Below are 208,068 nucleotides of genomic sequence, written 5' to 3' on the forward strand. Positions count from 1 at the left end.
CATATGACATTTTATCATTTTTTGGTAACAGATAGAGCTTTATTTTGGTGGTATTTAATCACCTCTGTTTTTTTTATTTTTTCTTAAACAAACCAAAAACCACTGAAAGTTTGAAAAAAAAAAATGTTTTTTCTTAGTTTTTGTTATAAAATTTTGTAAATAAGTGATTTTTCTCCTTCACTGATGTGTGCTAATGAGGCTGCAGTGATGGGCACTGATAGGCTGCACTGATGGACACTGATAGGTGGCACTGATGGGCCCTGATGAGGAGGCACTGGTAGGTGGCACTGATGGGCATTGACAAGCATCACTGATGGGCACTGAAAGGCAGCACTCATATATGACACTGATAGGCAGCACTGACTGGCACTGATAGGCAGCACTGACTGGCACTGATAGGCGGCACTGACTGGCACTGATAGGCGGCACTGTTAGTCGGCACTGATAGGCACTGATAGGCGGCACTGATGCACACTGATAGGCGGCACTGACTGGCACTGATAGGTGGCACTGATTGGCAGCACTGATAGATGACGCTGACTGGCATTGATAGGTGGCACTGACTGCCACTGATGGGTGACACTGAAAGGCAGCTCAGATGGGCACTGAAATGTGGCATTGATGTGGCACTGATGGGACTGGCAGGTGGCATGGATGAGCACTGACAGCTGACACTGATGGACACTGACAGGTGGCACTGCTGGGGCTACACAGATCATCAGGGCACACTGATCATCAGTGCTCTGATGATCTGTGTAGATGTCCCCTCCGAGGAATGCAGATTACCGACTCTCCTCTCGAGTTGTCAGCATGACAGCTCATGAGGAAGGAAATGCCGGTTATTGGACACAGCTGATCACATGACCGAGCCGACATCTTCGGCTCTTTCCATTGATCGGTGATCCGCTTTGTCCGTGGGACACAGCGCACTGCCAATCGCCACGCTGTGCGCTCCCGGAGCCACGCATGCGTCTTTAGAATGGGAGGACGTCATATGACGTCCTCCCAGAATGAGAGAACCGCCTTGCATCCGTCATTTTACTATATGGCGGGCGGAAGGCGGTTAATTAAAATTTTTTAACTTTTCAAAATATTTTTAACATATTTTCATCAGAGTAGTTCAGTGTCACCATAGTGATTTTATTTTACACTTTTATTCCTTATAACAGTAAAGTTCACTGTTATAAGCAATAGTTTTAGTTGTCATGAATGAGTTAACATTCATGACAGCTTAGTTACTGTTGACATGCTGTGACTGGCTACAGCTAATCACATGGTACAGGTAGCCAGGTACCATGTGATAGCTGTGAGCCAATCACAGCTTCACAACACTAAGCAAGCAGTCATGAACGTTAACCATTCACAACTGTTTTGTTTACAGTGTAATCATGTGATTGGTTTGACCAGTCATAGCGATCACATGATACCCAGGCTATCATGGTCCTGTGGACACAGCAGTCACGGGATTGCGCTGCTGGCCACCCCAGGGGGCGCACTAGTGTGCATGTCCTGGATAACCAGTACGTCACTCAATCTGGCTGTGCTGCCTGTCCATAGTAGAACTACTGTGGGTGGTTAAAGTAGAACTAAACCCATCAATTTAACATTTTAAAAAAACAGATACATTTCTGGCATGCAGAGAATGCTGTCACATTTACTTGTGCTGTCAACCAACTACTGTCAAACCATCAAACGGCTGGTGTCATAATTGATCACACGTGCAACACCATGGCGGTTCAAGATCAAACACAGGCTAAGATGGCAGCTTCCTTGGCTGAAGAGAATAGGAGGCTTTAGTTCCAATTTAGGGGGAATCATTTACAGGTTAATTCCAGTTTGTTTTTCTTACTATGCTTACAGGGTCATTTAAAATAATTTAAAAAAAATCATTTTTAATATTTTTAATGAGAGACTTTTAATAGAACAACACCTGGTGATCCTCTTAGGTTTTTGTTCAAGCGCTTCCTGTGAAAAGGTTCCAACGCACAACAGTCTCCCAATTGTTGACCTACACTGTCGTCCTGTCAAATGCTCTACCTTGAGAAATGACGCACAGCAGTTGCTGGATTGCTTGTAGACAGAAAAAGGCTGCAAATAGGATGAGATAGATCAGCAACATGGGGGGTGCAGTGGTGTGGGCTTTTAGAAGTTAAAAGAGGTGGTTAGGAGGCAATATAACCCAGAACAGAGTTAGGACAGGTGTGAAGAAAGAACAGATAGAAAAAACAACAGCAGAAGGTCAAAGAACAAGGCCAAACCCTCTCTGGCTTCTGATCAGCCTCCTAGAACCAGGTCTAATCAGTGTTTATGACTAACAACAGACTGCATATCCCGCTGCCATAAACTTGAAACATTCCGAGATACTAGTGGCAGCAGCTGGCAGAGGGAAGAGCACATAAGGAAGCATTCCACGTATACAGGGTCAATGCACTAAGCAAGGTTAGAAACAAAAATTAGTCACCGTACCTTGAAAAAGTATTCATAGCCCTTGAAATTTTCCACATTTTGTCATGTTACAACCAAAAACGTAAATGTATTTTATTGGGATTTTATGTGATAGACCAACACAAAGTGGCAAATAGTTGTGAAGTGGAAGGAAAATGATAAATGGTTTACCAAACTGTTTACAAATAAATATCTGAAAAGTGTGGCATGCATTTGTATTCAGCCTCCTTTACTCTGATACCCCTACCCCTAAAATCTAGTGGAGCCGATTGCCTTCAGAAGTCACCTGTGTGTAATTTAATCTCAGTATAAATACAACTGTTCTGTGAAGCCCTTAGAGGGTTGTTAGAGAACATTAGTGAACAAACAGCATCATGAAAGCCAAGGAACACACCAGACAGGTCAGGGATAAAGTTGTAGAGAAGTTTAAAGCAGGGTTAGGTTATAACAACAAATCCCAAGCTTTGAACATCTCATGGAGCACTGTTCAATCTATCATCCGAAAGTGGAAAGCGTATGGCCCAACTGCAAACCTACCAAGACATGGTCGTCCACCTAAACTGACAGGCCAGGCAAGGAGAGCCTTAATCAGAGAAGCAGCCAAGAGGCCCATGGAAACTCTGGAGCAGCTGCAGAGATCCACAGCTCAGGGGGGAGAATCTTTCCACAGGACAACTATTAGTCGTGCACTCCACAAATCTGGCCTTTATGGAAAAGTGAGAAGAAGAAAGCCATTGTTGAAATAAAGCCATAAGAAGTCTGCGAGAAGCCATGTGGGGGACACAGTAAACATGTGGAAGAAGGTGCTCTGGTCAGATGAGACCAAAATGGAACTTTTTGGCCTAAAAGCAAAATGCTATGTGTGGCGGAAAACTAACACTGCACATACACTGAACACACCATCCCCACCGTGAAACATGGTGGTGGCAGCATCATATTGTGGGGATGTTTATCTTCAGCAGGAACAGGGAAGCTGGTGAGAGTTGATGGGAAGATGGATGGAGCCAAATACAGAACAATCTTGGAAGAAAACCTGTTAGAATCTGCAATCTGGGGCGGAGGTTTACCTTCCAGCAGGACAACGACCCTAAACATACAGCCAGAGCTACAATGGAATGGTTTAGATCAAAGCATATGCATATGTTAGAATGGCCCAGTCAAGTCCAGACCTAAATCTAGTTGAGAATCTGTGGCAAGACTTGAAAATTGCTGTTCACAGATGCTCTTCATCCAATCTGACAGAGCTTGAGCTATTTTGCAAAGAAGAATGGGCAAAAATTTCACTCTCTAGATGTGCAAAGCTGGTAGAGACATCCCCAAAAAGACTTGCAGCTGTAATTGCATTGAAAGGTGGTTCTACAAAGTATTGACTCAGGGGGGCTGAATACAAATGTATGCCACACTCTTCAGATATTAACCTGTAAAAAAATGTGAAAATTTTGAAAAACATTTATCATTTTCCTTCCACTTCACAATTATGTGCCACTTTGTGTTGGTCTATCACATAAAATCCCAATAAAATACATTTACGTTTTTGGTTGTAACATGACAAAATGTGGAAAATTTCAAGGGGTATGAATTATTTTCCACTGTATTTACACCCTGACAACTTTTTAAATATTAAAAAAACTCACTTTCATGTTATTATTATAATACAGGATTTATATAGCGCCAACAGTTTGCGCAGCGCTTTACAATATAAGGGAGACAGTACAATTACAATACATTTCAGAACAGAAGGAATGTGAGGGCCTTGCACATGGAACTTCCAATCTTAAGGAAGGGGGAGGTGATAGCTGTGGGGGATGATCTGGTGGAGGTGATTCAAGAACAGTTCTTAGGTGGAGGTGGGGTAGGCTTCAATGAAGAAGTGAGTTTTCAGAGATCGCCTAAAGGCAGACAGGGTGGGGGCTGACCGGACATACTGTGGTAGGGAGTTCCAGAGGATGGAAGAGGCTCTGGAGAAGTCCTGGAGGCGAGTGTGGGAGGAGGTGCTGAGGGAGCTAGAGAGGAAGATATCATGGGAGGAGCAGAGTGGGAGATTTGGGCAGTATCTGTGGATGAAGTTGGCGATGTAGTTAGGGGCAGTGGTGTGGATGGCTTTATACGTTGGGTTAGTGGCAGCCAGTGAAGGGATTGGCAGAGAAGGACAGCAGTCGCTTATTGGTTGGTAAGGTGTATGAGTCTAGCAGCAGCATTCATAATAGACTGAAGGGGGGATAGCCTGTGTAACGGTAGACCAGTGAGGAGGGAGTTGCAGTAATCAAGGCGGGATATAACCAAGGCATGGATAAGTTGTTTTGTGGTGTCATTGGTCAGAAAGGGGCGGATTTTGGAAATGTTTCAGAGGTTGAGGAGACAAGATTTAGCCAGTGAGTGGATGTGGGGCCCAAAGGAGAGGTCAGAGTCTAGGATTACGCCTAGCACCCTGGCATGAGGGGAAAGACCAATGGTTGTGCTGTTGATCTTAATGGTAAAGTCATCAGTGGGGGATCGGGGAGGAGGAAATATTACAAGCTCAGTTTTTGAAAGATTGAGTTTAAGGTAGTGATGTGACATCCATGCTGATATGTCGCTTAGTAGATTTGTGATATGTGAGGAGATTGAGGGGGTGAGCTGGGGAGTGGAAAGATAGATCTTGGTGTCATCAGCATAGAGGTGGTATTGGAAGCCATGGGAGGTTATCAGTTGGCCCAGGGACAAGGTATAGAGAGAAAAGGAGGGACCCAAGGACAGAACCTTAGGGTACCTCAAAAGAAAGAGGAAGAGGAGCGGAAGAGGAGGAGTTGTATGTGACACTGAAAGTGCGCTGAGAAAGGTAAGAGGAGAACCAGGAGAGAGCAGAGTCACGGAGGCCGATGAAGTGGAGTTTATTGAGGAGGAGCGGGTGGTCGACTGTGCCAAAGGCAGCGGAAAGGTCAAGGAGTATGAGTATGGAGTAATGGCCGTTGGTTTTAGCTGTTAGTAGGTCATTAGTGAGTTTTAGTAGGGCAGTGTCTGTGGAATGTTGTGGGCGGAAGCCAGACTGTTGGGGATCAAGAAGGTTGTTGTCGGTGAGGTAGCAGTTCATACGGTTGTGAACAAGGTGCTCAAGAAGCTTGGAGGCAAACGGGAGCAGGGAGATGGGTCTTAAGTTACAGGTGGGGTCCAGCGAGGGTTTTTTGAGAATGGGGGTGACCAGTGCATGTTTGAGTGGGGAGGGAAAGGTGCCCATGGAGAGTGAGAGTTTGAAGATGTGGGTTAGAGAGTTTAGGATAGAGCAGGAAGGAGGCTGCAACAGTGGTGAGGGGACAGGATCCAGGGGACAGGTGGTGAAGTGGGCCTTGGAAAGGAGTTCGGTAACTTCCTTGGTGTTAACAGGGTCAAAGGAGGAGAGTGTTGAGTTTGTTGTTGGGCCTGGTATGTTGGTTAGAGGAGGAAGCTTGACACTGGAGATCTCATCACGAATTGTGTAGATCTTCTTCTTGAAGTGACTGGCAATCTCCTGTGCAGTAAGTAAGTTAGTGGGTGGGTGGGAACAGTGGGGGGTGGAGTAAGGAATTAAGGGTAGAGAAGAGTTGACGAGGATTGGATGAGAGGGTCTTGATGAGAGTGTTGTAGTAGGTTTGCTTAGCAACATGGAGGCTGGAGTTGTAATTGAGAAGACCGGATTTGTAGAGGGTAAAGTCTTTCAGGAATTTTGTTTTACGCCATGCTCGCTCAAGAGTGCGGCTGCGTCTCTTGAGACGTCTGGTGTCATCTGTTTGCCAGGGTTGTGACAGGCGAGGCCTGGTTCTGCGTTTGGAAAGAGGAGCAAGAGCGTCCAGGGAGGATGATAGATAGTTTTTGTAGGCAGATGTGGCCAGCTCTGGGAAGGACAGGGGTGCAATTTCATCATAGAGGTGCTTAGTAGCGGAGTGAAGAAGGTCAGGGCTGAGGTGATGGAGGTTTCTACAGGTAACGGTTTGCTGGTTGGAGGCATGGGAAGTAGGAGGCAGGGAGAGTGTGAAGCTGATAAAGTTGTGATCAGAGAGAGGGTGTTAGAGAGGTTACAGGGAGTGCATAGGTGGGTGAATACAAGGTCAAGGGTGTTGCCATTGGAGTGGGTGGTGGATTGTGACCATTGTGTTAGGTTAAAAGAGGAAGTTAGGTTGAGTAGTTGAGAGGTGGCAGAGATGTGAGCATTGACTGGGATGTTAAAGTCACCGGGGATGATGGCAGGCACCTCAGAAGAGAGAAAGTACGGTAGCCATGCTGAAAAGTCAAGAAAGCGTGAAACTGGGCCCGGGGACAGATAGATGACTACCCTTACTGAGTAATACAGGCACTGCTCTTAGGAGCTCCTGTTTGAGTAGCTACCTATGCTGTCTAACATAATTCTATACAGAATACATATTCTTTGCATTTCTAACCCTGTTTGTCCAGTTAGCTTTACTTTGCATTTATTAAACTGGTTGTGAAGACTGAAGTTTTTTTTGCCTTCATGCATTTTATGCATGAAGGTAAAAAAACTGTCTGTGTACTGCTCCCCCCCAAAAGCCTCCCCAATACTCACCTGAGCCCCCTGTCGATCCAGTGATGTGCATGGGAACCTTGGCTGTCCCAGGTCTCTCTCTCCTCATTGGCTGAGACAAAGCAGCAGAAGCCATTGGCTCCCACTACTGTCAATCACAGCAAGTAAGGAGAGAGCGAAGGCGGGACCGAGATGCAGCTCTATGTGTCTTATGGATGCATAGAGCAGGGCTCAGGAGAGAGCAGGCACCAGTGCCCTCATAGCAATGCTAATGGGGGCACTGGTCAAGATGGAGGAGCCAGGAGAGCCAGCGTGGGACCCAAGAAGAGGAGGATCAGGGCTACTCTGTACAAAACCACTACACAGAGCAGGTAAGTATAACATGTTTGTTATTTAAGTTAACTCCAGGTTACAGAACACTCCTTGCATATTGATTTAGCTGAATTCCATATCTTTCTGAAATTCTGAAATTTAAATATAAATGTGCTTTTTGCAGTGTTTTCTGGTATCTCAAAATAATAAAGTGTATCTAAGAGCACTTTTTTTTGGATAGTGTAGAAGGATTCAAACTCTTGTCAGTTTTTTTTTTCTTTTGCTGTCTTCACCTCACACAAAATGAAGTGACAGCATATCTCTTTAGCAGAATGTCGATTAACTCACTATGCTTACATTCAGACGCAGGCCCCTTTAACTTCTTTTCCCACAACTCCCTGGGTTCCTGGACAGCCCAGGGAAGATATTTTTCTCTGCTTCCATCTCACAGCAGCTTAGAGAGGCCACACTTGATGAGACAGGCTAGCTGGGCAGGTGATCTGCAGTCAGGGGAGCAGCCCTCCACTGTCAGAACTGGTGTGAGAGCAGCCAGACCGGAGTCTAATAGCATGCAGCTTCTCTGGCAGATAATGTGGGGAGCACCTGCTACCAGAGTACTGGTTGGTCCCTCTGTATACTCAGACATTGGATCCCACCAGCTTTACACCTGTGATACCAAAGCCACCCTCAACCAGGGGCCAGATGTGGTCATTTGCTTCACTTTATCCAGCCCTTGGGGCACAATTCCTCCAACTGACACCAATAATAAGGCACTATTCAACACACTGACACCATCAATGGGGCATTTTCCCCCCACTGGCACTAATAACGGGGCACCATTCCTCCTAATAAAACCAGCAACGGTGAACTACAGTATTCCTCCAGCTAAAACTATTGATTGGACATTCTTTACCGCCACCGACACTGGGGCATATTTTTCTGTGAATAGCCACAGCCTGTCCAAACCCCAAAGCCTGAAGGACAGTAAACTGGCCCTTTGTTTAGAAAGTTTGGAGACCCCTGTTATAGACTATGCTCTGCAGCCACTTCACCCTGATTGAACCATTGAGACATCACAGGGAAAAGTCCCTGCTTGTGCAGCGTTCATAATCTGTTTTGTATTATTGTGCCATTTGTATTACTCTGTGCCATTTTGGCCCAGTTTTGCATTATTTATTCCAGCTTTACACTTGTTTAGTAAACTGCAAGTTACCGTTATGAGAATGAAAACAAAAATTGCAATAGGGCTCTGTTGGATGTTAAAAAATATAGCAGCTAGCAGAATACAATACATAGCATAATAAACATCACAAAACAATAGTGCAACACTAAGGTAAATTAAAATGTATGCCCAATACAGGGATAGTGCAATGCAAATAAATCAAACTTACTGTATAAGTGTTACCAAAAATTTAAAAAATAAAACAGAATAAAAAAGAATAAAAGGTTTTCAAATAGGAAGCCAAAAACTATGAATTCAGTGGTTCTTCAATTATGGGGAAAATGACAGATGTGGATACAAAACACCACCAAACTTCTTAATAATAAACCACACAGCACCTCGGTGTACAACAGAGGGAAGCTTGTCAGAATCATATGACCCCCAATTAAGAGTCAACCATTGCTTGTGTATCAATCCAAGATATCCAGCTTTCCTCAAAACCTGTTAAAGATGTTAAACGATGGTACTGCTGCATTATATCAGATCGCTATGCATATATACTCAGTTGGATATAGTATCATGAAACTGTGAAGGCACTGCCAGGGGCGGACTGACAACTCATGGGGATCATGGGGCCCCTGTGTCCTTGCCCAAACTCAAAAAAGCCTATGAAAAAGGTACCAGGGGCATCTCATGGGGCCCCCTACTGACCCCGGGCCCTCGGGCGGTGCCCGAGTTTCCAAATGTTCAGTCCGCCCCTAGGCACTGCAACCCGCCACCCAACTGGGAGAGTCTGTGGCTGGGAGAGGGTGCACAATTCCAAGTTATCAGTGTGTGTCATGATGAGCCATGCCTCCAAGGTAGTGACGTCATGACTAGCTACTCCCAAAAGCTTGCCGCCAAGCCATGGGAGGCACTCCATGCAGCCTGACAGTGCCAGGTACACTCTTCAGCCACTTGCCTGCCAAAGTCTGCATTGTCCCCACAGCATCCTGGAGACCCTTCTATACCACTATTGTGCCTTCATCACCATCAATGCAGTGATTGCATCACCTTTATATTTACACCTTTTATAATACAGCCTATGTTTAGATGGTTGCGCCATCTTCTCTATCTATAAGTGTACTAGGCAATCTAGGACTTGTCTTAGAGCAGCAGCACTGTCTTCACTTAGCCTGTCCAGCACCCTGCAGGTAAAACATGGTGTCACACCCCCCCTCCCTCTGCACTGAGGGGGAACTGACACCATGTTTTAATGTTTTACCGCAACAGGTGACACCAACCCTAGTGATAATATAAAAGAGGATCCTCCTGCGCTTAAATGGAGCCCTGACCTTACAAGCTGCTAACACTAACCTTATACCCAATAAGTGAATAAACAAAATACCACACAGTGTAGCGCTATATAATATTAATAATAAATGAATGCAAAGAAACACAAAACAAATAAAGAGATAAGGATAAATGGGTGCACCACACTAAATCCCCCCTAAAATACACACTAGAGGGATCCAAATTAATGAAAAGTGTAACACTTGAATATCTAGTGCAAACCGTGCTAAGTGTCATACATCACTCAACAAAAATGAGAATAGCACAAAAAATACTCAAATATGTAAGCAAACAAATATATATCCATATAAACATGAATAAAAATATAAATAAAAGTCCCAAAACAATAACATATGATGGTGTTCCAACTTCACTCTCATGCAGGTGATATAGTGTAGGTGATCAATACGTGATAATCCTTTAGTGGCCAAAATGCCCCCTCACCTCCTTACATAGACCCCCAAAGGACTAGCTCGCTTAAGGGATCACACCGATCCTATTAGGACAGACTCCTCTCAGGCTCCGCTCAATGATGATATGCGCTCCTCACTCCAAGCCTCCACACAGCTGCCAGCAAACCTCTCCCAGGATCATAATAAAACAAAAAAACCTTCCATAGTGCAACCTGTTTTATTATTCAAATGTGCATATAACATGAAAAATGCCCACTTACATTTCTCTCCCTTCAAAATCCGCTATGCTACCTCATGCTAAAGGTGTACTGCATGGGTATCTACAAAAGGTGTTCCAATATGGCCGCCACGCCGGAAGTGACGTCACCGTGTTACCGGAAGTGCCTCCTTGTGTACCAACGCGTTGCGTCATGCTTAGCTTGTGACTTCTCTTTATTTGTTTTGTGTTTCTTTGCATTCATTTATTATTAATATTATATAGAGCTACACTGTGTGGTATTTTGTTTACCAACCCTAGTGATGCCACTGTTGGGCAAAGACCAATTATTCTGTTAAATCGTTCCAATATTAGTGGAAGTCCCTTCTTAGATAATTATAACCACAACTAGTGTCCCGGTTGGAACATTTCCTATCTATTACAGCAGCAATGACAATTGATAATGTTGAATTTCCTTTCCCAGTAACCAATACAGAAGGGAAATTGACCCAATGGGGACACAGACAACAAGTAAAAACTGAAAGAGATTCACAAGCTTCCAAATTTGATTGAAAACATACAAAACATTTGCTGCTATAGATACACTTTGACATATAGGTATAGTCTTTTTTATAAACTTGAATTTGCCTTTATTACCAGGCCATGTTTTAAACCCCATACACACTTCGAGTTTCTTTTTTGTTCAGCTTAGCAGGTGAAATGACAAAAATTAAACAACAAAAATCCATATCAACACAAGCGATGTTAGTGTGGTGATCTCCCCCACTCTGACCAGGACTCCCCCCTCCAGAATACAATGATCAGCGCTCACAGCCATTGGCTTCAAGCGCTGATTAGATGCTGGTTTTCCAGCGTGTCCCCATCAAAAGCTGGTCGTTAGACGAACTTATGTCGGACAGACTGCTGTACACACTAACCAAAAGTCAGCCGTTCCTGCTGAACAGACCGATTTTTGGACAGTGTGTGCCTAGCTTTAGTTTTTAGCACTTCATTTTAGTTTTTCACTGATAATCATTTGGTCATGCAACACTGTACTCAAACACATTTTATATAATTTTTTTAGATAGATACAGCATTCTTTCAGTAGTATTTAATAACGGCTAGTTTTTTTATTTTTTACTCTAAAAAGTAAAAAAACACCAACTGTTTATATTGTAAAAATATTGCTCAAGCTGTTGGCGCTATATAAATCCTGTATAATAGTAATAATAACTATTTAGAAAAGCCTGTTTCCCTTACATTCTATTATAAAAAGAATACCAGGACAGTATGAACACCACTGGAATTACCCCTTTTTAGAAAGTAGATACCCCCAAGGTGTTATCATTTTTGCCACAATTTTTGGAAATGAAGAAACATGTCAGTATTGAGGTGGTTAAAATGTGGAGGTTGGTAATAGTGCACTAGATCATCGTTTTTCAACCGGGGTGCCGCAGGAAAATGACGTAAAACTGCATTAACCTGTAATAGTCTGATCAGAGAGAAATTCTGTTAACTTCTGTGTACAGACAGGAGGGAGAGAGCATATACTGCACCTCCTTCTGGCTCTTTTCTTCTCCCTGCTGCTATCTGTACTCCTGTCAACAACCCAGAAAGCTGTGCGGGCCTGCCTACATCCTGCCAATAAATTACATCATTAGTTTCTAAGGACAAGTTGGGCAGCCCACACAGCTTCCTGGGTTGTTAAAAGGAGTACAGATAGCAGCAGGGAGGAGGAGAGAGCTCTGAGGAAGAAGGCATGACCTTCGAAACGCGTCAGTGGTACTGACTGGCTACCCCCATGATGGGATTCGCACTGGCCTCTTGCCTTTAAAGTCCCTTGGAGGACTTACATGCCTGTTTTTATTCGAGTTTGTGAGTACCATTCTTTTACTAAATAAATTTTGGTTACTGAGGTAATGCGCAAGGTTGGTGCGCTTCTTGTTGTTTTACTTCCCATATGCAAACAAACAGGCTCACTCCTCCATAAGGGAAGCGTATAAGAATGCTAAAACATTGTAAGATGCTCAGCAGTAGTACCTCTATGTATCTCACATGTAGCCACCTCAGGATTATCCAAGAAAAATGCAAGTGCCAAAGATTTAATATGAATAGTAGTGATCCAATGCTCACACGCCAATGAGCAGCTGTCCCTATTTGGCACCAAATGTGATAAGTAATTAAGTATATAAATTCTCCCCCCATCTTGCTGCACAACAGCATCATGGCCGTCATTCACGGTCCCCTGGCCCTGCCCACCCGTGCACCGATGTCACGCCACCTCGTGGTGACATCAAATGAATGCACGGCGTACTGGCGCAACCAGCCGGTCACAGCACAATGAAGACACCACAAACACGCCCAGCAAAAAATGGTATGCTGACCCCTGCTGGGGAGAACACATATTACAGGTACCCAAGGCTGAGGCTGGAAAACACAAGACCCCCCCAGGGAAGACACCCCAGGGAGGGGTCCCAGGCACACCCCCACCAGACTACCCCAAGACTGTCAGTGGGAGCATCCACCTTTCAATATATATATAAAAAAAATGTCATGATGATACAAGTGGTACATTTAGAGTATTATTGAGATACAAAAAGAAAAAAACCAAGGAAAAAACATAAACAGTATAAAAAATATAATACATACATGGAACAATACATGAAATAGATGAAAAATTACAAATCCCTTTCACACCTCCCCAGAGCAAAACCCAGGCAGAAATGGTTTGAAATGGTGACATTAAGACATGAGCCTCTAAAATGTTTAGAAGATAGTTGAGAAGGATAATAGGCTGAAAAACCAGACACATCAGAAACAATATGGTTATTAACAGACGTGGATGTCAAAGTGCGTACATTATTGAAGCTGCAGGATTGCTGCCATTTATATATTTTACCCTCCTGGAAAGCCCTTTTATCCTGCAGATATTTTTCTTCTTTTTTAGTGAGAATTTCTTTACTGAATTGTTCCAGATGGACTTTTAATTTGCCATCTAATTCATGATAGGATGGGTGTGTCTTGAGTGTAACTAATTGGGCCTGTAGCTCATCAATCTGTTTGTCTAAGGTGATCAACCGTGTCTTATATTCATCAATTAAGAGTGTCATCATATTCTCTGAACAATGTTTTAAATTATTCTCCCATGCTTGTTTCAAATCTGTTTTAACCACTTGCCTACTGGACACTTATACCCCCGTCTTGCTCAGGCCAATTTTCAGCTTTCAGCACTGTCGCACATTGAATGACAATTGCGCGGTCCTGCAACACTGTAACCATATAACATTTTTATAATTGTTTTCACACAAATAGAGATTTCTTTTGGTGATATTTAATCGCCACTGGGTGTTTTATTTTTTGCGTTATAAACAAAGAAAGAGCAAAAAAATAGAAAAAAACTGTTTTTCTTTGTTTCTATTATAAAAGTTTGCAAATAGGTAATTTTTCTCCTTCACTGATGTGCGTTGTTGAGGCAGCACTGATGGGCACTGATTAGGTGGCACAGAGAGGCAGCACTGATGGGCACTGATAGGTGGCATTGATAGGCGGCACTAATGAGCTGGCACTGATGATGCTGCACTGATAGGCGGCACTGATAGGTGGCACCGATGGGCAACACTGATGTGCACTGATGGGTGGCACTGACTGATGGCACTGCTGGGTACTGACTGGCAACATTGCTGGGCACTGATGGGCAGCACTGATGGGCAGCACTGATGTGCACTGATTGGTGGCAATGACTGATGGCACTGCTGGGCACTGACTGGCAGCACTGCTGGGCACTGCTGGGAAGCACTGATGGGCGGTATTGCTGCGCACATTTGGGTGGCACTGCAGGGCGCAGGTGGGTGGCACTGATGGGCACAGGTGGGTGGCACTGATGGGCACAGGTGGCCACCACTGATAGGCACAGGTGGGTGGCACAGGTGGGCAGCACTGCTGGGCACTGATCATCAATGCCCTGATGATCAGTGCTGATTTCTTCTCTGACAATTGCCGGTTATCGGCAGTATTTTCCTACGCTGTGGCAGCATGAGGAAAGTGCAGCCGTTAACCGGCAACTGTATTTACTTGGTGATCTGCTGTATCATCGGACACAGCTGATCACATGGTAAAAGACTGCTGTGATTGGCCTTTTACCACATCACATGATCAGCTGTGTCAGGGTGCACACCGCTGGGGGTGCACAGGGAGCGTGTTCTGGGAGGACGTCCATGGACGTCCTCCCAGAACTAGTCAACCGTACTGTAGCCATCTTTCGGCTATAGCGCGGCTGGGAAGAGGTTACTATCTTCAAAGGAGGGAAAAATTTGGACACATAGCCCAAAGGGGTTAATGCCAACCCTTAAGTAGTATTCAAAGGATTTTATGTGCCAAAATAATAAAGATTTATTTTCCAAAATGTTAGTGATGCTGGAGAATACAAATGTATTTCCGACTCAAGGGATTCCTTTTGTCCAAAGTACCAATGGAGTTTGAACACGAAATTATCCTATTCTTTTCCCTGATAATCAGCCATAGTGTGAGAACCAGCTATGGGGGACAGATACCAAAAATGTGTGGAATGAAACCGGTATTTGCTACTAAAATCAAAATACAAAAGTGACCCTGTGCTGCCTTTGGGTCGACATGTGGCATCTGTCCATGGAGGCATCTTTCCACAAATATGCTTTTTAGGGCTAGACCGTATGCACCCAAACCTGCGAGAAGGGGACTTTAACAAGACCCTTCTACAACAGGAATTAAAGTGGATTTACCATCTTAATGCCACCAATTCACCTGGCCTAAATGAGGCCCTTAATTTCAAACCATTTCTGCCTGGGTTTTCGCTCTGGGGGGTGTCAAAGTAATTTGTAATTTTTCATCTATTTCATCTATTGTGCCATGTATATATTATATTTTTTATACTGTTTATGTTTTTTCTTGTTGTTTTCCTTTTTGTATCTCAGTAATACTCTGTATGTACCACATGTATCATTATACCATTTGTTTTTCAATATAGAAGGGTGGATGCTCCTGCTGACAATCTTGGGGTATTCTGGTGGGGGGCACTGCCATCCACCACCCGGGGGGCCTTGTGTTTTCCGGCCTCAGCCTTGGGTACCTGTAATATGCTTTCTTCCCAGCAGGGGTAATTTTTTCCTGGGCTGCTGGTCATGTTTGCGGTGCCTTCATTGGACTGTGGTCGGCCACGTAGCTGCGTGACGTCGGTACGTGGTTGGGCGGGGCGACGGCACTGCCTGCTTGTGGGGCCGGGGGACCAGTGATTGGGGCCATGATGCTATTGTGCAGCAAGATGGGGGGAGAATTTATATACTTAATTACTTATCACATTTGGAGCCAAATAGGGAAAGCTGCTTATTGGCGTGTGAGCATTGGATCACTACTATTCATATTAAATCTTTGGCACTTGCATTTTTCTTGGATAATCCTGAGGTGGCTACATGTGAGATGCGCCCATGTATGTATCCTTTGTTACCTCTATTAGGGTTGGACCTATTTTTGTCATTTTATCACAAATACATATTTTTATTTAGCCCCATATGTCAATAATCTCTTAGCTTGAGCCACATATCATTTTTATGTGCCAAATTATAAATACTATACTCTATTATTTTTTTCATTTATTATTTTCATTATACTTGTTAGATTCCCTTATTGGCTGCTGCTATGTGGTCCTCGCTGGTATATGGCTTGCTTAGGTGTCTCTGCCTGCCCTCTTCCTGACGTGTCATTTGGAGAGCATCCTCAGTCAATTTTCCATGAATACCTGTTGCTTATTATCCTATGTGATGCAATCTGTAAGTGTTTGAGTAACAAGCTCTTTTTTACATACTTTTTAAAATGATATTATGTACTATATTGTTTACATTCATTTTAAATGATGTTATATTCTAGACCTGACATATTTAGTCCCTGAAGAAGGAAATAAGAGTTCCGAAGCGTTGGATTTGTCTGAACAACATCACTGTAATAGCTCTCTTGGGCCTTCAACCCATTTGCCAGTTGATGTACTACAGACTGTCCGGTTTTATGCACACTATGTATGTTCTGTATGAGATATATGACTCATTGTACCATAAGTTACTATATTGAATCTTTTGATTCATTTTATTGTGTTAATTTTTTGTAATAAACATTACTGTTTTATACTTTTTGGATACTCATTGTGGTTTTTGCCATACAAAGTCCCAGGGGAATATTTCTAGCTTTTCTTGGTCTATACATATTGGGATGTTGGCAAAAACAATTTAAATGGTGGGACATTTTACCATGTTGTTATTTTTGTTTTATGGGAAACAACATGAATACAGAGAGACAGGAAATCACATCCTAACTATCTACAGTAGTTCCACTAGGAGGAACGTTATATTATACCTTATTATACCTTGTATATTGCTGGCACGTCTGTATCAAAGGCATACTTTTGCAGGTAATACATAAAGTATGGTTCATTCTCTCTGCAACACCATTTAGTTCTGGATTGCATGGTTTAGTAGCCTGGAACATAATCTCATGTCCCCTCAGAATTGCTTGTGTTTTTCTACTTGTGTACTATATACCATTATCTGTGTATTTTAGGCATTTTGCCAAATATGTTGTTGACCTGGGCAAACTGTTGTCCAAATTAAAAACCCTATTCCTGGAAAAAAATCCGCTTTCAATAGACTGTAAAGGACATGTATACCATGTAATACTGTTGGCTTCATTTACTTTACCTCTTAGCAGCACCATAGTCATCTGTTCTTTCAGAAAAGTCAACCTTCAGTGGCTTTCCCTCAAGTGTTTCCTGTTCAGGGAACCAGACATTTGTGCCTACTATAGGTGAACTAGGAGGATCTTCTCGGGCTTTGGAGGTTGGAAGAAAACAAATATATCACAGTTAGATTCAGGGGACGTATAGTATAATAATAGGTTTTTGTTTTGTCAAAGTTATCCCTGATTGGGACTTTAAAAAGGATCTTTGGCAATTAAATGGCAGCATCTACAAATACTGTAGCTGCTGACTTTTGTTAAACATGCAATTACAAGTCCAGGGATCCAGCTCTGTCCTCACCAGTGCCGGTTCTACACCGAAGTTTGGGTCTCCAGTGTCAACATCTTTGATGTGGGAAGCCAGCTCTTACTTCCTGCAGGTTCACAGAGGGCTCCCCACTTACAATGCATGAGCCACGCTGCACTTTGTGAATGGATCTGCAGCCTCCTTGGACCTGTGACCTGTCCGAGGAGGTTGTGGGGAAGGAGTGTGAACTGGTGATGAACGTCTGCTCGAAAAAAACCCTCCAAGACTGCTAGAGGATAGGGGAGAAGTAGGAAAAGTAGAACTTCCTGTTTTAGGTGAAATTCCGCTTTAAGTAGTCCAATGTAAAGCGCTGCGTAAATTAACGGCGCTATATAAGTACCTGAAATAAATAAATAAATGAATAATTAAGTAGTCATACAGAATGACAGAAAGTGAATACAGTTCAAATGTTTTTCCTATTTGACAGTGTTAACCACTTCACTGAACTTTAGCTGATACAGTACATCTGTGATTTTTCCTCAAGCCAGTATATGGCTTCCTTTTTTGATAATATAGGTATTGCCTCTAAATGTCAGTACATTTCCTTGCTTATTGAGCTTCTTCACTGACAATAGGTTCTTTTAAAAGTAGAAACATATAATACTTCTTTGACAGGTATCATTCTAGCCTTTTGGATAGAAGGTTTCATAGATAGGCTTCTCCTATTGCCTCTAAGACCATATACTGTAATGTCCATTAGCTCTTGTAATTCTTTCTGTCTTACTTTGATCCAGCTGAATGAATACATTTTTATCATTGGTCATATGACTTGTAGCCCTGGTGAAAAATGATGAGGTACTGTCACTGGAGTAAAAGGCACAATTATTAGCTGAAGCATCTTTTTTTCTTCTTTAGTACTTTTGGCCTTTTGTTGTTTAAAAAATATGTAAACCAACATTTAATTTTCCTGATAGGTGCCTGCTGTACCATGTATTTGTATGAAAAAGTATACTGTCCTCTTTGTATTGCTTACTTTGTGTGAAATCTCTCGTGTTCCTGACAGTCCTTCTGCGTTCCTATTAAAAAACGGACCATGCTAGGCATGATAACAAAGCGTGGTCAGTTTTCTAGCTGTGTAGAACTCAGTCTGCTCCCTTCCAATGATCAGACTTCTGCTCAGACGCCCTGCTGCACAGCCATTTACCGGGAAGGTCAGTGTGTTGCTGTTTCTCCTCCCCCAGCTCCATTGCAGTGATCACTAAAAAAAGAGGGAACATCTGTGAATATAATTTTTTTTATATCTATATACAAATGTTTTGCCTTTCATTTCTACTTTAAACTGAATGAGTTGTTTTATAAGGTGAAGGTTTACAATCACTTTAACTTGTCTGTTTGCTCATTCATTCTAGTTTTCAAAATTCTGCAGTTTGCATTTAAATGACTTGTCTTTGGCATACAAAACATTTATGTGTTTAATATGTTTCATTTTTATTACTGCCACAGATTATGCCATAAAAGTTTGGGGATTGGGCAACTGTGTGGCGGTAATTTAAAAGGACCAAGCAAGACAACGTCTTCTAGAAATCTTCTGGTTTATTCAATGAATAGTAAACAGTACAGAAATGCAGCAATCATCCCAACGTAATAGCATAGACAGTAAGGCGCTGGTACAGTTCTGTAACAGGGAAGTTTGATTATACAAAACATACATACAGCAGTATGCAGCAGGATTGCTTCCTTAAAGCGGAGTTCCACCCAAAAGGGAAAGTTCTGCTTTAATGCTTTGTCCCCCGCTCTCCATTAAGGATTGGCACCTTTGGGGAGCGGGGGGAGTGGGTACCCGAATTTGACAGGTAACCACTCTCACTTCCGCTGTGAACGCCTAAGCGATCGGAAGCGGAAGTTGTCCTCCCCTCTCCCTCCCCGTAGTCTTGTGGGACACGTGACAGGTCCCAGAAGACTACGGGGCCATTCACAAAACGCAGTGCTTCTCGCGCATGCGCAATGGTCACCCGGCTGTGAAGCCACAAGCTGTCACAGCCGGATGCCCACATTGAAGATGCCAGTGCCTGGGAGAAGAGACGGCCAGTGAAACCAGCGGTGGTGAAGACACCACTGGTCCAAGAGACAGGTAAGTGGCTGTATTTTAAGTCAGCAGCTACAGTTTTTGTAACTGCGTACTTTTTTTTTTCCGCTGGAACTCCACTTTAAAGAGGTCCCCTTAAGGGGGCAGTAGGCCTCCTAGATAGGGTGCTGTGCTGGTGATGTAGGGCAAAAGAATGCACTAATCCAGATGTTAGCTGGAGTCCTTCCCCAAACTTTGGTCCGTCCTCATATGTCCCTCCTACTCAGGAACCTTTCCCTGCACTAAACCTAAACTAAATCTTTCCCCAGCCAGGGTGTACTTGTCCTTATCTGTGTATGCCCCACACTGCACAGTGCACCATCTCACCAACCATAATTCAGCAAAGGCTATATATAAGTTCCCTTAGTCCAAAATGGCTACCCATATTTTGGGAGAGCTCTGTGTCCAGCCACAGGGTCCTCCAAGAGCCCAATACAGAAGACAAAACAGTCTTCTGAAAGGTTCCCCTTGCACCAGAGGTAAGCAGTGATCATATGATCTCTGTTTTTAACTGGCAGCTAATCAGAAAGTAAGTGGGCAATCTGCAGATCGGTACAGAAACTCACCACATACACCCTCTAGCTGCAAGCACTGACCGAATTCTGGTTTTCCAGCAGGGCCATTCATCTGAGGCCAGTTGGTGGACCGGCTGCAGTTGAACAGACAGTGATACACACATACAAGTCAGCCAGTTCCTGCTGAACCAGAGGGCTTTCTAACTAGGTACAGTTTATTGCTAAGATTTGCTTGTTTGCTTCCTATACATTCTATCACATTTCTTTTGTACTGTTCATCCTTGTATCTGTTACAGGATTATCGGTGATGTAAGTGTGAGGTATGACAAAGATGCAGCTTGCAGTATCTGTCTTTAGAGGGGAGCAAAAAACACTTTGCTCAGTTGCATTCTGAGTTTAATGTGTTAAACAGAAATGGATCACATTATACAGATAATTACTTTCTTTATAGTGACAGCGCAGGCCACGTGGAAAAGCTCATCAATTTTTATTAGAGAATTACCATTACTAACATATAGGATACTAAAGAGAGAAAGTGAGAGAGTGTCAGAACAAACACAAAAATGAACAAAGATAGCATAGACAAAGTGTGACTATGGTAACCTGTATTTAAAGAGGAGACAGAAAACACATGTTGCTCACTTGCATTCCGAGTATAATGAGAGCTTGTTGGTTGTTTGTCTCCTGAAGTCACCCATTACTAACATATAGGATACTAAAGAGAGAAAGTGAGAGAGTGTCAGAACAAACACAAAAATGAACAAAGATAGCATAGACAAAGTGTGACTATGGTAACCTGTATTTAAAGAGGAGACAGAAAACACATGTTGCTCACTTGCATTCCGAGTATAATGAGAGCTTGTTGGTTGTTTGTCTCCTGAAGTCACCCTACAAATCATTAGAGCTCCCTCTAACTGCAGTCTAGTAATAGCATTACTGGGAGGTTTATTCATTGACTTGCTACATATACTGAAATGGAAAGTAACGTACCGTAAGTGTACGCGCCTTGATATAAATAAATATAAGCTGCTGTGCACAAAAAAAGGTAATCAATAACACCCTAGAGTAACAATGTAAAAAGAGTGCAAGGCTAAGGTAAGTAATAATATATAATTGGATATGGATAAATCAACATATAAATGCAAAAAGTTCTAATGATGGTATGATCCAGAATAAAGTGACTCTTGTGCTCTGATGAATCCAAGGTCCGGTGTCCGTGCAATAGTGGTGAAGATAATGCGCACTCCCCGGACGCGCTTAATAAAAGCGCCTTGTATAAAATATTCCAGGTGTCATCAGGAAATGGTTAGTCCTCCCTCTGATGTTAGATAGTGTGAAACTGGTGTGGGTGGTGCTCTTCCTTTATGGGGTTTCCCAATGGTCCTGGTGGGTAGTATCCCTCTGCATGGGCAGACCTCCACTGTACTGCAATGATCCTTCCAAGTAATTGGTCTGTGGGCTAAAATACTCCCTCAGGGAGTAACAGAGAGACTCCCATAGTGTAGTAAGTATTATAAAACTTTATTGTGATGCATCCAGTTTAAATGTACAGAGTGATTCCAGACAGAGATCAAGTGAAGACTAATGTCGGGTATAGTAAGATGGCCGCCGGAGCTCCATGTTGCTCAAGCACATCCTCAGAGGGGGGTCGCCAATCTGCATTCTTTTTACATTGCTACATATACTGTACATCCATAGTTTGATCATCATCTATGTCAAGGGGTATAGTACTTTGAGCTTTTTGATCTTTCTCTGTCCACTCTTCTCTAGGTGGGTTTGGCCCAGACTTCTGTGTACACTTTCATGTACCCTCTCCTTTACCAGTTTACTATGCTTCAGTTATGAATGAACACAGTGAATGATTGGTACTGATCTCCCTTTGTGCTCATTCAGGAAAGGAAGGGCTGGTAAATGTGACATATTTACCAGACACTTCCCCCACTCTTCATCCTGATGGATCCTATTGTGTACTTGCAGCTGCTGGTGGAAAGGAGAGAAGCTGGCAGACTGTGGGGGTAGGGACACACAGGGGGACCAGGGGAAAATGTGTGGTGCAGAGGGAGGGTGATGAGTGTGATGAGGGGGGGGGGGCAATTACTGGAGCCGATCCCCTGTATAACTCTCTCTGCAGCAGCTGAAAGCCGGGGAGAAGAAGCCAACTTTCATCTACTGTAGAGAGCCATGCTGGGGATCGGTTCCAGTAATTGTCCCTGCTGATCACCCTCCCTGCCCACATCCAATTCACCCAGCTACCTGTGCCCTCCTGCTGGCCTGGGCCCCGTACAGGAGGACAGGTGGTACCCCCTTATCCACGGACCTGCCAGCATCTTCTTTTAGCCACTTGACCTCTGGAAGGTTTTACCCCCTTCATGACCAGCCCATTTTTTGCAATTCAGCACTGTGATACTTTAACTGGCAACTGCTTGGTCATGCAACACTATACCCAAATTAAATTTATATAATTTTTTCACACAAATAGAGCTTTCTTTTGGTAGTATTTGATCACCAATAGATTATTTTTTTTTATTCTATAAATGAATAAAGATCGAAAAAAAACTGTATTTTCTACTTTCTGTTATAAATCATATCCAATAAAAATCAAATTTCTTCATAAATTTGGGCCAAAATGTATTCTGCTACATTTCTTTGGTAAAAAATAACCTAATCGGTGTATGAAAATCATAGTGTCTACAAACTATGGGATATACAGTATTTTCAAAAATTGATCAGTCCTGATGTACTGACAGCCTATCTCATTTCTTGAGGCCCTAAAAGCCCTAAAATCCCAGGACAGTACAAATATCCCCCAAATTACCCCTTTTTGTAACGTAGACAGTCCAAGGTATTTAGTAAGATGCATGGTGAATTATTTGAAGATGTAATTTTTTTGGGACAATTTTTTGTAAAATGAAGAAATTAATTAATTTGTTTTCACAATGTCACCAGTTTTTTTTTGTTAAATTTGTTACTTTTTTTTTTATTTTTCGACAATTTCTTTTCTTTTCCTACTATTTTATATTTTACATACTTTTATCAGAGTAGCTCAGTGTCACCAAAGTGACACTGTACGACTCTGGGGGGGCTGATCAGGGATTGTTTTTTTTATAACACTTCCATTGCTGCCACAGTTATGATTGCTGTAACAGCAATGTTTTGAACTGTCATGAATAGGTTATATTCATAACAGCTGAGATTACTATTTTGTGCTGTGATTGGCAGACAGCTAAGACATGGTACAGGATGCTGTGACTGGCCCAGATATTATGTGATAGCTGTGGGTCAATCACAGAATCACTATAGGAATCATAGCTGGTATGAATGAATGTAATTCATTCATAACAGGTTTGTTGACATTGTGAGCATGTGATCGCATAGTGAACACATGATCCCCTGGTAAATAAAAGTGGCTGGGTACCAAGCCGCGCTGCGCTTCTCTCAGCTGGATGATATACATGTACGTGATCCAGCGTGCCTGTGCTACCCACCCACAGGAAATGTACTCTGGGCGGGCAGAAACTGGTTACATTTCCAGGACTGGTAGTGATTGGCAAATGAAATTTATGAAGTAGTCATCCTATATGCTTTATGACATTTTTTTTTTCATAGACTGCTTTGCTATACCTCTAAGCTGCATTTGTATCTGCATCTGCATTAGTACTTTGGCTTCAGCTGGGCCCATAACTTGCAGGTAAGCTGCTCTTACCAATCAACATGGAAATGGAAACATGGCTAAGCCATTGTGTTAATGGAAAACAACAGGAACACAGAGACAAGACATTATACCATGACCATGTAGTCCTTCCGCAGAAGAACATTACATTATACAAGAACACTGCCCTCTAGTGGCAGAATTAATACTCATAGTGTGATACATGAGAATTGTTGTTGCACTTATTTATTATTTATTTCAGGTACTTATATAGCGCCGTCAATTTACGCAGCGCTTTACATATATATTGTACATTCACATCAGACCCTAACCCTCAAGTGGCATGCAATCTAAGGCCCCTAACTCACATTCATACATACACATACTAGGGCCAATTTAGACAGGAGCCAATTCACCTATCAGCATGTCTTTGGAGTGTGGGAGGAAACCGGAGTACCCGGAGGAAACCCATGCAGGCACAGGGAGACTCCAACTCCAGGCAGGTGGTGCCGTGGTTGGGATTTGAATCGACGACCCGAGTACTGCCAGGAGGGAGTGCTAACCATTTAGCCACTGTGCTGCCCACTTATATGTGTATATATGCAGCATGCTAACAAAGTAGTGACAGAGCTGCATCAATTTGTCCCTTTTTTTCTGCCTGGAATTCAATTTTAATTAGTGACTTTGCTTTAACCTCTCTGGCGGTATTCCTGAGTGTAGCTCGGGGTAAAGTTTCAGTACCAAAAGCGGTAACCCCGAGCTACACTCGGGCTTACCATGCGGCGTTGCACAGGGATTCCCTACAGCGCTTACCTTGTCCTTCGCTCCTGTGATGCATCCCCTGCAGCGTTCCCGGCCATCTCCTCCGGCCGATGCCGGCATCTGGCTTCCGTGTTCCGGTCCCTGTGACGTTGGGACGTACGGGCGCCGGAACTGGCGGCAAATTTGAAAATTTAAAAAAAATGACATTTTTTTAAAAACGATTATTTCATAGCAAAACATTCCTGTATCAAAGCATTTCACATACATTTTGTCCCTAGTGCTTTGTCCTGTGCCCTGCCTGCATTTTGACTGTTATTTCTGCCTGGAGACGTAGAAAAGTCCACGGCATCCAAAAAGCGTCCCTTTAGGTCAAAATCGGTTTTAGACCAGCTAGAGAACAGCGATAGTAAATCAGAACCACTTGCAGAATTGAGTGATAATGATTCATGGGGGAAATTCGTCATCAGACACTGAAAACGATTTTGCGACTTTGCTCAGTGATGTGCGAACTTGGCGCTATATTTCAAATGTCAGTGTTTTTGGTTTGATTATATTATTGAATTAAATGTATTATTATTATATTATTATTTTTTATCAGTATTTATTAAATTATAATTTATGATTTCGTGTTTCAAGTTTTATCATACCCGGGATGTTTAATAGACTCTTGTTCGGACAGATTTTAGTGAGTTATTCCTAAAAATTACAGCCTACAATAAAAAAAACTACATATTTCCATGCAAAAAAATGTACCGCTTTCAGCACCAAAAATCTGAAATAATCAGACCACCAGGGAGGTTAATTATAAAAGTTACAGTTTTTTTTAAGCACTACAGTGTTGCTGTATATTGTGTCAGTTTAGTAAGCAGCAGGGCCCTCGAACCCCTCATGTATCGCATTGTATTGTTATCGTACTGTCGCATGTTCTGTCCCCCTCTGTAATGTACAGCGCTGAGTGAACTGTTGTCGCTTTATAAATACTGTATAATAATAATATTAATGCAAGCATGTAAATTTACTGGGAACTCTAAAAATGAACTCGTCAAAAATAGAAAGATAAAAAGTAATAGCCCATTAAAAGACAAAATGACAAAACCAGCTTTTGCTGCAATTTTGAACATCAATCCCTTGCAGGATTTTTCTGCTACTAGATGTACTCAGTCTGGTGGCCAGTATTCAATCCACTTCCTTGGAGCCCAGGTCATCCTGGAATTGCTAACAGCCTGTGACCGTACTGTGAAAGGAGAAGCAGCACAATGAGTTCATCTCTTCGTCGCTCTGCTTCTCTTCCTATCAGAATGCTTTTTTGTCAGCACATGACTTGATTGGCTCCTTGTACTTTTCTGTTTTAAAGTGTTACTAAACCCAGGACCCTGCATTCACTATATCTGGTCTCCCACAGTACACAGAACATGGAAGTGCAATTATTTTCATAAGTATAAACTGCTAAATACCTTTTCTCATCAGCAGTTACAGCAGTCTTGTGACTTCTATCAGTGTTGAGCAGAACACTGGTTAAAGCGTGTAGGAGGAGTTTTCTTTCTGCTCTAGGAGGATGCAGAACCCTTGACCTCTGTCTGGACAGTCCTGATTGGCCCTGTGCCGATCACATGCACTCTCCCAAGAAAAAAAAAACCTCTCTAGCAATACACACTAAACTGAGCATGCGCAGAGTGTCTCCACGCGATATGTCTTATCAGGAGATCAGAGGGGGACACTGGAAGAAGGGGAGGATCAGATAAGTCAAGATCAAACAGCATTTTTACACACTGCAGAGGATTAATCCCTTAGGTTTCACAGTGAGTATAACAAGCATGCTTTACTGCATATACAGACTGATTTTACTGTTGTGGGTTTAGTAACAATTTAAGCTGGGTATACACAAATGAAAATTTGGCTGGTTCAGTGGTAACTGGTAGAATTTTGGTGCAGGTGTACTCCGGTCATTACCGGCTTCTGTCAAACAGTCCTGCTGAAAAACCAGCATTGGATCAGCCAATTGCACTGTGCATTCTGTGGGGATAAGGGGGAGTCCCCGCTGTCAGAATGCAATAGCTCAGCTGGGAAGATCCCTAAATCCACATCACTAAGATTAACCCACTGGTTGAACAAAAACAAAAACCTCTTTGTGTATACCCAGCTTTACACTCCAGCCTTACTATATAGGGAATGCAAGAGGCTAAAGCCTTGTACATAAAATCATTTTTTTTTCGTTCAGCCCACTAAGCAGCTCACAAGTTGTGCAGGCCATAGACGGGGAGAATACCGGCTGTTTTTTTTTTAGAAAAACGAAAAATCGGTCGTTCAATCAGCCGACGTTACCATCATTGGTAAAAAGACGTTGGCTGATTTTCGTCCCGTCTGCAGCCGGCAATTATATAGAATATGCAGAAGAAGAGAGAAATAGAATATGCAGAAGAAGAAGAAATAGAATATGAATAAAAAGAAGAAATAGAATATGAAGAAGAAGAAATAGAATATGCAGAAGAGGAAGAAATAGAATATGAATAAAAAGAAGAAATAGAATATGAAGAAGAAATAGAATATGCAGAAGAAGAAGAAATAGAATATGAATAATAATAAGAAAAAGTTGCAACATTGTATCTATTTGTATCAGGGGCGGACTAACCATTTGGAAACTCGGGCACTGCCCGAGGGCCCTGGGTCAGTAGGGGGCCTCATGAGATGCCCCTGGTACCTTTTTCATAGGCTTTTTTGAGTTTGGGCAAGGACACAGGGGCCCCATGGTCCCCTATTGCCCAGGGGCCCCATGAGTTGTCAGTCCGCCACTGATTTGTATCCATTTCGGATACAGATGTTTCTATTTGAATACAAATAGATACAATGTTGCTATACTTTTAAATGTCAAATATATTATCAGACTGAAATCTTTTTTTTTTCCTTCTTCTTCTGCTTCTTCTTCTTCTATTTCTTCTTTTTCTTCTTCATATTCTATTTCTCTTTTTCTTCTTCATATTTTATTTCTTCTATTTCTTCTTCTTCATATTCTATTTCTTCTATTTATTCTTCTTATTTATATTCTATTTCTTCTTTTTATTCATATTCTATTTCTTCTTCTCATTCATATTCTATTTTTTTCCTTTTCTTCCTTTCCCTCTTCTTTCATTTCACTGCTCATGCGCATTTTTTAAAATTGGAAAAAGATCGGCAGATTTGTCCATCATTGCCACGAAAATCGTCAGAATGACAAATTTGGCTGATTATTTTCCAGCAGGACCGATAATCCAAAAGGGCAAAAATCACTAAAAATCATTTACCGCACTAATGATCCGAAAATCGGCCGATTTCTTTTTTCTGCGGATTTTCAGCCGTTTTTCATTCCATCTATGGCCCGCATTGGTCTCTGTATGAACTATTCAATGTTAGTACAACAATCTCCCTGCTGTGCTATTGTGTTCTGACAAGGGGACTTCTTCCTGCCAGATCACATTGGTCAGCGCTCACAGCCATTGGCTGACAGCGCTGACCAGATGCCAATCAGGTACTGGTTTTCCAGCATCGTTATTTGACAGAAGTCAGTCATGGAATCAGCTTCAGTCAAACAAGGACCTGTACAAATGGGCTGAATGTCGGTTGGTTTCTATTGTACCAGCTGATTTCGGGTGATATTCTGCCTGTGTGTACAGGGCATAATACTGGATCAGATTCAGGTTGTATTTAAGAAACACATTTATTGATGTATTAATGATTACAGAGCTGCAATAATTTGTGTCTTTTATATCTCCCTAGAGTTTCCTTTAATTGATGATTTGTGGCAGTTTACATGCAGAAATGCTATGCTTAGCTGAAATGTACCTATGGATTAACCCCTTGGCTTATGTGAATGTCAAACTACAAGTAATCCTTCCACAAACATCATGCTGAATTGTAGCTCATGACAGTGACTTGTCTCCGCATTTATGCCAGAAATCTACTATTATCCAAGAGAGATCTGAGAGCTTGTTAGTATCAGAGCGCAAGGCTGTTTAAACGGCCAGGGCAAAGGTCTCTACATTTGCTTGATCCTAACAAGGTGTGTGCCGCAGCAGGTGCTGCTGGGAAAAAGCAATAAATGTGAATCCTCTCCTTCTTTACTACTACTCCTTTACTCTGGGGGAGGGGTGCTGGTTTAATTCTTCTAAAGAAGGAAACATATGACGCTTCATTCAGATTACTTATGAACTCAGGCAGAGTGACTTTTATCACTGGTTTTGACCTATGCCTGATTACTGAAAAACTCTAAAACACGTCACCGAACAGAATATCTCAATACTCAGCGTTAAGAGGAAATGTAGACTTGAACTGACCTTTATTTATTGCGCTGTGCTGCGTACTGCAGACACGCTTGGAATTAGCATATCAAACAATTACTAAATTCCACTTCATAAACATTTATGTATTGCTGCCATTATCAAATTTACAGCAAGGAGAGATAGGAATAAGAAGCATCAGAGATAAAACATGGATGTATCTGGGTTAAGGTGAAGGCCTGCTTTGCCCAAGCAGGGCAAGTCAGCCTACAAGCTGCAGATACTTACCTTCCCTTTGCTTCTGCACTGCCCTGTTTGGGCTTCATGTCATTCCAGATTTTTGGAGGAATGCCTCAGAACCCTGAACTCTTGGATGTGAATGCAAAATGTGAATTTGGCATTTGAATTTGAATAGTGAGCTGCTCCCAAGGTGTGAATAAAGCAAATGCTGAGCAGCTCCCAGGGTCATTGGTTCTGGCAAACCACCTCCTACCTCAATTGCTTCATTCTTGGTTAGGAAGGTCAAACATCCCGAACCTGCCCTACTTTTCTTGAGGAGGAGGGCCCAACTTAAGATCTTGCACATAGGCCTACTTCATTCAGAAAATGCTCCTAGTCATAGATCTATCTGGCTGCTCTCACAGGGCCATATTGACCATGAGGCTCTTGCTAAAGGTCTTGCTACTACTACTGCTACCTTCAGAATACAGGCCCTATTTTTTGTGCTACTTTGGGTTATCCTGCACCTCTAAACCTTCTCTTCTAGAGTTCATCAATAAAAAAATAGAAAGACTAAAGTGACTTGCATTAACTTATTTTTCACCCATTATACACCAAGAGCAAGGCTCTCAGGAAGTTTAGCCTATCGCACTACATGGAGGTCCCTTCCTTATCACCTAAAGAGGAGGAGTGCTATACCAGCAGATGGTAAATAGATGAATAGACGCATAGACAGGCTTAGATTTCTGTGTAGCAGGGGCGGACTGACAACTCATGGGGCCCCCGGGCAATAGGGGATCATGGGGCCCCTGTGTCCTTGCCCAAACTCAAAAAAGCCTATGAAAAGGGTACCAGGGGCATCTCATGGGGCTGACCCTGGGCCCTTGGGCAGTGCCTGAGTTTCCGAATGGTCAGTCCGCCCCTGCTGTGTAGCCAACACAGATCAGAATCTAGGGAAACAGGCTGCCAAGGGAAGCACATAGCTACCCACGCATTGTGTTTCTGTCAGTAATACAGTACTCTGTATAATACAAGTCTCTGAATTATAATAACTCAAGTTCCTTATTGTTGCTATCCCTGTGCAGTTTGGTGGAAAACTATACTACATAGCTACGGTCACTTACTCTGGGTCTGTGCACCTACATATTTCTAACTGAATAAGTTTGAAGTTTGGCCTACTGTTTTAGTTATGAACTATAAGTGTTATTGGGCAAATCATCTCTTTCAGCAATTGCGTGTCTTAAATTGATATAATCACTCAACATGTTAGTATAATATTAAGGATAGTCAGATAGGATACCTACCCACGTAGGGTAGGATAGGGAAGGAAGGGAGAAGATTACAAATAAAAAAAGCAAGTAAAGGGGACTTTAAAGGCACCAACTGCAGACAACAGAAACAGAAAAATTAGAAAATTTTAATATTACAAAAATGTTCAGTTAAAAAACCATGCATACAATTACAAAAGCTTGGTCCATAGCAAAATTCCTACAACCACCATGAAGCATATGAATACATAATAACTAGAGATGAGCGAATCGAAGTATCCGAAGTGGAATTCGAGTCGAATTTCGGAAAAATTTCGATTCGTGCCGAATCCGAAAAACAGCCTAATTCGGACGCGCGAATCGAAATTTTTCCGAAAATGGCGGCTGACATGTGCGGCGACGGAGCGGGGATGTCGGGGAAGGCGCGCAGACAAGGCGCGCTGCCCCATAATGCATTCCTCAACGACATGTGATCGCATCAGCCAATCAGCAGCCAGCCAGCCAGCACTGTGTAATGGTCGAGGTATATATAGCGGCCATTTTGGAAATCTTCATTTGCCTGCAGTCATTGAACAGAGGCAGACCGCTCTGTACTAGGGACAGGGACAGAGTTAGGGCCACAGAAACAATACTTGGGGACAGAGAGAAGTTACTTAGGGACAGAGAACCATTACTCAGGGACACAGACTTGTTAATGAGGGCCACAGAATCGTTCTTTAGGGACAAAGAAACGCTAGTTAGGGCCACAGAATTCATACTCAGGGACAGACAGAATTGTTACTCAGTGCCAGAGAATTGTTACTTAGGGCCACAGAAACGTTATTAGGGCCACAGAATTTTTACTCAGGGACAGACAGAATTGTTACTGAGTGCCAGAGAATTGTTACTCAGGGACAGACAGAATTGTTACTGAGTGCCAGAGAATTCTTACTCAGGGCCACAGAATTCATTCTCAGGGACAGACAGAATTGTTACTCAGGGACAGACAGAATTGTTACTGAGTGCCAGAGAATTGTTACTCAGGGACAGACAGAATTGTTACTGAGTGCCAGAGAATTGTTACTCAGGGACAGACAGAATTGTTACTGAGTGCCAGAGAATTGTTACTCTCACAGACACAAAATTGTTACTTGCACAGACACAGAATTGTTACTTGCACAGACACACAATTGTTACTCAGGGCCACAGAATTCATACTCAGGGACAGACAGAATTGTTACTGAGTGCCAGAGAATTCTTACTCAGGTCCACAGAATTCATACTCAGGGACAGACAGAATTGTTACTCAGGGACAGACAGAATTGTTACTGAGTGCCAGAGAATTGTTACTCAGGGACAGACAGAATTGTTACTGAGTGCCAGAGAATTGTTACTCTCACAGACACAAAATTGTTACTTGCACAGACACAGAATTGTTACTTGCACAGACACACAATTGTTACTCAGGGCCACAGAATTCATACTCAGGGACAGACAGAATTGTTACTGAGTGCCAGAGAATTGTTACTCAGGGACAGACAGAATTGTTACTGAGTGCCAGAGAATTGTTACTCTCACAGACACAAAATTGTTACTTGCACAGACACAGAATTGTTACTTGCACAGACACACAATTGTTACTGAGTGCCAGAGAATTGTTACTCAGGGACAGACAGAATTGTTACTGAGTGCCAGAGAATTGTTACTCAGGGACAGACAGAATTGTTACTGAGTGCCAGAGAATTGTTACTCAGGGACAGACAGAATTGTTACTGAGTGCCAGAGAATTGTTACTCTCACAGACACAAAATTGTTACTTGCACAGACACAGAATTGTTACTCGCACAGAGACAGAATTGTTACTCAGGGCCACAGAATTCATACTCAGGGACAGACAGAATTGTTACTGAGTGCCAGAGAATTGTTACTCAGGGACAGACAGAATTGTTACTGAGTGCCAGAGAATTGTTACTCTCACAGACACAAAATTGTTACTTGCACAGACACAGAATTGTTACTTGCACAGACACACAATTGTTACTGAGTGCCAGAGAATTGTTACTCAGGGACAGACAGAATTGTTACTGAGTGCCAGAGAATTGTTACTCAGGGACAGACAGAATTGTTACTGAGTGCCAGAGAATTGTTACTCTCACAGACACAAAATTGTTACTTGCACAGACACAGAATTGTTACTCGCACAGAGACAGAATTGTTACTCAGGGCCACAGAATTCATACTCAGGGACAGACAGAATTGTTACTGAGTGCCAGAGAATTGTTACTCAGGGAAGACAGAATTGTTACTGAGTGCCATAGAATTGTTACTCAGGGACAGACAGAATTGTTACTGAGTGCCAGAGAATTGTTACTCTCACAGACACAAAATTGTTACTTGCACAGACACAGAATTGTTACTCGCACAGAGACAGAATTGTTACTCAGGGCCACAGAATTCATACTCAGGGACAGACAGAATTGTTACTGAGTGCCAGAGAATTGTTACTCAGGGACAGACAGAATTGTTACTGAGTGCCAGAGAATTGTTACTCTCACAGACACAAAATTGTTACTTGCACAGACACAGAATTGTTACTTGCACAGACACACAATTGTTACTGAGTGCCAGAGAATTGTTACTCAGGGACAGACAGAATTGTTACTGAGTGCCAGAGAATTGTTACTCAGGGACAGACAGAATTGTTACTGAGTGCCAGAGAATTGTTACTCAGGGACAGACAGAATTGTTACTGAGTGCCAGAGAATTGTTACTCTCACAGACACAAAATTGTTACTTGCACAGACACAGAATTGTTACTCGCACAGAGACAGAATTGTTACTCAGGGCCACAGAATTCATACTCAGGGACAGACAGAATTGTTACTGAGTGCCAGAGAATTGTTACTCAGGGACAGACAGAATTGTTACTGAGTGCCAGAGAATTGTTACTCTCACAGACACAAAATTGTTACTTGCACAGACACAGAATTGTTACTTGCACAGACACACAATTGTTACTGAGTGCCAGAGAATTGTTACTCAGGGACAGACAGAATTGTTACTGAGTGCCAGAGAATTGTTACTCAGGGACAGACAGAATTGTTACTGAGTGCCAGAGAATTGTTACTCAGGGACAGACAGAATTGTTACTGAGTGCCAGAGAATTGTTACTCTCACAGACACAAAATTGTTACTTGCACAGACACAGAATTGTTACTCGCACAGAGACAGAATTGTTACTCAGGGCCACAGAATTCATACTCAGGGACAGACAGAATTGTTACTGAGTGCCAGAGAATTGTTACTCAGGGACAGACAGAATTGTTACTGAGTGCCAGAGAATTGTTACTCTCACAGACACAAAATTGTTACTTGCACAGACACAGAATTGTTACTTGCACAGACACACAATTGTTACTGAGTGCCAGAGAATTGTTACTCAGGGACAGACAGAATTGTTACTGAGTGCCAGAGAATTGTTACTCAGGGACAGACAGAATTGTTACTGAGTGCCAGAGAATTGTTACTCAGGGACAGACAGAATTGTTACTGAGTGCCAGAGAATTGTTACTCTCACAGACACAAAATTGTTACTTGCACAGACACAGAATTGTTACTCGCACAGAGACAGAATTGTTACTCAGGGCCACAGAATTCATACTCAGGGACAGACAGAATTGTTACTGAGTGCCAGAGAATTGTTACTCAGGGACAGACAGAATTGTTACTGAGTGCCAGAGAATTGTTACTCTCACAGACACAAAATTGTTACTTGCACAGACACAGAATTGTTACTTGCACAGACACACAATTGTTACTCAGGGCCACAGAATTCATACTCAGGGACAGACAGAATTGTTACTGAGTGCCAGAGAATTCTTACTCAGGGCCACAGAATTCATACTCAGGGACAGACAGAATTGTTACTCAGGGACAGACAGAATTGTTACTGAGTGCCAGAGAATTGTTACTCAGGGACAGACAGAATTGTTACTGAGTGCCAGAGAATTGTTACTCTCACAGACACAAAATTGTTACTTGCACAGACACAGAATTGTTACTTGCACAGACACACAATTGTTACTCAGGGCCACAGAATTCATACTCAGGGACAGACAGAATTGTTACTGAGTGCCAGAGAATTGTTACTCAGGGACACCTAATCGTTGAATTAAATAGTATGTCAGACAACATGCAGAGGAGTGGCAGAGGAGGCAATGTTTTAGGAGCGAGCAGACGTGGCAGCAGAGGAAGGGGTCGAGGCAGCAGTATTCGCAGCCAGAGGCCAGTGCTCCCGGTGTCATCCAGCGGTCGTGTCTCCACCGACAACCCTGCCGTCATTGATTGGTTGGCTCGGTCGTCTTCCTCTTCCCAGGTCACCTCTGACACCTACAGCCAACGGTCGGTGGGTACGTCAGACACAACCGTTAGTTGGCATGGCCCGGGACCAAGCCCACTGAAATCACGTGTCCTCTACCTGCCCCTGTCCTTTGCTGTTCCCTCACCAAGCGAAGTATCGCATGCTGTGGGCTCAGCCCCACTGTACAGTGAGGAAGAGCTAACAGAGGGCGGTCAGGAACGGGGGGAGACATCGGCCTTTTCAGCAGCCAAGCGAACAAGTACTGGCGAGGAGAGTGGCTCGGTAGCCGGTCTAGAGACAGGTCTGTCTCCTGACCCAGACGCAGCCGAGGGGGCTAGTAGTGAGGCGGAGACCCTACTTGATGATGAGGAGGTTGATCGCACTTGGCAGCCTCGTCGTCATCAGGCAATTTCTTCCGCATCATCAGGAGAAGAGGGTGGCAGCTTGGCAGCGAGCAAAACAGTCGGTGGGTTGCCCAGGAGACAGCAGCAGGGTCGCATCAGTGTCAGTGGAGCCAAACGTCCACGGAGTAGAGCACCAGCTCCACTGCAGCCTACCACCACGGCCAGTAGTGGTGCCGGTGCGCACGGAGGAAGTAGCAGTCAGCCAGTGAAGAGTAGCGGGGGCAAAGTTTCCTACTCGGTGGTGTGGCAATTTTTCCTCAAGCCGCCCGAGGAAGTAAACGTAGCCGTATGTCGACTATGTGGCCAGAAATGCAAGCGTGGCCAGGGGGCCCATGTTGGGACTACAGCGTTGCGTCAGCATATGCAGCGTCACCATTCGGTGGCCTGGGAAAACCGTGATAAACATACGGCGGTTCTGCCTGCCCCAGCCCCCGCTCCATCACCCGCTCCGTTACTTGCTCCGTCACCCGACGTCGTCAATCGCCCTCTATCAGCCAGTCAAGGCTCCAACACCTCTGCTGAGGGGAGTTGTCGCTCATTGGCATCTTCCGCTCGTTCAGATGCTCCTTCTCCTGCTACTCCTCTTCTCGGATTCCGTCAACAGTCTTTCTTGGAATCCGTATCCAAGAGACAACAGTTTGCGAGCACGCACCCGACGGTGCAAAAGCTGAACGTCCTCCTGTCCAAGTTGCTGGTGCTGCAGTCCCTCCCTTTCCAACTGGTGGACTCAGCACCTTTCCGAGAAATGATGGCTTGTGCCGCGCCGCGGTGGAGAGTGCCAAGCCGTCATTTCTTTGCCCAAAAGGCAGTGCCAGCCCTGCATTCACATGTAGAAGAGATGGTGGGCCAGTCTTTGAGCATGTCGGTCTCTGCCAAAGTGCACGGCAGCGCCGACGTGTGGAGCTGTAACTACGGTCAGGGACAGTACATGTCATTTACGGCCCACTGGGTGAACGTGGTGCCGGCACAGCCGCACCAGCAACTTGGACAGGTCACGACGCTTTTGCCTCCACGTTTGCACGTCCTTGGTCCAGCAAGCATGTCCGCCTCTACCACCTCTTTTTCCGCCGTGTCCTCAGCCGCCACCCCCGTGCCAAGTCCCATTACCCGACCGGCATATCACATGTGCAGGGCGCAACGGTGTCACGCTGTGCTGCACCTGGTATGCCTTGGCGAACGTAGTCACACAGGGGAGGAACTGCTGAGTGTAATGAACAGAGAAATCGACAGATGGCTGTCTCCGCGCAAACTAAAAATCGGAACCATGTTGACTGACAACGGAAAGAACATGGTGTCTGCTCTGCGTCAAGGAAGGTTGTGCCATGCGCCATGCATGGCTCACGTGTTCAATCTGGTTGTCAAGCGGTTCCTAAAATCCACCATCCCACTGCAAGACATCCTTAAAATGTCACGTAAACTGTGCATGCATTTCAGCCATTCCTACACCGCAAAGAACACCCTCATTGAGCTGCAGCGGCAGAACGGAATTCCACAGCATCGCCTGATCTGCGACGTTGCAACAAGGTGGAATTCAACCCTACACATGTTAGACCGCCTTTACGAGCAGCGAAAGGCCATCACCGATTTCCTGATGTTACAAGCGGATAAAGGTACTCCCCTGTGTAACTTAGATGTCAGCCATTGGCAGCTCATGCGTGACACCTGCCGCTTGCTCAGGCCCTTTGAGGAGGCCACGCTATTCGTGAGTCGGCAGGACTATGGGATGAACGACGTCATTCCTCTGTTGCACGTCCTGGAACAAATGCTGTTAACAATGGCTGGTCAGGGTGCGGTAGACGTGGCGCACAGATCTCAACGCCACATGACCCCTGTGGGGGCAGGACAGGAAGAAGAGGAGGAGGTAGAGGAGGACATTTGTGCTCAGGAATTATTGAGTGAAATGGGTGGTTTTTCCACTCAGCGGACAGGAGTGGAGGAGCAGGAGCATCTGGTAGAGGAGGAGGAGGAGGAGACAGAGGACCCAGACGCACCGTGGCAGTATGCTGTGGAGATGGAGGCAGGGAGTCCCTCGCATTCCTTGGCACAAATGGCCCATAGCATGCTCGGTTGCTTGCGTAGCGACAGCCGAATAATAACCATCAGACAGAGGGATGACTTTTGGCTGTCCACCTTGTTGGACCCTCGCTACCGGTCCAAAATGGTGGCCTTTTTCACACCTGCTGAGAGGGAGGCCAAAATTACGTACTATAAAAACCACCTATGTAGTCAGTTGGTCTCTGCCTTTGTGCGCCAACGTCCATCCTCAGACACTGTGGGCCCTGTGCGCTCGCGTTCCGCTGGCATGGCAGCAGGGGAGGGGTGGGGTGGTAGGAGCAGTGGCAGCTCCACCAGCAGCGGCTGCCTCAGTCTGCAGTCGATGATGAGTAGCTTTCTTCACCAGCGCAGTGAGGAAACTACTAACCAGCCGCAGCAGCAGCAGCAGCATCAGGTGGACCTGGAGCAGGAGCTCAAACAACAGGCTTGGGCCTACTTGGACAGCACCCTGCCAACCGAGGTAGACAATCCCCTTGACTACTGGGCAACGAAACTTGACCTTTGGCCCCAACTAGCTGAATTTGCCCTTGAAAGGCTGTCATGCCCGGCCAGTAGCGTGGCATCGGAGCGCGTGTTTAGTGCGGCAGGAGGTATTGTAACTCCGCGGAGGACACGACTGTCCACCCAAAGTGTGGAGAGACTCACGTTTGTGAAAATGAATCAGGCGTGGATTAGTCTGGATTTCAAACCACCAGTTCCTGACACAACTGACTAAATCCGCCATGAATCATGCCTCAAACATGTGCCACTTTCAGGTCTCCTCACACTGCTGGTGTGTTGAATTTTTTGACATAGGGTGCTGGCAGATTACGGGCCTCCTATAGCTGCTGCCAGGCCCCTAATCTGCCATAGGCCCCTATATACCGCCTCCTCCTGCTGCTGCCAGGTCCAGAGTCTCTCATGGGTCCCTGTACGGCCTCCCATTGCTGCTGTCTCCATCGCCACACTCTGCTGCCATGTGCCACTTTCAGGTCTCTTCACACTGCTGGTGTGTTAAATTTTTTGACATAGGGTGCAGGCAGATTACGGGCCTCACATAGCTGCTGCCAGGCCCCTAATCTGCCATGGGCCCCTATATACCGCCTCCTCCTGCTGCTGCCAGGTCCAGAGTCTCTCATGGGTCCCTGTACGGCCTCCCATTGCTGCTGTCTCCATCGCCACACTCTGCTGCCATGTGCCACTTTCAGGTCTCTTCACACTGCTGGTGTGTTAAATTTTTTGACATAGGGTGCTGCAAGATAACGGGCCTCACATAGCTGCTGCCAGGCCCCTAATCTGCCATGGGCCCCTATATACCGCCTCCTCATGCTGCTGCCAAGTCCAGAGTCTGTCATGGTCCCTGTACGGCCTCCCATTGCTGCTGTCTCCATCGCCACACTCTGCTGCCATGTGCCACTTTCAGGTCTCTTCACACTGCTGGTGTGTTAAATTTTTTGACATAGGGTGCAGGCAGATTACGGGCCTCACATAGCTGCTGCCAGGCCCCTAATCTGCCATGGGCCCCTATATACCGCCTCCTCCTGCTGCTGCCAGGTCCAGAGTCTCTCATGGGTCCCTGTACGGCCTCCCATTGCTGCTGTCTCCATCGCCACACTCTGCTGCCATGTGCCACTTTCAGGTCTCTTCACACTGCTGGTGTGTTAAATTTTTTGACATAGGGTGCTGCAAGATAACGGGCCTCACATAGCTGCTGCCAGGCCCCTAATCTGCCATGGGCCCCTATATACCGCCTCCTCATGCTGCTGCCAAGTCCAGAGTCTGTCATGGTCCCTGTACGGCCTCCCATTGCTGCTGTCTCCATCGCCACACTCTGCTGCCATGTGCCACTTTCAGGTCTCTTCACACTGCTGGTGTGTTAAATTTTTTGACATAGGGTGCAGGCAGATTACGGGCCTCACATAGCTGCTGCCAGGCCCCTAATCTGCCATGGGCCCCTATATACCGCCTCCTCCTGCTGCTGCCAGGTCCAGAGTCTCTCATGGGTCCCTGTACGGCCTCCCATTGCTGCTGTCTCCATCGCCACACTCTGCTGCCATGTGCCACTTTCAGGTCTCTTCACACTGCTGGTGTGTAAAATTTTTTGACATAGGGTGCTGCAAGATAACGGGCCTCACATAGCTGCTGCCAGGCCCCTAATCTGCCATGGGCCCCTATATACCGCCTCCTCATGCTGCTGCCAAGTCCAGAGTCTGTCATGGTCCCTGTACGGCCTCCCATTGCTGCTGTCTCCATCGCCACACTCTGCTGCCATGTGCCACTTTCAGGTCTCTTCACACTGCTGGTGTGTTAAATTTTTTGACATAGGGTGCAGGCAGATTACGGGCCTCACATAGCTGCTGCCAGGCCCCTAATCTGCCATGGGCCCCTATATACCGCCTCCTCCTGCTGCTGCCAGGTCCAGAGTCTCTCATGGGTCCCTGTACGGCCTCCCATTGCTGCTGTCTCCATCGCCACACTCTGCTGCCATGTGCCACTTTCAGGTCTCTTCACACTGCTGGTGTGTTAAATTTTTTGACATAGGGTGCTGCAAGATAACGGGCCTCACATAGCTGCTGCCAGGCCCCTAATCTGCCATGGGCCCCTATATACCGCCTCCTCATGCTGCTGCCAAGTCCAGAGTCTGTCATGGTCCCTGTACGGCCTCCCATTGCTGCTGTCTCCATCGCCACACTCTGCTGCCATGTGCCACTTTCAGGTCTCTTCACACTGCTGGTGTGTTAAATTTTTTGACATAGGGTGCAGGCAGATTACGGGCCTCACATAGCTGCTGCCAGGCCCCTAATCTGCCATGGGCCCCTATATACCGCCTCCTCATGCTGCTGCCAAGTCCAGAGTCTGTCATGGTCCCTGTACGGCCTCCCATTGCTGCTGTCTCCATCGCCACACTCTGCTGCCATGTGCCACTTTCAGGTCTCTTCACACTGCTGGTGTGTTAAATTTTTTGACATAGGGTGCAGGCAGATTACGGGCCTCACATAGCTGCTGCCAGGCCCCTAATCTGCCATGGGCCCCTATATACCGCCTCCTCCTGCTGCTGCCAGGTCCAGAGTCTCTCATGGGTCCCTGTACGGCCTCCCATTGCTGCTGTCTCCATCGCCACACTCTGCTGCCATGTGCCACTTTCAGGTCTCTTCACACTGCTGGTGTGTAAAATTTTTTGACATAGGGTGCTGCAAGATAACGGGCCTCACATAGCTGCTGCCAGGCCCCTAATCTGCCATGGGCCCCTATATACCGCCTCCTCATGCTGCTGCCAAGTCCAGAGTCTGTCATGGTCCCTGTACGGCCTCCCATTGCTGCTGTCTCCATCGCCACACTCTGCTGCCATGTGCCACTTTCAGGTCTCTTCACACTGCTGGTGTGTTAAATTTTTTGACATAGGGTGCTGGCAGATTACGGGCCTCCTATAGCTGCTGCCAGGCCCCTAATCTGCCATGGGCCCCTATATACCGCCTCCTCATGCTGCTGCCAAGTCCAGAGTCTGTCATGGTCCCTGTACGGCCTCCCATTGCTGCTGTCTCCATCGCCACACTCTGCTGCCATGTGCCACTTTCAGGTCTCTTCACACTGCTGGTGTGTTAAATTTTTTGACATAGGGTGCAGGCAGATTACGGGCCTCACATAGCTGCTGCCAGGCCCCTAATCTGCCATGGGCCCCTATATACCGCCTCCTCCTGCTGCTGCCAGGTCCAGAGTCTCTCATGGGTCCCTGTACGGCCTCCCATTGCTGCTGTCTCCATCGCCACACTCTGCTGCCATGTGCCACTTTCAGGTCTCTTCACACTGCTGGTGTGTTAAATTTTTTGACATAGGGTGCTGCAAGATAACGGGCCTCACATAGCTGCTGCCAGGCCCCTAATCTGCCATGGGCCCCTATATACCGCCTCCTCATGCTGCTGCCAAGTCCAGAGTCTGTCATGGTCCCTGTACGGCCTCCCATTGCTGCTGTCTCCATCGCCACACTCTGCTGCCATGTGCCACTTTCAGGTCTCTTCACACTGCTGGTGTGTTAAATTTTTTGACATAGGGTGCAGGCAGATTACGGGCCTCACATAGCTGCTGCCAGGCCCCTAATCTGCCATGGGCCCCTATATACCGCCTCCTCATGCTGCTGCCAAGTCCAGAGTCTGTCATGGTCCCTGTACGGCCTCCCATTGCTGCTGTCTCCATCGCCACACTCTGCTGCCATGTGCCACTTTCAGGTCTCTTCACACTGCTGGTGTGTTAAATTTTTTGACATAGGGTGCTGGCAGATTACGGGCCTCCTATAGCTGCTGCCAGGCCCCTAATCTGCCATGGGCCCCTATATACCGCCTCCTCATGCTGCTGCCAAGTCCAGAGTCTGTCATGGTCCCTGTACGGCCTCCCATTGCTGCTGTCTCCATCGCCACACTCTGCTGCCATGTGCCACTTTCAGGTCTCTTCACACTGCTGGTGTGTTAAATTTTTTGACATAGGGTGCAGGCAGATTACGGGCCTCACATAGCTGCTGCCAGGCCCCTAATCTGCCATGGGCCCCTATATACCGCCTCCTCCTGCTGCTGCCAGGTCCAGAGTCTCTCATGGGTCCCTGTACGGCCTCCCATTGCTGCTGTCTCCATCGCCACACTCTGCTGCCATGTGCCACTTTCAGGTCTCTTCACACTGCTGGTGTGTTAAATTTTTTGACATAGGGTGCTGCAAGATAACGGGCCTCACATAGCTGCTGCCAGGCCCCTAATCTGCCATGGGCCCCTATATACCGCCTCCTCATGCTGCTGCCAAGTCCAGAGTCTGTCATGGTCCCTGTACGGCCTCCCATTGCTGCTGTCTCCATCGCCACACTCTGCTGCCATGTGCCACTTTCAGGTCTCTTCACACTGCTGGTGTGTTAAATTTTTTGACATAGGGTGCAGGCAGATTACGGGCCTCACATAGCTGCTGCCAGGCCCCTAATCTGCCATGGGCCCCTATATACCGCCTCCTCCTGCTGCTGCCAGGTCCAGAGTCTCTCATGGGTCCCTGTACGGCCTCCCATTGCTGCTGTCTCCATCGCCACACTCTGCTGCCATGTGCCACTTTCAGGTCTCTTCACACTGCTGGTGTGTTAAATTTTTTGACATAGGGTGCTGCAAGATAACGGGCCTCACATAGCTGCTGCCAGGCCCCTAATCTGCCATGGGCCCCTATATACCGCCTCCTCATGCTGCTGCCAAGTCCAGAGTCTGTCATGGTCCCTGTACGGCCTCCCATTGCTGCTGTCTCCATCGCCACACTCTGCTGCCATGTGCCACTTTCAGGTCTCTTCACACTGCTGGTGTGTTAAATTTTTTGACATAGGGTGCAGGCAGATTACGGGCCTCACATAGCTGCTGCCAGGCCCCTAATCTGCCATGGGCCCCTATATACCGCCTCCTCCTGCTGCTGCCAGGTCCAGAGTCTCTCATGGGTCCCTGTACGGCCTCCCATTGCTGCTGTCTCCATCGCCACACTCTGCTGCCATGTGCCACTTTCAGGTCTCTTCACACTGCTGGTGTGTTAAATTTTTTGACATAGGGTGCAGGCAGATTACGGGCCTCACATAGCTGCTGCCAGGCCCCTAATCTGCCATGGGCCCCTATATACCGCCTCCTCCTGCTGCTGCCAGGTCCAGAGTCTCTCATGGGTCCCTGTACGGCCTCCCATTGCTGCTGTCTCCATCGCCACACTCTGCTGCCATGTGCCACTTTCAGGTCTCTTCACACTGCTGGTGTGTTAAATTTTTTGACATAGGGTGCTGCAAGATAACGGGCCTCACATAGCTGCTGCCAGGCCCCTAATCTGCCATGGGCCCCTATATACCGCCTCCTCATGCTGCTGCCAAGTCCAGAGTCTGTCATGGTCCCTGTACGGCCTCCCATTGCTGCTGTCTCCATCGCCACACTCTGCTGCCATGTGCCACTTTCAGGTCTCTTCACACTGCTGGTGTGTTAAATTTTTTGACATAGGGTGCAGGCAGATTACGGGCCTCACATAGCTGCTGCCAGGCCCCTAATCTGCCATGGGCCCCTATATAACGCCTCCTCATGCTGCTGCCAAGTTCAGAGTCTGTCATGGGTCCCTGTACGGCCTCCCATTGCTGCTGTCTCCATCGCCACACTCTGCCATGTGCCACTTTCAGGTCTCCTCACACTGCTGGTGTGTTGAATTTTTTGACATAGGGTGCTGGCAGATTACGGGCCTCCTATAGCTGCTGCCAGGCCCCTAATCTGCCATAAGCCCCTATATACCGCCTCCTCATGCTGCTGCCAAGTCCAGAGTCTGTCATGGGTCCCTGTACGGCCTCCCATTGCTGCTGTCTCCATCGCCACACTCTGCCATGTGCCACTTTCAGGTCTCCTCACACACTGCTGGTGTGTTGAATTTTTTGACATAGGGTGCTGGCAGATTACGGGCCTCCTATAGCTGCTGCCAGGCCCCTAATCTGCCGTAGGCCCCTATATACCGCCTCCTCATGCTGCTGCCAGGTCCAGAGTCTCTCATGGGTCCCTGTACGGCCTCCCATTGCTGCTGTCTCCATCGCCACACTCTGCCATGTGCCACTTTCAGGTCTCCTCACACTGCTGGTGTGTTCCATTTTTTGTCATAGGGTGCTGGCAGATTATGGGCCTCCCATAACTGCTGCCAGGCCCCTAATCTGCCATGGGCCCCTATACCGACTCCTCATGCTGTGACGTTGCAACAAGGTGGAATTCAACCCTACATATGTTAGACCGCCTTTACGAACAGCAAAAGGCCATCACAGATTTCCTGATGTTAAAAGCAGATAAAGGTACTCCCTGTGTAACTTAGATGTCAGCCATTGGCAGCTCATGCGTGACACCTGCGCTTGCTCAGGCCCTTTGAGGAGGCCACGCTATTCGTGAGTCGGCAGGACTATGGGATGAACGACGTCATTCCTCTGTTGCACGTCCTGGAACAAATGCTGTTAACAATGGCTGGTCAGGGTGCGGTAGACGTGGCGCACAGATCTCAACGCCACATGGCCCCTGTGGGGGCAGGACTGGAAGAAGAGGAGGAGGTAGAGGAGGACATTGGTGCTCAGGAATTATTGAGTGAAATGGGTGGTTTTTCCACTCAGCGGACAGGAGTGGAGGAGCAGGAGCATCTGGTAGAGGAGGAGGAAGAGGAGACAGAGGACCTAGACGCACCGTGGCAGTATGCTGTGGAGATGGAGGCAGGGAGTCCCTCGCATTCCTTGGCACAAATGGCCCATAGCATGCTCGGTTGCTTGCGTAGCGACAGCCGAATAATAACCATCAGACAGAGGGATGACTTTTGGCTGTCCACCTTGTTGGACCCTCGCTACCGTTCAAAAATGGTGGCCTTTTTCACACCTGCTGAGAGGGAGGCCAAAATAACGTACTATAAAAAACACCTATGTAGTCAGCTGGTCTCTGCCTGTCTGCGCCAACGTCCATCCTCAGACACTGTGGGCCCTGTGCGCTCGTGTTCCGCTGCCATGGCAGCAGGGGAGGGGTGGGGTGGTAGGAGCAGTGGCAGCTCCACCAGCAGCGGCTGCCTCAGTCTGCAGTCGATGATGAGTAGCTTTCTTCACCAGCGCAGTGAGGAAACTACTAACCAGCCGCAGCAGCAGCAGCAGCATCAGGTGGACCTGGAGCAGGACCTCAAACAACAGGCTTAGGCCTACTTGGACAGCACCCTGCCAACCGAGGTAGACAATCCCCTTGACTACTGGGCAACGAAACTTGACCTTTGGCCCCAACTAGCTGAATTTGCCCTTGAAAGGCTGTCATGCCCGGCCAGTAGCGTGGCATCGGAGCGCGTGTTTAGTGCGGCAGGAGGTATTGCAACTCCGCGGAGGACACGACTGTCCACCCAAAGTGTGGAGAGACTGACGTTTGTGAAAATGAATCAGGCGTGGATTAGTCTGGATTTCAAACCACCAGTTCCTGACACAACTGACTAAATCCGCCATGAATCATGCCCCAAACATGTGCCACTTTCAGGTCTCCTCACACTGCTGGTGTGTTCCATTTTTTGTCATAGGGTGCTGGCAGATTACGGGCCTCCCATAGCTGCTGCCAGGCCCCTAATCTGCCATGGGCCCCTATACCGCCTCCTCATGCTGCTGCCAAGTCCAGAGTCTCTCATGGGTCCCTGTACGGCCTCCCATTGCTGCTGCCTCCATCGCCACACTCTGCCATGTGCCACTTTCAGGTCTCCTCACACTGCTGGTGTGTTCCATTTTTTGTCATAGGGTGCTGGCAGATTACGGGCCTCCCATAGCTGCTGCCAGGCCCCTAATCTGCCATGGGCCCCTATACCGCCTCCTCATGCTGCTGCCAGGTCCAGAGTCTCTCATGGGTCCCTGTACGGCCTCCCATTGCTGCTGTCTCCATCGCCACACTCTGCCATGTGCCACTTTCAGGTCTCCTCACACTGCTGGTGGGTTCCATTTTTTGTCATAGGGTGCTGGCAGATTACGGGCCTCCCATAGCTGCTGCCAGGCCCGTAATCTGCCATGGGCCCCCGTACCGACTCCTCATGCTGCTGCCAGGCCCGTAATCTGTCATGGGCCCCTGTACCGCCTCCTCATGCTGCTGCCAGGTCCAGAGTGTGTCATGGGTCCCTGTACGGCCTCCCATTGCTGCTGTCTCTATCGCCACACTCTGCCATGTGCCACTTTCAGGTCTCCTCACACTGCTGGTGGTTTCCATTTTTGTCATAGGGTGCTGTATGGCCTCCCATTGCTGCTGCCTCCACCGCCACACTGTGGCTCCACACTCTGGTTTTGGCCCCGTGACTGCCCAAATGAGTGAAGTGTGCGGTGATTCTAAGATCGACGGCACTCATCTGCATGTCATACTGACTGACAGTATTATTTCTCTTCCCCAGCAGACTCCAAGGGCATTTAAATTAAAGGTACAGTGTTCTGCACTAATATTAAGTCTCTCTGAAGCCTAGAAACACCCTTTTTTAAGTTAAATTCACAGCGAATTTATTCGACTCGAATCGAATATTGTCCACGAATTCGCCGAATCAGTCGAATCGAATTTTTCATTTCTTCGCTCATCTCTAATAATAACATATGACAACCCCCGATGCATTTCAATTCTTAGTATGAATCTTCCTCAGGAGGAAATAGCATGGTGGTTAAATCTAAAATAAAAGGATATAGGTCAAAAACAGATCCACAAATAGCATACATGTACAGAAAATGTTACGTTAATAACTAATGATAACTTAATGAACTAACATTAAAATAGGCAATATTCGCCAGGGAATTAAAAATCCACACCATGTAGATATGGTTCAGACCGCTAGAGCAGAAAAGACACCGATGATTCTCACACTTGGTCACTGGACTTTCAAACCAAGGCTGAAAAATGAAAAAAAAAAAAAAATAGCATCAAAAACACATTTGTATAATATAGGAATCTAATGCACAAGAAAGGCAAGGTAAGATAGACAAAATACCTGTACGAAGGGCTTCCTAAGTGTGGGGAGAAATGCCACTTCATTTGAATATATAACTTGGTGAATCTGCTCAAAATTCAGCCTAGCCAAAATCAAAGCAATAGGCATATATTAAGAGATAATGGCTGAAGTATAGAGAAGATGGAATGAAAAACTCCCCACCTATAAAGATGCATAAAGAGCCCATAATTATACTATCCAATATATAAACGTACAAAACGTGTAATAAAAAATAAAAAAAAAGATTTGGTAGTGGAGAAAGCACCCCAAATAGCCAAACTTACCAAATTTAAGCACCAGAAATACAACAGAAATCACATGGTTAGCAGATCCCAAGGCCAATAGGGACTGAAACATCCAATGCCCAATATATTAACCCCATGAAAGGTAAGTAACCAATCATAGCAAAGCATAAAAAAAAAGAAAAAAGAGCCCAGTGATTTCAGTATAATGGTGTTCAAACGCCAAAGACTGCATGGAGTTTATTTACTAAAGCTGGAGAGTGCAAAATCAGACTCACTTCTGCATAGAAACCAATCAGCTTCCAGGTTTCATTGCCAAAGCTTCATTGAACAAGCTGAGGTTAGAATCTGATTGGTTTCTATGCAGAAGAGAGTCTGATTTTGGACTCTCCAGCTTTAGTAAATAAACCCCCATGTGTCCAGCCACCATGAGAGATGGAAGAAGTAAATCTTCCATTGCTGGCATCCCCCCGCCCACTTTCTGGCAGGCAGAGACATCACTTCTGATGCGGCGGTGCCACAGTAACGTCACTTCTGCCCATGCTGGAGCAGACACTGGCACAGGAAATCCTTCCGGTGTGGTTTCCAAGCAACCTACAGTCAGGGCACTGTGCTCTCAGACAGAGCCACAGCTAACCTGGAGATGAAACCGGGAAGGAAAATACGTGGCCCTGCAAACAACAAGCGGGACACCCGTGCCAGGTGCTCAAGATGTGAGAATCCTATAGTGCACAGTAATAGGTAAAATTGGTGATACATATAATATTAACAAAAATATACAAAACCAAAAAGAAAAGAAAAATAGAAAGAAAAACAGGGTTTGGGATATACATATACAAATTCAAAAAAGGGGGGCAATTAAACAAACAAAGAACAACAAAACAGTCAAGGGAGGAGGAAACTCAATTACATCAACGACTAATAGATCAGAAAAAAACATAAGAAAAAAACACATCAGGAAGGGCAAACAACACTGGTACTAACCTGTAATCACAAACATGCCATGTCCTGACCTTCCAAAAATGGTAGAAGGGAGAAGACAAGACTGTTGGCCTAGGGCAGCAATGGGCAAACTACGGCCTGCGGGCCGTATACGGCCCGGCGGACCTTTTAATCCGGCCCGCGGAGAACGTGAGGGGAGCTAGGCTCCTCTCACAGTCCGCCCTGAAGACCGGTGTAGCATGAAAATCTGTCTCCTATGAGGATCTGTCCTCCTCGACGTATCTGCGCATGTGCCGGAGATCGCCGATCGGCTGCTAATGCCTGAAACTGGCACATGCGCAGATACGTCGAGGGGGACAGATCCTCATAGGAGACAGATTTTCATGCTACACCGGAACGGCGCGGGAACACAGCGAGAGGAACGCGTGGAGCAAAGGTAAGTGAATTGACACGGGGGGGACTTGGGGACTTAATATGGGGGATGAATTCATATATGGGGGATGAATTACTATATGGGGGATGAATTATTATGGGGGATGAATTACTATATGGGGGATTAATTACTATGCGGGATGAATTACTATGGGGGATGAATTACTATGGGGGATGAATTACTATATGGGGGATGAATTACTATGGGGGATGAATTACTATGGGGGATGAATTACTATAGGGGATAAATTACTATATGGGGGATGAATTACTATATGGGGGATGAATTACTATGGGGGATGAATTACTATATGGGGGATGAATTACTATATGGGGGATGAATTACTATGGGGGATGAATTACTATATGGGGGATGAATTACTATGGGGGATGAATTACTATATGGGGGATGAATTACTATATGGGGGATGAATTACTATGGGGGATGAATTACTATGGGGGATGAATTACTATAGGGGGGATGAATTACTATATGGGGGATGAATTACTATGGGGGATGAATTACTATATGGGGGATGAATTACTATGGGGGTGAATTACTATATGGGGGATGAATTACTATGGGGGATGAATTACTATATGGGGGATGAATTACTATATGGGGGATGAATTACTATAGGGGGGATGAATTACTATGGGGGATGAATTACTATATGGGGGATGAATTACTATATGGGGGATGAATTACTATGGGGGATGAATTACTATATGGGGGATGAATTACTATGGGGGATGAATTACTATATGGGGGATGAATTACTATATGGTGGGTGAATTACTATATGAGGGATAAATTACTATGGGGGATGAATTACTATATGGGGGATGAATTACTATGGGGGATGAATTACTATATGGGGGATGAATTACTATATGGGGGATGAATTACTATGGGGGATGAATTACTATGGGGGATGAATTACTATATGGGGGATGAATTACTATGGGGGATGAATTACTATGGGGGACGAATTACTATAGGGGGGATGAATTACTATGGGGGATGAATTACTATATGGGGGATGAATTACTATGGGGGATGAATTACTATGGGGGATGAATTACTATATAGGGGATGAATTACTATATGAGGGATAAATTACTATGGGGGATGAATTACTATATGGGGGATGAATTACTATATGAGGGATAAATTACTATGGGAGATGAATTACTATGGGGGATGAATTACTATATGGGGGATGAATTACTATGGGGGATGAATTACTATATGGGGGATGAATTACTATGGGGGATGAATTACTATATGGGGGATGAATTACTATATGAGGGATGAATTACTATGGGGGATGAATTACTATATGGGGGATGAATTACTATATGGGGGATGAATTACTATATGGGGGATGAATTACTATGGGGGATGAATTACTATGGGGGATGAATTACTATATGGGGGATGAATTACTATGGGGGATGAATTACTATGGGGGATGAATTACTATGGGGGATGAATTACTATATGGGGGATGAATTACTATGGGGGATGAATTACTATATGGGGGATGAATTACTATATGGGGGATGAATTACTATGGGGGATGAATTACTATATGGGGGATGAATTACTATATGGGGGATTAATTACTATGCTTACTATGGGGGAATATTACTATACTTACTATGGATGACACATACACATCATTCATCTACTCTTGGTCCGGCCGCCGGGTCCAATATATGAACCCATTGCGGCCCTCAAGTCAAAATGTTTGCCCACCCCTGGCCTAGGGGAATGGGAGGTATAAATTCAACCTTGGGTGTAAGAGATATGTCAATATTTATATGTGTGCTCTTTGTCGTCTTGGTCTCTTTGGAGTGGCCCAGCCAGAGCCCAGACTTGGACCCGATTGAACAACTCTGGAGAGATCTGAAAATGGCTGTGCACCGACACTCCCCATCCAACCTGATGGAGCTTGAGAAGTACTGCAAAGAAGAATGGAGGAAATTGCCCAAAAATAGGTGTGCCAAGCTTGTATCATGATACTCAAAATGACTTGAGGCTGTAATTGGTGCTAAAGGTGCTTCAACAAAGTATTGCGCAAAGGCTGTGAATACTTATGTACATGTGGTTTTTTTGTTTTTTATTTTTAATAAATTGCAAAGATTTCAAAACAAACTTATTTCACGTTGTCATTATGGGGTATTGTTTGTAGAATGTTGAGGAAAAAAATGAATTTAATCCATTTTGGAATAAGGCTGTAACATAAAATGTGGCAAAAGTTAATCGCTGTGAATACTTTCTGGATGCACTGTATACGATACCTACAGGTACAATTTAATCTCACATATGGACATCTGGTTCCTCTTTTAAAATGGAGCCAGATGATAGTAAATTATGTGCCTCTGTGCGGTGCTCAGGTCTCACTGTCACTATATCCATCTGTTTTATTAAGTGATTAATTTCTGATAAAAGTGAAGTGGCTGATGCACATTCATTGTATTTAAGATTATTATGCAAATCATACAAGCAGACCAGGCTCTTTTACTAATATACCCATAACAAGTTTTCCTTCTAATTGTGTAAAAAGGTGACAGGTCCTCTTTACAGACTGCAACTGTGGGAATCTGTCCTTGTGCAATGAGGCTACAGGAAGGAGTTGTGGGGTGAGCACTGAGGGCATAAGGTATGAAAGCTGAAAGCAGGGGTGGACTGACAACTCATGGGGCCCCCCCGGGCAATAAGGGATCATGGGGCCCCTTTGTCCTTGCCCAAACTCAAAAAAGCCTATGAAAAAGGTACCAGGGGCATCTCATGGGGCCCCCTACTGACCCCGGGCCTTCGGGCAGTGTCTGAGTTTCCAAATGGTCAGTCCGCCCCTGGCTGAAAGGATACTGAAGTACAATAGATCACTCCAAGACATCCATTCTCAACTAGGGTTCTTCCAGGGGTAGATAGAGGTTTCTTGAGTTGTGGCTAACTGACCTCTCATCTGATGGCCCTGTATAGTTCCAGGTCCAACGCCATTTGACAGAACCAGCAACATGACTGCTCTGACCACCCATGTAAGTGGGGCATTCCTCCCACTTACCACCACCAATGTAAGGAGGCAGTTTTCCAAGGACCTCGATGAACTAATCTTTCCAGGGGTTCCCTGAGGCCTGAAAATAATTTCAAGGGTTCCGCTGGGGTAAAAAACTAGCAAAAGGCTGCTTCAAAGCCTACAAAACAGAGAAAGATCCCATTTTAGTAGGCTTTGGTGGTGAGTTACTTCTCAGCATCAAACTTGCCCTGATAGCTTGTACCTGACAGTTGTGTTAAAATAACTCCACTGTTTTGTAAGAACACATTGGAGGAGCTTTACTGAAACTGCTGCAAACAGAATCTGGTGCAGCTGTGCATAGTAACCAATCAGCCGCTAGGTTTTATCCCTGGTTTACACTGACTGTGGCTTTGAAGTTCAATGCTGCTGGTCAATGCGATTTCATGTGCGGCTTTCCTGACATCTGTGGGACAGATGTCCATACAAGTCGCACATTAAATCACCAAAAATAGTGCTGGAACCTTTTTTCAAAATCGGTGCTGTACTGCAAAGTTGGGAGTTGCACCAATTTGAATGGTTCCAAGGTACCATTCCAAGGTACAGATAGGATGCAACTTGTCATGCAAATCGCATGAGGCTTATTGTGAAAGCGTAACTGAACAACCTGAAGTTAGAAGGTGATTGGTTACAATGCACAGATGCATCAGATTTTGTGCACAGGTTTTAGTAAAGTTTGCTATAAATCTGAGTTACTAAAAGAGTTGAGAATTATTACACAATAAATTGTGAATATTTACTTTGATTATCCAAATATGTAAAAAGCTAATTCCTGTTTACCTATATATCATCTGAACACAATTGAGTATTTAAAGTGAACATGAATTTTCTTTTTATATGACTGGATAATTAAACTGAATATTCACGCAATTTATTTTTTGAAGAGTCTCAGCTACTTTAGTAAATTGGCTCAGTACTCAACATCATACAGACTGCAACATCTGTATGTTTCAAATTTCACCTAAGCAGGGGCGGACTGACAACTCATGGTGCCCCCGGGCAATAGGGGTTCATGGGGCCCCTGTGTCCTCGCCCATACCAAAAAAGTCTATGAAAAAAGCCAATGAAAGGTACCTGGGGTATCTCATGGGGCCCCCTACTGACCCCGGGCCCTCAGGCAGTGCCCAAGTGCTCGAACGGTCAGTCCGCCCCTGCACCAGAGGCCTCATTTACCTGGCCAGGGGGCTGAATGGTGGGGGGTATGTGCCATACTCCATGCCTATATGCCATTTCTATGCCTAGAAGTAATGGTGTTTGCATATAGCCATGGGCACTAGCCTCTAGAAATCAATGACAGGCTGACAGATCCTGTGGCTGTATGCGGGGACGGGAGGAGGGGTGGGCAGAAGGGTCAGCTGCCCTGGGCACAATGGTTTGCTGTAGGGATGGGGGCACCTTTGTTTTGCATGAGACAGAAGTAATGACAGTGGATGTGAGTGAGTGCAACATATGTATGTTTCAAATGACACCTAAGGTCTCATTTACTTGGCCAGGGGGCAGAATGGTGGGGGGTATGTGCCATACTCCATGCCTATATGTCATTTCTATGTCTGGAAGTAATGGTGTTTGCATACAGCCATGGGCACTAGCCTCTGGAAATCAATGACAGGCTGACAGATCCTGTGGCTGTATGCAGGGCCGGAACAAGGGGTGGGCGGAAGGGGCAGCTGCCCTGGGCACAATGGTTTGTTGTAGGGATGGGGGCACCTTTCTTCTTTTGCATGAGACAGAAGTAATGACAGTGGCAGTGAGTGAGTGCTGGTCGAAGGATCCTCTAAGCTTGCACATCATGAACCGGGTGTTTGTGTGGGGTGGGGGGAGTAGTTTGGCATCTTTACACTGGGCACTGGATGACCTTGTCCCGGCACTGACCATATGCATTTATCTGCACATACAAGCACTTGCATATATACAGGGACAGACAAGCAGTCCTGGATGCAGGCTATTTGCTTCTATGGCTGCTCATTTGTTTCTGTATGGATGTAAATGTTTTCAATGTGCATACAGCCACAGCGGTTGATTTACTAAAACTAGTGCAACTCTGTGCAAAATCTAGTGCAACTCTGCATAGGAACCAATCAGCTTCTAGCTTCAGAATTAAGCTTTGACAAAAAATCTGGTATGCACATCCAAACATTTACATCCATACAGAAACAAATGAGCAGCCCTGCAAGCAAGACTGCATCCAGGATTGCTTGTCTGTCCCTGTATGCATGCAAGTGCTTGTATGTGCCCATAAATGCATACAGCCACATAGTCTGTCAACCTGTCATTGCTTTGTACAGGCTATTGCCTATGGCTGTACACAAACACCTATGACTCCCAGGTGTAGATAACATGCTCCTTCGTATGCGGCCAATAAGGTCTAATAAAAATAATTTTATGGTACAAAAACATATTGTCCTAATAAATATTTGTTCTGGTCAACAAAAGGTTATTTTGTCTCATTACTGGATGTATAGCACACATAGCATGTGATCCAAAGACTTGCAATGCATAGTTTTGGCCAGCAGAGTGCAGACTTTAGTAAATCTCTTGGACAAGCTATTATTTTCACAGCAAAGGTGTTAGAAATTCTTGTTCTCCACTTCTTTAATTAGATTTTGATGCAAACATGTCAGGGATAGGAATAGCTGGAGATGGAAGAAGTTAATAATATTAGCATGATAGAAAAGATAAGAAAATAATCCATACAATTTGAAACAAATATAATTTAAGCCCAAAATACTAAGTAAATATAAAGTAATAATAGGAAGAGTTTTAAGGCAGTTAATAAAAGTGGGGTCAGGGTTCAGGAGCTACAGCATTTTCACACTGCATTTCTATCATATAACTGTGAAGTTTTACTTCAATGGTGGCGATCCTAGAATAGAGATGTTTTTACATTGGAAACTCAGCTGTTTTATATACACACCTAATATTCATGAGAACGCAGATTATTGTTTGATAAAACAGAGCAAAGGCAAACATGATGATTCACAATGAAGATACTGTAGCCCCTAGCAACTGCATCTTTTTTATTTTACTGTAGCCACCCATATGGAAGAAAATATATTTGAAATATGTTTGAAAAATATTCTTCCCAAATATATTGGCATATATTTGAAATGCTACAATTTTGGCCATATTCAATATATTTCAAAATATATTTCAATAAATAAATATATATATATATATATATATATATATATATATATATATACTGCATGTTGAAATGCATTTTTATTACAAACTATAAGAAAAATATTTCTAAAGATACATTTCAAATATACTGTATGTGTTTAAAAATACAAATCTACATTTTTGGAATGCATTTACAAATATATGTAAAAACATATGTTAAAATGACCTTTTTATATGTTAAAAAAATCTAAAGAATATATTTAAAAATATATATATTTTTAAAAATAAATATCTTTTAAACATATTCTTCAGAATTTTGTTAACACATAAAAATTTTTACATATATTTGTAAATGCATTCCAAAACTGTAGATCTGTATTTTTAAAGACACACAGTACAGTATATTTGAAATGTATTTTAAAAAATATTTTTCAGACATAAATAATAATAAATGTAATAAAAACGCATTTCAACATGCAATATATATATATATATATATATGTATATATATATATATTGAAATATATTTTGAAACATGTTGAATATGGCCAAATTGTAGCATTTCAAATATATGCCAATATATTTGGGAAGAATATTTTTAAAATATATTGCAAATATATTTTTCTTCCATGTGGGCAGATGAGTTGAGATGACTTTTAAATGGTAACACCGAGTGGGGGAAGGAGGTATGTTGTATTACAATTATACATAGTCACTGCACAGCTGTGGGCATTGGAAACTGCGGCAATTTTTATACTAAATTACTTCTGCTAAAAAGGGGCCATTTAGGGTTATGTTGAAGCCAAATAAAAAAAAATTGCCCATTAAAAGATTAAAGTACAAAAATGTTTGCTGCCATTATCAGCTTCAATTCAGAGATTTCCCTGCAGTACTTTTTCCTGCCGCTAGATGACCTCAGTCAGATAACCAGCACCATTGAATCCACTTTCTCTAATCCCAGGATATCCTGGAACCACAGCAGTCTGGAAAGTGAACGGAGAGGAAGCACAGTGCTCAGCTCATTTCTCTGTCACTGTGCTCTCTCCTCCTATCAGTATGCTTGTTTTGGTGTGCTGCTTCTTCCTCTAATACTCTAACCCTGCTGTACAGGAACCGAAAGAGGCTATTACCAGGTCAAATTTACACTGCTTGCAGTAAAAAAAACATATTGATATATTAGCAGGGCTTTTTTTCTCAGAGAATAGGTGCAGGAATTCCCCCCTTCTGAATCACTTCTTGTCTCTGCCCCCTACCCATCTCTGAGCACAGTCCCTTGGTTCATCCCCTACCCACCTCCCAGTACCCCTCCTCATAGAGAATACACGGTCAAGTATCATGTTGTGCTGCTAAGTAATTTGTATGGAATTTGTTAACTGCTTATGTGCCGCCCTATTGCAGAAATACTGCTACAGGGCGGCACGGGTGCGCAAAATCACGCATATATAGGTGATTTTGCAATTCCAGCCATTCGCGGCCTCGGCTGTCAATCACCAGGTGATTCCTCGCCGACACCCGGTGATTGCCAAGTATTACCAACAGGGGAGAGACCTGTATATAAACAATACAGATCTCTCACCTGTCAGATCCTGCACACTGCTTTGTATGGCTCTGCATAGCAGTGTGCTTACAGTGAAGAACACAAAGATCACATAGGGACACAGCACACAGTTAACCCTTTGATCGCCCCTCATGTTAACCCCTTCCTGTCCAGTGACATTAGTAGTGTCAGTGCTTTTTATTAGCACTGATCACTGTATTAGTGTCACTGGGGATGTCAGTGGCAGTTAGTCAGTTCCCACCCAGTGTCAGAATGCCGCTATAAGTCGCTGATTGCTGCCATTACATTGACATGTTTAATAGCAAATAGTTCTCCTTTTGTTTATAGCGCAAAAAAATTAAAAACCGCACAGGCGATCAAATACCACCGAAAGAAAGCTGTATTTGTGGGGAAAAAGGACATAAATTTAATTTGGGTGCAGAGTTGCATGACTGCGCAATTGTCAGTTAAAGTAACGCAGCGCGTATCGCAAAAGATAGCCTGGTCAGGAGGGGGGGGGGGGGGGTAAATCATCTGGAGGGTAAGTGGTTAATGACACCAAGAAAAGTAATAAAATAGATCACCCACAGCCAGCAGCAATAGACCCCCAGCAGCAATAGATCCCCCACCAACACTGTACCCCGGCAACAAAACACCATCCCAGCAACAATAGATTACCCCCAGCAATAATGGACCCCAGGAACAAAATACCACAGCAGGCCCCCAGCAGCAACAACAGATCCCCGCCCGCAACCCGCGTCAATAGACTCTCCAGCAGCCAGCAATAGACCCCTCCCTCAACAGTAGACCCCCAACGGCAACAATAGGCCCCCCACCGGTAACATGAGACCTCCCCAGCAAAAACAGACCACCATGCAAAAATAGATCACCTCCAGTGACAATAAATCCCCCAGCAGCCAGCATCAATAGACTTTCCAGCACACCCCAGCATCCATTGCCATTATATACATTCAATGCTGGAGGTGCCAGAGCTAAATTCCCCCATGTTCCTGCTGAAAAAATCCCTGTGTATTAGTGATTGCAGAGTAGCATCAGTAAGTGTCTGTTATATCTGCCTAGAGTTCAATTCTAACTTTTAGGATTTAGCGGAAGGTTAAGTATGAGTGATGGCTTAAGAGACGAAGGGTTAGGTGGTGTGCAGGGTCACTGTGTTTTTAGGCTTGTTTGTGACACTCTTGTAGAGAACTACCTAGTTCTGGATTCTCATGTAGTATGAATTATATCGGTCCACTTGCAAGTTTTAAAAAAATATACACAGACATAGTTGTAGAAGATTGTTTGGGTAAAAAATATAGACTTTTAATGAGCAACTCTAAAGTGAAATTGATCACCAGACTTCTTTGCTTTTTAGTAACAATTGCACTCATTTTACAATTATTCTGAGTTTTATACCAGCCAGTGAACTGTGAGTAGGACTGCAGCCTCTGGTCATAAGATTCTATGCCAGGGATCTCCAAACTTTCTACACAAGGGGCCAGTTTACTCCCCTCAGATTTTGGGGGGCTGGACTGTGGCCATTGGGAGAAGAAAAGTTCCCGATGTCAGCAGGAAAAAACAATGCTCTATCTAAGGTGTCAGTGGGAAGAATTGTACCCCATCGTTGGTGTCAGTGGGAGGAACTGTGCCCATCCTTGGTGTGAGTAGAAGGAGTTGTGCCCCATCACTAGTGTCAATGAGAGGAGTTGTGCCCTGTCATTGGTGCCAGTGAGAATTGTGCCCCATAATTGGTGTCATTGGGAGGAATTGTACCCCATCCTTGGTGTGCGTAGAAGGAGTTGTGCCCAATTACTAGTGTCAATGAGAGGAGTTGTGCCCTGTCATTGGTGCCAGTAAGAAGAATTGTGCCCCATCATTGGTGTCATTGGTAGGAATTGTGCCCCATCCTTGGTGTAAGCTGAAGGAGTTTTGCCTCATCACTAGTGTCAATGAGAGGAGTTGTACCCTGTCGTTGGTGCCAGTGGGAGGAATTGTGCCCCATCATTGGTGTCATTGGGAGGAATTGTGCTCAATCCTTGGTGTGAGTAGGAGTTGTGCCCCATCACTGCTGTCAATGAGAGGAGTTGTGCCCTGTTGATGGTGCCAGTGGGAAGAATTGTGCCCCATCATTGGTGTCATTGGGTCCAACTGTTGTTGTTATTGGGAGGAATTGTGCCCTGTCATTGGTGTCAGTGGGAGTTGTGCCCCATCATTGGTGTCATTGGGTTCAATTGTTGTTGTCATAGGGGAGGAATTGTGCCCCTTCACTGGTCTCAGTGAGGGGTGAATATGCCCCATTGTTGGTATCAGTGGATGACATAGTGCCCAAGGGCTGGATAAAAGCAAGAAAAGGGCTGCCCCGGGCTGCAGTTTGGAGACCACTGTTCTAAGCAATGTAACTGAGAAATACAGAGGTTAGAACTTAGCACTGAAGTTGTGTACCCATTGGGTAGATTTCTGGCCATTGCCTGTACGTGCACCATTAAGGAGATTTTCGCTTGCTTGGCAGCCGGTGACGTCACTGGTGCATGCACTCTGAAGGAATAGCATAGCCACACGGCTCAGTGCCACGGCCATGTCTCCTGCGTGCATGCGCAGGAGTGACGTCATCGTGGCTCAAGCCCGGGAACCCAGAAGGAAGACCGGCAGAAGATGGAAGCCTCTGCAGCAGTGACATCGCAGTACTGGAGGACTTGGTTTTTAGGTACGTTTTTCATAATGTGCTAGTATGCAATGCATACTAACACATTATGCCTTTACCTTTAACTTTTTTTCCACAAAGTTTACTACCACTTTAAGGAACCAATCAGATGTGCATCAGTGCTCAAGTGCTAACAGTGACAGAGAGATGAGCTCATTAGTTGCCTTACTTTGTCCAATCACAGGCCAGGGGAGGGACAAGCCCTGTGAGTGTTACTAAACTGCAGCAGATTGTGCTGTGTTGCAGAGCTGTGTAAATCTCAGCATTGGATGTATAGAAATACAAATCCTTTGGCTGTTAAAACGGTTCACTTTTAAGACAATCTCTGTATTTAGCTTATTAAACCTGGACTCCGGGAAAGCTAAAAGTCCTCCCTTGCCGTGGGTCTGAGCCTGCACTGCCAGGGGTAAATGCGTATTTATATCTAAGGGGACCAGGAAAAGGAATTTTACTTACCCGACCTTCCACTTCCCTGTGATGCTAGAGCCATCACTGCAGCCTGTTTTCTCCTGTACCCCAGTAGTCGAAGGTCCTTTACGGACCATAGCCCTGCATTGGATGTAAGGATGCACTTATGAAGTGGAGGGGAGCACCATCTACTGGGGAAGCAAAGGATCAGGTAACCACTTGCCCTCCAGAAGATCTGATTCCTGGTTTTTCCTGGTTATTTATATTTTTCCATGTTGGAATATTGTAATAAAAGGCTGCCTTGGTCAATAACTCCCATTTAAGGTGTAATTTCTTTACTACTGCAATACATTGAAAAATAGCAGTGTGGTTGAGGTTAATTTCTGCCCAGCCATTTATACACTGCAATGTACTAAACACCCTTGGGTGGCCAGTCCTTCCTTAATGGCTAATATTAAAGGTACAGTGTAGAGAACAGATTCAAGCACCTCTGTACTATGTGGCTGCTATGATGACCAATCACTGTATTCACAAATGAAAACACACATTTCTTCATTTCCAAAAAAATCATGGCAAAAATGAGGTCACCCCAATAAGTGGTGTTTTCATACTGTCCTGGCATATTTACTGAATATATTTTATAACAGAAAGTAAGGCTCAATTCACACTGGGCTGGCGTTTTTTCAAACATTTTTCAGGCGTCTTTGAGTGTTTTTTTGAGCAGATTTGCTAATATTATAGGCATTTTTTCAAGCGTTTTTGTTGTGGCCAATAGAAATAGAAATAGAAATAGCTGCTGTTTGAGCTGAAAACACCTGAAAAAACGCTTGAAGAAAATGCTCATTCCCACTGTTCATGTATTTTCCATTCAAGTCTATGGGGACAAAACGCCCAGATCTGCCTGAAAAGTAGCACAAGTACTTTTCTGAGCGTTTAGCTATAGGCAACTAAACGCTCATATGTGAACAAGGGCCATAGAAATGAATTGGATTTTGCTTGTTGAGCGTTTCTGAGCGTCAAGCTGAAAAATACCCTAATGTGAATGGAGCCTAAGGGAAAAGCCATTGGCTTTTTTCCCCTATGCATAGTAAAAAAAAGGCAGCAGTTACAACCAAAGGAAAGCTTGGTCTCTCTGAAACAAAAAATATGCATGATGATGAGTTAGGCCTCTTTCACATGAACGTTCTGATTGGGTCCACCCATTTTTCAGGTGGACACGATCGGAAACCTCCATTCTCCTCTATGGAGCGGCGGGTGCAAACGGATATGCGTCCGTTTACACCCATGAGCATCCAATTCGATCCAACCCACAAATAAGGGACAAATGGGGATCAAATTCCCCTTCCGTCCATTGGATCAGGTCGGGTGGAAATGGACAGGCGGTCCGTTTTCATCCGACTGCCCATTGAGGAAAGCGAGCTGCTCTGTGTCCGCTCTGCAGCAGCGGAGTGGACACAGACCTGTCATCCACTTGCTTAGCGAGGATGAGTGGAGAGATCCCTCACTGAGCAAGCGGATCCGTTAAACAAGTCCTGTCCATGTGAAAGGACCCTAATTGTCATTCAAACTATCACAGCACTGAAAGCTGAAAAATGGCTCGGTAATGATGGGATATTACAGACTGGTACATAAATTAGAGATAAATTAGGGAGTGATGGTCAGGCATTGGGTTAAGCTGGCCCCATATGAACTAGTCTCAGTGCAGATATATCTTATTGTTTTACGCAAAAATATATTTATTTATTTTTAAAGGAATACAGAACTGTTTTTTTTTTTTATTTAGTAAAAACCTGGAGTTCAGCCTTAATGTAGGCTTGTAACCATCCATTTTCCTATCACACATGTTCCTGGAAAAGGCCCGGATACAGGGTGCTACAGCAACCACCAGCTGGAGACTGGATCATAAATGCAACAGTATAGATATTTGCCAGCACACCTCAAATCTCCAAAAGTCCAAACGTTTTTTATTGAAGTATGATCAAACAAGAGAGTGCAAGGTTTCGGAGTCATGCAGGACCCCTTCATCAGGCCTGTGATGTGATCATACTTCAATAAAAGAACATTTGGACTCGACTTGGAGATCCGTGGTGTGCTGGCAAATATCTACATTTTTAATGTGGGCTTGCACCCAGGGGCGGACTGACCATTTGGAAACTCAGGCACTGCCTGAGGGCCCGGGGTCAGCAGGGGGCCCCATGAGATGCCCCTGGTACCTTTTTCATAGGCTTTATTGAGTTCGGGCAAGGACACGGGGCCCCATGATCCCCTATTGCCCGGGGGCCCCATGAGTTGTCAGTCCGCCCCTGCTTGCACCCTATTAAAGAGACCTTGTCACCAACTTAATAAGGGGTTGGTTAAAAGCAAAAAATGCTTGTGTCCAGCAGTAGTCTCCGGGCTTTGGGTGTCTACACAAGGGAGGCTTTATATGTAAATTTTATACAGTACATAAAATGCATATATACATATGCACAAGGCTTGACAAATTTGCTTTGCATTTAGAAGCCAGCTAAAAAAGTTAGAAGCTAATTTTTTTTTAGCGTAGTGTTGGTTGTCAGCACTTGGGACTTCACATGATGCGATTTGCCATGCGACAATCACAGCAAAACCGCACCACGTTTTAGGTGCCATTGGAAATAATGGCACCTGAACCTGCATTTTGTGATCACAGTGATTCTGCTTCAATTCCAAAATGCCAAGGTGTGAATGGAGCCACCCTGGTTCACACATATGCGATTCTGGATTCGTTTTAAAACAGATTCACATGATAGGCTAGATATTTTGTGTTCCTATTCAGGTGGTTCACACAGATGCCATCCTCATGCATTGTGTTTTGAGTGCCATTATGAAAAGGGTCCTGTGCGAGTTTGTAATGGTGCGTTCCAGACAAGTGACATATTGAAGTAAGTGCTCACATAGGATTGCTATTGACATTGAAGTCTAAGGGAGGCGTTTTTGCATTGAAGTCTATGGGAGGTGTTTCCCCACTGAAGTCTATAGGAGGTGTTTTTGCATTGAAGTCTATGGGAGGCGTTTTCTCATTGAAGTCAATGGAAGACGTTTTTGCATTGAAGTCTATGGAAGGCTTTTTCCCATTTGAAGTCAATGGGAGGAAATAAGAGAAATAGATGCTCCCAACACAGGGTGGTTATTGTGGGTGCATGACCAAAGTCCTATAGTGCCTCATCCTAACATTGACTAAATGGAGATATGACAAAAACCATGGACTTTATAGTCACTGCAACAACTTGTTAAAACATTCAACACTTTATTAACCACGTACAAGTATACAAATGCTTACAGAATATTAATGTCACATATAAAAGGATCAATGCTGATACAAATACTATCGGAGAACCCCAAACATCATACGTGTGCCATGTCTTGGCAATATTTAAGTGGGGTAGTCTTGATGTATTGATGATAATAGCTCAACATGCTTTGTGATTTTATCGCTTCTTCAGGAGATATGTGATTTCTAGATAAATGAAATAAAAGACAGTGATGAACACGAACATGTCTTACATAAGATTTGTACAACATAAACATAACCATACATTACGAAATTTAACAATAAGCACAAATAAGTACAAATAGTCTAAATACATACATTTCCACAGGGATAGCGGTGGGAAACGCCTGACAAAACCTGCCAGAGGCCAACCAATGAGGAAATCCCAGCAGGACAGAAGAAGCAGGCAGTGTGCCCTATAGTGGTGTTTGGTATACAAACATACATTAGTAAAAGGGCATAAAGCCTGGCTATCTGATAGAAATAACATATATAGGGGCAATATGGTGCTATATTAATCTATATATGCTAATTACAGAATTTTTTGGAGGACACTGGTGTCCCCTAAATTTTGTAGGTATGCATTACTACATTTCCATTGGTGACATAGTACTCACCTACCCACTGGGTAAAAATAATCAGGCCAATAAATATTCCCCTAGTGACATACACCATCACTCAGCCTGGGTTCACATATATGCGGTGCGGCATATCGCATGTGATTCGCACAGGAACCGCACCACATTCCTGTGCAAATCACATGCGATTTGTGTGCGGTGCGATTGGAGCCATACATTTTGTATGGCTCTAATTACACCAAAAACACGCAGGATCCTTTTTTTGGTCTGCACTATTATTATTATTATACAGGATTTATATAGCGCCAACAGTTTGCTAAGCGCTTTACAATATAAGGGGAGACAATACAGCAACAATACAGTTCAATACAAGAGGGTTAGGAGGGCCCTGCTCCTTGGAGCTTACAATCTAGGAGCTAGAATCAGATTGCATGGGTATTCACAACTATGCGATCTGATTCTGCACATCGCACCGCATTTTGCGAACCGCTTTCGGGATGTTGTAAACATACACACCCGCAGGGGTTCGCATGAACGGTTTGCGATTCTTTTTTTTTTTTATTATATTATATCTTTTATTAAATTATATTTTTCAAAATACAATACAAAACAGTCATATATTCTTATTACATCATACAGATACACATTATCCCCATTCTCTCCCAAAGAACAGGGTGCGATTCTGATGCGGTGCGGAATTCGCACTGAAGATGCTGCAAATTCCGCACCGCATCAGTGTGAACCAGAGCTCAATCTGGGAAAACCAGTGTCATGCATGATAGTCTGTAAAAGAAGGTAATAGGACAGATAACGACCAATAAACAACCCCCCAGTTTCTCATGGGAAATTACTGGCTCAATAGGTAAAAAGTGATTAGCAAAGAGCATAAGCTGCTCAAATAACCCCCCGATAATGGGCAGGCTACTATACTGTGCTCCTTCCAGAATGGGGCATGTATGGCATACCTGGGCTTTCCTGTATAGTAGACTGCGAGCAGCCAGCTTCTTTATAAAAGAATCAATAACCTCTTAGGTAAACACCGGTAGGTAACACAAATAAGTGTCCCATTGTACATTTGTCATGCCTACTGTACCTACTTACTGGTAAGGGTTGTGTGAACCCAGGCACCAGGATGCAATTTCTAGTCGCCATGGCGACCTGGCACCTGGGATTTGTCAATCCCTGTATATGCATATATAATCTTATGAAACTATTGCAACTCCCTTGTCATTAGCCTTTCTTTACACAGGCTATTCCCTCTTCAGTCTGTGATGATTGCGGATTCATCCACCACCACTGCTAAGCTCATCCACCTTACCAGCCATTGATTTTCTGCCATCCGTCTCTGCCTATCTCTCCACTGACTTCTCACCCGTCAAATAAAATTCACAACATTAACATTAACATACAATACCATCCACAACGCTGCTCGGAGCTGCATCACCAACCTCATCTAAAAATATCATCAGACTGTTCTCTTCACTCCTCCCAAGACTGCTGGTCTCTAGCCCCCTCATCACCTCTTCCTATGCTCGCCTCCAGGATTCTTCAGAGCTTCTCCCATCCTCCGGAACTCCCTGCCCTAATCTGTCCGGTTATCTCTTACTCTGTCCACTTTTAGGCGATCCCTGAAAACTCATTTCTTCAAAGAAGCCTGCTCAGCCGCCACCGACTGAACTTTTAAATTCACCCCATCAACCTTTCGCATCGCCTTGACCTTCCTGTTCAGATTGTAAGCTCTCACAAGCAGGATCCTCCCAACCCTGTTTTATTGAATTGTATCGTAACTGCACTGTCTCTATTTATTTTGAAAAGCTCTGCACAAACTCTGCACTATATAAATCCTGTATAATAATTTGTTGATTTCCGGCGACGGGATTTCTTTAACCATTCAAAAGTCACTTTTCATTGATCTGGCTCGAGTAAACTGAAATCTGGTTGGTTATTCTACCTTGCACCACCACTGCTAGACTCATCTACTTTACCAGCCATTCAGTCTCTGCCTATCTCTCTACTGACTTCTCACCCATCAAATAATCTCAGAGCTGCTTTATTTATAAAAAGACCACTACTGCTATATTTCTGTGTCCAATAAAATACAAAATATAAGACAACCTAATATTTTTATGTCGCAAAAAATGATTCTGTTGCACCAAAGGCTTGATGGCCAATGTTGTCTCTCCCTGCGAAGCGATTTCCATAGCACTGGAATCTGAATGAACCTGTGAGAAATCCATGTTCATGCAGTGCTTGTTACCATCAATGTTCATGTGTTTATTCAGACCCCCTACTCGGAAATCCTTGCTCCAATCTGTCTGCTTTTGCTCATCTCTTAAGAGGGGTTAACAGTGAAAAGACTCATCCCCATTCTGTGCCAATCACCTGAGTGTGAGAGATACAGAGAGAGAGAGAAAGAGGGAGAGCCGGCGAGCAAGAACATCTCTCCAGCAAGCTGGCCTCATCTCCCAGCTGTGGGCACAGAATCTGACGGAGCGAAACGGAGACGGGGAAAGCCCCGAGCAACAGGATGAAGCGCTACCAAGAACATCATCTGCAGCAGGTAGGCAACAGGCTTCTTGTGACTACAGACAGAAGCCTAGAAGGACTCCGTATTCCTATAATTCCATTCACTCCTCAGTCTACCAAACACGGTTTTCCTAGGATTCTCAATAGGATACGGCAGGCAGGAACCTGTTGTACAGAGGAATGCAATTCTTTAGCATAGGAGATAAAAGAATGGCTTTATAATGAATGAAATTACTATCTACAGAAAGCAGAGGGAGTCATGTAATTGAATTCATTGGAAAGTTGGTCCAGGGGCAGACATTATGGTGGAGGAAAAGAGAAAGAAACACAAATGTTGTTCTTTGGTATAGTCAGAGTGTGTCCTGTTTGTACCTTTGTATCTTTGCTTTGTGCTTTTTTTTTCTGTATGCTTGCTAGAGCGGAGATACAAGTGGTTCTTGATGTGTGTAGGAAAAAACAAATGATTTTCTCAGTATGGGGGACTTCTTCTGGATTAACCCCTTCCATGCATGAAAGAGTATAATGTCTATAAAGTCACTGATATTTGGCCTTTACATTTTATATATATATATATATATATATATATATATATATATATATAAATATATGTCTTAGATTGTAAGCATCAAGGAGCAGGACCCTCCTAACCCTCTTGTATTGAACTGCATTGTTGCTGTATTGTCTGTATTATCTCCCTATATATTGTAAAGCGCTGAGCAAACTGTTGGCGCTATTTAAATCCTGTATAATATATATATATATATATATATATATATATATAAATATATATACATATATATATACAGTCTGTGTGTGTGTATATATATATATATATATATATATATATATATAGTCTGTGTGTATATATATATATATAGTCTGTGTGTATATATATATATATATATATATATATATATATATATATATATATGTTTCCCATGCAATATAGTAATATAAAAGTGTATCCTAAAAAAGTCTATAAAGAACAAATAGGCTGTGTCAGAAGCATAATTAAAGCCAACTTCACACCTATGTGTCGCGGTAACGCACACATGTTTTAACATGTACCACAATGCACATCACCATGGCATTATTCATTTTGAATGGCAACCTAAAACACAAAAGCAACACATCTCCAATGCACCTGAGTTGTAGTGCACCACATCCGCTGGCAATGCATTACCCTATGTTTTGGCATGTTGCGTCAGAACAAAAAACGGTACTTGTCCAGTTTTATGTGTGTTGTGGTGCTTTGACTGTCCATTCACATAACTGGGCTGCCTTAATGCTATGCGCATTAATAGAATGGCTAGGTAAGAAGGGGGCCTAGAGCAAGGCCATAGATGGATCAGATCTCGGCCAATTCAGCAGAGACCGGACGAGATTCGATCCATCTATGGGCAGGCTGGTTGTATAAAAGTCAATCCATCAATCTACTTAGGTACAACCAGCCTGTCGGATTTTTTGTATGCGATTACTGCCAGCAGATATAGCTGATAGCAGCAATCATTGTGTGCTGCCGGCCAGGAAGGCAATGCATTACCCTACGATATGGCGTGCTGTATCAGAAAAAAAGGTACTCGTCCAATTTTATGTGTGTTATGGTGCATTGACAGTCCATTCACACAACTAGGCTGCCTTAACGCTATGCACGTTGCTTCATGGCATTACAACACCACAATAGAATGACTAGGTAAGAAGGGAGCCTAAAGTAAGGCCATAGATGGATTGAATCTCGGCCAATTCAGCAGAGACCGGCCGAGACTCGATCCATCTATAAGCAGGCTGGTTGTATAAAGGTCAATCCATCAATCTACTTAGGTACAACCAGCCTGTCGGAGTTTTTGTATGCAATTACTGCCGGCAGCTATAGCCACTAGCCGTAATTATTGTGTGCTGCCGGCCGGGAAGGCTCCCTGCAGGCACAATAGAATAGGCAGAAGACTGTGTTGATGGGGGCATGCAGCAATTTTCCATGGTGGAAGGAAAGAAAATCACATCATCTATGGTTTGCCTAAGGCAATTGACTTAATTAACTGGCATTGGGCAACTAACACTAATAATTTAGTGAAAAAAGATGAGTCTGAACAGTATGAATCTAAACAGTGTCGTTGTTCTCCTCCCTGAAACGTGTGCTCTGTTTTGCTCAGCAAAATTCCCACCTGAAAACCATCTGTCAAAATTTAAACACAAGTCATCTGTTAGACTACAGTCATTTTTAGTAGCACAATCATGCCACTAAGTCCCCGGTCACACCGATCCGACTTTGAAACTGCGACTTCGTGTGACCAGTGAGGTCACACGATTTTAAAGTCAGATGTCATTCCGACTTGCGGTGCGACTTGCAAGACATCTGCGGCTTGCAAGACACAGATGTCTTTGCAAGTCGCTCCTGAAGTAGTGTATTCACTACTTTAGAAATCGGTGTGGCTCCAACCAAGTCGAAATCGCACTGATAAGACTGCTTTAACTGCGGACAACAGCGCGTGACTTGCCATGCGATTTGAAGCTCACATGGCATGGCAAATCACATGACAAGTCTCATGCAGTGTGACTGGGCTGTAAAGCTGCTCGTTGCTGCAAGCAATTATATGCTACATAAGTGGAACAATGGGATCCCTATAGTGTAAGTTACACAAGTAGCATGTAGCCAATGGTAGTGATTAATCATTCACATTGGGGGCACTGTGCAATCCATGTGTGCATAATTCTAGCCCACTGCCAAACTGTTAAACGTTTTAAGCCTGCTTTCACACTGAGGAGCTTTTAAAGCGTTGTTGCATTAAGAAAAGCTCCTGAAAAGCTCAAGAAAAATGCTTCCCTATTTATGTGAATGTATATCTATGTATGTTTTCACACTGAGGTGTTGCACTTGCGGTGCGGTGTAAAAACCCCTGCTTGCAGCATCTTTGGGGCATATTTGGTGAGTTAAAAAAAACGCCCCAAAACACCTCTTCCTGTTAAAATCAATGGAAAACGCTGGAAAAACACATGAAAAGCTCCTCAAAAATGCCTCTAAGAAGCATTTTTGGTGCAGCTTTTAAGTCACGTCATTTAAAAAGCGCTCAGAAAGCGCGGTAAAAACGCCTATGCATTTTTGCTGTGTTTTTGCAGCGGATCAGTGTGAAAGTAGCCTAAAAACTCCTGCTTGCAGCATCTTTAGGACATGTTTGGTGAGTTAAAAAAAAGCCCCAAAAAGTCTCTTCCCATTGAAATCAATGAAAAACGCCTGAAAAATGCATCTGGGAAGCTTTTTTGGAGCAGTTTTTAAGTCACGTGTCCTTTAAAAATGCTCAGAAAGCACAGCAAAAGCACAGTACAAATGCCTATGCGTGCTGCGTCAGTGTGAAAGTATCCTAAAACAGGAGGCTGGATGGTGACTCTTCTCTGTCTGAACAATCTGCAGACTGCAACAAATGCTTTTGAGCCCTGGTTCACACTGATGCGGTGTGGCACATCGCCCAGGAACCGCATGGCATTCCTGTGCAAATCACATGCGATTTCTCTGCGGTGCAATTTGAGCCATACATTTTGTATGGCTTAAATCACACCGCATCCGCACCAAAATAGTGCAGGACCCTTTTTTTGTCTGCACCAGTATCGGATTACATGGATGTTCACACCCACGCGATTCGATTCTGCACATCGCACCATGTTTTGTGAACCAATTTTGGCCGTTGTTAACTGAAAATACACACCCCCAGCAGTTCGCTTGAATGGGGTGTGATTATAATGCAGTGCGGAAATCGCAGAGATACCGGTGCGAATTCCGCACCGCATCAGTGTGAACCAGGGCTCAAGGTGGAACAACATTATTTCCAGTCCCCTTCCTACATACCTAAACTATCCATACTCAGCACTCCACTGCATAATTGTTTCCACTCACATTCACCTTAGGGCTTGTTTACACTTGCCTCAAAATGCTAATTCGTAACAAACGCACATATAGGGTTTTTGCGCATTAATAGGTGTGTTTGACTCACGTTTAACGTGCATTAAAAACACTCCCCAAGTGCCCTATGTTTATTTTTAGAGTGTTAAAATTGCACCACAAATGCAATAATAAACAGTAATGTTATTACCGCACTGCAACCACACCGCAACTGAGCTGCAAACACCTGCCAGTGCGTTTGCAGAGCATTACCATAGACTTGAATGGGAGGCATTGAAGGGCTTCAAACTACTTCAGAGTTGACATGAGGCATCAATTTTGCAGTGAAGCGATGCTAACGCTTCATGTTTTGATAATGTGTACAGCTAGGGTTTCCACTTCATCCCATTTCAAGGGTTGCTTACCTCTCCTTCAGATATTCTGCAGGAATTTACTGTGTATTATACTTCTTTTTATGAGCACTTAGAGTCAGTCCCTGATGCTGTGCCTTCAGAGGTATTAGCGTGGGTTTTGTTGCCCACCCTTTCCCCTGAGGATAGGGAGAGCCTTGAGGCCCCTAAATCATCATTAGAAATTGAGGCTGCTATCCATTCCTTCCCAAGTAACAAGACTCCAGGCCCGGATGGCCTTCCGGGGGAATGGTATAAACACCATGGTCCTGAATTGGCTACCAAACGTAGAGATTTAATTACCGTATGCCTGGACTAGGGCGCTTTACCACCCTCAATGTACCAAGCTCATGTAGTCCTGCTCCCAAAGCCAGGTAAAGATATTAGATACTGTGCGTCTTATAGGCCCATCTCTCTCCTTAACTACGATCTCAAAATCCTTGCTAAGATTCTGGTGGCTAGGCTAATGAAGGTCCTCCCACCTCTGATTGACATAGACCAGGGGTGGGCAACTGTGGCCCTCCAGCTGTTGGTGAACTACAAGTCCCATCATGCCTCTGCCTTTGGGAGTCATGCTTGTAACTGTCAGCTTTGCAAGGTCTCATGGGACTTGTAGTTCTACAACAGCTGGAGGGCCACAGTTGCCCACCCCTGACATAGACCAAACAGGCTTCATGCCTGGCAAATCTACCGATATCAAACTGCGTAGAGTATTTACTCACTTACAACTCCCCAGAGAGGGTCCCACTACCAGAGTCTTGGTTTCACTGGATATAGAAAAAGCTTTTGATTCGGTTGGCTGGCATTACCTGGACCTGGTTCTGGAAAGGTTCGGATTTGATCCATCCTTCCACAGATGGTTCCATGTACTATATAAAGCTTCAGTGGCCTGTATTAGGTTCAGGGGAGCTTTGTCCTTTCCTTTCCCTGTTCAGCATGGGACGAGGCAAGGGTGCCCCCTGTCCCCTGCCCTGTTTGCATTGGCTATGGAACCTTTGGTGGCAGCCTTGAGACAGGCCGATAATGTGATTGGTATTACGGTTGGATCAATCACTAAAAAATTAGCTCTGTATGCTGATGATCTGTTATTATTTCTTAATGATCCGTGTCCATTTCTCTCTGTTGCTCTGAACATCCTGTTTTCATTTGCCAAAATTTCTGGCTTACGCACTAACTGGGAAAAGTCTCAGGTTCTTCCTATAGACCCTGAAGCACGGGGGGAGGGGAGCGGACCCAGCTCATCTGTTAAAATGGGTATCTTCGATGCACTATTTAGGCATCGTTATTTCAAATAGGACATGTGACTATTGCTCTCTAAATTTACACCCGCTAGTCCAGACCATTAGGCATAGGTTGAAAGCATGGTATAATCTTCCATTAAATGTAATTGGCATGATCAATATGATCGAATGAAAGTGCTTCCAGTGGCTTTATATGTGCTTAGATACTCCCCAGTATGGATACCAAAACATTTTTTCAATCAATTACATTCCCTTATTGGTTCCTTCCTTTGGCAGTCCCGTCCACCTAAATTTAGCAAACTAATTCTTCGTAGGCCATGGACCCCAGGTGGCTTGGCATGTCCAGATTTCTATATGCATTTTTTAGGTGCTCTACCCACTCATGCCCATAATTGGCTAATTTCTGATGACACCAACTCCTCAGTTGTTCTTGAGGCGGCCTATGCTGGCTCTTATGAGATGCTCAGGAATTAATTATATTGGGGTGTGCGGGCTGTATTTCCACCTCTGCCTCCTCTAATGCGAGCGGTTGTCAGGGCCTGGTTTACGGACATGCCCTGGGCCGCCTCGGCCTCTGCATTCTGGTCTCCACATACACCCCTGTGGTAAAATCCCAGCCTGCCTGAATTTGAGGCTTGCCCGTATCCTAAGGTGTGGGCCTCAAGAGGTATTAAATATTTAGAGAACATATGTGATAGGGGCACGCTACTCATTTTTGATAGCTTGAACCTCAAATATGAACTTTCCAACTGCCACTTTTTCTGGTTTCTCCAGCACCGCCATGCCTTCCGCACACAATTTGGAAAGGAACCAATTCATCTGATGACAGATGATCTGCAGTTTCTCCTTCGCAATCAGTCCCTTAAAAAGCCATTGTCATCTATCTATAAGGCCATGCTACCTACAATTCATGTGGGCCTACACTCTCTCCAGATGAAGTGGTGGACAGAAATTGGCGAGTTTGATGGGGAGGACTGGGAAGATGCCTGGGATTACCCTTTTACACAACTAGTGGCTACCAGAAACAAATTAATACAGTTTAAGATCTTACATATGTCATACTTAACACCAGCCAGGCTCCATAGCATTTTTCCTGGAACAGCATCTGACTGCTGGCACTGTGGTTTGGCCACAGCAGATTTCTATCACATTTTTTGGCACTGTTCCCACATCTCCACCTTCTGGAGGGATGTTACAGAATTTATTCACTTTTTGACTACCATCTCTATTCCTCAGATGGTGCATGTGTGCATCTTGGGTCTAGTCAATTCATTGGCACATACTAGGGCGGTTAGGACACTTCTTGGTCTATTACTTTTCTATGCCAGAAAGGCCATTGTGTTGCCATGGAGAAGGGTGCAGGAGTTGGTGAATTCTCCGGTGACCTATTACAAGTTGACGTATATATCTAGGGGATGTCCGAGGAAATTTAATAAAATTTGGGATGTATGGTTAGAATCCTCCTCAATGATGGCAGCTGATTTCTGGTAATTGAACTAACTGTAGTCAAGTTGTTTCCCATTCTCTCTTTTCCCCTTGTGGCCCTTTTTCCCGTTGTGTCTATGGTCTGCTCCCCAGGGAGTTCAGCGGGGATTTTTAGGGTCCCCACTATCAACTTTCCTTTTCACCTCCTGTGTATGCTGAGACCTATAATTCCTTCCAAGTAATACAGAGCTAAGGTTATTAGCTGGTGAGAGTGAGCTGTTGTTCTGTTGTTCTGTTGTTATTTTTTATGTTGTATTTATTGTTTTCTAATCTGAGCCGGGGAATGCCCAGAGGCTCTGTTTTGTACTGATTTATTTTTGTAAAAAAAAAAACTTGACCACCAGAACAGTTTAACCCCTTCATGACCAGGCCGTTTTTTGCTATTTAGCACTGTGCTACTTTAAATGGTAATTGTTCGGTCATGCAATGCTGTACCCAAATGAAATAAAAAAAAAAAATTCACACAAATAGAGCTTTCTTTTGGTGGTATTTAATCTCCAATGGGTTTTTTGTTTTTATTTTATATATTAAAATTAAAAAAAAAAAAACAACATATTGTACTTTCTTCTCTAAAACATATCCAATTTAAAAAATCTTATTTCTTTATAAATTTAGACCAAAATGTATTTTGCTATATGTCTTTGATAAAAAAAATCCCAAAAAGTGTATATGGTTTGTGTTAAAGTTGTAGCATCAACAAACTACAGTATATACAGTATACTAGAATTTATATATATAATTTTTTAAAACTAGTAATGGCAGTGACCAGCGACTTATAGGGGATTGTGATAGTGCGGTGGGCAATCAGACACTAACTGATGCTGGCTGGGAGGTACACTAACAGACTTAGGCTGGCCATACATTATACAGTTTTCTTGTACCATATTCCTTTAGATTTTCCAAAACCATATAGTATGCGGTCAAACCTAAACACTTTTAATTTGTATGAAAATCAGGCAGGCCCTTGCAGTACATAGTTGAAGGTAAATCTAAAGGAAGTTGAACAAGTAAACTGTGTAATGTATGGCCAACTTAACTGACATCACCAGTGACAGTAATACAATGATCAGTGATAATACTATAACTGTCACTGAACTATAGGCACGGGCTGGGCAGGGGTTAACATTTTGGGGTAATCAAGGGGTTAAGTGTGTGCCTAACAAATGTTTAATATGTGCTGCTTTTTACTAAATATCTTTTTACTAAATACAGAGCCCTGTGTGTTTGTTAACACAGGGATCTGGGCTGTGATTGGACACAGCCAATCAGCAGGTCTCAGCCATAAATCAATTGCTGACAAAATCCTGCTGTGTGTGTAGGGAAGGGGGGGGGGGCGCTCGTGCACCCTATAAAGCAAAAGACACTGCCGATGTTCAGGTACGTGATTGTGCCTTTATGAACTTAACCTGTGGGCTGGCAGTCAGCAAGTGGTTAAAAAGTACACAAGCCCTGTGCACAAGGATACAAACTCATCCAGATCCTGCCTCTGTCTCCCTTGGTGTGATCACAGCATTTTCTAGTTGCAATGTGATGACATGCTTCATTGTTAAGACTTAGTCACAGGACTTTAGTCACATTTTAAAAAAGATCAGTATCATTTCATTCTGAAGAGTAGGACTTCTTTATTATTGTGGTATGAAGGGATTGATGTATGTTTTTCACTGGGGTGATTGTTTGTTTATTGGTTTATTGAGTATATGTTATGTTTTTAACATTAGTGAACATTGACCTTAATTTTTGTTTGGATACTTTACGAATAGGCCTGGCAGTGAAAGGGTTAAACACTAGGCTTTTGCATGAGATACCTTTCCATCTGTGCTGTGTATCATCAGAATTCTTAATAATACCAGAAATTCTTTATAGAACACCATGGAATGAGGCAAAATGACATGAAAGATGTGTTGGGTTAGAAGCTTATCATAGAGTGTCCTGGCCAGTTTAAGCTTCTAGATAGGAAATCATCTGGTCCATGTCTCTCGGAGAGAAATGTGGGTTTCCTGAGACAGACTATCTGGCTTCTAGATGTCAGCTGTGCTCCATGTTCTGCATCAGACAGTGGGAGCATAATTGTCAGTAAAACACAAGATACAAGTGGTGGAAATGAGGTTGCTAAGCAGAGCAGCTGGGCATACTTTCTTTATACTTTCTTTATAGTGTGAGGAGTGTCACAGTTCAGCATTGTCTTCCAGCAGAGCTGCTGTTCCCTTGCCTCATTATGAAATGACTCAAGGGAACAGCAGTGTACTACAACCTGCAGGAGGGAGCTGGGAATCAAACAGCTCCATGCCAGTTACCTGACTTGGTTTTGTTTCCTGGAATAAGGTGGTGATTGATGAGCTTCATGTTGCACTCTTTCCACTTTCGAGAGAGAGATAGAGGTCTCTAAAGACCACTTTACTTGTTACTATTGTGCCAAACAATATGGAGGATCTCATGGTGGAGATTTGGAATTCCACTGAAACCTCCTACAACAGTGGTTCCCAACCTTCCTAATGCCGTGACCCTTTAATACAGTTCCTCATGTTGTGGTGACCCCCAACCATAAAATTATTTACCCAGTAATTATAATTCATGAGTGTCGTTTTACCTCCAATACTGCTGCTTTCAACAGAGTAGCTGCTTTTAACAGAGTAGCTGCTTTCAACACAGCAGCTGCTTTCTACACAGTAGCTGCTCTTTACACATCGGAAATATGTGTTTTCTGATGGTCTTAGGGGACCCCTGTGAAAGGGTCGTTCGACCCCCAAAGGGGTCGCGACCCACAGGTTGAGAACCACTGTTCTACAAGGTGAGGTTTCGATATGTCCTTCTCAGGCCCACTTAAAGATATGGCCAGCATGTGGCCTTCTAGCTGTTGAAGAACTGTGAGTACTGCCAAGACCTGTATAATTCCCACTTACAACTTGCTGGGTTTTGTATTTTCCCAGCCATTGCAGACTTTTAGGTTCATGAGCCTTAGACTGTTGAACAAGGGAAACCATAGATGAATTGATTTTCTTTCCTTCCACTGCAGGTGGAAGGAAAGAAAATTGCTTGATTCCCCATCAACTCAGTGTTGATTGGGCAATGCCTCCTGCACCGCTATTATGTTTTTCTGAGGGGGGGGTTTGGTGCAGGGAGCCTTCCCAGTCGGAAGAATACAATGATTACTGCTAGCGGCTATAGCTGCTGGCAGTAATCGTGTGTAGAAAAATCTAGCAGGCTGGTTGTACCCAAGTCAATCATTGGATCAACTTGAGTATAATCAGCCTGCCCATACATAGATCAAAATTTGGCCAGTCCCTGCGGAACTGGCCGAATTTTTGATCCTTGTATGGCTTGCATAAATGTGTGCTTAGACCGTTAAATCTAGATAAAAACTGGCAAAATTCTCCTCCCACCTTTTGTATTGCCTTGTGCACACATCAGCTGCTGCACAGCCATATAGATGCTGCTGGCAATCACACCTGCCCAACCTCCCTATTTGTCACATTTGTAATGCCCATCCCCCTCATACATCTGTAGCACCAACCTGTCTCCTCCTGATCCTTCTCAGCTCATTAACAACCACTGCCGAGACTAATGCTGACCTATGATGTACCCAACTGACCCCCCCCCCCACCAACACACTGACAATAATCCACACCAACATAGACGTGGCAACCCCCCCACTCAGGGCTGACAGCCACTTGTAAATCTCACATTTTATATCACAGTATTCATACTGTAGTGGACTGTGATAGACAGTCCACGTTTTATTACATGATCAGTAAAATGACAATGTGTCAGTTATTGATTCACAGTACCAACAAACGCTTAATTCTGTTTTTAGATAGCGTGTAACAAATTTTCTATCATGTAAAGTATGATACTAATATCAACTAATGGAAACACAACTAAAAACGTAAAGTTCTCCTGTGGGTGATCTGTTGATGAATGGTCCATCATCTCCTTTTAAAAATAGCACTGTTTTGAATGAATATCACAGATTTTGTTACATACCCTTTAAGCACCTGTACCTAAAACGGCACACTTTTGCTAGTCATGTACAATTGTAATCATTCTCTGCACACCAGATAAGCTTTCAAAAAGCCTGAGGAATTACTGTACTTCCTGCTAAAATGAGACATTTTTTGCAGGACAACTTTTCCTGGGCCCACATAGTTTGGAGGGTTCAGGAGGGTTGCTACCCATCCAGCTTTCTTTCAGACTGTCCAGTCATTTCCATGTTTTTCTAAACTTTATCAATGCATATACTCTTTAACCTGGTTCACACTGAGTGTATATTGATTGGTTTGTGTGAAAGTTATAGTGTCTACAAACTATAGAATATATATTGGAATATTTATTTTTTATACTACTAATGGCATTGATCAGCGACTTATAATGGGGCTGCAATAGTGCGGCAGGCAATCTGACACTAACCGATGCTGAGAGGAACTGACTAACTGCCACTGACATCTACAATGACACTAATACAGTGATTAGTGATAAAACTACACTGTCACTGTTGTAATGACATTGGCTGGGAAGGGATTAACATCTAGGGTGATCAAGGGGTTAAATGTGTGCCTAACTATGTGTAATGTGTGTATTATGTGCTTTTACTAAAAGATTTCTTAGTTTCTCATCCCTGCATGAGAAACAGAAGTATCATTCCCTCTGTACAGAGCCCTGTGGTGATTGTCAACATAGGGCTCTGGGCCATGATTGCAAACAGCCCATCGGCAGGACCCGGCCATAAATCATTGGGCAGGACCTGCTGACAGACTCCCGCTGTGTACAATTATTATATTATTATACAGGATTTATATAGCGCCAACAGTTTGCTCAGCGTTTTACAATATAACGGGAGGCAATACAGCAACAATACAGTTCAATACAAGAGGGTTAGGAGGGCCCTGCTCCTTGGAGCTTACAATCTAAGAAGGAGGGGCTAGTGGTGCAAAAGGTAATAACTGTGGGGGATGGACTAGTAGGAAGAATAGAAGATTCCATTATTAGCTGAAGGCCGGATAGGCTTCCCTGAAGAGATAGGTTTTCAGAGATCACCTAAAAGTGAGCAGAGTAGGCGATAGTCTGATAAATTGGGGTAGAGCGTTCCAGAGGATGGGGGAGGCTCTGGAGAAGTCCTGGAGATGAGCATGGGAGGAGGAGACAAGGGAGCTAGAGAGTAGGTGGTTGTGGGAGGAGCGGAGAGTATGATTTGGGTGATATTTGGAGACAAGATTGGTGATGTAATTTGGGGCAGAGTTTTAAATGGGTTTATATGTTATTGTTAATGTTTTGAATTGTATTCACTGGACAATGGGAAGCCAGTGGGGGGATTGGTAGAGAGGGGTGGCAGATACAGAATGGTTAGTAAGGTGGATGAGTCTGGCAGCAGCATTCATGATAGACTGAAGAGAGGATAGCCTGCGATGAGGTAGGCCAATGAGGAGGGAGAGGCCAATAGTCAAGGCGAGAGATAACAAGGGAGTGAATAAGTTGCTTAGCAGTTTCAGAAGTTAAGAACAGGCATATCTTGGAGATGTTGCGGAGGTAAAGTCTACATGATTTGAACAGCAATTGGATTTGGGGCTGAAAGGACAGATGGGAGTCTAGGATTACACCTAGTACCCTGGCATGAGGGGAGAGACTGATGGTTGTATTATTGATCTTGATGGAGAAGTCAGGGGAGGGGGCACGGGCTGGAAGAAATAGTATGAGCTCAATTTTGGAAAGATTGAGTTTGAGGAAGCGGAGTGACATCCATGTCGCTTAGTAGGTTAGCAATGCGAGAGGAGACTGAAGGGGTGAGGTGAGGGGTAGAAAGATAGATTTGTGTGTCATCAGCATAGAGATGGTACTTAAAGCCATGGGAGTTTATCAAGTGACCAAGGGAGGAGGTGTAGATGGAGAAGAAAAGGGGTCCAAGGACAGAACCTTGAGGGACCCCTACAGAAAGAGGGAGTGGAGAGGAGGAGACAGAGTTAAAGGTAATGCTGAAGGAGAGCTGAGATAGGTAGGAGGAGAACCAGGAGAGAGCAGAGTCTCGGAGGCCAATAGAGTGGAGTTTTTTGAGGAGGAGGGGATGGTCAAGACTATCAAAAGCCATAGAGAGGTCAAGTAGTAAGAATACGAAGTAGTGGCCATTGGTTTTAGCAGTTAGTAGATCATTAGTGAGTTTTAGTAGGGCAGTTTCAGTGGAGTGTAGTAAGCGAAAGCCAGACTGTAAAGGTTTAAGAAGGTTGTTGTCAGTGAGGTGGGAGCTCAGGCGATTGTAGACTAAGTGTTCTAAGAGTTTAGAGGAAAACAGGAGTAGGGAGATGGGTCTTAAGTTGTTCAGGTTGGTGGGGTCCAGGGAGGGCTTTTTAAGTATGGGAGTGATGTGCGCATGCTTTAAAGGGGTGGGGAAGGCACCGTTAGAGAGGGAGAGATTGAAGATGTGAGTGAGGGGGCATAGGATGGAAGAAGAGGGTGACCGTAGTAGTTGTGAGGGGACAGGATCCAGGGGGCAGGTAGTGAGATGGGCTTCTGAGAAAACCTTAGTGACCTCTTCAGTAGTAGTAAGGTCAAAAGAGGAAAGTGTTGAGGGAGGTTTAGTATAAGGTATGCTAAGTGGGATAGATGTCTGTGCAGTGGAGATGCCCCTACGAATTGCATCAATCTTGTTTTTGAAATGATTTGCAATCTTGTAAGCAGTGAGTGAGTTACTGGGTGGAGGTGGAGAAAGTAGAGAGTTAAAAGTAGAGAAGAAACGATGAGGGCTGGATGACAAGCTATTGATGAGAGTGACAAAGAAGGCTTGTTTGGCAGAATGGAGGAAGGAATTGTATGTTAAGAAAGCAGATTTATATGTAAAATGTGCAATTTATGTGTACAGTCACAGAGGGTGTCGGCAAGGGGTGCACATGCGCGTGTTCTAAACCAGGAATCAGGCAGTGACATACCAGTACATCGCTTTGCCTTCACAGGATGCCCGTCTGCAGTACATTGTGGGAAGGCAGTCCAAAAGTGGTTAATACACACACCCACAAAAATACCCTGTACAGATGCTATTATTTTAAACAACATGATTCCATAAAGGAGCCACTGTCAATTAAAAGGAACAAGGTGAAGTGGGGGTGGGGGGGAAGGGGTCCTGATTACAGAACCACAATAAACCTCAGCACAGACCATAATTCAAATACCAACATTTTATTGGCCTTTTCTTGTGCAAGTTGAAATAGCAACTTGAAAAAGGTAAAAATACAGCAAGCAGTTTTTGTTTTTGCTTTTTTCTTATGTTTTTTGTGTGTTAAATTGATGATTATGTGTCTTTAGGCATGTAAAAAAAGGGGTGGTAAATGTCTTTGTTTACATAATAGATTCATTTCACACCCTATTTTTTTTTAACCACTTGCTCTCCTGAGGATTCCCCCCGCCCCTTCCTGACCAGGCCTTTTTTTGCTATTTGACGCTGCACTATTTCAACTGGTAATTGCGTGGTCATGCAATGCTGTACCCAAAACGAAATTTACGTCCTTTTTTTCACACAAATAGAGCTTTCTTTTGGTGGTGTTTGATCACCTGTGCGCTTTTTATTTTTTGCGCTCTAAACAAAAAATTTTGAAAAAAAAATATATATTTTTTACTTTTGGCTATAAAAAATATACAGTAAACTCAAAGTTAGTCATAAATTTAGGCCAAAATGTATTCTGCTACATGTTTTTGGTAAAAAAAATCCCAATAAGTGTATATTGATTGCTTTCTGTGAAAGCTATAGTGTCTACAAACTATGGTATAGATACTGCAATTTACGTCATTTTTTGCTACACAGCGCTGCACTAATTTAACTGACTATTGCACAGTCATACAATACTGTACATAACTGAAAGTTTATGTCCTTTTTTCACATAAATAGAGCTTTCTTTCAGTGGTATTTGATCACCTGTGCATTTTTAATTTTTCGTGCTATAAACTATTTTCCTGGTATAACCACTCAAAGTCCAGTGATGTACCAGTACGTCGCTGGTCCTTGTTGGGTGTATATGCTATGTTCTTTTTTTTATGCAGCCTGTGGGCTGAATGAAAAAATGAGAAGAAATCTCTGCCAGAAAAAGTGTGTGGTATGCCCACCATTAGAATATATATTAGATATCAAGATGTCTCCCTGTAGCGCAACGCGTAGGGGAGGGGCTTGATGACATCATGATGCTCTCGATGCACCAATCCACCCACAGTGCCATATCAGATGAGTGGAACCTATCTTTGATTGCCTGTATATGAACATTGCTGGATTTTATGCACAATATATCTGGTGTGATTAAGCACCTTTATTATGTGAGTGGCCACTTTTTATGTTTTAATAAAATAGAGTTTTTGAAAGGATAAAGCACTATTCTGTTTTATATTTTTTCACCATATATGATGAGTGAAGGAGAGACTAAGGAGACTGGTGATCTGTGGAAGATTCCATTACCAGGATACATCGGTTGTTGTATGTCCACTTCAAGGGACACATGCATTTTTTGACCTAACTTTATTTGTGGTCAAAAACTCCAGGTGAGGGCACATCTAGTGTTTGTTTTTGGTGGAGGAATAAATGAAATGACGAGATGAAATATGAAGTTCAAGTTGAAGAAATGACTATTTGAGACTTTTTGATTTTATGATTTATATTCATTATTTTGTATTGATTCATGTTCACACTATTGTTTGGTTTTATTAATAAGTGAGCTAAGAAGCGCAGCACTGTTTATTGTTCATAAGGTTTGAATTTGGGTTGGCGGCGATAAATTGTTGTGCATATAAATTGCTTTGATCCACAATCAATGCATACAGATCTTCTGTGAAAAGCAGCTCCAAAAAAATCAAGGGGAGTATTTAAATTTGCTGTTTCCACCTGAATTCCGGGTTGGGCAGTGAATGGGGGAAGTCAATAGGGATTTGCAAGCACATCCGGAAGGATACTAGGGGTTCTACGGGTCTGTGTGCGAATTCTTGGTGGCTACGGGACAATACTTGTGCTCACCAGCTTGTACTACACTTTTGGGACTCACCACGTCACCAGTGGCCTAGTACACCCTGGTCTTTCACATACCAGTACTGCAGTATCACTATACTGCCATGCTGGTATGTGAAAGACCAGGATGGTGCTCACCAGTTCACCAAAAGTTAGAGTGGCACTAGTACTGGCACTCTGTGGCATATGAGAGTCATCATGCGATTGTAACATCTCAGCAACCTCGGAATGGGGTTGGGTACGCCTGACCTTAGCAGGGACCACTTCTCCATCATCTGAGCTAGCTGTCAGGGTGCCACTGCTGTCTACAGGTTCGTATTCTGAGGCTGATTGTGTCAGCGAGTCTTCTCCTTTGCTCTCATCTGACATGCTCAGAATCCTGTAGGCCTCTTCACAAAAGTACCTTTCCATTGACATTTTGGCCACTAAATTTATAGGTACCTAGTGCGACTCACAGAAAAAAGAGCACTTGGCTGTCAGGGACTGCTTGAACCGCTACAAAAACTTTTTACCGGCAAATGATAACAGAGATCAGGGCTGATTCTGTGAACACTGCAGTTTTGTGTGCATTGTATCAAGTGACAGTGACCTACTTGCTGGGGGGGAGAAGGGGTAAGCGTAGGGGCTAAACGCAGGTGTTTGCAGGTGCCGGGGCTGATCCAGCTAACGCTGAATTTTTATACTAATGTGCACGCAGGTATAGTGCTGATTTGATCAAAGATATTGATCCCTTCAGACATTATACTAGTAATGGAGGTTTATTGTGTATGTGAGCGTGTTCCTGCCAATCAAGGGGTTAATTGTGAACATTGGTGTAGTGACGGGCAATCTGATACTATCTGGGAGGGCCTGAAAACCGTGGGAGCGCAAATTATGTATATATGCATGATTTTTCCCACCTGTATCAGTATTTCTACTATAGGGCGGCGCGGAAGCACATTAGACATGTCCAGTAAAAAAAATGTAAAAAAATCTAATTTTCTCATAAATTTAGGCCAAAATGTGTTCTGCAACATGTCTTTGCTAAAAAAAAAATCCCAATACGTGTAAATGAATTGGTCTATGTAAACGTTATAACGTCTAAAAATGGCGGTATAGATACTGTAATTTTTTTCTTTTATACTAATAATGGTGGCGATCAGCGACTTTTAGCGGGACTGCAATGGGCATTCTGACACTAGGGGGAACTGACTTGGTGTTATTGACATCCCCAGTGACACCAATACAGTGTCAGTGCTAAAAAAAAGCACTGACACTGTACTAATGGCACTGGGTAGGAAGGGGTTAACATGAGTGGCGATCAAAGGGTTAACTGTGTGCTGGGAGTGTTCTACTGGGGGCGGTGCTTCACTGTAAGCACACTGCTCTGGATGGCTGTGCACAATCAAGGGGTTTGAGCAGTGTGCCCGAGCCGTCAGAGAGGAAGACTGTTAGTAAACAAAGCCCACCCCCTTTTGACATCATCATGCGCTGTGATTGGCCAATGCATTGCAGCTGACCTGACCAAACACCCTTACTGATCGTGTGTTCAGCAAACACACAAACTGCCAACGTTCAAACATAAAGCCCGACACTAATCAGTACCAATTACGCAATCTGTTCATTCATAACTTAAACTGTGTTTACTGCGCTTAAGTTTGTCAATGAACAGAAAGCCTCTTTCTGTTCATTCACTCTATAATGCAGCTGAGGCTGCAGAAAAAGGGACTGCGGAATCTGTATCCTCACTTTCTGTGTCTCAAAAGTGAGACATCAGGGGTTAGTTTAGACCCCTAATATTTCACCAAAGTTCCCCCTATAGGGTTGTTAAAAAAATTGCAAAAAATGATTTAAAAAAATAAAATTGTAAAAAAATACATTTTTTTAAAAAGGGATAATTCACACGGGTGCTTTGGCCCGTACAGCATGAACAAATGGTTTGTTCTTTTGGTTGGAGCCAATTGCTACTACAAGCACAGCCGCAGGTCTTAATTTGAAAGGTGTGCATGTACAGGTGAGTGGCCCCAAATGCATGCTGTATTTGTTTGGGGCTGTACACTTTCTCCCACGTGCATATCAAATTAGGACCTATGGCTGTGTTTGTATAGCTAATGTGTCTCCATAGCATGACATAGGCTGCCTACACACAGCTCCAGCCACGCAAACAAAACACGGACGCATACTGTACAGGCCATAGTGCCCAAGTGAATGAGCCCAAAGACCTCATTCACACACAGGGCTTTATTTATTAAAGAGTGTGGAAACCTAACATTTCATAATCTTGATATGTGCCTGCTGCACCATGTACTTGTATGAAAAAGTATCCTGTTCTCCTTGTATTGCTTCCTTTGTGTGTTTATGCCAGTCCCTCTGACCACACTAAGCAGGAGAACACAACGTGGTCAGTTTTCTAGCTATGCTGGGAACTCAGCCTGCTCTGCTCTGCAATGATCAGATTTCTGCTGGCACCCCCCCTCCCCCCACACAACCATTCACTGGCAAGAACAGTGTGCAGATGTTTCTCCCCCCCCCCCCAGCTCCTATGAAGCTGAGAACAGGGAATGTGATCACTTATAAAAAAGGGAAAAAAGTGTTTATAATGTTTTTGTTTTTAATCTACACACAAATTATTTGCCTTTCAGTTCTATTTTAAACTGAATGGGTTGTTTTACAAAGTGAGGGTTTACATATATGTTAACTATTTTTAATACAGTTTTATCATGTAGATATAGCAGGAATTGTGTAAGTCATATTGTGTTTGTGTCCATGAAGTGTATTTTAAGCAAAAATATCATTTTAATATTTTTTTGGGGGAAAGGGGTGTCAGGTAGGCTCTATGGGACCCCATGACTTTGAACAGCAGCCCTTTATGAAGTAGAGGCAGAGCGCACAGGTTATCAGCTAGTAAAATCAATATCAATATTTTTTCACTTCTCAAACATATATACCAAAACTCTTTCAATGATATATTTAACAGACCAAAAATGGCAAATAAGAGACATTCATTGTTAGGGTTTATATTCCCTTTAAAACGTATTGAAAATGTCAGCAACCTTTTCTTAATTTTCTTTCTATCCTATTTCCTTCTCCCTCTTTATTACCGCTCTGAAAGCACAACACAAGAGGCTTTATGTCTCTTTATTCCTAATTAAGCTTTACACTCCCCTGTGAGCATGTAAGATGGAATCGGTGACGGTTACATTTGACGGAATTTGCTCTGAACACCATCGTTTATATTCCATTGCAGTTCTGAAGTGTTGCAGAGCGTATCTTTGTCTCTGAACCTCAGCTATAAAAAGTTTAAATATTTATTGCTTTCTATTTTTTTAATAACCCCCCCAGGCAGCACATTTGGGTATATTTTCTATGACCTGAAATTTGTAAGAAGTAATGACATCATTGCTCTCAGTTACCACAGCAACCACCAAGTGATTTTCAATAGTGAATGGATGATAGTGTAGGACAATGGTTTGTAAGCATTTTCTTGCTTATGTTTATGTTAAGACAGATACATTAACCCCTTCATGCCTAAGGGTAAAACAAATATTAACACCTAAGCACAATTTTGCAACTTTGACATGTGTTAGTATAACCTTAGATATCATCACAACTACTTGGTGCATCCAAGTGGATTATACCTTGATTTTTTCAGGACAGATTGGGTTTTAATTTGGTGGTAAATGGTAATGAATATCTCCTAATTTATTTTTATTACCAAAGGAAAACTGGCCACAAATTGTAAAAAAAAAATTTTCTTCAAATTTAGCTGTATATTTCTTGCTACTACCATAATCTACCACCAAAGAACAACCCAAAATAATTTCTCCTGCTCCTGATGATCGCAGCGATATCACATGTGTGTATGCTAGTTGTTGTTTGTACCTGTACTACAGCACAGAAACAATAGTACACAATTTGCTTTTTTTATCCTGCCTTTAACTGACACTGATGGTAATTTAAAAATTAAAAAAAAATTCCAGACCAAAAAAAAAAACCTGACCCTGACCATTGAACCAAACACTATCCCTGGCACAGACCTATATCAAACCTTGATCTAGGTATTTTTGTTTATTTTTTTTTTGTATTTTATTATTTTTATTTATTCATTTATTTTTACACATACTTGTTTTTTTTCTCTCTGAAAGGACAGAGAGTGATACAATGTATCTCTCTCCTCCATTCAGAGAGAGAAATCAAGGGGGGGGGGGCTTCATAGTGACTGATCACTGTGATAGCCAATCAGAGGCTATCACAGCAATCAGGTGACCCGAAATCGGGAATTCCGAGTCCCGATCGTTAGAACGGGAACCGGGGATCTCAGTGACAGCCTGGTCTTTTGTGCTGGGAGCGTGCCCAGCAGAAACACAGGTATGTAGATTATCGGCCCCCACGGAAAAAAGCCCAGTTCTGTGAGGCTGCTAATTTGCGTACGGTCGGTGTCAAGGGGTTAAAGATACCTTATGGTGCTGCTCCAAGCTAGAGATAGAGAGGAAGGAGTCACCCCACTGGCATATGAGAAAAAGGGAGCAGGTGTCCAAAAGTGCTACCAGCATCAGCCATTTCAGTAAGGAAATGGACACCGCTCAACTGATCCTAGGACTCAGATGTAAGGGATGGCTTCAGCCACTGCTCCAGCCATTCCACACTGACGTGTTTCGCCCCGCCCACCGGGGCATGATCACAGGGGCAGACATTCATACAAGCCAATTAATATACAGTTATTGTTTTGTTTTTTTACCCAAAGAGATGTAGCAGAATACATGTTGGCCTACATTTATTGGATATTTTTTATAACAGAAAGTAGAAAATATCGGGGTTTTTTTTTTCAAAATTTTAGGTATTTTTTCGTTTATATCACAATAAATAAAAAACCCAGTGGTGATCAAATACCACCAAAAGAAAGTTCTATTTGTGTGGAAAAAAGGGGCACAGCGTTGCATGACCACGCAATTAACATTTGAAATAGTGCAGTGCTGAATAGCCAAAAATGGCTTGGTTAGGAAGGGGGGATAACCTTCTGGGGCTGACATGGTTAATCTATACTACTGATAAAGGCTTGGGTAATTATCTGTACATTTGCAGAATAGTTGCAGAGGTTTCACAAATATAGGGCTGTCCCTGTACACATGTAGATCAGTCTGCCAAAGGTCTCTCTTGTTTAACCACTTGCCTAACGGGCACGTTCACCCTCTTTGTGCCCAGGCCAATTTTCAGCTTTCAGCGCTGTCGCACTTTGAATGACAATTGCGTGGTCATGCAACACTGTACCCATATGAAATTTTTATCATTTTTTTTACACAAATAGAGCTTTTTTTTGGTGGTATTTAATTGCCACTGGGGTTTTTATTTTTTGCACGATAAACAAAACAATGCAAACAATTTGAGAAAAAAAAGTTTTTCTTTGTTTCTAATATAAAATGTTGCAAACAGGTAATTTTTCTCCTTCACTAATGTGCTTTGATAAGGCTGCACTGATGGGCACTGATAGGCAGCACTCATAGGCAGCACTGATGAGGTGGCATGGATAGGTGGCATTGATGGGCATTGATAGGCTTCACTGATGAGGTGGCACTGATGAGGGGGCACTGGTGGGCATAGATGAGGAGGCACTGATGATGCAGCACTGATGGACACTGACAGGTGGCACTGATGGGCACTGACAGGCGGCACTGATAGGCGCTGACTGGTGGCACTAACAGCCCTGACTGCCGGCACTGACGGGGGGCTTGATGGGCAGCACTGATAGGTGGCACTGCTGGGCACTGATGGGTGGCACTGCCAGGCACTACTGAGCACTGGTGGGTGGCACTGCTGGGTACTGCTGGGTGGGTGACTGCTCAGTGCCAGTGCGGATGTCCTGTGACAGTTGCCGGTTATCGGCACTTTCCTCATGCTGTGACAACGAAAGGAAAGTGCTACCGATAACCGGCAACTGTATTTACATTGTGATCTGCTGTGTCATTGTGTTCTGGGAGGACGTCATATGACAATCTCCCAGAACTGGACAACCACGTTTTAGCCGTCATTCGGCTTTAGTACACATGGCAAGTGTTTAAAGTGTTTGTAAACCCTAACATATACCCAGTGAAGTGACTGGCCTCAGGTGACATACAAAGATGATGCAAATCCTGCTACATAAGTTGTACCTGTTTATCTGCATTCTTCTCTTCTCTACATTCATACAAAGTGCAGAAATTATACAGCGTGTCTGAGCTTTCAGGAAGCGAGAATCTGAAGTTACACTGCAGGGTTCTGTGAGAGGAGCTCTGAGAACTGACTGAACAGAAGGGACATATCCCCCTTCACATAGTGCACAGGAACAGAGCTGAAGCTGTCAATCACTGGCTGTGTTCCAGAGCTCCTTCACATGACACCTTTTTTCTCTTGGTATCAGGAAAACTTGTCAGAGGTGATTCATGTAGATAGCAGAGGAATGAGTCAGTAGACAGAAATGACACTTAGTGGTCTGGAATAAGCCAAGTACACACTGTACACACTGTAGAGGGATATGCGTTGTTCATATATCAAGCCAGAGGTTTACAACCATACATTTAGCTGTCCATAGTAAAGCTTGCCATAGACACCTCAAATTTTGACTGAACCCTGCTGAATTTGGTGCTGTGGAGCTGTGGGCTCGACAGAAGTCAATTTGAAGTAGAACAATCAGCAAAATATTTTTTTTTTCATTTTGGATAGAGTAAGGGAGGGTTATAACCCCTGTCAGATTTATTTTCACCATGTATGTCCCATTGCAGATATTTCCCTTCACTTCTTATCCCATAGCCAAACAGGAAGTGAGAGGAAATCCCAGCAAATTAATGGAATATCTTGGGGACCCCACATGTCACCAGAACTAGTGTCCCCATTACTTTTCTATTACTTTTCTGGGGACAACTCAAAATTTGGGATTTTCTTTTTTTACTTTCATTTTCAATAACAATGGTAAACAGGACAAATAGAGAGGGTGAATCTCCCTAATGTGGACACAGACAGCAATAAAAAATAGGTATTCTAATCCATCTTCCCTCTATCCAAAACTAAAAAAAAAGTTTTGCCTTTAGTTACACTTTAAAATTTGAGCTGGGTGGAAAATTATCAACCACATCTTACCGTATGTAGTCATTGTTTATCAGCACTATTGTATTCAGAAAGCCACGGGTTCGGCAATGGAGATTCCTCCATTCAATCTGTTGGCATAGATAGGGAATAAATTGAGTTTCTTTTGTTCAGTCTGCAGGAAAATTGAGCTGTGTGTTGCTACCTTTAAGCCCCATTCACACAGGAGCTGAGCGAATGTAGTAATTTTTGGGGCTCATTTTTAACATTTGAACGTTGGCATTTTTGCACTTATTTAAGGCGTAAAGTGGCATTAAACCCAAAAGCAAACATTTATTATGTTGCAGCTTACCAGTTCTTGGATATGATTGCTGTATTTTATTTTTTGAGGCTTTCTTTCTTCTATTTTCATCTGGTGATCCAGTCAGTAAGTCTGTTGTTTTTCAAAAGAATGAGCTGTCCAGTAGAATGTATCAGTTACAGATATGAGACAAATCATTTAACACCAGCAGGTGTACTTACATTGATCAGCTTTTATTAATTTCTAAAAAACCTTTATCCCAAAAGGAACAAAACTGTTTGTTGTAACTGCTTTTAAAGTGTTGTCGCAAAGAATATCAAGACAGCGCTCTTCCCAAAAATATCTCTCATAATACAAAAGTGCTGAAAAACAACTATAAAAAACTTACAATAAAAAAGTGTGGGAAAGTGTCCAAAAATAAAATGTGTGGAAAACTATTCAAAAACATAGCATTAATAATCCATATATCTTGGAGTGATTAACATCAACAAAAATATAAAGAAAATACTAGTAACAAAGGTGTGGTAAAGTGTGCAAAAGAAAAAAAATCAATAAATTTGTGAAACAATTTGTGAACCAAACGTAAAACCGATGGAGAGAAATGTATTAAACCCAAACTTAAAGTGATTGTAATACAAAAAAACCCCAGATATGTTATACTTACCTGTTCTGTGCGATGGTTTTGCACAGAGCAGCCCCGATCCTCTTCTTTTTGGGTCCCCTGCCGATACTCCTGGCTCCTCCCCCCAGCCAAGTGCCCCCAATAGCAAACCTCTTGCTATGGGCACACTGGACCATGTTTGCTCCCAAGCGTGGTTCGGCCGCTGCTCCCTGCTCTCTCCTCATTGGCTCACTGGCTGTGATTGACAGCAGCAGGAGCCAATGGCTCCCTTTGCTGTGTAAGCTAATGAGGAGAGAGAGACCTCGGAGAGCCATGGCTCTCATGCACCTTGTTGGAGCGAGATGGGGCTCAGGTAAGTGAGGGGGGAGCTGCAGCCAGAAGGTTTTTACCTTAATGCATAGAATGCATGATTAGGGTAAAAAAATGTCTGCCTTTAGAAAGGAATATGTTAGAAGTAATTGAAATAAAGTATGAAAATTATTATGTGCTTTTATATTTTGACCATAGTTACACCTTAAAGTGATTTTAAAGGTTGGAATAAAAAAAAAAACAGACAAGTTATACTTACGTGCACTGTGCAATGGTTTTGCACAGAGCAGCCCCGGTCCTCTTCATTTTTGGTCCCCCACCCGATACTCCTGGCTCCTCCTCTCAGCCAAGTGCCCCCGATAGCAAACCTCTTGCTATGGGCACACTCAACCATGTTTGCTTCCAAGCACTGTTCGGCCTCTGCTCCCTGTTCTCTCCTCATTGGCTCACTGGCTCTGATTGACAGCAGCAGAAGCCAATGGCTCCCTTCGCTGTGTGAGCTAATGAGGAGAGAGAGACCTCGGAGAGCCATGGCTCTCATACACATCGCTGGAGCAAGATGGGGCTCAGGTGAAGGAGGGGGGAGCCGCAGCCAGGTTTTTTACCTTAATGCATAGAATGCATTAGGTTAAAAAAAACTTCTGCCTTGAGAACCACTTTAAGGCTTACTAATTTCTTGTTAAATGAGTGGTAATTCCCATGCAGTATTGCTGTTCTATGCATCACTATTCCTTTAGTTTTCCACATGTATAAGGAAATGTTTAAAGGCTAAGTTCACCTTTTTTTTTCTAAATTCCAGCTTCCCTGTGTACCAGTATACCATTCATTAATGTACCTCTGTTGCAGAAAAATAAATGCTTTCTTTGATTTTTAGGAAGAAGGCCTTACCTTAGCCCCTGCTGTGTTCCACTGAAAGCCTAATGACTTCCAGCAAGACACAAGAAGCAGTTTACCAGCTGACCTCATTAGCACACACACCCTGCACCCACTACCTACAGTATGTTTGCACTGCATCCCCAGCCCCCCTCCAGGTGTACAGTTGCCTGGCTTAACAGTGCAGGCTGCTACATTTGCACAGCATCACAGGTTTCTCTCCAGCTGAACTTTGTGGGGGTTAGACACCCCTGATGTAGTGCAAGGGCCTGCCTGATTGGATGCAGAGTGAATCGATAGATAGGTGGGTCCTCCTATTCCACAGTTTTGGTAAATCCAAAGGAAATTGTACAGAGATTGTACAATCAGATAGTATAGTGTATGGCCACCTTTATACACCTAAAATGAACTAGTAGCACTTTCAGTGCCATTAATTATTAATGGAACCCCAACAGCGAAAGCAAACACACATTGACACAACGAGCATCAAATGCAGCAAAACGCACTGTAAAAAACATGCAAACCAAACATGGCAAAATTTCCAATGAGCTACTTTTCTGGATGTAGGGTAGGCCATTGATATCAATGATGCATAGCGCATGTCGCAGGTAAAAAAGAGCCAAACAATGTACGGTTCCACAATGCTAGGTGTTAAAGGGGCCTGAAAGTAAAATTGGTGTGGTTACACAAGAATAATGAGGCTCCATTCACATCTGCGTGTTTCTAAACGAAAAAAGGGTGCTTTGCTGTGCATTTCCGAAATGTGCTGCAAATGCACATGGCGCTTGCGTTACCATTAAATGTTTATAACATCCCAAGCATGGGTATCAGGAGCATGTTTGCCGTGAATTTTGTTGCATAACAAACGTGCTGCAAATGCATCAAAAAGGTAGATAAGGAAAGCACCACGCTTCACTCAAAAAAGAGTTCTGGTTCTTTGGAAAGTATACATAGGGCAGTCCATTCAAGCGAATTAGTCTGCCCTATGCGCGATGAGCAAATAAGCTTTAACACCCCCCCCCCAAAAAAAAAAAATGTACAGAGATGTGAATGGGGCCTGAAAGCTGAGTGTCTCTGTCCACTTCCTCCTATGTACATGTATAAAGGTGGCCATACACTATACAATCTGTTTGTACAATCTCTGTACAATTTCCTTTAGATTTACCAAAACTATGAAACAGGAGGACCCACCTATCTATCCATTTACTCTGTATCCAATCAGGCAGGTTCTTGCCCTACACCAGGAGTGTCCAACCAGTTTTTGATGCTTTCCAGTTCATTTGTTCCCCTCTTTTTCTTCAATTTAAATAGGGACATGTGCGTGCCAGTGCGTTTTTGATGCGTTTTACCGCATTCCTGTACAGTTCTGTGCAAGGAAAATGTAGCCTGTTCTACTTTTTTTTCTGCATCTGGAACGCACTGGAACTGCAAGCACTGATGTGAACTATGACATTGGCAACCATATACAGTAACCTACTTTCTGTGCAGTTTGGATGCAGAAAGAAAGAAGCTGAAACAATTGTAGTGTGAACTGGCCCTAATAGATTGTAAGCTCTGCTACCTTCATTATAACTCATGATACCTTCATTGATTGTAAGATCTTCTACATTCTGTATTCCATTATACCTGTAGCCAGGTGCCAGATACTTCAGCCTGAATACAGAGAACATCCTCCTCGGTACTGCAGACCAACTAGTTCCCCTCTGGTGCTTGCACTCAGTCCCTTACCTCACTTTCTGACTATAGAGCTGGGGAGTTCTTCTTCCTGGATGAGATCAGTGGACCTTGGGGCCTGTAGTCCTGTGGGCAGCCCTTCCTATATTCCTGAGCCCCTTTTGGACTAAACACCCCAGAAAGCTGCCAGCGAAAAGGACTGTTGGAGAGGCTATGTATGAAACTGCTGTGCGTGGGCTCTCTCTCTTCTCCCTGAGATCCTCTATAGAGTGGTAGGACTGCTGTTCTTCATACAGGGACAGTGATGTGTCGCAGCCCTTTCCACCACAGCCATGCTTCCACTGGTGGATCTGCATCTCTGGGCACTTTTGGGAGTCCAACCATCAGTCCTATTTGGCAGTCTGAGAGCAGTATTACGGACATTGACTTAAAGTGTAACTCCACCAAAAAGGGGAAGTTCTGCTTTAATGGCTTGTCCCCCACTCCCCGTTAAGGATTGGCACCTTTGGGGAGTGGGGGGGAGCGGGTACCTGAACTTGACAAGTACCCTCTCCCACTTCTGCTGCGCCTAAGGCGATCGGCAGCAGAAGTTGTCCTCCCTCCCTGTAGTCTTCAGGGACACGTGACAGGTCCCAGAAGACTACGGGACCATTCACAAAGCGCATGCGCATTGGGCATCCGGCTGTGAAGCCGCAAGCTGTCACAGCCGGCTGCCTACACAGAAGATGGCTGGTGAAAGACACCGCTGGACTGAGGACAGGTAAGTGTCTGTAGTTTAAAAGTCAGCACCTACAGTTTTTGCAGCTGCTGACTTTTTTTTTTTTTTAAATCAGCTGGAACTCCGTTTTAAATACTCGGCCAAGTATCCATTCTTCTACTGTACAGAATTGCAGAACCTGCATTGCATCCCTTGTTTCCTCTTTAGCCAGGATTGGTGAGCAGGCAGATGCCCAAAATCTCTCATTTTGTTGTCCACAGTATAGGGTCACTGCATGCAGACAGCATAACCTGGATTTCATGAAGGAACCTTTACTTTGCTATGCCTGTCACCCATATAGTGATCACTTGAATATTCCAAGGATTCACACTTCATCCCTGAGCTCCAACGTGCCTGCAAAGAGACTGTCTGTACTTAAGCCCCGTAGACACCATGAGAATAGTGGACGAATGATCACCATTTTTTTTTGCATATCATCGAAAGTGAAGAGGTTACTCAAGTTATGAAAATTCTTGTATGACAGAATAAAAATTTTAAAGTGATGTAATGTATTTGTCTTGTATTTTTGGACGAAAACTGTACTGATGAAACAAAAAGCGTGCGATCTGGTATTTAATTATATAATTTTCGTGCTGGTCCCTTTGAACAATTTTGGACGATAGCTGTGTACTAATGATCAGATTATCATGCCATCACTTTGAAAGTGGTATTTGTCATTGGTAATACCTCTTCTGGAATATGCAGTTCAGTTTTGGACACCAATTCACAAAAAGAACATTGGGGAACTGGAGAAAGTACAGAGAAGGGCAACCAAACTGATAAGAGGCATGGAGGAGCTCAGCTATGAGGAAAGATTAGAGGAACTGAATTTATTCTCTCTAGAGAAGAGGGGATTAAGGAGGGATATGATCAACATGTATAAATACATCAGTGGTTCATATAGTGAACTTGATGTAGAGCTATTCACCCTGAGGTCATCACAGAGGACAAGGGGGCACTCTTTATGTCTGGAGGAAAGGAAATGTAATCTCCAAACATGGAAAGGTTTCTTCACAGTGAGAGCTGTGAAAATGTGGAATAGACTCCCTCGAGAGTTGGTTCTGGCCAGCTCAGTGGATTGCTTCAAAAAAGGCCTGGATTGTTTCTTAGATACACAGAATATAACTGGATACTAACATTTATAGGTAAGGTTGATCCAGGGAATATCCGATTGCCTCTTGGGGGATCAGGAAGGATATTTTTCCCCTACAGGAGCAAATTGGATCATGCTTTGCTGTTTTTTTTTGCCTTTCTCTGGATCAACTGTGTGTATAGGATTATAACTTTTTTTTTTTTTAATTGTTGAACTGGTTAGACTTTGTCTTTTTTCAGCCAGACTATGTAGCTACATATGATTTTCTGATCTTGTGTACTAGGCTTTAGCATCTGAACTGCCCATATATTATTATTAGTTATGTGTGAAAATGCCTAAAAAGGAGATTTCACTTTCCTACGCTAAAAAGCATAAGTTGCTCATAGTGGGCTGAACTGCTCTTAGGTCCCTCCCTCTGAACTAGTGTCATCTTTGTCACTGTCTTCCCTTTTTTGTTTGATACCTTTGTCTACTGTCACCTCAATTGCTAAGTGTGTTTATAGCTGATACACATTTAGATTTGCCCATTGCTTCAATAGTGTCAATCTGATATTGTCTATTTATGTGGTGTCCTATTCAAACAATATTACAGGTGAAACTCGAAAAATTAGAATATCGTGCAAAAGTTCATTTATTTCAGTAATGCAACTTAAAATGTGAAACTAATATATTAGATAGACTCATTACATGCAAAGCAAGATAGTTCAAGCCGTGATTTGTCATAATTGTGATGATTATGGCTTACAGCTCATGAAAACCCCAAATCCACAATCTCAGAAAATTAGAATATTACATGCAATCAATAAAACAAGGATTGTACATAGAACAATATCGGACCTCTGAAAAGTATAAGCATGCATATGTACTCAGTACTTGGTTTGGGCCCCTTTTGCAGCAATTACTGCCTCAATGCGGCGTGGCATGGAAGCTATCAGCCTGTGGCACTGCTGAGGTGTTATGGAAGACCAGGATGCTTCAATAGTGGCCTTCAGCTCTTCTGCATTGTTCGTACTCATGTCTCTCATCTTTCTCTTGGCAATGTCCCTTAGATTCTCTATGGGGTTCAGGTCAGGCAAGTTTACTGGCCAATCAAGCACAGTAATCCTACGGCCATTGAACCAGATTTTGGTGCTTTTGGCAGTGTGGACAGGTGCCAAGTCCTGCTGGAAAATGAAGTCAGCATCCCCATAAAGCTCATCTGCGGAAGGAAGCATGAAGTGCTCCAAAATCTCCTGGTAGATGGCTGCGTTGACCCTGGACTTAATGAAGCACAGTGGACCAACACCAGCAGATGACATGGCTCCCCAAACCAACACAGACTGTGGAAACTTCACACTGGACTTCAAGCATCTTGCAGTGTGTGCCTCTCCATTCTTCCTCCATACTCTGGGTCCTTGGTTTCCAAATGAGATGCAAAAGTTGCTCTCATCAGAAAAGAGGACTTTGGACCACTGAGCAACAGACCATGTCTGTTTTTCTTTAGCCCAGGTAAGACGCTTCTGACGTTGTTTGTTGTTCAGGAGCGGCTTGACAAGAGGAATACGACATTTGAAGCCCATGTCCAGGGTCCGTCTGTGTGTGGTGGCTCTTGATGCACTGACTCCAGCCTCAGTCCACTCCTTGTGAAAGTCCCCAACACTTTTGAATTGCCTTTTCCTGACAATCCTCTCCAGGCTGCGGTCATCCCTGCTGCTTGTGCACCTTTTTCTTCCACACTTTTCTCTTCCACATAACTTTCTATTAATGTGCTTTGAAACAGCACTTTGGGAACATCCAACTTCTTTTGCAATTACCTTTTGAGACTTTACTTCCTTAGGGAGGGTGTCAATGATGGTTTTCTGCACAACTGTCAGGTCAGCAGTCTTTCCCATGATTGTGATTCCTACTGAACCAGACTGAGACCATTTAAAGGCTCAGGAACCCTTTGCTGGTGTTATGGCTTAATTAGCTGATTAGAGTGGGACACTTTGAGCCTAGAATATTGCACCTTTTCACAATATACAAATTTTCTGAGATTGTGGATTTGGGGTTTTCATGAGCTGTAAGCCATAATCATCACAATTATGACAAATCATGGCTTGAACTATCTTGCTTTGCATGTAATGAGTCTATCTCATACAGTATATGAGTTTCACATTTTAAGTTGCATTACTGAAATAAATGAACTGTTGTTTCAATAATTGGTTGATTGTCATTCTAAACTTGATGTTTACCCTTATTAATACAGAATCTGCAGTGCTAAATTTGAAGGATACGTTCACCTTTCATACCATGTTACACCCATATTCAGGGTGTAGCATGCAGGGCTTTTTTTCAGGAGGAACGCAGTTTTGGCCCTTTCAGCACTGAATGTATGCAATGACAAGAGGTGCTGGGGTGTGATGGAGGGTCTATTGATGATGGGCACTGGGGGATCTATTGTTGCTGCTGGGTGTCTAGTTTTTCTTGCAGGTCTAATATTGGTGGTGGGGGGTCTATTGTTGCTGGGAGGGGTCTTACATTTTCAGGGGGTCAGTTGTTGCTGGGAGGCATCTACTGTTGAGGGCGAGAGGTCTATTGTTGCTGGTTGTTGGAGGGTCTATTGATGCTGGCTGCTGGGGGTCTATCGTTGCTGGAGTGGATCTATTGTTGTTGGCTGTTATTGTGTTGTAGGGAGGGGAGGTCATTGTTGTGTGGGGGATCCATTTTGCTTGGGGGGGTCTGTTGTTGGCTGCAGGGGATTTATTTTGCTGCTTTTCTTCTTATAATTAACAAGTCCCATGCAAATTACTTAGCATCACAAAATGATACTTGGTTTTGTATTCTTTAAAAGGAGCAGTACTGGGAGGTGGGTAGAGGGTGGAACTAAGGGACATTTCTCAGAGGTGGGTAGGGGGCGGGACAAGGGGGTGACTCAGAAGGGGGGAGTTCTTGTACCTGCTTTGCGAGAAACAAATCCCTGGTAACATGTAACATGTTATGAAAGGACCAGCCCCTGCTCCCCCACTTTGACAGCTAGCAGGGGTTCTTCTCCCCGGCTTTGACAGCTAGCGGGGGTTCTTCTCCCCCACTAGCTGGCAAAATGTAAAAAAAATGCAGCTGTGTGTGGCTCCGCCAACTCAGCTGCATCACTCATTTACAGGCCTCTATGAGGGAGAAAACTACAAGTCCTAACAGCCTTAACAGCAGATATACGGACAGGTCTGCAGGAGTCCTTTACAGGCTCTTGCAACAAAAAATATTAAATGCACATTTTTTTATCTGAAAAAAGTGTACATTTCTTATTTTTGTCAAAAGGTGAAATTATCCTTTAAATTGTATTTGCTAATCTTTTAAAGGGGGATTCGAACCTAGAGTGTCAGAAGGGCTGGGGAGTTTACACGGTCAAGTTAGCACAAGAGGACAGGCATCATTTAGTGGCTCCTACCGGGGTAACGCTACATATCCTATTAGATTGTACATTTTCCATCCTCTGTATCCTCACTTGTATGTTAACAGACTGTAATATCATCCACCTTCTGTATATTCCTCAAAGAGAAGCCCACGTAGCACTTGGTCCTGAGCAAAGAAATGATTAGGTGCGTAAAAATCTACCCAAACAATTCTACAATTGGGGCCCTGAACACCTGCTGGGCCCTGATCTTATATCTTGCACTGCTTTAAAATAATCATGCCTCTTGTAAAGAGGGACCTTCTCTGTGACAATCATAGGCTAATGGGAAATTACACTTTCCATATATATAACTTTAGAAAAGGAAACGCCTTGGTTAGTCATCTCCTCTTGTGTACATATGTGTTGCTGGTTTGTTAGCAGTTAATTACAGTTTCAGTATTTGTAGCAGATGAATAGCAGAATAAAATTAGTTAAAATTAGAACTGCATATACTTAACAATGAATAGATTGTAGGTTTATTTCGTCATTTGCTGTAGAAGTTTTTGACGTAAAGCGGTTCTTTAGTCACTTTTTAAAAAATTAAAACTCAGCAGCTACAAATACTGTAGCTCCTGACTTTTAGTAATAAGACATCCACCTGTCTAAGGATCCAAAACTGTTCTCACCTGAGCCAGTTGTTGAGTGTGGGAAGCTGGCCATGAAGCTTGCTGCTTCACATCCAGCTCCCCACTGCACAGGTACTCACCTGTCGATCTTCAGGTCCAAAGTACTGCCATGTTGAGTATGGAAAACTGGCCATGAAGGTCTGCACATGCGTGATCCATGCTGCACTGTGTGAATGGTCCAACAGCCTCCTGGGAACTGTGACGTACCCCAGAAGGTTGTGAAAAGGGAGGGGGGCAAACCTTCAGTGAAATCGCCTAGGCGAATCCAGCAGAAGTGGGGAGCAGGTATCTGTCAACACTAGGCACCCGTTCCACTATAAAAAGTATGTTCCAAAAGTAGAAGAGGTCGGGAGAAAGAAAAGCTGAACTTCTGCTTTAATGGGTCAGTCCACATAAAAACTGATATTCCAGTTTTGGTAGATGCTGAAGAGTTAAACCACTGGCCAATCTCTTAATGCTTCCAAGATTCTAAAAGAAAGATACTGTGTCTGTGCTTTGAGTTTGCAAACCTCCTGTTCAGCTTTTTATTTCATTTATTAATTGGAGAATGTAAAAGAGAGGTGGAAACATCCAAAACTCCTAGGTGGATGGGAACAGTTGTAAATTTAGCAGGAAGATTTTGGTGTTGGAGCAGGGGCGGACTGACCATTCGTGCTCTCGGGCACTGCCCGAGGGCCCGGGGTCAGTAGGGGGCCCCATGAAATGGCCCTGGTACCTTTTTATAGGCTTTTTTGGGTGTGCTTTGAGTGTGGGCGGGGACACAGGGGCCCCGCGATCCCTTATTGCCCGGGGGCCCCATGAGTTGTCAGACCGCCCCTGTGTTGGAGTATCCAAGATGTATAGGAAACCAGACTCAGTCTGCTAAGCTCCACCTATAAAAAATAATATTTTTGGAGGACTAATCCTTTTATTCTCCATGCATGGTACGAAAACTATGCTACCCATATGCTTCCACTGTATCATCCTGCACACTGTGCTGTACAAGCTTGTGCTCATCATAGACAGCTCACCATACTTGTACTGCAGAACTGCATCTGAATAAATGGTAATACATGTTAAAATCAAAGCTTATTACTAAGTTTTTTTTCAAACCTTCCAATCTTCCTGTAAACAAAAAAAAAAAGAATTACTCACCCTCACCACACTCCAGTGCTGTCCCCCACATCCTCCTCTGTTCTGCATTGCCACTTGACTTGTGAGGTAATCAAAGATCATTCCACCCAGAACCTGTGAGTTCAGGTTGTCATAGACACATCTTCTGGACAGGGCAGATGCAGGGCAGAAGACAGGGGTCACTGCTGGCAGGGCAGAAGACAGAGGTCACTGCTGGCAGGGCAGAGGACAGGGGCGCAGCTCCTACCACAGGCAGCAGAGCTCCTCCTCTTCACACAATGCATAACTGAGATCAGTATAGTGTCAGTCAAGGACAGTATAGTGTCAAAATAGGTAAAGTTTCGGGCAGTATAGTGGCAGGTTAGGTAGTGTAGTGGCAGGTTAGGGTACTATAGTGGCAGGTTAAGGCAACATAGTGGCAGGTTAGGGTAGTATAGTGGCAGCATAGTGGCAGGTTAGGGTAGTATAGTGGCAGGTTAGGGCAGTATAGTGGAAGGTTAGGGTAGTATAGTGGCAGGTTAGGCAGTATAGTGGCAGATTATGATAGTATGGTGGCAGGTTAGGGTAATATAGTGGCAGCATAGGGTAGTATAGTGGCAGGTTTGGGCAGTATAGTGGCAGGTTAGGGTAGTATAGTGGCAGATTAGGGCAGCATAGTGGCAGGTTAGGGTAGTATAGTGGCAGGTTAGGGTAGTATAGTGGCAGGATAAGGCAACATAGTGGCAGGTTAGGGTAGTATAGTGGCAGGTTAGGGCAGTATAGTGGAAGGTTAGGGTAGTATAGTGGCAGGTTAGGCAGTATAGTGGCAGATTATGATAGTATGGTGGCAGGTTAGGGCAGTATAGTGGCAGGATAGGGCAGCATAGTGGCAGTTTAGGGTAGTATAATGGCAGGATAGGGTAGTATAGTGGCAGATTATGGCAGTATAGTGACAGGTTAGGGTAGTATAGTGGCAGGTTTGTGCATTATAGTGGCAGGTTAGGGTAGTATAGTGGCAGATTAGGGCAGCATAGTGGCAGGTTAGGGTAGTACAGTGGCAGGTTAGGGTAGTATAGTGGCAAGTTTGGCCAGTATAGTGGAAAGTTAGGGCAGTATAGTGGCAGGTTAGGGCAGTATAGTGGCAGGTTAGGGTAGTATAGTGGCAGGTTAGGGCAGCATAGTGGCAGGTTAGAGTAGTATAGTGGCAGGTTAGGGTAGTATAGTGGCAGGTTAGGGCAGCATAGTGGCAGGTAAGGGTAGTATAGTGGCAGCATAGTGGCAGGTTAGGGTAGTATAGTGACAGGTTAGGGCAGTATAGTGGAAAGTTAGGGTTGGCTTGGGGGGGACACTAAAATCTGCCCAGCCCAGCATCCCCCTATAGATCTGGCCATGGCACTGACACTGAACATCCAGGAAAACTTAACAAAGTTGTTGTACAGAAGTCAATCGATATATATTATATTGCCAAAAGTATTGGGACACCCCTCCAAATCATTGGGTTCAGGTGTTCCAATCATTCCATAGCCACAGGTGTATAAAATCAAGTACCTAGGCATGAAGATTGCTTCTACAAACATTTGTTTAAGAATGGGTCGCTCTCCGGAGCTCAATGAATTCAAGTACGGTACCATGATAGGTTGCCACCTGTGCAATAAGTCCACCTGTGAAATTTCCTTGCTACTAAATATTCCACGCTCAACTGTTAGTGGTATTGTAACAAAGTGGAAGCAACTGGGAACAAGAGCAATTCAGGCACAAAGTGGTAGGCCATGTAAATTGACAGAGCGGGGTCAGCGCATGCTGAAGCGCACAGTGCGCTGAAGTCGCCAACTGTCTGCAGAGTCAATAGCTAAAGACCTCCAAACTTTGTGTGGCCTTCAGTTTAGCACAACAGTGCATAGATAGCTTGGGTTTTCATGGCAGAGCAGCTACATCCAGGCCTTACATCACCAAGTGTAATGCAAAGCATTGGATACAGTGGTGTAAAGCACGCCGCCACTGGACTCTAGAGCAGTGGAGACGTGTTCTCTGGAGTGTCAAATCATGCTTCTCTTTCTGGCAATCCGATGGACGTGTCTGAGTTTGGCGGTTGCCAGAAGAACAATACTTGCCTGACTGTATTGTGCCAAGTGTAAAGTTTGGTGGAGGAAGGGGGGATTATGGGATGGTGTTGTTTTTCAGGGGTTGGCCCTTTGTTCCAGTGAAGAGAAGGGAAATTTTGCACAATTTCATGCTCCCAACTTTGTGGAAACAGTTTGGGGATGGCCCCTTTGTGTTTCAACATGACTGCGCACCAGGGCACAAAGCAAGGTCTATAAAGACATAGATGAGCTAGTTTGGGGTGGAGGAACTTGACTGGCCTGCACAGAGCCCTGACCTCAACCCGATAGAACACCTTTGGAATAAATTACAGAGGAGACTGCGAGCCAGGCCTTCTCGTCCGACATCAGCGCCTGACCTCACAAATGCACTTCTGGAAGAATGGTCCAACATTCCCATAGACACTCCTAGACCTTGTAGACAGCGTTCCCAGACGAGTTGAAGCTGTTATTGCTGCAAAGGGTGGACCAACTCAATATTGAACCCTATGGAATAAGACTAGGATACCATTAAAGTTCATGTGGGTGTAAAGGCAGGTGTCCCAATACTTTTGGCAGTATAGTGTATGTCTTACTTCATTAGTTCTTGGCCCATTCAGAGAAAATCGGCTGTCTTAATACAACAATTGAAACCTGGTCCATCTGGAATCAGGCTCAATTCAAGCCATCTATGGCTAGGCTTATGGAGAGTTAACAAGGCTGAACAGGAAATGCAAATGTATCCCCTTTTTTGCCAGCACAAGCTGGCACTTTAAAGGGGCCGTGGCAAAACCCGCTAGGCATGGATCCTGAACTTGCTGCTCTTTGATTGGCTGTACAGTGCTGACATCATCAGGAGCTGATAGACAACTCAATCATGGTTCTGGCTGTACCAGTGGAGCGTGCCTCTGAAAAAGACAGCACCACATATATGCAGCAGCTGGGTGTTAGGGCCCTCCCGCCTGGCTCCCACATATATGCAGCAGCTGGGTGTTAAGACCCTCCCGCCTGGCTCCCACATATATACAGCAGCTGGGTGTTAAGGCCCTCCCGCCTGGCTCCCACATATATACAGCAGCTGGGTATTAAGACCCTCCCGCCTGGCTCCCACATATATGCAGCAGCTGGGTGTTAAGACCCTCCCGCCTGGCTCCCACATATATACAGCAGCTGGGCGTTAAGGCCCTCCCGCCTGGCTCCCACATATATACAGCAGCTGGGTGTTAAGACCCTCCCGCCTGGCTCCCACATATATACAGCAGCTGGGCGTTAGGGCCCTCCCGCCTGGCTCCCACATATATACAGCAGCTGGGTGTTAAGGCCCTCCCGCCTGGCTCCCACATATATACAGCAGCTGGGTGTTAAGGCCCTCCCGCCTGGCTCCCACATATATGCAGCAGCTGGGCGTTAGGGCCCTCCCGCCTGGCTCCCACATATATACATATCGCTGTAGAGGAGAAATGAAGAGTATTGCAGGGATAAATATATGAATGGATATAAAGGAACAAAAAACAAGTAGATAGATAGTTAATTATGAGCCAGGGCGTAGGGAGGGTGTCTGAAGCAGAAAATATACGGTACATTCTGTATAAATATACACTCACACATAAACACGTGTTCAGTCAGCTGTTGGAGTATGTCTATGTTTCCATGGAAACAGAGGCGCAGACTGCACACTTGTAGCACAACCTGCTGTTAAAAGGGCAGCCCAGCAATCTGTGACAGGAAATCAGTAGAGGAAATTTTCCATTTTCTGCAGTGGCACAGAACTGACACCAGCCAGCTCTGACTACAAGCAGAATGACAGAAGTTACCCTGCAGATTTTTATTTTACCTCAGAAAAAGAAGCGGCTTGAAAGCAAGTGAAGCACAAATCCTCCCGTGGCTTTGTTATTGAAAAGCTGATTAAACCGATATAGAAGCAAAGCGTGTATGAGGAAACGTTTGTGACATTGTGTGTGCGTTCTGTTGTATATTGTGAGGGAAGGTACCAGCAGGTTTATAGTAAATGAACCGTAGACAATTGTCGGCACTCCAGCCTGCTACTCAGTAAAGGGTTAAATATAGCTGTAACTTTTAACCCAGTGTAACCCAGTATGTAGCCGATGCTTATAGCATGGCAATGTGTCAAAAGGCCACACCATTTCTTTAGGTTTTTATTTTATACTCAGCAGTTACAGTATATCAATTCTGCTTGACTGTTGAGGAGGCTTAGGACTCATTCACACCATACACTATATTGGCAAAAGTATTGGGACACCCCTCCAAATCATTGGATTCAGGTGTTCCAATCACCTCCATGGCCACAGGTGTATAAGATCAAGCACCTAGGCATGCAGACTGCTTCTACAAACATTTGTGAAAGAATGGGTCGCTCTCAGGAGCTCAGAGAATTCAAGGGTGGTACCGTGATAGGTTGCCACCTGTGCAATAAGTCCATCCGTGAAATGTTCTTGCTACCAAATATTCCATGGACAACTGTTAGTGGTATTATAACAAAGCGGAAGAAACTGGGAACAGCAACTCAGCCACAAGGTGGTAGGCCACGTAAAATGACAGAGTGGGGTCAGCGCATGATGAAGCGCACAGTGCGCATAAGTCACCAACTGTCTGCAGAGTCAATAGCTAAAGACCTCCAACTTTTGTGTGGCCTTCAGATTAACACAACAACAGTGCATAGAGAGCTTTATGGAATGGGTTTCCATGGCTGAGCAGCTGCATCCAAGCCTTACATCACCAAGTGCAATGCAAAGCGTCAGATGCAGTGGTGTAAAGCATGCCGCCACTGGACTATAGAGCAGTGGAGACATGTTCTCAGGAGTGATGAATCACACTTCTCTGTCTGGGAATCCGATGGACATGTCTGGGTTTGGCAGTTGCAAGGAGAACGGTACTTGCCTGACTGCATTGTGCCAAGTGTAAAGTTTGGTGGAGGGGGGATTAAGGTGTTGGGTTGTTTTTCAGGGGTTGGGCTTGGCCCCTTAGTTCCACTGAAGGGAACTCTAAAGGTGTCAGCATACCAAGACATTTTGGGCAATTTCATGCTCTCAGTTTTGTGGGAACAGTTTGGGGATGGCCTCTTCCTGTTCCAACATGACTGTGCACCAGTGCAGGCCCGAACCTCCTATTCTGGGGTCCCCTGCCAGCGCCATAGGCTCCTCCTCTTCTTCATGTACCACCAAAGGAATCAGTTTCCTATGGGGGCACATGTGTGGGCACCTTCCTGAGTCTGGCTCTCTATGTCCACAGACACACACAGTGTGGCTCGGCTCTGTTCCCCACTCTCTGCTCAACGGATTTGATTGACCACAGCAGGAGCCAATGGTTACCACTGCTGCCTCCCTGTCCCATGAGAGAGGAGAGCACTGAGGCAGATGGGCATTGCGCTGGATGGAGTGAGGACTCAGGGAAATAGTTAGGGGGTGATACACATAATGGAGCATTTCTTACCTTAATGCAGGGAATGCATTAAAGTAAGAAATGTTTTCCCTTTTGAACCACTTTGACATCTTGCATGAGAATGATGGCTCCTGACAAGTCAACCAAATGGTCAATAAATGATGTCCATCAATACATCACATTGGTCTATGTGCAGCATAATAAATGCAGACTACTGCATCTGTGAGAGCTGACAGCACAGCTCTCATTCATTTTTATTGCTCCCTATCCGAGAAGGTAGCAGACAAATGTTTAGATCTGTATTCAGCCATCTGATGCACTCCTTCTTTCTATGTGCACAAAGCCTTAGAGAGGGCTCATGACTTGCTCCTGGTTATTATGTTATTCTTGGCTAAAAGCTATTCTTTTGAATACAACACAGGTTTGTTCTTCATGGAATAATGTCTGACAATGAAAAAATGACTTGCCTTACTAAAAATATAACAAAGCAACTAAACACGTTCATAACTCTGATCTACAGCCCATCACTCCTGACCTATTGATGACGCCCAGTGATCGTGATGATGCAGAACTGGACATAGAATACCCTGAAGACAGAGGGAATTGGACTGGAAAGTTAGACTTCCTACTATCATGTATTGGATACTGTGTTGGATTGGGAAATGTCTGGAGATTTCCATACAGAGCATACACCAATGGAGGAGGTAATTTTCACATTCACATGCTGTACCTTTATATGTTTGTTCAAGAACCCATGCCAGGGGCAAAGTCCTAAGTGCAGAGTGCAGTAGCCCATGAGAACCAATCATAAATCACTTTACCAAAGTCAGATCAGTACAAGATGGATTCTGTTTGGCTGTATGATAACCAAATAAAATATTGAAATAAATAAAAGGGGGGTGGTTTTCTGGAATCCCCCCTATTTATCATAAAATTTACATGTACTATTTGTCGGTTCCTATAATTAAATAGTAAATATCTGAGCTTTGACAGTGTTGATGGACGTAATATACTGCAATATTAGCTATAATAACAAACACAATGCTCAAAGAAGCAAGGTCTTATTTATTTACAAAGGAAGTAAAACACTAACAGAAATGTAAACCAATATTACAGAGTATATAGGAATAAAAGTAAAGTCCTCAAAGCTCAGTATCTTTTAGCTGGGTCCCGGGTAAAAAAGGTGGACAAAAAGGCAGAAGCATAGTCAAACCTGTGGTAAAAACCCTCACAAGCACCGCCCACACACACACCCTTGACTCACCCGGTGTAGTCCTCCGTCCAATGAGCAAATGTCCATAACTCATAAGGGGCTGTCCTTCCTATTCATTAGGAAGTGTAGTGTACCAGCCGTCCTCCCGGAAGTATGTTGTCTCCACCAGGGGGCACTGCTATTTTGCCAACAATGCTTGGACCCAGCATTCCAAATCACATCTGGCTTCATCCTTCTGGCTAGAAGCCATGTAATCTGTCCTTTTAATCTTCGTGTTACCAGGGAATCTGGGCTGAGGCTCTTTTATCTCCATGCCCCACCGCTAGGGGGTATGTGCGAACTCCCAGGACAAGGATTTTGGTATGCAGCCTTTTGTTACACACACCCTGTTGTAAATACTTGATTTTCTTGACACTCCAAGATAACATTCAATAGGCCAAATGGTTCTTTGACAACCAGGCAGTAAGAATCCATAAATGTCTGAAATAAAAAACATGTTGCCTTCCAACAAATATATTGGTAAAAAGTAGCAAAACATCTTTATTTTTTAAAGCCTCTATCACATGAGCACAAAGACCCATACAGCACGAATGAGGCAGTTGTTTATATATGTGGAGCTGAACAGAATTGTATACAGGAAGGCTTTGTTAAAGTGTTACTGAACCCGCAACAGTAAAATCAGCCTGTATATGCAGTAAAGCATGCTTGTTATATTCACTGTGGAACCTAAGGGGTTAATCCTCTGCATTGTGAAAAAAGCCTGTTTGATCCTGTCTTCTTTGATCACAGTCCCCAATCCATCTGCTGATAGTACAGAGCCCTAGGAGACACTCTGCACATGCTCAGTTTGGTGTGTATTGCTAGAATGTTTTTTTTGGAGGGTGTATGTGATCGGCACAGGTCCAATCAACATTGTCCAGACAGAGGGCCAAGGGTCATGCAGTCTCATAGGACAGTCAGAGGAGAATGAAAACTTCTCCTACAAGAATTACTAGTGCTCAGCTGGACACATATAGAAGTCACAAGACTGCTATATACTGCTGATGAGGAAAGGTATTTAGCGGTTTATATTTACTAAAATAATTGCATTTTCATGTTCTGCGTACTGTGGGAGACCAGATATAGTGAATGCAGGGTCCTGGGTTCAGTAACACCTTAATGATTTATAGTAGCTTTACAGACTCCAGCTTACAGTTGAGATCAGGGGCGGACTGACCATTTGGAAACTTGGGCAGTGCCCGAGGGCCCGGGGTCAGTAGGGGGCCCCATGAGATGCCCCTGGTACCTTTTTCATAGGCTTTTTTGAATTTGGGCAAGGACACAGGGGCCCCATGATCCCCGATTGCCCGGGGGCCCCATGAGTTGTCAGTCCGCCCCTGGTTTAGATTGACATGCAGGGGCATAAGCACGGCCCTGAAAGCTAACAGTGTGTTCAGGACCTCTCACCCTCCTGTAGGCTAGGCCCAAGGTACCCAATCAGGAAGAGACTACACACAGTTCTTGATTGTAGTAATTATTATGTTGCATATTGTATGGTAATAAATAATGAATAAATCTTGCAGGCAATATAACGGTTGGTGTTTATACACTGTTACCAGGCTTTGGCCTGCATTACCATAGGACGGCTTCTGCTGGAGGGGTTGGTGGTTTGTGGTATACCAGGGCAGCACTGTAATACTGCTGGGAAGAGGCTGATATTGCTATTCTGGATACTAGCATGTCAACTCTAGGCAGGTGTTGTCCCTGTACTGGCCCAACTCACCAGGAACCTCTCCATGGGCTTCATTTTCCCTCACTAGCGGGTCTCTTTCTCTGTCCTGTCACATGATCTAGGCATGCCCGAATGATGTAGGTACCCTGTTATATAACACAAAGATGGCCGCTAGACCGCTGAAGGTATGTAAGGTATGTTATGTTATCCGGCACCAAGCCATCAGTGGGAAATCCTGTAAGTCGCAAAGTGGGGCCTCCATGGTTCAGACTTGTTCTTCTAGCACAGCCCACAGATGCTCGATTAGACTACGATCTGGAGAATTTGGAGGCTAAGCCAACACGTCAAAGTCATTGTTGTGTTCCTCAATCCATTTTTGAACCATTTTTGTAGTGTGGCAGGGCGAATTATCCTGCTGAAGAGGCCCCTGCCATCAGGGAACGCTATTTCCATGAAGGGGTGTAAGTGGTGACCAACATTGTTTAGGTAGGTGGTAGATGTCAAGTAACATCCACATGAGAGGCAGGACCAAGGTTTCCCAGCAGAACAAGGCCTCCACCAGCTTTCCTTCTTGCCATACTGCATTCAGGTGCAATCTCTTCCCCAAGTAAGTGACGCACATGCACCTGACCATCCAAATGATGTAAAAGAAAACCTGATTCATTGGACCAGGCCACTTTCTTCCATTGCCCTATGGTCCAGTTCTGTTGTTCACTTTCTCATTGTAGGTACTTTGGCTGTGGACACAGGTCAGCATGGGAACCCTGACGCGTCTGTTGCGATTTAGCCCCTTACACAAACTGCAGCACCCATTTTTTTCTGCTTTCAACACATTAACTTCAGAGACAGCTTGTTTACTTGCTGCCTAATATATCCCACCGACTTTCAGATACCATTGTAACAAGCTAAGCAATGTTATTCACTTAACCTGGCAGTGGTCATAAAGTTTTGGCTGAGCAGTGTATATTGCTGAAATGTCCCACCTGCCCAAATGACAAGGGCATCTCTGTGTTCTCTCTTCTACACAACTAAACTTGTTAGAGTAACAGCACTGTTTACAAGCTGAAAAGTCAAAACTATAGAGGTTGAGTAAAAAACAGTTGCAAACTAAGAAATAGGCAAATAGTCCAGACCAGGGCTCAACAAATCCCAGGTTCCAGGTCGCCATGGCGACTAGAAATTGTGTCCTGGCACCTGGGTTCACACACTGCCTCCCACTGACTTCAATGCAAAATCGCATCCCGTTGACTTTAATGCAAAAACACCTCCCATTGACTTCAATGAAAAATCAAGGATACTATACTCATGTGCTGCCACAAATGAATGATAAGCTGCTGCAAGCACCTAAATGTGTTCCCACATTTAAAATAAAAATTCTCAAGAATAGTGCTGCACTGCCCCCTAGTTATCCAAAAACCAAACTAATAAATAAACAGCCTCCTGAGCATCAAACCCAATGCGTAAATGAATAGATCTGTGAAACAAATAAAGTCAATAGTTAATAAGAAAACTGGCTGTGCCACTAAATCCAAATGATATGTAAAACGTATAAAAAAAATAAAAAACAATCACAGTAGCAATAACCACCTCTCAGAGCTATAATAAACACACGGCTCAGCTGAAGAATATAGTGTAAAAACCAACAAGAACAATAATAAATATGTGAAACGTATATAAAAAAAAAACCACAATCACAGTAGCAGTAAAAACCTGGCTGAGCTATAATAAAAGCCCGGCTGAAGCATAAAGTGTGAAAACTAGCATAAATAGTAATAAATCATTTTTTAATAATTCCTGAGTGTGCCTGGGGAGACCTGTGGAAGCAGTGGATTAATATTGAGCGCATTGACCTGTATCTTCTATGGGTCAGCTGTTAAGGTGAGTGTGTATGACTGAAGGTGGAGGCACACGATTGATTTGCACATCTGTTAAAGTCACAGGTGCGTTACTTTAAATGTTGGAAGAAAGAAACTGTTTTATCGCTTTTGGACTGCATTTTGCACTTTATTATATATTATTCCAGTTGGGCATGCTCTTGATTCATCACTGACTTATTCCATTGGGGGGCTGATTGCTCAACTGGGCATTTATTTTAAAATTATTTATTATTGTTGTTGGTTTTCATACTTTATGTTTCAGCTCAGCCGGGTATTTATTATAGTTCAGCCAGGTTTTTACTACTATTGTGTTTTATTTATGATATACGTTTCACATATTTATTACCATTCTTGTTGGTTTTTAAATTATATTCTTCAGCTCAGCTGGGTTATAGCCTGACCAGGTGTTTATTGCTACTGTGATTGTGTTTTATTTTTCATATACGTTTGACGTATCATTTGGATTTTCTTTTAGTTTTCTTATTAACTATTGACTTTATTTGTTTCACAGATCTATTCATTTACAAATTGGGTTTGATGCTCAGGGGGGTGTTTATTATTAGTTTGCTTTTGGGTCACTAGGGGGCAGTGCAGCACTATTCTTTGTGAATTGTTCAATGCAAAATCGCCTCCCATTTACTTCAATGCGAAAACACCTACCATTGACTTCAATGCAAAAACGCCTCCCGTTTACTTCAATGCAAAAACACCTACCATTGAGTTCAATGCAAAAACGCATCCCATTGACTTTAATGCAAAAACACCTTCCAATACCAATCCTGAGCACTTATCTCTGCATGCCACTCTACTCTATCACTTGTGAGTCTGGAACGCACAGCTGCAAACTTGCACATGACCCTTTTTTGGTAAAGGCACTCACAACACAATGCGTGTGGATCGCATCTGTGTTAACCACCTCAGTAGGAACACAAAATGTCTAGCTGAGTCTGTGAGTTTGAAAACACATCCAGAATTGCATATGTGTGAACCAGGGCAGCTCCATTCACATTTTGGCATTTTGGGATTGTGGTAGAATCGCTGTGATTGCAAAACATAGATTCAGGTGCCAATATTTTCAATGGTGGTGCAATTTTGCCATGATTGTCGTGTGGCAAATCGCATCACGTGAAGCTTGTCGCCCATAAAGTTGCCTTACCCCGGGAGCTGACAACCCACATGATGCTAAAAAAACCTGGCTCCTGATTTTTTTATCTGGCTACTAGATTCAAGGCAAATTTCTCAAGCCCTGGTCCAGACATGTAATGATATTATAAGCCCATAATGGAAAACTCTGCAATCCTTCACTTCCTGTCCGGTAAATCTGTGTCACAAAAACATGTAGTGTGGGGAAATCTTTCTATTGGAGCGACAGATAGCAGTAAAACTTGACAGGGATTCTAATCTTTCCCCAATCCATCCAAAAATATAATTTTGAAAATGGATATATATATATATATATATATATATATATATATATATATATATATTCATCTATATATACACTCACAACTGAAAATTTCTGATTTAACTTCAGCTTTTGGAAAACTGCATTTTTTTGTTTATCCAGATAATACATTTTCTAAAAAGTTTGACAGTTTGCATAGACAGTGACTAATTATGTCAATCAAGGCCATTTTCAGGTGATGCATTGCTGAAATCTCTGCTGTTACTATGGAGAGAGAAATGAAGAATAAAGAAGAGTTCCCATGATTGCTGACATTGTTTGAAACACTATTTTGTTCAGAATTCACAGAGATTAGATACAGGAAACTCACTCTCACTCCTCCTTGCACAAATACTTGTTGAAGGATCTTCCCTAGTCTCTGGACATAGTCAGACAACTTCTCACTCTCCTGCTGGTATGTATGCTCAACAAGTATGTCAATTCCTTGCAATTATCGACCCTACCAAACACTTCTCGCAAGGCCTCCAGACACTCTTGGGCTGTACACCCTGGCTTGTCTCGCTTCAGGTTCCGCATGATGTCAGAAGAAGGAATCCACAAATTTTCAACTGCTCTTTGCCTTTCTATGACATCTTCTACTTCCCATCCTTCTATGGCTTGTATTGCTGGTTGATCCAAGTGTCAAAGTCATCCACTCCAGGAGGGGTGGGCGTCTTACCAGAAAAGAGTCTCAACTTTTGATAGTTATAACTGATAATCGAAGTAGAGCTCTTCAAGTGTGACTCTATGAACCTTCCCAATTCCGCCAGACTGGTGGCAGGTATTCCCCAGTGATATCAGCAGAAGTAGAGGAATCAGGATCAGGTATACCCCTCTCAGGACCCCGTATAGTAGCATCTAGGGGACCATGCTGCAGAATCTGAACAATAACTGTTTCAAAGAAATGGATAGTCTCGCCCATACCCATTCCGTCAGTACAAGTGTATGGGACAAATCAGGACCACCTCTAATGTCCAAGATGCTCACTCTTGGGTCAGGAATTTGTCTGGTTAGCATCTATTTGACCTGATCTTCAGTCCAACCTCCACCTGGGAGGTCCAGATCCACATATAGGTCTGGCCGCCCAATCTCTTTGAGGCATCATGCAGCGATATCAAAGGGTTCCATGCTCTCTCCTTGGGCCCACAAACTCTCTATACAGGGAAATCCCAGACAAGCCCTCACATGTAGCACTACCCCCTAAAGGCCGCTTTGAATTTTAGGTCCCCTGTTCATTCTGAGCCTGTCTTAGAGCACAATCCCTGCTGCCACCACCATATACCCTTGACCAGGAAGACCCCTTGGCTGTGAAACACAAAGTAATCACACAATTTGAAGTCAGCCAATACTCTGATTGTATTGAAGTCAAAGTAAAAGTACAGCAAGCACAAAAGATAAATATGGGTATCTTTATAGTGCCGCGCTCCTGTTTGTGTATCTATAAATCTATATCCAATCTGTTCTCATTCTGATTGGTAAATAACTAAATAAATCAAATATAAATCATTGTGATAAGTGATAGTCCATAGACTGATATATCTGGATGATTACCAATATATTATTAGTACATTCAATAAATAAATGGTAATAAACATATGAGTGTAATTACTGCCACTCTAAATTATATGTGATCAATCAAACCCTAATTGTGCAAAAAAAACATATTTAAATGTGCACGTGCATAAGTTCATAAACAAATACAGTCTTTAGAAAGTGCAAAAAGTGCAGGTGATTCCTTAATTCCAGGTGTCTTGTGGTCTCCACATGTGCTCACCTTTATATTTGCCTGAATAAATTCAGGCAAATAGACTTTTTGATCCTTCCAGGATCAGTGGGTTAGTATTCATGTGTTAGATATTCCAAGGTATAGATATAGGTGCTCCTGTTCTCTCCTCCTTCTTCTTATTCAGCTGCTCATACACCGATAATAAGACCAGCTTTATCTCCTAATTCCCCTCCAGGGGTCACCTCCTTCTCATATCCTCCTTCCACCAGTGTGGAGTTTGAGGGTCAGATGTGGAAGAAAAGAAAGGAAACCATAGTGTCTTATCCTTTTAGAATATTGAAATTTATTTCTGCCTGTAGTGGTATTACAACAGCAATATGCGGTTCCTTGGTGGTCCAGGGCAGCATAGATATCACAGTTAACCGTAAGTAATCCTCTACCACTGCTCTCCCTCCTTGCCTGCCTCTGCCTTCGCTGGAATCGCCGAGCCTCTCCGATGCAACGTCGTGACGTCAGAGCCCCTCCCCTACGCGTATCGTCACAGGGTCACGTGACTTCATCAGGGGGAAATTGATTGGATGCCACTGGGTTGCAGCTATAGCAAATTAAATCACTTGGAAAATGGCCGCGCCCATGTGGCGATACGCGTAGGGGAGGGGCTCTGACGTCACAACGTTGCATCGGAGAGGCTCGGCGATTCCAGCGAAGGCAGAGGCAGGCAAGGAGGGAGAGCAGTGGTAGAGGATTACTTACGGTTAACTGTGATATCTATGCTGCCCTGGACCACCAAGGAACCGCATATTGCTGTTGTAATACCACTACAGGCAGAAATAAATTTCAATATTCTAAAAGGATAAGACACTATGGTTTCCTTTCTTTTCTTCCACATCTGACCCTCAAACTCCACACTGGTGGAAGGAGGATATGAGAAGGAGGTGACCCCTGGAGGGGAATTAGGAGATAAAGCTGGTCTTATTATCGGTGTATGAGCAGCTGAATAAGAAGAAGGAGGAGAGAACAGGAGCACCTATATCTATACCTTGGAATATCTAACACATGAATACTAACCCACTGATCCTGGAAGGATCAAAAAGTCTATTTGCCTGAATTTATTCAGGCAAATATAAAGGTGAGCACATGTGGAGACCACAAGACACCTGGAATTAAGGAATCACCTGCACTTTTTGCACTTTCTAAAGACTGTATTTGTTTATGAACTTATGCACGTGCACATTTAAATATGTTTTTTTTGCACAATTAGGGTTTGATTGATCACATATAATTTAGAGTGGCAGTAATTACACTCATATGTTTATTACCATTTATTTATTGAATGTACTAATAATATATTGGTAATCATCCAGATATATCAGTCTATGGACTATCACTTATCACAATGATTTATATTTGATTTATTTAGTTATTTACCAATCAGAATGAGAACAGATTGGATATAGATTTATAGATACACAAACAGGAGCGCGGCACTATAAAGATACCGATATTGCTGATTTTACACTATTAAGTGAGTTTGTGTAAGTGCCAGCGCACCAATCACATTTAGACAAGTAGATAATTGTATTATACCCACTGAATGCCTCACTTCATAATAGCTCACAAGGAATCACAGTATATATAAGAAAAGATAAATAACTGATAAAAAAAACGTGGTCAATGGAACATACACAGTACCAATTTAAATAGTCCCAATTATCCTGCAGGACCAGAGTTTAAACGTTGATTCCAGCCATGAGATATTTCTTCCCAAAGTGAACTGGAATAGAGAACAAAGAGAAGTAAGGCTACCTCACTTGCTGGTTCTCAGTGGCAAAAAAAAGGTTCAACTCAAAATATAGAGTTACATGTAATAACACTTCTGTTGGTATTACCCCTCCAAATATAGAAGTTTCTTCTGCGCGGTTGATGGGACCCTAGTTAGTGTACATTAAAGTTGCAGTTATTTTAGGTAGCAACAGGATATCCTGCAAACAAAGGGTACAGTAGCAGGAAACTCTGCCTAGGCCAATGGTAGCGGAACTAAGGAAGGTCCCTTAGTGGAAGAAAGTGAAGGCAAGGATTGAGATGGTAGAGAAAGGAGCGAGAGTAGACTCCAGTAGAATTGAATTCCAATAGGTGAGGAATTTGCCTAATGAAGCTGGTTCATTTACAGCTGTAATAGATTGGGGATGAAATATTAACAGTATGCCTGACCCCAAAGGCACACGTGCAACAGGAGGAGTCCTGTGTTCAAAGCAATGGGGAGAAACACTAAAGCCTTAGGCCGCAGTACTGAATTAGGCTAGGAAGTGTGTGTTTCAAGTGTTAAACTGTGATACAAAGTTTACTGAACTGAAACAACTAAAAACAGCAGGTTGGGTTATGGAACCCTCTCACTCGGTCTGTAGAGTGAAGAACAGTCCTCTCAGCCCCTCTGAGAATGAAATGATGCCGGACACAATTCCGCTATCCGTCTGCCTGCAGGTTGACTTTCCTAATTGTCAGCAATACCAGTGATTTGTAATGCTTCTTTCCAGCTCACCGCTGTGACCCAGTTCGGCACATCCATTGCAACTATTGGTGCTATTGTATTCATGCAGCCATGACATCTGCAGCAGTCTGAATATAATGGTGGTGCACGTACTGTTCAGCCAATCATTTTCCACCAGGCTTAGCTGATTTGTAAAATTGCTTTTGTTGAACCAGAGGAGGAAAAGGAGAGGGGGGATAGGAGAATTGCTTCCAAGGTCACCTAGAGCTAGAATCTTGGACAATTTAGCAGGAATCAGCCAAAATGCAAGCCATCTATGACCAGCATTTGCTTTTAGCAGTAATTGCTCTTTGACTCTACAGGCTAATTTGATTAGATATAATTTGACAGACACCAGAGACTACCACCTTTTCCTTTCACACATTTGAAGCTATCTGCCAAGATATTATGTCTCTGTCTTCAGCATTTGCCCTTTGATACTACTAACTAGCTTCACATAGTCCGACATGGGCAAAGGATTTGTATTTTAATACTGCTGTGACCTGATATTTTAAAAGCATATCTGAAAAACTGAGCTGTCCTTGAAAAACATATTTTAAAATATAAATTAATAGAAAACCAAGAAGAGAAAATGGAGCAGTTTACCACCTCGATAAATTGGATTTTTCCAATGAAGGTTATAATGTGAAAGTCAGTTTCTGATACAGTATGTTAATAAGGAAGGAAAGCTGTGTTGCATTTGTTGCAATTTTTCACATAAATTATTGGTTCCTTTTATATGTAAAAATGACAAAAACCTTCACTACAAAGGGCGCCTGTAGACACTCCAACATATATAACATCTCATACATATTAGGTCCCTACACTGCTGAACTATGGAAGGCAAGGGCTACATAGGTCAGCACATGAAATGAGGGCATTATCTCATAAAAATATCAAATATGGGTAATGCAGAGCTTTGGTCCCAACAAAGTCCCTCTCCCTTCTCCTAATGTGTTGTGGCACCTATGATTGATTTTTATTTGCCCTGTTCTGTATGGCGACTTTTACCTGACACCTTCTGTTCATGTTCTATATGCCTCCTGAAACAAACTGATTGGTTATTAATTCTCTGACCTAAAGATGGAAAGTAAATGGTCAGGGTCAGCATACCAAAAAACTGATACTTCAGCTCAGGGGCGGAGTGACCATTTGGAAACTCAGGCACTGCCCGAGGGCCCGGGGTCAGTAGGGGGCATCTTCAGCCTTGAGTAGAGGCTGCAGAGTGAAACCACCTGGCAATTTCATAGAGCTGAACCTGGCCACACATGGTTGAATTTTCATTTGAAAGAAAAAATATGCATCAGTACATTCTTTTATGCCATCATTGAGTCAACTAATTTAGTCTGAAAGCCCTTAAAATCTTATCCAGACCTGCTAACTGAACGTAACTCCAGATGCGTTAAACAAGTTTCATTACAATTTGTGCATTTTTTTCTTGAAGAAAAGACGCATTTACAGTTCATTTGTTCTGAGAAAAAAACTTTATATTCTGCTCCTTTGAATTTTTGTCATTATTACCATTTTAATTGAAATCAATTTGACTCCGCTAATTATTTGAAAATTGAACAAATGTTCTGGAAACAAAAAATTTTAGCAAAATTCTACTGCTGTATGGCTTAACTTGGTAAGGTAATAGGTTTTTTTGAGATAAGATTGCACAGGACACAGGGCAGTAGTAGATTTCTGGCAGGATCACCAGGTATTTGCTTTACACTTATTGAACAGATATAACAGAGTACATGGTATTTTGCATTGACTAAAGGAAAGTAAATAAGAGAAGTTCAATGCTAGGATTTAAAAAAACAAAAACAAAACTGCCATAAAGGCCAGTTATAGGTCGGGGTGGTTGCCATTTGTTTGAACTTTTGGTGAATTGGTGAGGGGACCCAGTGGATACCTTCACTGCCATTGTGCTATTGCTAGGTTTCCAGTGCGTCCCTATACCATTAAGGAAGGGTGGGGTCCTTCCAGGCATACTTGCCCTCAATCTATCCATCATTATATATATGCTCCAACTTTGGAGACTCTCAAAATGTATATAGTTAGGACTGCAGTATACTGGGGTGCCATGACTTGGCCTTTGCAGCTTACGCATATACTTGCAAATATGTGCAGTTGAAACCCCTTGGTTTTAATGTGAACTGTTAGACAAGATTAATTTGGTCTGTTGCTGGCTGACTGGTAAGCAAGCTGGGAATTTTTGTTTTTTGACATGCATTACCCTTTCATGTGCTCCTTACTGTAAAGACCAGTTATATGTTGGGGTGGATACCAATGATAGGATTTACATGGTATGTAACAGTAGTAAAGTGAATTTCTGACTTTAACACAATTGCCATGTTTGTGGAATAATAATGTTACTACCACACTGAATTCTTGTTGTTTGGATATGATATTTTCACTGTCAGCTAAAATTTGGCTATTGGCAATGTATGATAAAGAATGATGACCTTTACTGCACAGAGCACAGTCTTATAAATGTACAAAATTGTGCAATACTATGTATGAGCTACTTTTATTTGCCTGGCATTGTAATAAACCAATCTATTACCATAATTTGTATGAACTTTGCTGTAATAAAATGTATTCTATTTCAGGGGCTTTTCTTATTCCATACTTCATCATGTTAGCTATCTGTGGAATCCCCCTCTTCTTCATGGAGCTGTCCTTGGGTCAGTTCTCTAGCCTGGGACCCTTAGCAGTGTGGAAAATAAGTCCACTCTTTAAAGGTGAGTCATACTCTGAGCTGAGATGATATGATATAGACAAAATAATATATGCATGTACCACGTTAACGAGAAAATGTGAAATGTGACGCATTGAGGTCCCTTATGGATGCTGACATCTTCTTCCAGTCTTCTAGGCATGTGTAGCCTAGTGTACATTCTTAAAGCGGAGTTCCACTGAAAAGGGTAAGCTCCGCTTTAAAGATTGGTCCCCCGCTCCCCATTAAGGATTGTCACCTTTGGGGAGCAGGTACCAGAAATTGACAGGTACCAGCTCCCACTTCCACTGCGATCGGAAGCGGACGTTGTCCTCCTACCCTCCCCGTAGTCTTGTGGGACACATGACAGGTCCCAGAAGACGACGGGGCCATTCACGAAGCACAGAACTACTCGCGAATGCGCAGTGAGCACCCGGCTGCAAAGCCGCAAGCTGTCACAGCCGGGTGCCCACACTGAAGATGCCGGAACCTAGAATACAGGAAACGGGCTGTGGTGGGGGCAACATGGGACAGGTGAGTGGCTGTCTTTTAAAAGTCAGCAGCTACAGTTTTTGTAGCTGCTGACTTTTATTTTTTTAAAGAATGAGTGGAACTCCGCTTTAATAAACTTGAAAGCACGGGGGCAAAAAGATTTATTCCAATAAAAACCTGTTTGAAAGATTCTTTTAAAGCTAATATTCTGTTTAAATAGCATATGATTTTCATGTATGCACAGATGTCAAAACCTAGTACTTATTTTATATAAATGAACAAAGTGCAGTGCTATATGTTGAATAGCATCATTAGTGCAAAAAAGTAAAAAAGAACAATAAAGTGTATTATTAATAATAATAATAATAATGAAGTGATTAAGTGATATGATACATAAATAACTGTCCATACAATAATATATCAAAGTGATAAAAATCAGTAAAAATTCAAAAATAAAAAAGTGTCTGTGGCACTACAAGACACAGCAATACCAATGCTGAACTTCCGAATAACTGTTATAAATTCCAGTGAGAGAATCCACCACTGCTTATGCCTATGCACTCACCAAAAAGCTACAGGTATAGTAGCAATTAATGCTGATCTCTCAGGTGAATATACCCAAATCGAACTTCTCCAGTGAGTGCTGGTAATGCGGATATTCAGCATTGGTATTGCTGTGTCTTGTAGTGCTAGGAACACATTTTTATTTTTTCAGCTTTACTGATTTTTATCACTTTGTTATATTATTGGATGGACATTTATTTATGTATCATACCACTTAATAACTTCATTATTATTATTATATATACAGTTCTCGCCACATATCTGCATTTACTTATTTTATATACCTTGCTGAGATCTGCTTTGGCTGCAGTAAACTTGTACTGTAAGCATGCTTTCATTTTTCTAATCATGTACAGAAACTGAAAGAAAAAACATGTTCTTCTCATAGTTTTTATACAGTATGTGAAGCTCATATATTATTGTTGCCATTTTTAATATAATTATCCTTTAGCTATGGTTCACATGTGTGCGGTCTTGCAAGCCGCGATTTGTGTGGGAACAAGAGCCCATTCATTTGAATGGACTCACGTGCCCCGTGACACGCAAGGAAGAAGTCCCTGCACTACTTTAGAAATCGTAGCCCGCACGAGAACTGAGGTTCCCAGTATGGTTTTGATTTCTAGTGCGGGTGGCGTGCCATTAGAATTAATTGCATCCATCTGCGGGTCCCACATTCCTCTATGTGGGTGGTGCAGCTGCAGGCATTTGTGGGTCCCAAAGTGGCACCACTTGCACATATGTGAACCGAGGGTTGGAGCGTTATTGTGGTCATATACAAAGTTGTTTATGATGATCTAGGTATGAGCAATCTCAAGTAAGCAATTCATCATCAAAGAGATATCAAACAATGCAGCATACATGCTATTGATTCTCACTTTACAATCAACTGAAAATATTACTTGAAGATGCAATGGAGTGGATTTACTATAACTGGTGCACTGTTAATCTGGTGCAGCTGTGCATGGTAGCCAATCAGCTTCTAACTTTAGTTTATTCAAATACGCTTTGACATTAAAACCTGGAAGCTGATTGGTTTCTATGCAGAGCTGCACCAGATTTTGCACTCTCCAGGTTTAGTAAATAACTCCCCAATCTGTTGGTTGTAAATCTAAATGTTCTATTATAATAATTGTTTATTCATGTGATGACTGGTCCTCTGACGCACAGAGATATTTCTTAGATTGATTAGAGGCAATTGGCACATTGTCCAGTCCAATCAAGAGCTTGATAAATTATGTGGGATTTTATTTATTAAATTCAATCAGTTAGTAACTTTGAATTATCAATTGACTGATGATATTGATACATGTTCCACACAGCTCCATAAATGTATTTCTTCTGGGTATCTAGCTCTTTGCTTTACCATACCTGGTGGAAACCCATCACACATAGGCGGAACATACAAATTCCATGCAGACAGTGTTGCAAGATGTGACTGCTAACCACATAGAATTTTTTCTACTATAGCAAATAAAAATGATACAAATCAGTCCCCGTGTAACATAATGATTATAGGCTAAAATATGTCTGTGCTTCTGCATTTATTGTAACTGTTCCATGCCTTCCTTTGTTTTGTGTAGGTGTTGGGATGGGCATGCTTCTTATTGTGGCCCTAGTAGCCATCTACTACAACATGATAATTGCCTACGTGTTATTCTACCTCTTCGCCTCACTGACCACCAGCTTACCCTGGAAGCATTGTGGCAACTGGTGGAACACTGAGCTTTGCCTTGACCACCATGTGATTCGGTCCAGCAACTCTGCACTACCAATAAACATCAGTAGCACTGTTAGCCCCAGCGAGGAGTACTGGAGGTGAGTGTTGGGGACCTACCTGGTCCTCTGTATTGCTACTGAGGACATAAATCACAGTGTGTCTAAGCCTAAAAAATGTGATATATTGCAGTTCACCAGTCCTCATAAGTGGTGGCTCCATTAGTTTTAATTTTTCAGGCTAAGAACATTATCAGTAAGTACAGAAAGTACCTGTTGATCTTGAAATAAATGCAATGTAACTTTCTGTGAATTAAAAAGAAAGAGCAAATTTTTTTTTGTAAACTAGTAGTCCTGTGACTCCACCATGTAATGGAAATGAACAAAAGCAGACATGTTTGCAGTTCAGCCTACATGACAACTATGGCTACCCTTATAGCTACAGTGGAGTAAGTGAGTATAACTACAAAGGGGAAATAAGTTTGTTATCTGCAGGATCACCAGGTGAAAATATATTCCTCTGTGGTGTAGGAGCACTGTACCTTTTGGAGATATGTTATAATAAGATGATTGGTTTGTGGTCCTTGGAGGCTGCTCACCAGCAACCATGGAGTCCTGCAAGACCCTTGGAGAAGTGTACTTAAGTTTTGAAAGAATGGGAGCACCACTCCAGCTTGTATAGTCCTTTGAAAGAATTTATTTTGCAATAGCCAATGTGTTTTGGGGTCTCAGTACTCCCCCTTCATCAGAGCTCAAAAACAAATCATGTAGGCACCTGGATTGGAAAAGCCAGATGAAAATAAAAGAAAACAGCCTGAGAAATAATTTCAGCCACCATATCTGCGGACTGGTAAGCTGCAATGTACAAAAGTTCTGTTAAAGATATTATTTAACTAATCAGGAGATATAATTTTTAACTTGGGTTAAGGAAAATACTTACATTTACAAATTACAATCAATAATATCTGATTATCCATTTTATATTGTGATTCCTATGGTCAATGCTTCCACTGAAGTCGCTACGTTCTTCACATCCAAGGGAGTTCTGGAATTGGGGATCCGGGACAGATTCGATGGAAACTGTGTCTGTGTCTTCTCCTAGCCTGGACTATTGTCTATCTATGCATTCTAAAGGGAGTGAAGTCTTCTGGCAAGGTATAAATCATCCAAGTATTAAAGTATTTTTTTTCAAGCATATATTTGCATGTGTTGTCTGTATAGGGTGTAGTTGGTTAGTTACTTCATCACAAAAATTAAAAATGCAGCTTTGTAATCATTATTACATCAGTAAATGTATTTGTTTAAAATCAAACATCCTAGATTTCTGAATTTGACCCAGCCTCTTGCAGCCTACTGAACAGTCTGTACAGCAGAGCTCAGAAAAGGGGAGGGAGAAGCAGGTGTGCAAGTAGCATGCTAATAGGACGAAAGAGCAGATTGACAAAGAGATAAGTTGCTGCTCCTCCTTCACTGTCCAGTCACAGGGTGGGAGGGACCCAGGGGCGGACTGACAACTCATGGGGCCCCCGGGCAATAGGGGATCATGGGGCCTCTGTGTCCTTGCCCAAACTCAAAAAAGCCTATGAAAAAGGAGCATCTCATGGGGCCCCCTACTGACCCCGGGCCCTGGGCAGTGCCTGAGTTTCCAAATGGTCGGTCCGCCCTTGGAGGGACCTATAAGTTTTCTTGAACTGAAGCAGAGAAAAATCTCGGCTCTGAGCAGAATTGTGGGTGGGGGAAAAGTAAGGGTCAGTATTTGCTGCTGGGTGTTAAAGCAAACCTTTTGTTTTCCCCTGAAAGTGGGCATAGTTACAGGGTGGTTTGATAGTGACATGTCTGCAGAGGATTACATTTGCCTGCCTGGTCACTATATATAAACGGCCAAGTGGAACAAGCATCAGTTTGGGAGGATGTACGTGTACATCCTCCCACTCTTGCACCTAATGCGTGCCCTCAGTCACAATTGCAATAGTAAAAAGAGGCTTTCATTCATGAAGCCTATGATTACTAATGTGACTGCTGTAGATGCGCCCCGTATCGAATGATTGCTATGACTGATCACAGCGATCACAGTAGCAAGCAATGGCTGCATGAATGCAGCCAAGCAGTGTTGGAAATGATTGCTTATACAGATATCATGAGCAAGCATAGTGTAAAAACTTGATTCCCCTTCCCCAAGAACAGTACGCTATTACTGTGGTAATACTGCACTGCTCTGATGACAGTATGTAAAAAAAATTGTAATAAAAAAAATTGTAACAAAAAAATATTTTTTTATATACTGTCACCAGAGACAGTGCAGCTTCAGTATGGTTACAGGTTACATTGTACTGTTGTGGCAGTGATCATGTGCAATGGCTGGCTGCTCTGATATCACTGTATGTCAGTGCTGCTAGCCATTGGACATGATCCCTGATACAGCAGTCACAGTGTCCCTAATTACTGCCACACCAGTCAGTGTTCCTGATCACCCCACCACCAGTTACAGTGTCCCTGATCACCCTCGGACCAGTTAGTGTCCCTGATCACCCCCAGACCAGTTACAGTGTCCCTGATCACCCCCAGACCAGTTACAGTGTCCCTGATCACCCCCAGACCAGTTACAGTGTCCCTGATCACCGCCACACCAATCATAGTGTCACCATAAGGACCCCTTGGATAAAGCAGGTGGCAAGCACAGTTTTCCTGATCACCACAACACCAGTGCAATGTTGCCACTGCCTGTCTCCTGTACTGACTATGGCTTGTTTATTGACCACTTTGCTGCCTGTTGCCTGGACCAATCCTTTGCATGTTTGCTGACCATGTCTTTGCCTACCACCTGAACTGACTTATTTGCACATTCAATTGACTACATTCCTGCAAGACACAAGTCCCAGTTACTGCTCCCCTAGAACAACAGGAACTCTGTTCACCTTTTCTTCAGCCTACTGTACACACTGGCCAGTGAACATGGCATTCCTGGGGGCAGCCATGTACCAGTAGGCTACTTTGCATGGCTTATGGGAACTGGGACTGCTAAAGGTGATGCTTCACTAAGCTATATTCCCTATATATATTGTATAGAGGAGACTATTATAGTACATTAGTTTTGATACAATTGGTTGACTTGTGTGGTACACAAGATAAAATGAATTTATCTAACCATAAGCAGTCCAGATATTGAAAATGGCTCACACATGTGGTATCGCTATACTTGGAAAGAGTAGCAGAAGGTGTTTTGGAGTGTTATTCTAAGTATGCCCATGCTGTGTGTGAATAATATCTTATTAAATTGACAACTTTGTGTAAAAATAATTTTCATTTTCTTTCTGCATTTTTCACAAACTTGTGGCAAAAAAACTATAGTCTTCAACAAACTCACGATGCCTCTTAAAAAAAACCTTGGGATGTTTACCCTCCAAAAGGTGGTTATTTTGTGGTTGTTTCCATTATCTTGATGCTCCATGGCCTCCAAAAAATGTGATAGGTAGTCAGGAAATTAGATCCTGCTTGAAAGTCCAAAGGTGCTCCTTGTTTTTGGGCTCATCTATGTGGGTAGGCTGTGAAAAAGTCTCATACATGTGGTATCCCCATACTTGGGAGGCATAGCAGAATGGTTGTTGGATATAACTGCAAGTATGCCTTTGCTTGTGTGAGAAAAAACTTGTTTAAATGATAACTTTGTGAAAAGAAACACTTTGTTTAACTACTTAATTTTCCAAAACATTGTGACAAAAAAATAAAATTTAAAAAAATTCACAATTCCTCTTACTAAATACCTTGGAGTATATACTTTCCGAAAAGGGGTCATTTGGGGAGTATTTGTACTCTCCCAGCATTTTAGGGCCTCAGGAAATGAGATAGGCAGTCAGTACATTGGTGATCAATTTCAAATACATTATATACTGTATACCATAGTTTGTAGACTTTATAATTTTCACCTAGACCAAATAATATACACTGATTTCAGTTATTTCTTGGCCTAAATTTATGAAGACAGATTATTATTTGCAAAGTTTTATAACAGAAACTAAGCAGTTTTTTGTTCAAATTGTCCTGTATAGTAAAAATAAATAAAAAACAGTGCTGATTAATACCACTAAAAGAAAGCTCTATTTTTCTTTAAAATATTATGAAAAATTCATTTGGGTACAGTTTTGCATGACTATGTAATTGTCAATCAAAGTGTGACAGCGCTGAAATCTAAAACAAATGGCCTGGGTAGGAAGAAGGTGAAACAGTCTCATTTCAAGTGGTTAAACCATAGTAATATGGCTCTTTAAACAAAAAACACTGCATTCATGACAATATGTGGACTACAAATGGGCAATTGTTTTATTATGACAAGATAATCATCAGAGAGGGGCATGATCTAGTGTCTATGGTCCAAACAAATGTCTGCCAGCTAACCTCTTTATGTGAATGACTAATTAGACAGGTTATAAAACTTGCCATTCCCCAATAGTTCTGCTCCACCATCCTAAATTCTGGGCATTTTCTGAGCTAATCAACAAACTACTGTTAAATACAGCATGGGAATCTAAGCCCTGCCACTGGGAATATGTACCAATACAATTTTTTTTAAAGTACTGTAAAGCAGAACAAATATCTTTTCATGCGATTTAAAGGGCATTATTGAACATTGATAAATCCTGTAAATAACAAGATTGGGGGATGCCCTAAAGTGTTACTTAACAATACTGTTTTGACCTATAGTCTCATTGAATGTACACTTTCAGCACATATCTGGCAGTAAAATTGATTTTCTTTCTTTTTCAGTTAGCTTGATTCGCAGCAGCACCCAAATCTGATTAATTTCAGTTTAACCCCTCACGTCTAAGGTTAAAACAAATCTTTATGCCTAAGCACAATTTTGCAACTTTGTCATGTGTTAGTAAAACCATACATATCATCACAACTACTTTGTACATCCATGTGGATTTTACCTTATTTTCAGGGCAAATGGGCTTTCATTTGATGGTGAATGGTAATGGATATCTCCTGATTTGTTTTTTATTATCAAAGTAAAACTGGCCAAAAATAGTAAAAAAAAATTTTTTTTAATTTAGCTGTATATTTCTTGCTACTACCATAACTTACCACCAAAGAACAATCCAAAATAAATTATCCTGCTCCTGACGATCGTAGCAAAACCACATTTATTTTATTTATTTCAGGTACTTATATAGCGCCAGGGGCAGACTGACCATTTGAGCACTCGGGCATTGCCCGAGTGCCCGGGGTCAGTAGGGGGCCCCATAAAATGCCCCTGGTACCTTTTTTATAGGCTTTTTTGTGTGTGTTGGGTGTGTTTTGAGTGTGGGCAAGGACACAGGGGCCCCATGATCCCCAATTCCCCGGGGGCCCTATGAGTTGTCAGTCCGCCCCTGTATAGCACCGTCAATTTGCGCAGTGCTTTACATATATAAATTGTACATTCACATCAGTCCCTAACCCTCAGGGGGCATGCAATCTAAGGTCCCTAACTTACATTCATACATACACATACTAGGGCCAATTTAGACAGGATCCAATTAACCTATCAGCATTTCTTTAGAGTGTGGGAGGAAACTGGAGTACCTGGAAGAAACAGGGAGAACATGCAAACTCCAGACAGGTGGTGCTGTGGCTGGGTTTTGAACCAACGACCGTAGTACTGCCAGGCGGAAGTGCTAACCATTTAGCCACTGTGCTGCCCACTAACATACACATATGTGTATGTTAGTTGTTGTTTGTGCCTATAGCACAGCCCAGAAACAATAGTGCACAATTTTCTTTTTTTATCCTGCCTATAATACACTAACACTGACACTGATGCTAATTTAAAAAAAAAAATCCTGACCAAAAAAAAAAAACTTACCCTGACCATTGACCCTTTCCTTTGACCTTGACCTTGACCCAAACACTAACCCTGGCACTGACCTAGATCAAACCTTGATATACCGTATTTTTTGCTCCATAAGACGCACCTGACCATAAGACGCACCTAGGTTTTAGAGGCAGAAAACTGGAAAAAAAATATTCTGAACCAATGGACTGCAGACATAGTACAGAAAATGACCAGAGACTGAAGACACAGTACAGGAGATGACCAGAGACTGCGGACACAGTACAGGAGATGACCAGAGACTGCGGACACAGTACAGGGGATGACCAGAGACTGCGGGCACAGTACAGGGGATGACCAGAGACTGCGGACACAGTACAGGGGATGACCAGAGACTGGGGACACAGTACAGGGGATGACCAGAGACTGCGGACATAGTACAGGGGATGACCAGAGACTGCGGACACAGTACAGGGGATGACCAGAGACTGCGGACACAGTACAGGAGATGACCAGAGACTGCGGGCACAGTACAGGAGATGACCAGAGACTGCAGACATACTACATCATATAAAGTCCCAACAGGGCCCCTGCACCCAGAATATCAAATGATCTGACACCATACATCAAGGAAAAGGACTACAACTCCCAGCATCTGTCATATATAACTTACAGAAGACAGGCTATAGAAGGCAGGGGGCGCACTGAGCTCCGAGGACAGGCCACACCAGCAGATAGGACCGGACTGCAGAGCAGGGAGCACACTATGGACACATGCCAGGAAAGGGGAGGCGCTGTAAGGACAGGCCACACCCGCAGACCGGACTGCAGAGCTGGGAGCTCAGTACATAGACATGCCAGGAGCGGGGAGGAGCTCCGAGGACAGGCCACGCCTGCAGGGCAGACCGGACTGCAGAGCAAGCTGGCTGGGTTCGGCGAGGGGACTGCCTGCTATGAAGAGCTGCGGGGACAGCCCGCTGAGAGAGGGCAGGGTGAACTTCGGTGACAGCCTGCAGTGGGATGGGACAGCCGCTGGCACTAACACGGCGGCGGTGACAGGTGGAGGACTGGTCAGTATTCGCTCCATAAGACGCAGAGACATTTTCCCCTATATTTTTTGGGGGAAAAAGTGCGTCTTATGGAGCGAAAAATACAGTAGGTGTTTTTTTAGTTTTTTTATTCCATTTTTTAATTATTATTATTATTTACACACACTTTTTTTTCCTCTCTGAAAGGACAGAGAGAGATGCAATGTGTCTCTCTCCACCATTCAGAGAGAGAAAACATGGGGGCTGGCTTCACAGTGACTGATCACTGTGATAACTAATCAGAGGCTATCACAACGATCAGGTGACCCAGAATCAGGAGTTCTGGGTCCCAATCATTACCACAGGACCCTGGGCTCTCAGCACAAAGACAGGTACGCAAATATGCAACCCCACGGAAAAAAAGCCCAGTCCAGTGGGGCCACATATTTGTGTACAGTCGGCGTGATTGGGTAAAAAAGGAAAAAGTTTGTGTTTTTTTACAATAGTTGTAGCGTGAAACTGTAATAAATCAGCTTTGGCCAGCATATAGAAATTGGCCAGTAATTTGCTGTGGCTGTCACTGTTCTCGATGATGTATAACTGTCCTGCTGCTGGCCAATGACCACAGATGTTAAAAGCAGTGTAAAATTGGCCAGCGGGATAATTGACCAAAATTTGGTAAAGAGAGTACAAGCAAGTGTTTTTCAACAAAACAATACTGAAAGAGTAGTGTAAAATAGGCCAACAGCAAGAAATGTTGATTTACTAAGGACATATAGACTGTTCACTTTGCAAGGGAATTATCCCCAGATCTTACTGAATGAGGTGATATTCTGCTGATTTCATCCAGTCGTGTGCATGCAAAAATGCTTTCAACTTGTTTGGATACTCTTTGCAAAGATAAATTTCACAACATTCACTAAGCTCTGGGGAAAATTCCCTTGTATAATGCAAGTTCCCTTGCAAAGTGAGCAGTCTATGTGCTTTTAGTAAATCATCCACAAGGAGTACAGGCAGGGGCTTTACTACAAGAATTAGAATACATCAAAGGATACAGCAGTGTAAAATTTGCCAGCAGCAGGGCAATTTTAATCAGCAATAATTGGTGAAAATGTACCTAGAAACAATGAGTCCCGGTTTTACCACAAGAATTAGGAGACCACAGATGATACCGTAGTGTAAAATTTGCCAAGTTTATTGATCAAGGCCAAGCCCAAATTTACTAGAGACAATAGAGCAAAATTTAGGATACTGCAGAAGATTCAGCTGTGTAAAATTTGCCAGCAGCAGGACAGTTTTAATGAGGGACAATAGGCCTAACAGGTGTATGCCTAACTTGTAATTTATTTATGGGAATAGGGGATTCAATGAATGTGAGTAATATAATGTGAGGTAGTTTAGGTACACACTGTTCTTGCACTTTTTCTTTCAAATGATGCAGTACCATGCAGTAAGAAAGAAAAAGCAGATCCAAGAACAGATGATTAGTAACAACTGAATGCTCCACGTTGAGCACCCCAAACTTAAAAATAATGCCCTATCAACAATATAAAATATAAATATACCCCCCAAATAAATTAAAAACCCAAAATACTGCTTCCTTAAACATAGTTACATAGTTAGTCTGGCTGAAAAAAGACAAAAGTCTATCCAGTTAAACCATTAAAAAAAAAAAAAGATAATCCTATACCCACAGTTGATCCAGAGGAAGGCAAAAAAACCCAGCAAAGCATGAACCAATTTGCTCCTGCAGGGAAAAAAACAACTTCCTGATCCCCGAGAGGCAATTGGATATTCCCTGGATCAACTTTACCTATAAATGCTAGTATCCAGTTATATTCTGTGTATCCAAGAAACAATCCAGGCCTTTTTTGAAGAAATCCACTGAGCTGGCCAGAACCAACTCTTGAGGGAGTCTATTCCACATTTTCACAGCTCTCACTGTGAAGAAACCTTTCCGTGTTTGGAGATTAAATTTCTTTTCCTCCAGACAAGCTCATTTTTAAAAAGTGAAAACTTGCAAAAAGCAAAACAGTTTTCTATAAACAGGTAAGCAGCCACTAAAAGTGACCACTGCCCTCCAATCATCCACAGACTAAAATTAAAGCCAAATAGGCCTCAATAAAAAGAATAACATTAAAAATCAAGCAAATGCAGTGATTGCTCAACGAGCTAGTAGTCAGAATTAAAGTTTTTTTACCTAGCCTGAATCTTTCCCTCTGCAGTTTGCCAGTTTTTCCTACAACCGCTTCCAATTCACTGACACTATGGCTGCTCTGTGCTGCTCCTTTATAGTGTGGGGGCTGACTTAACCAAAATCCTCCTCACTGGCAATTTAAAACTGTTGGCCATTAATGCAGTGTGAGATAGTTTCAAGAAAATCTCCTGGACAATTTTCCAGGTAAGTTGGCTGGGACCGCAAATCATAAACCTGCAAGATTCACTTCATACCTCATCCTTAGTGCCTATCAGCGTAGGCAGTTGCTCAAAGGCCCCACTGCCGGATCTACACTGGATACTGCATAATTATTTAATCTATATACATGTATTGAAACTTAAAGTGTTACTAAATCTACAACAGTAAAATCAGTCTGTATATGCAGTAAAGCATGCTTGTTATACTCACTGTAGAACCTAAGGGGTTAATCCTCTGAATTGTGTAAAAAGGCTGTTTGATCCTGATTTCTCTGATCCTCCCCTTCTTCCAGTACCCACTTCTTATCTCCTGATAAGACATATCATGTGGAGTTACTCTGCACATGCTCAGTTTGATGTGTATTGTTAGAGAGGGGTTTTTTTCCTTTGGAGTGCGTGTGATCAGCACAGTACCAATCAGCACTGTCTAGACAGAGGTCAGGGGTTCTGCATCCTCCTAGAGCAGAATGAAAACTCCTACAAGCTTTAACCAGTGCTCTGCTGGACACTGATAGAAGTCACATGACTGCTCTAACTGCTGATGAGAAAAGATATTTAGCAGTTTATATTTACTAAAATATTTGCACTTCCATGTCCTGTGTATTGTGGGAGACCAGATATAGTGGATGCAGGGTCCAGGGTTTAGTAACACTTTAAACTTGCAAATCTCCCACTAAGATGTAACTAAATTTTAATTTTTATGGTTTAAAAGTGATTGACTGCTGCATGTAAGATATGGCCTCCCACCAGGGGCGGACTGACTATTTGGAAACTTGGGCACTGCCCGAGGGCCCGGGGTCAGTAGGGGACCCCATGAGATGCCCCTGGTACCTTTTTCATAGGCTTTTTTGAATTTGGGCAAGGACACAGGGGCCTCATGATCCCCTATTGCCCGGCATCCCCATGAGTTGTCAGTCCGCCCCTGCCCCCCACTGATCACTATGGTTCCACCCGCCGTCGTCTATCGCATTTCTGTGTCCTGTAGTGACGTGGGGGCTGGTGGATGAATGCAAGTGTACAATCCAAAGGCACATGTTTCTGTGTTAAAAATGGCTGTGTGTATAAGTGGTGCTGCAGAGACTGTCGGCAGGAACTGAACAGAATCAGAAAGGGAGAAATGTCACCAGCACACCGAGGATCACCAATATGGGTCCAAAGGTTTTATTGAACAATTACATAGTTACAGCAAGGCAATGTTTCAGAGTCTCGCAGGACCCCTTCATCAGGCATGAAAGACTAAGCCACACCATGCCAAGGGTGACTAGACATCTCACAATTGGAAGAGCTTTAGATGCAGAGGTTTTTTTCTTAGCTCTTCAAAGGAGAGAAAATTGGTGCGTGGGCGATGGGTTCATGTATTAGTCATGTTCCTAATCGAGCAAGAGAATCAGTTTTTACGCACAACGCCAAACTTTTTATGGCTACAAGAATATCTGCTATTTGGATATCAGTAGATAGAATTGATACAGTTAGTAAGATTACCTTTTACATCACTAAAAATAAATAATAACAATCTGACCTTTCTATGATTACGTCATATCAAGGACTATATTATCAGACTAACAGAATATAACATTGTTGGGGGTTATAATATTAAATAAATAAGATTAATGTCTATAGTAGACAGAAAACAATGAGTACACAACTGGGACAATAAATGTAAAGTTGTACTGCTTTCTTTAGAATATATTTTGCTGCATATAAAATGTTATTGAGGTTTTTATGTATATATGTAGTTCATCTGTGAATGGGTTAACACTCTTTTTTCCTACATTTAGGTAGTATATTTCACAGCTACGTTCCCTTACATAATACTCATCATGCTGCTAGTTCGAGGCGTTACACTAGAAGGAGCCTGGATCGGGATTAAGTTCTACCTGACACCGCAATTTGATCACTTACTGTCATCGAAGGTAAATGACTGACAATGAATCCAGGCATGTTTATTTAGAAAGACAGTACAAAGAGTAAAGATGATGTGCATTTTGTATGGTAACTTGAAGGATCAATTATGTTTCTGTAAACTGTAGTCCTATCAGGTCTTTGGCTGGCTGCCGTTGTATGCTACACAAAGCCCACCTTCATTACTGCGATCTCCAAAGGATTAGTCCATTCACGTTATTAAAGATCCAAAGAATAAATTATAATAACTAACACTTTTCAGTTAGTCTCTATTCAAGACAAAGTGACAGCATCACCTGATAGCTCATCCTCCCAGCAAATTATACTCACAGATCCACTTTCCCTTGCCATCTTCTCACTGCTTTGAAGGCCTTGACTCCATTACTGTAAAGGATTGAGGATTCCAGGTATGGGGTAGCATGTGACCTCCTCCATGTACAGTGTGCAGACTTGAGTGCCCAATCATATGGGGGGGCACTGACATCACCCAACTGGGTAAGCTCTGATACCATCCCACACAGGTAACTTGGTATAGACCTCAGCAGTGAGGATACAGAGAGGAAGCATGGATGAGTGAATTTGGTGGTCTTTGACAATGAGGTTTGACTCCCATTGTTCCTAGCTTTATTCTTTCTTGTTTGGGCATTTTACTACATCTACAACAACAAGGATGTTCCCATGGTGCCTGCGGTATTCTAGGTATTCTAGTATTCTAACTGCCAGAACAGGTCTGTAACCTCCACCAACACCTACAACATTAATTTCGAGTGGAGTGACCCATGAATACACCAGATGATTTTGATATTAAAGTTAAACAAACTATCTGAATATGAATAAGGATGTGTTTCCAAGGAATTATATTATTTGATAAATTATGCATAAACATACTTTGTTCATATACATCAACCAGTAGGTAAACAGGTTACATTGCTAAGTAGCTAGAATTATATTGTTATAATGTTGTTATACAGGACAGGAATCATAAACTCTACATAGTGATTCAATAATAAACCAGGTTCACAAATGGCAGACCAGACTGAGGTTGAAGATTATCCTAAATTCAACTTTGGAGATCTGCCCTGACCTCCTTTCATAAGGAGAACAGAGGCGTCACTAGGGTTGGTGTCACCTAGTGTGGTAAAACATGGCATCACCTCCCCAATACTTTTTTTTCCCTGGGCAGGCTAGTGCATTCGACTATCTCCTGTCTAGCCTGCCACAGTGCCCTGCAGGGAGCTGGGCAGGCTAGTTTCAGGCCAACAGCGCACAATCAAAGTGTGCACCCCAAACCAGCCCCACCGCACAGATCCATACGTTATCACGGATAGGGATGACATCATTGCGGCTGGATACAGGGCCGTCTTTAATATTGATTGGACCCTATTCAAACATTGTCTTGGTCCTCCCCCATGCAATTTTGCTCTCTACCCCAACATCCCAAATAACAAACACATACATCACTGGTTGGTTGCTAGAGATTACTGCACATCATTAGCACTCATCGATTGGTTGCTAGAGGTTACTGTACATCATTACCACTAACTGGTTGCTAGAGGATACTGCACATCATTACTGCTCACTGATTGGTTGTGAGAGGTTACTGCTCATTATTAATGCTCACCCATTGGTTGCTAGAGGTTACTGCACATCATTATCACTCACCGATTGGTTGCTAGAGGTTATTGCACATCATTACCACTCACCCATTGGTTGCTAGAGGTTACTGCATATTATTACTGCTCACTGATTAACTGCAACTTGGTGCCCCCTCTGCCAGCTGCTCGGTCCTGCCGCTGCATCACTAATCTCCCCCTCTGTTGACAGAAGAAGGGTGAGGGAGAAGAAACCACACACAGTCTGCTCTGTGTGTCTTTGATCTCCATGCTGCTGACCAGAGAAGGGGGTGGGGGAGAGGGTGAACACAGAGTGCCAGTCTACTTTTCCTCGCTCCCTGTCCCAGCTGCTCTGGCCTGAAACAAGTAGAACAAGCGAGCTCCAGAACATGCAGCGCACAGCTGTGCCTGTCCCTTGTCACAGTGTAGCCATGGGAGAGCATGCGGGGGGATCAGCTGCATCCACTACACCTTAAAAAATATTTGTGGGGCTTAATGGTGTCACCCCCGCACCCCCATAGCAACGCCACTGAAGGAGAACCGTTTTCTCAGAGGTAAAGTTGGAAATGAACACAAATATAATATTCCAAACAAATATGTAAATATTTTCATGTACTGTATATAAATCTTTTTGGTACCTCTTTTATAAAGCAGCTGTTTTTAACTAGGATTACTTTTCTTTAAAGTGGACATAGCATCTTAAATACTTTTTCATGTTATGTGTATGCATACTAATTTATGTGTAACAATTACAGGTTTTACCCCTCATGGAGACCACAGTAACCCCCTACAATGCCATCTTCTGGATTTTCTCTCCAGTAGGATAGCTCCATCTTTCTTCATGCACAATCCATGGTCAGCATTTAGTTATTGAACTTACAGTAGATGTTGACTCAGAGATATCAAAATAATGTAAATCCCAGTGCCTGTGAACTTCTTGGCTCTGTGCATAAATGTGTAAGGCCTCATGCATTCTGGGAGTTTAACCCCACTGAATAAAATCCCGCAGTTTTGGTGTGACCGACCGGGAGACACAATTGTGGCACCCAGCCCCACTGCCAGCAGCCTGTCAAAATCTATGACAGCCTGAAACACTCTGGAGCAAGATGCAGTTGTTTGATGCACCAAATGGTACTCACATTTGGGGCCATATTCATTCAGGTACACATACATGGGGCATATGTCCCTAAACGCATGCAGCCCCAAACACGAGTACCACTCGGAACAGTATTCAGCCTCCACATATTTCATCCTGTTGTAGATGCTGAAAAGCTGCCTACAGCAAGGCTGGGCAGCCACACAAAAAATGCTGGGATTTGACACACAGGGCTAAATTCCCAGTGTGCATGTAACCTAAAACAAATCAGCCCCTGCCTCCAAAGCCTCTAGTTACAATGGTACAATATTTCAGTCTGATCACTGGGAGAGAGAAGACCAAGGAAATGCTTCCTCCTAGCAGCATCAGACTAATAACATCATCTATACATAGGCAAAGTCACTTGACTGGAACGTGAGACTTTTTAGCACTAAATTGTACTTTTTTCCCAAATATAGTTTTTCTGTATGTTATGTATCAGGAATTAAGAATGTATTCATGCATTCTTGTAAAATAATTGAAAGGTCCATTTAAATGATTTTGTTCCTTTGTTTTGTCCAATTATAGGTATGGATTGAAGCTGCACTTCAGATTTTTTATTCACTTGGAGTTGGATTTGGCGGTCTACTAACTTTTGCATCATACAACACTTTCCATCAAAACATTTATCGGTAAATAATGCTATTCCCTTTCTGCAACTTGCCAGCATGTCATAAATTTTAAATGTAATAAACAGGTCAAGTAATTTACTACTTGCCCCACAAGAACTATACCAGAATGTGTCATGACAGTATATTATTTTTAAACAAACTCTCTAAGGGCATCTCTGTAATGTACTCAGCTATGCTGATAATGAGCCATTGTGGATTCTCACTGAATGAAAGATCTGCCCTTGGAAAATCATAAATGTATTTGAGTTACTGAAGTAATGTTAACGTGTAGTTCTGACTTAGGCTTTAAAATAAATTCAATAAAAAAGAAAATCTAGTTTGTTTATGTTCTCTCCAGACTTTTCACCTTCTGTCTGAAAAAAAACATGTTTTTTTCAAGTAATTTCTCTGTATTCCTTCAGTTACCAGTTTTTGTTCAGCTGTTGTCATTTTATGTTCCAGGGATACATTTATTGTCACTCTTGGAAATGCTTTTACAAGCATACTAGCAGGATTTGCCATCTTCTCCGTGTTGGGCTACATGTCGCAGGAGCTGGGAGTTCCAGTTGATCAAGTGGCTAAAGCAGGTTAGAACAGAACATTAGATTACCTTTTGTTCATTTTGTAGCCATATTCTGAAATGTAGTCTTTTATTTAAAGTTAATATGTACAAATACTGTAGCTGCTGCCTTTTTAATATAAGGACACTTACCTGTCCAAGGATCCAGCGATGTCCTCACCAGAGCCGATTCTTCAGTTGGCTTTGGGAACAGGTGGCGGCATCTTCAGTAAGGGAAGCTGGCAGTGAAGCCTTTTGGCTATACAGTTTCTTACTGCACATGTGCGAAGCGCACTGTCAGGGACCATCGCGACGCATGGGTCTGCACATGCGTAGGTGTCTGTCAAGACATGCAGGCAGCAGGGCACTAGGACCCAGGCGCACCCGTCGTCTATGACAGTGCTGGGCAGGCACTAGGACCTAGGCTGCGCCTGTGCAGGGCGGGCTACTTAAACCAGCCCTGCACAGCCACTTGTTGCCGAATGGTCTTTCTGCATATCCTGTTACCTGTGTTGTGAGTACTTTGATCCGGATTGTCTGACCTAGCTGCGTTCTCCTGTCCTGACCCCTTGGCTTGCCTGACTCTGCTCCTGGATGTTCCCCTTTAGATTTGATCTCCTGTTATTGACCCAGCGTGTGACCCGACCATTCTTTGCCTACTGTTTTGTACCACACCGACCCCCCGGCTACCGACACGGCTTGTTTTACTCTGCCCTTGCTCATTCCTCCATCCATCCATCCCTCAGGGATCCCCGGGTCCCCTCACATCAGACTCTCACCCTGCAGGAGCCTCCGGCAGACTCCTCTACCACTGATAGAGATATCCGGTAGCTGCGACCTGGTCCCGGGGCGCTCCAAGTCCATCCCCACCATCAGGGGCCCTGGTGAACAAGTGCTCCGGAACTTAGACTCCGCACTCTGGAGAGGCTCTATCAGGGGACTGATAGAGGTGCTGTCGGGTGGTCCGTTACACGCACTAAGCTTTGCGAATGGTCTTATAGTCTTCTGGGATCTGTGAAGTGTCCCAGAAGGCTACAGGGGAAGGGGGGAATGATTTAAAATCACAAAACCTATAGGGTACAAGAATAGTAGCAAAATAATTGCTGAGAATTTAGAAATTACAATTGGGGGGGAAAAAAGGAAATATTGAATACCTCTACATACATTGACTCTTTGATTCTTGAGGCTGGTGTAACAATGAATGGGGTTGTGACAGGTTTTTTAATGCATGTTTTTTTACTGTATATTTATTTATTGTGTTCATTTTTTATTTATTATCAGGGCCAGGTATTATTTTTATTTTATTATATTCAAGTAAATATTAAATATTAGCCAAAGCACATTTAAATTATCATGTATTTTAAAAAAACATAGTACTTACAAAAATCCAACTTAGACCAAGAGTATCACAGATCCACAAGATATCAATTATAGTTGTCCTGGTAAATAATCAGTGCTTTACTTTCTGGTTGGTCTGAGTGGAGTACTGTTAGCTTGCAAATAATTCTGCAAAATTGGTGCTCTATGAGAATTGATCACCTATTGGAATATAGTGGGGGAAGGGAGCTACTTCTACTGTATTTAGCCAGCAACTATAAAATCTGTTGTAAACAAGTTGTGTGCAGTTCTTGTCATATGTGCTATACAGACAGCATAATGTGATCACTTGCTGTTTAGCCCTATTCAAAACACACAGCTGAATGATTCATAGGAGAGGCAGACCCTTCTTCCCTCTTTGCACGTCGAACAGCTCTATAGAGTGTCAGTTAGAGAGAAACAGTGAGCAACTACTGCTGGGTTGTGTTTTTAGGAAACCCAGAATGCTTGCAATCAATGTCACAGTAATGGTTTATAATAAACATTTACTTTAAAATTAACATTTTGTATAAGTTACAAAAAAGTGGCATAAAACATCACTTTATTAATATCAGTAGTTCAAATCAATATATTAACGATAATCTGTTCCTAATCATAAGTATCACCATATATGCAGACACCCTGTGTACAGATGGAAGCTCACCTCCTTAAATGACCTCTCTGTAAGAATGAGGAATAACAAGTGCTTTAAGATGTCTCCTGCTGGGGCTCAAACATTCAATAATCCACAGCAAATAGACGGCTTACAGCAGGTATAACAAAAGCTTTCTCCTAATAACGGTTGGTAGAATATGTAAAGCATAAAATGGGAAACAGATAGTGCTTTCTGTATGTGCTCAATTATTGGTGAACAGATAGCATAAAAATATTCAAATTACATTAAGCACAACAGGTGCTTAAACAATGCTTAAAGATGTGATCTTGTTCCCCAAATACCACAATGCATGCAAACACCACATGCAGAAATGGATGCTCACCTCCTTGAAAGACCTCCAAATCAAATGAGGTCTACTAGCACTTTAAGGTGTTTCCTGCTGGGCTCTATACCTTCAGTGGCCAGTGATTCTGACTAAAAGCTGCCTCAAAGTACAACCTACATATTGCTTACCACAGGGGCATTCAAGCATATATACCACATCCTCTGTGGTGCATGTAATGAAATCATTCATAATGTACTGTTTTCCTGTGCTTGCTGCTGCAAATTCCTTTTTCTTTTTACTATTCACATTGTTCAGTGATCTTTTGCACGCTGGACATTTCATTTACTGCATGAGTAAAAGCCTGACAAACGAGGTAAAATACGATCATTCTTTTTCTGCACCGGAGGATCACTAACACTCCAGGAGCAAATAAATCCTGAAGAGTGGGTACTTTTTTGTACTGTGTACAAAACGTGGAAGCACTGGATCCTGCACTCTAATAAAATACCCCAATACTTTCTAATAATTCTTTCCATTTGCTTATACTGTATATTGTAATCTAAAACAATTTGTATATCATTATTATTTATAGATTTTTCAGGTTTACTCAGTCCATCCTTAATCAATACACTTCTCTCCGTATTCATTACCCTTCCAAATTTTTGACTCACTAACTCTTTTACTGTACCCTTTCTGCACAACTTTTTCAGATAAAATCTCTGTTTGTTGTAGAAAGTCACTTTCCATGATACAATTACATTGTAAACAGATAAATTGCCCCCTGGGGATATTGAACAACCATGAGTTATAGTGACAGCTGTCAAGAGAAATGTAACTGTTGTGGCCGGTAGGTTTAAAATGGTTCTTAGTTATAAACCTTACATCTTTCATTGATATTTCCAGATCCAAAATAGGCAATTTTACTTCTACTGGAATTCCATGACATTATATTTTTGTTATTGCCATCTAACTTTTTCTTGAATGCAAACAGACTTTCTTCATCTCCATCCTAGGTCATGAATAGGTCATCTATAAAACTCTGATATTTCAGCTGTTCAAGTCTATTCCTAAATGTTATGTCTGCTTCCTAATGGGCCATACAAATATTCACTACACTGGGAGCAAATCGTGCTCCCATTGTAACGCCCATAGTTTGTAGGTAATATTGTTAATTATGCCAAAAGTAATGGTGCTGTAAAGTGAACATAAAGCATTCCTTCAAACACTTCCTATGCTTCCTAGAAATACCCAGAACCCAGATCACTGCTGTTAATGCATCTTGATGCTTAATAATCACGTACAGAGAGCTGACATCAGCTGTAACCTAGATGCAATGATCATGACCATGTACTGTATGTTCTCCAAAATTTGCAAAAGATACTTTGTATCCGTCAACTAAGCTTCTGTAGCACTAGTATCTGGTTGAAGTGAATTATTATTATTATTATACAGTATTTATATAGCGCCAAAAAGTTTGCTCAGCGCTGTACATTACATTACGCTGTACATTATAGTGAATAATCTATGTACTGCCCCAACCTGGACATGATTGAATCTATCCCATTGACTATGGGTTGTCCTGGAGGGTACTTTTATTAATTTTAGGAAGACAGTATATTACTAAGTTTCTACATCCCTAAGGGACCAAATATTGGGCTTCTTTTTTATTTAAGATATTTTTTTTGTTCTTTAAATTCAACCACCGGATTGTTGTTCAATAGTAAATATGTGTTCCTATCCCCAAGAAGTCTGTCCATTTCATCCTTATAAAAAGCCTTAGTCATAGCGGCTATACCTATGCCTTTATCGGCAGGGCGGATTATCACCTCTGTTTTCTTTTCTAGTTCTTCTATTCCTTTCTTGATATAGCTGGGATTTTGTACCTTTTTAACATTTAATTTCTCAGAATCATCCAACATCATATTCCTAAAAACCTATATATGTTTATTATCAGAGTTTTGTGGGTTAAATACAGATTTGTTCCTAAGATTAGAATGAGGACCTTCATTACTAAAGGATGGCCTAACACCCATGTTAGAAAAAAGTATTTTTTTTCATATTCAGAGTTCTCACGAACTTATGAATACTGACATACATGTCAAATTTGCTCATGCTTTTGACTGGGACATACAGTCATGGCCGAAATTGTTGGCACCCTTGATATTTTTCCTGAAAATCAAGTATTTCACACAAAAAAGGTATTGCATTAACACATGTTTTGCTATACACATGTTTATTCCCTTTGTATGTATTGGAACAAATATAAAACAGAGGCAGAAAAGCAAATATGACATAATGTCACACAAAACCCCAAAAATGGGCTGGACAAAAGTATTGGCACCCTTAACTTAATATTTGGTTGCACACCCTTTGGAAAACATAACTGAAATCAGTCGCTTCCTATAACCATCAATAAGCTTCTGACACCTCTCACCCGGAATTTTGGACCACTCTTCCTTTGCAAACAGCTCCAGGTCTCTCTTATTGGAAGGACACCTTTTCCCAACAGCAATTTTAAGATCTCTCCACAGGTGTTCAATGGGATTTAGATCTGGGCTCATTGCTGGCCACTTCAGAACTCTCCAGCGCTTCTTTGCCATCCATTTCTGAGTGCTTTTTGACGTATGTTTGGGGTCATTGTCCTGCTGGAAGACCCAGGATCTTGGACGCAAACCCAGCTTTCTGACACTGGGCCCTACAGTGCGACCCAAAATCCTTTGGTAATCCTCAGATTTCATGATGCCTTGCACACAGTCAAGGCACCCAGTGCCAGAGGCAGCAAAACAACCCCAAAACATCATTGAACCTCCACCATATTTTACCGTAGGTACTGTGTTTTGTTCTTTGTAGGCCTCATTCCGTTTTCGGTAAACAGTAGAATGATGTGCTTTACCGAAAAGCTCTATCTTGGTCTCATCTGTCCACAAGACGTTTTCCCAGAAGGCTTTTGGCTTACTCAAGTACATTTTGGCAAACTGTAGTCTTGCTTTTTTATGTCTCTGTGTCAGCAGTGGGGTCCTCCTGGGTCTCCTGCCATAGCGTTTCATTTCATTTAAATGTCGACGGATAGTTCGCGCTGACACTGATGCTCCCTGAGCCTGCAGGACAGCTTGAATGTCTTTGGAACATGTTTGGGGCTGCTTATCCACCATCCGGACTATTCTGCGTTGCAATCTTTCATCAATTTTCCTCATCCGTCCACGACCAGGGAGATTAGCTACAGTGCCATGGGTTGCAAACTTCTTGATAATGTTGCGCACTGTGGACAAAGGCAAATCTAGTTCTCTGGAGATGGACTTGTAACCTTGAGATTGTTGATATTTTGCCACAATTTTGGTTCTCAGGTCCTCAGACAGTTCTCGTCTCCTCTTTCTGTTGTCCATGCTTAGTGTGGCACAGACAGACACACAATGCAAAGGTTAAGTGAACGTCTCTCCTTTTTATCTGCTTTCAGGTGTGATTTCTATATTGCCCACACCTGTTACTTGCCCCAGGTGAGTTTACAGGAGCATCACATGCTTGTAACATTCTTATTTATCCGCAGTTGTGAAAGGGTGCCAATACTTTTGTCCAGCCCATTTTTGGAGGTTTGTGTGACATTATGTCGAATTTGCTTTCTTTCCTCCCTTTTTTTGTTTTGTCCCAATACACACAAAGGGAATAAACATGTGTATAGCAAAACATGTGTTAATGCAATACGTTTCGTGAGAAATACATGATTTCCTGGAGAAATATCAAGGGTGCCAACAATTTCGGCCATGACTGTATTTAACTAGTTGGTGACCACTTCCAGTAGCTTTACTGCTGGAGGGCGGCCTCCCTGTGGAAAATCACATATATATCCATGATCCACGCTCCTGCCGTGTTCCTAAGGCTATTCCACACATTGACAGACTTTCTTAAGGATGTCACTGAGGCAACCCATAAAAAGGGCATGATTTCTCGCTTATACTCCCAGCTGTTGTCCACAGTACAGGATCAAGCTAGTCTCTGGTGCAGGGCGCACTGGTCCTGGGATATTGTAGAGTTTGCTAGAGATGTCTGGGATGCTGTCCTGGAATCTGTTCCGGGAATTTCCCTTCTCCCTCTCTTAAATTGTCTGAATTTTTTATTCTCAATCGAGCGTATAGGACCCCTGTGCAACTGTATCGGTGGGGCAGGCGCGATTTACCTGATTGTCCGAGGTGTCCAACAGGGTGATTTCATTCAAATTCTCTGGCGTTGCCCCAAGTTACATAGATATTGGAGTGAGGTTCTCCAATTTATTTCTCTAGTATCGCAATATACTGTTCCCCAGGATCCTTTGCAATGGCTGTTGGGGGCACTGGACCAAGAACTGTTCCAACCAGGAGTGTATATTATGGTATCTAGACTGTTATATCTGGCTAGGAAGTTGAAAGCAAGGTACATGTTATCATCGGCTCCTACTGACTAGTAAGCAATGGATAGATTATGTTAACTCTTTACCCCCGCAGAAGAAACTCACGTACCAACATTGCAATGCTTATCGGAAGTTCCAGCAGGTATGGAAGGGTACACCTGGGCTCGCCCCTCCTCAATTGATAGTGGACCGACTTTTGCAGGTGTGACATTTTATATCAGGTGTGTCTCCACTCCTCCCCTTCTGGGAGTTCATGTGCATCTCCCATTCTTTCTGATGAGACGTCTCGGGTGAACCAGAAGAAGTTAATGTGTTTTTTTTTATTGTTTGAAGGCATGTTTTGGGCTTTGTTCCTTTCCCCCATTTCTGTTTACATCTGGACGGGAAGGAATAAAAAGTAAAAAGCAAGGTACTGTCAAGAAAGTTTTGGATCCTTGTGGTCTCTGTTTTGTTTGATTACTATTTCTGTTATTCTGTCCATCACATGATCTGCATATCCATGTTCTATTTATGTGTAATCCTGCTGTTGCAGTAATGTCATTGTGGATTCTGTAAGTACTGTTCTCTCATTTTCTCTATCTTGACAATAAAAGTTGTTTGGATTGAGAAAAAAAAATTGCACAATGATGCTCATATGCAGTGGAGTGCTAGTACTAGTGCCATGCTACCTTATGGTGAACTGGCGAGCACCAGCGGCCTAGTACATCCTGGCTTTTTACATACCAGCACTACAGTATCACTTGGTGAAGTGACGAGTTCTATAAGTGCTGTAGAAGCTGGTGAGGTGGCTAACACAAATAGCGTCCCACAGCCATCAAGAATTCAAACACAGACCCATAGAGCCCATAGTGTTCTTCTGGACATGCTTGCAAATCCTTATTAGCAGCCGACAGATTTTGCAGCACCTGTACTTCCCCTATTCACTGCTCAACCCAGAATACAGGTGGAAACAGCAAATTTAACTACTCCCCTTGATTTTCTTGAACAAAGCAATTTATATGCTGACCAGTACATCAACGCCAACTCAAGTTTAAATCTTGCCAGACCATTCGCATGGAAATCTAATGTGGTTTCCAAGTTGAACATTCTTTTGGGCCTATCCCTCAACATGGGCATTACTAAAAATAATGAGTTGCAGTCATATTGGTCCATAGACCCGATTCATCATATGCCCATGTTCTTTGCTGCCATGGCCAGGCATAGATATGAGAATATAATGCGATTTATGCATTTCATCGATAATACACTCTGTCATCCTTGACATGACCCTGAATGTGATCGGCTCCACAAAATTAAGCTCCTTGTAAATCCCCTTAACCAGAGATTTGCAGATGTGTATACGCCCAAAAAAACATCTGTGTGCATGAATCCCTTGTTAATTTTTCTGGGAGAGCCTGCTTGAGTAATGTCGAATTGCTTGTAGTGAAGTGGATGGACAAAAGTGATGTTTTTGTCCTGTCTTCCATTCATGCAGACACGATAGTCCAAATTTGCACGGCAACTGGTGTTGAGAAGCCTGTCTGTGTCCACAACTGTAACCTTGACATGGGAGGGGTGGACTTCAGTGACCAGATGATGAAGCCGTACTTAGTTTCCCATAAAGCCAGACGCTGGTACAAAAAAGAGTCTGTATATTTATTATAATTGGCTCTGTACAATGCTTTTGTGCTTTACAAAGCAACTGAAAGAAGTGGATCCTTCTAAAATTTCAGGAAGTGATCATCACTGCACTTTTGTATCCAAAAATTGCTGTGACCCAAAACTCCCATGCAGATGCAGTGAGCCAGCTACCATTCCTGGTACCCGAACCCAAAAGTCACCCCCAAAAAGATGTTATGTCTGTAGCAGACATGGAATTAGACGTGCCACCCACTGTTTTTGTCCCTTTTGTTCTGGCTAACCTGGTTTCTGCCTCAAGGACTGCTTCCGTTGCTACCACACACTATTGAAGTATTAGTATAGGGTACAGCACGGCACAGTCTAGGGAACACATTCACACAGGGCCTTGAAAAAGAGAGACCCTAAAATTACAGCCTGGAAATGTACCATTTTATTAAGTTGAACATCTGAATGATGCAGAGGAGGACTGGTTGAAAGTGTTGTGGTCAGATGAGACCAAAATCGATCTCTTTGGCATCAACTCAACTCACCGTGTTTAGAGGAGGAATGTTGCCTATGACCCCTAGAATGCCAACTGTCAAACATGGTGGTGGAAACATTCTGCTTTGGGGGTGTTTTTTTGCTAAGGGGACAGGACAACTGCACGGCATCAAAGGGAAGATGGACAGTGCAATGTACTGTCAAATCTTGGGTGAGAACCTTCTTCCCTCAGTCAGGGCATTGAAAATGGGTAAAACAAAAATGTATGCTCAAGCATTGGGGCCTGGGGTGGTCAGTGGGTGAATCGCTCCTATGCTTCGGCATATATTTAAAAAAAAAATTTGACAGACATTTCTTCATCCACATCGATCAATGTGAATGGAGGAATCCGTTTTTTTTTTCGTTCAGCTCATTGTGTGTATGCCTAACATTATAAGTGGGTGGATTCAGGGCGGTATATTCTAGTGGTGGGCATACCACACACGTTTTTCATTCAGCCCACAGGCTACATAAAGAAAAAGAACATATTATATATGCCCAACAAGGAACAGCAATGTACTGGTACATCAGTGGACTTTGAGTGGTTATACCAGGATGATGCCTTCAGCTGCAGGTATAGTTTTTTTCAGACGATGGTCGGATTTCATGGGAGAAGCAGCAGAATGTATTTTGGGATGTAATTCCACATATGCCATGGCATGTGTGAACAATATATTGTTTAAGTGACAACTTTGTGTAAAAAAAAAAAATAATTTTCCAAAAACGTGTGAAAAAGAAAATCTTCCATGGACTCAACATATCTCTCAGCAAATAGCTTAGGGTGTTTACTTTCTGAAAAGGGGTCATTTGGGGGAGGGGGGTTGTGCTATCCTGGCATTTCAGGGCCTCCAAAATTGTAATAGGTTGTGAGGAAGTGAAATGAGGAAATTATGCACCTTCAGGCTTTCAAAGGTGTCATTGGATTTCAGACTCCTGTATGCCTCTAGGCTACAAAAAAGTCTCACACAATTGGTATCCCCATACTCAGGAGAAGTAGAAGAATATATTTTGGGGTGTAATTCCACATATATCCATGGCATGTGTGAGCAATATATCATTTAAGTGACAGCTTTGTGTAAAAAAAAACATTTTTTTTTTGGTTATTTTTGAAAAAATATGTGGAAAAAAATAAAACCTTCCATGGAATCAACATGCCTCTCAGCAAATAGCTTATGGTGTCTACTTTTGGAAAAGGGGTAATTTAGGGGTTTTTTTTGTACTGCCCTAGCATTTTAGTACCTCAAGAAATGTGATAGGTGGGTCAGAAAGTAAAAGCTGCATAAATTCCAGTATCTATACCAGAGTTTGTAGACGCTATAACTTTCACACAAACCAATCAATATACATATATTTTTTTACCAAAGACATGCAGCATAATAAATTATGGCCTAAACTGATGATGACATTTGATTTTATTGGATATTTTTTATAACTGAAAGTAGAAAATATTGGGTTTTTTTTCAAAATATATTGTAAAAAAATAAAAAAACCCAGTGGTGATTGAATACCACCAAAATAAAGCTCTATTTGTATGAAAAAATTATATAAATGTTGTTTGGGTACAGCGTTGCATGACCGCACAATTACCAGTTAAAGTAGCGCAGCGCCATAAAGCAAAAAAAAGGCCTGGTCATGAAGGGCGTTAATCTTTCAGAGGGCAAGTGGTTAAGATCTTTGTCTAAAACTTTCATCTCATCATGACTCAACAGAATACCACTTAAATGGTATATTCCTTCACCTAATTGACTTGTCTTCTTTTGTACTCTTCATCCTCCTCTCCTTCTCTTCCTCTTCTTTTTCCCCCAAATGTGTTTCTAGTGGATCCCTCTTCTCTCATTCTGCACTAGGGGTCTTGTATCCTCCTGAAAAACCTTGTCCTGAAGTCCCTCCTAGTCATTCTCTAAAGGGGCGAATCTATTGTACATTGGTACTTTGCCTCATGTACACACCCTGCCTTCCATGCCTTCTGTACCCAGTCATTTTCCCCCCCACGACCATATTTTCCATATTCTCTGGGGGGTGGTTGTGGGCCTTTTATATGAAGTGGACCCAGATGACCCCTCCCTCTCTGCATACCCCTGATCTGCTCTGTGGGGTAACTTCTACCTTCTCCAGAGTTATCTTGGGTGGGTTATCTTAGTTTGTTCCTTAATAGGTGAGGTATTAGTGAAAATAATTTGTTCCTCCACTACTTTACTCTGCCATTTAATTACCTCATTATATTTACACTCTCCTATATCTCGTAAGTATTTTTTCTGGGGGGTTTTTAGGTTCTTTATCCCATTTTTTAATATTATTTTTGAGCTCATTTGACAACTGGTTACACTCAGGCTTACCCGTATGTGTTTCAACCACTTCTTTTAATTATTTTATCTGTGTTTCTAATTTTATAATTTTAAACTGTTTTCTTTTCAATAAGAATTGGAGCATCTCTTTGCCTTTACTGTTAAAAAAAAACTGTACCATTCTTTGATGGATTCTTCATTCACCAGCCTGTCATTTGGTGGGATATCCCAACTAAGCCGACAGGGTACAAGATTGTTTGCTATATATAGTTCAAAGATGGCTATGTTTCACCATACCGTGCCTTTTTTTCAAAAACATGATTCGATTTTTGTAAAAAAATTATTTAAATCACTAGGTTTCACTAATCCTTTATCTCCTAAAAAAAAAACTTCCTCCAAATCTACCTCTCAAAAATGAAATACCTCCATGGTTGCTGCTAGATTGGTTGTGAAAAAACAAGAACATAAAAAATTATATATATAACAATGTGCACAATCTGATTGCACAGATTGTTCTATTACTATTTTATATATTATACAATTATTTCAGATTCTCAGCTTTCCTTTTCTGGTCAAGTTTGGGAAAAATAAAGGGAGATTTTAATTTGTGGTTCTGGGCAGCACAGACTCAGAAATAATACTTCCTTTAGATGCCCTGATAAACGAACACAATTGTCATTCTTTAATATTATATCAGAATCTAAAATTGTATGATGCTTTGCCTGTGGACAGCGCCAAGGAACAGTACATCAAACGTTTCACTGTTTATTAGCTTTGCTTTATTAACTGCAGCCATTCACCTGAGAAATTCATGCTGCTTCTATTCATGGACAGACAAATACATTTATGTTAACTGCAAATGTACACTCACCGGCCACATTATTAGGTACACCTTGCTAGTACTGGGTTGGACCCCCTTTTGCCTTCAGGACTGGCTTAATTCTTTGTGACATAGATTTACCAAGGTGTTGGAAACATTCCTCAGAGACTGTGGTCCACATTGACATGATAGTATCACTTAGTTGCAGACCCTACCATCTGAATGTCACTCCTGAAATTGAGACTCATCAGACCAGGCAATGATTTTCCAATATTCTATTGTCCAATTTTGGTGAGCCTGTATGAACTCTAGTCTCCGTTTCCTGTTCTTAGCTGACAGGAGTGGCACCCGATGTGGTCTTCTGCTACTGTAGCCCATCTGCTTCAGCATTCAACGTGTTACATAGATGATATTCTGCATACCTTGGTTGTGACGAGTGGTTATTTGAGTTAATGTTACCTTTCTATCATCCCGAACCAGTCTGCCCATTCTCTGCTGACATCAACAAGGCATTTTTGTTCACACAACTGTCACTCACTGGATATTTTCTTTTTTGAACCATTCTCTGTAAACCCTAGGGATGCTTGTGCGTGAAAATCCCAGTAGATCAGCAGTTTTTGAAATACTCAGACCAGCCCATCTGGCACCAACAACCAACCATGCCACATTCAAAGTCACTTAAATCCCCTTTCTTCCCTATTGGCTTGGTTTGAACTTCAGCAAGTTGTTTTCACCATGTCTAGATGCCTAAATGCTTTGAATTGCTGCCATGTGATTGGCTGATTAGCAATTTGTGTTTCCAAGCAATTGAACAGGTGTACCTAATAAAGTGACCGGTGAGTGTATATTATTACAGTAAAAAGTAAAATATCTATTTATTGTGTAGAATTGAAATATCTAACATTCAGTTCATTCAGTTGCAGCCCCCAAAGAGAAAATCAGAGAATATTCTTGTTGTGAAGTAGGATAATGCTGATCCTCATAGTGCCTTAGAAAAAAATAATATTTTACAGTAGTCACTGGACAGAAGCTGAGAGGAAATATTTAAATTAGAACATCTGTTCTGATGACAATTGTCTAGAAAGGAATTTCTCTTTACTTTGGAGAGATCTCCTTTCAATTACCGTACTTTTTTTTCTCTGGGACAAGAAGTAAAGGAAAATCTCCTTTGTAGCTGTGACTCATCCTGCCAACCCCTGTCACTACAGGACAAAGAAGTGACATAAAAGTCCATTAATTGAACCACTGTAAACCAATGGGGACCAGGAATTTGACACTGTGCTAGTGTTGGATTCTGTAAAGTCATTTTTTGTTGATATCCCTTCCATACTGTATAGTGCAGTAGCATGAGCAGTAGGAGAGATACACATTCCATGTTCTCAATGCAAGGAACATTGGGGAATATTCATCAATAAAATAACAGTGGTTCTGTCCATTATTGTACTGCAGTATGCTAATGTATAATGGAAATTTGATATATTTATCATAATGTCACTTTTCAAATACTAAATGGGATGTGATGCTTTGCCCCAGTTCTTTTGCTGGAGTATGCAGAAGTGTGGTACATTTGCCACAAATTTGCCAAATTGTCGCAGCTGGCCTATAAGATAACTTCTAGAAAAGCATTTAAATTGTAGTATTTAGATATTCACAACAGTTTTAAAAAGTAGTCCACCTCACTTCTTTGTGCAACAGATCATTGTGTTAATTCTGCTGCAATCTAGTTTGGAACACTTGGAGCAAATGTGAGAAAATGGGCAGACATTCGCAGATTGTCCTCAGACATTCACAACACATGGAATGGCGTGGAAAGCAAAAATATAAGGATATTAAACTTCAGTTTAATGATTAAGTTAGTAATCTGATCTGGCTGGTTGGATTGGGGGAGAATCCTTGTGACTGTGAACATCAGCAGACAGTAAACAACTACTCAAGGCAATCACACAAGTAACAGTGACTACCCATGATAACACCATTATTAGTTCTGATGTAACTCTTGTAATAAGGTCTGTCTGGCCCCTGCTCCATTGGTATAAACATGAATTCTAAAGTAATTTTCATTTATCTCTTTATTGCAGGATCTTTTGAAAATCTTTCTGCAGTCAGATCATTCCTGCCCACCTGAATTCCCTTGAATATCTATGGCCTGCTTCAGAGTATATTCATTGTTTGATTTTCCCATTGAAAATCGCACTACATTTTATATGTTTTTGTGCCTTTAATATCTCAGAGAATCAGACTTGGATTAGGTTAATTCTTTCTACTTTTAGACTTTGCAGTTGAAGCTGCCTGGAGGGAGTACATCGAGACTCTGTTCTGTAGAGAAAAATCATTATGCAATTAATGTCATTTATCTCATTTTTTTATAACTGTCAATTCAGATATGGGGATAGTCATGCTGTTTCATGGAAGCTGCATGCAGTTCTCTAAAGCCGCTGGGTAAATAATTGGCAATCCATTAAAACTTTAAAAGAAATCTAATTATATCAATGTTCTATTACCAAGTCAGAAAGCTGAGCTTGTTTGGGAAGGTGTTTGGAGTGAAACCAACATAGACCTTAAAGGGATTCACCAGGTCTGAAGTTTTGGGGGATTGATAAAGTCTATCCCTCCTGGAGGGGTTCCAGTATTGTCAAGGACCTCTCCAGGAGGGAATTTATGAATTAAAGTCCCTCAATCCAGGGGGTGTAAATGTAGAAATGACCAAAATCATACAATAACCATGCCGCACTGCTCTCAAATATACATAGTGACATAAAAAATATAAAATATGAGCATGAAAATAATCCCAATGTGAAGTAGGTAGTTAAAAAATATATAATAAGCAATATGCACAAGACATATACCGTAAAAATCTTCCTTTTTTCATATACAGTGCACCTCCATCAACACTGACAACAGTTCTGCTCTCACCTGAAAGTTTTGACCTCACAACTAAGTTTTGTCAAAAATGGCTTGCGTTCTTTAGGTGGACATATATTGATGGTATGACTTCTACAAAGATTCTCCTTCGCTGTTGATTCAGCTCCTTCCTTCTCCTCCGCTCAGCACACATATAGAAAATACATAGGCAAGCCAATAGTGCTTTATCATTTAAAAACTGACAAGAGCCACTCACATGATACAGGTGCTCCATTGCACCCAATATTGCACACATAAGAAAATATATAAAACATAGTTGACACCCTCTGGCTGTACAAGCTCTCTCTGGACTCCTCTCCGTGAACTCTCTCTGGAGTGGGTTAGCTGACCGTGAGTGTTGTGACATCACCAAGCCCCTCCCCTATGCATTACGCCACAGGGTCACATGTCTTCCTCAGGGATTTGTGATTGGACGTCTCGCCGCTCCATTGCTCTATATAGTGTAACCCAGGACTTGAAATTTCCACTCGCCTGCTCGCCAATGGCAAGTGGAAATTATGGTGGGGGTGAGTGTGTCCCCCAGGGCAATTTTGCTGAGCAGTCTCGGAGCTCAGGCCGGATCTGTCATTGGCACTGGGAGCCGTCAGACTGCTCAATAGCTGAGCGCAGTGAAAGCAAAGCAAGGAGTGTGTGCTGTGCTCTCTGCCTCCCCCTAGAGTGCAGTACCCGGATCTGTGAGTGAACAACGAAGTACTGCAACTTTTTATAGGGGGGGGTGTACATGTACATGTGTGTTTGTGTGTGTCTGTGTATGCATGCACAATTGTACATGTGCCTGTGTGTATGTACATGTGTGTATCTGTACATGTGTCTGTGTGTATGTACATGTATGTGTGTGTGTACATGTGTCTGTGTGTGTGTGTGTGCATGTACATGTGTGTGTGTTTGTGTGTATGTATGTACATGTGTCTGTGTATGTATCTACATGTGTCTGTGTGCATGTGCATGTGTCTGTGCATGTGTTCTGTGTATGTACATGTATCTGTGTGTATGCGTGTCTGTACGTGCCTGTGTGTGTATACGTGTCTGTATGTGTGTGTGTACATGTCTCTGTGCGTGTGTGTACATGGTTCTGTGTGTGTATGTACATGTCTGTGTGTGTGTACAGGTGTCTCTGTTTGTGTGTGTTTGTTGGTGGCGAGTAACTCTAAGGCCTGGCTAGTAGCTCAGGACTTGAAATTTTAAGCCCTTAACCCATGGCCATTTTCTCCATGTCTAACATTTGAGGGACCATAGTGTGAATTGGAGTGAGAGCAAAACATTGGTTGCCACTGGCAAAAGCATAGTGATCCAAAGCGCTATATTTTTTTTTCATTACATTCTTTTCATTTGTTATCTCCAGTTGAATCTAAGGTCAATTAAGTGGAAACTGATTTAGCATTTATAAATACACTGATTTATTTATCTGTAGAAATGTGTGACTTGAATTTTAGATCTGACTGAATATTCAGATAATAACACAAATCTACCTATCAAGAGAGGGATATCAGATGGATGCGTTTTGCTCTGCATTTGACATATCTGGACAAGGGATATTTATATGATTGCAGAGCCTTTTACTTTTGTTTCAGTGTAATCTAGTGGCTTGCTTTCAGACAAAAGTGCTGAAAGTTGATGCATACGTGGACTTAACACAGAATTACAAATGCTTCCGAAATGCTGAGCTATAAACTGCAGTTTTTAGTTTGTGTGGTCTTCGCCTGTGGGCAGGAAAAGCACTCATGCTCTTAATGGTGTCAGGACCATGGAGAGCACAAATGGATACCCTTGCAAAATTTCCCTTACTGTGGTGATGCATCCAACCAAACACTGAAATGTAAACCCTTCACACCTGTCAAGGATGTACAGTGTTTAGTCAGCTTCACTACAAAAATGCTTCTCATGGAATAATGTCAGAAGAGAGACATATGCTGCTGGGTGGCAATACTGTTAATGGTGAGTCAAACAAATGCTTTTAGCACTTTATCTAATGAATCACAAAAGTGGCTGGACAGAATAAAAAAATCCCTTGGAGGATAAGGTAGTTCACATGGTGTCTTTGAACTGTGAAGTTAGAGATTTGCTTTTAGTTCTTCACTGGGGAAGGACATTAAATGATAAAATCCTCCCGGGGCAGCAGCTGATATAAGGGGTTCAGCATACTGTAGAGTGCGGTGGAGTGTGTTGGTGCTTTATTTTGTGAGCTAAAAGCAGTATGAAACCCCAAATCAAGCATTTCATATATTTCAGCTTCCCAATTCTTAGATGTGATGGATGCATTCAATTTCTTTTTTTTAGAACAGGCTGTACAGCAGAGAGGGATGAGAGAAACCATTTTCAACTGACAGGATTGCTTACAATGCTCAGCTTTTATTTATTCAAGTAAAACCTTTATCCCGAAAGGAAAACAACTATTTGCTGTAACTGATTATAAAATGTCAGCTGGAGTTTGACTTCAATTTGTTGGTGTATACACATCTGTTAGTACATTTAACACTGCACTCCCACAAGACTGGCAATGCTGTTGTATGCTGTGTCCCCTGTGCTCCTTCATCCAGAGTGGCGACACTCCAATACAAGAGGTGTGTTACTGGCCAGATTACCAGGTGAAAACAGAGCGACAAAAAACTTAAAAAAGAAAACTAATGCAGCTACCACATCTAATTACTGGTAAACTGCAATATATTAAATTTTTGGCATTGGGTTTGTTACTGCTTTAAAAACTAGTCAGTGTTGAAATGTGACTGATATATTTTACTACCCTTTGCATGTAATCACTGTACAACCTTATCAAAGCTCAACTGTCCACAGCTTTTTAATCTCTTTATAATAATGTACAGTGTAATGTATGTTATAATTTGTGCCTGATTTCTGCAAGGAAATGCCGTAAAATAGGTTTCTCTCTTCCAGCTCTTATGTCTGGTACATATGAAGAGGTCTCTGTACTAACAATGCGATGAGAGCTATTGCTTTCTGATAGGGAGATCACCCTCTACCAGAACACACTGGTCAGTGTTCGCAGCCATTGGTTAAAAGCACTGATCGGATGCCGATCGGCTACTGGTTATCCAGCAAACTAGTTCATCAGAAGCTGCCCGTGAAATTGGCTTCTGTCAAACAAGGACCTGCACACACAGGCCGAATGTCGGCTGGTTTCTACTGTACCCGCTGATTTCGGCTGATATTCAGCCTGTGTGTATGGGGCTTTACACGTCAGTGCTCAGTGTTGGCAGAGTTGAGTAATAGCCATACCCTTCAACACACATTTGCTCACAAAGACATGTATTAAAGAGAAGGGTAAGGGGTTTGTCTGACCAGATCTGCTACAGTATAGGGTGCACTTGGTCTAACACTGGTGCACAGTCATATGTAGACACGCTGCACAACTGAAATATTAGGAAAAGGGAGGTAAGGCTATAAAAATGGAGTGCAAAGTCTATCTGACTGCATATCTATTTCTGTGACTTCAACTGTTCCTTAAATAAGCCAATACAGTGATTTCCTGATGATGAATAGATAAGACCTACTCAGTATGCTTTCTTTATTTTTATAATGGTCGCCTTAAGGCTCTAATCTTACGCACTGACTTTTACTGCTGTAACTGTCTACATCCCACACTGGATGCCTGTTGTACATATTCTGCTAGCCAGATGGTGCCTTTCATTTTCATCCTGAATCTGCTAGGATTGGATTTTTGGCAGCTTTTTTGCATCCGTTCTGCTAATTCTTCTGCCTTTGCTCCAGTTATTTTGGGTTTCACATATCTTTTATGATCAGAGAGCTGCCAGGAATTTATTATCTTAATAATTAGTGAAACTTTCCTGAACCATTGAGGAGAATCAATTTGTACTGCTTGCAATGAAAAATACAATGTATACCTCCCAATGATAGAAGAGACAACTTTTCGTTTTAAAACATTAGGCAAATTACATCCCTCATGCATCCCTGGGCATATAATTTCTGAAAAAATAGATCATCGGTACTTTGAGCATAATAATAATTGTGCATATACAGATAGTTACTATTACTACAAGAGGATATTACAAAATGCACATACGTCACTTAGGGGTCTACTTATAAAAACTTTGCTTTGTAAATGTCTCATCATTTGCACATACGTAAGGAATAATACTCAATGTTTTTAATATGTGTATATTAAATTCTTTGTTGCCTTTTGTGGATGAATCTAACATTTCCTAACATTGGATCATAGAAGAAAAATAGCTTTGAGAACATTTGACCGTGAGAATTATCATTTACCAATAGAGGAAATAGCCTAAGGGCAGCCATACATTGATTAAAATTTGACCGGTTCAGTAGAGACCGGCCGAATTTTGATCAATGTATGGGCAGGCTGGTTGTACAAAAGTTGATCTAACGTTTGACTTCTGTACAACCAGCCTGTCAGGTTTTTTGGGATTGATCAGTGCCACCAGCTATAGTCTCCCCGCTGTCAGAACACAATATCTCAGTGGAAGTGATTCCCCCATCCACATCAAATGTGTGAATGGGGGACTTTGGTCAAAAAATGATTATGTATGGCCAGCCTAACACTATAAGCTAAGAACATTTGATGAGTGGTGGAAATAATATGTCGGAGACCTGTGCTCAGTGCACATCAATGCAGATTCTTGTGCAAACAGCCAAACAAATGTGTGTTTGGTGTACCCCTGACTTATTCATGTGGAGGAAGGAGCAAAACCTGGAGGGGGGCCTTGCTTTGAAAGGTTGCTTGATACCATCAATGAAATGCAGCTCCCTGACACCAGTAGCACTCATGCAGCCCCACAGAAGGACACTGCCACCACCATGTTTCACTGTAGGCACCATGCATTTATCTTTGTACCCCTCAGCTTTGCGACGCCATACAGTTTTGAAGCCATCAGTTCCAAAAACATTTATCTTGTTCTCATCACTCCAAAGTACAGAGTCCCAGTAGTCTTCTTTTTTCAGCATGTGCCCTTGTAAATTCTAGGTGGGTTTTTTTGTGCATAGGCTTTAGGAGAGGCTTCCTATGTGGACGACACTCATGCATGCCATTCCTCTGCAGTGCACGCCATATTGTGTCATGGGAAACAATCACCCCAGTTTGGCTTTCTACTTCTTTAGCAAATTGCAGTGAACTTGCATGGTGATTTTCTTCAACCCTTCCCATCAGAAGACGCTTCTGTCAAGGTGTCAACTTCCGGGGATGGCCTGGATGTCTCTGTGAGATGGCTGTATTTCCATCTTTGTTAAATTTTTGTATCACTTTTACTACAGTATTCTGACTGATAAGTAAAGCATTGCTGATCGTCTTATAGCCTTCACCTTTCATGTGTAAAGAAATGATTTTCTTTCTCAGGCCTTGTGACATTTCTCTTCCATGTGGTGCCATTGCTGACAGCATGAAATGGGAAGGGGCTTTCTTTGTTAAGTAACGCCCTTTTATAATCAACTGTCTGCTGGACACCTGTTTAATGAATAATTAGGCTCACCTGTAGTTGAATCCTTGTTAATTAGGATTTTGTCTAAAATTTAGCTTTGCTTCTAAGACTTTCATTGGGGTGTATTAATTTTGCAACATGGTATTGAATTAATTTGTTAGGAAAAATACATTTTTGTGTGCACAAGTTAATAAATCTTGTTTGCAACCAATGGTCCACATTTATGGGAGTATTTTGTAGCATAGTGTCCCATAGAAAATGTTGATTCTGAAAGTAAAGGTTTTCTGACAAATCTGTTGGGGTGTACTCATTTATGCTAAGCACTGTATATGTTTATTTTACACTGCAGCTGGAGGTTTTCCTAGCCATTTGCACAAGATTCTCCATTGACTGTACAGACTGCTGAGGTCTACCTCATATTACTTCCCCTGCAGATTGAATTTTTTTTAGCCTATAGTGTTAGGCTATTTTCTCTATTGGTGAATGGTAATTCTCATGGTTAAATGTTCTAATAGCTATTCTTTTCCTGGGATTGAATGTAAGGAAATGGTGCATTTGCTGGGTGAAAGGCAACAAAGAAACTATTACACACATATCACAAATCTTACAAGTATTATCTGTTATGTTAGCACAAATGTTGAGACATTTTCAAAGCAATGTTTTTTTTTTTACATAAGCTCCTTAACCAGTTCAATACCAGACACTTTGATTCCCTTGTCAAAGTCTATTGACATGAAACATACCTTGGGGCTGGGCGGAGATTGTGCTGAAGTCACCCACGCCTGTCTGGAGCCGGCACCAGGGGCGTTTATGACTTACATGCTCATTTGTCTTTGAAGTTTGTAAGTGATTTTTTATTTATGTATGCTACCACAGCCTGGAGAGGAAGTCAGGGAAAACCTGGTTTCACTGTACTTCCCCGGTGGTCTCCTAAAGGGACATACACCACATGTCATACCAAAAGGGGAGAAGATCCATATTGAGGAATCCCAGGACCGTATACGAGCCCTATGCCCATCTAGACCTAATAACAAAAGTTTTATGTCCACTATTGGAGGACAGGTGGTGGGACCCACTTGCATATTAATGTGGATTGCTGTGACTACTTAGCACAGAGTGGAGGAAGATACTGTTTGGTCACAAAATAATATCTCTTGGGACTATAAGCATTGGTCTTGGACTTGTTTATATTATACACACTGATAAAATAATTGGTTTATTACATTTAATTTTCGTATATATGTATTCATGTCTGTACATTGAGTTTTGCACAGTAAGGAGAGTTCTAGGGAGTGCCGCATGACACATATAAAATTCTGATTTGTACATAACCTTAAATTAATCTAAATTCTTTTGTGGGTTGCTCTTCAACAGTTTTTTATCTTTTTTTTTTTTAGAATGCACTGTTGTCATGCTGAAATGCTTCCGATTGCATTGCATTCTAGTTGTGTATGGCAATTGCCCAAATTACTAATTAGCCAAATGACAGATTAAACCAACTAAGCTGTGAAGAGCCAACAAATGTGTTGATTTCTACAGACTTCTGTTACCAGTAACAAAGATTATTTGACAGCTGAGCTCAAATGTCTATCATTTATTAGAGAGAGTTGAGAATCTAGTCCAAGAATATCCATTCCTCAAATGCCAGAATGACTGTTCTCCATCCACTTGACAAGAATGACTGTTATTAAAAAGCAGAATATTGGTTCAAATTGGAAAAACTGTTAACACCACTAAATATACTGTAAAAGTTATTGCTTTTATCTCATTTGTTGGTAATGGTTCCACAATTAAAGAGAACCTTTCGGGACAGGACTACACTAGCTGCCGTTACTGACTTTTGTTTTTAAAAGGCAAATTTTACTGCTGGAAGCTCCATGCTTTCTCTATGAGCTGCATGTACTGTGACAAAATTATTTCTCAAAGATCCAAAAGGTCACAACAGTGACACTAAATTTGGGTTTCAATTGATTTCTAACAGCTTAAAAACACCTGAAAGTTGTGTAGTGGCTTGGCAGCGTGCCAAGCATATGCTGCAATGGAAAGTAATAGGACAAGAGCTAAGATGTCAACCCCTCTGTTGTGAACTTTGAAGATGAGTTTCTTCACAATGCTTACAGCTAGAGAGGCAAATGAAGGCTTGTCTAAAGTACATTTACTGTTTGTGCAAAGTATGTAAATAACCTTCTGGGCTTAGGTTTACTTTAAAGATGTCACCTCTGGAACTTTTATCTTATATGATATTATATTAACAAATAAATTATGTCTCATGTGTCTTTACTTTGGGATATAAGATGAGTGGGTTAGCGCTCCGGACATTAGTTTATTGCTATCAACATTGTCTGCAATACAGAAAGTGATGGGAAATCTCCCAAACGAGGACACACACATTAATAAAATCTATAGAAATCCCATCCCTTCCCTCTCAAACCAAAACTAAAAAACACATTCTGTATAATGTGTAATAATGACTATATATTAATCATTTGCTATGTATTTTGCAGGTCCCGGACTGGCCTTTGTAGTGTATCCACAAGCCATGACAATGCTTCCTCTGTCTCCTTTCTGGTCATTCCTTTTCTTCTTCATGCTTTTGACTCTAGGATTAGACAGCCAGGTAAGCAGTTCACTTTAAAAACTAAAACTGAATTTCAAACACTGGTTTGTGTAAATATTGGTGCTGGGCAATAACAGTAAAGTCAAAGGAATTCTCTTTAGGGTCATACATATAAGGCCCAGTGAACTGAAGCACATTGGCCATATTGATTTTTTTGCACATTAGCACATTGCACATTTATGAGTGAGCTGTTGGTAAAATGTTAACTTAAGGATTGTTGACTAATGTATCATATTGTGATTCTGTGTTTTCACATACATCCAGCATTTGAAAAGTTAAATTGTTTATTTTTGACTCTTAGTTTAAGGGCTGCCTACGTGATTTTTTATCTTTGTATTACTGACTAAACCAGATGGCTCTACATCCTCAAGGGGGACATGTTCCTTGTCTGAATCGTTCCATGTGTTATCTAATGAAATTTAATATAACCTAGTGCTTGTCAGGTTTAACACAGTGGGGGGATTGAATACAAGTTTTAATTTTCTAATTGTCTGGAAAAAATGAAATATAGAAGCTGATTGGTTGCTATGAGCAACAGCACCAGTTCATATAGAACTTGTCTAATACACTTTTTAGTAATTCCCCCTCCAGTACGTTCAGGTCTGTCTAGTTTGTAATTCAGTCTCTAGAAAGTTGGTGCAGTTGTCTAGATCTTGCCACTGTACATGGTAAATATCAAAGTCCAGATCCAGCTTTGCATATTAAATAAAATATAATAAATTTATATTATATTTATAATTCTCTTTAGAATGAACCTGTTCCTTGCCTTTTGTAACACATTCACTTAAAGTCTCCCCACTGCTACTTATACATACCTTGAGCATATAACAATGCAATAGCTAATGACAAAAATTATCTTATAAAGACATTAGACAACTGCAAACAGTTTAAGAAAGACTCATATCTTCCAGCTTGTCAGTGCCCCATGCACAAAGCTAGGCCCATAATGACAGTTTGCCAAGTTTGGTGTAGAGAAACTTAAATGACCTGCATAGAGCCCTGAACTCAACCCAACTTTACACCTTTCAGATGAACTAGAACGCAAATTGGGAGGCAGGTGTTCTTATCCAACCACAGTACCTGACCTCACAAATGCTCTTTTAGTCTAATGGGCAAACAATTCCGGCAGACACACTCCAAAAGCTTGCAGAAAGCCTTCCCAGTAAAGTGTAGTCTGTTATAGCCTCAAGATGGAAATGAGTTGGGGCGTAAGGCAATTCCATAATAATGTCCTTGGTTTTGGAATGGCATGTCCAACAAGTTCATATAGGTGTAGTTGGCAGGTGTCCACATCGTAAGCCATATACAGTATAAGTGTGTAGACACCACACCATTTTACTGACTTATACTGAGAGATCTTGTCTCCTGATCTCTCGACTGATAGATTTAGGCCAGCCCAGGGGCGGACTGACCATTTGGAAACTCAGGCACTGCCCGAGGGCCCGGGGTCAGTAGGGGGCCCCATGAGATGCCCCTGGTATCTTTTTCATAGGCTTTTTTGAGCAAGGGCACAGGGGCCCCATGATCCCCTATTGCCCGGGGGCCCCATGAGTTGTCAGTCCACCCCTGGTCCAGCCATACATGTATGGAAATGAATCTGAAATTTGATCCATGTATGGACAGGCTGTTTGTACACAAAACGATCTATCAAGCATCTTGTGTATAACCAGCCTGCTGAAAAACTTTCTTTCGATCATCGCTGCTGGCTATAGCCAGTGGTGCTGATCAGTGTATTCTTATGGTGCAGAGGCCTCCCCACTCTCAGAATACGATAGCACAACGGGAGGATGTTCCCCATCCAAACTGAGTGTGTAGATGGGGAAATCAAATCATTTTCTTTTGTTCAGCCTGTGTATGGACAGCCTTGGCTCTCTTCCCTATAGTCATTAATTTTTCACTTATCTGAAGTCTATCAGAATCTTAAAGCTGAACTCCAGCTGTTGGTACACTTTATATAGTTACCAAGCTGGCCCAAACAAACTATGTTCCTCACTAACGTGAGGCTGCTGGATGTGCCTTATAAACTGTATATAGCTAAGGCTTCATACAGCCTACAGCACTGTGTTCCAGATGAGAACCAAGACCTTCCCATCTCAGACCTGAAACACATTAGACTGTCTAAACTGCGCTCAGACACTCATAGAAAGCAATGAATTCTATCAATGAATACAAAGCTTCCTCTTGATTGAGTCAGAGGTTGTGACATCAGCCCGCTTCTCTGACTCAGTCAATCAGAGGAAACGTTGTATTCATTGATAGAATACATCACTTTCTATGGGTCGCTGGGCGCCACTCAGACAAACTCTATTGTGTTCTGGGTCTGAGACAGGAAGGTCTCGGCTCGCACATGGAACACAGTGCTGTACGTAGCTTCAGCTACATACAGGTTATATAACACATTCAGCGGCCTCACATGTCCATGTTAAGTGTACTAAAAGCTGGACTTCAACTTTAAATCAACCAAGTCAATAAACCAAACTGTTGTACATTCAATACATTAATTGCATACTAATTAAGCTGTACATCTTATGATGTTTACTTATTAAGCACCTGCTCATCACATAACCTGTTAATACATGAGTGAATGCTGTAGATTTTTTTTCTCCTGTTTTCATTCAGGATATTATTTGTGTCCTTCGCAGTTTGCATTCATGGAGACCATTGTGACGGCCATTACAGATGAGTTCCCTTATTACCTCAGACCCAAGAAAGCTTTTTTCTCCTTTATCATCTGTGTTGCACTGTTTCTGCTGGGGTTAATCCTCACAACGGATGTAAGTCTTTTCTCCAGATCCTGATTTTTCCTTGGACCACTAAACTTAGTTCTAAAGATAAAGCACCCATAGACATGAAATGACTGGGCTGGAACAGGCAACATTCCAATGTATCTGAGTACACTGCGGACAAATTAAAACCCAGATAATGCCCAAACCTTTCTGTTTTTAGTTTTGGTAGACTGGGGAACATAGGAATTACAGTATTTATTGGATCTTTTAGAGAGTTTTCCCATGACACTAACATGCTAGGAAAGGAAGTTATTGGGATTTTGAGTCTTCCAAAATCTAATATTTTTAAAAATTAGTTTGCTGTCTCTGTCCAAGAGATTACTTTTCCTTTCCTGTGCTTGTGACATTTGTCATTAGGACAGGAAGTAAAAAAAATAAAAACCTAACAAGGTTCTTACCTTTGCCCAAGATATCCAAATCTGGTTGGAGTTGGGTTTTCAGCAATCAGACATGTTAACTGACCAACATTCTATGGCTCAGGACAACTTTTCTTTGTTCAAAAAAGCTACTGATAGCATTAACAAATATATTAGGTATATAAAACAACTGGTCATTGACAGTATATTTACCTTTGTCTTGTAGCATGAATAAAGTTGATGTATACTTTTTGGCTACAGATAATTTTATTTAGAATCTAGGTGTAAAAGAGTACATATAATATAAGGTAGTCAAAAGGGTTAATAGCATAGGTGGGAGGTAGGGTTTACAATGGTTACAGACTGAGGGGATATACAGTTGGTCATTAAGCATACAAATTGGTAGGTAGCAGTAGAGTACAAGTATTTTTTTGAAAACTGAAAGGAAAACCAGTGGGCAAGAATCTGTGAAAACAAAAACTAAAGTGACATATAATTTAATACTGGGTATTGTTGGTCTATACATTACACACTAATTTGTTAATGGAAACAGCACAATTATTTTATGATTATTTCGTGCATGTAATACAATGTCTGTGTTTCAATGCTCCAGGGTGGAATGTATTGGCTGGTCTTTTTGGATGACTACAGTGCAGGATTTGGCCTTCTGGTGATAGTAATCACATTCTGCCTCTCGATTTCAAGAATATACGGTAGGTCGTATGGCCTTTAATTGCCGTAACAGCACTGCATGCTAGGGAGTTGAGCAGCAGGTTAAGGAGGAGAAAAGGCTAAACATGTGCAGTCATTATTTTACTCATTTTATTTCACTCTTCTGGCCATGTATTTTGCTACTTTCAGTCCTAGAGATTTGTCTAAATAATCTGAAACAGACAATTCCATTTTAGGTGAATGTAAGTGGTTCAGTCATCAACTGGCACCTTACGATAATTTGGGTCTCTGATAAAGGCATCCTCTTTTTCAGATCCTGGCTTTAGCCTCAGTCCCTTGGCTTTATGGTTGACAATAAAGCCTTAGAACTACTCCTGCAACTCCAATTTATTGCTGAGCGCAGCAGGTGAAATATGATCATGGCATAAATACACAATGGTGTTTGAAATCCATAGGGAGGATTTCCCTGCAAAGATAATCTAATAATAACAAGCTGTTGGGGTACTGAACCTTGAACATCCACCCAAAATGAACTTTAGAGATATCCTTATCCAAGCTGATGTAAAAGACTACCATGTAATCCAGATACGTATTCCTATAATAATTATAATGTATTTTGAAATACAGCTAGCATACAGAAGGTATCTGAATAGACTTTGCACTTTGCAAAGTGCAGTTGCATTTTGCAAGAGCAGTTGCTCCAGAGCTTATTAAATGAGCAGAAGCTCTGCTGGTTTCCATCATCCAATCACGTGCAAGCAAAAATGCAGTTTTTTTTATTTTCCTTGCATGTGATTGGGTATTCTTTGCAGAGTGAAGCTTTACCTCATTTACTAACCTCTGGAGCAACTGTACTTGCAAAGTGAAACTGCACTTTGCAAAGTGCACAGTCTATTTACCTTAAGTAAATCAACCTCTATGTGGCATCAAGGTAACATTTCTGAGCTTGATGACAGGATGAAAGAGCAAAGAGGCAGTTCTTTCATTGTTCAGTCAGCATGTTGGGGTGTATACGCAACCCAGCTGTTTTGCTTAATTGTTATGAAGAAAAGGAAAATGTTGGCTTCATTTTCTAGTGCTTGGACCACAAGCCTCGCTGAACAGAATTACATTGTTGGCTGGCAATATGATTATCATTTATAACAGCCAGGTGCCCACTGCGCATGCGCGAGCAGCGCTGCGCTTTCTGAATGGTCCCATAGTTTCTGGGACCTGTCACATGGGGGGGGGAGGAAAACTTGACAATCACAGTGTAAGTGGGAGCAGGTACCTGTCAATTTCAGGTACCCGCCACCCCTGCTCCCAAAGGTGCCACTCCTTAATGGGGAGCGAGGGACCTGTCTTTAAAGCGGAACTTCCCCTTTTGGGTGGAGCTCCACTTCAAATATAATTTTCTCATACTCTATTGCTAATCCTGCAGCCAATAAGGTACTGATCTGAGTGATGGGTGGTAGAGAAAATTGTACAATGCTGATGCACATTGGTCAGTCTGTATGCTATGTATAAACTTTAGTGTCGATTCACACGTGTGCATTCTGGATTTCAAGGTCCAGTTTCAGTCTACTTGTTCAGGGCTGGTTCAGGATTCGTTTTTGCACAGTTGCAGATTGTACTGTTCACAGGTTCAGGGCCAGTTTGGATATGGTTTTGCAAGGTTTTTTTGCTGAAGTGGAGAGGAGAGGGGAGAAGGGCAACCTATGCTGAAACCTGATCCTGAACTGCAATCCTGATCCTGAACTGCAATCCTGTTCACAACTGATAACATGTACGTTTTAGAAGCGGTTCCCATAGAAGTCAGGACCCTGTAATCTGCACCTGAACCGGACAGCACTGCTCACAAATCGTACAGGACTCTTTTTCAATCCACACTGCCAGTGCACCAGACATATGTGAACAGGCACTATGGGAAGCAATGTTATTTCACATGTCATGCGGATTGGATTCAGTTCAAACTGCCTCCAATCCGCATATATACGTGAACTGGCATTTAATGACCTGTGTCGATGGCATCAGTTTGAAACACTTCTGAGATCATTCAGAATTCATTGGCAGGTGTATTTGGACTGCAGTTAGTTTTGCATTCACATGACATGCAATTTAAACATTGGTTGAAACAAACAAAAACCTATCAACACAGGCCGTAAAGTGGCTGCTTGCTTGTCCAAAACATCCTACTTTACACTTGCTTGTCTATGGACTGTTATGAAATAGTGAGCATGAAATTGCTGTGAATGAAACCTTTTTTTGTCCATTTGTCTAGGAATAAAGAATTTTTGCCGGGATATACAAATGATGCTTGGATTCAAACCGGGTATCTATTTTAAAGCTTGTTGGGCATTTTTATCACCAGTTACATTAATTGTGAGTAGACTGGACATAACTGATATTTTTTTTCAACCTAAGATTAGCATGGTACCATATTTCATCAAATAAATCACAAGATATGTAAATACACACATTCCAATCCTGTACTATATGCGTCTGTAATTTCAAAACAATTCTCTCCAGTCAGTGTACAGCAGTGTACATGCAATTTGAGCTGACTATACATTGTTTTACACTGCTGGCCATATCACAAATGAGGTGAATGGAGGAATGCCTAACCCCCCCCCCCCCCGATTCATGTACCATTTACTTCCTGGAATCCTTCTGCTCTTAGCTCAGGCATGCAGGCAGGAGGGTGTGCTTAGCTGAGAAAATCCCTCCTTCCCTCCTGAAGACTCCTGGGATGTACAGTATGACATCATTTGCCTAGGCATGGAAAATAGGAAGTAACTGCAGAAATGTTAAAAACAAAAAGAGTAAAACAAGTAAATATGATATACTTTTCTATCTGTTTACTAATGCTAACAGCATAAGTATTTTAAATAGTCAAAGCTGATTGAGACAGTGAAGTTCTGTTCTTCAACATGCAAGTTCTACACAGTCCCCAGCAGCCAAGGCTCATATATAGTGTAGTGCCAAAACAACCCTTTATTTATAGGTTTTTCAATAACAATGCAATCATCCTTAGTGTGCCAAAGACTTACTATGAATGTGTACATACATTCCCATTCAATTCTTTACACCTACACAAAACGCATACACATCATATTTACACCCACACTTACATTTCAGTGTCTGGGGTAACCACCAATCTCTTGTTTTAATACTGCAAAAAAAAGAAATGATCATCAGAAAGAAGCAATGTGTTGAAAGACCGATGAAGCAGAAATGTTGAGGAAATCCCTGGGATTGCATAAGTAACAGCTTGCAGTATCCCCAGGGTTTCTCAGAACCCTCCTCTGCACACCCATAGCAGTCCCTCTCTATAAATACATTCTGCTCTGGACAATTGATTAATTGCATCATTTACACATCATAATTCTCAACAAGGCAGAAAGCCTTTAAAATATAGCGTCTTAAATAATCTGCACTGTGCATCTGTGTTATCCTTTTATTTATTGCAGTGAAGTGACAGCACTGGTAAGGTAAAATTAGGTGACTGTGTTTGTGATGACCTTATTTCAGCTTCCTGTGCGCATAATTTCTCACATATCAATGTTTGGGAGAATTATACAATGTGTTTCTGCCTTGAGCCTAATGTATGTGCAACAAGACGAGGAAATAGAATTCTGCCAGGTACATAGTGTATTTCACTGGCTGTGTTCTCATGTAACCTGCAAGATTCGTCAAAATATACCCGCAACGGTGGATCCTTATGGAGTTTATATGAGGCCCTGGGTTCCATATCTCCATTAGTTCAGACCCTTGGCAGTTTTCTAAAATCCAGCTCCCTTATGCACCAATATACCATGAACCAGTTCGGTGCTGCCCTATAGAAGAAATTCTGCTACAGAGCGGCACGGGTGCGCAAAATCACGTATATACAGTGAAGGAAATAAGTATTTGATCCCCTGCTGATTTTGAATGTTTGCCCACTCACAAAGAAATGATCGGTCTAAAAATCGAATGGTAGGTGTATTGTAACACTGAGAGACAGAATAGCAACAACAAATTCAAAAAGAAATGCATGTCTAACAAATGATGCACTGATTTGCATGTTCATGAGGGAAATAAGTATTTGAGGAGTGGGCCAAAATCCCTCCTGAGATGTGTGCAAACCTGGTGGCAACTACAGGAAACGTCTGACCTCTGTGATTGCCAACAAGGAATTTGCCACCAAGTACTAAGTCATGTTTTGTGAAGGGGATCAAATACTTATTTCCCTCATGAACATGCAAATCAGTGCATAATTTGTTAGACATGCATTTCTTTTGAATTTTTTGTTGCTATTCTGTCTCTCAGTGTTACAATACATCTACCATTCGATTTTTAGACTGATCATTTCTTTGTGAGTGGGCAAACATTCAAATTCAGCAGGGGATCGAATACTTATTTCCTTCATTGGATACATGATTTTGCAGTTCCGGGTAGGGGGCGCACGCCGCTATTCGCGGCCTCGGCTGTCAATCACCACCACCCGGTGATCGCCGAGTATCTCTGACGGGGGAGAGGCCTGTGTATAAACAGCACAGATCTCTCCCCTTTCAGCTCCTGCGCACTGCTTTGTATGACTCTGCATAGCAGGGCCATACAAAGCAGTGTGCTTACAGTGAAGCACACACACAACCCCCATAGTGAAACAGCACACAGTTAACCCTTTGATTGCCACAGATGTTAATCCCTTCCTGTCCAGTGTCATTAGTACAGTATCAGTGCTTTTTATTAGCACTGATCACTGTATTGGTGTCACTGGGGATGTCAGTGACACCATGTCAGTTCCCCCCAGTGTCAGAATGCCTGCCACAGTCCCACTATAAGTCGCTGATCGCAGTCATTAATAGTAAAAAAATGTAAAATTACAGTATATATACTGCCATTTATAAACGCTATAACTTTCACATAAACCAATTAATTTACACATATTAGTATTTTTTCTAGCAAAGACATGTAGCAGAATACATTTCGGCCTAAATTTATTTAGATTTTTTTACTGGGCATAAATAATAGCAAAAACTCAAAAATATTTTTTTTTCTAAAAATTGTTGATCTTTTTTTGTTTATAGTGCAAAAAATAAAAAATGCACAGGCGATCAAATACCACCGAAAGAAAGCTCTACTTGTAGGAATAAAAGGACTTAAATTTCATTTGGTTTCAGCGTTGCACGACCACACAATTGTCAGTTATAGTAACACAGCGCCGTATCGCAAAAAATGGCCTGGTCAGGAAGGGGGGTAAATCCTCTGGAGGGCAAATGGTTACTGTGCCTCAGTTGCAAAAAATAAAAGCTCTCTTTGATTTTGAGAACAAGGCCTTACCTTTGCCCTTGCCTTGTTTCTTAGAAAGCTTCAGCACTTACTGGCATGTAGACAGGGGCGGACTGACAACTTTTGGGGCCCCTGGGCAATAAGGGATCATGGGGCCCCTGTGTCCTCGCCCACACCCAAAAAAAACTATGAAAAAGCCAATGAAAGGTACCAGGGGCATCTCATGGGGGCCCCTACTGACCCTGGGCCCTCGGGCAGTGCCCGAATGCGCGAATGGTAAGTCCGCCCCTGCATGTAGATTTAGGACAGAGGAGCCAGTAAGACCCAGAAAGCAGTTTACCACTTGATATCATTAACACACACATCCTGCACTGACTTCATTAAAACCCACACCCTTCACCCATCAACTTTTTTTTCACAGCACCCCTGATGTAGTGCAAGGGCCTGCTTCATTAGATATAGAGAAATTGGATAGATGGTGTGTCCTCCTATTATATAGTTTTGGTAAATATAAATGAGACCGTACAGAGATTGTACAATCAGATTCAGATTGTATAGTGTATGGCCACATTTATACACCTAAAATGAACTAGTTGCGCTTTCAGTGTCATTAATTGTTAACAGCACACCAACCACAGAAACAAGCATACACTTGTTATTATTTTACTGAAAGAGTAGTTGATGCTTGGAAAAAACAAAAAAAAACAACCCCCCCATGTTAAAGGCACCCCAAGTGCAGCAAATGCACCAAAAACTGTGGTAGCGTACCGCATTCCGCTCCAACAAAAGCTCAGAAGCTGTTCTGGGGCAATTGTGTGTAGGGAAGCCCATTCAAGTAAATGGGCTGCCCTATGCGTGACAAGTGAACACACTCCAAAACAAATGCATGCGAGAATGTGAGTTTTCGCTACGTGATAATGTGAATGAGGCCTGACAACTGTCTCCATCTACTCCCTCCTATGCAATTGCAAAAAAATGGCCATATACTATGCAATCTTATTGTACAATCTTTGAATAATTCCCTTTAAATTTACCAGAAATATGGAATAGGAAGACACACCTGAACAATCTATTTAATTTGTATCAAATCAGACAGGCCCCTGTACTACATACCTGATGGGAGATCTAAAGGAGATTGTACAACCAGATTGTATTGGAAGCTGATGAAAGGCAGTATTGTAATGAGGGAGGTGAGGTCCAGAATGGTGAACACACCCTATTGCACCCTCTTCTGTGATGCAACAAGGAAGTGAATGCTGAGAGATGATCTACAGTAACTGATGGAATCTGAAAATCAGTTACAAAATTCAAATAAGCTGACAAAAAAAATGAAACCTCTTTTGGATAAGTTAAGTGAGAGAAACACACTGGGGTGGCTGGGCCAGAAATAGCACTGCAAAACGCTATTTATTAGGAAATGTGCAATTCTGCCTGAAAAGGGGAATTTATTCTTTTAGGTTCAGTCCATCCAAAATGAATATTTCACTTATGCATGGTGGGTTAACTTACTCCATTGCTTCTTACATCTCTTTGGGACTCTAGCAATGTGATCCTCTCTCAAGTATTCCTGAGTCTCTTAACCACTTGCCCTTCAGAGGATTTACCCCCCTTCCTGACCAGGCCATTTTTTGCGATATGGCGCTGCGTTACTTTAACTGACAATTGCACGGTCATGCAATGTTGTACATACATGAAATTTAAGTCCTTTTTTTCTCCCAAATAGAGCTTTCTTTCAGTGGTATTTGATCAACTCTGCATTTTTTATTTTTTGCGCTATAAACAAAAAAAAAATCTGACAATTTTGAAAAAATAAACAATATTTTTGACTTTTAGCTATGAAACATATCCAGTAAAAAAATGTAAAAAATCAAATTTTGTCATAAATTTAGACCAAAATGTATTTTGCTACATGTCTTTGTTAAAAAAAAAGAATAAGAATCCCAATACGTGTAAATTAATTGGTTTACATGAATGTTATATCATCTACAAATGGCAGTATATATACTGGAATTTATTATTTTTTTTAATACTAGTAATGGCGTCGATCAGCGACTGCTGCGGGCATTCTGACACTGGGGGGAGCTGACTAGCTGCCACTGACATCCCAATGACACTAATACAGTGATTAGTGCTAATAGAAAGCACTGACACTGTACTAAGGGCACTGGGCATAAAGGAGTTAACATCTGGAGCGATCAAAGGGTTAACTATGTGCTGTTGTAATGTGTGTGCTTTACAACGGAAATATGTTGGTGCTGACAGGGGAGAGATCTGTATTGCTTACACATAGACCTCTTCCCTTTCACTGGTCCTCAGCAATTGCCAGGTGCCTGGAGTCTCCACCCAGGACCCAGTGATTGACAGCTGTAGTCCCCAATGGCAGCATAGGTAGGGCGGTGTGTGCGTGCGCCACCTACCTGGAAATGCAAACTCACATATATATACACACGTGACAGTAGTTCTGCTATAGGGCAGTGGGGAACCAGTTAATTTATCTCCCTTCTCTGTATAACAGAAAAAAGGACATACTGTATGAGTTATAGCTAAGCTAAAATTAAGTAACGAGAATGACTATAGCAGTAGGCAGATCAGTCATTTTATTGCACAAAAAAGTGTAGATCAGGAGTAAAGTGCTAAAATAAATTTGGAAAGACTCCAGAGTATTGGAGAGCAGGAGGCACCAATTTCTGGTATAAAGCATCACCACCTGTCCCCAGATTTAAGGCACTTAGAGAATTTCAGCCTTCTGTGATGCAGAGTTGTGTAGCGGTATGTCATGTAACAGTGATTTTTTGTTTGAGAGCAACACCCTAAAAAAGGATGATATGAGTGACTTATGATGTCATCTAAACTTGGGCATTCCAAGAAGCATCTACTGTATGCAGGGGCGGACTGACAACTCATGGGACCCCCGAGCAATAGGGGATCATGGCGCCCCTGTGTCCTTGCCCAAACTCAAAAAAGCCTATGAAAAAGGTACCAGGGGCATCTCATGGGGCCCCCTACTGACCCCGGGCCCTCGGGCAGTGCCTGAGTTTCCATATGATCAGTCCGCCCCTAACTGTATGTTATTTTACTAGGCTGAGCTTTTTATTCAAAATAGCCTGCAGAGCAGTTTTAGAGTGGTCATAGATTGTGTGCAATATGGGCTGGTTTATGACTACCAAAAGTAAGCGTAGCCATTCGGGATAAGCAACATTTAAAGTGTTTATTTACTTGAAATAAGATGAAAATCAAGAGATTTCATTTTGCAAATATATTCGATTTAAAAAGAAAGGCAAAACTAAGAGTTTTGTGTGTTATTTTTAGACATGCATTGGGCTTTACAGTAAATAACTACTGAGGGTAACAAAACTGCATTTCAGCTATACTGGATATATTCTTTGCTAAAAAAAAACTGCCCCTAATTATTTTTCTTTTTTTTTCACAGAACACAGTAAAAAAAAGCAAAATAAAATTTGTAAAGCAGTATAAAAATAACAATCTAATTTTAAAAAAATAATAAAAAAGTACATTTTGTCCAAGCAGCTCAATGTGCAAAAATCAGAATTTTGACAAAACCATTTTGCTTCTCTCTAGTGACCGGAGAAGTAGAATGTGACACTCTTGATGTTAGTATAAGTCTTTTTACAACCCAAAGAAGTTAGACTTTTTTTTTTCAGAAATACAATATAAAATTAAATGGTGTTGGCTGAAGCTGGGGACCTGCAGGAAATCTCAGTGCTAAAGACTTAGAAATATAAGTTGTGCTTTTACCAGTCAGCATTTTACCACAATTAAAATACAAACTTTGCTTGATTTATCCTTTAAAGATAATAAATAATATCAGAGCAGTAGCTGATGTCACAATATCAGAAACATTACCATTACAACATTGTGAAATGATTGTTTATATCCACCCAGGGCCTATTGGCTTACAGCATATTGAAGTATCAGCCTTCCCAGTACGGCAGCTACAAGTTTCCTTTCTGGTCAGAAGCATTAGGGATTCTCATGGGTCTTCTTTCTTGCATGATGGTGCCCATTGGGATGCTGGTTGCCATATTAAAAGAAGAAGGGACACTTTGGGAGGTGAGTCATACACACCAAAATGCATAATATTGTCATTGTTAATGTCAATGTATCGGGCATGTTTTATAGTTCACGCAAACCTCTTATTTGAATCCAAGCTGCAGACAAGTGGAAAAATAACCCAAAATTGTAGAATATAGTGCATTGCTGAGTTAGGGTGAGAAAATATTTTAATTAAAAATATTTATGGTTGCTATATGTTTTCAGATATAAACTCAAATGTGATCAGTTTAATATAAATTGTAATAATAAAAAGAAACTTTTAATGTAGTTAACTGCATATGTACATTTGATAAAAAAATGTATATGTACATTTTATTTAAATGCATATGTACATGTGGGCAGCCATATTTGCTAATATTCAAGCTGCTGCAACTTCCGCTTATTAGTGCTCTACAGCAATTGAACTTTTTGATTTCTATCTTTTTGCCTGTCTCTCTGTCTGCTATGACTTGTAGGACAAGAGACTGTCTGTGTTGGCTGATTATGTAATTTTGAGCAGTTGAGGGGTCATCTAAATATTCAAAATACAGCTGAAGTAGATTCACTTCTCTATTTAAACTCTCAGCAAAGCAGGCCCAAAAGTATGCAGATCACAGGTTATAATGTAAAGTATGTGACTCATTTGGGAGTCAACCAAGGATCAGAACGACAGCCCCAAAGACACATTCAAAGCAGTCAGTGGTGCATCTCTAGACAACAGTAGCTAAAGAATTAGCAGAATTGCTGCTTAGGTCTTGGTCTAGACTCAAATCCTATTTCAGTGGCTATGTTTTCCCTGTGTTTGTGTGGGTCTCCACCTGATACTGCAGTCTCCAAAACATTGCTGTTGATTTAACTGACTTCTTTCCAAGTGCCCTCTAAATTATGTATAAGAGTAGTCGGGGTGACCTCCTTCAAGGCACTGATGTTAATAGACCTAAGTGCTGTACAATATATCAGTACAATAGAAATGCTATAATCAGTGGCGTCCCTAGGTGGGTGCGTGGGGGTACGGGCCGCACCGGGTGACACCATCACAGGGGGTGCAGGAGCAGGATGCCAGCAGAGCTTCTGGGCTCTGTGAAGGTCCTGGCCAGTTATTGGGTGATCCTGGATTCCCGGCACAGTGACAGGTGCCCCCCGGTGTAGCGGTACAATGAGTATCTCAGACCCGTGAAGATATGTATTCCCTGAAGCAACTGTGCATGTGCCGGTTTCAGGTCGAAGAAGCCAATCGCCGATCTCCAACTTTAGCACAGACTTGCCACAGTTAACCCCTTACAGGCTGCAAACCACTGAAGCTGTTCCCGTGGATCACTATGGGTTGCATGATCAGTTAACCCTGTATAGGTTCAACTTATACGGGGTTAACTGATCTTGTAACCCATAGTGATCCACGGGATCAGCTTCAGCGGTTTGTAGCCTGTAAGGGGTTAACTATGGCATCTCTGTGCTAAAGTTGGAGATCGGCTTTTTCGGCCTGAAAACGGCACATGCGCAGTTGCTTCAGGGGATACATATCTTCACGGGTCGGGATACTCATTTTACCGCTACACTGGCACCGCTCCTTCCTCTCTTGAGGGGTGACACCACGTGTTACTGCACTGGGTGAAACCAACCCTAGGGACACCTTTGGCTATAATTAAATATCCTGATAGGCTTCCTTGAAAGGTTTACTAGGTCTGACTTAAAGTGCAACTTTAGTCAGACAATTTGGTCCTAATAGATCACTTTGGGCTGGCCAATTTTGCATGGATATCTATGTAAAACATTAAAAATAAGTGCCTACATTGTTTAAAATCCAGTAATGCACTGTCTCGCCCTGCTCTGCACATGCTCAGTTGCTCTCTATTCTCAACACTGTGCCTAAAATCAAAGCCACTAGAGGCTGCTCAGCTGAAAGCTTTAAGGTTTAATGTTGCTGAAGAAGGAAGAAAGAAACAGGAATGACACAGACTGTGCTGAGGAAACACATGTTAGGGAGGGAGAGAAGAATAGCAGGAGAGGAGACAGGAAAAACTCTGTTGCCAGAGAGACACAAAAGAGTTAAACTTACAAGGACAGGGTTTCATCTTATCTCCCTGATATTCAATCCTTTCTCCCTCATCAGCCTATGATCTTCAGCACTTCCTCTCTAGCTAAGCCAAGACATACCATCAAGGCTGGAATTGTACATATTTCAGGTACAGAAAGTGACATATAGTTTTTGAGACCAAGTAGAGGTGACTGCTCTGGGCTTCATCAAAATGGCAGCCTCCAGCATGAAGAAACAGGAGCAATGTTGGTGGCAATATACAACACACACTAATTTTGGTAGCATAATTATTAATGTGGAATGTGAGTTCTTTTAATAAAGAGCAATAATTGTTATCAAACTTTTATGGTAAAGTTTAAACTGCCCAAACACTATATAATCTGATTGTACAGTCTATGAGATTTTCTTTAGATTTACCAAAATTATGTAATATAATGACATATATAATCCATTTAATATGTATCAAGACGGGCTCTTGTACTACATAGTTGATAGTAGATGGACATTTATACAATCAGACTGTATAGTGTATGGTCAGCCTCAGGCACCAAGTTGCATTATCTTTTACAAGGGCCCTGCTTACAGTAACTTAAGGTTACATTCCGATTAGCGATTAGGGACATACAGCAGATTTCTACTGCAAAAAATCAACTGATCCTTGTACCTTAGATTACATATACATTATATTGCACAAAGTATTGGGACGTCTACCTTTACACGCACATGAACTTGGCATCCCAGTCTTAGTCCGTAGGGTTCAACTGAGTTTGAGCTGGCCCACTCTTTGCAGCTATAACAGCTTAATCTCTTCTGGGAAGATTTGTGAGGTCAGGCACTGATGTCGGACAAGAAGGCCTGGCTCGCAGTCACCACTCTAATTCATTCCAAAGGTCTTCTATCACGTTAAGGCAGGCCAGTCAAGTTCCTCCACCCCAAACTCACTCATCCATGTCTTTTTGGACCTTGCTTTGTGCACTGGTGCGTAGTCATGTTGGAACAGCAAGGGGTCATCCCCAACTGTTCCTACAAAGTTGGGAGCATGAAATTGTTCAAAATGTCTTGGTATGCTGATCCCATAAGAGTTCCCTTCACTGGCAAAGCCCAACCCCTGAAAAAGAACCCCACACCATAATCCCCCCTCCACCAAATTTTACACTTGGCACAATGTAGTCAAGCAAGTAGCATTCACCTGGCAACTGCAAAACCCAGACACGTCCATCAGATTGCCAGACAGAGAAGCATGATTCATCACTCCAGAGAACACATCTCCACTGTTCTAGAGTCCAATGCATCCGATGCTTTGCATTGCACTTAGTGATGTAAAGCTTGGATGCAGCTGCTTGGCCATGGAAACCCATTCCATGAAGCTCCCTACACGCTTTTGTTGTGCAAATCTGAAGGCCACATGAAATTTGGAGGTCTTTAGCTATTGACTCTGCAGACAGTTGACAACTATTACTCACTGTGAGCTTCAGCATGTGCTGACCCCACTCTCATTTTACATGGTCTACCACTTCATGGCTGAGTTGCTGTTGTTCCCAGTTGCTTCCATTTTGTTATAATACCACTAACAGTTGAGCGTGGAATATTTAGCAGCAAGGAAATTTCATGGATGGACTTATTGCACAGGTGGAAACCTATCATGGTACCACGCTTGAAGTCACTGAGCTCCTGAGAGTGACCCATTCTTTCACAAATGTTTGTAGAAGCAGTCTGCATGCCTAGGTGCTTGATTGTATACACCTGTGGCTATGGAGGTGATTGGAACACTTGAATCCAATGATTTGGAGGGCTGGCCCAATACGTTTGGCAATATAGTGTGTGTGTGTGTGTATGTATAAATATATATATACACACGCTAAACTTGGTAGAAAGTTGTTCACTTAAAAGTTGTAGCAAAAGATTTGGCTTCAAAGCGATTGCTTAAAAAACAGCTGGATGCTTCCCAATGCACAGAATAAACTGGGTATTAATATTGATAGAAATAACACTGTAGAATGTTTGTCCAGGGAATATATGATTGCCTGTGGGGACCACAAAGGGATTTATTCCCTATTAGAGCAAATTTAAAGCTGAAATTTAGATAGATATAAAGTACACAAATTAATGCAGCTCTGTATTCAATAACACATCATTAACATCTTGCAGACCAGCACCTATACTGTGTTTGTTCTGCTCGCTTATTGTTCCGAGAGGGAATATTTGCACGTCCTCTGGGAACTGAGATCCTAAGCACGTTTGAATGTGCATAGTCTTGTGATTATGCTGTGATAGGACACAGCTGATTAACTGGTTGGGGGACATCACATGATGAGGGCCCGCAGCATGGCGATCGGTGGTGTGCTGTGTCCCTCACTGCATCACTGATCAGGTAAAGAACCAATGACGTTGGCTGTTTACCATGTGATCAGCTGTGTACACAGTTGATCACATGTAAACAAATGTCGGTTATGTCACAGCACTGAGGAAAGGAAAGCCGATAACCAGCTTTCCTGTGACAAGGGACGTTTACACTGATAATCATGACACTGATCATCAGTGCCCTGATGATCAGTGCGGCCCCATCAGTGCAACATATCAGTGGCTGTCAGTGCAGCATATCAGTGCCCATCAGTGTAGCCCCATCAGTGCAGCTTATCAGTGCTCAACAGTGCCCATCAGTGCAGCATATCAATGCCCATAAGTGCAACATATCAGTGCCCATCACTGTAGCCCCATCAATGCAGCATATCAGTGCCCAACAGTGCAACCTATAAATACCCGTCAGTGCAGCCTCATCAGCGTACATCAGTGAAGAAGAAAAATTACTTATTTGCAAAATTTATAACAGAAACGAAGAAAATGTTTTTGTTTTTCAAAATGATTTTACTTTTTTGTTTTTTTTAGCAACAAATACAAATCCCAGTGGTGATTAAATACCATCAAAAGAAAGTTCTATTTGTGTGGAAAACAAAATTATAAAAATTTCATTTAGGTAGAGTGTTGCGTGACTGCGCAATTGTCATTCAAATTGCGACAGCACTGAAAGCTGAAAAATTGGTCTGGGCAGTAAAGGGGTGAAAGTGCCCGGTATTGAGGTGGTTGGAGGTAAAAGATAAAGAGCCAATGGGCATGGTACATTATATAAATATATATAATTTTCATATGCTGTAAACAGCATACGGAAAAGAGGAGAGAGCAGAGAGATCAGTCTTCTGCTTCTGCTTTCACTGTCCAGTCACAGGCTGGGGGCGGGGCAAGTCCATTGCTACTTCATTAAAGCTAGATAAATTCTGGTGCCATGCCAGACAGGGCTGTGCTATGTGGCAGAGATGGATGGAAATACAAATGCTTTGGCAGGTTAAACATCTCCCATATATGTATTTGATAGGCGTATTTTGTTGCTTGTCTGAAGTTCAGCTTTAAACACACTTTATAAAGGTGATTTTACCTCCTTTTTGTATCAAATGTGAATTCAAGATTCTAAAAAGGAAAAGGGTACTTATTTAATTTATGTTTTAAGGCTAGCTAACTTGAAAGCCACAGTATGAACTATTATAAATATACAGATCGACCACAGGGCTGTAACATTTCCAAACCAATTATTCTATGTCAGACACAGTTGTGGAGAAATGTCAATGCACTACATTAATGTGTCGGTAAAACGTTATTAGTAAACCTTTATTCATTACATAGCTGTCAGCTGTCATCACTGCCTGTATGTGGCCTTAGCAGTGAGAAAGAGCCCTTTACAGTTTAATTTTCACAGAGGAACACTAAAGGACCAACATTAGAAAAAAACACTAAAATTAGAATTTGCTCAAATAAAATCTCTCACTATTGATTTTGGCCCTTCTTGAAAATGCTGCTGAAGACTACCATATACAAAAAGTATTAAGAAAGCTTTCTGCAAGCCTGAAAGAGTTTCCTTGATGTTCTTAAGCCCTTGGGTTGTAATTTTGGTATGTGTTGGTTTAAAGCTGAACTATAGGTAAAAGTGAAAATGGCATATGTGATGCAGTCTGTTGCTAGCAATAACTAAAGTGGTTGTAAACCCTTACATATACCCAGTGACGTGACTAGCCCCAGGGATACAAAGAGATTAAATAAATCCTCCAACATACTGCACGTTGTACCTGTTTATCTAAATCCCTCTCTTCTACTGCCTTCTAAAACACATCATCTCTCAGCAGCAAAAAACAGAAGATGTCATCTGATGAAAAGCATCCGATGTCACACACACTGCAAAGCTAGAGCACAGAGCTCTGTGAAATCCAATAGCTAACTAGAGGAAAGGGACACACCTCCTCTAACAGGGTCACAGAGCTGAGTGAATGAGTCACTTGCTGTATGCTGGAGTGGGGGTCGGGCTGACCTCTGGAGAGCTAAGTTTTTAGATTAGAGTTTTATGAGAGACTCATGCAGATAGCAGAAGAATCAGAGATCAGCGAAGAACCTGCCTTGTTGCTTTGTATTCAGACAATAAAAAGATGCACTTTGTTCACTTTTCATGTCTATTTTTTTTTTAATTAAAATAACAAACATGTTATACTTTCCTGCTTTTTGGTTTTGCACTCAGCAGCCTTGATCCTGCTCTTCCCGGGTCCACCGCAAGTTCCCACCCACATGGTTCCAATCCCCTCCACCACGTGCCCACCATAGCAAGCTGCTTGCTATGGGAGCACTCGTGCATGCATGTTCCCGAACCCTGCTCTGTGTGTGCATGAGACACACAGAGTGGGGCTCAGCCCTGCCCCCCCTGCTCCCTTATCACTGGCTCTGATTGACAGCAGTGGGAGCCAATGGGAATGGATGCTACAATATCTGAGCCAATGAGGAGTGATAGAGCTGAGAGAGACTCAGCTCTCAAGCACATTGCAGGACTGAGATCAGGTTCAGGTATGTATTTAGAGGGGCTGCAGGGGAAGCTGCATGCAGAAGGTTTTTTTTTACCTTACTGCATAGAACCAGTTTCCCATCCAGGTTTTCCAGGTTTCCCATCCAGAAGGTTTTTAGCTTACTGCATAGAACCAGTTTGCCATCCAGGTTTTCCTTTTCCTGGTTGAATGACCATGAGTGTCATTTTAGCCCAGAAAAGAACCAGTGCTGGTTCAGTGGCCAGGTCAGTGTGCAAGCCAACCCCCACTTTGGGCTCACAGTCATTACATGCCATTGCTGTCTCTAGTATTTAGGGTCCTCCCACCCCCAGAAGAAGAGGAGTGAAGAGGACCTGTGACATCACCTTACTGAACCAATGAATTCTGGAGTTAGGCATGTATAAGGATTTTGTAGGGGTGTATTTGTACTCCAGTTGGGTATAAAGTTTACAGGGGTATGAAGTTGCTGAAACAAAGGGAAAAAGGTGGAATAGGGAGAAAAAAGATAGAGTGGGAAGACAGGAACTTGGACTAAAGGGAGGTCAATTGGTAGCAGGCTGTCAGACCCCCAGAAAGCCTATATTGTCAGTAACACTAGGTTAAAACTTGTAGATAAAATATTTTCTGTTTAAGGGGTCCAGGTTTGCTTACATTTCCCAAGTTTGTCTTCAGATTTCAAATGAAAAAAAAAATTACAGAAACATTTCTATTAAGCGATAATGATGTTACATGCAAAACAAGAAAAAGTAACCCTATTTTTTTTAGAACTACTTCTTCTGAATGTCTTTTTATTTTCCGTATGGGCATTTTACAGGGCCTATATAATGAATGCTATCCATTTTGACTTTCAACTTCTATAATTTCCATGGTTCATTGACTTAAAGTGATTCTAAAGGCTCATTTTGTTTAAAAATAAATAACAAACATGCCTATACTTATCTGCTGTGTGTAGTGGTTTTGCACAGAGCAGCCTGGATCTTCCTCTTCTCGGGTCCCCTGCAGGCTCTCCTGGCCCCTACCTCCTGTTGGGTGCCCCCACAGCAAGCAGCTTGCTAAGGGGGCACCCGCCGCTCTGTGTGTCCATTCCCACACAGAGCAGTGGCTCGGCCCCGCACCCTCTCTCTTCTCATTGGCTTACTGGCTGTGATTGACAGCAGTGGGAGCCAATGGCTGCTACTTCTGTCTCAGCCAATGAGAAGAGGGAGTCCTGGGATAGCCGAGACTCCAGTGCACATCGCTGGATCGAGTGGGGGCTTAGGTGAGTATTAGGGGGGGCTGCTGCACACAGAAATGTTTTTACCTTCATGCATAGAATGCATGAAGGTAAAAAACCTTGTGCCTTTAGAACCACTTTAAGCTATACTCTGATATTTGGAAGAGCTAGAGGCATAGCAATTCTAGGATATCAAACTCGCCCCTAAATAGATACTAGTTAAAAAACAAACAACTTCCGGCATTTAAAAAGACCCTGCCCATTGACGGCAAAGTGGTAGGATCTCTTAAAAGACGATCCCCTGACCTATGTACTCAACCCCCTCTTTTCTGCTCCTTCCACCAGTGCAAATAAGAGGTGTCTGAGCTTACAGCCATGTGACAGTGTTCGGGCCTGACAATAAACCCAGGCACATCATCATGGGAGCTGTCATGTCTTCTCATTTCTGGAAGCACTGGGTATTTTGTGGGGGCTACAGTGGAGGAAGGACTGTGACAGGGGTCTTTAAAGGGACTGTTAATTTGTCCTGGAAGGGCAAGGTAACAGTGTTTCTATAAAGTAGAAGGCAAAACTTTTTTTTTTTTTTTTTTCGCCTTCTGTGTCTCATTAGGAAGATTTCCTTTCACTTCTGTCCCATAGACAAAAGAGAAAATGAGGGCCAATTCACACTATATGTGGTGAGAGATGTTTTACCACACTGTTTTCATTCAAAGAATCAAATGAAAACAGTGTATGTGGTTTTCATTTGGGAAATTCCATTCATTGCAAAAATAATTTCAAACAACATTCGCCAAGTGTTTGAATGTACTGATGAGTATTTTCGTATAGATGTTCCTTTAAAAATCCTCTAATGGCCATCAGAAGCCTGATTTTGAGTGCACACTGGATTATGGGAAATTATTACAATTGTAGCTTTTATGAAATGACATTAGTAGTATTTAGAAAGATATTTACATTTTTTTAGTGAATGCATACCTGGGCTTTCGGATGATTTTTATTTATGTGCACTTCTGTGAGTAATTTTGCTTTTTATTTGGTGCTCATTTTTATGTCAAACTTTGTTTTAGCAGCCATACGACAGTTTCATGCCTGACTCATTGGCTTTCATTAAGAGCAATATGCTGCCTATTCAATTATTGTAACAAAAGTACCTTTATCACCACCCATAGGTAGATCACATTCCATTTGTACATGCTAGCCAAGCTCTCCATTGCTTGATAAACCACACACAAAGCACGCCTCCTACCACCATTTTCTTATTTTATGAACTATATAAATGTGATGTAGAGCAGAGAGGCATCAAAGCTCAAGTATGTGACACTTTCTCAGTTTTCAGGGATGTTATAGGAAAAACATGACTTGCCATGACTCAGAGCTTGCTATTAGGTTCTGAGTCATGATGTTAGCTACTTGCAGAAGCAGCAGACTTGAATGATATTAAAAGATTATTTAGTAACATGGAAAGAGCAATGATGTGCAGTAACCCATAACATTCAGTTTCTGTAAAGGGGAACTATATACATTTTGGTTAAGTTTATTTTGTGTTATATGTTTATAAATATTTTTTATTATATGCATCTTTATTTTACAAAAATGCATTTAATACAGGCTACTTCTAGGTCTCTAACTGAGGCGCCTTATGGTTATGTATATTCTAGAAATAGCAAGAAATAGATTGTATATCGATCTGGGGATGGGGGGAGTGTCATATACACGTTGGGGATAGAGCTGATTTTCAGGAGGCCTAATTATACTAGGATATTCAGGGAATAACCTTTAAATGACTCACAAAAGAACTGCTTTACATGTGGAGGAGGGGCCTGGTTTATGTACCTTGTTTGGGAGGAAACACTCAATTATTGTCTTTACATAAATAATCTTCAGCAAGCTTGTTTGTAGTAACAGAATAGCCAATTGATAGCACTGATATATAGTTGTCCAGAAAATATACAGCCCCAGCATTTACAAGTTATATTACCGGAAGATGGTTTCAGTTGCTGGAGATTCTTCACTCCTCCTGCCATTTCTGCTTTTATGTCGTACACTGGTGAATTTGGAAAAGGTTGCACTTATAGGGCAAAGTTCCCAGTGAGGTTCCAGCTTGTTTAAAGAAATTTAAAATTTTTGACAAGCACTCAACCTACAGGCTTTAAGGCCATTGTGTCAATTGTAGCCTCGTCATCCAGATGTTGAAGACACCCAACTGCACAATCCAAACATCATAAATGAAGGACTATACCCAGAAGCTTTGTATACTGTGTTGTTATAGGCCCATACGATATCCCTTACATGTTGTGGTCAACAATCCCCGTATCCTTGCTCCAGGGTTCAGATCATAGTCAGGAATGTCCAATTGAAATGCATACTGGTTCCTTTCTCTATGGTTGGTAGTGGGTGGTATGGGACTGCTAGATTCCACTGAGCTGACATTTCAGAAAAGATCTGGGGCAAAAAGTTAGGGCTCTGGTCGGACATAATTCTTTTTGGACAACCATACAGCTGAATCACATGGTTCCAAAAGAGCTTAGCTGTGGTGAATGCTGTTTGGTCCTGAGAAGGGACCACAATATCAAACTTGGAGAAATGATCTACAAACACCAAAATATATTGATAGCCAGAAGCTGTCTAAGCCACTGTTAGGAAGTCCATAGTTACCACTCAAATGGTTCTGAAGTGGAAACCTCAAGAGGGGTAACATGTTTCAGTGCTCACTTATGAAGTGCACAATTATGTCCTAGATCAGAGCTAAGGTTTCCAGCTTTAAAAAGCTATAATTGTACGGATTATATTTGGTTGACCATAGGGGGTGGCTGTCAAAAGCAGTCACTCACTGAGTTTCATTTTGCTCTTGGTCCAGTGCTTGACAATTGCTGTCAGTGTATACCTGGAAGGGCTTTGAGTAGTTAGCATACACCAATGAGGGGGCAGTCATTAGCCATTTTTTTAAAGTTTCAAAAGCCTTTGCCTGGGTTGTCTGCTATTGGGTTTGGATGGAGGGGGGACAATGTGCCCTTTTTGTTGAGTGGAATGTTCATACAGTAGTTGTGTAAGGGGTTCAGCAATCTGTTTGAATTGCAGAATGAAGTATGGGTAATACCTCACCAACCCTAGGAAAGAACAAAGATCAATGACTCTCTTTGGGGTCTGCCAATCCTTTACAGCCTGAACTTTAGTGAAATCCAGGGACACACCTTCAGCCTCCATGACATAACCCAAATACTGTATGCGAGCTTGCATGAGATGACATTTGGTAGGCTTTAACTTCAGTTCATACTGTGCAAGTTAGATGAAAACTTGGTCTAAGGGCTTAATGTGTAATCAAAGCTCTTGGAGAAAATGTCATCCATGTATATAAGGATGGTGTCAAAATTGAGACCACCCAGGCATCTCTTCATCAACTTTTGAAACATACTGGGCACGTTAGTCAGACTGAAGGGCATGTGACTGAATTAGTACAACCCAAAAGGGTTTTCTGTCTATCTTCAGTTTTTACTGGTACTTGCCAGTAGCCACTGGCTAAGTTCAAGGTTGATAATAGGCAGGTCTGTCGCAAGATAATTAAAGGCTCTTCCACTGGATAATCATACAGATGGGTGCAAGCAAGCAACCGATGATAGCCTATGCAGAAATGAAGGCTTCCATCTTTTTCCAGACAAGAGCTACAGGAGCAGCCAAAGGACTCCTACTCTCCTTGACAGCTCAGCTTTGGAGCAAGTAAGTCCTGGACTTCCTGACATAGGGCTGGTGGAATATTGAGGTACCACTCTAGAATGATCTAGGACATTGTTACACCCATAGTCCTCTGGTCCTTCTGCGAATACTAGTACTTGTTTTCCCAGAAATTGGTGGATGAAATGCTTTTGCTCAAGGGAGAACTCACAAAAGGTAAGGCTAATGTCAGTACTGTGCTTCTATGACTCTAGCACAGACATTTCAGATACCAGGGAAGCACATGTTGTTTAAACCCCGGGAAGGTCAGTTCAATACATTTCTTAGGGACAGTGTAGACCTTGTAAATTATCAGCTAAGATGGCAGAGAGTTGGAGGCGGTGGCCATTTGAACCAGTACCTTGTCCAAGTATATTTTGGACAAAGTCCTGGTCACTAGCCACTCATCCTTCACCTCTAAGTCTTGTTTGGATTCAACCATGATCCTTGTAATCTCTTTTGAGTTCCCACAGGGAGGGGACAGATCATTTCTTGCCTTGGCTTTAGCTGCATCCTGTGGCTTGGTGGCAGACTTACCACCCCCACTTTCTTTGGCTTCCGACAATCTTTCCTGAACTCAGCCCGATAAGGGACAACTGGCCTCACCTTGTTGTTCCTGAGTAGTTAGGTAAGGTCTAATTCTGGTAGGGCATTCATGTCCAACACCACTGGAATATCCACTAGGGATGACCTCTGGATTACCACCACTCCAATGCGATCTGCTGTCTGGTTAAATACTCTAAGGAACATCCAAGTGACCCTTTCTACTGGAATAGGAAAGACAGGAGGAAGACAGGAATTCTCCTCGCCACAGTTCCTTGCTATATGCCTTCAAGAACCACAGTGCCAACACCTTCTGTGTTTTACTGCTTACACTTCTTTCCTGATGGAAGCATTGGACTCAGCCCTGAACACCAGTATCTAATGCAGAAAGAGGAGAAGGGACACTTCCACAATAGCAACATTCATCTCCCCAGGTATCTGCAACTCAAGCTTCTGCATCCTCCTGCTCTCTCTACCACATGCTGAACGCCTGGTCTTTGGTGGCTTTCACTTGGTTTTTAAGTGCCATTCAGAGGGGGTCAGCTTAAATTCCTGAGATAAACTGATCTCTAATGCACTGGTCAGGGGCTTCTATGGAGGCATAGCCTTGTCCTTTAGACATTTTAATAGCTCCTGAACAGCAACAGCAAACTGAAGGATAGTTTTACCTTCCTGTTGATTTCCTGCAAAGAATTACCACCTTAATTCTGTTACGGGTGTCACAGCCCCATATAGACCCTCTAGCCTAGTCGTAATCTGCACCTAGGTGGCACATTCCATTGCTGGCAGTACCAGGATGGCTCTCCTCACATCATCTTCTAGTGTGTCAACAGTCAGGTCAGGTAGGAGAGCCTGGAACAGGTGGGTCACACTCCGTAATTGCTCCACCCAGTCAGCTTACAATAGGTTTGTGTCATTATACTTGGGTATCAGCCGATCCCAGAGGTACCATTGCTGCAACACGGGCCAATTCCCACGAGGGGGATGCACTTTCCATATACTGCTGGCAATGCCCAGTGTGGGCTTGGTTTAGGTGACTTGTTTGGGAGGAATTGCTCACACAAAGTTATATTGCAGTGTTGTCTATATATAAATCTTGAAATCTTGGTATAACAGAATAACTGACTGTTAGCACTGATATATAGTGGTACAGAAAATATACAGTCCCAGCATTTACAAGTTTTATTACTAGAGGACAGCTTCAGTTACCAGAAATAGTGTTTCTTCTGGAAAGGTGCAAGGATGTTTCTGCAGACTGCACTGACTCCACATCTCTGCACATATTACTGCAGTGTATGAGATGAAGAAGGATCCTCCCTAAGCCATCCCTTCTCCCCTGGAACCTCTCCTACGCTAGATACTGTCCCTCACATGCGGGTTCCTGTCCTTGACCATTCACTCACCAGAAGCATGCCAAAATGATGTGGGTCCCCTTATTTGAAAGATTCCCACACACAAGATGGCTGTCAAAGTCTCTTGAGAATTCTGTGTCCAATTAGACCACTTCCCCTCTTGAGCCACTGTATGGAATTGTCAAGGGATTGATCCCCTCATGAGAATCTTTCCAAGTAACAATGGTGCTAGGCCACCTCCAGGTGTGAAGACTAACTGCACCTGCCTACATGTGCATTAACTTCTGGATGCAAGTGGTAAATATGTTAACATGTAGTATTTTTATAGTTACATACCTAAAATTAAAAAAAGAAAAGAAAATATATTTTGGTTCTAAAAATAATAACAAATTAATTCAATACATACAAAAATACATTGTGTTTAAAGAGACAATCCAGTAAAGCATCTGTCAAGGCAAAAAAAGAAAATAAACCCTGTTGTGGGCTGACAACACTTTTTATGCACTGAGTGGTATCAGCCCTGCCCATTGTCGTTTGCTAAAATACTCAACCATGCCTACTCTCTGATGCCAAAACATGAAGGCTAATCCTTCTGTAGTCCAAGTAAAAACTAGGAGGGCTTCAAAATACATCAGGAAGTATGCAAAGGAGCTACTCTGAATTTCTGACATTTACAAGTTTCTTTTTTTGCATTTTTGTACAAACATATATAACACAAAGCTTTCAGGCTGCATTCACATTGAGCGATTTGTAGCTTGAAGCTCAAAGCTCCAAAAATGATCACACTTAAAAAAATCAATTGTTCTCTATGGTACCTGTTCAAACCTGATCGCGCAAACAGGCACCATAGAGAACAAATGATTTTTTAAGTTTGAACGTTTTGGGAGCTTCAAGCTACAAATCGCTCAAGTGTGAATGCAGTCTTAGTTGTACACTGCTCAAAAAAATTAAAGGAACACTTTTTAATCAGAGTATAGCATCAAGTAAATTATACTCCTGGGATATTGATCTGGTCGGTTAAGTAGCAGAGAGGGTTGTTAATCAGTTTCAGCTGCTTTGGAGTGAATGAAATTAATGAAATGAGCAACAATGAGACGACCCCCAAAACAGGAATGGTTTTACAGGTGGAGGCAGCTGCCATTTTTTCCCTACTCATCTTTTCTGACTGTTTTTCACTAGTTTTGCATTTGGCTAGGGTCAGTGTCACTACTGGTAGCATGAGGCGATACCTAAAACCTACAGAGGTTGCACAGGCAGTCCAACTCTTCCAGGATGGCACATCAATACGTGCCATTGCCAGAAGGTTTGCTGTGTCTCCCAGCACAGTCTTAAGAGCATGGAGGAGATTCCAGGAGACAGGCAGTTACTCTAGGAGAGCTGGACAGAGCTGTAGAAGGTCCTTAACCCATCAGCAGGACCGGTATCTGCTCCTTTGTGCAAGGAGGAACAGGATGAGCACTGCCAGAGCCCTACAAAATGACCTCGAGCAGGCCACTGGTGTGAATTTCTCTGACCAAACAATCAGAAACAGACTTCATGAGGGCCCGACGTCCACTAGTGGGCTCTGTGCTCACTGCCTGGCACTAGAGAGCTTAATTGGCATTTGCCATTGAACACCAAAATTGGCAGGTCCACCACTAGCGTCCCTGTGCTTTTCACAGATGAGAGCAGATTTACCCTGAGCAGACGTAAAAGGGTCTGGAGAAGCCATGGCGAACATTATGCTGCCTATAACATAATTCAGCATGACCGTTTTGATGGTCGGTCAGTGATAGTCTGGGGAGGCATATCCATAGAGGGACGCACAGACCTCTACAGGCTAGACAATGGCACCCTGACTGCCATTAGGTATCGGGAAGAAATTCTTGGACCCATTGTCAGACCCTATGCTGTTGCAGTGGGTCCTGGGTTCCTCCTGGTGCGCGACAATGCCAGGCCTCATGTGGTGAGAATATGTAGGCAGTTCTTGGAGGATGAAAGAATTGATACCAATGAATGGCCCCCACGCTCATCTGACCTAAATCCAATAGAACACCTCAGTGTTCAGAGCTCAGTGATGCCCTGGTCCGGATCTGGGAGGAAATACCCCAGGACACCATCCGTCATCTCATTAGGAGCATGCCCCCGATGTTGTCAGGCATGCATACAAGCACGTGGGGGCCATACAAACTACTGAGTACCATTTTGAGTTGCTGCAATGAAATTTCAGCAAAATGGACAAACCTGCTGCATCATTTTTTCACTTTGATTTTCGGGGTGTCTTTGAATTCAGTCCTCTGTAGGTTGATCATTTTCATTTCCATCAAACGATGGGATATCCTTACATTCATAACACATTACCCAGTCCATATCAGTATAGATATCCATCATGATATTTTTCCCCATTGAGCTCTGATGTGTTTTCCTTTAATTTTTTTGAGCAGTGTATATTAAGGTGCTACTAAACCCAGGGCCCTGCATTCACTATATCTGGTCTCCCACAGTACACACAACATGGAAATACAATTATTTTTGTAAATATAAACTGCTAAATACCTTTTATCATTAGCAGTTATAGTTATAAAATAAGACCCCCAGGAAGACCAATTGTGAGTGGCATTAATTCTCTGTTTGTAAGAATTGGAGAATATATAGATTTCTTTTTACAAGAGATAGTGATGAAGAACAGAGCTTTTTTAAAGGATAGTGGAGAATTAATTAAATTATTAAAATCACAAACAGATCTTGAGGATTGTCTATTAGTAACAGTCGACATAGAATCACTATACATGAGTATAGATCAGAGGGTTGGTGTAGAAGCTATAAAATGGGCATCGAAAGAGAAAGCTGATTTGAAGAAACAACAAAGAGAGTTTATTGTGGAATTGTTGGAGTTTGCCATGACCAATATTTTTTTCTGGTATAATAACTCTTTTTTCCAACAATGTAAAGGAGTTGTGATGGGAGCCAAGTATGCTCCCAGTGTGGCAAATTTAGTAATGGCAAAATGGAAGGAGAACATATATGATAAATGGGCAGAAAAGATAAAAGATACATTGACGATATTGTCATTTTTTGGAGGGGTACACATAATGAGCTTAATTAATTTATTTGTAAAATAAATAGTAATTTATATGGTTTAAAATTTACAGTAGTCAGTGACACACAACGGGTTAATTTTCTGGATCTTACTCTGTTCAAACAAGATGGTATTATAAAGACCAAATCTTTCTTTAAAGATATAGACAGAAACAGTTTTATACCCACCTTGAGTTGTCATCATCGATATGTAGTACTCCTAGAATCCAGTTCCCGAGAATTAAGAGGAATTGTGATGAAGATATAGATTTCAAAGATTAAACTGATTTATTGATAAAACGATTTAAAGAAAAAGGATATAAAAGATCCTTTTTGGAAAAATAAAGGGATTTTTTTGATCGATAAAAACAAGAAAAAAACAACTTTTGACAGAGTGGGTTTTGTGACTGATTATAATGTACAATATAAAGATGTGGAAAAGATTTTTAAAAAATATTGGCCCATTTAACAAAAAGATAATATTTTAAGCAACATCATCCCTGAACATCTGAAGTTTATTTATAGGAAAAATAGATCTTTGACAACAAATGTGATAAATAATGTTGTCATTCCACCAAAATCCATAAATATGTTCTTGGGGTTGGAAGGCTTTCACAAGTGTAATAGATGCAAAGCATGCAGAATTACAAAAAAAGATTTAAAAAAAAAAGAAATTATTTTACATCTGTGTCTACAAAAAAGAATATAATATAAAGTCCCTTATTTCCTGTGATTCTTCATGTGGTCATGTATTCACAAGAATAGGTAAACATATTAACAATATTAAAAACAGCTTTGAGAAATATAGTGTCTCTAGACATTTTAAACTAAGACATAATAAGTACCCAAGTTTACTGACTTTTTATGGGATTGAAAAAATTAAGTATCATTGGAGAGGTACAGATATGATAAAAGAGGTATCAAAAAGAGAAACTCACTCGGTATATGAACTGGATATGTTACAACCAAAAGGGTTAAATATTGATTTTGATCTGACCTGTTTTTTGACAGATTTTTGATGGGTAAATACAAGAGTGAGGAGTTACCCTTTAATGGGGGTTGTCCCTTTAAGAGATGAACGAACATGAATAAGGGGGTTATATGTTTGTTTGCCATTTTTAGCCTGTTGGAATAACAATCTAATAGAGACCAATATAGATCTATCATGCTATTATTATACAGTATTTATAAAGCCCCAATAGTTCGTTAAGCGCTGTACATTACAAAGGGGGACAGAACATGTGACAGAACAATACCAATACAATGCAAAACATGAGGGGATCGAGGGCCCTGCTCTTTCGAGCTTACAATCTAGGAGATTGTATATTGATTTGTATATTGTATGTTTTTATTGGTTCGGGGTATAAATTGTATGGTAATGGTGACGCACGTCCTGCCGCTCCTGGAGGACGTCGAATGACAAAACGCGTAGGGTGGGGCCTTGGGGGTGACGTCACCACGCACGGGTGAGCTGCCAGTGTTTGGTGAGCCTGGAGCTGATCCGATTGTTTTACACATGCTGTTATTGCTGGTATCGGCTATGACACTTTACTTTGTGAGTGCGGCTTATGATTTTTAATGGGATAAAATTATCTTAATGGTTTTACGCTATGATGCTTCCTCTTCCTTTCCTTTCATATGGTGTTATATGTATACGAGGATTCATCCACAAAGTTGTAGATGCTATCAGCATTCCTGCAGATCATTGCTTCCAGAGCCACTGGTTATTTGCTGGTTTATAGCATTACCAGCATGGAGCTCTGGTGAGTTCACTCAATTTGTCCGGAGGTGGATTTGACACAGTGTGCTGGTGTTTAAAAACACGAATATTTATAAAGATAACAAGAAGGACTTATTTTTGCACATTTATATATGGACGTTTAAACATAGTGATATTGCATGATGGACACATTGTCACTCATATATTAGTGGTTATGGATATATGATATATATTTGATGAGATGTAAAATATAATTGTTGCACTTGATATATATTTTATATTTTATATATTTTTCACGTATTAGTATTTTGACTCATTAAGATTGTGTTTGGTAGATATGGTCTGCATTTTGGATGCGATATACTCGCATCCTGTGGAGCACTTGTCTAAATATATTTTCTCTAGGAGGATGGAGAACCCCTGACCTCTGTCTGGACAGTGCTGATTGACTCTGTACTGATCACATGCACTCTCCGAAGAAAATTAAAAAAACTCTCTAGCAATACACACCAAACTGAGCATGTGCAGATGTCTCCTCACAATATGTCTTATTAGGAAATAAGAGGGGGACACTGGAAAAGGGGGAGGATCAGAGAAGTCAGGATCAAAGAGTATTTTTAAACAATGCAGAGCATTAACCCCTTAGGTTTCACAGTGAGTATTTTAAGCATGCTTTACTGCATATACAGACTGATTTTACTGTTGTGGGTTTAGTAACACTTTAAACATACCAAAAGAGAACAAATAAGAGAAGTTAATTGTTAGAGTTTACATATACTTTAAAAAAATTAAAGAAAAGGTCTTTAAATATTTAAAATGGAGTTTTACCACAGGTACATTTAACCTTTTTTTTTTTTCTTTAGCTAGTCATTCTTTGTATTAATAAATACGGTACATGCTCTGTTCTTTTCCTGAATGGGCAAAATGACAGATTCACTGTAGTTGTTAATTGTTCAGGTAGGAAAGGGTTATGTGTTAAGTGGATGCTGCTGGGTCAGGGAAAAGTCACTGGCCAGGTACACATTTCACGCTGGCATCACGCCATACACCACCAGCCCCAGGAGGCTGCAAGTGATTAAAACAAATGTATCAAAATAGGCAAAAAAAAATGAATGCCTGTTAGAAGCTTCATTCTAACATTGATTGCTTGGGTTACTACGTATAATTGATTTTGCCAGTTATCAAATAATCCCACTTGTGTATTTTGAGCTCTCTGCTATGACATAAAAACTTAAATAAAACAGTGATGGAAAAAAGGTCCAGGATTCTTTTCTGCTTTGTCTAATATTGTCTATTTAACAGAAGACGAATAACTAAAGGTGGGAATAAATTATTAGAAATTCGACCGATCGAGGCGTTCGTTCGTTGGTCGAAATCATGGCCCACATTAACCAATCTAAAAAAATCGTTCATCGGGCAATACGTAGTTTTGACGTCTTCCGTATAAGTGGAAGTGATGCAGTGTGCATGTGACCTTGTAGCCACGCCCTTCCGGCCAGAACAAGCGATATACACAACAATTACCAGCACTGAGTGTAATATAGTTTATTACATTACCTATGTACATAAATAGTGATACATAAAAATAGAATATTCAGAATTCTGGTTTCTTTATCTCATTAGGCCAATCTGCTTTTAACATTTGGATTTTTTGTTGGTATTTATGAAGATTCCTTGGACATAAATATCTGGGTTATCTTCTGTTTCCGCTCATGCGTGATAGCGCTTGATAGATTTTTTTCGTACGACTGTCACACCACCGCATAGAAAATCGGTCGTTCGTATGCGAAACGACAACATTTTTCACTGTTGTTAAACCGGATTTTTTCGTTCACAATATCATTATCGGTTAAAACATCCTGGTCATCAATGAAGAGAAAATCGTTCGATCAGTGGTTCTGCAAAATTTTTCGTACGATTTTCTTATCGCGTGTACGGGGCATAGGGTGAAAGGGGATGCACTGTTGGCTTTAGTTGCTGCCAGACACCGCTTACTTTAGATTTATAAACAGAGCTGCTGGCTTATTTGCCAGTCAGGGTTCCTACATTACAGACCAGGACTTTGTTGCAGAAGTGCTGACAGTGGACAGTAAACAAATACTGGTCTGATTTAGGCAACATTCACATGGGCGATCAAGGCTGAAAATTCCTGCCGCTACAGTTTGCACTAGCGTGAATGTAGTTGTATTGTGCCAATATTGTTACATTATTATATCACGCCTTGACTACTGTAACTCCCTCCTCACTGGCCTACCTCATCGCAGGCTATCCCCACTTCAGTCCATCATGAATGCTGCTGCCAGACTCATTCCCCTTACTAACCATTCTGTATCTGCCACCCCTCTCTGGCAATCCCTCCACTGGCTTCCAATTGCCCAACGGATAAAATTCAAAACACTAACACTGACGTATAAAGCCGTTCATAACACTGCCCCAAATTACATCACCGATCTCGTCTCTAAATACCACCCAAACCGTACTCTCCGCTCCTCGAAAGACCTCCTACTCTCTAGCTCCCTTGTCTCCTCCTCCCATGCTCATCTCCAGGATTTCTCACGGGCTTCTCCCATCCTCTGGAACTCCCTACCCCAATCTATCAGACTATCGCCTACTCTGCTCACTTTTAGGCACACTCTGAAACCCATCTCATCAGGGAATCCTACACCGACCCCAGCTAATACTGGAATCCTCTACTCTTCCAACCACTCCATCCCCCACAGCTAACTACCTTTTGTACCACTATCTCCTCCCTCCTAGATTGTAAGCTCCAAGGAGCAGGGCCCTCTAATCCCTCTTGTATTGAACTGTATTGTTACTGTACTGTCTACCTCCATAATGTTAAGTGCTGAGCAAACTGTCGGCGCTATATAAGTCCTGTATAATAATAATAATAATAATAATTTTATTTTACCCAAGACACTGGTGTCACAGAGCATTAAGGGCTCTCTAAAGAGAAAACGCACAGCAGAAGCTATTTCACTTGAGACACTCTCTTCCCCCAAGTAAAGCATTACATAGTCACAGGCAACTCAGCTGGGTTAAATTGCATAGGGAGAAAAGACATAAGGCAGCACTGGATGGGCATGCCCCGCATTGTATGAGATCATGGCCATCTTAAAGTCGATTAAAAAGTGACTTTCATTGGATGTACTTATTATTTATTTATTACAGGTACTTATATAGTGTCGTCAATTTATGCAGCTCTTTACATATATATTGTACAGTCATATCAGTGCCTATCTAAGGTCCCTAACTCACATTTATACATACACATACTAGGGCCAATTTAGACAGGAACCAATTAACCACTTGCCCTCCAGAGGATTTACCCCCCTTCATGACCAGGCCATTTTGTGCGTTACGGCACTGCATTATTTTAACTGACAATTGCGCGATCACGCAACGCTGCACCCAAATGAAATATACACCCTTTTTTTTCCACAAATAGAGCTTTCTTTCAGTGGTATTTTAACGCCTCTGCATTTTTAATTGTTTTCGATATAAACAAAAAAATACCGACAATTTTTTAAAAAATATATAGTTTTGACTTTTTGATATTAAACATGGTCAGTAAAAGAATTAAAAAAATCAAATTTTGTCATAAATTTAGACTATGTTCATGCTCCATGTCTTTGCTAAAAAAAAAAATACCAATACGTGTAAATTAATTGGTTTACATGAAAGTTATAGCACAAATGGTGGTATATATACTTGAATTTTTTTTTTCATTATTTTTTTTACTAGTAATGGCAGTGATCAGTGACTTGTAGCGGGACTGCGGGGGGCATTCTGACACTGGGGGGAACTGAGTTGGTGTCGCTGACATCCCCAGTGACACCAATACAGTGATCAGTGCTAATAAAAAGCACTGACACTGTCCTAATGGCACTGGGCAGGAAGGGGTTAACATGTGGAGCGATCAAAGGGTTAACTGTGTACTGTTATACTGTGTGCGTGCTTTACACTGTAAGCACACTGCTTTGTATGGCTCTGCTACGCAGAACCATACAAAGCAGTGTGCAGGAGCTGATAGGGGAGAGATCACTGTTGTTTACATACAGTTCTCTTCTCCATCGTTAATACTCGGAGATTGCCAGGTGCTGGCGGGGAATCACCGGCCAGGACCTGGTGATTGACAGCTGAAGCCACGAACTGCGGAGCGCGCCCACTATCTGGAACTGCAAAATCACATATGTATACATGATTTTGTGCACCTGTGCCACCCTGTATCGGTATTTCTGCTATAGGGTGGTGTGGAGGTGGTTAACCTACCAGCATGTCTTTGGAGTGGGGGAGGAAACACATGGAGGCACAGGGAGAACATGCAAACCCCAGGCAGGTGGTGCCATGGTTGGGATTCGAACCAACGACCCTGGCACTGCGAGGTGGAAGTGCTAACCATTTAGCCACTGTGCTGCCCTTGTGGAAGCAGAGTGTATACAACCCCTGGGCAAGCCAAATAGAACCAAGATACAAAAAAATTGGACTTCCAAGGTGCCTTAGAAAACTAAATAAAAACGCCTTTATTTAAAACTAAATATATTATTCAAAATAAAACAATTATCAACAAAAAGCTGAAGGTATACTGCCACAATGTCAGCATTTGCATACATACATGTAGCACTACCCCCCCAGGAGCCGCTTGGTAGATTGGGTTCTCTGTTCTTCTGCCTCGACACTGAGAATAACCTCTGACACACTAGGATGTGTCACTGCTACTGGGAGCACAAATTTTGATAACGTGCTCACAACTAAGGTTCAGTATTAAAAAGCAAACATCAGACTGGTTAGTGGTAAATGAACCCAATATCATCATGGGTTGCAGTAAATAGCAGTATGCACATAAAAAAGTGAGTAAAGGATTAGGTCAGTCACAGTTCACTAGACTATATGTTCGCTAGGCTATAGCAGCATAGAATAGATTTCTATGCAGCTAAATTAGAGTAAACCTGGTAATCCAAACAATAACAGCAATGATAATCAATACTGCAATAACTCCTCTATAAACAGTAGGCTATATCCACTTTAGAGTGACTCTATGTGAATGGCAGGGATGACATGTAAAATTCTCCAAGGAGTTACCTCTCACTATGAACAATAAGCAAAGTTCTTGTGAAGCAGCTAGCTGAGTGAGCAGTCTTCAGCCTTAGTTTTTCAGCCAGCTAGCATTGGGGTCCAGTCTTTATGGTGGTGTCCATGAATACAGTCCCACTGTCCCAGTAAAGTGTGCATGCAGTAAATAAGGCTTCTAGTTAGATGGACAGTGCCTATGTGATCAATCTCCACTAGCAGCACCAGATTAACGGCAGCAGTGTCCTCTCGCCAGTCCCAGCGATACAGCAACATGGGTCCCGCTGTTCAGATGTCAGCTCACATAGCCGCAGGCTTGTAGCAGTTTCATGTGCACACAGGAGTAGTAATGTGCACACTTCATTCTCCTCGCAACAAAAAAAAAATTCCTCAGTATTCAGCCTGTGAAAATATAGCTCTCCCTCGCTTTATACCCAGCATGCATTGGGAATTGTAGTCCAATAGTCCACTAACTGCCATAGTAAAGTTTCTTTCATGAAATTCATCTCCCATGATTCAATGCTGCCAACCATCAAGTCTTTTGAGCTCCTTCTGCTTGTCAGCTCCCCCTGGTGGATGGAGGCGAGGTAGTGTTAACCCATTCAGCTGAAGTCCAGTGGAGACACAAAAAGCCCTACAGCACTGTGTCCTAAATCGTTCTCTGTTTCTAGACAAGCTGCATACACATATTATTACACTAGTCAGTTGTAATGAACCATTAACAGACATGCAATTTCCACTGAATAGATAGGATAGAGATGGTATCTTGTTCTTTGACGCATGCACAGAACATAAGTGTACTGTAAATATATAGTGTTAATCAGATGTAAAGGTTATGCCGATATTTGATTTCTATTTGTTGTTTACATTACAGATTTTTCCTACTTACTGTATCTCCCTGATGAAGCTTATTGCAAAATGTAATATATTCAGTGGAAACTGTATATCTGTCAATGGTTTATCACAGACCAGTGTAATGTATATGTACAGTTAGGTCCATATATATTTGGACACAAGCACAATTTTTATACTTTTGGCTCTGTATGCCACCAGAATAAATTAAAATGAAACAATCCAAATGAATTTGAAGTGCAGACTTTCAGCTTTAATTCAAGGGGTTGAACATAAATATCAAGAGCAAATTTGAGGAACTGCAACCATTTTTATACAGAGTCCCTCCATTTCCAGGGGCTCAAATTTAATTGGACAAATGAATATAATCATAAATAAAATGTTCATTTTTAATATTTTATTGAGAATCCTTTACTGGCAATGACTGTCTGAAGTCTGGAACTCATGGTTATACTAACAAATGGGTTTCCTCCTTTCTGATGCTTTGTCAGGTTCTAACTGCAGCTGTCTTCAGTTGTTCTTTGTTTGTGGTCTTTCTGCCGTTAGTTTTGTCTTCAGCAAGTCAAATGCATGCTCCATTGGGTTGAGATCAGGTGATTGACAGAATATTCCACTTATTTTCCTTCAAAAGCTCCTGGGTTGCTTTTGCAGTGTGTTTTGCATCATTGCCCATCTTTACTGTGAAGCACCATCCAATCAACTTGCTGCATTTGGCTAAATCTGGGCTGACAGTATATCTCTAAACACTGCAGAATTCATCCGGCTGCTTCTGTCTTCTGTCACATCATCAGTAAACACCAATGACCGAGTGCCACTGGAAGCCATGCTTGCCCATGCCATCACACTACCTCCACAATTTTTTACAGATGACGTTGTGTGCTTTGCATCATGAGCTGTTCCAAGCCTTCTCCACACTTTTTTCTTCCTGTCATTCTGGTATAGGATAATCTTAGTTTCATCTGTCCAAAGAATGCTTTTCCAGAACTGGTCTGGCTTTTTTAGATGATTTTTGGCAAAGTCTAATCTGGCTTTTCTATTCTTAAGGCTTATGAATGGTTTGCACCTTGTGGTGAACCCTCTGTATTTGCCACCGTGAAGTCTTCTCTTGATTGTAGACTTTGACAGGCCGTGGATGTGGACACATTTTTTTGAGATGATACCATTTTCCACTGGGGAATAGAACCCCTGTTTTTGAAATACTTAACCCCTAAATCATGATGCTCAACCTGTGGCCCTCCATCTGGTGCAGAACTATAATTCCCATGTCTCTGACTTTGGCAGTCATGCTTGTAACTGTCAGCCTTGCAGTGACTTATGGGATTAGTAGTTCCGCAATATCTGGAGGGCCACAGGTGGAGCACCTATGCACTAAAGGAATACACCCCTTTGGTGGTGATTTATAACAAGAACTATAAGGAACTATAAAAAGAGCTGTTGTCTTATTTGCCAGAGACTGCTGTCAGGGTTCTAACTACACGGACCAGGGCCAGGACTTTGTTGCAGGAGTGCTGACAATAGCATATACAAAGCCAGCAAGCAAACACTGATATCAATTATAAATACATTGTGCCAATATTGTTACCCAATATTTTACCCAAGACACTGGTGTTACGGAGCTTTAGAGGCTTAGCGGTAGCTGTTTCCCTTCTGACACTCTCAATTCCCAATGAAAGCACTAGACAGTTCCCAATAAGCAGAACTTTATCTCAAAATGGATAGTCCCAGTTAAAGTCACAGAAATGGATATGCATTTAGAAAGATAGTCTGCGAACAACCTGTTAGCAGGTGCAACCCAACACGAGCACAGCATGACCCCACTGGGCATCACAGATTGGCCAAAGTTCTGCCCCTGTGTCTTTGTGGACCCCACTCTGATAGGATTTATAATAACATACAATTCAGTCTTCACACAACATGCTTGCCCACTGTCTTCCAAGCAGAACCAGGTTCTTTCTGGATAGGGCTTAGAGGAAGACACCAGTCTGATGAGTTTTTGGAACTTTACTTGATAACTTCATTGAAGTAATAATAACACTTCAGAATTCTTAGCAGGACATTACAGTAGAGACACTTCAGCGGTGGTTTCTCAGCACTTCCCCTTTTAACAGTCGCACCACTCCTGCCCCAGTTCTTCACTTAGGGGCCACATGGGGAATACCTCCCATGGGTGAGGCTAAATGATGACTGTACAGGCTCCGACCAGTCCCACAATCGAAGCAGCCAGAAGCTGCTACCTCTCTTCTTGTTGACTCCTACTCCAGCCCTATGCCCCCCCCCTACTTTATATAGTTTTTACAGGAATGCCACCTAGTGACCAGATAAGAGTATGCTATGCCACCCTCCTCCTAACCTTCATTTCATAGTCCTACCACCACTTTCCTGTTTCAGCAGTTGTGTTGTTTGAATATATCTCTGCAGTATAATAGGCACCAGGGTTAGACTTGCTGCACTCAGTAATCCTCACTCGGTAACAGACCAAAGAACACTTGTGATGAGTGGTGTGGCTGTTACTCAATGTCAATGCCAACATAGAGCACTGCAGTGGAAGTGCAGGAAACAAAAAAAGGGATTTTTTTTATTTGTCTCCTATTCTGTCATAAAGACCAGTCACTGTTGCTCTTTCTCCTTGTAGTGGGTGACTGGTGTTGTATCCCCACCCCCAACCATAGTTTTATATAGCAGCATGCAGCAAAAGGACCTGCTGGGTTCCTTGTACAGCTCTTTTAGCTTTTATTATGTGTTCAATCTGTTACGTTTCAAGTAATACTGATTTTTTATCATTTTTGTTTATAGCTGAATGACTCAGTCAATAGTAAAGATTTTAAAGAAGGCTAACACTTACCCTTACCACTGTGTGCACAGTCTTAAACACTGCATCATTGGCTTGTGCATTGAATCCACTTCTGGGTGCTAAATGCCTGGTCCCCTGCTGTGGTTTCTTCTGCACACCCATACATCATTACTGTGTCCTGTTTGGTTGCAGGGGTCAGAGGAAGGAACCACAGATTGCAGGAGCAGACATCTGATACCCCCAGGGGTGTTGGACGCTGCAGATTTTTCAGCAAGTGTAGCCTTTAAAAACAGTGGAGAATGTTGATTATATTAAAAAAAGAGCAGAGACTGACATCATGCACCATGAAAAGGGTACTAGAATGGAATAGTAGAAAAAAAGGAGCACCCGAAGTCCAAAAGAATGCACTTTTGATGATAGATTAGGAGGCATTTATTGAGAGTATTGAGAGTATATCAAGCAACGTGTTTCGGGTGAAAAGACTCTCCCTTCTTCAAGGCTGTTGCTGCATGTTATTAAAAGGGAAAAATTGCCACGTTGGTTATATATTTTCCAGGTTTCGGAGGAAAAATGACAGCGTCACCGCTGTTATTCCAGGAGCAGCAAACCCTTTGTCTCTGTCATTTTCTCCTCGGAAACCTGGAAAATATATAACCGACATAGGAATGTTTCCCATTTAATAGCATGCAGCAACAGCCCTAAAAAAAGGGAGAGTCGTTTCTCCCGAAACGCTTTAGATTGATGTACTTGTCGTTACTCTCAATAAATGCCTCCTAATCTACCATCAAAAGTGCATTATTTTGGACATCGGGCGCTCCTTCTTTTGTACTATTCCAAGTATACGTTTGGAAACTACCTCAAGGCCATACCAGGAATGTAGCAGACCAAACCCTAAGAGGATGTACCGCTGATATCCTCCATTGGGTACAATTGACTGGAGGGACTTCTCCCTACCCACCCATGCAACCACCCACCTATGACCAGTGACTGATCCAGTCAGTCCAGTCTTCAGCACAAACAAGTGGAAAGGGTACTGACGCTGTCATTGCGAGGAAGCCTTTTTTTTAACCAGCAATAGCATTGCTTTAATTTGTTATTCTTGTTATTATTATTAGTATTACAAGTTATATTATTATTAAAATGCTTTAGCTTAGACTGCTATTGCTGAGATGTGGTTCTCTCTGAAAAAGGAAAGCTTGTTTCTAAAGGATAAAGACTGTATATACAGAATGATATTTAATAGCACATTTGCAAGATATAGCAGAAAATGGGGCTAATGAGCTTGTGAAAAGACATGGCCTATTTTCTAACAAGCTGTCAAAGAAACAGAAAGCAGAGGGGGACAAGGTTGGGCACTCTTATAGGAAACTGGCTGTTTGAATAGTCAGCCTTAATGATCTGGAAAGAAAAGTACACAAATTAGAATAACATTTAAAAAAAAAATCTGGTTTGTGCTCCTTGCACAAGTTAAAAATAATCCTATTTTTTTTACCATAACTTGTTATATATAATTGTCAGTAATGTAAAGGCCAGTCACAGTTTAGTTCTACTGAGCAGGTGTTGACATTTAAAGAGGATATAGCCTAATAAAAATATTTAAATTGCTGCAAGTATAAAATGCAGGCACCTAAAGGTGTGAATTCCTGCAGCAGAATGTACAGTAAAATGCTGGGCCCCCTTACAGGAAAAGCTTCAGCCATTTCGGGTACTACTGAAGCTTGACCCTTCTTGCTTGCACCCTATACACTTCTATTAGTCAGAGAGGCTTCCTCTCATTGGAAAAGAAGGCCAGTAGCAATATGTGAGGGGGGAGGTAGCAGCACGCTGTGACACTACTCAGAAGTGTTTCGGCTGCTGGTGTGTCAGCAATTTTTCCCATTTTTTAAAGAGAGATTCTCTTTAAAATGTATATATTTTTTTATTTCAGATACACTTTCAGTAAAATAAGTTCACATGGTCACTGGCTACTGGGAACATTGTGGGTGTTTAGCCTAGATACAGCAAAGACTCTACTGTACTCAATCAGAGAATCTGGTGTGTGAGCAGATATGAATGGCCCTATGTACATATGCAGTTTAATTGCAAACCTATACCTAGAAACAATGCTTTTACAATCCTAACAAACACTGATAAAAAAAATTTACCTGTGAAAATGCGTGTTACCTAGGTATATCACTTATCTAAAACCTAATAAATAGATTATAATTCCCTATGTCTGGCCTGCTACATTTTAATCTTTTGCAAGTACCTGCAGTAGGAGGACCAGTAATTACCATATTTATTAGGTACACCTGTTCAATTGCTTGGTAACACAAATTGCTAATCAGCCAATCACATGGGAGCAACTCAATGCATTTAGGCATGTAGATGTAGGGAAGATGACTTGCTGAAGTTCAAACCGAGCATCAGAATGGGGAAAAAAGGGGATTAAAGTTACTTTGAATGTGGCATGGTAGTTGGTGCCAGATGGTCTGTTCTGAGTATTTCAAAAACTGCTGATCTACTGGGATTTACACGCACAGCCATCTCTAGGGTTTACAGAGAATGGTCCGAAAAAGAGAAAATATCCAGTGAGAGATAGTTGTGTGGACAAAAATGGCTTGTTGATGTCAGAGGTCAGAGGAGAATAGGCAGACTGGTTGCTGCAACATTCAGATGGTAGAGTCAGAATTTAGAGTAAAAAAACATGAAAGCATGGATCCATCCTGCCTTGTATCAATGGTTCAGGCTGGTGGTGGTGTAATGGTGTGGGGTATATTTTCTTGGCACTAGCAAGGTATATTGTGTCAGGGGAACAAACACCCCAGTTTGGCTTTCTATTTCTTTAACCAACTGCAGTGAATTTGCATTGGGATTTTCTTCAACCCTTCTCATCAGAAGATGCTCCTGTCGAGATGTTAAATTCTGTGGACAGCCTTGACATCTCTTTGAGATGGTTGCTGTTCCATCTTTGTTAACTTTTTGTATCACTTTTGATACAGTATTCTGACTGATCAGTAAAGCTTTGCTGATCTTGTAGCCTTCACTTTTCATGTGTAAAGAAATTATTTGTGACATTTCTCTTCCATGTGGTGCCATTGCTGACAGCATGAAATGGGAAGGGGTTTTCTTTGTTAAGTAACGCCCTTTTATGATCAACTGTCTGCTGGACGCCTGTTTAATGAATAGTTAGACTCACCTGTAGTTGAATTCTTGTTAATTAGGATTTTGTTGCCTAAAATTTAGCTTTGCTCCTAAGACATTCATTGGGGTGTATTCTTTTTTGCAACATGGTCTTGAATGAATTTGTTGGGAAAAACACTTTTTGTGTGCAAATTAACAAATCTTGTTTTGCAATCAATGGCCCACCTTTGTGGGAATATTTTGTAGTATAGTGTCCCATAGAAAATGTTGATTCTGAAAGAAAAATAAAGGTTTCCTGACAAATCTGTTACTCATTTATGCTGATTACTGTATATACACACAGAAAAACAATGGAGATTTGCTGACATTTTAGCATTATTAATTGTTGTTTTCATTAACCACAGAGAATACGCCAAGCCAGTCGACCTGCCATGGATTGGGGTCCATCATTGGAAGAAAACCGGACAGGCTTGTATGTTAGTACCCTTGCAGGCAGCCAATCCCCAAAACCTTTGATGGTTCACATGCGGAAATACGGAGGAATCACCAGTTATGAAAATACAGCCATTGAGGTGGACAAAGAAATAGAGGAGGAGTCCATGATGTGATGTTAAAGGAGGAAGCAGATGAAACTGTGAAGAATACATAGACCTCCTTTCTTCCCAGGGGCTTTTACATGCTTCCCTGACACAAGGCCAAGCTGTTCTCAATCTTGTGTCCGACCCAGGCCCTCTAAATGGAGGCTCAACATTAAGAAATGGTATCAGTTGCTAGTTCTATGTGTGGGACTATGTGCAGAACTGTCATTGTAATTGTTTTGTTAAGGTAATGTCACTGAGACCCTGTCTTGTCCCTGTGCTTGGATAAATCCATATTCCCTTGTGTATTTTCCAAGAGTTTGTTTCTACAGGCAGCAGTTGATCTGAAGATTTTGCAAGCCATAAACTACTTCAGAATTAACATTTTCAAAAGAACTTCACCCAACAGTGAGAAAGGTAGTCAAAGATGCAATTGTCTGAGATGCAGTGTCTATTTAGCTGTAAGCTAACTGTTATCTGGAGGATCAGCTCTGATCTTTAAAAGCCATTACTGTGCATGTCCCCTTGGTGGAGGAACTCATAGGGAAGGGACCTCCTGCAACCTTCTTGACAGGAGTCCTGTCACTTTATGTATGGAACTGACACAGGAAGTACAGATAAATCTGCTCAGTGGGGACATATCATTTAAAACCTGGCAGGGGTTTGACACTCACTCCATCCAAATTGAAAAAAAAAATTTTTTTGTACTACTGATGTTTCACTTTAAAATCAGTAACAGGATATTGCTTCTTCACAAGCAATATCTCCTTGCCTTAGTTCTTGGTTTAATTCTGCCACCCTTATTATATGGACCAATAAGTATTTATACATGTATGATTATGTATATGTACAAATAATAAATAAATTGATAATTTAGTGAAAATAAGTTTGAAGCACTCAAATCACCTGAAATTCTTATCTTGCAATAGAATTCTGCAAAAAGCTAAGAAGACTGCAGGCAGGTCAGCTAGTCACCAACCAGCTTAACCTGAATGATCAGCCTTGAATTTGACCTTTAATAATTATGGCTATGGTTTGCATGTCCCTATAAGAAAAAAAGGAAAGTGGTGGCGTATAGGCAGATTTTCTAGTGGTAAATTCCTAGATAGAAACAGCAGGGAATGCGTTTTAAAAGTCTAGAATATTAGTTAGATAACAACAATAATTTAGCATACCCTACATTTTTTCTCTTTTGGATGAAGTTCTGTTGGGGAGATATGCTAAATAAGTAGAGCGTGCTTACTTTGCAAAGTGCATTTACACTTAACTTAGTGAATGAGCTGAAGCTAAGTAAAAATTAATTTTGGAAGAATACCCAAGTGTCAAGGATAATTTAAAAAACAGGATTTTTGCTCACAAATTATTGGATGATTGAAGTCAGAGCAGCTTCCTTTTTATTCACTAAGGTAAATGAAAATTCAGTTTACACAGTTACCATATTTTACTTCTTTAGTAAATCAACCCAATTGGTGGAACTACAGGTACAGTTTAGTTTTATCCCTATAAGGAAAAGGACTCTGCTTATACATGGATATTTTGTTTTTGTGTATAGGTACGTTACACTTTGGTTGTTAAAGCACCAGTCCCTTCAGTCTGTATATATTAGGTTCATGTGAATGTATTATGGTTTGGGAGTTAAGGGCTTTTTGATGAAACAATACACTATACATACTTTACAGGGATGTGTACTAAAGTAGTAGCATTTTCTGTATTAATTTTCTGTCCGTCACATCCATTAATTTCTATATCTGAATTGTGCCTGCTGAGGAGCAAGTCTATGGTTGCTCTACCATTTATGTAGATGGGCGTATGCAACCTGCATTAGATGCATTCAGCTTGCAAATTAGATCAGTTTGAAACACTTCTGAGTTAATTCACATGTTCATTTGTCCTTCTTCTGACCTGCATTTGACCTTATTCTAAGCTGTGTCAATTAGCGTTTGCATTCCCATAGACTTGTATGGGGAGAAATGCAGTTCTGACACAAAGAAAAGCCCTAAACTGGCAGTTTTCCCTGAGAATTACAGGTGGGGAGTCATCTGCTTGATCTATATTGTGTTGCTGGAACCACAAGATAGTTGGTCAGCCTGTGACAGTCATATATATATATATGGTAATATTCTCCACTAATATTCAAGCACAAGCTTGAAAGCTGAATTTCAGGTGTGCAATAAAAGTCAACACCTACAATGGCCAAAAGGTGTTCATTATTGCACTCTAGCCAGGCCAAAAAGGGCCTTAATAGCAATATACTCCCTATTTTTATAAAGAGCATGTTGTTGGAGCATGGCAGCTTCCAAATTGATAATGGACCCCAAACAGCCTTGCTTGGTGTTATTTCAAGCTGCAGACAAGCATAGCCTGATACAGAGGGTATCCGCTAGGGAGAAGGTTAACAACTCCAGTGGTCTCACTCACCCATTGGAGCTACTGTAGGAACGTATGGAGAATGCTACAGGTCTATATGTAATGGATTACAGCCTTGTGAGACCTGTCACGGTAATACTATTGTTGGTGGAGGTGTCCCTACTTGAAGAAAACACCAGCTACATGAAAATTAAATTCATTACTAATTGCCAAAATTGGAAATTGTATTTGGAATAAAAACGCTATTTAATGTATGCATTTGAATACATGTGTGGTTCTTTCATCTACTTCCCCCCCCCCCCCCATAGTAAGAGGGTATTGCAAAGTGATATGCAGTGGCTCGTAGAAATCAACCAGAAAACAGATTTCATAATTTTAAAATTTTCAATTCACTGTAAACAAATATTTAAGTTTTGGTGGGTGCCAGTAAGCGTTATCATCCACAGACTTTCATTGAAGTTAATGAAAATTAAAAGTAGTCAGTTAGCAATTAAAGCTGAACCCTCACCTTATCTTTGGTCTTGTACAGTTGTACAGGCACCTCTTCTGTATTGAAAGTGCTTACTCCAGTTTAACTTCACACTGTTTCTTACATTGTGCAATAGAAGGTGCTGCAAATCTGATACAGCTTGCTTTATTTTCTGGCTGGAGAACATTCAGCAACATCTAGCACATTCCTCCTCATCCTGTCTGTCCCTGGCCCACCCCTTTAATTAATTGGATTTGAGTTCATCGTCTCATCGGCTCATCGTCACTCATGGGCGTAACTTGATGGTCTGCATTAAATGCAGTCTGCCTAGGAACTCACACTCCTATAAACTGACATCCGACCATCAAGACATTTTGATATTTGTGTAACTCCTCCCAGGATCCAGCCCACTGCTTTCATCAGGACTGAGGGCTCTTGAGAGTACTGAGTGCTGTGATATTTTCAGCAAGCTACTGTATGTACATGCAAAATAAAAGGTTTAAAGTGGTTCTAAAGCTGGAAGGTGTTTTACCTTCATGCATGAAGGCAAAAAACCTTCAGTGTGCAACTCCTCCCTCAGCACCCCCCACTCACTTGAGCTTGATCCTGATCCAGCGATGTGCACAAGAGCAGAAGCTCTCCCGGGTCTCTCCCTCCTCATCGGCTGAGCCATTGGCTCCTGCTGCTGTCAATCACAGCCAGTGAGACAATGAGGAGAGAGAGGGGGCAGGGCAGGTCCGAGCTGTGCTGTTTGTGAATGGACAATGTCCATTCACAGGAGCCTGGCTTGGGAGCGAGCCTGCTCAAGTGCCCCCATTGCAGGAGGCTTGCTTTTGGGGGTACTTGGCAGGGGAGAAAAGGTAGGGCCACCAGCGGATCCAAATAGAAGAACATTGAGGTTGCCCTGTGCAAAACCATTGCACAGAGCAGGTAAGTATAACATGCTTGTTATGTAAAAAAAATTACAACCTTTAGAATCATTTCAAGGATATGAGAGAGAGCTGGACAATTTGGACCTAAATTTATTTTGCAGGAAGCCAGAATGCTCAAGTCATATTTGGTAAGTCCATCAGCTTTTATCAAGAATCAGTTATTCACAATTATTCTAATAAAGGCAATATAAAGACAATATAGTGATTTGTAATTTATCATAGTATTTAGGTCAGGACTAAAACATTTTTAGTGAGGTGAATATGAAGCATTGCATATAAATGTTGTATTTTCTCACATAGCCAACAAGTTATTCTTTTGGTTTTTACATGTTTTCACCTTCTCGTAAGCTCCTTTATTTAAAAAAAATCTTTTTGTTTACAGGTCTCAGTAGATGAAGGTGAAATTTAGACACATGAATGATTTAGAAGAGTGACTTCTGCCCCTCTCTACTTTCAGGCAACCCATAGATTACACTACGAGTTGAAGGAAAGAAAATGGCTCGATTCCCTCATCAACACAGTGTTGATGGGGCAATGCCTCCCACAGCGCTATTGCATTCTGCTGGTAGGAGGAAGGTGGGGGAGGGGGACTTTAAGCCTTCCTGGCTGGCAGAACACATAGATTACAGCCAGCAGCTATAGCCACAGGCAGTAATCAAATGCAAAAGAAATCAGATAGGCTGGGTACAATCAGTTTGCCAATACATGGATTGAATCTCAATCCAAGTAAGGCTGGCTTTAGCTTGTTCCAGGGTTTTAAACAGACATAAATGAAGAGACAACTACTGTGCTTTCATTGTATAAAATATATTTTATAATAAAAACAAACATAAAACATTGCTGTAAAGACATCTAAACTTAAGGAAGTAAGTTTTATAATATAATTGACACTAAACCAATATAGTTTCCCCTTGCTACAAACAAGCCTGTGTATTCCTGACCCTGCAAGCATTTTCTTTTTCAAGAGCTTTCAGATATGGGTACCAATAAACAAGGGTTTCAGGTAGATCAATCAGACTAAATATGAAACATGTCAAAGTGTTTATCTGGATCTATGGATTTACAAATTAAAGAACCGAGCAGCAGTAATAAGTGTGTGGCTTTCCACAATTATTAAGAATGATCAGACTCTTGATTGTTTTTCTCTCCAGCATACGTATCCACGGGACAGTTGATGGACAAAATGGATTATTTCATTTTGGCATACTGTAAATAGGTGCCAAAGCTTTTATTGATATTGTTGTATTTTTATTGCCATAATATTATTTATTACCATAATAATATAGAATGTATCCCTATAATGCTATACATTTTATTTTAAATGAATAGGAAGTTAGGGGCATTGTTATGAAGCAATAAATGTTTTTCACTAAACATTCACTTGTGAATCAATCATGGTCATCTAAAACATGTACACAAGGAAGATTTACCATCAGTGAATGTTTGGTGAATGTCAGAATAAATGCTTTAGAGATATACCTCTAAAGGGTTTAGGCCTAAAGTGAACCTGTGCCCTGACTGTGTGCAATAATTAAGAAATGTACATATCCTGAACAAGCAGCAAAAGCAATTTAAACAAGCCTTCATTTAATCTCTGTATCTATAGACATTGTGAAAAAATTAAAGTATAGCTAAATGCAGCTATATTACAAACAGGTACTGAATCCTGTTACTATGTGATGCACATGCCTCATACGTTCCATGATTGAGCCAAATCCTCCTACATTTGCGTCTCACATGCTCCCTCACCTAGACACTACAGCTCACAGTGGGAGGGTTTCAGCAAAAGAAACAGTGCTGTAAATCATCGAACCAAAAAGCAGTATGTGGGTAGGTATATTGTAGAAAGGTTTAGTACAGCACAAATAAGCC

The 208,068-nt window shown here is 42.2% G+C and overlaps 1 protein-coding gene across 2 annotated transcripts; it reads left to right on the top strand.

Moving 5' to 3' along the window:
• Positions 1–64,593: 64,593 nt before the first annotated feature.
• SLC6A7 (solute carrier family 6 member 7) lies at positions 64,594–205,049 on the top strand. 2 transcript variants are annotated; one of them, XM_089682133.1, is made up of 14 exons: positions 64,594–65,292; positions 105,022–105,205; positions 117,600–117,731; positions 120,343–120,577; positions 121,492–121,630; positions 131,506–131,640; positions 134,906–135,009; positions 135,451–135,575; positions 158,301–158,413; positions 161,056–161,187; positions 162,169–162,268; positions 164,488–164,538; positions 171,381–171,548; positions 202,255–205,049. In XM_089682133.1, the coding sequence occupies exons 1-14, from the start codon at positions 65,260–65,262 to the stop codon at positions 202,329–202,331; spliced, it is 1,728 nt and encodes a 575-aa protein (XP_089538259.1). In that variant the 5' UTR covers positions 64,594–65,259; the 3' UTR covers positions 202,332–205,049. The 2 variants fall into 2 exon arrangements, with proteins under 2 accessions (XP_089538259.1, XP_089538258.1); XM_089682132.1 differs by having other exon boundaries at positions 64,596–65,292; positions 164,488–164,588.
• The last annotated feature ends 3,019 nt before the right edge of the window (positions 205,050–208,068 follow it).

The sequence above is a fragment of the Staurois parvus genome, unplaced genomic scaffold (genome assembly GCF_062004578.1).
Source record: "Staurois parvus isolate SC_StPar_1 unplaced genomic scaffold, SC_StPar_1.0 ptg000286l, whole genome shotgun sequence".
Lineage (NCBI taxonomy): Eukaryota > Metazoa > Chordata > Amphibia > Anura > Ranidae > Staurois > Staurois parvus.

What these genes read in the sequence shown, in the direction of transcription:
- SLC6A7 (XM_089682132.1), top strand. Translation starts at nt 65,260, where the DNA reads ATGAAGCGCTACCAAGAACATCATCTGCAGCAG. An exon ending in AAGAACATCATCTGCAGCAG is followed by an intron (nt 65,293 to 105,021) that starts GTAGGCAACAGG and finishes TCTGATCTACAG; the next exon opens with CCCATCACTCCTGACCTATT. An exon ending in AAGAAGGGACACTTTGGGAG is followed by an intron (nt 171,549 to 202,254) that starts GTGAGTCATACA and finishes CATTAACCACAG; the next exon opens with AGAATACGCCAAGCCAGTCG.